The 261,914-nt window shown below is 43.5% G+C and overlaps 8 protein-coding genes, 1 long non-coding RNA gene and 2 pseudogenes across 17 annotated transcripts; 8 read left to right on the top strand and 3 right to left on the bottom strand.

Annotated features, from left to right (window-relative positions):
* Positions 1 to 5,133: 5,133 nt before the first annotated feature.
* LOC105712514 (uncharacterized) lies at positions 5,134 to 187,257 on the bottom strand. The gene is made up of 11 exons (XM_012445584.2): positions 186,844 to 187,257; positions 186,057 to 186,147; positions 184,440 to 184,587; positions 183,108 to 183,186; positions 142,807 to 142,936; positions 122,930 to 123,067; positions 109,414 to 109,617; positions 104,289 to 104,464; positions 6,828 to 7,027; positions 6,023 to 6,137; positions 5,134 to 5,622 (listed from the first exon to the last, which is right to left on the bottom strand). Exons 6-11 carry the CDS (start codon positions 122,945 to 122,947, stop codon positions 5,532 to 5,534), a joined length of 804 nt encoding a protein of 267 aa, XP_012301007.2. The 5' UTR covers positions 122,948 to 123,067; positions 142,807 to 142,936; positions 183,108 to 183,186; positions 184,440 to 184,587; positions 186,057 to 186,147; positions 186,844 to 187,257; the 3' UTR covers positions 5,134 to 5,531.
* On the top strand, positions 20,200 to 22,316 carry LOC105712502 (C-C motif chemokine 4-like). Of its 3 annotated transcripts, none has more exons than XM_012445563.3 (3): positions 20,200 to 20,624; positions 21,188 to 21,302; positions 21,715 to 21,885. In XM_012445563.3, exons 1-3 carry the CDS (start codon positions 20,549 to 20,551, stop codon positions 21,833 to 21,835), a joined length of 312 nt encoding a protein of 103 aa, XP_012300986.2. In that variant the 5' UTR covers positions 20,200 to 20,548; the 3' UTR covers positions 21,836 to 21,885. The 3 variants fall into 3 exon arrangements, with proteins under 3 accessions (XP_012300986.2, XP_064234118.1, XP_012300985.1); XM_064378048.1 differs by having other exon boundaries at positions 21,725 to 21,885; XM_012445562.2 differs by lacking the exon at positions 21,715 to 21,885 and adding an exon at positions 21,894 to 22,316 and having other exon boundaries at positions 20,206 to 20,624.
* Positions 91,710 to 97,027, top strand: CCL15 (C-C motif chemokine ligand 15). Of its 2 annotated transcripts, XM_012445564.2 has the most exons (5): positions 91,710 to 91,951; positions 95,478 to 95,531; positions 95,734 to 95,784; positions 96,257 to 96,368; positions 96,783 to 97,027. In XM_012445564.2, the coding sequence occupies exons 1-5, from the start codon at positions 91,876 to 91,878 to the stop codon at positions 96,895 to 96,897; spliced, it is 408 nt and encodes a 135-aa protein (XP_012300987.2). In that variant the 5' UTR covers positions 91,710 to 91,875; the 3' UTR covers positions 96,898 to 97,027. The 2 variants fall into 2 exon arrangements, with proteins under 2 accessions (XP_012300987.2, XP_012300989.2); XM_012445566.2 differs by lacking the exon at positions 95,478 to 95,531.
* LYZL6 (lysozyme like 6) lies at positions 122,423 to 134,631 on the top strand. Its single transcript, XM_012445586.3, has 5 exons — positions 122,423 to 124,939; positions 130,214 to 130,440; positions 131,379 to 131,537; positions 132,444 to 132,522; positions 134,293 to 134,631. The coding sequence occupies exons 2-5, from the start codon at positions 130,302 to 130,304 to the stop codon at positions 134,360 to 134,362; spliced, it is 447 nt and encodes a 148-aa protein (XP_012301009.1). The 5' UTR covers positions 122,423 to 124,939; positions 130,214 to 130,301; the 3' UTR covers positions 134,363 to 134,631.
* Positions 138,347 to 149,462, top strand: RDM1 (RAD52 motif containing 1). Of its 5 annotated transcripts, XM_012445426.3 has the most exons (7): positions 138,347 to 138,489; positions 138,867 to 139,046; positions 142,263 to 142,385; positions 142,789 to 142,957; positions 145,152 to 145,250; positions 147,252 to 147,337; positions 149,091 to 149,462. In XM_012445426.3, exons 1-7 carry the CDS (start codon positions 138,394 to 138,396, stop codon positions 149,190 to 149,192), a joined length of 855 nt encoding a protein of 284 aa, XP_012300849.2. In that variant the 5' UTR covers positions 138,347 to 138,393; the 3' UTR covers positions 149,193 to 149,462. The 5 variants fall into 5 exon arrangements, 4 of the variants coding, with proteins under 4 accessions (XP_012300849.2, XP_012300850.2, XP_012300851.2 ...); XR_001106323.3 differs by lacking the exon at positions 149,091 to 149,462 and having other exon boundaries at positions 142,789 to 142,980; positions 147,252 to 147,334; XM_012445427.2 differs by lacking the exon at positions 145,152 to 145,250.
* Positions 149,858 to 155,144, top strand: LOC105712397 (leucine-rich repeat-containing protein 37A3-like; annotated as a pseudogene).
* On the top strand, positions 155,596 to 157,621 carry LOC135275705 (leucine-rich repeat-containing protein 37A2-like; annotated as a pseudogene).
* On the top strand, positions 186,529 to 192,828 carry CCL5 (C-C motif chemokine ligand 5). The gene is made up of 3 exons (XM_012445431.2): positions 186,529 to 186,686; positions 188,230 to 188,341; positions 192,621 to 192,828. The coding sequence occupies exons 1-3, from the start codon at positions 186,611 to 186,613 to the stop codon at positions 192,706 to 192,708; spliced, it is 276 nt and encodes a 91-aa protein (XP_012300854.1). The 5' UTR covers positions 186,529 to 186,610; the 3' UTR covers positions 192,709 to 192,828.
* Positions 192,829 to 196,721: 3,893 nt separating this feature from the next.
* HEATR9 (HEAT repeat containing 9) lies at positions 196,722 to 211,664 on the top strand. The gene is given in 17 exon segments (XM_012445432.2): positions 196,722 to 196,848; positions 196,851 to 196,883; positions 198,916 to 198,965; positions 200,288 to 200,469; positions 200,797 to 200,899; positions 200,901 to 200,924; positions 201,129 to 201,185; positions 201,381 to 201,437; positions 202,120 to 202,177; positions 202,549 to 202,679; positions 206,988 to 207,170; positions 207,527 to 207,619; positions 207,726 to 207,844; positions 208,892 to 208,966; positions 209,749 to 209,800; positions 210,236 to 210,320; positions 210,570 to 211,664. Coding segments are annotated over 17 exon segments (1,701 nt in total). The 5' UTR covers positions 196,722 to 196,796; the 3' UTR covers positions 210,917 to 211,664.
* A 6,659-nt stretch (positions 211,665 to 218,323) lies between these two features.
* On the bottom strand, positions 218,324 to 252,809 carry TAF15 (TATA-box binding protein associated factor 15). 2 transcript variants are annotated; one of them, XM_012445424.2, is made up of 16 exons: positions 252,717 to 252,809; positions 244,996 to 245,035; positions 242,959 to 243,010; positions 242,795 to 242,870; positions 242,597 to 242,702; positions 240,220 to 240,413; positions 239,378 to 239,498; positions 230,628 to 230,662; positions 229,950 to 229,982; positions 228,320 to 228,429; positions 226,621 to 226,750; positions 223,047 to 223,139; positions 221,144 to 221,225; positions 220,938 to 221,026; positions 220,269 to 220,830; positions 218,324 to 218,653 (listed from the first exon to the last, which is right to left on the bottom strand). In XM_012445424.2, the coding sequence occupies exons 1-16, from the start codon at positions 252,721 to 252,723 to the stop codon at positions 218,614 to 218,616; spliced, it is 1,770 nt and encodes a 589-aa protein (XP_012300847.1). In that variant the 5' UTR covers positions 252,724 to 252,809; the 3' UTR covers positions 218,324 to 218,613. The 2 variants fall into 2 exon arrangements, with proteins under 2 accessions (XP_012300847.1, XP_012300846.1); XM_012445423.2 differs by having other exon boundaries at positions 242,786 to 242,870.
* Positions 232,210 to 239,371, bottom strand: LOC135275765 (uncharacterized). The gene is made up of 2 exons (XR_010343350.1): positions 234,436 to 239,371; positions 232,210 to 232,921 (listed from the first exon to the last, which is right to left on the bottom strand). It is a non-coding gene; the product is annotated as an uncharacterized LOC135275765 (long non-coding RNA).
* Positions 252,810 to 261,914: the final 9,105 nt, after the last annotated feature.

Below are 261,914 nucleotides of genomic sequence, written 5' to 3' on the forward strand. Positions count from 1 at the left end.
ATGTGGGTGCTAATGTGCATAAGGAACCTTGAAATAAATGTTCTTAGCCTTTGACCAAGAGGGTCCACGTCTAAGAATCTATTCTCTGTAGAAATAAATTCAAATATGAAAAAAAGAACAATGCATAAGTGTATTTGGCCCCTAGCATATTTATAGCACCTTAAAATTGGACCCAATTTAAATTGCCTATGATATGGAAATGGCTAAGAAAATTATGGTATCTTCCCTTGATTGGCTATATTAGGCAGCCTTTACAAACAATGCAATGATATGAGAAATGCTTAAGTTATGGTAAGTTTAAAAACCTCAGGATGCAAATCGGCTTATTTTAATCATGATCCACCTAGCATTTAGGATGTGGTCATTCCCACATCATGTATTTTTGTGGGTGCAGTTCCCAGGAAAGAGGAGGAATAAAAACTGCAAGTATGAAGTGTCTTGTTGGCTTGCAGTCTTCTCGTCTACCCTTTGTCTATTCACCATGTAAAGACTCCCGTCTCTTCCTTAATATGGGCAATTTCTACTGATGACTCATTGTTCTAAGAATTCTCTCCCCTCCTCCTGCATCCTCAGTGCCCCATCTTTGGCTGGTATGAAGGAAGGTGTGCTTGTGGCAGGGCCAGTTCTAACTTTCTCAGTATGTTCTGGAGTGGGCATGTAGCCCCAGAGATACCTTGACATCATGAAGATCTTATGTCTCTTTTGCTCTAGATTTGGGCAATGGTCATTCATTGGGCAACAGGAAATAACACAAGTCAGCATCTTCTTAAAAATAAAGTAATTCAGGAAGGTGGACAACTAATAGTTTCTAATCTAGAGAGCAAAGGAGAAGAAATGTCTATCACACACAAAGTACTAGTGCCTTTTACTAATCAAGATAAAAATTAACAGGAAAAAGACAAACACATTATAGTGAAACATGTTTTCATTGTTAGTGAAAGACAAATACATACAGTGAAAATGTGAGTTTATAGACGACCAGCATCTATTCTGCATGTTTCCTGATGCCAGAAACTCACATTTTTTTCTCAGGGGAAATTCTTCCCTATAATTCTCAGGCTTTAAGTTTTTGTAAAATTCTTTAAACTCAAAGATTCAACTTATGTGCCTTGATTAACTTAAGCAAATCAATGAAACCCATCCCCATGACCACTGCGATTGGTTAGGAATTGGGTTCCTAAGTCCGTCAAATCCGAAACGGCCTAGTGATGTTTTTTCCAATGGAAACACAGACTCACTCTTCCCTGCAGACAATGAATAAGGATTCCTGTAACACTGGCAGGTACTGGCGGCCACCCCGGGCCTCCCACAGGAAAGGCAGATCAGAAAGAGAAACAAAGTGGACCCATGAGATACCACGGGGCTGCTGCGTCCAGCCTTGCTTGGCACTAGGGCCACTTTTATACCTTACAGTCTTGGAGCCACAAGGTGCATTTACTCAAGCCTCTTTGAGTTTGATTTGCTTATTTGTTTTCTGCCTGGAAACTGCTAGCATCCAGAGAGATAGAGAGACCTATCTATATCTGTACAGAGATACGGGATCTGTTAAAAGTCACAGGTCCTGACTGAAGTGTGGCACTGGCTGAAATGAGAAAGCAGGAGGTAATTTGGTGAGGACCTTGTTAAATGGAAGTGATTTTTAAACCTTACATGCATCAGAATTACCTGGAGCCTTGTTAAAACACAGTTTGCTGGGCCCTAGTCCGTTAAGAAGTGATGTGGGACTGAGAATGTGTGTTTATACCATGTTTCCAGATGATATTCATGATGCTGTCCTGTCTGGGCACTGCCTTTTGCAATACCCATTAGAAGGTATTGCACATGCTGGTTGAAATAAAAGCCTGTGCCAAATGCTAAGTCTGCAGCATTAAGGAATTTGATAGAAAAGATTCTGAATATTGGAGTTCAGTAACTATGTATTATATCAGTAAGGTCCTTTAAGAAAGAGTTTAGGCTACTTTGAAATGGGCTCATTTGAAATTGAAAAAGGAAGAAATTCAACTTGCTAAAAAAGACTCTTCCAACCTGTTGACTAAGAACCCAGTAATCTGGAGACTTGAAGGGCTGTAAATGCAGGATTTTCTACTCTAAGATAAAGTTAGCATGAGCAGAGACAGGAAGATGAGAGACTTAACAAGGCCAAGGGTCAACTATTCATCACCTCCACATGGGCCAAGATGCAGGCAGAGGTCTGTCATCAGGGGCTGGGAGGTAGGGGTGACAACCGTGGTGAGGTCTGTGCTAGAAAGTGCACATCCCCAACCCCAGTTAAATTGCAAATGCAAACTATGTAACTGACAACCCCTCTGCTTCTGCCTACCTAGCCCATAAATTGATCAGAAGCAAATAGTAGCCTATGAACATTGGAAGGGAGTCACATTGCCAAAGAAACCATAAGACTGGCTCCAAACAGTCACTGATTGCACAATACCTAAGGCAACCTCAGGCTAACTCACACAGACAGGAAGTCAGCAGTCTGCAGAAAGCAGCTCCTCCACATTGCACATCTCAGATTGTCCGTGGAGGACATTCCTCCAAGGAGAAGAGCTAGGGACTGCCAGACAGGCTGAACTGCTTAAAAATGGAATTCCCATTCTCCCATTCCCTAACAGGGATCTTTGTTCCACTTGCTCTGCTTGTATAACACTTGTATTTAGGGAGTGTTGGGCATGATTAAACTTCATTTAGCTTTGGGTTTCTGGATCTTGAGAAACAATTCAGTGCAGGCAAATTTTGTGTGCCCCTATATTTTTTCCTGAAAGTCAATAAAAAATGAATGATGACACCTTCACTGCATTTATGGGGACAAAGGCTGCTCGTGTGTGTGTGTGTGTGTGTGTGTGTGTGAGAGAGAGAGAGAGAGAGAGAGAGAGAGAGAGAGAAAGAGAGAGAAAGAGAACCTTCTCCAAAGGATGTGTTTGCTGCTGTACCCTCATTATATGAAAGCCATCATGGCATCAAAACTCTGTAAGCCAGGCTGAGCTCTACCTTCTCTGCATCAGCGCAGAATCCCTACCAGAAGGTGGTTGTGATGGGTAGAATATCACCCATCAAAAAATAAGGTAAGATGAGACCAGAGAGGTAAACTATGTAAGCTAATCGGAAAATAACTCGAAGTTTTTTTTTTTTTTTGAGACAGAGTCTCCCTCTGTCACCAGGCGCCAAGCTGGAGTGCAGTGGTGCGATCTCAGTTCACTGCAACCTCTACCTCCTGGGTTCAAGCAATTCTCCTGCCTCAGCCTCCCGAGTAGCTGGGATTACAGGTGCATGCTACCATGCCTAGCTAATTTTTATATTTTTAGTAGAGACGGGTTTTCACCATGTTGGCCAGGATGGTCTCAATCTCTTGACCTCTTGATCCGCCCACCTCAGCCTCCCAAAGTGCTGGGATTACAGGCATGAGCCACCGCGTTCAGTCCATAACTCAAAGTTTTAAAAGTGCAGAATATAAAAAGAAAAAACCTTCATTAAAAAAAAAAACCAACTCATTTCCTCAAAGAAATGACAACTATTTGATGTGTATCTTTCCAGAATTTGCCTATGTAAATATATATGTGTATATGGCTTTTAAAAATAAAAACAAAATAATATCCTTTACAGATAGTTCTGTAGCATATATAGAGAGTATATATGAATATACTGAATGTAAATAGATATACCTTTTGCATGTAATATTATGGACACTTTCCATAGATATAGATATGTGTTATTTTTTTTTTACTGACTGCAGAATATTCCATTGATGGACATCTTAATCCTCTACTAATTAATCCCTTACTGATGACTGTTTGCATTTGCCTGCTCTTTACCAACCACACTGCAAAGAATATCCTCATGTCTACATATTCTTATCTTTTGGCAGCATTTCTGTAAAACAGATTCCTGGAAATGGGACCAGGTCAAATGGGAGGTAGGTCACATAGTATGTGCATTTTAATATTTGCTAAGTAGTAGTGTTTAGTTTCACTTTAAAGAGTTTGAACACTACTATTCTAAACGTGTTTGGACACAAGAATTAGATTATTTTAAACAAAATGAAATAAGCATAGCTCATAAAAACACATTTGGTTTTCACACAAATATTTTGAATTTCTCCTCCTTCTGCAAAGAGGACCCTAGTTTAGTTGCATTTCTTGTACTCACAATGCAAGCAATCCATGTGTTAAATAACATACCTTTCACAGTAAACTTATAAACAGAATTCTGCTCCACACAGAAGCTGGTTGTCTTTTCCTTTTTAAACATTAGCTATTTATTTTGTAGAGTGCAGATTCTAGAGAAATAATGTATACTATACCTGCTGCCATATGCAGATAGTTACCACATTTAGGAAATAGTGGTGAATTCTGTTGACAATGGTTCTCAGTCATTAGCATGCTATGGAACACTTCATAAGCTTGATAAAAATGTCAGTCCCCAGGTCTATACCTAAAGATTCTGACATAAGTGGCTTAAACGATCACTGCTCAAACACTCTATGTCAACTCAGAATCCTGACCAGAAAGTGGTTGCAATGCATGAAATATCATCCATTAAAGAACAGGGTAAGATTTGAATATGGGTGGATCATCTTTTTGGAGATAACTTGGTCAGTCGCTAAGAGCATGGTCTGTAGTTCAATAAAAGCCCAGTTTTGGAACTCAGTTGTACCATTTACATGCTGTGTAACCTCAGCCAAGTTGCCTAACCTTTCTGAGCCCTGGGATACTTTTCTGTCAAGTGGAGATATTAACAGTACCTAAGCTGTACTATTGCATTGGTAAAAATAAATGAACAATGCATAAAAAGCACTCAGTAGAAGTAAGCCTCAAAAATGTAGGTAATTGCTATTAAAAGCTTGGTTCATCATGAACAGGCACTTCAGAATACTCTGCTTAATGGTGTCCATTCAAGTAATAAATTCTCCTAAAGCAGAGGAATTCTCCTAGAGCATGCATATTATGATTTGACTCATAACATATTCATAGTTTCAATGTTCCAGCACTGTGCCCCCATTGTAAAGTGGATGACTCCGTGCCTACTCCCCAACTCTCCCAATTTCCCTCCGTTGCACATCTTCCTAATCTTTGCCTGTGATTCCTCTTAACCGGTGGTTTTGACTTGCCAGAAAAACAAAACCAAACTCAATACTGGTTTACCTTTTAAAAAAGCATCTTTATTATTTCAAATATAATAACAAAAGCATCTGGTTCACATTTGTCAGTCTGGTGGCTTTGGTACCATGACTGCCTACAGCAGGCCGATGACAGCCACTTGGTTGTCACCAAACACAGTGTGAGGGAAGAGGGAAGGGACAAGGGGAACTCTCAGAACAATCACAAACATGCTGTGAAATTGAAAATAAATTATAAAACTAAATAGTATAAATAAATTAAAGTTTAAGTTAAGAAGAGTCCCATAGTGTGGCTGTTTGGCAACAACCAGTCCATAGGAGAGGTAGCTGTAGAGGCCACAGGAATGTTCCCAAGGCTCAGGTTCCTGTTTCCCACTGGGCCCGCCGAGGTCGCTGGGCCTCGAAGCTTCTGGGCCCCTCAGGCATTCAGCTCCAGGTCGCTGACGTATTTCTGGACCCACTCCTGGCCGGGGTCAGCACAGACCTGCCGGCCTCTCTTGGTTAGGAAACTGTGAAGAAGGGCGGAATTCAGCAGGGGAATCCTGGGCCCACTATGGGCCCTTCATCCCTCTCTCTGTCCTGGGCAGCTCAGGGTCTGCTTGCTCTCGCCGGGAACCCCTGCCTATCTCCATCTAGAGAGCTGCTCTCAGTGACTCAGAGAGGCAGCCTCAGAGGGTCCTGCTGCCTCCTTCTTCCTGTCCCTTTCCTCTGAGCTGGGGAAGCCATTCTTGACTCTGTAACACCCACCCCACTCCAGCCCCAAGTCAAGTCACACCTTGGAGCCCTGGGTCCTGTATCCCTGATTGGCTCTGGAAGGCTGGCCCTTTCTGGAATGGCCTTCTGGCCCATCTCTGCCTCACCCAGACCCTCCCTGCCTCCCTAGATGTGAGCAGGAAGACTGGCACTTACATGACACTGGGCTTGGAGCACTGGCTGCTGGTCTCAAAGTAGTCAGCTATGAAATTCTGTGGAATCTTCCGGGAGATGTAGCTGAAGCAGCAGGCAGTCGGCATGTCAGCACCAGCTGTGGAGAAAGGAAGTGAATGGGTCCAAGGCACAGCTCACAAGAAAAGGCCAGGTAGCTTCTGATCCCCAGGCGGGTGAGGAAGGTAGGCTTGCTCAGACTAAGTGACTGGAAGGCATTTGGGCATTTTTGCCAAGAAATGTCTCTGTCTTTGTTTCTGTCTGCATGCTTCTTTCCCTGGACTCTTCATAGTGGGTTCTCTGTTTCTCTGTGTGATCCAGATACCTGAATGGACTGTTCTCTTAGCTCTCTTCAGAGAATTTTGTCTGGTTCAAGAAGTCATACCCCAGCCCAGGAGAAGCCTTGGACATCTCTCATAAGACATTCAAGGTACAGAGCTCCTGGGAGATCTAAGAAGAGCTGGAGGGTGAATAACAGACCTCACTGGGAAGTAACCAGCCCTGGATTCTGCCTCTTGCAAACTGATTTGTTTCGATCCCTGCTTTTCTATCTGTACAAAGGACTGTAATTCTCCTGCCTCTGCCTAGATTCTCATATCTGGAGACTAGGATGGCTAAGACCCCTTATAGAGATGAAAAATAAAGTCTTGAAAAGAAATACCAAGATGTTTTGCAGCCCTTTAACAAGTTCTCTCTTTTCTCTTGGGGTCTCTCAGGCCACAAGAAAAGACTGATGTGGTCTAACCATGGCCAGAGAGTGGTGATAGCTGCAATGACAACATGGACTCACGTGGTGCAGAGAAGACCTGGCTGCAGAGAGCCATAGCGCAGAGGAGAACGGCAAAGGCAGCAGCAGAAACCTTCATGATTCTGAGCAGGTGATGGAATGTGGGCTTGAGTGTCTGCAGAACCAAGAAGGGACTGGCCACTCTCTGCTGCCTGCGTCCTTCTGAAGTCTGAAGCCATCTCTTCTTCTCTTTATAGGCAACCCTGGTGGATGGAGAAATAGAATCTGGGGGTGAGGAGGGAAATTTTTCAGCATGGTGATGCTGTCATGCTGAGTGTTGCATAATTCAGGGTCTGTAGTGACCACAGGGGCTCAGGATATCCAAGAATAGCATCTCTGAGCTATTCTCTTAACTCTCAGCTCTCAACTCATGACTGGTTCCAGCTTCATGAGGAAATGGTTTCTCCTGTGAGTGTGAAGAGGAATGCATGTCAAGCCTATTTTTAGCTGGTCCCTTCTCATAAGAACTGGTCTATGCATGAACTCTCCAGCCCCATTCCTTCCCACAGAGCTGCAATTCTGCTTTCTCAGCTGCTCTAACCACAGGGATAAGGTCTATGGGCTGATGCTGTGGAGGGCTTCGCAACCCTCCCTCCTCCCAGAGGCAAGGAACTGAATGAAAGTTGGAGGAATTGAAAGCATGAAGTCACGTTTCAGTCATTTGTCTACTTATTAGTCACAGAATGACTAGGGCACTGGGTTAAACACTAGTTGTGGATCATAAAAATACTTTAGAAGTGGTTGTCAATATGTCAAGTGCCTAGAAATATTTATAGCTATTAACCAAGAAAAAATATTTCTAGTAAGGAGTTCCGTGGAAACAACCCAAATATGGCGCCACCTTCGAACATAAAGATACCTGATCTAGCATCATTTTTAACTCTAAAATAAGCAAAGCTAAACTTTTCTGTATCAGGGAATGATCAAATTATGATATATCCACTAGATGATGTATTATTAAGTCCCTAAAATGAATGTAGTGGCACAAATATGTTATAACATTAGTGGTTAAAAAAAAAGCAAGATACAACATTATACAAATTCTACAAAATTTGAAGAATTGTACAAATATATACATATATTTTTTTCCATGCCAACCCTAGACATGGAAAAAATAAAAAGGCTTGGAAATACATGGCTTAAAGAATGAATAGTGCTTATATTTGTGTGATAGATCCATGGGTGATTAATTTTCTTATGTTTTTTCTTTTTCTGAATTTTTCTCATTTTATTTAGTGAGACTGTATTACCTTCTTGGTCAGCCCACAAATTTGTGAACTAATTTTGTTTTAAAATATTTACAACATCACTGGCTGAAAAGTAGGTTGTTGTCAGTTGTTTAATCTAAAAGAAATTATTGATAAATATGCTAAAGTTTCTGTTCAATGGCCTTTGCCAAAATGAAGTCTTGTTTTCCCAAGTCTTTGAACCATTTTAAGGATCTTATACTATATTTACATAAATCATGCCAAACTGAAGCAGGTTTTTCCTTATTCTTTTCAATACGTAATTTCAGTGGTGTGGAAAGGTCTCTACCTTCTCAGCCAGATTATATGCTTTTTTTTTCTTTTCCATACTTTATAATTTTATTCTTTCTTAATCAATCAGCATACCTCACTTTATAATGAGAAATAGATTTAGTTGGTTTGAATGGCCTTTGTTTCTGAGCTGCCCCTGGTCTCACAGGGGCAGGTAGAGTAGTATGTGGACAGGAAATTGTAGCACTTAGCATAGTATGCTAAGACTCGTAGTAGAAAAAGAAATGAAAGCTCAGAATCCCACGAGGGGATGAAGTGACCTTCCACCAGAGGGCGGAGAAGGCTTCATGGAAGGGATGGAACTTTAGTTGTGTCTGGATAATTACCCTGGATTTAGGCATCTATACAGGGGTGGGCAGTGGAGGGCTAGCTGATGCAGAGTGCTATGTGTGACATTATGGGCTTGGAGGAAAGAGGGGGTGCTTCAGTGGAGCTGCAGAGCGGTGGGGGTGAATATGGACGATAAAGCTAAATTGGGACCAAACTAGGACAGGCCTTGAATTCCCCCAAAGGGGTTAGAGTTGATACGTTTGATACCGGAGAACAATGGAGGACAGAAGCCAAGTGGGACCACGCCTTTGGAATTCTGTCCTTCCTAAGTGTCTATAGAGTTTAGGTCTTTTAACAGAGATGAGCTCTGTTTCCATCCTACCCCAATGAGTGCTAATGCTAGTCTTGAGGGAGGAGAAGCAGAGGCAAGATCAGGGGCCATGATAGGTTTCACTGGAGTTTTGGCATCCACGTATCTTCCCATATTGCTACCAATTCCAAATAAAGGCAACTTTGCCACTTGTTTCATTAGAAACCTACATCACAGGCAATGCCCCCTTCTTACCCCACCCTCTGCCTCCAAGCTCTGGGTTGATATCCCAAATTGCGTTCCCTTACTCACTTCTTAGGGGAACCCCCACCATAACTCGTGATTCCGTTTCTGAGAGCTGGCTTCTATGAGTTGAGGAGAGTGAGAAAAGGAAATGGAAACTGCTGAATCAGTCAGTTTTCTGATAAGAGTCTCCTCTACCTCTGTGATTACAACCCAGTGTGTTATAATTAGTTACTGACGTAATTTGATCTTCAAAAATCTAAACCATGTCCTGTTGATTTTATTTTAATTTATTTTCTCAGGAAGTTTATAGTTTAATGAAAGCAATGTGGGAGTTTGAAAACAAACTTTTATTTCATGCTAATGATAGATTAGTAACTACACAAATTTTAGTTCACAATAAGTAATATTTATTGAGTGATCACCATGTGCAAATTTCTATAATAGGGATTTACATGTTTGAACTCTTAATAGTCAAAACAACCCTATGATTTAGTTACCATGATACTTTCTCAGCTGAACAGGTGAAGAAACCTGTTCAGCTGAGAAAACAGTTAAGCAATTTTCCTGTGGCCGTAAAGCTGATGACTAGCAGAGCAGGGATCCACACCCAGGAAGTCTGGCTCTAGGTACCACATGCTACACATTTTGTACCACAACTTATTATATTTGATTCTCACAACAATCCTATAATGGCAGATTTTTTAAGAGTGTTTTCTCAGATTTTAGACCAACTTTAGACCATGTCTTGTTGGTTAATTTAAACCAAATCCTAGCACATGATGATTATAACATGATGAACCTCCTGACCTAGCCTCTATTTCTTATCATTGTGTTCTTTTTAATAAAGATGATTTATTGAATATATAATTTTATCTCAGTGTTTATATATTTGTAAGACTTTCCCTATCAATCCCCAAACTAGGAAATAGCCCTTTGCTATGTATTTTTGCTTGGATTGAAATATAGTCGCAAGCATAGCATGTACTTAATTTATATATGTTGAATGAATAATGTAAGGGAGGCATAGGATGGTTGAGTTGGGAGGGTCTTAGACACTTTCCAGGTGGCAAATTCATGTTCCCAGTTGAAATGACATGCCCAGGGTCATACAGATGGAATTGGTCAGTTTTATATTCTACTGTCTGTGTTATTTACCAATGTATCTCCAGTGATAACCACAATGCCTGATATATAGTGAAGCATAATAATATATATTTGATGACTAAATAAATCACTGATTTGACTAACAATATGTGTTATGCCTGAACTCTCACTATGGAGTTGAAATACTAATGGGAAAGGTAGGATAAAAAAGGCCATGGTGAGAGGGAGGAGGGAGAGGATGAGGAAAAATAACTAATGGGTACTAGGCTTAATACCTGGGTGACGAAATAATTTGTACACCAAACCCCCATGACACGAGTTTACCTATGTAACAAACCTGCACATGTATCCCTGAACTTAAAAGGAAACACACACACAAACACACACACACACACAAAGAGAGAGAGAGAGAGAGAGAGAGAGTGAGAGAATATCAATATACAAAAAATCAGCTGAGTGTGGTGGCACATGCCTGTAGTCCCAGCTACTCGGGAGGCTGAGGCAGGAGAATTGCCTGAACCCGGGAGGTTGCAGTGAGTGGAGATTGCACCACTGCACTCCAGCCTGGGCAACAGAGCGAGAGTCCATCTCAAAAAAAAAAAAAAGAGAGAGAGACAGAGAATTGAGGGTGCTGATAAAGATGCAATTTGGAAGAGAAATGTAAATTAAACTCATATAAAGAAGAATCTAAAAGGTTATGATTTGCTTTAAAAAGAAAGAGAAAGAAAGAAGAAAGAAAGAAAGAGAAGGAAAGAAAGAAAGAGAGAGAAAGGCTATGGTGTCACAGTCTTGATCTTTGGGAAACCGAGCACCCAAGATTCCTTAGGTGGTGGTGACAGAAATTAGCCAGCAGTCAACACTGTGGATCTTTCAGCATGGAGGGAGTTGATTTGTGTCCCAGCGTTCTGGCTCATTTCAGCATCTGTGAGGCCCCACCTCAGTCCAGCAGAGCATCCCAGTTCCGAGTGCAGGAAATCCTGGCTGAGCAGTTTGTCCTCTGCGGTGTCTTTGCCTTGCACTGCTCCACCCACTGTGTGCTGCTGCCCATGCTTTGAGGCTGGGCATTGCTTTCCTTCCAGATTCTGGTCCTGAGGCTCCAATTTCCCGGGTGTCACCCTCTGCTTTCTTCTTCGGCAGCAGGTGCCCCAGGGATGGGTTCACTGATGGTGACACCTTGTTTGGCCCAGCTTTGGCCTCCTTTTCTCATATGTGGTCTTCGTGGTCAGGTTGCAGCGGTGTGGGCCCCACCTTTCATGCCGGCAGAAGCAGCACCCTGGAGTCTCCTGTCTAGCATCTTAGACAGACAATGTCTCATTGACACAGCCCCTTCTTTCTGCAGCCGACCCCTTGTTTCCTGCCCTAGTCCTTGTCATTTTCTCTGGCCATTTCTTGCATGTGTGCAGTAGGTCAGGGCATATGTCTTGGTACTGGAACAGCTCCCTCCCCCATCCCTTGCCCCTCCTTCCATATTCTCTACCCAATAAAAAGTGCCTCTTCCTATCAATCTTCCAAGCTGGAAAGCTGAGAGTCACCCTTGTCTCCTCTTTCTCTGTCATCTCCTATACCTATTCAATCACCAACTCTAGTCTACATTCCATTTTACATGCATCTGCCTGTCACCATTCCCAGTGCCTCTGTCTTAGGTCAGGTTCTTATGGTTTCTCACCACGACAACTAGAAGAGGGTCCTAGCAACTGTTTTTTCTTCTAGTTTTGTCATGTATGTATTTATTTACTTACTTATTTCGAGACAAAGTATCACTCTGTGGCTCAGGCTGGAGTGCAGTGGCTTGATCGTGGCTCACTGCAACCTCCACTTCCCAGGCTCAAGTAATTATTGTGTCACAGCCTCCCAAGTAGCTGGGATTACAGGCATGTGCCACCATGCCCGGCTAATTTTTTTGTATTTTTCGTGGAAACCAGGTTTTACCATGTTGACCAGGCTGGTCTCGAACTCCTGACCTCAAGTGATCTGCCTGCTTCAGCCTCCCAAGTGCTGGGATTACAGGTGTGAGCCACCATGCCTGGCCTAGTTTTGTCTCTTTTTAATCTATCCCACCATGCAGCATCCAATATAATTTTGCCAAAGCTCAAATCAGTCTCTCTTTCTCTCCTTTTAAAATCTTGCAAGCATTCTGCATAATTTCTGGCATGAAACGGAAGCTTCTCTGTAACCTGACCCCTGTCTACCTCTTTGGCCTCATGGCTTTCCATGTTCAGACTTCCTGAAAACCAATACTCAGCCTCTTTGCGCTACCTGTGGTTCCTTAAATGTGCAGCTCTCTTTTCTGCTTTTAATGAAGGAGGCGTTGACTTGATAAAGCACAATTTTCCCTTCTTGTAAACCACAGGGCAGAGTGAAATACTATGAATGTGGGTACATCCCATGACAGTTGCCAAGATTAATATTTAGAACAGTTAGGGGAAAACACTACATAATTCCCCAAATTTTCTTTTCTTTTCATCTTTCTTTTTTTTTTTAGATGGAGTTTCACTCTGTTGCCCAGGCTGGAGTGCAGTGGCGCAATCTCAGCTCACTACAACCTCCACCCCTCCTTCCTCTCCCGCTAGGTTCAAGTGATTCTACTACCTCAGCCTCCTGAGTAGTTGGGATTACAGGCGCCCACCATGCCTGGCTAATTTTTGTATTTTTTGTAGAGACAGGGTTTCACCATGTTGGCCAGACTGGTCTCAAACTCCTGACCTCAAGCAATTGCCCGCCTCGGCCTCCCAAAGTGCTGGGATTATAGGCGTGAGCCTCCAAGCTGTGGCCTGTAATTCCCCAAATTTTCTAAGAAAAAGAGAGAAATCCATGGATCTTGGTGTTCAAAGACATGCAAAATGCAAAACAGAAAAGACATTTTACATCAGAATAACAGAAACTTTGGCTGTTACGCTAATACAGCACACTTCCCTTTTCTGATTGATTCATGTTCTAGAGCCAGACATCTTGGCTTCACTTTCAAATCTGTTGTGTGTCAGCTGTGTGTTTTTCTATAGGTTACGTATCTCTCTGTGCTTCAGTTTCCTCGAGTGTAAAAGGCGATAATTACAGCATCTACCCCAGAGGGCCACTGTGAGGATTAAATGCATTAATATCTATGAAAGGCATAGAACATTACTGGATCATAGTAAGTGCTATGTTAAGTGCTATCTACTGTGATTACTATTACCATTTTATTATTATTGAAATACTTTAATACATCCATTTTACATCAAAAATAAGTGCAGTTCTCTTGTTCTTTGCCCGTATACCCCTGTCCCTGTTTTTGCCTGGCTAATCTCAGTTCAATCTATAATAGAGAAAAGTAAGAGCAACTTAAATGGACTAATGTGACTAGCAGAATGATTAAATACAATTTTTGGTGTATCTATGCAATAAAATATCATGCATATATTTATGCCATCTTTGAGTAATATTTAAGTTTGTAACAACACAGAAGAAAATTAAGTGACAATAGTAAGACATATTAGTATATGAAAGAATATGAAGTACCAATAGTAAAATGTAAATCTAGGTACAGAATGATAGGGCAATTTTAATTTTCTCATTTATGCTTCCCTATATTTTCTCAATTTTGTACAATGACCATGTATATTTTCTGTAAAAGAAAAACAAACTAATATAATTTTTATTTTTTTGAGACAGAGTCTCACTCTGTCGCCCAGGCTGAAGTGCAATGGTGCGATCTTGGCTCACTGCAACGTCTCTCTCCCAGGATCAAGAGATTCTCATGCCTCAACCACTCAAGTAGCTGGAACTACAGGTGTGCACCACCACGCCAAACTAATTTTTTGTATTTTTAGTAGAGATGGAATTTCACTTGGTTGGCCAGGCTGTTCTCCAAGTCCTGACCTCAGATGATCCACCCACCTCAGCCTCCCAAAGTGCTGGGATTATAGCTCGGCCTATAAATTAAAAAAAAAAAAAAATTAGGGTCTCACATTTTTGGAAGCTTACCTTAATACTTCACTACCACCATCTAAAGTGCATACCCTCACCTCTGACCTCTATGACCTGCATGGAAAGAGGCCAGAAACAATTTGAAGGAAGATGCTTCATAAGGAATACTGAAAGTTGGCCAGGCGCAGTGGCTCACGCCTGTAATCCCAGCACTTTGGGGAGGCCGAGGCAGGTGGATCACCTGAGGTCAGGAGTTCTCGACCAGTCTGACCAATATGGTGAAACCCTGTCTCTAAAAAAAAAAAAAAAAAAAAAAAGGAATACTGAAAGTTTTCTTGACCTTATGAATACTGATGAGGCCTTACCCCTCTCTCAGGAATTGAACATCCCCTGAAGTTCCTGACCTCTACCTTTCACAACCAAGAGCAGGCTGTGGCAGATGACCAAGGTCCATTTCCACGGTAAGAGGAGTGGGGCTGGCCAGCTCCCTAGTCAGAGTGTGGCAGTCACTGATAAGCTGCTCCGACCAGCTCACTGTCCTGTGGATTTCACCCTGAAGAATGCTGCACTCTGGATAATTATGTACTTGCTTCTTCAATCCACAATTCAGCTTCTGCTCCCATTTCCCCCAAAGTGACTTGGATGTCATACTGACAAAACCACAGAATTTGCCTCTTCTTGGTTTATTATCTTGTCAAAATGACCCTATGTTCCAGCTCCCCTTGGCTTCCCAGTCTCCACATTTGCCCTCCAGGAGTTCTCTAGCTCTAGGCCTCCCACCTCCTAGAGGTCACCTCTTTGGCCCAACACCCAGTAGTCTCCCCAACACTCTAGGAGAGGCCAGGCTGTCCAGATCGACAGCCTTTCTTCCCTGCTCCTCAGCACTTTTCTCTGATTCCTCAGTAATCTGTTCTGAGAATCTGTTATAATCAGAGACTGTGTAATCTCAGATGGTCATACCTGTAGAGGGACTCTAGTCATCTCTGAACTGGGAGTTGAAGACCATGGGGATCTTTTAACTTTTCTAGGTTTTGCTTTCCAAATCTGTGCAGTGGCAAAACAGATTGGGATCAGGTAAAATCACAGGCTGTGGATATGCTGAGGAAAATGAAAAAAAGCAGGACATTTACAGTATCATGTTACTGCTGTGGCTGCTGGTCCTGCTTGCAGCCTGGGAAGTTGAAGACAATGTGACAATACAAACGTAAAAATGCCCAGAATGGAGTTATGAATATAGTGGTGGTCAAGGTTGTGGAGGGGAAACCTGTATATGACCACAAGTAAGGGGGAAAGAAGGGCTTCCCTGCTCAGGGGTGAAGGGTGGCCCTCTGAATGCTCTGAATGGAGCTCCCTGGAACCATGGATGACCCTTGCTGTCACTTCTTGCAATTCTGAGCTAAAAAGAGTTGAGTCCAAGAATAGTATCCATTTTGATAAAACTACTGGATGTGTGGGTTGAGGGTGGGAGAGAAGGGGAAGTACCACACTTTCAGGGCTGAGGAATCAGCTTTCGGGTGGACTGTTAGAACAACCAGTGCATTCATACTTGTTTTACCCATTTGGCTATATAGTGGTCCACATCTTGAGTCCATATTACTCATCACATCCCCTCCATGGAGATAAGCATAACACAGTTTCTGCATCAAGGAGCTCACTTTCTGGTTGGGGAGGCAACTTACATAAATAGATAAATATGTGACAGGTGGTAAGAAGGAGGTAGTTCAGAGGACTGTAGGAGTACAATGAAGGATACAGAATTTACTTGGGAAAGAGGTCAGGGAAGTTTCTCTAGAGAAGATGAGCATTTTTTTTTTGTCATGTATTTGAGAGTCATTTGTTATCATTCTTTATTGGCTCCCCTTGACTTTCCAGTTTCCACATTTGCCTTCCAGGAGTTCTAAATGGCACCAGTGCCTAAATCTTGGTGGGGGTAGTGAATATGGCTAAGCAAAATGATACAAGCCCTTTTCAATCTCATTGTGGACTTCCACTGGTGCAGACACAGTATCGTTGTTAGGATCTTCACGAAGATCCCTCAAAACATTTTACCTCCATGAGCCAAAGATCAGATCAAGGCTAGGAAACAAAAGTCCATAGACAAACTCATTGTATGGCTCAATAGTGACTAATCACCCATTTTTATTAAGCCTCATTTTCCTGAAGCCCCAGAACGGGCATCCTCTGAATCTCTACACTTTGCTCATTCAGACAGCTGCTCTAGTGGGGATTGAGACTTAACTTGGAACTACTCATCTACAGCTGATAGACAGTCTTCTCCATTCCTCAGGCTTTCTGACACTGTTTCTTCCTCTGACATGACACTTAGCTTATTCCACCTCTTGGGATAGTTATTTCTGTCAATGCCATCACTAGATATTGAACTCTTCGAAGGCAGGGATGGGGCTTCATTCAGCTGTCTGCCCTGACAAACAGCAGATGGTTAGTACATTGGGTTGAATCAAAACGTCATGGGTAATGAAGTCTGTGTGGATCCAGAGAACGTGAGACGTATTCTGCTTCCCTTAAAGTAAGGTCCTTGATGCATGAAGATGAAACTGCACCAACCAGTAAAGACCAGGAGAGGTACTAACACATGCGCTATCAGGGAACATGGAATGTTACAGCCAGGGGTGGGGATCTTGGAGGAGATCAGAACATTTCAAGCAAGAGCTGTGCAAAGAAAAGGGGACGACAGAAAGAACAGAGGAGAGAAGTGCAGCTTGCGTGTGGGGGTCAGGGAGTGAGGGAGAATGCTGAGGTAGGATGACCTTGTACTTTAATGACCCTGAAGTACCTAGGATGCTGCTCCAACCCCTCCTATGGCTCCCAGATGCTGTAGGTCCCTTTTGTTCTTGACCTGTATTTTAGGTTCGGGAGTACATGTGCAGGTTTGTTATATAGGTAAATTGTGTGTTGTGGGGGTTTGGTGTACAGATTATTTCATCACCCAGGTAATAAGCATAGTATCCAATGAGTATTTTTTTTATCCTAGCCCTCCTCCCACCCTTCACCCTTGAGTAAGTCCCGTTGCCTGCTGTTCCCTTCTTTGTGTCCATGTGTACTCAATGTTTAGCTTACACTTATAAGTGAGAACATGCAGTATTTGGTTTTCTGTTCCTGTGGTAGTTTGCTTAGGATAATGGCCTCCAGCTCCATCCATGTTGCTGTAAAGGGCATGATCTCATTCTTTTTCATGACTGAGAAGTATTCCATGGTGTATATGTACCATATTTTCTTTATCCAGTCTACCATTGATGGGTATTTAGGTTGATTCTGTGTCTTTGCTGTTGTGAATGGTGTTGTGATGAACATGTCTTTATAGTAGAATGATTTATATTCCTTTGGGTATATACCCAATAGCGGGATTACTGGGTTGAATGGTAATTCTGTTTTAAGTTCTTTGAGAAATTGCCAAACTGCTTCCCACAATGGCTGAGCTAATTTACATTACCACCAGCAGTGTATAAGAGTTCATTTTCTCCGCAACCTCATCAGCATCTTCTGTTATTTTTTGACTTTTTAAAAGTAGCCAGTCTGACTGGGGTGAGATGGTACCTCCCTGTGGTTTTAATTTGCATTTCTCTAACGATGGGTGATATTGAGCAGTTTTTGTATGTTTCTTGGCCGCATGTACGTCTTATTTTGAAACGTGTCTGTTTATGTTATTGCCCACTTTTTAATGGAGTTGTTTGTTTTTTGCTATAGATTCTGGATATTAGACCTTTGTCAGATGCATAGTTTGTAAATATTTTCTCTCATTCTGTAGGTTATCTCTTTACTCTGCTGATAATATCTTTTGCTGTGCAGAAGCTCTTTAGTTTAATTAGATCCCATATGTGAGTTTTTGGTTTTGTTGCAATTTGCTTTTGGCATCTTCGTCATGAAATTTCTGCCAGATCTTATGTCCAGAATGGTACTGTCTAGGCTATCTTATCATATTTTTATAGTTTTTTTTTTTTTTTTTAGACGGAGTTTCCCTCTTGTTACCTAGGCTGGAGTGCAATGGCGCGATCTCAGCTCACCACAACCTCCGCCTCCTGGGTTCAGGCAATTCTCCTGCCTCAGCCTCCTGAGTACCTGGGATTACAGGCACGCGCCACCGTGCCCAGCTAATTTTTTGTATTTTTAGTAGAGACGGGGTTTCACCACGTTGACCAGGATAGTCTCGATCTCTTGACCTCATTATCCATCCGCCTCGGCCTCCCAAAGTGCTGGGATTACAGGCGTGAGCCACCACACCTGGCCCTATTTTTATAGTTTTATAGTTTTAGGTTTTATATTTAGGTCTTTAATCAATCTTGAATTGATTTTTATATATGAAGTAAGGAAGGGGTCCAGTTTCAATCTTTTGCATATGGCTAGTCAGTTATCCCAGTACCATTGATGGAATCGGAAGTCCTTTTCCCATTGCTTGTTTTTGTTAACTTTGTCAAAGATCAGATGGTTACAGTTATGCAGCATTATTTTCTGAGCCTCTATTTTGTTCTATTGGTCTATGTGTCTGTTTTTGTACCAGTACCATGCTGTTTTGGTTACTGTATCCCTGTAGTATAGTTTGAAGTCATGGCTCCCTCTTTTTACTCTTCCTTTTTCCTCTCAGAGAAGAGCAGGTAAAAATGTGGGGTTAGGAACGAGCATCTGGGTGAGAATAGTAGAGCTAAAGGCTGATAGACATCTTGATCCAATTATCCTCATTCCCTTCATTTGCCCAACTTCACACACTTCTGTATTCAGGGTCTTTGTAAGCTTCACCTTCTGTACAGGTGCCTAGCAGCTGTCAAACCAGTCAGGGCTTAACATGAACATGGGCATTCCCTATGGACTGGCTGGGACACACTCACATCCTTAGATTACACATTTTGTCTGTAACATAGATAAACTCATTACTAGGTATACAATTCTGTTTTGTTTGTTTTGCTTTGCTTTGTTTTTGAGACAGGGTCTTGTTCTGTCATCCAAGCTGGAGTGCAGTGGCAAATCACCACTCACGGCAACCTGGACTTTCCTGGAGGTGATCCTCCCACCTTAGCCTCCTGAGAAACTGGGACTACAGGTATGCATCACCATTCCCAGCTAAATTTTTTTCGATATTTTTTTTGTAGAGACAGGGTTTCACCATGTTGCCCAGGCTGGTCTCAAACTTCTGGGCTCAAGCAACCCACTTGCCTTGGCCTCCCAAAGTGTTTGGAATACAGGTGTGAGCCACTGCACCCAGCTCAATTCTGTTCTTATACTAGAAGAACATTCTCTATCTGGGTCTTCTAAACTTGATTCTTACTGGTTTCTTTGAAGTGTTCTTTTATTTGTCCAAGAAAATATCCTGAACTCTTTATTTCTCCTCCATTCCCTCCTTGTTCTAGGACAGACTAGCCCAATCCCTTTCCTGAATTAAGTCCAAATACAATCAGTCTTTGACTGTGGAATTGCTCCTAGCAGTCTATCAGTCAACAGATTCTTTGTGGTCACACCCTATAGTTTATTCTGGAGACTACAGCATGGAAAGAAAATGGACTTTGGAGTCAAATGAATCTTGATTCAAATGTTGGCAGTGCCACTCATCAGCTGTGTGGCATTGAGAGCATCACTCTCTGATCTTCAATTGCCTTATCTATAAAATGAGATTACACACCCCTGCTCAGGGTTATAGTAGGATTAGATATAATATGCGTAAGACAGCTTTCCCAGTGCCTGGCATTGATAACTGTTCAATAAGAAGTTACACATGTTCCTGAGTCACTCTACTGGGTCCCTCTGCATATCCAATGCTGCACTCTTCATGCCCAAGGAAACATACAGGGCACAAAAGTCAGTGGCACTCAGCTCAGCAGAAGAAGGCACAAGAAGAAGGGTACGGGGGAGTCCTGGCTCCCCCTTTTTTCTTACAGCCACGCTCGTGGCAAGCCTGGGAAGACTGACATGAACCTTCCAGCTTCTGGGGGTGCCAACCACCAAGAGCAGCACAATTCTTGTCTATAAGCCACTTGTAGCAGGTGTGAACATTTCATCTTTTCCCCTGGGGTTTGCAACTCTCTCCCCAGTCTCGGTCACTGCCTTTGGTTGTACCACTTCCCTCTTCTTCTCCCCTGCACCTCCCTCATCTTTCCTCTATGATGACATCGCTCTGGGGAAGAGAAGCTCAGAGGAACTCATCGCTCAGCTAGCTTCAGGAGCCATGACATCATCTCTACCATGGAAATTCCACTCACTCTCCTGTGCCCCCACGTTTGTCCCAGGCCTCGGAGTCCCTATAAAGAGAGGTTCCCAACTCAGTATCAGCACAGGACACAGCTGGGTTCTAAAGCTTCTGAGTTCTGCAGGCTTACCTCTGAGAAAACCTCTCTTTCACCAATACCATGAAGCTCTGCGTGACTGTCCTGTCTCTCCTCGTGCTAGTAGCTGCCTTCTGCTCTCCAGCGCTCTCAGCACCAAGTAAGTCTGCTTTTGCAGTGGCTATTTCTAGAGTCAAGGTGTAGGCAAAGCCTTTTCTTCTAGTTGTGGCTGGTCAAACAGTGGGATCTGGGGATGGGATAAAAGACAGCTAGGACGATTGTCATGTAGTCTGCTACCGAATGTAGAGTCTAGTAGATATTCAATAATATTCAAGTTCCTATTTTCTTAAGAATTAGCAACGAGCAGAGGAAAAGGATGGGCTGGAAGTCAGACTGTTGAATTGGCTCTGCCTCTAATTACTTGTTCAAGCAAGCCCCTGTCCCTCTCTGTGCCTCGGTTTCCCCATCTGTCATATGAAGGGAGTGAGATGTGTTCTGAGACTGATTCCAGTTCCAATCTTCTAGATTTCTTTCTTGTCCTTCTCTGAAGATCCACTATTCAGAATAAGACTCCTGCTCAGGTTAGGTGGGAATGGATACAAGGAACCCCATATTTGAGGTTCTGGTAGCTCCACAGAGATGCTCAATGAAGATGCAAAATTAGAAGCCAAAATAAACAGCTCCCAAGTGCAGTGTTGATCTCACCCTGGCCTTTCCTTTCAGTGGGCTCAGACCCTCCCACCGCCTGCTGCTTTTCTTACACCGTGAGAAAGCTTCCTCGCAACTTTGTGGTAGATTACTTTGAGACCAGCAGCCTCTGCTCCCAGCCAGCTGTGGTGTGAGTATCAACCCCTGGGCTATTCTGGAAGGCAAGGGTAAGGGCTGGATTTTAAAAGGGGGTCTGTTTCAGAGAGGGGGTGACTGAGCAGTGGGGAGGCAGCTCTCAGGGCTGAAGCCTTCCCTGAGAGCAATGAGGACACAAGTCACAAACTCACTTTTCAAGTGCTGAAGGCAGCTGGGTGGGAGCCAAGAGAGAAGGGGGTTCCTGGGAAGGAATTTATCCAGAGGACAGGAGAGCAGGGGAAGTCGGAAAAGTCACATGAGATATGGATTGATTTCTTAAACCATGCTAGAAAGACGTGGAAAAGTCGCTGCCAGGCTGACAGGGAATGGGGAGATCTATTCATATTGATTGCAATGCCCATTGGTTCCCAATCTGGGCAACCCCTGGGGCCCACAGTTAAATCCAGTGGGTGGAAGTTACAAGGAGTCTGGTTCCAGTGCTGCCCCAGGAAGGATCCCATCCATCAGAGCTGCCCTGCATGGACCATGGTCAGGCAGAGGAAAATGCCTACCACAGGCAAGGGATAAAGCCAGATGACCTCAAAGGTTCCATGGGATTCTAATCTGTCCACTCCTTGTTCTACAGATTCCAAACCAAAAGAGGCAAGCAAGTCTGTGCCGACCCCAGTGAGACCTGGGTCCAGGAGTATGTGTATGACCTGGAACTGAACTGAGCTGCTCTGGGCTCAGAGACAGGAAGTCCTCAGGGAAGGTCACCTGAGCCTGGATGCTTCTCCGTGAGACGCATCTTCTCCATACTCACGACTCCTCTCCGCAGCTCCTGTTCCTTCTCTTAATTTAATCTTTGTTATGTGCTGTTTTATTGTATTAGGTATTATTTCCATTATTTATATTGTTTAGCCAAAGGATAAATGTCCCCTATGGGGAAGGTCCACTGTCACAGTTTCTTTGCTGTTGCAAATACATGGATAACACAGTTGATTCCCTGTGTTTTCATAATAAAACTTTAAAATAAAATGCAGACAGTTTCTTTGTGATTTTAATTTAATTTGGGGGTAAAAGGAATTGCCTGGTACTATTGGGAGGGACAAAGTAGTTTCTCAAAACAGTAAAAATGAGCAATTGCTGAGTCTTTAATATGAGCTCTGGGCTGAACACTCTTAATACATGATCTCACTGCATACTTTCAACAAAGGTTTTAACACCCTTATGAAGAAGGGACTGGGTGGACTGACTTGCTGAGGCTTGTAGGTCTACTTGGGGAATGTCATGAAAGAATCCTCCCAAAAATGATAGCTTGATAATAAGGGTTATCATTTCAACATCTTGAGGGGAAGTAGCAACAGAGGAAGCAGCACAGCAAAGGGGAAAGAAGAGTGAGAAAAATGACTTCATCATCTTATTATCAGCATAACTTTGGGAAAGTCACTTCGCCTTATTAGACCTCAGTGTTCACACCTGTGAAATGGGGATGATATTAACCACTTTGAAGGACTGTTATTAGGTGATATGTAAAGTACCCATCCTGGGTCCAGGCACTTGGAAGATTCTCTCCTTCCCTCTCTGAGCCTCAATCCTTTCACTTGAAGTGGACCTAGCAATTATCAGGGTCGTCATGAGGATCAGATTAGTAGATGGATCAGCACTCTAAAGCCCAAGCTAATGTGAGGTGGTGTTATGAGGACAGAAGGATGGAGTCTGGTTTTGTTTGGAAGTGTTGCAGGAGTAACTTAAGCCACTTTGACTTAATAATCCTTCCATCAGAACTGCCTATTCCATGGGTCAGAGGCAACACGGCTCTGAAATAGAATTACATGCACAATAAAGGCTGATCCATGGGACATAGACTTGTTGTCTACCAAAGCTAAAAGGAAACTTTAGAACATCTGGTCCAACCCTCCCATTTTACAGAAACTGAGAGTCAAGGCCTGGGCAGTAACTTGCCACATGCCACTCAGCAAGTGCATAGCAGAGCAGGACCCTGGCCAGTGCCAACTCCCAGTCTCATGCCCTTTCCTGCACACCTTCCCTAGTGGTACACCTCTGTGGTCCTCAAAAGGGAGACCAATTGAGTAAAGACAAGGCAGAGACTACCTTGAAAATCATTTGAGTGTTCTTAGTCCTGTGCAAACGCAGAATTGGGGCCCTGTACCTCTCTGGGGTCAACAGACACAATTCCCTTCTTTGTCCCACCCTTAGTCACCCTGTCATTCTAGAGCCCCAGTGGAAACCTCCTTCAGATTCTGTGGGGACTGAGAGAAGGAGGTTAGCGGGCAGAGCTGATCCAAAACAGGTGTGAGAAGAGGCTAGCAGCAAAGAATGTGCCTGGCTGTAGTTTCTGCTTTCATTTGCCTAGATCTGAGCTGTTTAATATGTTAGCCATGGCCAAAGTGGCTATTTAAATTTTCATTACATTTAACTAAAATAAAATAAAATTTAAAATTCAGTTCCTGAGTCACACTAGTCACATTTTAAGTGCTCAGTAGCCCCATGTGGCTAGTTACCATGTTGGACAGCACAGATGATTGACTTTCTGTCCATCATCACAGAAAGTTCCATTGGAGAGCACTCTCCCGGAATGTTCTCAGAGCCTAAAGAAAGTGAAGGGAGGGGCAGTTGGGGTGGTCTGGAAGATTAGGGTGTGGACATGGAGAAAGGTACACAATTCTATTCTGAGGAGACAGGATGGAAGAGAGAATGGATGCTCCCAGGGCCAGAGACAAGGTATAGATCACTATGGTAGCTGAATAATGGCCCCCAAGATGTCCACAGCCTATTCTCCAGAACCTGTGAATGTCACTTTATATGGCAAAAGGGACTTTGCAGATAATCAAGTTAAGGATCTTAAGATGGAGTGATTACCTTCAATTATCTAGTCAGGCCACAAATGTAGTTGTAAGTGTCCTTATAAGGGGGAGGAAGAGAAAAATCTGGCAATAGAGGAGAAGGTGGCAATGTGACAACAGAAGCAAGATGCTATGCAGTTGGCTTGGAAGATGGAGGAAGAGGCCAGAAGCCAAGAGGTGTTAGGATGCAGCTCTAGAAGCTGGAAAAGGCAAGGAAATGGTTCCTCCCCCAGAGCCTCCAGAGAGAACAAAGCCCAGCAAACCTGATTTCAGACTTCTCACCTCCAGAACTTTAAGAGAATAAATATGTGGTTATAAGACGCTAAGTTTGTGGTAATTTTTGCAGCAGCAAATGAAAACAAATACAACCACCAAATGACGAGTCGGTGATAGCGACCCCCAATAGCTCAGTGTGGCAGGAAAGGGAGCATTTAGAGGGTGAGCCAAACCTCTCTGCAGGAGGAACCCAGGGTGATAGGGACACACCTCAGGGAGATGAACTATCATGAGGAGAGGCATCCCAAAGGGAGACCTGTTTCAGCAACTGAGTTCTGGGGCTAAGACTTGACCCAGAGTTCAAGACCCTTAGGAAGTGTGCCTCTTCTTGAGACACCTAACGTGCTCTGAGGGGTCCTAGATTCCTATCTAGGAAAGAGTACATCCTCTTATCTGTCAGATGCAGCCCAGAGCAGAGCCATGACCTGTCTCTGGTTCATTACAAGTGAGCAAGCAGGGTTAGGGCAAGAATGCCAGTCTCCTCCCTCACTGTGGAGTCCCTTTCCCCCTCCCTGCTCCTCAGCAAATGGAAAGGGAGAAGCTCAGTTCCACAGAGACAAGACCACCAGGGAAGGCCGAAGGAGGCCTGGGCAGTCTCATTAAGAAATGCTTCACCAGGAATTACAAACGGCAGCATGGAATCCTCAAAGTGGGGCAATGTGGGACTTCACCTGTTGCACAATATGAGACTGTTTTTTCCTTTCTCCTTTTCTCATACAACTTCCTTTTCTCACCCTGGGCCCAGAGGGCTGGAATCTGCTTACTTGATGTTCCAGTTGAGGTTTCTCCAGATTTCTGGGTCGGGGCAGAAGCCAGAACAGATGAAGCAGCACACTTGAAAGGAACTACGGATTATGGAGCAATTTCTAGACATCCGGCCTGTTCTCCTACTCCTTTCAGTGCCCACCTGCCCCAGCCCACTCTCCAGATGGGAGCCTGTTTCCTTATGTACACATTCCTTTAGGGTGTGTTCATGCAAACATGTCCTTATCCCCCACCCCACCTCAACGTGGAACCCTCCATCATGCTCCCATTAACACAGGCATTTTCCTCCAAGGAGGCCAGAAGCCGAGCAAGCAGAGGCAGGGATCAAGGGAACAAGATGAGCTGAGGGTGGTGACAAAGCCACAGCTCTTCCTGGCAGCTGAGACCAGCAACCAGGTGGCAGTCCTGTGCTGCAGTCTGCATTCACCCTTTACCGACTCGAGGGACTTAGTGCCCTCTCTTTCCCACCTATCTTTACCTGTTCTCCCTTCTAAATTCTTTTTCTCTTGGGTTCCCGCTGAGTCTAGCATACAGGAAAATGGAAGAAAAGAATTGAGAGACAAAATTGTGGCTGCATTTTTCTACCTTTTAAAAAGTTTCATTTTTAGATACAGTTGACGCTTTGTATATGTGGGTTCCATTGTTTCCATCCAATGATGAATGGAAAATATTTGGGGAAAAAACATAATAGACCAGCTGTGGTGGCTCACACCTATAATTTTAGCACTTTGGGAGGCCAAAGTGGGAGGATCACTTGAGCTCAGGAGTTCGAGACAAGCCTGGGCCACATAATAAGACCCTGTCTCTCCAAAAAAAAAAAAAAAAAATCCAAATTAGCTGAGTGAGATGGCACATGCCTATAGTCCCAGCTACTTAGGAGGCTGAGGAAGGAGGATCACTTGAGCCCAGGAGGCAGAAGTTACAGACAACTGAGATGACTTGACTGCACTCAAGCTGGGGAGCCAGTTGATCCCAGGGGACCCAAAATGTCACTGTGGTCCTCCAGTTAAAGTAGGGGCTTATGGAGGTCAGGTAATTAATGGAGTTTTAGCTCAGGTCCAACTCACAGTGAGTCCAGTAGGTCCCTGGACTCATCCTATGGTCATTTTCCCAGTGCCAGAATGCATAATTGGCATAGACACGATTAGCAGCTGTCAGAACATCCACACTGGCTCCCTGACTGGTAGAATGAGAACTATTGTGGTGGGAAAAGCCAAATGGAAGCCATTAGAGCTGCATCTATCTAGAAAAATAGTAAATCAAAAACAATATCACATCCCTGGAAGGATTGCAATTAGTGCTACCATCAAGGACTTGAAGGATGTAGGGGTGGTGATTCCCTCATCCCCTTTCAAGTCTCCCATTTGGCCAGTGCAGAAGACAGACAGATCTTAGAGAATGACAGTGGATTATCATAAGCTTAACCAAGTGGTGACTCCAATTGCAGCTGCTTTACCAGATGTGGTTTCATTGCTTGAGCAAATTAACACATCTCCTGGTAACTGGTATGCAGCCATTGACTTGACAAATGTCTTTTTCTCCATTTCTGTCCATAGGCCCATCAGAAGCAATTTGCCTTCAGCTGGCAAGGCCAGAAATGTATTTTTACTGTCCTACCTCAGGGGTATATCAACTCTCTGGCTTTCTGTTATAATTTTATTCAGAGAGACCCTGATCACTTTTTGCTTCTGAAAAATGTCACACTGGTCCATTACACTGATGACATTATGCTGATTGGATCCAGTGAGCAAGAAGTAGCAAACACACTGGACTCATTGGTGAGACATTTGCATGCCAGAGGATAAGAAATAAATCTGACTGAAATTCAGGGACCTTCTACCTCAGCAAAATTTCTAGGAGTCTAGTGGTGTGGGACCTGTCAAGATACTCCTTCTAAGGTAAAGGATAAGTTGCTGCATTTGGTTCCTCCTACAGCCAAGAAAGAGGCACAATGCCTAGTGGGCCTATGTGGATTTTGGAGGCAACACATTCCTCGTTTGGGTGTATTACTCTGGCCCATTTATCGAGTGACCTGAAAGTCTGCAAGTTCTCAGTGGGGTCCAGGAGAAGGCTCTGCAACAGATCCAGGCTGCTGTGCAAGCTGCTCTGCCACTTGGGCCATATGACCCAGCAGATCTAATGGTGCTTGAGGTGTCAGTGGCAGATAGGGATGCTGTTTGGAGCCTTTGGCAGGCTCCCATAGGTGAATCACAGCAGAGGCCTCTAGGATTTTGGAGCAAGGCCCTGCCATCTTCTCCAGATAACTACTCTCCTTTTGAGAGACTGTTACTGGGCTTTGGTGGAAACTGAACGTTAGACTATGCGTCATCAAGTCACCATGCGACCTGAACTGCCTATCATGAACTGGGTGCTTTCTGACCCATCTAGCCATAAAGTGGATTGTGCACAGCAGCATTCCATTATTAAATGGAAGTGGTATATATGTGATCAGGCTCGAGCAGGTCCTGAAGGCTCAAGTAAGTTACCTGATGACATGGCTCAAATGCCCATGGTCTCCACTTCTGCCACCTTGCCTTCTCTCCTCCAGCCTGCACTGATGGCCTCATGGGAATTTCCCTATGATCAGTTGACAGAGGAAGAGGAGACAGATGGTTCTGCACAATATGCAGGCACCACCTGAAAGTGGACAGCTGCAGCACTACAGCTCCTTTCTAGGACATCCTTGAAGGACAGCAGTGAGGGAAAATCTTCGCAGTGGGCAGAACTTCAAGCAGTTGTGCACTTTGCATGAAGGGAGAAATGGACAGATGTGCGATTATATACTGATTCATGGGCTGTAGCCGATGGCTTGGATGGATGGTCAGGGACTTGGAAGAAGCATGTTTGGAAAATTGATGACAAAGAAATTTATGGAAGAAAGTATGTAGATGAACCTCTCTAAGTGGGCAAAAACTATGAAGATATTTGTATCCCATGTGAGTGCTCACTACTGGGTGACCTCAGCAGAGAAGGAGTTTAATAATCAAGTGGATAGGATGACCCATTCTGTGGACACCACTCAGCCTCTTTCCCCAGCCACCGCTGTCATCACCCAATGGGCCCTTGAACAAAATGGTCATGGTGGTAGGGATAGAGGTTATGCATGGGCTCAGCAATATGGACTTCCACTCACCAAGACTGACCTGACTATGGTCACTGCTGAGTGCCCAATTTGCCAGCAGCAGAGACCAACACTGAGCCCTCAATATAGCACCATTCCTCAGGGTGATCAGCCAGTCACCTGGTGGCAGGTTGATTATATTGGACCTCTTCCATCATAGAAAGGGCAGAGGTTTGTCCTCACTGGAATAGACACTGACTCCTGATATGGGTTTGCCTATCCTACATGCAATGCTTCTGCCAAGACTACCAATGCTTCCATCAGTGGACTCATGGAACGCCTTATCCACTGTCATAGTATTCCACACAGCTTTGCCTCTGACCAAGGCACTCACTTTATGGCTAAAGAAGTGAGGCAGTGGGCTTGTGTTAATGGAAGTTACTGGTCTTACCATGTTCCCCATCATCCTGAAGCAAGTGGATTGATCGAATGGTGGAATGGCCTTTTGGAGTCACAATTACAATGCCAATTAGGTGACAATACTTTGTAGCGCTGGGGCAAAGTTTTCCAGAAGGCTGTGTATGCTCTAATCAGCGTCCAATATATGGTACTGTTTCTCCCATAGCCAGGATTCATGGGTCCCAGAATCAAGGGGTGGAAGTGGAAGTGGCACCACTCACCATCACCCATAGTGATCCACTAGCAAAATTTTTGCTTTCTGTTCCCACAACATTACGTTCTGTGGGCCTAGAGGTCTTAGTTCCAGAGGGAGGAACGCTGCCACCAGGAGACACAACAATGATTCCATTAAACTGGAAGTTAAGATTGCCACCTGGACACTTTGGGCTCTTCCTGCCTTTAAGTCAACAGGCTAAGAAGGGAGTTACAGTGTTGACTGGGGTGATTGACCCAGACTGTCTAGATGAAAGCAGTCTACTACGCCACAATGGAGGTAACGAAGAGTGTACTTGGAATTCAAGAGATCCATTGGGTGTCTCTTAGTATTATCATGCCCTGTGATTAAGGTCAATGGGAAACTACAATAGCCCAATCCAGGCAGGACTACAAATGACCCAGACCCTTCAGGAGTGAAAATTTGGGTCATTCCACCAGGGAAAAAAAGCAGGCAGAAAAATGTGAAAAGGAGAGATGGACCTAGCCTCCCAGCCTACATCCTTCTCCCATGTTGGATGCTTCCTATCTTTGAACAAAGGACTCCAAGTTCTTCAGTTTTGGAACTTGGACTGGCTCTCCTTGCTCCTCAGCTTGCAGACAGCCTATTGTGGGACCTTGTGATTATGCAATCTATCTATCTATCTATCTATTTATCTATCTATCTATCTATCTATCTATCATCTGTCTATCATCTATCTATCTTATTAGTTCTGCCCTCTTAAGAGAACCCTGACTAATTTACTTGACACTTGCTTTTGGTTTTGTATATTGACTTCACAGCACTGAACAGGGAAAGACTCCATTTGTGTGGGGACCGACTTGGTTGGTAACATACCCAGTTCCTTTTCCTAGAAGCAATAATTAACTACTACCATTCTTTTATGAATGCATCTGGAGATTCCCCGCCTTTTAGAAGTGTCAGAGAATGGAACAATAAATGCAATAATGGGGATTGCCCAAACGATCAGGGCCTTAGGCTTCTAGCCTTTATCCTGAAAGTACTTTAGACCTCTCCTCCTACAGGTCTAGATTTACAAAGCTCTTGACAGCTATGCTTGGGGACAAATTGAATTCTAACATAAAATACTTCCTTAAGATTTGAAAATGCTACCTTCTCTCCCCTTTACTCAGTTCCCTAAACAGGGGTTGCTAGAAACATCCTTGGTAAGTTTCATAAGATTTCCTGTTTCATGTGATACTTATAAATTTCATAGTCAACAACTTTGCTGTGCAAAAAAATGTAACTTTATTTTCTCTGTAATTAAACTTAGCTTTTCGATCTCAATTTCTTTTGGTGGCAGAAATTTAATCTGACCAATAAAGTAAACAAAGTTGCTTGCTGCTGTTTTTTTTTTCCAGTTGAGAATCTTCCATCTCCCATCCTTCTTCCTTTTCTCTCCTCCAGTTCTTCCCAGCATCCCCCTGCATTCTGGAAGGCTGGAGTGTGATTGAGCTGTCAGGGGATGCAGGATTCTCACTCACGTTGGCCCCCGACCCCTGCTAGCCACTGATGGTGTGCATTTCAACCTTTCTGGTCATTGCCGGGTCACTTGTCCTGCCATGTCCTCCTGGGTCAGGGCTGTGACTCTGTCCCCTTTGTCCCACCCTAAGCTTCTCTGAGCCTACCAGGCCAGGGGGTTCTTGGAAAGACTGGGCACACCTCCCTCCTGCTCCCCTGCACCTATTGTCCTCCCTCTTCCCAGGCAGGGTTGATACCCTATTGGGGTCATCCTCAGATGTCTAGCTTTCTGGCTCGCATCTTTCACTTTATTCTCCCATGAATGCCTATCTGCTTTTCTCTCAATACTTAGGAAACTAGCTCTTAAAAATTATAATTAATGTTTTAAAAATGTGTATATTAAAAATGGTATCATCGCTATCCCCAGTTTCTTTGGGGGTTTAACCTTAGGAGCACCTTCTCCTTCCCACACTCAAATCCTTTTCTCTCAAAAAGTCCAGATCCTGAAATGCACTTTCAGAACTATTATGTCTGTTATGAGTTAAAAAAAAAAAATGTACTGAGAAACTCAACTGACTTGTTTGTTTAAACTCTATCCACCCTCCTCTGCAGGCAGTGAGTATGGATGATAATGATTGCCAGCAAAACAGGGAAGTGGTAATGAAGGTTAGAAAGCCAGGGACCGGGGACACTTGTGCTGCCAGGATGTTGTCTGAGCAGTGATGCTGCTCGTGGTGAATTCGCATTCACCTCCAGATGGGTTTCTGGCTTTGCTGGAGAAAAGCTTTTATTGAGTGTCATTGGTAATTCTGTCAAAGGTGGCGAGGAGGCAGGGGAACCTTCCCTTGTTAGGAATCAAATCAAGAAACGCTCTCTGGGTAATAATATAGAGCTATGTTCTTTCTAATGCGATAAGATAGCACTGAATATTTGCTATTGCTTTTACGGAAATGATTAATTCTCAATCTATGTCACAAAGATTCTCAGCCCTGATTGTGAGATGACAGCATTGGGAAATGGGCATCACTGCATGAAGTTGCTACCTCTTGTGGAGGACTTCCTGGTGGCCTGCGTCATTGTCGCCTCCCCCAGGTGTGGGTGAGGAGCTGGAAGGCAGGGTCCACAGGGTGGCCGTTGAGGGGGACGCTGTGCAGCTGAAAAGAAATAAGCTCCAGGGAGGGCCAGAAAAGCAATGAGATCAGCTCAGCAAAATTCAGTGCAGCCACAGCTTTTAGCTGGAGAGCATCGACAAGCTGTCCCAGGATGAAAAGGGGGTTTTAGTGAAGAATATCACCTGGGTAAGAGGCTCATAGGAGTCCTTCAAGACCAGCTAAAGGCCACGTAGGAATCACAGCAAGCCATAGCAGGATGGCCTTCAGTTTCAGAAGGGCTGGACCAACTTGGAGAGTGATGCGTCTGACCCAGTGCATTGATCGAATGAAGGAGGCAAAGGAGCCATGTGAGGAACCCACAGAAGGGAAGGTCACCAAAAAGGGAAATAAAGCTGTAGCTTCCAGACACCTGAGTGGTAAAAAACGACCAGAGTCAGCAGCTCCAAGCCTTCAGCTAGCCTCAGCCTGGATGGCAGGATGCTGGCTGAGGTGCTACAGGGGAAGAAACAGGCCCAGCAACAGTGAGTCCCAGACACCAGTTCCCAGTTCCGAGGTGGCTTTAGATTCAAAGGGACAAAGTGAGAAAGAGATCCAGGTGGTCGCTGAAGAGCCTTGGAGGAACCGCCCGGCCAGGAACAGGTGGTGGAAGACACACCTATGTCAGGAGAGGCTTTGGGTAAGCTGCAGCACTGGTCCACACCCCACAGGTGCTAGCTGCCCTGTTGGCAAGCCAGGAAGCTCAGGAGACTGGAGGGGCTGAGCAGGACCAGCCTGTCCTCCCCGACAGGCAGGAGGAGGAAGCTGCCAGGGAAGGAAGAAAGCAGCAACCACTAGGAGGAGATGATGACCACAGCATGGATGAAAATGAGGCAGAATCAGAAGCAGACGATCAGGCAGCCCTTACAGAGAATGATCAAAACTTGCATGCTTTTAATGCCAAAGATCAGAAAAGAGACACCGTAAGCCATGACCAACTTTTCACGATCAACATTTCACATGGAATCTCATACTCTGAATCTAAATGGAATCACACATTTCACATTAGGACTGAGCAGAGATCACTACCAAATATTCATGAAGGACTGAATACTCAAAACCGGGAAAGGTGCTAAGTAACATGCACGTATAGTAGAGTTGTGGTCTGTACTTCATTAGAAAAGTTGGAACTGTCTTTAAGACAGTTTTTGAGGGGTGCTTTTGAGGCATCTAATAAGATGTCAAAATTGGTCAAAGTCTTCTGGTTGATAGGTATTTTGTGAGAAGACCAACACCAAAAGTAGAACACAAGCTCTCTTTCAAGTAAGGTGACAGTGGTGCTTGTTTATCCTGGAGTATAATTTTGTGTGGAAAAAAAAAAAGCAGCCTGAGAAAGAGTCCCTCTTCTGCTGTGAAGGAGAGGCTGGTTCATAGTAGAGAATTCTGGGGTCCTTCTGGGGTTCTCCTCTTCTTCCCACATGGGGCAGAGTGCTGTTTCCAGCCCATTATTCCTGTTCTCACTGGCACCCACTGAATGACTGGCGTATGCACTGTGCGTTCCCAATTCTGACCAATGGCCTGGAGCAGCAGTGTCCAAACCCCAGGCCACAGACTGGTACTGGTCTGTGACTTGTTAGGAACCTGGCCACACAGCAGGAGGTGAGTGGCAGGCAAGTGAGAAGCTTTATCTGTATTTACAGCCCCTCCTCTTCGCTGACATTACCACCTGAGCTCCTCCTCCTGTCAGGTCAGAGGCAACATCAGATTCTCATACAATTGCAAATCCTATTATGAACTGCACATGTGAGGGATCCAGGTTGCACGCTCCTTATGAGAATCTAATGCCTGATGGTCTGTGACTGTCTCCCACTACCCATAGATGGGATCGTCTAGTTGCAGGAAAACAGCTCAGGGCTCCCACTGATGCTACATTATGGTGAGTTGTATAAAAATTTCATTATGTATTACAATGTAATACTAATAGAAATAAAGTACACAATAAATTAAGGCACTTGAATCATCCTGATATAACCCCGCACCCTTAGACTGTGGACAAATTATCTTCCATGAACCCAGTCCCTAGTGACAAAAAGGTTGGGACCCACTGGCCTAGAGCACTGACTGTTTTTTAATTTTTATTTCTATTTCAATAGCTTTTGGGATACCACTGTTTTTTGTTACATGGATAAATTATAGAGTAATGAAATCTAAGATTTTAGTGCACCCGTCATCTGAATAGTGTATCTTGTACCTAATATGTAGTTTTTTATCACCCTCCACCCTCCCCCTTCTTAGTCTTTGAAGTGCATTGTATCACTGTTTTTGCATACTCAAAGCTCAGCTCCCACTTACAAGTGAGAACATATGGTTTTTGGCTTTCTGTTCCTGTGTTACTTCATTTAGAATAATGGCCTTTGGCTACATCCAACTTGCTGTGAAAGACATTATTTTGTTCCTTTTTATGGCTGAGTAGTATTCCATGGCATGTATATACCACATTTTCTTTATCCACTCATTAGTCGATGGGCACTTAGGTTGGTTCTCCATGTTAGCAGCTATGAATTACAGAGCACTGTTAACACAGACATGATTCACAACAGTTGTTTAAACAAGTCTAAATACATAGCTGTTTGTGCAAGACATTTTTAAAAGGCTACTTGTACAATAGCCCTTGTCATTTTTAGTGTACAAAACATTATTAAGTGATTTGTAACTTGAGCATTTCTGGTCTACACTTACTTTGCTTCCTATGTGTGGACAAAGCAAAAACTTCTCTATTAAGTACATATTGCCAAGAAAAACCATGAGTGGATTAGGCTTTTGACAGAAATGGGCCAAAAATCGGCATGCCTGCCACAGAGCACAGTAGGGAGGCACAGCATCGTGAGATGATTTGTCGTGGAGAGATCTGTGCCCAGTTTACTAATAGAGTAAGAGAAAGCAAGTTAATTGATGTTGATGGATTTATACAATGTTACAAATCGGGAATGTTTAGAAAGGCAAGATTGTTTTTGTCATCGTTTACAGATTTAGCTTGTGGCAAATGACTCACAAAACTAATTTAAAAATCAAAGGTTGACGTTAATTTTGAAAATGACTATTTAAGGCATGGTCAAAGACTTCATGACTGAAACAACAAAAGCAATTGCAACAAAAGCCAAAATTGACAAATGGGATCAAATTAAACTAAAGAGCTTCTGCACAGTAAAAGAAACTATCCAATCAGAGTGAACAGGCAACCTACAGAATGGGAGAAAATTTTTGCAATCTATCTGTCTGACAAAGGTCTAATATTCAGAATCTACAAAAAACTTAAGCAAATCTACAAGAGAAAAACAGCCCCATCAAAAAGTGGGCAAAGGATATGAACAGACATTTCTCAAAAGAAGATATTCATGCAGCCAACAAACATATGAAAAACAGCTCACCATCCCTGGTCATTAGAGAAATGCAAATCAAAACCACAATGAGATACCATCTGACACTAGTTAGAATGGCAATCATTAAAAAGTCAGGAAACAACAGATGCTGGCAAGGCTGTGGAGAAATAAGAACGCTTTTACACCATTGGTGGAAGTGTAAATGAGTTCAACCATTGTGGAAGACAGTGTGGAGATTCCTCAAGGATCTAGAACCAGAAATACCATTTGACCCAGCAATCCCATTACTGGGTATATGCCCAAAGGATTATAAATCATTCTACTATAAAGACACATGCACACGTATGTTTATTGCAGCACTAATTACAATAGCAAAGACTTGGAACCAACCCAAATATTCATCAATGACAGACTGGATAAAGAAAATGTGGCACATATACACCATGGAATACTATGCGGCCATAAAAAAGAATGAGCTCATGTCCTTTTCAGGGACATGGATGAAGCTGGAAACCGTCATCCTCAGCAAACTAACACAGGAAAAGAAACCCAAACACCGCATGTTCTCACTCATAAGTGGCAGTCGAACGATGAGAACACATGGACACAGGGAGGGGAACATCACACACTGGGGCCTGTCGGGGTGGGGGAAAGGAGAGGGAGAGCATTAGGATAAATATGTAATGCATGCAGGACTTAAAACCTAGATGATGGGTTGATGCAGCAAACCACCATAGCACATGTATATCTATGTAACAAACCCACACATTCTGCACATGTATCCCAGAACTTAAAGTAAAATTAAAAAAAAAAGAAAATGACTATTTAATCATAGTTCCCAATGATAACAATGGCATTAGGTTTGAGTTGAGTTGGTTTCCAAGATTTACAGTAAATAGGCTCTTACCACTTGTGAATGACTGGCAAGGTTGCATTAATGACTTTCTTCCAGTGAGGCTCTCTGCAGGAAAAATGGAAGGACCCACACAGTTTGAGATGCAGGGGCCTCTCTGGGCTTCAGAGAGAAAATGGAGCCCAGAGAAGTTATGGAGCATCCAGCTGGTGAGCCATAGCACCAGGGCTCACAGCAGGCTGTGCCACCTCCCAGCGCCCTGCAGGCACTGAGGGCAGGCCCTGTTTGCATGCATGTGTCGATCTCCAATTTCAGTGTTCTCTGTGTGTGATATCTTTTTACCCAGTCACTAAGATTTAATGTTTCCACTCAGAAAAGGCAACTGAAGAAGAGCATACTAGTCAAGGTTCTCTAAAGGGACAGAACTAATGGAATAGCTATCTATATAAAGGGGAGTTTATTAAGTATTCACTCACACTATCACAAGGTCCCACAACAGGCCATCTGCAGGGCTGAGGAGCAAGGAAAGCCAGTCTGAGTTCCAAAACCAAAGAACTTGGAGTCTGATGTTCGAGGGCAGGAAGCATCCAGCATGGGAGAAAGATGTAGGCTGGGAGGCTAGGCCAGTCTCTCTTTTCACATTTTTCTGCCTGCTTATATTCTAGCGATGCTGGCAGCTGATTAGGTTGTGCTCGCCCAGATTAAGGGTGGGTCTGCCTTCACCAGCCCACTGACTCAAATGTTAATCTCCTTTGGCGACACCCTCACAGACACACCCAGGATCAATACTGTGTATTCTTCAATCCAATCAAGTTGACACTAAGTATTAACCACCACAAAGAGTATGAATGTAGCTCTATAAAATTTTCTCTAAGTCCTTTTCCAACCTCCCTTTGTGTGCCACTCTTGGGGATGATATGAATTCTGTCTTGCTTTCCAATTAATAACATTTCTATTCATCTCATGTTTAATTAGTGTGCATGGAGTTACTGAGAAGTAAAATACGCTGTTAGTTCAACTTTAAAAAAAAAAAGGAAGTAGGAGAGTGAGAGGAGTCACCTTGTAGATGCCTCAAAATATTACCTGGCACATGCTTTCAATAACACAAAAGGCAAACAGCCCCACCTGTATTAAGGAGACTTCCTTGGACAGATCTTTGCAATCTGGCTTCTTAAATTTCACTGTCTCTGACTTACCTGAGTCTTATACTGGGTGACACTACATCTTGGTGCTCATCCTCAGTTTTTCACGAAACAGGACAAAGATGTAATCTGATCAAGGTCTGGGGCTGCTGTGCACTAAGCTATTGGAAGGATTTGACATGAATAGGAAATGATTCTCTGCAATATAAAATTCCAGGAAAAATAGAATTCCAGCATATTCAGGACTCTAAACATAGAAGCCATTTCATGCCTAAGGTCTCACATGCCTGAAAAAAAAAAAAAAGGAATAAAACTTTGATGGCTCCAGATCTGAAGGATGAGGTTTGTAAACTGAGGACATCCAATGACCCAACAGACTACAGGGGCTTCAGGGAGATGATAGGTATAAAGTGCAAGCTCAGGGCCTGACTGACAAGTACATACTTAACAAAAACCAAGTATTGTCATTATTATTTCCTCCTTAGCAATCTCGCAGCTAAGTTGATTGAAATGCAAGACTCAGCAAAACTACTGCAGGCCACGGATACTCGGTGCTGCATACTGGAGACTACAAATGCTAGAGTAGCAAACACCAGGTGGTATTGTCTTACATAGCTTCTGCCCATTAATTTCTTTATCTAATTGTTGTGAGAGTTCTTTGCTCAATACTCTCAATTGGGGTAGGTCTCAAGCCAGGGGGAGAAGGGAAGTAGCTTCAAGAGTACACAGCAAGAAATATTCCACTAAAAGTTTAACTTGGGAAAGCAAGGTAACAAATGTATTGGGCTAATGTGTGAGAAATCAGTGTCTCCTTCACTATGGGTGACATGTAAGTTGATAGAGTCTTTCTGGAGAACAACTTGGCAATATCTTCCCACTGTGCAGTAGGTGCATCCTTTGTATTTCCACATATAGGCATTCTGGGGGAATACTGATGTATATAAACCAAGAAACATGTACGAAATTGTTAGTGTAGAATTGTATATGATAGCAAAAAGACTGGAAGCCACCTAAATGTTCGAGAATTAGAGTTTGGGTAAATAAAATATGAGCCATTCATATGATGGAGTTTTAGATAACAGCTTTTTCTCAGACAGGGTCTCAAAAAAATAGGACTAATAGTTTTAGTCACATTGTCCCACTCCAGAGTGGTGGGCACGGCAGGGTAAAAAACCAATTAGGGAACTGTAGGTATACATAAAATAGGTGAAAGACGGGGATCAATTAGAGGAGAGCGTGCCAAATGGGAAGAGAGGTTCCCAATCTGGTCCATGGATTTATCCAAGACTTGTAGCTTGGCTTTCAGGCTTTGAACTGTCTTTGGCTTGAAGATGGGGTTTCACTGGGCACCCACTCCTATTTGCCTAGGGATTTGTCTGCCTCCTGCTGCTATCACTGCTCCATCTCCTCCAGATGCTCTGGTCCCTTCTTCAGACTGAGTCATCCTTCCTAGGTGCTTGCAACTTTAGCACCTCCAAAGATTCTGAGATTCCAATGTGAGCTAACTACTAAGGGTGTCCAGTCTGATTCCTTCTCTTGTCTTCCTAGTATTTCTGTGCTGCTAGGGTATCTTGTCCAGGCACCGCATAGGTGGTCATGAAGTGCTTGCCCCAGCTCCAACCACCAAGGACAAAGCAGGCTTTGTATTCACCTCCTTCCTTGACTGTCATTGGGGTTTTACCTCTACACCTCTATCTCTGAGATTCTGTAATTTGGGTAGGAGAGATGTCAGGTGTCCTACTCAGGCCCCTATGGAACATTTAGTGTTCTTCTCCTTTTATTTTGTTCTCTCTTTAGCTTACCAAGCAGCCTTTTCTCTAGGAATCTCTTAGTACAGAGCAGAGGTCAGAGACCACTAGGCATCAGGGTGAACCCTGTCTCTCAACCTTCTAGGGCTGCAGCCAGCTTGCAACCTTTGAACATCCATCTTCTCAGGAAGTGACTTCACTACTCACCTGTTACTGCCTCTGCAGTTAAGGGGCAGCCCGAATTTCATTTCTGCATAGGGATCTCAGCTGGGGGGGGGCTGGTCAGCGGCTCCCAAGCACACATTCACCATCTCTCCCAGAAGCTCTTCAAATCCTCTTGTCAATGAACCTACAGGAGGCCCCAGATGGGCCCCGGCACACTACACCTGGCTTCATAGCTTACACATTCACTCTGAGGTTCTAAATGACACAGAGGCAATTCATTTCTTTGGCCACTTTTCCTAAAGGTACCAAGAAAACCCATGCCACGTCTGGATGAGCAAAGTGCTAAAAAGTATTCTTGAAAGTCTCATGTTTGGCCATTGCATCTCCAAAAAACACTGCTGTAATTAGAGAGAAACCAGCTGTGAGACAGAACAGGAACTGGCTCACCTGGGGGCACTCCCTGAGACCTTGTATTTGTGTATCCTTCCTGCCCTACTGTCTCTTCTCTGCCTTCCTTTCTGGTGACACTGAGAGTACAAATTGTTCCGTGTGTGCAGCACAGCAAAGGGTAACTGGAAGGAGGCAAAGGCTTAGTTTTGGTAGCTTTTATCACCATGAGGATGAGAGGGCCTGTGCTCAGAGTCCTCCTTTCGGGAGTGGGTATGCTGAGGGGATCCAGCTGAGAGGAGAGAAGTATCTGGGCCCAGCCATAGACCTGGGGATGGTCTGACACAGAGGCAGGTGGTGTGCACACTGCATTCTTCAGACCCACTTCCTTTGACCTACAGGAGTGATCACCCTGCATTTTCCATCCTTCTTATCAGATTGGGTTGGGTCTGATGGAAGGTGGATGTGGAGAGTAGGGTCACTCCTCCTGGTGAGAGATGTGCCCTCCATGTGGGACTCCAAGGGGGAGCAGCTCCGGGGTGAACACAAGGTATATGCGGGGTGGGGAGATGGCTGGCTGTGAGCAGAGATTTTATAATATCTCCTTATGAGGTGGAAAGAAGGGGATTTTGACAATGCAGATTTCAGTCCTGCCAAGACTTCAGAACAGAGAGAACATTCTCCCAAAGGCCAGACTGTGAAAATGGAGTGAGAGAGGAACTGAAGAAGCTGAGAGAAGAACCCAGAAGCATGAAAGAAGAAATGGGAGTCCTACCGACAATGAGGGCTCCTCATTGGCCAGCAGATCAGCAGGCTGGTATTGCTGGCCTCTCCAGCCCACCATGACGTTATCACATCATTCTGACCCTGCAGGACAGGCACAGCTGCTGTCTTTCTTACAGCCACTGTCTTCCTGAGACTAAGTGAGAAAAGAACAGAGCACAGCCAGAAAGCCTTTTGTCTTATAACGCAATGTCCTATGTCTTGCTGGATTTGGTTCATTAAATCTGATTCATCCAGACTATCTCGTCAAGTTTGTATCTTTCTTTGACATCAGTTTTGGTCCTCAGATGTCTTGGAAGCCCCCAGAAGCTCATGCTCCCCTGGGGATAGCAGCTTCTGTGGCTATTCAAGTGTAATTTAAGGGAAAGACTAAAACAAGGAAAGTCCTTACTTGGGCCCTTCCTGGCGATCTTGATGGGGGATGGGGCCCACGGAACAGCCCAGCCTCTGTCTGTAGTACCCTGAGACTTTTCTGCTCCGGGCTTTAGTGCCCCTTCTCATGCCAAAACGAACATGCCAGGATTTCTCCCCAGGACTGCTCACAGTCTTTACAGCCACTGTTCGGAGTTCCAGGGAATACCCAGAGAAGCTATGAGTAACCTCATGAAGATAGAAGCAGAGTGGCCTTGCTAACTGCTGACCTCTTTCCCCAAGAGAAATGGTCACACCTGTGGTTGACTCTAGGTTTAATGACTGAGAGAATAAACACAGGCACACCTCATTTTATTGCCACCTCACTTTGTGGCACTTCACAGATACTGCATTTTTTTACAAATTGAAGGTTTGTGGCAAGCTTGCATTGAGCAAGTCTATCGGTACCATTTTTTCCCAACAGAATGTGTTTACTCCATGTCTCTGGTAATTCTCTCAATATTTCAAATTTTTTGTAATTGTTATGTGTTATGGTGATCTGATCTGGGGTCAGTGATCTTTGATGTTATCATTGTAATTGTTTTGGGGTACCACAAACCATGCTCATGTAAGACAGTGAACTTAACCTATAAATGTTGTGTATATTCTGACTGCTGCACACACCAGTCGTTCTCCCATCTCTCTCCTTCTCCTCAGACCTCCTTATTCCCTTAAATACAAAAATATTGAAATGAGGCCAGTGAATAACCCTACAATGGCCTCTAGGTGTTCAAGTGACATGAAGAGTCTCACGCCTCTCACTTTAAATCAAAAGTTAGAAATGCATAAGCTTAGTGAGGAAGGTATGTTGAAAGCTGAGACAGGTTGAAACCTAAGCTTCTTGCATCTGACAGTCAAGTTGTAAATACAAAGGAAAAGTTGTTGAAGGAAATTAAACGTGCTACTCCAGTGAACATATGAATGACACTAAAAGCAAAACAGTCTTAACTGCTGATATGGAGAAAGTTCTAGTGTCCTAGATAGAGGATCAAACCAGCCATAACATTCCCTTAAGCCAAAACTGAAACAAGAGCAAAACCCTAACTGTCTTCGACTCTATCAAGGCTGAGAGAAGTAAGGAGGCTGCAAAAGATAAGTTTGAAGCTAACAGAGATTGGCTCATGAGGTTTAAGGAACACAGACAGAGACGTACAAGTCATCTCCCTAACATAAAAATGCAAGGTGAGACAGTAAGTGCTGATGGAGAGGCTGCAGCAAGTTATTCAGAAGCTCTAGCTAAGATCATTGATGAAGGTGGCTACACTAAAGAACAGATTTTCAATGGAGAGAAAACAACCTTCTATTGGAAGAAGATGCTATCTAGGAATATTTTATTACTAGAAAGAAGTCAATGTCTGGCTCAAAACTTCAAAGAAGAGACTGACTCTTGCTAAGAGCTAATGCAGCTGGTGACTTTAAGATGAAGCCAATGCTCATTTACCATTGCACAAATCCTAGAGGTCTTAAGAATTATTCTAAATCTATTCTGCCCATGCTCTAAAAATGAAAAAATAAAGCCTAAATGATATCACATCTGTTGACACCATGATTGACTGAATATTTTAAGCCCACTATGGAAACCCACTACTCAGAAAGAAAGATTCCTTTCAAAATATTACTGCTCATTGACAATGCACCTGGTCACCCAAGAGCTCTGATAGAGATGTACAAGGAGATGAATGTTCTTTTCATGCCTGCTAACACAACATCCATTCTGAAACTCATGGATCAAGGAGTGATTCTGACTTTCTACTCTTATTATTTTAGAAATCCATTTTGTAAGGCTAGAGCTGCCGTAGATAGTGATTCCTCTGATGGGTCTGGGCAAAGTATATTGAAAACCTTCTGGAAAGGATTCACCATTCTAGGTGCCATTAAGAACATTTGTGATTCGTGGGATGAAGTCAAAATATCAACATTAAGAGGAGTTTGGAAGCTTATTAAAGCCCTAGTGGATGACTTCAGTGGAGGAAGTCACTGCAGATGTGTTAAAAATAGAAAGAGAACTAAAATTAGAAGTGGAGCCTGGCGATTTGACTGAATTACTGCAATCTCATGATAGAACTTGAATGAATGAGAAGTTACTTCTTATGGATGAGCAAAGAAAGTCGTTTTTTGAGGTGGAACCTACTCCTGGTAAAGATGCTGTGAACATTATTGGAATGACAATGAAAGATTGAGAATATTGCATAAGCTTAGTTGCTAAAGCAGCAGCAGGGTCTGTGAGAGGATTGACTCCAGTTTTGAAAGAAGTTCTGCTGTAGGCAAAATGCTATCAAACAGCGATGTATGCTGCAGATAAATCTTTCATTAAAGGAAGGGTCAATCAATGTGGCAAACTTCATTGTTGTCTCACTTTAAGAAATCACCGGCCAAGTGTGGTGGCTCAAGCCTATAATCTAATCACTTTGGGAGGCCAAGGCAGGTGGATCATGAGGTCAAGAGATCAAGACCATCCTGGCTAACATGGTGAAACCCCATCTTTACTAAAAATAGAAAAAAATAGCTGGGTGTGGTGACACACACCTGTAATCTCAGCTACTCGGGAGGCTGAGGCAGGAGAATCACTTGAACCCGGGAAGTGGAGGTTGCAATGAGTCGAGAATGAGCCACTGCACTCCAGCCTGAGTGACAGAGCAAGATTCCGTCTCAAATAAAAAATCACCACAGCCACCCCAAGCTTCAGCAACCACTACCCTGATCAGTCAGCAACCAACAACATGGGGGCAAGACCCTCCACAAGCAAAAAAAAAAAAAAAGAATTGTTGAAGGCTCAGATAATTGTTAGCAGTTTTAGTGCTATTTTTTAGATATAATACTATTGTACACGTAATAGACTACAATATACTGTCAACATAACTTTTATATGTACTGGGAAACCAAAAAAAATTAATGTGACTCATTTTATTGTAATATTTGCTTTGTTGCAGTGGTCTGGAGCTGAATCTGCAATGTCTCCAAGATATGCCTGTAGTTGGATGACTTCCCTCCCTATATACTCTTCCTATAACTTACATAATTGTAAGTTACACAAGCCCCTTTCCTTCCCCTTCCACTTGGCGGCTGGTTGACCACAAGAGGACACATTATTCCCTTCTCTTTCTCAAGGAACAGGCTCTGTTCCCCTCTCTTTCTCAAGGGACAGGATCCTGCCTTAGTCTAACCCTGCTTAATGAGATTGTCTATTTAATTCTGAGTCTTAATATTTGTAATCTAAATTTTGTGAAGGTATTAGCTATATCCTCCAAGTTAGATTTTTATCAATGATAAAGGTAGTATTTTGTCCCTCCTCTGCTGGCTCCTTTGTCTGACTTCTCATTTGGTTCAAAACTTGGGCAGTGATAAAACAGTGCTATTATTGGCCCCTCTCAAGAACTGAAACAGTGATCTTAATTGGTTGATAATTTTAATGACAACTGCCCTTTAAGGTGTGTTCCCTTTACTAGAGCTAATAAATGCATCTCCTGGTATCTGGAATGTTGCCAGCTATACGTCCAGATATTTGAAATTCTAAGCAGAAACATCAGAAGCAGAAAGTGAAGTGCTTTCACCTTGCAGGGTTATCAGTACACTTTTGCTACCTTGCTTCATGGTCAGTTACCTCTGTGGCTCAATGACAGAATCCAGATTACAGTGATGTTAACCACTTCACCATCCCATTTAATATCCATCTGACTTGGTACATTCATGGCACTGTGCTGACAGGGCCTGGAGACAGACAAGGCAGATACCCTAGATGTTTTGGTAAGACATATTAATTTCTTGGGATGAAAGATAAATTTTATAAAAATTCAGGGAATTATCACCTCATGGAGGTTCTCTGTGGGAGATGAAGGATACCAGTGGTCTAAAACTTAACAAAATATTAGCTTTGAGTTATGCCAAGAAAAATCGATGTCTCTCTGGTTGACTCAAACTGAAATTTCTTACTCTTGGCCCTCATAACCAATATATCTTTGATACATAAAATGTCTAGAGTTGTTCAGGAATGCTGTATAGAGCTGGAAAACCCTGATAGGAGAATCACAGTGAAAGCCCCATGGGTTTTGAGCAAATTCTTCTTTCTCTCTGGAAAGTACTTACACTCTTTTGTAGAACTAGCTACTGAATTCTGAAAAGACCGAATGCCCAACCATTCATGTGTGATATTACCACCCATGTGAGCTGGGTGTTATCTGATCCACTTAGCCATAAAATAGGGCATGTCCAGCAACACTCCGTCAAATGGAAAAGCTAAAAGTGTGACTGGGCCTGAGCAGGCCTCAAGGCAGAAATAATCTGCATAAATAGGTTGCTCACACTCTCTGTGTATTTACTCCTGCCTCAATGTTATCTCTTCCTCAACCCATACTAAGTCCCATGGTGAGAGAAGAACTCTCTCCAGTTACTCCCAGTATTAGTTGATTCTGGGGCAGGGAGGACTGTGAGAACATAGCACCCTTTGAGCATTTGGAGGGGTTCACGGCTCTAGGAGCTAACCAGGCAAAACATTTTTATGCAAATAACTGAAACTGACTCTACTTATTGGAATATTAAGAGTAGCTTGGAAAATTGATCGGAAGGTTTGATAGGCAGCAAAGTTCTCTGACAATAAAGAATATAGCTATGTCCATACAGCAAGAAGACTCTGACATGTGCCAATAGTATATTAATACCCTACTCACTCACCACCATTGCTACACTCTTGGCTGCATCAGCACTGCTGGGAATATTCCCGAACTCTACCTGCATATTTGCAAATTCTCTTGGATTCAAACCCTACCTAATACAATGCAGGTACTGCTGCACATGCCCCTCTGCTACTGGAAATCCACTCATCTTGCCCCAAAGGGAGACAGCCCAATACTTGTTATTTTCATTCACCTCCAAGCCAGTCCCTGAGATGCTCGCAGGGAAAATAACTGTTAGGTCTTCCTTAGGATAACCACAGGGAGGCAGAAATTCTTCTGACTATTCCAGGACTTCTGGCCTCCTTATCTGAGCTCTTCTGTTGTCCTGGCTTCCCTGAACCATGATTAGAAACATGCTAAGCAGTTAAGAAGAGACCGCTTGATCCTGGACATAGCCCAGTTGTCAGTACGGCTGTCCAACTGCTGTGGACTTTGGGGCTTATTTCAGTCTGACAACAGGGTGGGTGGTTGGGGAAGAGAGAAAGAAAAGGAACCATCAATCACGGGGCAGCTGCTATGTGTTATGTGCCTAAATAACAAGAAGAATATGAAAAGGTCACCATCCCCAAGTGCTTTCAGTCTAGTTAGGGAAATAGAGCCATGAAACAAATTAAAAAGCACGTAACAAGGGAACAAAGGTCTGAGGAAGCAGTGCAAAGCCAGCAACCTTACCAGGAAGAGTCTTCATAGAGGAGATAATAATCTGAGCTAGATCTTGACAAAGAGCAGAAGTTAACAGAGAGAAGAGGATGAGCCAAGCAGAGGATGTTGGGGACCAGCCTCAACACTACTCATGGGTGTCCCAAGTCCCAGTGGTGACGAGGGAGTGAGAAAAAGAAAGATAAAGACACAAGAGTAAAGTTTCAAAGTATGGGTCCAGGGAACCAACGCAAATGTGGAGACCACATTGGCCCTGAGCTCTGGGCTCCACCTGTATTCATTAGGTGTACAATCTCTTCATTCTCTCATAGCAGGTGGTGGGGAGAGGATGGCATGAGTATGGGGTGAGGCAGCTGGCAGAGAGGGCAACCAGCAGATTTTCATGCGTAATAGTTGCCCATGGTACACACTGAAGGCTGATTTGCTTCTAAACAATACTCCATTCAACCAACACTCGTGTGGCAGGGCATTCATGAGTTCAGGGAGAGTTCACATGTGAGGATCTGGTAGGTAGGTAGTGCGTCATCATGCATTTAATAGCACACATGCTTTTTCCAAGAAAGCTAAACTGGTACACTGTGTTAACAGCTGATTATTATCAAGGTGCAGCTGTAAGGAAGCAGAGTGAATAAGGCACCATCAAGTCTGGCCACATGACAATGCATCAAAGGAGGTGTTATCTCCCAAGCACTGTGCATAGAGCAACCTAAGCCACCCTATTTTCTGGGAAGGAGGGCAGAGAGCGAGGCTTTCCTGTTATCTCCGCCACTCAGAGGCTTTCCTCCTTTACAAGCATCCTTCTGCAAAGCCCCTCCCGGGTCTTGTGAGCAGGGGTGGCATTCCTTCCCAGAGACCTTGCACAAGCCCTCTTTACGAGACCCTCATGCAGGCTCTTATCGGGAGGAGTATTGGGGCAGACAGCAGAGGGTTCCTGCTTTGAGGCCCCCTGCAGCTTTCCACAGTTTGTTCCCAGATGGCCAGTTCTTTAGGTCCAGTTCACCGCCTAAATCATGCTTTTACAAGGCACAAGCTGCACTCATTGTTTAAGAATTACAATATATAAAATCTATCAGTGTATAAACACAGTGCATACACAGCAAAAACAAAATTAACTCTTAAGTGGAAATAGCGAAGTTCTGCCCTTGGCTGTCTCGGCCCACACAGGAAGCAGCGATCACATTGCTCCTGATGAGCCAAAGCTATGGAGATTTAGAGCATGGGAGGATGTGGCAAGAGACTCCCCATAGGGTAGTGGCAAGGAGAAATCTGCAAAAGGAGGATCAAGACAGAGTCCGAAGCACCTTGAACACCCCATATGGATTCAAATGGGGCACCACTGTGAGTGTTTAAGCAGGGAATGGCTCATGATAAATTCTGTATTTCATGTCAACAGCAGTGATGACCATGCAGGCAGAGGCACAGACCTTTCTAAGAGTTGCCGGCCGGGCGCAGGGGCTCACGCCTGTAATCCCAGCACTTTGGGAGGCCGAGATGGGCGGATCATGAGATCAAGAGATCGAGACCATCCTGGCCAACTTGGTGAAACTCCGTCTCTACTTTAAAAACACAAAAATTAGCCGGATGTGGTGGCACACGCCTGTGGTCCCAGATACTTGGGAAGCTGAGGTGGAAGAATCGCTTGAACCCAGGAGGTGGAGGTTGCAGTGAGCCGAGATTGCACCACTGCACTCCAGCCTGGTGACAGAACAAGACTCCGTCTGAAAAAAAAAAAGTTGCCAGGTCACTTCTTCAGAAGATCTTTCACCCATCCCCAAGCCCTGGTTGTTCTTCATCCTTGGGACTACAAACCTGGAAGAAGTAGCCTTATTTTAATTATTCAGTTTCTGACATTTCCACCGGTAAACTTTTACCCAGAAACTCTTGATCCTAAAAACTCTTATCTAGAATAAACTGTTCTGAGTCTTTTTACTATGTAAGTTCTCTAAGGGGCCCTTTCTGGACTAGTGGTATCATAAATAGCACAAAAGTAGCATAAAAATAATAAGGCCCATGCACGTGGAGGCCTGAAAGCAATTCTGGGGATTTTAAGAAGACAAAGTCCCTCAAGTCTCTTCCTATAACCTTAGTGGCATCTGGATATTACTGCCATCTGTCTAAGGGTAAGTAGGGCTTACTCTCTGCTTAGCCTCCATGGGAGGAGGAAGATCGTATTAGTCTATTTTCATGCTGCTAATAAAGACATACCTGAGATTGGGTAAATTATTCTAAAAAGGTTTATAGACTCAGTTCCACATGGCTGGGGAGGCCTCACAATAACGGCAGGAGGAGAAGGAGAAGCAAAGGCACATCTTACGTGGCAGGAGGCAAGAGAGAATGAGAGCCAAGCAAAAGGGGTTTCCCCTTACAAAACCATCGGATCTCATGAGATGTATTCACTAACAGTATGGGGGAAACCGCCCCCATGATTCAATTATCTCCTACCTGGTCCCTCCTACAACACGTGGGAATTATGGGAGCTATAATTCAAGATGAGATTTGGGTAGGGGCACAGCCAAACCATATCAAAGATGTAGGGTAAACTGTACGGTACACTGAAGGACCACCAAAAGTGGGCATCAGAGCTGGGTTTTAAAGAATGAATGAAGAAGTTGGCTGGTGCAGTGGCTCACACCTGTAATCCCAGCACTTCAGGAGGCCGAGGCAGGCAGATCACTTGAGGTCGGGAGTTCGAGCCCAGCCTGGCCAACATGGTGAAATCCTGTCTCTACTAAAAATACAAAAATTAGCCAGGTATGTTGGCGCATGCCTGTAGTCCCAGCTGAGGAGGCTGAGGCAGAAGAATTGCTTGAACTCTGGGAGACAGAATTTGCAGTGAGCCAAGATCATGTCACTGCACTCCAGCCTGGGTAAAGGCTGCCACCACACCCAGGTTGAATAGTGATTTTTATTAGTTTTCAGATAGTCTGGGAATCAGCAAACTATAGCCCACAGGCCAAATCCAGCCACCTCCTGGTTCTCCTGGTTCTGCACATCCTGAGCTAAAACTGATCTTTGCATTTTAAAATGTTTAAAATACAAACAGACATATATACTAATAATATTTAGTGATATGTAAAAGAATATGGAATTCAAATTTTAGTGCTCATAAAGTTTCATTTGAACATAACTACACTCATTAGTTTCCATATCGTCCACAGCTTTTTTCCAGTTACAATGTCAGAGTTAGGGAGTCACAACAAAGACTGAATGACCTGCAAAGCCTAAAGTATCCATTTCCTGCCCTTCACAGAAAAAGTTTGCTGACCCCTAGTCTAGATCCAGAAAATGAAAAAAAGAGATATAGTTTCAGAAAACTACAGTGTATGATATAACACAAATGGACAAATGGGTTTTCTATCTTTAGTAGCATTTTTTAATCCTTCCATTCCTCCCACAAAAATATAATTAAAAAATATAAAACGTGAATCAGAAAACAAAACAAATAAAATGTCAGTCAGAGATCAGAAAACAGCCCAAATATGTATCCTGACTTTAATTCAAATATGTGGCCGAGCACAGTGGCTCACGCCTGTAATCCTAGCACTTTGGGAGGCCTAGGCAGGTGGATCACCCGAGGTCAGGAGTTCGAGACCAGCCTGGCCAACATGGTGAAACCCCATCTCTACTAAAAACATACAAAAATTAGCCAGGCGTGGTGGCACACACCTGTAATCCCAGCTATTCAGGAGGCTGTGGCAGGAGAATCATTTGAATCCAGAAGGCAGAGGTTTCAGTGAGCCGAGATTGTGCCATTGAACTCCAGCCCGGATGACAGAGTGAGACTTTGTCTCAAAAAAAAAAAAACCTCAAATATGTATCAGCTCAAATATACATTCCAAATGATCTTGACATTAACCCAAGCATTAAATTGAAATATTATCAGAATATTCTCAGGACAAACACACATATACAAAAATGTATGTAACTATTGATCAGATGATAGATAGATAGAAGTACAATATCTCTAGAAGAGAACCCAAAAAATTATAATGGTGGTCCTTCCTGGAGAGATAATGAGATGGGAGGTATTAGAAGTCAGAATGGGAAGTCAGAATGGGGAGGAAAAATTCATTTTTCTTTTCTATTTCTTTTTTTTTTTTTTTTTTTTTGAGATAGAGTATCACTCTGTTTGCCCATGCTGGAGTGCAGTGGCATGATCTCAGTTCACTGCTGCCTCCATCTCCTGGGCTCAGGTGATTCTCCCATCTCAGCCTCATGAGTAACTGGGACAACAGGCGTGCACCACCAAGTCCAGATAATTTTTTGTATTTTTTAGTAGAGATGGGGTTTCACCATGTTGCCCAGGCTGGTCTTGAACTCGTGGACTCAAGCAATCTGCTTACTTTGGCTTCCCAAAGTGCTGGGATTACAGGTGTGAGGCACCGTACCCAGCCAGAAAATTATTACTTTTCACTGTAAACTTTTATTTACGTTTAAGTTCATACATTTTCATTTTTTAAAATCACAAATAGAATCTATAGAGGCCCAAATCCACTCACATCAGGAAGGACATATCGAGACAGATTATGCATCATACTTTTAAACCAGACAGAAGAGTTGTCATATTCCATATTGTGCAGAGATCTAAAATGGCATGTAAATATCAATTAAATCACAGAGATAACTGAACAAGGGGCAACAGCCCCAACTATACTGAGGATTAAGAGAACTCACAGCACCTTCAAAAATTGGACATCTCACAGAAATGGCCACTGTGCTCTTGGAATGGAAGGCATGAGGGGTGGAAAGAGGGTGACCTGGAGGAGTAGAGATCACATTCATTTTACAAAACCCACATGGCTGATGGAACAATGGCAAGGAGGTTTACCACCCCACATCAAGCCTCCCATCTCCCAGCCATGGTCAAGGCTGATGTCATACATTCCACAAAGCCTCACAAGATGTGAATGTTCCCATCAACAGCTGTGCAAAAGGAAACAACAGTCCTTATGTTAAGAGGTGGCTGAAGAAGACTGTAAGGAACCAAAAGTCATTATGAAATATGAATTTTCAGGTTCAAAATGTCCCTCTTATGAGTTAATTACATGAATTGGATGGGGAATTGGTTACAGGCAGTCTGGGGTACTCATGTCAGAGACAGAGCCAGGAGAAATGGAGGAAGTGGCTTTCTACCTGTCTTCTCCAGCCAATATCTCACAGGACTTCTGAGCCCCGTGAGGAGAGAAGCAGCCTCCCCATCGCTGTCCAGAACATGATGTGACCAATGGAGTGAAGACTAACGGAAACACAGCACCGTCCTGTCACCTAGACTGTCCACATTGGGGCCACCTGGAAAGAGTGTCCTGCTGCACAGGGTGGCATTCCTGTGAGGACACTGGCAATGGTGAAGTGGGGGCCTTGATAGGTCTCCAGGTTCAAGTGGCTTTGCAGAGAAGCCATATGAGAAGGACTTGAGTGGGCTTGTTTGTGAGCATATATGGAATACCTCCGGGATTTCCATAAGTATGTGGGCAAGACTGGGGAGATGGGGTGGAGGCAGATTGGTGTGAGATGGGAGTAAATAGGCAGCCAAATGTGGATATAAATAGAACCTCTTGGTGACTATAGCCTGGATCAGTCCCCAGTCCTCATGGATTAGGCCTGAGCCAGTGGTGGGGCTATAGGGCTGCAAGGAAAATGACCTCTTTCCTCACTTCAGGATGGTTAAGTCTTGCAGCATTGAGGTTAAAGGTATGTGTCACATAGGGGAGTGGAAGAAGAGGCCTTTTGGGATGTGTACAGTCTTAGCTAGCACAGTGAGGCTAGGAAAAAAAAAAGAAATGACATGGACAGTGAAAAGAAAGAAACAATATTGCCAGTTGGAGATTAACATGGTTGTGTATGTAGAAAAATCTATGAATCTACAAAAAAATTCTAGAATGAATAAATGAATTTAAAAGATTGTGGGAGATAATAATATGCAAAAGTTAATTGTAATTTTATATTCTAGAAATAAAAATAGTGGAAGAATAAAATTATAAAAATACCATTTACAATAGCATTTTAAAATATTTAAAATTTAGGGGAAAAAATCTAATGAAAGATGAGCAAGTTCTATGTACTGAAAACTACAAAACATTGCCAAGAAAAAAATAAACAAAATCTAAATAAATGGAGATTTATACCACAATGACAGACAGAAAGATTCAACAGTTTTAAATGTTCATTCTCCCCAAATTAATCTATAGATTCAACTTATCTCTATCAAAATTATAGTAATCTTCTTTTAAAGACTGAGACTTATTCTAAAATTTATATAGAAATGAAAATGAGCTAGACTAGCTACAACAATCTTAAAAAAGAAGAACAAAGTTAGAGGATTCACATTATCTAATTTCAAGATCTACTGTAAAACTACACCACTCGATACTGTGGTATTGTCATCAAGAGTGTAACGTTATTTTTTTGTCCAGTGCCAAGTCCAAGGACGGGCCTCTAGCATCCTGATAAGGCAAGGCTTTCCACAGGTTTTCCTGGCTGTTCTCTGAACCCTGGAACTACAACACTAGAATGAAAGGATCCACAATGGGTCCAGGTTAAAGTTTGATTTCTGAAGATTTCAAGGGGAATGCTAGAGTGGCTAATTTCTAGAATATTTTTCCTGAATGAGCTCTTGATGTATCTTTACACAGTCTGGGTCCTTCTTACTGTTAAGTGTGTGTACTGCCAATTCTTAAAAATCAGCATCCTCCTAACCAGCACCCACTCACTGACAATACAGGCACCTGGCTCTGGACTAGTGCAGGCACTATAGAGAGAAAACAAGATTCCAGGAAGCCACACCTTAAAGATGGAAATCTGGGATAGGTTATCTCAGCTGCTTGTGTTTAAAGGCAGTAACGGCCACATTGCCAGTGGAAAGTAAGATACGGGTAGTCCAGGTCACAGATTGGCAAGATAGACACTGAAATTATCACCTATAGTTGTTTCGGGTGAAATGCCTTTCACAGGGAAGTCTTTAGGAACCCAAGGAGCTCTCAAAGTAGAACATTATGGTGGTTATATGGAGTGGGATGCTGCCTTCTAACTGCACTGGAGAGTTTACAGAAACTTCCCCACCCTCGTTCCCAAACAGGTAAGCCCTGGCTTTCCCCACCTGGCCTGTCCAGGACTGATTAAGCATTTGATGCTATCTGGATTTTCACAGCAGTGTGGTCACCCAGAAATGTGAGAGAAATACCCCTGAAGGCCTGAGGCCTCCTTCTCTCTTGCCCTTCCTGATTCTAAGACCCTTTACTCCCACATTTTCAAGTATGAGAATCCTCAAAAGTAAAATCATTTCATATTTCCCAAGATGCTCATTATAGTGAAGTCAGATATATATAACAAAGAGATGTTAGCATTTGCCCATAACCTCATTACCAGCAGGTAAACATAGTTACATGTTTGGTCATATCCTTTCATACCTTTGATCCAGGGGGTGTGTGTGTAAAATAATCAAGGCATCACACTCCACATAATTTTGAACCTCCTCTTTTTTTTTCACTCAACAATATACAATAAACAGCTTTCCCTGTCACTGGATGTATTTCTACAATTTCATTTTCCCCCAAGGCTTCACATCATTCTCACCATGTGGATAAACCATATTTTATTTACTAATTCTTGACCAATGGAGATTTAGGCTTCAAAAGATTCCCTCAGAATGAAATCTTTTGATGCACAGTTGGTTTCCTCAGGAAATATTCTTTGAAGTGTTTCTGGGTGAAAAAGCATGGATTTTTTACATTTTAATTTTAAGTTTTTAGAGATCCTAAAAAATTAGGAATCCTCATTGCTGAGGCTGGTCTCAAACTGCTGGGCTCAAGCTAGCCTCCCACCTCAGCCTCTTAAGTAGCTGGGATTGGAAACATGTACTTGGCCAGCATGCATGCTTTTTTAATTCCAAAAATACATCGCCAAATTGCTGTTATGAGGATACAATTTTTTATGCCAAAAAGTTTGGGTCAACCTCCAACTAGTGGATATAGTTTAATTTTTCACTATTTGACAGTAGCTATAATTTCATATGAGTTTACAATTTTAAGTCACATACGTTAAAAAAAAACCTGTTATTGTGTGAAATATTTACTTGTTTGGAGGGATGTTTCAACAATCTTTTGTAATAGCTGGAATCCCCCAGCGTGGGAAAAGGATGAATGAAACACATATTTGGCACCCTCTTTGTGTCAGGGCTTTTCAAATACATTTTTTTTAAATCTTGAGAGCTTTTTATGATGTGCAGATTTATAGAACCCACATTTTACAGAGGAGGAAACTGAGGAATAAACAAAATGGTTTTTTCTTTTGCTCACCTTACCATGATTCCGCTCTACTCTCTCCTTTAAGTCACTGGGATTATATTGCAAATGGTGACCTCAGGAGGCCACTGTAGCTAACAGTGTCCCCCAGTTTGTAATAAAGATTGTGTCATCTCCCTCTCCTGCTGGGTTCAGAAACAAAGCCTGGGAGGGCGGCAGGCCCCTTGCGCCCTCTACTGGCAATCACTGTGCAGTGCATGACCTACCCATTACTGGCTAGACCAGATGAGGTGGAAATATCTGTAAATTTCACATCTGCATTTACTCGTCATAACATCTTTTTGAGGTAAATATTATTATCCTTATTTCAAATGCACGGAAACTGGATCTCTGGGAGATGAAAGGTGTTCCACATCAAGCAGCTGGTAGATGGCAAAAGCTGATCTCTTCGCCGCCAAAGCCAGAATGCTTTTCAGCACCGCATGCTGCCTCCCTGAATGAAGTCATCATGAGGAGCCGCTGTCCGTGGTTCCGCATTTTCCTCCAGACACTCAAACTATGAGATAGCAGCCAAAAAAATATACCAGCATCTTTGCACAGAGCGGCCACGAGTGCGTCCTGCTGCAGCAGCTGCTGACATTCACAGGACCGTTTCTTCCAGCTCAGACCCAAGGTTCCTGCTCTCTGCCAAGTAAAAACTGGAGCCAGCAAATTCTGTCCCAGTGGGGTTTTCTCATCTTTGGCTGGCTGGCGGGACTTCCTCCACAACCACTCTCTCGACCTCTAAGCAGGAGCTGAGTGAGACATGAGATCATGGGAGCTTCCGACAGGGCCAGCTATTCCTGGGGCCGTCATCATGGTCCTTGCCCATGGCTGAACATCATGGCCCACCCCTCAGAGGCTGGCAGCAGTATAGCATTGTGAGGGGTGCTGAAGTCAGACAGACTCGATTCAAACCCTGCACCCTCCTTTTCCTAGATCTGTGGCTTTGTGCAAGTTTATCAAACCCCCAGAGCCTCTGTCTTTCATCCTAAAATGGAGATAATAGTTTCTACTTGTAGGCTTGTTCTGAGATTTGAATAAGGTTGTACAATCACTTAGCTCTCAGTGCTCATTTATTGAATACATAGCCAGTCTTCAATGCAAGTCTTCAATACATGGTAGTGTGAAGTTGGCACTAGGTATGCACCTTCTCGGTGTTGGGTGCCAGCCCCAACTCTGTAGGTAGGTGCCCTTAGTCCTGGCAGTGACAAGGGAGTGAGAAATAAAGCCAAAGGCAGGAGTATAGTTCCACAGTATGAATTCAGGGGGCCAATGAAAACTTGTGTGGGGCAGGGGGAAGGGACCACATTGTTCTTGAGCTCTGGGCTCCACACACGTTTATTAGGAGCATTATCTTGTTAATCTTTGCGGGGGTAGGGGGAGCCTGCGTCTGCAGTATTTAATAGTAAATGTGGTTCTTCTAAAAAATGCTAACTTAGGACACTGAGTTTTACCACCCATTGTTTATCAATGTGCTTCTGCACAGCGGATAAGGGGGCACCACCAGGTCTGACCACACACAATGCATCAAGGGGCTTTTATCTCCCGAGCATTGCGGACACAGAGCAATCAGAGTTACTCCATATTCTGAGAACATAGGCAGAGCCCGTGGCATTCCAGTTATCTCTGCCTTGCAAGGCTTTCCAGCCTCGCAAGCTCCCATCTGCAAAGACCCTCCCAAGTCTTGTGAGCAGAGGTCAAATTCCCTCCCAGAGTTCTTGCACAAGCTCTTTTTATGAGACCCTCATGCAGACCGCATGTTGGGACGAGATCGTGGGACCAAAGCAGTCTTTCCTGCTTTGCACCACACAGCAGCATTCCGCAGTAATAAAGCGCTCTCAGACGGTCTTCACTATAGGCCTCCCATTTGATTTCTGTTTTTACAGACCTTAAACCATTTTTATTTTACTGCACCATAGTTTGGAGTTTTCTTAATTCAATATTTGATCCATGGCACAAATCTCAGTGTATAAAAAGCAAAGCAAGCTTGTAATCATGTAACTAGAAATAACACAGGTCTGCCCCTGGCCATCTTGGCCCACATCTCTGAACCTCCCTTGGTAAGTAAGGAACATTGTGTCGGGGTGAGATCCTGAGGTCTGGAGTCAGACAGACATCCTTTGGATCTGGACTCTGCCACTTGCTAGCCACGGGACCACCTTGTGACCTTGTGTCTCCTCTCTGTGGACCTCAAAACAAGTTGTTATTCAAAGCCCAGGGCCCTGCCCAATATTAAGGCTTTAGATACATATTTTCAAATTGCCTCATGAGGGCCCTTTTAAAACATCAAGTCACGTGACTTGTCTAAGGCCATGTTGCTACAGGTGGCTTGCAATCCAGGTTAACTGAACTTCCAACTACATTCTCTTTCCTGTGTACTGTCCAAAAGCAGGGAGAGTTTTCTGCCTCTGGAATTCTCTATGTACAGGTGCCACCAGTTGTTTGGTTTGGTGGGATGAGGGGGAAGTTTAGCAAAACTGGAAAAGTAAGAAATAACAGAAAAAAGAGAAGACACGCTACACGGTAATGTCATCAGGCTTCACAGTGGAGATAGCAGCCTAGAAAGCCAAAACTGAAGTAAGAACGTTATAAATTAAACTATCATTTATATTCCCTAGAATAAAAACAGCAGTTTATATGAACCAAAAAGCAAGACCTTCCTTCATATGCATCTTTACTTTTTAAAAAAATAAATCAAGCTTTCTTAAGAAAAATAGCTGGGCACATTGTCTCAGGCCTGTAATCCCAACTCTTTGGGAGGCTGAGATACTAGAATCACCTGAGCCTAGGACATCAAGACCAGCCTGGGAACACAGTGGGATCCCATCTCAACAAAAGAATTTAAAAATTAGCTTGGCATGGTGATGCACACCTGTAGTCCTAGCTATTCAGGAGACTGAGGTGGGAGGATCGCTTGAGCCCAGGTGGTGGAGACTGCAGACTGCAATGAATCCTGATAATGTTACTGCACTCTAGCTTCAGTGACAGAGTAGGAAAAAAAAAGAAAAAAGAAAAAAGGAAGTATAACTTAAATTTATTGAGAAGTTAATATGAGTTTTAAGAACTTTCATGTATTGGCTCATTTTTTTCCTGAAAATATCACTATGATGATACACCATTGTTGCCCAATTGGCAAATGAGGAAACAGGAATCCAGAGAGTTTAAATAATTTCCCACAACTATATAATTATCAGTGGTGGGATTTAAACCTGGGTCCATATCCTATGCTCTTAACTATCAGATCTCTGCCTCTCAAGGTATTATTACACCTAGAACAGATTTAACTTGACATTTGCTGTTCCATGATGTGAGCATTCTGGTTCCAATTAGCCAGATCATCCTCTTAGGTGGACAAAAGTAAAATGACTCATAAACCCCTATCTATTACCACATCTTCATTTTTCTCCTGCTTATCAAGCTAAAGGTCAGAGTGCAGGCGAAGACTCTCTGCTTGCCATCCCTCTCCTTTCACCTTCCCCTACCCAGGTACTATTGGGTCACATCAACAAATAAGTAGCTTGTGTAAAATGTAACCAGATGATGATAACACTCCTTCTTTCTTTGATGGCACCTCCAATCTCTACAAACTTTTCCCTTGGAGTTCTCTCATTTGCCTTTGGAGCAGCAGAGATCACAGCTCTGCTGTGATCCAATACCATTACCATTTTATTGAACATGGCTCACTACAGCCCTGATCACCCAGGCTCAAGCGATCCTCCCACCTCAGTCTCCTGAGTAGATGGAACTACTAGAGCACTATAGTACTTCCTGCCCTGAGCTATGTCCTTCTCTTTATTCTTTTTTTTTTCTTTACATCTATAGATTGGAATAATGGGGAGAAACTTAGGGCTAGTCCTGCCATCTCCAGGGAATATTATCCCTGGAGGTGGTCTGTTATGGTTTTTTAGAATAAGAAAAGAGCTTTTTGCAGCAGAATAAATCCCATTCAGTATCTTATTAAATTACACAGAAAATTCCAGGAAGACAAAGAGGGCAGTGAAACTGCCTAATGCTTAAAAATGAAAGAAAATAATTACTCATTAAATTACACCAGAACTTTGCAACTTTGATAGAAAATCCACATCCACTTCCCCCTATTTTTAAAAAAGATATATACAACTTATATAAAAGTTAATGTTTTTCATATATCAAGAACAAATTCATAAGAAAATAACAAAACATATTGCATACTTAAGTATATTGAACACTGTAATTTTGTTTCTAAATGAAATCAACGTTTTCCCTTTCCCATTATCCTTCCTCATTATAGAGTTTAAAATGGAAATCCAGAGGAGGTCATGGTGGCACTGAATCCAACAGGAGTCCAGGGATTTGGGGGCACAAATGAAGAATGAGCTCTATGCCAAGTCCTCCTCTATGCAGACATGACCCAGGCTCCATCCACGTTGGGACCTTTAAGTTTGCTCCCTCTGCTTTTCCAACTATTTGTATCTCTATGTCCAAAGACTTGTACACAGATGTTTATATAGCTTTATTCAAAATAGTCCCAAACTTTATTCAAGATATAACCCAGATGTCTGACAAGTGGCAGATAGATGAATCAATTGTGGTACAGTCAGTTCTGCTATAACATGACACATGCATTCCTAAAAATCACACCCTTATGCAAAAGCATGCAATAAAAGCTATAGAGTTTATGGGGAAAAGGAAGTTGAGTATTTGAACACTCAAATACATCATCAGTGATATATTTTAAAAATAGAAATAGAACCCTAGTAAAAATGGAAGCAATAGTTTTATACACGTTAAGTAGTTAACATAAATACTACAATAAATATGGCACTTTACCATGAAAACGACCTGAAATTTGCCTTTTATGGAAGTCAGAAAGGCTGCAGCTTTTCAATTATTGTGAACTGGTAAAAGGAAGTTTGTCTGGTTGAATGTGATGCCTCACACTTGTAATCCCAGCACTTCAGAGGCCAAGACAGGAGGATCACTTGAGGCCAGGAGTTTGAGACCAGCCTGGGCAACATAGCAAGATCCAGTCTCTACAGAAAATTCTTTAAAAGTCCTTTAGGGGAACGTGATAGACTACAAAAGAAGCACAAAGGAACTTTCTGGAGTGATGGAAATGTTATCAATTTTGATAGTGGTGGTGGTTACATGACTGTCCATTTCTCAAAACTCATCAAGTTATATACATAAAAATGATTAATGGTATCTGTATTTAAATTATATGTCAATAAACCTGACTCTCTGCCACTCCCCCAACACACAAAATTAGACAGCTGCAGATGTGGGGGGCAGGGATAAAGCAAGTTGAACTAAACTTCAAAAAGTAATGGACTGAACTTTAACTTTGAATAGCTATGTCTCAGTTAGCATCACAGATTAGCATTCCAAGGAGCCCCAAATGCAGAGCAAGCCTGTACCCATCTGCCAACTCTTTCCTACAAGTCCCTGCCAAGAGCATAGTTAGCATACAAAGGGCTGGGGTCAACAGAGCTGAGAGAGAACCCCTTGAGTTGTGTGGGGCCTCCACTAAGGCCAAAGCAATTACATTCCAAAGGCAAGGGGAACAGGAAACAGAAAGGAGTTCTGTCTATCCAAGGTTCTCCAAATTTTCATCTACTGAAGATAGAGGGCATGGCAGGAAATCTGAGATAAATCCATCCAAGGCACTCTAGACTATTGAAAATAAAGGGTAGGAAAGCTAAGAGGAATCATTCTGGAACACTTGAGCTTTCAGCTACTGAAATCAGGTGCAGGAAAGTTTAAAGAAATCCCCCTGGGGGCATTTCAGCCCTTCAAAATATTTAAAGTAGCTGCCTTCCAAAATCTGTGTCTGAGCAAGGCAAAATCTCTTGAGGTGCAGAAAGCTAAGAACAGGACTATAAAGAGAAATTACCAGTGGCCCCAATGGGCAAACAGACTGTAATTTTTTTTTAATTTCCTGTGGTTCAGAAAGCTGGCAACACAAATAGATCTTAAGAATCTTGCCAATAATCAGGTCCCAAGCCCTGCTGAAGGGAAAGTCTTAAGCCTTTCCTCAAAATAAAGCCCAGCGCAAATTGAGTCAAGCTAAAGCTGTAACAAAGCCCAAATCTAGCTCAACTACAGATTAGATTGAATCAGTCCCATCCTCTAGCAGCCTAAAAGAAAAGGTTTGCCTATTCTGGGTGAATTATTTGCTTTAGTCCTTATTGTTTCTCTATACAAAATGCCCAACACAATAAATTATGAGACATGTAAACAAATAAGAAAATGTAACCCGTGATCAGGAGAATGTATAGTCAATAGAAGTGGAGCCAGAGGTGTCCTGGATGTTAAAATGATCAAATGGGGACTTAAAAAATATATATGTGTATATATATATATATATATATATGGTAAAAATGATTAAAGATTTGGTAGAATAGGTGGCCACTGTGAACGAAGGGATGAGAATTTCACCACAGACACTGAAGCCTTTCAACAGAACCCAAAAAAGGAAGGTCAGAAATACAAAATAATATCTGATAAATGGTTGCTTTAGCTAGGCTAACAGCAGACTAGACCAGGCAGAGAGAAAGATTGATAAACTTGAAGATGGGTTGATAGAAAGAATCTAAAGTAAAATACAAAAAGAAAAAAAATGTTGAAAATAAAAAAGAGCACATCGAAGACACATAGGAAAATATAAAATAAAGCAACGTACACGTACTTTGAACACCAGGCAGAGAGAAGGGAGAGAATGGGAAAAAAAAATATTTGAAATCATAACTGACAAAAGACATCAGACTACAGATCCAAAAATATGGGAAATCTCGAGCAAGATAAATCAAAGAAAATGACAGTTAGGCACAACATAAGCAATGGCTGAAAAGGAAAGAAAAGGTGTAAACCTTAAAAGTAGCTAGAGAAAAAAAGATACATTACATGTAGGGAAACAATAATACAAATGATGCCTGATATTTCACCACAAACAATGGGGACAGAGAAAATAGAAGAATATCTATAAAGTCGAGTTAGAATTGCTATGTCCAACAAAAATAACCTTCAAAAATGAAGGCAGGGGCTGGGCATGGTGGCTCACGCCTGTAATCCCAATACCTAGGGAGTTTTAGGTGAGTGGATTGCTTGAGCCCAAGAGTTAAAGACTAGCCTGGGAAACCAAGGGAGACTACATCTCTACAAAAAAAAATTAAAATTAGCTGGGCATGGTGGTGCATACCTGTGGTCCCAGTTATTTGGGAGGTTGAGGTGGGGAGATGACTAGAAGCCCGGGAGTTCAAGGCTGCAGTAAGTCTTGAACATGCCACTTCACTTTAGCCTTGGTGACAGGAGACCCTGTCTCAAAAAAAAAAAAAAGAAGACAGAATAAAGATATTTTTAGACCACAAATATTATTAAAAGGAGGTCTTAAATCTGAAGGGAAATAATATCAGATAGAAAGTAAGATCTGCAAGAAGTAATAAAGAGAACCAGAAAAAGGAACTATCTAGTAATATTAAAGATTATATTTTAGCATCTTTATATAAAATAACATTATATGATAATATCAACCATTTAAGCAAAAATAACATTAGTGGTTGTTTTGGTTTATAAGGCAACAAAAGTACAAGCCATAGGATAGGGAAAATTGCTGAATACTGTGGTAAGAACTTTTTATTATTTATATTTATAAGATAGTATAAAATCATTTATATTTATTTATAAGATAGTATAAAATCAAGTAAAAATAAAAAGAGATACTAAAAGATATTTGATTTACAAAAAAAGAAGAAAAGAAAAAAGGAGCAAATAAAGTAAAAATTTTAAGGCAAAAATATAGAAAAATCTCAAAATAATCATGCTAAGTACAACAAGCGAGATCAAAGAAATATATACTCCATGATCTAGATTACAATCTACAGTGACAGAAAGCAGATCAGTTGTTGACTCAGGAGGCGTCAGTAGAAGATAGGAATTATAAACAGGTGTGAGGAAACTCTCTAGGGTGATGGACATATTCATTATTTTGCTATTTTACTGCTGTAATTCCTTTTTGATTGTGAATTGTTGTTTACTAAATATTCTGAGAAGTCACATGGCCTTCTCTTGTCTCCCTTCACCTTTCCCCTTCAGTCACAAAGGAATTGACTCCATTTCATTGGTTGCAATGAGCTGTCTAGGCAGACATTGTAAGAAATTCACCAAACCAGCACATATTGATTGACTATCAGTAGCTAGTTCTGGGTTCTGGCTTTGAAAGATTAAAATCTTCCTTTCTTTCTTTCTTCCTTTCTCGCTTCCTCCCTTCCTTCCTCCCTCCCTCCCTGTCTCCTTGCCTCCCTGTCTGTCTAGCTCCAAATTTAATCGACACTAAGTTTGAGAAATATTAATATTAGTGAAGATGCGGAGCAACTGACATGCACACACTGCTGCAGGGAATGTGAATTTGTCCTCCCACCTTAGATAATACCACTGTCATCTTATTGTAGCAAAGGTGTGCACAACTGATGATCTAGTGCTCAGACTCCTAGACAGAGCCACAGATACCCTTGCACATGCACAACTGGACACATAAACAAGAATAGTCCAATCAGTGCTGTTGGCACTCGCAAAAATAAAAGGGGCAAGTGGAAAACAAATCATGGTATATTCATACACCGAAATATTACCAGGAATGAAAGGAAAGCAAATATATTACAGCTACATACAGTAAATAGTGTAAATAGTGTGAATCTCAGGAGCATAATGTTGAGAGAGAAAAAAGCTATGGAATAAAGTATATAATCATTCCATTTATTTAAGTTCGAAAATGGCCCAGCGCAGTGGCTCACACCTGTAGTTTGAACACTTTGGGAGGCCAAGGTGGGCGAATTGCTTGAGCCCAGGAGTTCAAGACCAGCCTGGGCAACATGGGGAAACCCCATCCCTACAAAAAAAATCTACAAAATTAGCCAGGCATGGTAGCATGTACTTGTAGTCCCAGCTACTTTCGAGGCTGAGGTGGGAGGATCTCTTGAACCCAGCGAAGTGGAGGCTGCAGTGAGCCATGATCATGCCACTGCATTTAGCCTGGGTGACAGAGTGGGATTCTGTCTCAAAAAAAAAAAATGAAATGAAGTTTAAAAACATACGAAGTTAAAAATATATTGTGTTAGATTCAAATCTATATGGTGAAACTATCAGAAAGGCAAGAGTATAGTATAAACAATATTCAGGAGAGAGATCATTCTGAGGAAGTAGGGACCACACCAGGCATCAGGTACAGGGATGCTTGTATTCTTACTCTTTATTTTCATTCCATATTTTATGTGTAGTCAATATCAAATATATAAAACTATGGGCCAGGCACGGTGGCTCACACCTGTAATCCCAGCACTTTGGGAGGCCAAGGCAGGTGAGTCACCTGAGGTCAGGGGTTTGAGACCAACCTGGCCAACATGGTGAAAGTTTGCTTAAACTCACAGAAGACCCTAGGCATCTTGTTTGAAGCTGAATATTGAGTGCTCTGCTCATAGTATGTATTCAATATATATTTACAGAATAAATGAATGAGTAAATGAGTGAATTAATAAATGAATAGAGTTTTGACTGAATAGTTGGAAGGGATAAAGCAGAATATGTGGTCTCCAATTTTTATTTGTTCATTCTCTGTCCATTATAGTCTAGAATGAGGATAACTCCTATAGATACAAAGAAATCAAAGCCCAAGATGGGTGGCTTTCAGTCCCTTGGCTTGGATGACATTCTCTCTATCAGCTGAGAAACACATGATAAAGATTGATGATCTTTGCGGATTCTTGGGAGGCAGAGGGGCTGTGGAATATTGAAGATGAGAAAATAGCAACCAGCTTTCCAAAAAAGGAGGAGGAAAGAAAATAGACGATAGACTCCGTCAACTTCAGAGTGGTCAGCTGCCTCTAGTCTAGGCAAGATTCTACATATTCCTATGCAATTCTTATTTTTAAAAACCTCTTGTTGGCACTTCAAAAAGGAAGAAGTCACTGCAAGTCAGCATGGTGCAGTTAGGCCAAATCGAGCTGAACCAACCCCACTTCCTTCTCTGGAAGCAATGGACATCTGGGAAAGGGTGTAGACAGAGGGCCTGATATTCAACAGTCAATAGGGAGGCCGAGGTGGGTGGATCACCTGAGGTCGGGAGTTTGAGACCAGCCTGACCAATATGGAGAAACCCTGTCTCTAAAAAAAAAAAAAAAAAAATTCAGGAAACAGATACAGTCATATATCACTTAACAATAGGCATACGTTTTGAGAAAGGCTTCCTTAGACAATTTCATTCTTGTACAGACATCATGTACTTACACAAACCTAGATGGCGGAGCCTATAACACACCTATACCATACAGGGATTGCTCTTAGGCTACAACCTGTGCAGCACACTACTGTACAGAATACTGTAGGCAGCTGTAACACAATGGTAAGTATTTGTGTACCTACACATATCTAAACATAGAAAAGGTACAGTAAAAATAAGGTAGTATAATTTTTGTTTCACGTATTGCTGCTGAACAAATAATCTTGTAACAGGATGTGTAGTAGGCTATACCATCTAGGTTTGTGTAAGTACCTGATGTTTGCACGATGACGAACTTGCCTAACAAAGCATTTCTCAGAACATATGCCTGTGGTTAAGTGTCATATAGGCAGTCTGTCACTGATAGAAAGATCATTATGTGGCACATAAGTATATACACTGTTGCATGTGCCAGTGTGCAAAAACAACTTTCCTAAAATAAGAATAGTCTAATAAAAAATAAAGCCATAATTCTTCCCATACCTCCTTGTCCAACTCTAGCCTTTCTCCTTTGAATAAGGGAAGTTGAGCCAGTCAAGCAGGACTACAGCTTTGTGGGGAGGGTGAATGTTGCTTAACGAAACATGGGAGGCAGATGATTCAATAACTTAGATGTGGGAGCCCAGGAATTGGTGTAGACACCCAAGGGATCATATGATTCAGCTTCTTCCATCCTCCTGCCCATGTGTTCTGCCACATCCCCCCACATCTGATCTTCCTCTAACCAAGGGGACAGGGGCCCCTCTCTGCCACCCTCTCCATCCTGTGCACACACAGTAGCCCACAGCTAGCAGGAAGGAGAAAGACGGCCATCAGGAGTCATCTGTCAGGTCTCTCTCTCTCTCCCTGTCTGAACTTAATGGAGAGAGACACTGCTTTCCATTTATGCTCTTGATTTCTTGGGGAAAGCAGGCAGCTGGTACTCTCTCCATCCACCTAGAGGAGGGAGAGTGAAGTCCAAAGGGGAGGAATCCATGATCTTCTCTTCCTTGCTTTCCCTAAAGCAACTGATGAATGCTCCTAGCAAATCCACCCACCTGCTCTTCAGGATACAGCTGACCAGGCCCCTCAGGACCATAAGCCCCAGCTGCCCTGTCACTGCCTGCAGTGCCCATGCAGAATTCTGGTGCTGCTGAGATGAGTGCCAGCTGTAGAGTAAGCACAGCTGTGGAGTGACCCTAAGGACCTGGATAGCGGATCTTGTCTCCAGACACTCAACTCCTCTCCTGTAGCCTGCTCTTTCGTCTGTCCCTCAATGCACCAAGCCCATGGTCACCTCGGGATCTTTGCCCTCGCTGGTCCCTCTTCCCATTGATCTGTGCAAGTCTGGCTCCTTCTCAACAAGCAGGCCCAGCTGAAACGACACCTCCTTCAGACAGGCTCTCCCAACCATCTCATTAGGCAACTCCCCAATCCTCAGGAGCTTGCTAGCACATCACCGTGATTTATTTTTGTCCTAGCCTTTAACTCAACCTACCTTGATCGCCTGATCCCTCACTAGAATTTGTGTACCTGAAGGGCAGGGCCCTTGCCTTTCTTGTCTGCCTTCATGTTGCTAGGGCCTAGAAAGTGCCTGGCACAGGCCAGGCACAGTGGCTCACACTTGCAATCCCAGAACTTTGAGAGGCTGAGGCAGGTGAATCACTTGAGGTCAGGAGTTTGAGACCAGACTGGCCAACCTGGTGAAACCCCATCTAAAAATACAAAAATTAGCCAGTCATAGTGGTGCACACCTGTAGTTCCAGCTACTCGGAAGGTCAAGGCATGAGAATCGCTTGAGTCAGGGAGGCAGAGGTTACAGTGAACCAAGATTGTATCACTGCACTCTAGCCTGGGCTGTAAAAGAAAGAAGAAAATGTCTGGCACAAAGTAGAAGCTCAATAAACATCTATTAAATGGAAGAACATCAGCCATAAGGGAGGTCTTGATATACACACATAAGGAAGATTCCATTCACTTAAGTTGTTTATGTTACACATTCCTCTCAATAACTATGGAAAGCTTTAAAAGCTTAATTCAATGACTCAAACGTTCTGGAACTTACAGTTTGTGAGTAGTGGATTCCAGGATGAAAAACAATGCCTGTGACTAAACTAAAAGCTTCTGTTCTTTCCATTAGAACAGGGTCATTAAAAAAAATAGCAGAGAAATATAGTGAAACAAACTTCACTTGGAACCCCTTTATATAAAACTGATAAAAATACAGGTGCTTCAATAAAAACCACAATGAGATTCCACCTCATACCCATTAGGATGGCTACTAACAAGAAAAAGAAAGAAAGAAAAAGAAAATAGCAAGTGCTGACTGGGATGTGGAGAAATTAACACCCTTGTACACTGTTGGTGGGAATGTAAAATAGTTCAGTCTCTGTGGGAATAACATGGCAGTTTTTCAAAAACTTAAACATAGAATTACCATATGATCCAGCGATTCCACTTCTGAGTATACACCCAAAAGAACTGAAAACAGGGTCTTGAGGAGATATTTACTTCCTCATGTTCATAGCAGCATGATTCGCAACAGCCAAGAGGTGGAAGCAACCCAAGTGTCCATTGTCAGAGGAACAAAATATGGTAGATACAGAAAATGGAATATCATTTGGCCTTAAAAAAGAAGGAGATTCTGGCACATGTTACAATATGAATGAACCTGAAAACATTACAGTAAGTGAAAAAAGCCATTCACAAAAAGACAAATACTATATGATTCCACTTATATGAGATTTCTACAGTGGAAAGTAGAATAATGGTTTCCAGGGGCTGGGGAAGGAAGAAATGAGGAGTTATTGTTTAATCAGTACAGAGTTTCAGTTTTGCAAAATGACAAGGATTTTGGAGATGGATGATGGATGACGGTAATGATAGCACAAGAGTATAAATGCACTTAATGCCATTAAACTGTCCACTCAAAAATGGTGAAGAGGGTGAATTTTATGTTATATATATTTCAGCATAATTTTAAAAATTGGAGAGGCCAAGTGGCCACATAGAGGGGAAAGCGGCAGCACACATCTCAGTGCGACATCATGTCTCCAGAGGACCTATGCGAGACATGCAGCATGTGGATGGCACTCTCTTTACAAGCTGCAGATACCACTGGATCATCATGGTGGAGGGGAGGAGGACTAGATAACAGCTCCAGACAGAGCAGCATGTGGAGGCTCACATTGTGAATTTTAGCTCCAAATCGACTGCAAGAACAAACCAGCAATCCTGGGAGGATCCATAGACCCTCTGAAGGAAGCACAATGCTCTTACAGGACCCAGGACATACCCCAAATACTGTGAGTGCCCCAACTGCAGAAGTGGAAAAGGGAGACACTCATCTCCCAAACACACACCTCCACTGGAGAAGCTGAAGGTCTGTTTGTAGGAAAAGTTTCCAACTTTACCTAGAGCTGAGTCAATTTAGAGAGCCGAGCAAAATACAGGGGCAGAGGAAGCAGCAGTAAGCCCTGGGAGCTCGCTGGGTCCCCAAGCAGCCCATTCCTGCCTGGCACCACAAGGATCCCTTGGGAGGGTGGCCAGAGGAGTAGGGGGTAAAACTCCACAGGGAGAAGGAAGTCTCTAGTCAAAGTTGTAACCATTTGAACATGGCAAGAAGCCTTCTGGCCAGAACTCAGGGGAGGTCACAAGTCCAGCGTGCAGACTCCACATACTGTGGGAGAACCAAGCCCTTTTCTTCCGCAGCTGGAAGGCGGGTAGCCTGGGGCAAGTTCTGAAGCCTGGCTAGCCCACCTCCTGGAAACAGACTTGGGGCTGTGGGGGCGTGGAGGCAGGGGGACATGGTAGGAGTAAGACTGGCCCTTCAGTTTGCATAGAAGCAAACAGTCCCATCAAAAAGTGGGCTAAGGAAATGAATAGACAGTTCTCAAAAAAAGTTATACAAGTGGCCAATGAACATATGAAAAAATACTCAGCATCACTAACGATCAGGGAAATTCAAATCAAAACCACAATGCAATACCACCTTACTCCTGCAAGAATGGCCATCATCAAAAAATCAAAAAACGGTAGATGTTGATGTAGATGAGGTGATCAGGCAACACTTCTACACTGCTGGTGGGAATGTAAACTAATACAGCCACTATGGAAAACAGTGTGGAGATTCCTTAAAGAACTAAAAGTAGAACTACCATTCGATCCATCAATCCCACTACTGGCTATCTACCCAGAGGAAAAGAAGTCATTATTCAAAAAACATACTTGCACAGGCATGTTTATAACAGCACAACTCACAACTGCAAAATTGTGGAAGCAACCCAAATGCCTATCAATGAGTGGATAAAGAAACTGTGGTATATATATATATATACAATGGAATACTGCTAAGCCATAAAAAGGAATAAATTAACAGCATTTGTAGTGACCTGGATGAGATTGGAGACTATTATTCTTAGTGAAGTAACTCAAGAATGGAAAACCAAATATCATATGTTCTCACTGATATGTGGGAGCTAAGCTATGAGGACACAAAGATATAAGAATGATACAATGGATTTTGGGGACTTGGGAGGAAGAGTCGGGGGGGGCAAGGGATAAAAGACTACAAATATGGTGCAGTGTATACTGCTTGGGTGATGGGTGCACCAAAACGTCACAAATCACCACTAAAGAATTTACTAATGCAACCAAATCCACCTGTGCCCCAATAACTTATGGAAAAATAAAAATAAAATAAAAAGAAATAAACTTAGCTGCAATTTGCACATTAAAAAATTGGAAAAACCTACAAGGGCTTAATCTGAATTTGGTGGGGTAGAGGTATGGGCAGCCAGGTCTGCCTGACCTCACAATAGGCTAAACAACTCATCCCTGTTAGAGCTGAAAGTCCCACATCCCAGGAGCCCCCTGGATCCCAGGCAAATCAGGATGGCTGGTTTCCTCACCTCCCAGTACCAAATCTTTGTGGTGTCCCTGTGCAGGGACCCTGCAGCACAAATTCAAGGGTGGCAAGATACAGTTGTATTCTATGGAATTATTTTTGGGGCACAGATCCTTCCATGGCACTGTGAATGGTGTCCTCTAGAAGTTGTGCCAGTGGGTGCTGCCTTTGAGTCAGCTTCGGGGAAGGAAGTTGAGGGAAACACCTGCATCCTGGCCTAGCCCAAACCATGTGGACACAGTCTCATTGCCTTGACTTGGGCTTCAGCTCCAACCAGAAAGAACTGATCTCTCAGCCCTAGTCCCCAGTGTGGTCCAGGCTACACAGACAGCCCTGTGCACCTTCCTTGGTTGCCACGGTCTGATTGAGCTGCATGAGGTCATTCCAGCCCACAAACAGATCTAAAGAGAAGTCCACCAGAAGAGAGTTTTTGGAACAACTCTGTCTTGAATAGTCATGGCAAACTTCACAGGACAGGTTCGAGAAAGTGAAGAGAACAAGGGCAGTTCCATGCCGGACGGTTTAGATATGGCTCCTCCCCTTAGCTATCTGGGGTGCTTAGCCCTGTGAATCACAATTTTGAGGGGAAAAATAGATTTTCAGTTTGAGTTTCACCCTAAATTTTGCCTCATACAAAGTTTAGTATGTGATTCATAAAAGGAGAGCAAGAGCTTATTTACTTTTCTTGAAAGTTTTAGGTTTGACATGTTTGATTTTGTGATTAGCAGATAAGGGAAATTGTATTTTCCTGAAAATTGTATGTTTTTCTCTGTGAGAAATTTTAGGTCAAGGTATTTATGTAGGAAAAGACTATTGATGAAGCTAAAATTCGTCTTACAGACACAGGAAACTATACACAAATACTCATCAAAGCTTCACTTGTAATAGTCCAAAACTGAAAACAATCCAAATGTCCTTCAACGAGTGAATACTTAGATAGACTTCAATACATCCATAACATGAAATACTACTCAGCCCTAAAACAAAACAAACATTTGATACACACAACAACTTGGAAGGATTTCAAGGGCTTTATGCTGAGTGAAAAACAAAGCCAATATCAAACAAAGGTCACATATCATACGCTTCCATTTATTTAACAGTCTCAAAAAGTGTGGCAGGGGACTATATGAAAGAGTTGTATTCGGTTGCACAAATCTATACGTGTGACAAAACCCATATAACGATATGACAAAGAAAAATGACTGCATGTAAAAATCGGTAAAATTTTAACAAGATGTGTTTTGTTTTGTTAATAGTACTGTAGAGGCTGGGCGCGATGGCTGGATGGGCACAGTGGTTAATGCCTGGCACAGTGATCCCAGCACTTTGGAATGCCAAAATGGGCGGATCACCTGAGGTCGGGAGTTCAAGACCAGCCTGACCAATATGGAGAAACACTGTCTCAACTAAAAATACAAAATTAGCCGGGCGTCGTGGCACATGCCTGTAATCCCAGCTACTAGGGAGGCTGAGGAGAATTATTTGAACCTGAGAGGCAGAGATTGCAGTGAGCCAAGATGGCACCATTGCACTCCAGCCTGGCAACAAAAGCAAAACTCCATCTCAAAAGAAAAAAAAAAAAAGGTAGTCATGCCAGGTACTGTGTTTGTGCTTTGCATACATTATTTCTAATCTCACAACTACCCTGCCAGAGAGAAAGCATCAGTCTCCTCTTCACAGGTATGGAAACTCATTCAGAGGGTAAATGACACTTGCAGCCAAATGAGTTAGTAATGATGAAGAAGTTCAGTCTTGGGACTTGGAATTGACATCCTGGCTTCAGGTCTCAGCCAGGCGCTTAACGGGTTAACACCAACACGTTCCTTAACCTTACCAAGCTTTGTCAAGTTTATCTTTCTAATGGAACAAGAACATCAACCTCTTAAAGTTTAGGGGAGAATTAAGTAACGTATTATATAGAAAGCACCTACCAAACTTAGAAGAGGCAAAACTCCACCTCCATTTGCTTAGGAGCCCACCTGAACTCAAGAATTAAATTGACATATGATAGATTTATAGGAGAAAAGTACACAAATTTAGTTAATACAAGTTTTATGTGACATGAGATCCCTCATAAGGAAAATAAACTCAAAGAAGCAGTTAGGGTCAGTTACTTACACACTAAATTGGACAAAAAAAATAGGAAGTTGTAAAATGTGATAAGACAAAGGGGCTGGGCTAGGGTAATAAATTGGGAGGAAAAATGGCTAAGGCGATAAGGTTTGTTTGTACAGATTTCCTACGGCTCAGCTTCCCATCCTTAATAAGAATATTATTTTTCTTTCAGTATACGGAGGACATCTTTCACATGGGCATTTCATTTCCTGCTTTTGAGAAACAGAATAAAGGTCAAAATAAAGAATGACCTTCTTGTACCTGCTAGGGGGTTTTGTTGTTTTTTTTTATTACATTGCCTTTAATTTAAAATAAACCAGACCAGCGGATTTTGGGTGGCATATTCTTAACTCCTTCACAAATAAAGATCCTTATTTTTCTCCTACCAAATAAAAGCGGGGGTAGTGGGTCTGGTCAAGCAAGAGTGAGGTTCCTGGTAGGGACAAAGTGTTGAGTGGGTTTATTATTCACTGATGATGAAGAGCTTACACAAGAGAAAGGGCAGATTCTGGTGACTGTGCGTAATTTAGTGTTACGGCTTTAGGTCTGTTTCTTATCTTAGTGAAAGGCATTGTCTCCCATTCTGGGGGCACAGAGTAGCATGCCTGAGTCTCCTGGAGCATGGCTTAGCCCTACTTCCACCACCTTCTTTCCAAACATAAATGGCAACATCAGTAAGTGCTGCTATATTTCCTGGAGGATCCCATGCAAGTATGTGATACATTATTATCTGTCTAATTCGTGAAGTGTGTCCCAAGCCCATCATCCTGTAAGTTTCACTCCACTAACGAGATTCAGTGAGATGGAGACTGTTGAGAGAAGCACCAACCCTCAGAGCACCTGCCAGGTGTTGCAGACACAGGGAGAGGCGGTAGAGGGCCAGCCTGAGGGCTTTCTGGCCTGAGCTGGAGTCTACCAGATGGAAGCAGTTCCCAGTAAATGGAGCGGCATGTTGGGGAGGGGAAGGAGAAGGTTGAAAGGAGGCTGCTAGAAGTGGGGTGGGGTGGGCTTGGGAGTCCAGGTGAATGGAATCAGTGCTGCATTGCCCAACAGGCAACCAGCAGGTGCTCAGGGAATCAACAAATAATGCTTTTGAAAGAATCCAATAGTCGCAACTTCGTACACATACACAAAGATCAAAGTGGCTATTATTTACAAAATCAGAAGTCGCATATACATTCTTATCATTTTTCAGTTAGTAATGGGTATTTGAAATTACATGCCCAAACACATTATAACCTTTTTAGAGCCTAGAACCGCTCGGATCTTGCTCTGGTTGGAGCTCATCCTTCGGGAAGAAGACAAAGGTCCCCAAGTTGGCTAGAGACTGGGAGAAAGATGGGATGCTTCCTCTCAGCTTTTGCATGCCTCCGTGTTTAATCCTTCTACCTCTTGTCTCATAGTTTAGACAGCGGTAAATGTGTCACCTGCTTGGGTTTGAGGAAACGTTAGTTCAGGGTTAACTGGATGAACTGAAACACTTAGCACATGGTGAGAAAGGATCTAGACATGGCCAATCTCACAGCTGCAGCCACTACCTGGTAGCTGTCCTGCCCTGAGATTAATCCCCATTTATCCTTTTTCCCTGATCTCTTCCACTGTGCTGAATTCCATTCTGTTCTGAAGCTTTTCTCTGACACCCCGTCCATGGGGTATGTGGAGGTTCAGGGATCCAGTGAGCTGTTGGTAGCAGTATTAGATGTTGACTTGTGAACATGTTACTTGAGCTTTGGAGAAAAGAGGGATATTATAAGAAAGCTGTGTTGGACCTAGCTGGATCATCGAACTCTAGCAAGTCAGGCAAGAGAAGAGGGAGTTGGCACATGAAGCAAGAAGCTTAAAAGGATCCAAGAGATGGGGACTAGGGCCCCTATATGTGGACTTTGGGTGGCCTTGAAATAACATGCAACATATTAGATATTGATCATTCTGCTCCTTAAAAGTTAGATTGTATGGCCAAACCCCAAACCTGAATACTGATTTCTTACTTCTAGGCATTTGCCTCTCGTGGTTCTTTCTATCCATGGAGTTTGCAATCTCCAGTTTGTCTTCTGCCTTTTCTCTCCTTCTTGCTTTCTCTATCTGCTTTTCAAGATTTCTGTCAAATGCTACATCTTCTCTGAAACCCCATCATCCTTCCAGACCAAAGTGGCCTATCTCCACCTCTTCTGATGCCCCACAGCCTATGACACCCTCATTCCACGTTTATTGGGCACTGCTCCCAGTGCTAGAGATACAGGGATAACCTAGACATGTACATCTCAGCCCTCGGGAGCTTACATTCTAGGGGGTGGGATGGGAAAGGGGGAAATGATCCTCAAGTGAACACGTAAACAAAGTAACTTTCAATGATGACCAATGCTTTGAGAGACCTGAAACAGGCTACGGTGTGTGGTTTCTTTAGGGAAGATCAGAGGAGACCTCTCTAAGAAGGTGACAATCTGAGCCCTACAAGATGAGGAAGATTCAGCCATAAAACAAGCCAGAGAAAGAAAGCATCCAGGCAGAGAAACCAGAAAAGGCAAAGGCCCTGGGGTTGGTATGTTCTTCAAATGAAAAGAAAGCCAGTGTGACTGGAAGGTCAGAGAGGACAGTAGACCTGTCAGAGCCTTGTAAGCCAAAGGTTGTCAGTAGACAGGCTTTAGAAAGAGCACTCTGGCTTCAGAATGGAGAACGGGTTTGAGGGAAGCAGGAATGGAAGCAGGGGGACCAATTAGGTGACCTTTGCAATAGTCCAGGTGAAAGACTGAACTAAGGCAGAGGCACTGAGAATGGAGAGGTGGCAACAGATTGCAGACATTCTTTAACTGTCTTACTGATGGACACATGAGTGCAGGGGACAGAGGGGTGCTGCTCAGTTGTCCTCTGTCCCTCATTGCCTAGTATGGCAGAGACTCAAGGACATTTTGTAAATTTCAACCCAACTCACGTTAACCCAGGGGCAGAGCCTGTGCAGTATTCCTCTCCATGTGTCCAGGCAGTCACCAGATTATTTCCAGCTTATTCTCTAACAAGTTCTGCTCCCTCAAATCCTGCCTGGCTGCCAAGGGAGAAGTACAGATCATAAAATTCAATCTCATCCCTCCCTTCCAGATCCTGAGGCTTGTCTTTTACTCTATGGCTTTGTGAAAAGCAGAAGCAATAATCCAACCACAGGTCTTCTTAAACAAGGAAGTATTTTACTTTTAAATGGAAGGACACAGTTATCAAAGGGTCAAAGACCAATTCAAGGCAGGGATGGGCTGGGTGCGTTGGGGACTCTGCCCTTTTCTTTGAACCTTCAGATGCCCAAATACAGGAAATGTCAGGGCAAATAAAAGAACAGAAAAGAAAAGGTTGGTAGAAATTTGACCGGTCTGCTTGTGACTGCTTAAGATGATGCTAAGGCCTGAAGCTGACCTGGCCATGCTTTAAAGGAAATGAACCCAAGGAAAGGCTTTGGGGGCCTGGAAGGGAGCTTCTCTGTCCAGTGCATGCCCAGAAGCAGGCTTAGATGAGGCCACACTGCAGACTCCCACTAAGATTTTGGTTTGAGTCTCACACTCCCAGGAAGAGAGACGGATGCCTCATGATAGGCATAAACACAGCCCCTGTGTGTGTGTCACTGATACCTTGAACAAGGACAACTTTGAGAAGAAATTATATAGCAGCTTTCATTTTGGTCTCCCATTGTGTCTTTAAACTAATTTTGAGGGCTGGTTCTTCTTCTGCCCCTATATAAAACACAAGGCAGAACCCATGATTTTTCTAGTTGCTCTCAACTAATACCAACCAGTCCCTGACATGTGCTAGTACTTCCTGCCTCAGGACCTTTGCACAAACTACTTCCCTTACCTGTGTCTCCCTTTTCCTCACTTTTCAACTTAGCAAACATTGATCATTTTAGAGTCAGGCAAACTTGAGCTCCAACCACTGACCTTGGGAAATGGGTTCCAACTGCTGACCTTGTGGGCGAAAGAAACCAGCAGGGCCTGACAAGGGAAGAAGGCTGGGTACTTCCCAGGGGAGGGACAGACTTCTAGACACCTGTCAGGTGCACAGACACAGAGAGAAGCTGAGCACCTTTTGTCCTGGGCTGAGCCTTCAAAGAGATGGGGGAGGTGGTCCCAGTGGGTAGAGAGGGGCCAAGTCTGTGACAGAGAAGAAGACAGAGGGAACTGCCTGAAAGGATCACATGGATCATGGTGGAAGACACTGGCTCAGGTGTGTATGGGTTCCTGGGGAATAGGGAGGGAGCAACCCCTCAGAAAGGAGACTTGCCCTAAGCCAGAAGTCTCCGGGATTCCACAGGGAAGGTAAGAACTTGAACAGAGGCTCAACTCGTCAACTCCTCAGACTCTGGCACCTCATCTTCATCATCCAAAAGGTGCAACACATTAGTGCCAACTGCACAGTGCCTAAAGGGATGACTACATAGGGGACCCAGTGCAAAATGAAAGTGTGGGTCCCCTTGCTCAAAAACTGTTAACTCCTAAACAAAGACGGCAGCAAAGCCTGCAACCAGGAGCAAGGTCCTGTGTAAGTGCACAGGTCACATGCCCATGATGCCAGCCCTGATCTGGAGCTCACAGCACAGTAGCCACACTGCAGTTATGGCATCCCAGGTCAGGATGCAGCAGGAGCAGAACCCAAGGCTCCTACCCCATCCTCTCACCTCTGCCAGCCCGTGGGAACTTCTCTGCCCAGAATTTAAACCCAGGCCCACTTTTTCTCAGCTCTCACTCATTGTGCCAAATTATGACTCCCTGCCCTTTGGGGGTCCAAGGAAGCCATGGGCTCCAGGCCTCAGTGTAGATTTGGCATCAGAGCCTTAGAGAAAATACCAAAGGCTGTTCCGTGAAGACTGTGCTGGACACGGCAGGAACTTGAGTGTCTTCTTTGGGCCCTGATAGGATTCAGAAGTGAAGGAGGGGAGAGTCAGAACCATGAGCACGAAGCCAGAAAGAGCCCAGGAGTGGGAAATGAAATATTCTTTATACTTTGAGTCTCATGTGACAGAGAGCTCTCTCAAAATGTCCTCCGGAGAAACCAGAAATAGTTTACTGGCTCATGAATTCAGAATGAATGGCAGGCATACAGCTCAGGGAAAACCAGCCCCAGGGAATGCACTTCCACAGGATCCTGGTATCAATGGCATTGCTCTTCTGAAGGCAGACCATAGAATCGTCACCTCCTGAAGGAGTCACTGCTCTTCTGTCTTTAGAATCTGAAAAATCCCCGGGAAGGAACCCAATTGTCTGACTGGGGAGGTGGGTGCCCATCTATTGCAAAGGAGCAGGTACTGTGATTGGCAAGAGCCTCATAGAACCTGATACCTACATGTGCAGAGCAGTTCCCCAAAGAAGAGTGCATCTTTCCAGAAGAAAGGAGGGTGCTGAGAAAAGCAAACACATGCCCCCTACTTTACTTAAAAAAATAAAAAATACTTAATCACAGGACTTGTCTTAAAGTATTGATAACCATGCTAAATGTTAATCGTTCCCTTGAGTATTTATCCTAGAGAAATGATGACCTACATTCACACAAACAAAACAGTACATGAATGTTCATTGCAGCATTATTTGTAATAGCCCCAAACTGGAAACATTCAGATGTCCTTTAATGGATAAATGATTAAACAAACTGTGGTTCAACCATATCATGGAATACTATTCAGCAATAAATGAATTATTGGTACATGCAACAACCTGAATGAATCTCCAGAGAATTCAGCTGAGTGAAAAAAGCCAATCCCAAAAGGTGATATACCATACGATTCCATTTACATAACATTATTAAAATAACAAGATTATAAACATGGAGAACAGATTAGTGGTTGCCAGGAATTGAGGAAGGAGTGGGGTGTGTGGGAGGGAGATAAGTGTAGTTATACAAGGGTTACATAAGGGATCCTTGTGGTAAAGGAACTGTGTCAATGTCAATATCCTCTACTATATTGTACTATAGTTTTGCAACATGTCACTATCGAGATAAAATGGTGTCAAAGTCAAACAAAATACAGAACCCTGGGGGCAGAGTTTGCAGTGAGCTGAGATCGTGCCACTGCACTCACTCCAGCCTGGGTGACAGAATGAGACTGTCTCAAAAAAAAAAAAAACCTCTAAATTTTAAATGCTTTATTTGGGATGCAAGAATTGCAATTCCAGGCAAACACACTGTCTGGGTAGTCTTTAGTATGTCTAAAGACCAAAGACAAACCTAGAGGTTTTATTAAAAACAGAGAAGTTACACATTGTTTTGCAAGAAAGTTAATTGGCACTAGTAAAGTTTTAGGAAACTGGCAAGTTGTGATTGATGAGTGAGAGCAGTGGGTAAGACTAGTCTTAGAGTCACAGCAGGTTGTTTCAGTAGCTATTAGATAAAACAGGTTTCAGGATAGCACAGGCAGTTTTGCAGCCAGGCTTGCAGAGGACTACATTCTTAGAGCAATGTTATATGCTCCAGTCAGGCTTGCAGAGAATTAGACCAATGTTATATGCCCTCAGTGCTTCTCCCCCTGGCATCTCAACTCTGTTTTAGTTGTGTATGATAAGAATGACCCAATTACATGATCAAGTTTTACTCTAGGTAAAGAATACACTACCTGGCCAGACCCAGTGGTTCATGCCTGTAATCCCAGCACTCTGGAAGGCCAAGGTGGGCATATCACCTGAGATCTGGAGTTCAAGACCAGCCTGACCAACATGGAGAAACCCCATCTCTACTAAAAATGCAAAATTAGCTGGGCGTGGAGGCACATGCCTGTAATCCCAGCTACTCGGGAGACTGAGGCAGGAGAATAGCTTGAACCCAGGAGGCAGAGGTTGCGGTGAGCTGAGATCGTGCCATTGCACTCCAACCTGGGCAACAAGAGAGAAACTCCATCTAAAAAAAACGAAAAAGAATACACTACCCAGGATCTCTCTGTATTATTTCTTACAATCACATGTGAATCTACAATTATCTCAAAAAGTTCAATTTAAAAATACTAATGATCATGCTTATGTGTACCTTATTTGTATACTGTAGACACATCCAAAATATGCCTCAGTTTGATTATTTCCATGCCTTTGTCTTAAATAGTGAGCTCTATTATCAGAAAGACCTTGGTTCAAATCCCAGCTTTGCCCTTTACTACCCATGTGGGTATATAGCAAATACTAGCAAATTACTTTATTGCTGTATGTCTCTATAGCTTCACGCGGAAAAAGAGATAATGACTGTACCTATTTCACAAAGTTGTAGTTAAGATTTAATGATATAATACTTGTAAAACATAAAACAGTAAGTAGCCTGTGTCTCATTGTAACTATTTACTATTCTTACTACTTGCAGTTACAGCTGACTAGAATCTTCTTCCTCCCTTCTCTGCCTTTTGAAGCAGTATACAGTCTCCGTCCTATTTTTGAGACCTGGGTCAAATGCTGTTCCTTTCAGAAATGCTTCTCTTCATCCCAATCCAAAGAGATGTATCTGGACTGCCTTTGAAATCCCCATTGGGCACAAAGACTCCACAGCTCTGGATGGCAGAAACTTCCTCAGTCCTCTATCTTACCCTAACTAGAATAAGGCATCTTTACTAATATTTATGTAGTCCTTCTGTAACAAGTATCTAGCTTAATTAAAAGCAACAAGCCTCAGCTGGGCATCGTGGCTCACACCTGTTATCTTAGCATTTTGGGAGGTGGAGGTGGGAGGATCACTTGAGCCCAGGAGTTCAAAACCAGCCTGGGCAACATAGCAGGACCCCATTTCTACAAAAAAAAAATTTTAAGTTAGCCAGGCATGGTGGTGCATGCCTGTAGTAATGGCTATTTGGGAAGATAAGGTAGGAGGACCACTTAAGCCTGGGAGGTCGAGGCTGCAGTGAGCCAAGATAGTGTCACTGCACCCCAGCCTGGGTGACAAAAGAAGACCCTGTCTCAAAAAATTAAAAAAAAATAAAGCAACAAGCCTCTTTTTGAATAAGGACCTGTTACTTTTGCATTCAGCAAACGTACAAAAAAGCTAAATCTATCCTTATGGCCCAAAGGGAGGATTATCAGTTAGCTTTTGCTGTATAATAAACCAGCACAATGTAGTGGCTCAAAACAGCAAACAGCTATTCTCACAATTCTGTGGGTGGGATGGATAGTTCTCCTGGTCTGAGCCATCTCAGCCAGGGTTTGAAGGCCTAGGATGACCTCTCAGCTGGGACAACTGGGCTCTCTGGGGACCTTTCTCTTCTTGTGGTCTCTCCTCCTTTGGGAGGCTAGCATAAGCTGGCACACATGGTCGTATAAATGTTCTCAGCAGCAAAATATTAATAGTGCAAGTCTCAACGCACCAGCACTTTTCAGGCCTCTGTTTTCATCACATGTTCTATTGTCTCATTGTCCAATGAGTCACATAGCCAAGACCAGAATCAGTAGGGGAAAGAACTTCCCAAGACCATTCACACTGGCTGGTAGGAAGTATTGCACCCATTTTTTACAAATGGTCTACCAAAGGAAGAAATTAGTTAAATATTTAAACCAAGATCTAATTTCAAATAACCAGTTTGAGTTAGGAGAAACATTTGATGCAGAGCTGAAAGCAATTTATTGGATTTGGTATCACCAAATACAAATACAGTGGCTGGTATACAGGAATGGTCAGAAGATATGTAAGGGATCCCATACGGCCCAAAGGGAGGATTATCAGTTAGCTTTTGTTGCAACCCCAGAGCAGTTTCAATTGCATGGCATAGTGCAGACTTTAGCTACAAGCCTCTTTAGGGAGATGTTTGGATTTGTTTTGTTTCTCCAAAAAGGACCTGGGCCCAGTCTTACACATCAGGCGAAACAAGACGATGAGTTGGCAGGCTCTGTTATTCTCCTTATTGCTTAAGAAGAAAGTTTTTCTCATGTAATAGGCCATTTATGATCACGCACAAGGATTCCTGGGCAAGATGGCCAAATAGGCACAGCTTCAGTCTGCAGCTCCTAGTCAGACCAATGCAGAAGATGAGTGATTTCTGCATTTCCAACTGAGGTTCCCAGTTCATCTCACTGGGACTGGTTAGACAGCGGGTGCAGCCCATGGAGGGCAAGCAGAAGCAGGGTGGGGCATCACCTCACCTGGGAAGTGCAAGGGGTTGGGGAACTCCCTCCCCTAGCCAAGGGAAGCCATGAGGGACGGTGCTATCCAGCCCAGATACTATGCTTTTCCATGATCTTTGCAACCTGCAGACCAGGAGACTCTCTCGGGTGCCTATATCACCAGGGCCGTGGTTTTCAACAAAACTGGGTGGCCATTTGGGCAGACACTGAGCTAGCTTCAGGAGGTTTTTTTCACACCACAGTGGCACCTAGAACACCAGCAAGACAGAACCATTCACGGTTGGAAAACGGAATGAAGCCAGGAAGCAGAGTGGTTTTATGCAGCAGATCCCACCCCCACAGAGCTCAACAAGCTAAGATTCACTGGGTTGAAATTCTCACTGCCAGCACAGCAGTCTGAAGTCGACCTGGGACCCTTGGTGGGGGAAGGGGCATCCACCATTACTAAGGTTTGAGTAGGCAGTTTTCCCCTCATAGTGTAAACAAAGCCACCAGGAAGTTTGAACTGGGTGCAGAACCCACCATAGCACGGCAAAGCTGCTGCAGCCAGACTGCCTCTCTAGATTCCTCTTCTCTGGTCAGGGAATCTCTGAAAGAAAGGCAGTAGCCCTAGTCAGGGGCTTATACATACTCCCATCTCCCTGGGACAGAGCACCTGGGGGAAGTGGTGGCTGTGGACGCAACTTCAGCAGACTTAAACATTCCTGTCTGCTGGCTCTGAAGAGAGCAGCAAATCTCCCAGCCCAGTGCTTGAACTCTAAGGGACAGACTGCCTCCTCAAGTGGGTCCCTGACCCCTGTGCCTCCCGTTTGAGAGACACCTCCCAGAAGGGGTCGACAAACACCTCATACAGGAGAGCTCTGGCTGGCATCTAGTGGGTTCCCCTCTGGGACAAAGCTTCCAGAGGAAGGAGCAGCAATCTTTCTTGTTCTGCAGCCTCCACTGGTGATACCCAGGCAAACAGGGTCTGGAATGGACCTCCAGAAAACTACAGCAGACCTGCAGCAAAGGGGCCTGACTGTTAGAAGAAAAACTAATAAACAGAAAGCAATAGCATCAACATCAACAAAAAGGATGCCCAGACAAAACCCCAACCAAACATCACCAACATCAAAGACCAAAGGTAGATAAATCCATGATGAGGAAAAAAACAGTGCAAAAAGGCTGAAAATTCCAAAAACCAGAATGCCTCTTCTCCTCCAAAAGATCACAACTCCTTGTCAGCAAGGGAACAAAACTGGACAGAGAATGAGTTTGATAAATTGACAGAAGTAAGCTTCAGAAGGTGGGTACTAACAAACTTCTCCAAGCTAAAGGAGCACGTCCTAACCCAATGCAAGGAAGCTAAGAACCTTGATAAAAGGTTACAGGAACTTCTAACTAGAATAACCAATTTAGAGAGGAACATAGATGACCTGATGGAACTGAAAAACTGTTAATAAAACAGACAGCACCAGAACTTTGTGAAGCATACGCAAGTATCAATAGCTGAATCCATGAAGCAGAAGAAAAGATATCCAAGACTGAAGATCAACTTAATGAAATAAAGCGTGAAGACAAGATGAGAGAAGAAAGAATGAAAAGGAATGAACAAAGCTTCCAAGAAACATGGGACTATGTGAAAAGACCAAATCTATGATTGATTAGTGTACCCGAAAATGACAAGGAGAATGGAACCAAGCTGAAAAACACACTTCGGGATATTATTGAGGAGAACTTCCGCAACCTAGCAAGACATGCCAACATTCAAATTCAGAAAACACAGAGAACACCACAAAGATACTCCTAGAGAAGAGCAACCCTGAGACACATGATCATCAGATTCACCAAGGTTGAAATGAAGGAAAAAATATTAAGGGCAGTCAGAGAGAAAGGTCAGGTTACCCACAAAGGGAAGCCCATCAGACTAATAGTGGATCTCTCCGCAGAAATCCTACAAGCCAGAAGAGAGTGAGGGCCAATATTCAACATTCTTAAAGAGTTTTCAACCCAGAATTTCATATCCAGCCAAACTAAGCTTCATAAGTGAAGGATAAATAAAATCCTTTACAGACAAGCAGATGCTGAGGAATTTTGTCACCACCAGGCCTGCCTTACAAGAGCTCCTGAAGGAAGCACTAAATATGGAAAGGAAAAACCAGTACCAGCCACTGCAAAAACATACCAAAATGTAAAGATCATCAACACTATGAAGAAACTGAATCAACTAATGTGCAAAAATACCAGCTAACATCATAATGGCAGGATCAAATTCACACAAAACAATACTAACTTTAAATGTAAACAGGTTAAATGTCCTGATTAAAAGACACAGACTGGCAATGGATAAAGAGTCAAGACCCATCAGTGTACTGTATTCAGGAGACACATCTCACATAGGCTCAAAATAAAGGGATGGAGAAATATTTACCAAGCAAATGCAAAGCAAAAAGAAGCAGAAGTTTCAATCCTAGTCTCTGATAAAGCAGATTTCAAACCAACAAAGATTAAAAAAGGCAAAGAAGGGCATTACATGATGGTAAAGGGATCAATGCAACAAGAAGAGCTAACATCCAAAATATATATGCACCCAATACAGGAGCACCCAGATTCATAAAGCAAGTTCTTAGAGACCTACAAAGAAATTAAGATTTCCACACAATAATAGTGGGAAACTTTAACACCCTACTGTCAATATTAGACAGATCAATGAGACAAAAAATTAAGAAGGATATTCAGGACTTGAACTCAGATCTGGACTAAGTGGACCTAATAGATAGACATCTACAGAACTCTCCACCCCAAATCAACAGAATATACATTCTTCTCAGTACCAGGTAACACTTATTCTAAAATTAACCACATAATTGGAAGTAAAACACTCCTCAGCAAATGCAAAAGAACATAAATCATAACAAACAGTTTCTCAGACCACAGTGCAATCAAATTAGAACTCAGGATTAAGAAACTCACTCAAAATTGCACAACTACATGGAAACTGAACAACCTGTTCCTGAATGAATACTGAGTGAATAACAAAATTAAGGCAGAAATAAACAAGTTCTTTGAAACCAATGAGAACAAAGACACAACATACCAGAATCTCTGGGACACAGCTAAAATAGTGTTTAGAGGGAAATTTATAGTACTAAATGCCCACATGAGAAAGCGGGAAAGATATAAAACTGACACCCTAACATCACAATTAAAAGAACTAGAGAAGCAGGAGCAAACAAATTCAAAAGCTAGCAGAAGACAAGAAATAACTAAGATCAGAGCAGAACTGAAGGAGATAGAGACACGAAAAAAAAACCCTAAAAAATCGATGAATCTAGGAGCTGGTTTTTTGAAATGATTAATAAAACAGACTGCTAGCCAGACTAATAAAGAAGGAAAGAGAGAAGAATAAAATAGACATAATAAAAAATGATAAAGGGATTATCACCACTAATCCCATAGAAATACAAACTACTGACAGAGAATACTATAAACACCTCTATGCAAATAAACTAGAAAATGTAGAAAAAATAGATAAATTCCTGGACACATACACCCTCCAAAGACAAAACCAGAAAGAAGTCAAATCCCTGAATAGACCAATAATAAGTTCTGAAGTTGAGGCAGTAATTAATAGCCTACCAGCCAAAAAAAAAGTCCAGGACCAGACGGATTCACAGCCAAATTCTACTAGAAGTACAAAGAGGAACTGATACCATTCCTTCTGAAACTATTCCAAACAATAGAAAAAGAGGGACTCTTCCCTAACTCATTTTATGAGGCCAGCACCATCCTGATACCAAAACCTGGCAGAGACACAACAAAAAAAGAAAATCCCAGACCAATATCCCTGATGAACATTGATGTGAATTCCTCAATAAAATACTGGCAAACCGAATGCAGCAGCACATTAAAAAGCTTATTCATCACGATCAAGTAGGCTTCATCCCTGGAATGCAAAGCTGATTCAACATACACAAATCAATAAATGTAATCCATCACATAAACAGAACCAAAGACAAAAACCACAGGATTATCTCAAAAAATGCAGAAAAGGCTTTCAATAAAATTCAAGAACCCTTCATGCTAAAAACACTCAATAAACTAGATATTGATGGAACATATCTCACAATATTAAGAGCTATTTATGACAGACCCACAACCAATATCATACTGAATGGGCAAAAGCTAATATCATTCCCTTTGAAAACCAGCACAAGACAAGGATGCTCTCTCTCACCACTCCTATTCAACATAATATTAGAAGTTATGGCCAGAGCAATCAGGCAAGAGAAAGAAAGAAAGCATATTCAATTAGGAAGAGAGGAAGTCAAATTGTACCTGTTTGCAGATGACATGATTGCATATTTAGAAAACCCCATAGTCTCAGCCCAAAAACTCAAGCTGATAAGCAACTTCAGCAAAGTCTCAGGATACAAAATCAATGTGCAAAAATCACAAGCATTCCTATACTCCAATAATAGACAAATAGAGAGGCAAATCATGAGTGAACTCCCATTTGCAATTGCTACAAAGACAATAAAATACCTAGGAATACAACTTACAGGGAATATGAAGGACCTCTTCAAGGAGAACTACAAACCCCTGCTCAAGGAAATAAGAGAGGACACAAACAAATGGAAAGACATTTCATGCTCATGGATAGGAAGAATCAATATCATGAAAATGGCCATACTACCCAAAGTAGTTTATAGATTCAATGCTATTCCCATCAAGCTACCATTGATTTTCTTTATAGAATTAGAAAAAACTAAATTTCATATGGAACCAAAAAAGAGTCCATACAGCCAAGACAATCCTAAGCAAAAAGAGCAAAGCTGGAGGCATCACACTACCTGACTTCAAACTAAACTACAAGGTTACAGTAACCAAAATAGCATGGCACTGGTACCAAAACAGATATGTAGACCAATGGAACAAAACAGAGGCCTCAGAACTAACACCACACATCTACAATCATCTGATCTTTGACAAATCTGACAAAAACAAGCAAAGGGGAAAGAATTCCCTATTTAATAAATAGTGTTGGGAAAACTGGCTACCCATATGCAGAAAACTGAAACTGGACCCCTTTCTTACTCCTTATACAAAAATAAACTCAAGATAGATTAAAGACTTAAATGTAAGACCTAAAACCATAAAAACCCTAGGAGAAAACCTAGGCAATATCATTCAGAACATAGGCATGGGCAAAGACTTCATGACAAAAACACCAAAAGCAATTGCAACAAAAGCCAAAATTGACAAATGAGATCTAATTAAACTAAAGAGCTTCTGCAAAGCAAAAGAAACTATCATTAGAGTGAACAGGCTATCTACAGAATGGGAGAAAATTTTTGCAATCTACCCATCTGACAAAGTGCTAATATCCAGAATCTACAAGAAACTTAAACAAATTTTCAAGGAAAAAACAACCCCATCAAAAAGTGGGTGACGGATATGAACAGACACTTTTCAAAAGAAGACATTTATGTGGCCAATAAACATTTGAAAAAAGGCTCATCATCACTATTCATTAGAGAAATGCAAATGAAAACCACAATGAGATACCATCTAGTTAGAATGGCGATCATTAAAAAGTCAGGAAACAATAGATACTGGAGAAACAGGAACGCTTTTACACTGTTGGTGGGAGTGTAAATTAGCTCAACCATTGTGGAAGACAGTGTGGCGATTTCTGAAGGATCTAGAACCAGAAATACCATTTGACCCAGCAATCCCATTACTGAGTATATACCCAAAGGATTATAAATCATTCTATCATAAAGACACATGCACACATATGTTTATTGCAGCACTATTCACAATAGCAAAGACTTGGAACCAACCCAAATGTCCATTAATGATAGACTGAACAAAGAAAATGTGGCACATATACACCATGGAATACTAAGCAGCCATAAAAAAGAATGAGTTCATGTCCTTTGCAGGGACATGGAGAAACAATTACTCTCAGCAAAAGGAGAAACCATTATTCTCAGCAAACTAACACAAGAACAGAAAACCAAACACCACATATTCTCACTCATAAGTGGGAGTTGAACAATGAGAACATATGGGCACAGGGAGGGGAACATCACACACCAGGGCCTGTCAGGGGTTGGGGGGCAAGGGGAGGGATGACATTAGGAGAAATACCTAATGTAGATGACAGGTTGATAGGTGCAGCAAACCACCATGGCACATGTATACCTATGTAGCAAACCTGCATGTTCTGCACATGTATCCCAGAACTTAAAGTGTAATAAAAAATCTAAATAAACAAAAATTTCAAAACTTAAAAAAAGATCACGCACAAGGAAGAGGCACATGTGATTATTTCCAATCACAAGTATTTATGGTAAGGACATATGGGAGGTGGTGTGGCCCAGGGACTCTTTACCAGCCACTGTCACTTTGGGTTAAGGTCAGGCTTGCCCTTAATATTTACAGGGTCCACGTCAAGAATCCAAAAGGAGGCTCCCATGTCAGGTGTGCCAATATTTTAAATTTATAAATGAAGTTAACGAACAAATTTAAGAGTAAAATGAATTGCTCAATATTGCATCCATGTGCAACTATTGCATATAGAATAGTCCCCCCTTATTCACAGGCAGCCTCCAGTGGATGCCTGCAGCTACAGATAATACTGAACCCCGTTTGAGCACAAATTTCTTCTTCTTCCTTCACCATGTCATGGAATAAGATGCATTCTTTGCATAGATCATACCAACCTCAGCATACAATTTTTTTCTTTCCTTACTAAGTCAAGAACTTTTACCTTTTCACTTAAAGGAAGCACTTTCCATCTTCTCTTTGGCATATCCAAATTACCAATATCACTACTCTTGCACTTTGGGGCTATTAAGAAAAATGAGAGTTACTTGAACATAAGCACTGCAATACCATGACAGTTGATTCAATAACCAAGATGGCTACTGAGTGACGAATAAGTCAGTAACGCATACAAGATGGATATGCTAGATGAAGAGATGCTTCACATCCCAGGTGGGTCAGAATGGGACGGTTTGAGATTTTATCATGCTACTCGGATTAAATTGGGTGCAATTTTAAACTTGTGAATTGTTTATTTCTGGAATTTTTCATTTAACAGTTTTGGGCTGCAGTTGACCATGGCTAACCAAAATCATGGAAAGAGAAACTGCAGATAAAAGGGGAACTATTGTATTGCATCTGTGCTATCTGGGAGGAAAGACTTGAACAAGTTAATTGGCTTACCTTCCCAAGCTTCTAAACACTTCTGCTACTCAGCTGCACCTCTCTGAAGCCCAGAGGAGTGTCTGTCTCCAGTGTAAAGCAAAGGGTGACACCACCCAGAAACCTTCACGGCATTTGGACTCAGATGTGTTTTATTTAAAAGATATGGCAGGGGAAGTGGAGAAGCATTTTTTTCTTTAGTCACAAAGAGTGTTCATCACAACGGTGGATTTTCATAGTTACAAGCCATGCTGGGCCAGCCTCGAGCACCATATCCCAAGAGATACAGGTGCTTTATGCTGCCTAATAAATGTGTTTTGTGTATGTTCATGATATGAATAGTCCTCTAAGGCATGGGTCCTTGGACAGGATCACCTCTTGCCTGGGCCTTAAAATAGTTCCAGTCCCGTGTGCTTTGCAAATTAGGATGCATCAAGAGACAACTATTATCTACCAGTGAGAGCAGCAGTCCCAGGATGTTAACACACTGCATGGTCTGCAGGTGTCAGGGTCACCAAAAAAGATAGGACTTATATAGGCACTGGATGGAAGACAGGGCAGGGGCAGCTTGAATAGTGAGTTCCCAGAGCCAGCTGACCCCACCCCACAGCAATAGCTTGTATGCACCACTCTTGCGCTGCAGGTGAAGGATCCCATTCCCTCTCCACTTGTAAGGGTTGTAGTAGTGGGAATGGCCAGGTGCCATATGACACCTGTTTAAGCAGAACAAAGGAGCACACATTGAGTTGGGAACAGAGAAAACTGTTTCCATACAAGGTGATAAGCCCAGCATAGACTCTGAGAGTGCTTTATCTCTTGATAAGGAGTGTTCCAGCTCCAAGGCCACTCTTTTTTTTTTTTTTTTTGAGATGGAGTCTCACTCTGTTTGTTACCCAGGCTGGAGTGCAGTGGTGCGACCTCAGCTCACTGCAACTTACACCTCCTGGGTTCAAGCAATTCTTCTGCTTCATCCTCCAGAGTAGCAGGGACTACAGGCACCCACGACCACATCTGGCTAATTTTTTTGTATTTTTAGTAGAGATGGAGTTTTACCCATCTCTACTAAAAATACAAAAAAGAGATTGGTCAGGCTGGTCTCAAACTCCTGAGCTCAGGTGAACTGTCTGCCTCGGCCTCCTGAAAGTGCTGGGATCACAGGCGTGAGGCACCATGCCTGGTTTTTTGGTTTTGTTTGTTTGTTTGTTGGGACACAGTCTTGATCTCCCACCCAGGCTGGAGTGCAGTGGCACGATCACAGCTCCCTGCAGCCTCAGCTCCCCAGTTAGAGTGATCTTTTGCCTCAGCCCACCTATCAGCTGGGATCACAGGCACAAGCTACCATGTGATTGAGCGTTCATGTGCAATGAGTGGCTAAATTTTTTTATTTTTATTTTGTGGAGACAGTGTCTTGCTATGTTGCCAACGCTGGTCTCAAACTCCTGGCCTCATGCAATCCTCGTGCCTCAACCTCCCAAAGTGCTGGGACTACAGGCATGAGCCACCACACCCAGCTCACTCTTTTCAAATTGACATATAATAATTGTGGATATTTGTGGGGTTCATAGTGATGTTTCAGTGCATATAATGTATAGTGATCAGATCAGGGTAGTTAGCATATCCAGCATCTCCAACATTTACCATCTCTTTGTGTTAGGAACTTCATTGTCCTTCTAGCTATTTGAAAGCATGTATTGTGGTTAACTAGAGTCATTCTACAGTGGTAGAGAAAGCTAGAGCTCACTCCTTCTATCTAGTTGTGTGGTTATATGCTTTGACAAGGCCACTGTTATGCAGCTATGCAGGGGTGGAAAGACTGCATGCCCGTGACTGTCTTTTCCAACAGGACGTGCCCAGATGGTCTGAGAGAGAACTAGAACACTCCCTTCCTTTTGCTTGGGACAACAATCTGAGCTTTGGGACTTGCTTTGCTCACCGGGCACTTTTACTTCACAACTAAAACAATTTTATTAGGCTGCTTTACCACTATTTAACATGGCTAATGGTTAATGGGAAGAGTTCCTGGTGAGTTGACTCAGAGGTAGCTGGCTTGGTTCATGCCCTGCCCCTCCCTACACAGGCACCTGGCTTCTATACAACTCTAGTCTATCAGTGAGGTCAGGTGCCTGGGGTGGTTTTACTTGGAAACCCAAGGAACAGCAACCTGTGAAGGGGAGAGACACAACATCAGGCCCCTTTCCTCTGAAGGGAGCTGGACTTGGGACAGACAGAAATTCTAAGGCTTGCTGTGCAAGCATATATCTTTGGCTGTCCATCATGGGATGTGGTAAGAGCTATGTTTACAGGCAGAAGATATTTGGTGCTTCTGTAAGGGACTAAGTTGTGGGGTATGCTAGGCAATATTGTGAAACTATCTCAGTAAACACCTCATAGGTCAGTTGTGAGCTAATGCCAACAAGGCCCATAACACTGTTTCTGGAACATGAAAGTACTCAGTAAGCACTGACGGTTGTTTTTGTAGACTTCTAAGACCTCCAAGGCTGGAGCAGCCCTGTGGAGTAGCACAGCCTGCTCCTTTGGAGATGCCAGGCTGATTAATACATAGAGCTTATCTGATTATTAAATGTCACCAAGGATGCTTGGTGGCAGGAGGAAGTGGGGGGAATAAAAGACTCAGGGAACACACAAAAACCACTCATAAATATGTTCTATATTGGTGAGCTCAAGAAATGGCAATTTATGTTGACTAATCAACATATTGATTGGTGAATATTGTGAAATCTATTCCTTATTTTCTTTCACTAAACAAATATGCATTTAATACTGTGTCAGACACCTCTGTACACCACTTCCATTCTATCAGCTTCATCTCTTACTCTAGCCACCACTACAGCAGCCAGTTGCACACAGGCTCTGCCCAGCTCAAGATGGTATAATCTGACAGCACCTCACCTTGTCCATCACGCACACCCCTCTTTCCCTGCACCAGGGATTCTCTGATGCTGAGGTGTGTAAGAAGCATGTAAGAATCTGCTCAATACTCAGGCATGTGCAACCTGGAAGTCTGGACAAGTACTTCTGACCACACCTGAGTTTATGTGAAAGAAGTGACTTTTGAAAAGCCTTAAGGATGCGAGCTGGTTTCCAGGGAAGCCAACCATGAGAGGATTGGAATTTTCAGCCTCTATCCCCAAACTCCAGGGAGGGGAGAGAGGCTGAGAGGCTGGAGATTGATCTGATCACCAATGGTTAATTATTTAATCAATCATGTTTATGTAATAAAGCCTTCATAAAAATCTAAAAGGATAGCGTTCCAAGAGTTTCCAGGTTGGTGAACTTGGAACAATGCTCAGTGGAGGTGCTGAGAGGGTGGCACACCTGGAGAGGACACAGAAGCTCCAAACTCCTTCTCCATGCCTTGCCTTATGCACTGACTTGGCTGTTCCTGAGTTGTATGCTTCATAATATAACCTTGTAAGTAAACTGTTCTTCTGAGAACTGTTTTAGCAATGATGGAATCTTAGGAGGGGATCATGGGAAATTCTGATGTGCAGCCAAGTCAAACAGACGTTGTGGTAGACTGGGGACCCACTATTTGAAACTGGCATCTGAAGTGTTGCCAGTCTCACGGGACTGAGCCCTTAACCTGTGTGGTCTGTGCTAACACCATGTAGTCTGAGAAGTGAAGCATTCAGAATAGTAGCAGAGAATAAATGGGAGATTTTTTTCAAGGAATAATAAGATTCTGGCTATATTTTTGGAAGTAGGGCCAAAACTACTTATTAATGAGTTACATATGGGGTATGAGACAAACAGAGGAGTCAAAGATATCTCCAGACAATGGACAAGGAATATTCCTTTCCAGAGACTAAGTGCAGGGCTGAGAAAGAAGCCAGAGTACCCCCACAAGGGGACATTTTAGCTCCCATGTGCTCACCCTTGCTCTGTACTCTCCCCATTATATTCTAGGGTAGCTCAGCTTATACTAGACAATCGTGCTGCACAAGCACACATTATGGGCTGCCCATCATGGGCTGTCCTACGAGCTGTGTTTACTGGCAGAGATCACAGCTCTATAAGTTGAAGTGTTCCCTCTGGTGGTCCCCATGTGTACAGGCTATTTGAGCATCTGAAGGTGATTAGCCCCCGAAGAAAAGAAAAACTCCTGTTTAGAGAATGAATGAATCTCCCAGAGGGAAGGACCCGTCATAAGGTATTTGCTCTCTCTTCTGTACTTAATGGGACAATTAGGGAAGTCCACAGGGACAGTCCAAGTCATCTTTGTCCTCTACTTCCTGTTGCATTCTCAGCGTTGTTCCCTTTTTAGAAAGAGCCTGTTAACTATCATAAGTCAAAAAACAGCATTCTGACCTCTGCCCTGTAACTTCCTGATCCTCCTCTTCTTATAAATATGAGGCAGAGCTGGGGTCCCGGGAAGCCAGGAAGCAGTGAGCCCAGGAGTCCTCGGCCAGCTCTGCCTGCCCACCAGAAGGATGAAAGTCTCTGTGGCTGCCCTCTCCTGCCTCGTGCTTCTTGCTGCCCTTGGATCCCAGGCCCGGGTCATAGATGGTAAGTCCAGTAACCCTTCTTCCAGGTGACCAGGTCCATGGTAACTCAGGATCTGGGGCAGAGACACATTGCCCTTCTGTGGCTACTCTCCATCCCAGGCGTGGTTATGGTACTCATTTAAAAGCAGCCGCAGAGTATAGACCTGGTTCTATCTGCAGGCTTTGGACGCTGAGATGGAAATATACACTATGGCTGGTCCACTGTGGGGCCAATTATTCTCCTTTCCACAGCAAAAATTATTTGATACCTTCCCTTAGCTGACATAGGACTATTAAGTGCTAGATTAAAAGAAGTGTATTAAAATTAAAAATTTGTAGAAAGAAGCATAGAATTGTATGATGCTAAAACTGTTACATACCATCTATAATATCATTTTGGAGAATAAATGGAACCAGCCACACAAATGACTCAACCAAGGTCACCTAACCATCCTATATTTTTGTTTAACAAATGCACATCTAGTACTTTCTATGTACAGGGCAGGCACTGTTCTAATTGTCTTATAGATATTAACACATCAATTCCACCTAACAACTCTGTGGGGTACATATTAGGTAAAAAAAAAAAAAAAAGCAAATTTGCTACTTTCATAGGGAAAAAACAAAACATCTATTTTATATAGTTTTTTATATTACTATTGTTGACATTTTACAAATGAGAAAACTGAGGCACAGAACCTCAGATAACTTGGTAGATCATACAGCTAGTAAGTGGTGGAATTAAGATATGAGCTAATTAGGAAGTAGTTATGGAAAGACAAGGCCATTTAAGATCTTTTTTTACCTTACCCAAAACCTTTTACCTTACCCATATTAAAATATACCCATATGCCTCATTACATATAATTCATTTAATGTAGCCATATAAAAAATAAGTTGAAAACACTGGAAAGTAATTAGGGGACTAAGTTGGTAGCTGAATTGTTATTGTCAAGTCTTTATGTTTCAATATGTAAATTAAATATCAATTTTATTTTACTTATTTATTTTTTATAGAGACGGGGTTTCACCTTGTTGGTCAGGGTGGTTTCGAACTCCTGACCTCAGGTGATCTACCCACCTCAGCCTCCCAAAGTGCTGGTATTACAGGCATGAGCCACCATGCCTGGCCTAAATATCAATTTTAAAGCTAGCTTTTTAATTATTTAAAATATAATTAATATAATTGTTAAAATATATTAAATGCATATTTAAGTAGTTATTAAATTATATTTAAAGTATATTTAATATAATTATTAAATTATATTTAATGTATATTTTTAAAGTATATTAAAAGTGTATTTATATATTATATTAAAAGACATATGCACACATATGTTTATTGCAGCACTATTCACAATAGCAAAGACTTGGAACCAACTCAAATGCCCATCAATGATAGACTGGATTAAAAAAATGTGGCACATTACACCACGGAATACTATGCAGCCATAAAAAGAATGAGTTCATGTCCTTTGCAGGGACATGGATAAAGCTGTAAACCATCATCTCAGCAAACTAACACAAGAACAGAAAACAAAACACCACATGTTCTCACTCATAAATGGGGGTTGAACAATGAGAACACATCGACACAAGGAGGGGAACATCACACACTGGGGCCTGTCGGTGGGTGGAGGGAAAGGGGAGGGAGAGCATTAGGACAAATACCTGGTGCATGCGGGGCTTAAAACCTAGACGATGGGTTGATAGATGCAGCAAATCACCATGGCACAAACCTGCACATTAAGCATATGTATCCCAGAACTTAAAGTAAAATAAAGTTAAATTTTTAAAATACATTTAATACTTATTAAAGTATATTTAATATAGTTATTAAATTATATCAAAAGTAAATATTTATTTTATTTTATTTTATTTTGGGATGGAGTTTCATTCTGTGGCCCAGGCTGGAGAACAGTGGCAAAATCTTGGCTCACTGCAACTTCCACCTCCCTGGTTCAAGTAATTATTCTGTCTCAGCCTCCCTAATAGCTGGGATTACAGGTGCATGCCACCATGCCCAGCTAATTTTTGTATTTTTAGTAGAGACGGGGTTTCACCATGTTGGCGAGGCTGGTCTTGAACTCCTGACCTCAAGTGATCTGCCCACCTCGGCCTACCAAAGTGCTGGGATTATAGGAGCCACTGCACCCGGGCAAATTTTAAAGCTAGCTTTATTCTGTGATACAGTCAATTGCGGAAATAAACTAACTTTGAGGATTAAAATTAAAAAGAAAGGAAAAAAGTTAAAAGCTTAGTTTCATTTGCCTAATAAGCATAAGGCAGCTCCACAATCCCATTTCCAAAGCATCTGGTGCTAGATGAATTTTGGAATGCTGAATTTCTCAGGTTTTAAAAAGTTAGTATGATATGATGCAGCAATTCTATTTCTGGGCATATACCCAAAAGAATTCAAAGCAGGTACATGAAGAGATTTTTATACACCCATGTTCATAGCAGCATTATCGATGACAATAGCCAAAAAATGGATGCAAACTTAGTGCCCATCAAAAGATTAGTAGATAAAAAGTATGGTTCATATATACAATGGAATATATTCGGCCTCAAAAAGTAAGGAGATTCCCTTGAAGGTTGAAGTAAGAAAAAATAAAAATTTTAAAAAATTTAAGTAAGAAGATTCTGACACATGCTACAACATGGATAAACATCAAGGACATTATGCTAAGTGAAATAAACCAGTCACAAACGGACAAATAGTGTATGATTCCACTCACATGAGGTACTTAGAGTAGTCAGATTCACAGAGACAGGATATACACAGTGGTTGTCAGGGACTGAGAGGAGGAAGAATGGGGAGTTATTGTTTAATGAATACCGAGTTTCCGATTCACAAAATGAACAAGTTCTCTGAATGAATGGTCATGAAAATTGCATAGTTATTTGAATGTATTTGATGCTACTGAACTGCATACTTAAAATAGTTTCAATGGCAAATTTTATGTTACATATATTTTACCACAATTTTAAAATGATTTAGTAAAAAACTTAAACATATATTGATGGTACTTATCCCTGATGAGGTCTGGGAACAATATTTTAATCAAACATAGCAATCTCCTGTAGCAAACACATGAATATTTCTACTAACTGGGATGAATAAAGACCATAATAGCCTCACTTCACTTAAGGGGATACTGTGCCACCATATGCACTGATGAAAATCTCTCTGTTTACAGAGCCCTGTGGATTCCAGAAATTGTAGAAAGACTTGTAGACTGCGCCACATCATGCAGACATTCCATTAACTGAACCATGTTAGATTTTGCTGGCTGCTTTTAGTATTTCAGAGTCAACACAACATTTTCATGTCCACGTTTTCAAAAGGTCCCTGGAAAAATCTCAAGGCCCTAATGGAATAAATGGGCCGGGAGGCAAGCCTAGAACCCAGACAGGTGGTAGTGGGTCCAGTGTCAGAGCCTCTCTGCCTCAGGAAGGGGATGAGCAATGGGGTGAGTGGAGATGCTGAAGCACTGCTGTCGCCCAGTGATTTCCTTCCTTGTCCTGTTTCTTTCTTCCGGATGCAGAGACAGCGTCCGTGATGTCAGAGCTTCCATTGGAATATCCATTAGTTCAGAATGGTAAGTGACCAGATATGGCATACATTAGTTCAGAACAGTAAGTGATCAGATATTGCATACATTTAAAGAGTAAGTGATCAGATATGGTCCAGGGTCAGAGCCTCTCTGCCTCAGGAGGGGGATGAGCAATGGGATGGGTGGAGATGATACAACACTACTGCCGCCCAGTGATTTCCTTCCCTGTCCTATCTGTTTCTTCCAGATGCAGGGACAGAGTTCGTGATATCAGAGGTTTCATTGGAACAGCCAGCAGGTCAGAACAAATATGGCATACATTCAAAAGCAGCGGGCAGGTGGGGTCTCCACTATGAGATCCATTGTCCCTGTTTACAGAATGGAAGGAGAATGAGAGGGTCCTGAGGGTGGTGAACATCTCCAAGGAAGATCAGGATGGGCCACAGAGACCTCCTTCATAGATGCCTTCTCTATTCCCCTCTGGCTGTCCCAAGAGTCTGCTCCTTTGGGGCAGAAGGTGCTTTCTGATGCCTGCAGGTGTCTGCAGATGCCTTCCCTTTCTGGGGGAAATGTTCCTGGTCCTGCTGTAGCCCACCCTGGGTGCCCTCAGACACATAGCTCAACCCTGGGCAGGGTCTGAAGCAGGGAGATGCCAGGAAGTGCTGGCTGAGGAGGAGGAAACATCTCGTCCAAGGCATGTGCCTTCTCACCCTCCACAGTGCTCTCAAGGAGAAAGACTGGCCCTCAGACAATCTTTTTTCTTTCAACAGGTTTAACCCTTCCTGCTGACTGCTGCTTCTCCTTCACTCAACAACCCATCCGGTGTCCTCTCATGAATTATTATTTTGAAACGGGCAACAAGTGCACCAAGCCTGGTGTCATGTAAGTGCCAAGCTCACTAACCATGTGTTGGGGAAGAAGAAGCCCACAGTGTCTTGCAGGGAGGACCTGATGGATGGGCATCCATCGGGTCCCACCCTCTGGAGCCTGCCAGGTCTGGGGCAGCTGTGTCCTTATGACGATCCTGCAGGGCATAAGGGATGAGACACTCCCAGTGGAGAGGAGGTAGGGAAGGAAGTAAAGCAGGCACAAGTTTGCCCAAGGACACTTCCATGAGTCATTAAGGAGCCCCACAGGCTGAGAGGGTCTCAAGAGGACACTGAGCTGCCATCAGCAGAGAAAGGAAAAAATAGGCTGTGTTGAGTGGGAGATCTGAGAGGCAGGGAGGATGGGGCCCCCTGTCTCCACCTGCTAAACACACCTCACTTTGTAACCTTTCTCTCGGTTGTTCCCCAGCTTCCTCACCAAGAGGGGGCGACAGATCTGTGCCAAACTCAGTGATCCGGGAGTTCAGGATTGCATGAGAAGGCTGACGCCCTACCCAATATCCCAAATCCGGGAACAAAAATAAACAGACAAAAGAGGCCAGCCATCCACTTTCAACACCTCTTCTGTGTTTCTTGGCCTGAATTTTTTAAAAAAATTATTGTTGTGTCTGGTAATGCAAGCAATGCGTCTAATAAAGAGTGTTCAATTTTTAACTTTGCTTGAGTTTTAAGGGGAAATAAACTGATATAAAACTGAAGGAACTGCTGAGCCCCAATATGATTAAATACAAATTCACCTTATATCTCATCTTCTCCTCTCTACTGAAGAGCTCATCTTCAAAGGCTTGGCTACAATTTCAAGAAAGTTTTTTTAACTCCATCATTTGCCCAATTCACACCATTTTCTAGTTTACTTAACATTTGATCCATTATAATCCCATAACAATTTTTATTTTTCCCACAATTTCCTTTTGATATTTTTCCATTCACCAAAAGAGAAATACTATTTGCTTCCTTATCAGTCCATATTTGCACTTGCATATGTACACCATTTGTTTCATGATAACTACTTCATTCTTTGAGACGGTCTTCAAGGACCTTCTAACTTCCTATTCCAATTTGCAGAAATGCTTTCTGGACCTGCCAAAATAATAATGATAATAATAAGTTACATTGAGATTTCTTCTCATCACACACTTGAGTTCATTCCACCATGACAGGCAGCCCACAGCTTCCTCTTCCTTTGGTTTTTTTTTATTTTGCTAGAAGATCCTTGAACTGCCTTGTGCTTTAAAAGATGACAAAGGCAAACACTCTCCTTTGCTCCATACGTGCCAGGGCAGGCACAACTCAGGCTTGGCCAATCTATGCTCCCTTCCAGAGATCTGAGCCTGAAACAAGCGTTGCAGTGAAGCAGAAAAAGAGAGGACTCCATCCAGGTGACAGTGGTGGTGGCAACAGCTTCCAGGTTTTGGAGGCAGCAATGCCAGCACATGTGCCCCGTGACCAGTGCTAGAGGTCAGCACCACTAGCTGCAGTGCCCAGCAGCAGTGGCAACATTCACTCCAGTTGATTCTTGTAGCATGATTTTTGGATGTGGTTTTGGAGCTGGTCTCTCTAGGTTTCTACCTCCGCCTACCAGGTTCAAGCAATTCTTCTGCCTCAGCCTCCCTAGTAGCTGGGATTACAGGCACCCACTACCACGCCTGGCTAATTTCTATATTTTCAGCAGAGACAGGGTTTTACCATGTTGGCCAGGCTGGTCTTGAACTCCTGACCTCAGATGATCCACCCACCTTGGCAGCCTTTTTGAGATGGAGTCTTCCTCTGTCACCCAGGCTGGAGTGCAGAGGTGCGATCTCGGTGCATTACAACATCCGCTGCCTGGGTTCAAGCGATTCTCCTGCCTCAGCCACCTGAGTAGCTGGAATTACAGGTACCCACCACGAAGCCCAGAAAATTTTTGTTTTTTTTTAGTAGAGACAGGGTTTCGCCGTGTTGGCCAGGCTGGTCTTAAACTCCTGACCTCAAATGATTTGCTTGCCTCAGCCTCCCAAAGTGCTGGGATTATAAGTGTAAACTACCCACCGGACCCAGCCCAAGATTTTCCATTCTAACCAAGCATCTAGCCACTCACAGAAGGTCTTGGAGGGGACAAAAACATGTTATGTGCAGGTTAATTGCATAATAATACTCTGTTCTCACAGTTCCTAGGAAACAGCATGTTCTTTTTTGCTTCCTTGCTTTCTGTGGTGCCCTCTCCTCTCAATTCTGCTCAGCAAAACTCAACCCAACCTCAAGAGCTCAGATTAGATGCTCTCATAAAATCTTTCCCCTTCATCCCAGCCAGAAGGGCCCACCTCCCTTTCTCTGGAATCTTGAAACATATATTTATTGTCACTCAAAAAGATTATTGTTGAGTGGGTACTTCAGGTTATGCATTGTGCCAGGCATTAGGAAAACTATGAAAACCAGACAAAGTAGAATATTGCCCTTCAAGAATATATCAGTTGAGGGCCGGGTGGGGTGGCTCACATCTGTAATCCCAGTACTTTGGGAGGCTGAGGTGAACAGATCACCTGAGGCCAGGAGTTCAAGATCAACCTGTCAACGTGGTGAAACCTTGTCTCTACTGAAAACACAAAAATTAGCCAGGCGTGGAGATGGGCACTCTGAATCCCAGCTACTCAGGAGACTGGGGCAGGAGAATCGCTTGAACCTAGAAGGCAGAGGTTGAAGTGAGCCAAGATCATGCCACTGCACTCCAGCTTGGGTGACAGAGCAAGACTCTGTCTCAAAAAAAAAAAAAAAAAAAAAAAAATAGAATATGTCAGTTCATAGAGAAGACTGAAAATAAGAATAAGAATGATGCTTGGGCGCAAAAAAATCATATTTAATTTATTGCTAAGTCTCCAAATTTTTATGCAACATTGGAGCAAAAACAGGAAGATATTTATCCTAGAGGCAACCAACCTGGGACTTAAGTCTCCCCAGGCCCTAGTTGGACTGGCCAATGGCTGAAGAGACCACATGATATTGAAGTATCGCATTTAGAAAGCTGTGTGATAGATAGGGCTTCTGAAACTTCAGCATGCATAAGACTCACCAGGAAGGCTTGTGGAAACACAGATTGTGGGCTCCCACTCCCAGAAATCTGGTTCAGTAGGACATGGGTAGTGCCAAAGAATCAGCATTTCTAACAAGTTTCCAGGTAATGCTGATGCTGCGGAGTGCAGTGGAAATTTGAGGAGGAATTCACTCCTGACTTCGTAACTTCACCATTGTTTGCAGTATTCTAAACAGCACATAGTTCTTTAGTAATCAAAAAATAAAAAAGTTGAAAAATGCATATTCATTGTCTTTTCAAGGATGTGAAACAAAATGGGCCAACTTTTCACTTGTGTTGATATTAGATTTATTTTGTGATGAAACTCATCAGACCTGTTTAATTATAAAATAAACATAAAATTGGAAAAGTTTTAAACATGGCTAAAGAGTCTGACCGTCAATTTGGAATTTTTAAAAGTAAAAATCTTGAGCTGGGTGCAGTGGCTCATGCCTGTAATCCCAGCATTTTGGAAGGCCAAAGTGGGCAGATCCCTTGAGGTCAAGAGTTTGAGACCAGCCTGGCAAACATGATGAAAACCTCCTCTCTACTAAAAATACAAAAATAAGCCAGGTGTGGTGGTGTGCACTTGTAGTCCGAGTTACTTGGGAGGCTGAGGTGGGAGGATCGCTTGAACCCAGGAGGTCAAGGCTGCAGTGAGCTGAGATCACACCACTGTACTCCAGCCTGGGTGACAGAGTGAGACCCTGTCTCAAAAAAAAAGAAAAAATATTGAAAATTAAACAAAATAGCTAGAAAAAAAGGTGCTTAAAAGTCATTTTAAAAATCTAAAAAAAATAAATCTAAAAAAAATATGGGTGTGGTGCTTCACACCTGTAATCCCAGCACTTTGGGAAGCCAGGAGTTCAAGACCAGCCTGGCCAACATGGTGAAACCCCATCTCTACTAAAATACAAATATTAGTTGGGCCTGGTAGCAGGTGCCTGTAATCCCAGCTACTTGGGAGGTTGAGGCAGGAGAATTGGTTGAACCCAAAAGGCAGATGTTGCAGTGAGCCGAGATCATACCACTGCACTCCAGTCTGGGCAACAGAGAGAAACTCCATCTAAAAAAATAAAAATCTAAATAGAGCTTCACGGAGATCATGAAACATCCATATTTTTAATCTTTTAATTTTAGAACCAGTAAATTTAAAATTTAAAAAAATAAATTTAAAAGTAATATAACTCATTTAAAAGTAATGTAACAAAATTTAAAGGTAATATAACTTTAAAATTTAAAATTTAAAAGTAAAAGAACTCATCCCCTCAACTGAGGGCTCAACCAGGGCCAGGGCAGAGGAGATGATGCACATGTTTGAGGCCAGTGGGGCCAGAGTCCAGAATACAGTGAGATTGGTTACATACAGTCACCTCAGCAAGTAAGTACATACATTGAGGTTAGTGGGAGCACAAGTCCCTATTGTTAGAGGAGGAAGGGAAATATATAGAAAGGGGAAAGACTGAAATAACTCTGTGGTGTTGACTTAGAATTGGACATAGTGATGTAAACTTTTGTTTTTTCATATAGCTAGAAAGAGGATATAGAAATTGCTAATAATAGGCTGGGCATGGTGGCTTATGTCTATAATCCCAGCACTCTGGGAGGCCGAGGCAAATAAATCACCTGAGGTCAGGAGTTCGAGACCAGCTTGGTCAACATGCAAAAACCCATTTCTAAACATACAAAAATTAGCCAGGCGTGGTGACCTGTACCTGCACCTGCACCTGCACTTCTGGGGTTCAAGTAATTCTCCTGCCTCAGCCTCCCAAATAGCCCTGCCTTAACCTCCCAAGTAGCCTGACCTGGCTACTTGGGAGGCTGAGGCAGGAGAATCACTTGAACCCGAGAGGCAGAGGTTGCAGTGAGTCAAGATTGCACCACTTCATTCCTGGGCAGCAGAGTGAGATTCCATCTCAAAAAAAAAAGAAAGAAATTGCTAATAATATATGAAATACTTATACTTGAAATAGACATAAATTTAAATACATACTTATATACATATGCTTACATATATTTCCTAGTTCTATCCACTGAAAGCTCAGACCTAAAAGTGATGCCATTTCCATAGCAATGAACATACCCAGCACTCAGATTTTGGTTTCTCAAAATCATTTTTTAGTAAAAGAAACAGACTCATGGAAGAAATGGCTAATTCCAGAGCTGGACCAAGGAAAGTACAAGATGAGTCTGGAACATCTATTTGTGCCAAAAAGTAAAAAAATAGATTAAAGAATAAACCCGAAAACTTTCTAGAGAGGGAAAACACTAGATCACCACAAATGAAAGTTTCAGAAGAAACCTATTCTTATATTCCCTTATAGAATTCTATATTGAACAAAAATATCAATCAAGTATGAGAGCTGAATAATGACTTCTTCAGACAAGCATGAACTCAGAAAGTTTATATCCTACAAATCCTTCCTGCACTATTCAATTTTTAAACCAATATATCTGTATTGCTTTGAAAAACATTTTAAATATTTTTTAAATAGGCTCTTCATACTCAACAGGGGGCAACGGGAGGACATTTAAGTTCTCTAATATGTTGCTACCAAATCTCATTCATCCAGTTGTAATTGTAATTCTCCTTTACTTTTTTTAGTCTCTTTTTGAGTTCTGAGTCTTCTGGGATCAGGGTCATCTTCATGCCCTCCCTCCAAGCCTAGCCCAGGACTTGGCATATGATACTGTGTCAAAGAAGTGATGTGGTCACCAAATCTATTGCTTTTTCTTCCTGGGTATACAGATGAGGTATATTTTCCATCTCTTTGGCATTATGTTGGAGCCAGGTTACTTGCTGCTGGCCATGGAATGTGGGTGAAAGTTATTTGTACTATTTTCAGAATTGGTCCATAAAAATCTCCCAATCCTCCTCTGCCTCTCCCTTTTGGTATCAAGCTTGGAAGTCTCATGCCGAAAATGGTGGCATCCAAGATAGAAAAAGCCCTGGTTCCCGAACGAGTACATGGAGGATCCCAATACACACACCATCATCCCACTACTGACCCACACTGGACTGTGACATGAGCAAGAAATAAACTTTTATTGAATTAATCTGCTGGATTGTTTATGATAGCAGTTAGCATATTCAGACTAATGTAGGTAGGAACTCAATACTTGCTGGAAAAGTACAGGAATTTCCTGTAAGCCTCCTAGTAACAACTTGGCAGGTTGACTAGTCTCCACAAAAACAAAGAGGTAAGCATTATTTCTTTCCAACTCACTCTTCCCATAAACACCTTGTTTCCTGAGATTGTTCCTAATAACAGTTATCATTTAACTCAAAGCATTTACATAATGTTCTTATTGGTGATAAGAAATACAGAAAATGTCTAATCAATGACTGTCTCCACACCTAACCATGAGATTTCAGCCATTTCCTGTAAGATGCACATATGTAGACCTGGCTCAATTTTTTTTTCATCCTTCTTCTAAAATGTATATTCACAAATCACCTGGCATATATTAGGTTCTGTGTGAACAGGCGAAGATAAATAATAGATGTTCTCTTCCCTGATGATTCAGATGAGGAGAGGAAATTAAATAGCCATCTAACCACATCAGCAAGCAGAATGCGGGAAGTGCTCCCACGAACACAGCCCCTATGCTCTCAGGCACTAGGCTGAGAGTCTGCACAGGTGAGATGTGTCCCGCATCCAAATCACTGTGTGAACATGAGCAGGTCACTGGCCCTTTCTGATTTCCAGCTTCCATTCAGTAAATGGCCAGTTTAGATGAATCAAATGGCAAATATGTAGCATGCAAGCTGCACTGCATAGAAGCTGCATGTCGGTCATAGCATATCTCCCCAATGTACCTAGGCATGGCCTCAGAATCATTTCTAACACAGAGCTCCAGTTCACCACTAATCTATGAAACCTACTAGCCATCCCTGAATTAGACATTTTCTAAGGTTCTCACCAAGCTTCTCTGTAGCAAAAGTCAGAGAAACCAGGAGAAGATCCCAGAGAAATCTGCTATCTGAGCTCAGAAAGGGCTAAGACTAAAGGCTTTATAGAGAACTCAAGCCAGCCCAGGACATTTTTACAGAGCTCCATGGGAGTCCCATGTTTCTTTATAGTATACTGGGTAAGAACACGCCAGACCACCTGAGTTTGAACCCCAGTTCCATTTACCAACTGTCAAAAGTGTAGGCTTTGTTTCTGAGCCTGTTTCCTCAACTGCTCTTCTAAAGATTAAATAGGCTAGTGTTCATAAAGCCTCTGGGACAGTGGCTTGTGTGTATAGCAACCGTTATATAAATAATTATCTACTGTGCATCACAGCACTTCTTCACCCCATGGTGTGGTGACCAGGGTGGAGATGAGACTGAGAACTGCAGGTTCTGCTTACCAGTTTAAGTTAGGATTTCCCAGCCTTGACCAATGAGACCTGACTTGGAGGATTCCAGGCCTCATTCCACTACCCCAAACACCCAAAATGAGACCTGACTTGGGGGACTCCAGGCCTCATTCCACCACCCCAAGTGCCCTCTAGTCTCCAGATGAACAGATCCTGAATCTCCAGGTCCCACATGGCCTGTTCTAAGGCCTGAGATGGAACTGGACACAAGACACACCAGCCTTGAGATCTTTTGCTAAATCTGACACAGTGCCCCAGTCCTGTGCTCATGTTCACGCCTAGGGAAAGGCTTATATCAAAAGAGCTGAACTTCTTCCCACTGGGGATGGGAGACCATTTCCTCCCTTAAACCTTGGCTTTCCCTGCTTTGTTCATGCCATCGTCAACAAATGTGCAGGATATGAAATTGCTGAGGCATCACTGCTTTTCTACTTCCCTTCCAAATCTGTTTCCTCATGTTAAAAAATATTTGGCCTCAACGATCATTTCTCAACAGTTACTCACCACAGGAGCTTCAGAAGCCCCCACCAGGCCAGCTCTCCTCCTGCAACAGCTCCCCACAGCATGAAGGTCTCCGTGGCTGGCATTATCTTCTTCCTCCTCATCACCATCGCCCTAGGGACCAAGACCGAATTCTCCTCAGGTGAGTGCAATGCCTTGTCTTCCTTCCAATCTAGTCCCTGCAGGGAAATAAGCAGGAGTAAGATTGGGGCTCATGGGGAGACCAGGAGCGGGGACTCAAAAAGGAAGGCTGGCATCTTCTTGAAATTGTATGTAGAGTAACCATTATATCTACTGAGCACCACAGCACTTCTTCACCCCACGGTGTGGTGAGCGGGATGGAGATGAGACTGAGGACCGTAGTTCTGCTTAAGAGTTTAAGTTAGGATTTCCCAGCCTTGACCAGTGAGATGTGACTTGGGGGACTCCAGGCCTCATTCCACTACCACAAATGCCCGCTAGTCTCCAGATAAACAGATCCTGAATCACCAGGCCTCACTCAAGTGGCCTTGATCTCTTATCACTGCCCCCCAGGACCAGTCCCCCTTTCCCTGAAGGCCATGGAGTGAGGCCAGCCTGCCTCTCTACTCCCTCAACTTCTCTCTCTTTGCCACCAAGCAAAAGAGTGGCCACCCCATTTGGGGGATATTTCCTCAGGGAGATCAGGAGCAGTGTCTTGAGCCTGTCAAGGGCGTTTTTCTATTGGCCTCCTGAGGTTTAGGCCCAGCCTGCTTCCAGCGCCACCTGTGCCCAGGAGTGCAGCATTGCTTGGGTATGGGCTGGAGGTAACACGACAGTGTGGGGGTCCCTCCTAGGCCCCCTTTTCTCAGCTGATTTCTTAGAATAAGCTGCCTTTAAAGACAACTAAAACTATTTATCACTCTTGCATTTTACCTAGTCTCCTTTTCAGAAAGTGGGGAACAGAAGGTTGTTAAAATACAGTGGTCTAAAGTTAGTGGGTATGTGCACACTTTGACTTGCCTCTGCAATGTCATTTGGCAGCTCAGAAGAACAAGGTGGGAGAGTATAGGAGCTCTGATTGGGTCTCAGGGACCAGGGTACCCCTTATGCCGTTCTTTGGATAGTGAGGATGCTGCCTGGAATGGAGCTGGGAAACAGGACCAGACTTTCCCCTTTCCACCCAGGCATCGCGCCACCCTCTGTGACCCCTAAGGCCATTGTGATGCACACCCACATTTCCATCCAGTATGGTCACATAACAGGCACACACCTGATTTCTCCACTCCATAACCACATGCGCCTGTTTATGCAGGGCTCTTGGTCTGCAATGTCCTTCCTGCTACCTCTATAATTCAAGCTTGGGGTGACTGCTGTCACCTCCTTGCTTCTCCTTTAAGAGCCATGAAACTTCTCAATCAGAAAATAGATGTAAAAAAAAATCACCTAATCCTCTGATTTTTAAAACTTTTTAGACCACAAACCTTTTCTTCAAGCAACATCTTCCACAGAGGCCCAATAGTAAAACAGAAAAAAAAAAAAAAAAGATTGAGTAGGGTACAAGACACCACTCTCAAATGCAACAGAGCCTCCAAAATAGTCCCCAAGGCCCCCAGAGCTCCAGAGAGCTCAGTGTGAAAACCACTGATCCAGTCCAAGGGTCTCATTTACAGAGGTGGGAATGGGGGAAAGTTAAACAGCCACAGTACAAAGGAAGCACAGGCAAGGTTGGGTTAGGATTTGGGTGTCCTGACTCTGTGGCCATTGTCCTTAGGGATGGGTGTGGGCATCGGGCAGACTGTCGGTTCAATGGGAACATGGGCAGGGTGGAGCACTAGGAGGGGCTGGGTTTGCATTCCCAAATGGAATGTCTCCAAATCCCTATTGGGATTTCTTCCAAATTCTCCTCCTACTTGGAGCACCTTTCTGAATAAGGCATGAAGGCTGCATGATGTTGGCCAAGTCCCTAGCCTTCTCTGCTAGTTGGCCCCCAGAGATGGTGTGAGAACATCTGAGTGTGCTGCTCTTAAACCCTGGAGTTGAAAGTAATCTGCCAGTTTTTCCAGGAGGGGTTGAAGAAAAGGAGGAAGGGTGATTGCTGATGAGGGAGGAGGAGAAGAGGAGCTCGGGACTACTATGGAGAAGGAGAAGAGAAGATGAGGAAAGCCTCCTCTCCCCTCCAAGTTCTGCAGGGCTGCCTCCTCCTTTCTTCACTCCTCCATGCCCTCGGCTTGCAGAAGCAGCCAGTGGTATGGCCTTTAAGCAGCCAGTGGTATAACCTCTTCAGCATCCCGATGCTCTCTCCTCAGGGGGACCTTACCAACCCTCGGAGTGCTGTTTCGCCTACACTACTCACAGGATTCCCCGTCAGCGGATTGTGGCTTATTATGGGACCAACAGCCAGTGCTCCAAGCCTGGAATTGTGTAGGTTCACACACACATATCACACTGAGGGGAGAGGGAGCCAGCAGGGCCTCCTGGGGGGAGGCAGGGAGTGACCAGGAAATGGGGACACCAGCGTACCTCCCAAGTATGACTACACAGGGAAAGGCAGTCGAGCGGCAACGTGGACACTTCTGGCTGGAGCCTGCAGGAGCCATGGGGAAGCTGACTCCACAGATGGGGAAGTGACAGGAAGGGAGAAGAAGGGAACAGGACACTTTCTCGGGGGGACACAGAGACTGATGGGTCTAGGGGTCCTAGGGGATGAAGAGCATGTCTCAGAGAAGAGACTGGCTCTGAGCTGCGTCTATCAAAGAAAGGAGAAGCAGTCTAGGTCAGGTGGGGAATTTAGGAGGGAGGGAGGAAGGGCTCTCTCTTCTGGCCACCGGGCCCCTCGCTTTGTGATCCTTCTCCCTCTTGCTCCACAGCTTCATCACCAAAAGGGGCAAATCCATCTGCACCAACCCCAATGACAAGTGGGTCCAGGACTATATCAAGGGCATGGAGGAGAACTGAGTGACCCAGAGTGGGTGGAGAAGGCACAGCTAAAGAGAAGATGCCTCCTTCACCCATCCCTAACTCTCAACCCCAGTCACCCTCTGGGAGCTTCCCTGCCTTGAATTAAAGACCACTCATGCCCTTCCCTGGCCTCATTCCTTTCTACTGGATTTACTCATTGGCCGTGCACTGAGGACACCGGGAGTCCAGCCTGGGTGTGGCACCCTCAGCTTCAAGCCTCGCTCTGCAGAAGTTTCACTAGAGCCTGATACAAAAAAAAAAGGTCAGGCCTGCAATGAGGGTAGTGAGAAGGAGAAAGTGGGAAAGAAAAGCAGTGTGAAGACCATCTCCTCCTCAACAATAGCAGACCCCGTTTCCTTAGTGCTCTCTACACTCCAAGCACTCTGCTAGGCAGTCTGTGTGCATTATGTTACTTAAGCTTCATGACAAGTGTAAAAGCTAAAAATCATTTGATTGTATAGGTAAAACTTCATAAAGGCCTCTCTATAGCAGTCAAACTCCATAGTCCTTTTTCTGTGCTGTTTCCAAGGCCTTTCTTCACTGCTGTCCGAGATAGGAATGATTTATGAAGACGTTTTACCCAATCCCTCCCGTTCACTTACATACACCAGGTTATATTATATTATATTGTTTTGCTAATTTCTTTTATCCACTACAAGGCTTAGCAGAAAGCCTGGCCCATACCAGGTATTCAGGAAATGGCTGGCTGGCTGGATAGATGGATGAAGGAAGGGAGGGATGGGTGATGGAAGGATGAAGGGAGGAAGGAATGAATGGAGGGATGGAGAGAGGGATGGACAGATGGATGGATGGATGGAGGGATTAATGGATGGATGGAATAAGGCAGGAATCAAGAGGAGGCCTATGTTCCAAGAATAAGCTCTCAAACCTATCTTTAGGGCTCAAAGAGGAGCTCTGTGTACTTGAAATAAGAACTTGCCCAGAGTAGGGATTATGACCACCCTTTCCTGGCCTCCAGCCTTCCACAGATAAGGGCTTGTGGGCCACAGTAAGGGCCATGTGGGGCCTGCATCCAAAGTTACAACCAGGCTTCTCAGACCTTGTCACCTCCATAAACAGAGATCAAGAGGATGCCCCACATATGTACTCCCCCTACCCTTACAAAAGCTGCAGCTTCACCACTAGGTGAAGCCTTGAACTCACCAGGACTAACTGGATTATATGGTTTACCTATCTACAAGCAGTCATGCCAAGCAGAAAGCATCTTCAGAGTTCCTTTTCTGTCCCTGCCTCCCACTGCCCTCACTTCCTGAAACACATCACCTATGCCTCTAAAGCTCACCATCCATCAACAGCAAAATCCCCTATATCTTTGATCTCTTCTCTAATGCTACCTTCAAGGTGGAAAAGGGTCCTGAGGCACCCTGAAGACAGATGAGGCTGTGGAGCAGGTACAGCCAGAGCCCAGCCAGAGTCACCGAAGCTGGAGTCCTGGAGCACACACGCAGGTTGTCAGGTGCACAGAGTTGGAGCGTCCCCTGCTGGTCATGGTTGGCCATGGGGACAGGGTTGGATAAACCTGTACTCTGGGCACCCAGGAGGGATCAGCAGGCTGGCTACACCTAAAAATTCATCCAAAGTCCAAGGTCCAAAGAGATAAATAAAAACATTAACAAATCAGTCGAACGGTCCAGCAACAAATGGAGATCCAAGGATTGGGCACATTGGTTTTTTTGGAGCATTATTAGCACAGCTGTGACATGAAAGAGTGTGAGTTCAATCATGTGGCCTTGGACTGGGGAGCAGGCATATCCTTCTCAGAGGTAACTAAGCCCTACCCTTGCCTCAGTCTGGGCTCTGTAATCCTGCTTTGTGCTCATTCTCCCCAAGACTGACCAACTAGGGGAAGCTGGGGTGGTTCAACCCTGCCTGCCACTTCCCCAACATGGAGATGGTGGCAGATAACACGGTGAAATCAAACAGATCTGGTTTTTCATCCTGCCTATCCACTCAGGTGACCTTGGACAATTTCTTTAGCCTCTAAGCCTCAGTAGTCCCAGGGAAGTAATAATCGCTACTTCACTATTTTAAACATGATGTAAGATAGGGCATGTAAGATAGCTGACACACAATCGCCCATTCCTTCATATGAATTCAAATTCTACTGAATTCAGCTCTGCACCAGGCCCCATCCTCTGCTGCCCTCTGTTTCAGCAAACACTGGGGTCTGTTGTTCCTCCCCATTTACCCGCTCTGATGCGGTCAAGGTCCAGAGAGCTGAGTAGTTGGCAAGCGGACGACCAACAGCAGACGACACCCTCACTCGGCTCTCTCTGGAGCTGTACTGCGCCGCTGAGAGGATGAAGGTCTCCAAGGCTGCCCTGTCTCTCCTCGTCCTCATCCTCATGATTACTTCTGCTTCTTGCAGCCAGCCAAGTGAGTCCACTTGTCTCTGAAGCGCAGAAACGAGAAAGGAGGATGGAGCAGCTGGCAGGGAGGTGGTGCCAGGGGCACTGTTGGGTCTCTGGCCTCATAAGCCCCCATGGGCTCTCCCCACCTTCATGCATAGCTCCTGACCTCCAATTCTCCCCTTTGTAAATAGAGCTGGGGTTGGTCTGGATCCTTCTGGGGTAAGCAGTTCCAGGAAACTGGGTCACCATTTCCTCAGGAGTCCCCAGCATGGCGAGCGGGAATGATCATTCAGGGGGAGAGGCCAAGAAAGCCACAGAAAATGCAACAAGAAGTGCATGCAATGAAAGGGAGGGGGAGGCACACAGATGAGAAAGAAAAGCAGCAGGTGCCCAGGAAGAGAAAGGAAGGTTGAAACAATCGTGTGGGTCTAAGCCCAGGAATTGGGAGTCTGAACCGAGACACCCCTTCCTCAAAGTGGCTGGCGCAGGTTCCTGGGACTATCACACAACCAAAATGAGTCCCAGTGGCATGGCCAAGTGTGCTGTTTGGGAATCTATGGTCCCCTTCTCCATCCCCCAGCCTATGATACATAAAATCTGCAGAAAAGAGGAAAGCGGTTGAAAGGTTTTGGAGCTGTGGAGAGAGGGAGAATTGGGGACTATGGAGGATGGGGTATGTTTTGCCCGTCCATATCTTCTCTCGCTATCATTGTTTATGAGGACCTGGTGACGGGGACAGACAAAGATGGGTGACGGGGACAGACAAAATGCCCCAGTCATTCTCTTCTCTCTTAATGTCACCCAGACACATAGTCTGGCCTGACTCTGCCTATGTAAACACAAAGGAGCAAGGGTCAAGTGCACCATGTTATCTGCCCACATACCCTGAGATGACCCTGGTCTTTGTAAACTTTGCTTTGAGAACCAGTGACATGAACATCACTTATGGAGGGACTGTGTGGGAGGAGAAATATCGCTCTTTGGGAGAGTCAATCAGGCCAGTGCAGTGGGTTCAGGCTTCTAGGAGGAGGAAATGGCCCATTCAAAGCATGGATCAGCAAGATGGCACTCTCAGGAGGTCCCAAGCTTTGCCACTCACTGGAGGCAAAGAGGTCAAGCTACAAAAAGATTTGCGCTCTGCAGGTGTGGGGGCTGTGGGAGATCTCTGGACTGACCTCTTGTGTAGTGTCCCCAATTGATGGGTAGTCAGGACAGCTCAAAGGAAATGCATCCACAATAACCAATCAATTCCAGTATCCTGCACACATCAAGGGGGCAGGGGGAGCCATTTCCAAGGCAAGAAGAGCAGTCATTGCTGCCATTGGCTCTTAATTATCATAAGCACTGATTGAGCCTTTCTGTGTGCCAGGCTCTGAGTTAAGGGCTTTCCAAGCATTTTCTCACTGAATTCTAACCATGATCCTAGGATATAAGTATCATTTACCCCCACTTAATGGATGAGGAAGCTGAAACCTAGATTAGGAAATTTGCCCATGATTCAAGTCAAATCAAGTCAGAATTCCAACCCAAGCTGTCTGACCCCAAAGCCTAAATCATATACTTTTTCCTCTGGCCTAACTTCTGCCTCCAACAGCTCTACTCTATCACCCTTCCCCCTGACCTCAGCCTCTCCAGTGCCTCTAAGATAGAGTCCAAATTCCTCAGTAGCTCAGCAGGTGTGTGACCAGACCCTCTTATCTCTCCAGTTTCATCTCTGCCCATTCCTTCCTTCTCACCTTGCATGCCAGCCATTCCAAACTGCCCAGCACTCCCAAGACACACTGAGCTTCCCCTACCTCAGGCTTTCCTGCATTTCCTTCTTCCAGATTTACAAGCCCTTTGTGTGTCTAAATCCTTCTTTTTTTTTTTTTGAGACAGAGTCTCGCTCTTTCACCCAGGCTGGAGTGCAGTGGCGCAATCTTGGCCCACTGCAACCTCTGCCTCCCAGGTTTAAGCGATTCTCCTGCCTCAGCCTCCTGAGTAGCTGGGATTACAGGCATGCGCCACTACATCTGGCTGATTTTCATATTTTTAGGAGAGACAAGGTTTCACCATGTTGGCCAGGCTGGTCTCGAACTTCTGACCTCAGGCGATCTGCCCACCTCGGCCTCCCAAAGTGCTGGGATTACAGGTGTGAGCCACCACGCCCAGCCGTGTGTCTAAATCCTACTCAACCTTTACAAAACAATGCAGGCATCACTTGCTTTGGGACTTCCTCAACCACCAAGGCTGTGTTAGGGGCCCCTCATTCTGTTCCCACAGCACCTTATGCCAAAGTCTGTTCTATCCTGGACAACAGTCTCTGGTGGTGTTTGTTTAACTTTTCACTTTTTCTTTTAACCCTGACTAGTTCTATAAGTTACTTAAGGTAGTGACTGTGTCTTCCTCATGTTTTTACCCCCATAGACCCCAGCATATAACACAAGCTCAACACACGTTTGCCAGATCAAGTCACCAATAAACAAAAGAGTGAGGCAGCTTCCTCCCAGTTCCTCGCCAAGTGTGAATAACCAAGTCATTTGTAGTTGACACTCACCTCATAGGCTGAGGGTTCTAAATGTATGTCCCTGAGAGGAATTCATCTCATGTACTTTCTCCATTACCCGTCAAGCTATCATTGGTCTTCTCTAACAGAGAGCTCTGCTGTCAGAGGAGTGAAACACAAATGGCGGAAGATAGAGGCGGGCAGCTGTGGTCTCCCCTCTCTACTTCCCTGGCTCAGTTTGCAATGTGATTCCTTCAGAAGTTCCTGAGGGGGTGAACATCCCACCCACCTGCTGCCTGAAGTATAATGAGAAAGTGTTGCCAAGGAGACTGGTGATTGCGTACAGAAGAGCTCTCAACTGTTACCTGCCAGCAATCATGTAAGCACTTCCTTGTAGATATTTCTGCGGAGAGGGACAGAGAGCCCAGGGGCAGAAATGGGATACATGGGAACAAGAGGTCTCTGTGCTAAAAGCAGTGGGATAGTGGCTAAGGTCTCCAGGCTAGAAGCAGTGGGATAGTGACTAAGGTCTCCAGGCTAGAAGCAGGGGGATAGTGGCTAAGGTCTCCGTGCTAGAAGCAGGGGGATAGTGACTAAGGTCTCCGTGCTAGAAGCAGGGGGATAGTGGCTAAGGTCTCCGTGCTAGAAGCAGTGGGATAGTGGCTAAGGTCTCCGTGCTAGAAGCAGTGGGATAGTGGCTAAGGTCTCCGTGCTAGAAGCAGGGGGATAGTGGCTAAGGTCTCCGTGCTAGAAGCAGTGGGATAGTGGCTAAGGTCTCCAGGCTACAAGCAGTGGGATAGTGGCTAAGGTCTCTGTGCTAGAAGCAGTGGGATAGTAGCTAAGGTCTCCGTGCTGGAAGCAGTGGGATAGTGGCTAAGGTCTCCAGGTTAGAAGCAGAGTAGTGACTAAGGGTTTAGCCTTTTGCTCTCAGGGGCCTGGGATTAATTCCTAATTTTGCCACTTATAGCTATGTGGTCAATTATGAAACCCAAGCTTGAGGGTCTAGGCTGAGTAGAGAAGAGACTGAGAGAAGGGATGACAAGGTTCTGAGGCCAGAGAGGGAGTCTGTCTGAGGGGACCCAGCCAGGGGAGGCCTAGGTAAGCGTTAAAGAACATAAGGTGAGCTCCATGTGAGCCAGAGGTGGGTGTGCACTGGACTGCTGCTTATGTCTGCAGCCCATGACGACCTAATTCTGCCTCTGCAGCTTCATCACAAAAAAGAACCGAGAAGTCTGCAGCAACCCCAACGATGACTGGGTCCAAGAGTACATCAAGGATCCCAACCTGCCTTTGCTGCCCTCCAGGAACTTGGCCACGGTTAAAATAATTACAGCAAACAATGGCCAACCCAAGCACCTCAACTCCCAGTAATGAGCAGGCCTTAGTGGAAGCCCTTGTTTATGGAAGAAAGGGGTAAACCTATGAAAACAGGGGCAGCCTTATTAGGCTGAAACTAGCCAGTCACAGTGAAACAGACAATGATCAAAATAAAGGAGAAGTATTTCGAATATTTTCTCAATCTCAGGAGGAAATACCAAAGTTAAGGGATGTGGGCAGAGGTTATACTCATATATATATATATATATATGGAGAGAGAGAGAGAGAGAGAGAGAGAGAGAGAGGTCTCACACCTCACACTGTCACCCAGGCTGGAGTGCAGTGATGTGATCTTGGCTCACTTGATCTTGGCTAACTGTAACCTCCACCTCCTAGGCTCAAGTGATCCTCCCACTTCTGCCTCTTGAATAGCTGGGACTACAGGCTTGCACCACCACACCTTGCTAATTTTTATAATTTTGGTAGATATAGGATTCTACCATGGTGATCAGGCTGGTCTCAAACTCCTGTGCTCAAGCAATCCACCTGCCTCGGCCTCCCAAAAGTGTTGGGATTATAGGCATGAGCCACTATGTCCAACCCGTATACTCTTTTTTTTTTTTTTTTTATTGCATTTTAGGTTTTGGGGTACATGTGAAGAACATGCAAGGTTGTTGCACAGGTGCACACCTGGCAGTATGATTTGCTGCCTCCTCCCCTTCACCTATATCTGGCATTTCTCCCCATACTATCCCTCCCCAACTCCCCACCCCCCCCACTATCCCCCCTCCCCCCAACAGACCCCCGTGTATAGTGCTCCCCTCCCTGTGTCCATGTGTTCTCCTTGTTCAACACCCGCCTATGAGTGAGAACATGTGGTGTTTGTTTTGTGTTCTTGTGTCAGTTTGCTGAGAATGATGTTTTCCAGGTTCATCCATGTCCCTACGAAGGATGTGAACTCCTCCTTTTTAATGGCTGCATAATATTCCATGGTGTATATGTGCCACATTTTTCCTGTCCAGTCTATCATCGATGGGCATTTGGGCTGGTTCCAGGTCTTTGCTATTGTAAACTGTGCTGCAATGAACATTCGTGTGCATGTGTCCTTATAATAGAACGATTTATAATCCTTTGGATATATGCCCAGTAATGGGATTGCTGGGTCAAATGGAATTTCTATTTCTAGGTCCTTGAGGAATCGCCACACTGTTTTCCACAGTGGTTGAACTAATTTACACTCCCACCAACAGTGTAAAAGTGTTCCTATTTCTCCACATCCTCTCCAGCATCTGTTGTCTCCAGATTTTTTAATGATCGCCATTCTAACTGGCGTGAGATGGTATCTCAATGTAGTTTTGATTTGCATTTCTCTGATGACCAGTGATGATGAGCATTTTTTCATATGTTTGTTGGCCTCATGTATGTCTTCTTTTGTAAAGTATCTGTTCATATCCTTCGCCCATTTTTGAATGGGCTTGTTTGTTTTCTTCTTGTAAATCTTTTTTAGTTCATTGTAAATTCCTTATACTCTTAATACATAGGAAAATATCTTTCACATCCTTCTCCTGCTCTTCTTTCAATTCCTCACTTCACACCAGTACACCAGCCATTCCAAATACGTAGCCAGTTTCCAGCCTGCCAGATGATCTCCACCCTATGGGTTTTGACCCATTAAGAGCCCCATAGAACTCTTGATTTTTCCTTCCCATCTTTATGGACTTTTTTGGATCTACGTTTTCTCCAATTATTCTTTTATTTTATAATATAACTTTTTCATAGGAGGTTGAGATGGAAATATTCACATTAATCATTTTTGCAGAGGCTTTGCTAAATCCTCTCCTATTTTGTCTTCCTCAGGGTGGCATGGGTACAGAGAGTGCCTGATTAAAAAAGGAAAAAGAGGCACAAATCTCTACCTCCCATGTTAAGCTTTGCAAGACAGGGAAAGAAAGGGGTAGACACAGCTAGGGGTAAACTCTCAGCCCAAAACCCAAGCATGCAATAAATAAAATTTCCTTAATTGACAACTTGATTCCTAACTTCCTGCTTCTTTTCTGCTAGGGTGAAAGAAGCTTAATCTCAGTTTTTTTCAGGGGCTTCTACACATTTCTTGAGACTTTTGTCAAGGTTGGGGGCCATCTATATTCAATCTCCTCCCCACCCTGCACCCCCCTACCCCAGCTCAACAGCAGATGTCCAGCTCAGCTCCCTTAAATTCAATGTTCTCCCAAGATGCTGTTGTGAGGACAAAACAAAAGTCAGGTAATTAAGATTGAATGGTTAAAAGAAACAAATAAATGCTGTGAAGTGATCAAGGTGAAAACAGGCCAATCAATTGGACTCTGGTAAACTGACTCATAACTGCCCCCCAGTGGCCAAGTTGTTAAAACCCAAGCTGCCTCCCACCCCAGACCAAGGTCATCTACCCAGCATGGCCATCTCATCTAGCTGGCCAATCAGACTCTCGTAGAGATTTGAAATTTGGACCCGAGAAACTCAGTCTGGTTGCTGTTAGAGCAGAAGTGAGTTGCTGGCAGTGTCTCAAGGAAAGAGGTCTATGAACTTCTATCCTGAGGTCCCTGGAACTGCCTCACTTCCTGCCCCAGCTCCAGCCTGGGGGCTTCAGCTGCTCTTTCCATGAGATGCCCCAGCATCCTTCCTTTAAAAAAATTTTCTAGGCCAGGCGCAGTGGCTCACACCTGTAATCCCAGCACTTGGGGGGCCAACGCGGGTGGATCACTTGAGGCCAGGAGTTTGAGACCAGCCTGGACAACATGGCCCATCTCCACTAAAAATGCAAAAATTAGTGAGCATGGTGGTGCACGCCTGTAATCTCAACCACTCAGGTGGCTGAGGCACAAGAATCGCTTGAACCCAGGAGGCAGAGGTTGCAGTGAGCCGAGATCACTGCATTCTAGCCTGGGCAACAGATCAAGACTCCATCCCCAATAAAAAAAAAAAAATCCTAAAGGGCCATGGTGGCAATTTAGCACCTCAGGAATAACTTACTGGTTTAGATCAGTTATTGGTGGGGAGTGGGGGCGTATGTGTGTTAAAATATACACAACAGGGGCTGGGCAAGGTGGCTCAAGCCTGTAATCACAGCACTTCTAGAGTCTGAGGAGGAGGAGGAAAAGGAAAAAGAATAAGAAGGAGGAGAAGAAGTGGGCAGATCACTTGAGGCCAGGAATTCGAGACCAGCCTGGGCAACATGGCAAAACCCCATTTCTACAAAAAATACAAAAAAAAAAAAAAATTAGCCAGGCATGGTATCCTGTGCCTATGGTCCCAGCTGCTCAGGAGGCTGTGGCAAGAGGATCACTTAGGCTGGTGAGGCAGAGGTTACAGTGAGCTGAGATCGTGCCACTGCACTCCAGCCTGGGTGACAAAGTGAGACCGTCTCAAAATATGTGTGTGTGTGTGTGTGTGTGTGTACGTATACACACATAACAGGGCCAGGCACAGTGGCTCGTGCCTATAAACTCAGCACTTTGGGAGGCTGAGGCAGGAGGATCACTTGAGTCCAGGAGTTTGAGATCAGCCTGGGCAATACGGTGATATCTTATGTGTTTTTTATCTCTACAAAAAATAAAACAAAAAATGATTAGCCAGGCATGGTGGTGTGTGCCTGTGGTCCTAGGTACTCAGGAGGCTGAGGTGGGAGGATTGCTTGAGCCCAGGAGGTTGAGGCTGCACTGCAGTGAGCTATAATATCACCACTGCACTCCAGGCTGGATGACTCTAAAAATATAGATATATTTATGTATATATAAAGTATATATATACATAAATATATCTATATAATTTACCATTTAAAACATTTTAAGTGTACAATCCAGTACATTCATATTGTTATGCAAACATCACCACTATCCATCTATAGACTTTTTTCATCGTCTCAACCTGAGACTTTGTACCCATTAGATGCTAACTCACCATTCTCTCCTCCCCCAGCCTCTGGTACCCAGTATTCTTCTTTCTGTCACTATGAATTTGACAGTTCTAGGAATTTCATGTAAGTGGAATCACATAGCATTTGTCCTTTTGTGACTGGCTTATTTCACTAGCATAGTGTCGTCAAGGTCCATGCAAGTTGTAACCTGTTTCAGAACATCATTCCTATTAGTCATTAGGCTGACTAACATTCCATTGTCTGTATCTGCCACATTTTGTTTATCCAGCTGTCTACTGATGGACATGTGGGTATCTCCCTTTTCTTGCTAGCCAGAGTTTGCAGATCTTGGCTTCTGTTACTTGCACCAAAAAGCACCTGAACTTGGACAACAACCCATCAATCACCTGAGCAGGGACTCAGAGGAGCCCCATGTGCTTGCTGCCCTTGCTCCTCCACAGGGGCCAGTGCTACCTGCTTTGGTCCCTCCCTAGACTGTGAGTCCCTGCTCCTTGATCCAGGAATTTCTCTCTACTCTCCTTGCTATCAGGAGTTACAGCTAAATATGATCAAACTGCTTTCTCCAGGAGCTCCCAGCCTAGGGATGACAGAATCACTAGCATATAATGTAGTCAGGCCCAGGCCTTTGCTTGCAGAGGCCAAAGCTGACATGGGGTGGGGGTGGCAGGGCCTAGGTTGACAGAAGTCAGGACAACATCAGATGTAGCAAAAAGTTTTAAAGTCCTTAGCCAGCACCAGGGTCAAAGCCAGGGAATCAGAGCTCAAAGGCCTAAAAAACAGGACCAGGCTGAAAACAGGAAGCTCAGGGCTGGGTTTTGGAACAAAATGTCATTGTCTTGTGTTTTGTTTTATTTTTAAATTCAGGAGGGCTGACATGCCAGTCTGAAAACTTGACTAATTGAGATTCTATATACACAAAGTCAAATCCCCACGCCAGCACGTAATATAAAGCTTGCCAGAAACTCCTGATGGTTCAGAACTGGAAGAACTTTTCTCACGTGCATTCATTTGTTTTTCTTTTTCTTTCTTTCTTTTTTTTATTTGAGATGGAGTCTCGCTCTGTCGCCCAGGCTGGGGTGCAGTGGTGTGATCTCCGCTGACTGCAACCTCCGCCTCCTGGGTTCAAGCAATTCTCCTGCCTCAGCCTCCCGAGTAGCTGGGACTATAGGTGCCCACCACCACACTCAGCTAATTTTTTATATTTTTAGTAGAGACGGGGTTTCACTGTGTTAGTCAGGATGGTCTCGATCTCCTGACCATGTGATCTGCCGGCCTCAGCCTCCCAAAGGGTTGGGATTACAGATATGAGCCGCTGCGCCTGACCGAGTTGTTTTTCAAGAAAGGTATTCCTAGTCTTTTCAAGGTAAGTAGATAGATGACTGACCTTAAACACACACACGAGTACAGAAAGGACTTCAGTCATTCTGATATACAGAGTTTTCCAGCCCTGGTCATCCTAAAGCGAATAAACCTATTATCTAACAGCTTGTATGACTGACCATCTGCCTTGTAGAATGCAGGTGGCTGGGTACCTGGGGGAACCAAGTGGAACAAGAAGGGAAGAAAGTAAGGGAACAACTCTGGGTAGTACAAAGAGCATTTTACTGGGAGTCACAGAGGATGGATTGCATGTCCTCTTTCTACACAGCCGTCTTGGACACCATGAGGCCTTGAACCAGATGACTAGAGGTCCTGTAACTGGTTTCAGCAGGCCTGTTTGAAATATTATTAGGCCTTCGGGCCGTTCACTGTGGCTCACGCCTGTGGTCCCAGCACTTTCGGAGACCGAGGTGGGTGGATCACGAGGTCAGGAGATGGAGACCAGCCTGGCCAACATGGTGAAACCTCATCTCTACTAAAATACAAAAAATTAGCCAGGTGTGGTGGCAAGCACCTGCGGTCCCAGCTACTCGGGAGGCCAAGGAAGGGGAATCGCTTGAACCCAGGCAAGGGAAGTTGCAGCGAGCTGAGATTGCACCACTGCACTCCAGCTTAGCGACAGAGCAAGACTCCGTCTCAAAAAAAAAAAAAGAAAGAAATATTATTAAGCCGTCTCAGATGGGTTACATGAGCACATATTTTCTTCCCATGAGAGCATATATGTGCTTGCACATATGAGAGCAACTATTGAGGGTCATCAGAGGCCTGAGCTGGCACATGGGGACACAGTTGATGCAATGGTTTAAAAGCACTGTCTCCACACCAGGTGCAGTAGTGCATGCCTATAGTCCCAGTGACTCAAGAGGCTGAGGCAGGAGGATCACGAGCCCAGGAGTTCGAGGCTATAGTGTGCCATGATTGCGCCTGTCAATAGCCACTACACTCCAGCCTGGGTGACAGAGCAAGACCCCATATCTTTTATTTAAAAAAAAAAAAGCTTTATCTCCAAACTCAAACTCTGACAGACAATCTGTGTTTGAGTCCCAACTCTGTCACTCACTGTGAGGTCTTGGGTAACTACTAATCCTCCTAAGTCTTGGTTTCCTCATCTGTAAAATAGATCAGTAAAAATACCTACCCTCCAGTGTTGAGAGGATGAAGAGGCAATGTGAGAGAGTGCTTAGCAGATAAGGCTAACAAGAATAAGGCTCAATAGGCCTTATTGTTCCAGTATCTGACTTTTCTTTAGGGCCACATAACATAAGACAGGAAGGAGCTTCCTGTCATTGTGAAGATAAGGGAATTAAAGTCCAGAGATGGAAAGCCTTAGCCAAGGTCATGGTACAAATTGCCAGCAGATCTGCCACTAGAACTGGAGGCTGTACTTTAAACAGAAGAAACCTCTAATCTATACAAGCTAAGGCTGGTATGAATATGTGAAAGATTGAGGTCATCTGACTAAAGAAGCAATAGTTCAAAGCCTGAGGCCTCCTTTTTGTATGACCTGGTCTCCCTGGAGAACCTGGCCTCCATTCGGGTATCTTCTGATTTCTACCAAGAGAGAGTTTGAAGGATTGGGCAAATGCAGAAAGGGACCTCAAATCCCTCCAGAGCCTGGTATTTATTAGCAATAGCCTTAACCTTTCTGAGCCCAGTTTCTTCTTCTGCAAAATGGAGCTGATACCTTACAGGGCTGCTGTGACAACCACCAGCTTCAGGACCAGGAACAAACATCATAATAAAATGGAAAACAGTATTAATCTCTTAGCAGCCAAAGCAGGAATTCCCATCATAGAGGAAATAACCTTTGTTAAGAAAATGCATGAGTAACCCTGGTTAAGGAAGGATACTCCCCCAGGACATGGGGCTGACACTTCAGAGGAAGGGCTGAAGTTGTTCCAAGTAAACCAGGAGGAACAGCTTTGCCCCTGAGAGCCAGAGGGGAGGGAGACAGAGTTGCTGGAGAAGGGAATAGAAGCTGTGCAATGAGCAGCAGAACTGCCTTCCTCCCTGGAGTCCTTAAAAGTGCCATCAATTATTTTGCTTCTTAGCTGGGTGAGGTGGCTCACGCTTATAATCCCAGCATTCTGGGAGGCTGTGGCAGGAGGATCACCTGAGGTCAGGAGTTCAAGACCAGCCTGGCCAACATGGTGAAACCCCATCTCTACTAAAAATACAAAAATTAGCTGGGCATGGTGGCGCATGCCTGTAATCCCAGCTACTCGGGAGGCTGAGGCAGGAGAATCACTTGAACCCAAGAGGTGGAGGTTGCAGCAAGCTGAGATTGCGCCACTGCACTCCAGGCTGGGCAACAGAGTAAGACTCTGTCTCAGAGAAAAAAAAAAATGGAGCTGGAAACACCAGCAATTACAGGTTACTAGAATTACACTGGTTAATATATGTAAAGTACCTAGTATTAGGCCTGCCTCACAGCAGAGATTTAGTACCTATGAGTTCCCTTCCCAGAGAAACACTGCTTGTGTCCTGCAAGTTCTTGCTGGAAGAAGCAAGACAGAGTCAAGTGACACTTCTCGGCTCCCACAACTACAACACAAAAGAAGCTGGTGGAAAAGGAATCATGTCATGAGCAGAAGAATCAAGAAATCATTTGAATCAAGAAACAGTTATTTCCACCCTTAGCACACACTCAGAACTTCCCCCTGCATTCTGACTGAAAAAGGAGTGTTCTTGTACAGACCATATGCATGAGGTTTCTCATCCGAGCCACAGAGCACAGATGCCCGACCTGTGACTGCTTTCTCAATTCTCCTATGGATGATACATAACCGGCACCATTCTGGATGCATAGGAGGGAGGTTAACCCGTTACATCTACTGCTTATCTTAAGCCAGTTCAAAACACCTGTCCCAGAGGGCAGGGGCCACTTCTAATTTACCCTGCTCCCATCCAGGGCCCTTTGCACCTTAGTTGGGGGCTCACTAAACGTCTAATCATTAATTTCACACAAAGGCATGGGGGCGGGAGTTGAAGTCAGTGTCATGGGGCCCCCTGGCTCTGAGTGAGGGGGTCAGTGCAGGGATGTGTCACCTCTGAGATGGCAGTTTAAGCTGGGTCCTGGAGTTCTGGATTGAGTTGCTGAAAAGCAAGTGTTGTCTGACTTGATTTTAGGAAAATTAGTGAGCAGCGCCACCCAGTGGTTAAAAGCAACAATGACTAATCTCTGTGTGCTCACAGGGCTGGCTCGAGGTTGCTGAGATAAGCTCCTCGTGGTGCTCACACCTTCCACCTTCCCACCTCTCCTTGTTATCTCCCCTTTCAAAGAGAGGTGAGGCATTCAGTACACACTGAGAGCACAACAGATAAACATCCTGCTTTCAAAGAGCTTTCCTTCCCCCTAAAAGTGAGAAGAGAGACCATGCACAAACATACACATCATCAGATTCTATAATGAAGAATAGAGCAAAGTAAGAGTGATGGCAAGGAGTACACAAAACAGCTTGGTACTGTTTGATAGGACCTACCAAGGAGAACAATTTTCTTTGGGAGGCCGAGGTGGATGGATCACCTGAGGTCAAGAGTTCGAGACCAACCTAACCAACATGGTGAAACCCTGTCTCTACTAAAAATACAAAAATTAGCTGGACGCGGTGGTGGGAGTCTGTAATCCCAGCTACTTGGGAGGCTGAGGCAGGAGAATCACTTGAACCCGGGAGGCAGAGGTTGCAGTGAACCAAGATCGTGCCATTGCCCTCCACCCTGGGCAACAGAGCAAGACTGTCTCAAAAAAAAAAAAAAAAAAAAAAAAGCACAATTTTAATAAGAATCTGACTAAAGTTCATATTAAATTTGTTACCTAGTCTGTGCTTCCAGCATGGGGAACTGAGCGCCTCACACACCTAACAAATTGACCATTCTGCAAGTCAAAGCCATCGACTCAGGACAAAAATTTAAAATATAACTGAGAACATGGGTGACTACACAAAAGTAGACAGATGTCGGAATAAACACTGAAAACTGGAACCAGCAATAGGCATTCAGGGAGTCTATTTTTTTGTGGCCTTGGCCTAAGGAAATGGCAGTTGCTGTGGTGGATGCCATAGGGTTAACTAAAACTAACAGAAAGTTTGTGGGCAGGGCATAGTGGCTCATATCTGAAATCCCAGCACTTTGGAAGACCAAGGCAGGCGGATCACCTGAGGTCAGGGGTTTGTGACCAGCCTGGGCAAATGGTAAAACCCCATCTAAAGCTACAAAAATTAGCCAGGTGTGGTGTTTCTACTAAAAATACAGAAATTACCTGGGCATAGTGGTGCATGCCTATAATCCCAGCTACCAAGGAGGCTGAGGCACGAGAACCGTTTGAACCTGGGAGGCAGAGGTTGCAGTGAGCTGAGATCGCACCATTATACTCTAGTCTGGGTGACGGAGGGTAACTCTGTCTCAAAAAAAAGAAAAGAAAAGAAAGAAAGAAATTACCATTACCCGACTTTCCTCCACCTACAAGAGTTAGTCCTGTGTAGCAAATAGTTGTCGTTTGCATTTTTATCTAGAAATAACTTTTACATTTTCCAGAATTCTCAATGAAAATTCTTTGACTAGATTACATAAGAATTCATTTGAATGCCTACTATCCCTCCAGGATTTGTAAGTTAGTTAGTTAATCATATTTATGAATTTTTAGTCATATCTGTAAAATGAATTGGGGTTCAAATTAGATAATCTCTAAGATTTCTTCCAGCATTAAATTCTGCAATTCTGTAAGTTTGTATAGGGTCCCTGCCCATCTCTAGCATTAACTACCTCCTGTGCATTTTCGATTTTTAAATTATATAGACAAAATACAGACAGAAAACAATTTCACATGGTAATGTGATCTGAGCAGTGATTGACACCTATATGAACCTTGTTTTATAAGTGTTCACATACCATCTTCTTATATTCAGTCCACAACCAGAAGATCAATTCTAATCTGTGGCCTATTTTTAAATAGCCCATTAAGTTAAGAATGGCATTTACATTTTTGAAGGACTGTGATAGAAAAATAAAAGAAACAAAGAGAAATATGCAACAGAGACCATATGTGGCCTACAAAGCCTAAAATATATACTATCTGACCTTCCCTAAAAAAGATTTGAAAAGGTTGATGGTAACCCCTTGGCTTCAGAGTAGCCTGTCTTTGCAAGGGAATGTTGAAGAATTTAGTCCAACATTAATGCTACAGAAAAGGACCCAAGGCCCATAGTAAGTGGAATATAATACACAAGTTCTCCAGTCATTTCCCAACTCCGTTTTTAACATCTCACCCAACAGTTTCCCCTGAATCCAATTAAATGTGTGCGTCATGCTTTTATTCTAATGCTTTAGTTTTTCTTGTTTTCCTTGGACGTGTTTTTCTTCTACTTCTTATAACTTCTTGAGTTGAATGCTCAGTTCATTTATTTTGTTTTGTTTATTGGTAGAAGTTTCTCCCAGACTTCCTTGGTGACTAATGATGTTGGGATATTGTGGCCTTCACAGACAGGGGACAGGTTGTCAGGTCACCGTTTCACAGATGGTGGACTCGATGCTGACTATAACTGGCTCCTTTGGCTGCAAGTGACAGAAACCCAACTCAAACTTGCTCTGCAAGTAGGGACATTTATTGAATCTCAGAATTGAAGGAAGGGGAAGGGTGGGTTTGGGTCCCAGAAAGGGTGGACCCTGGGACTGGAATCCTGTCCAGACTCCACTCTCTCCCTCTTCACAGAGGCATAGCGCCTCGGATGGGGCTGCGTCCTGGCCCTGCACACACGGGCTTCCTGTGAGAAGCTGAGCACCTCCACTAGCTTCCATTAGAAATACAGCGGCTAGCACACAAGCATTCCTATGCTTATGGGGGGTGATGGGGACAGGGCCCTAGGACTGGCAGTCCCCACTAACACCCCATGAGGGAAGGAGTTCCCCCAAAGGTGGTGCTGTTCCCAGAAAGGAAGGGAACAGCCAGCGCTCTCCACCCTGTCCCACCCGGCCATTTTCCTCACAGACGTCACCTGTCATCCCAGACCCAGCTGCTATTTCTGCCTGACTCTTGGCCAATTTGCATAGGTTAAAGCCAGTGTATTTCCAAGAGATGGATGACATCACAGAACTGGGGTTCCAGAAGGCTGGGGTGGCCCAGCGCTCCTTCCTTCTTTAGAACATGAAAAGCTTGTTAGTTGGGTAGGTGGTGAGGAAGAGGAGGCTCCTACTGCAGACGGTCTTATTCTACCATCCTCCCAGAAATCCGCGGGCCAGCTGGAACCCAGGGTCAGAGAGGGATGGGAGAAGGGTAAGCTGTGGAAGGGGTAGGAACATACCTTCTGGAACCACTGTCCTCCTTGAGGGGACCCTGAAAGGGGGGTTAATGGGCAGGGATGGAGCTTCCTGCTTCCTGAAGCTCAGTGACATCTATCTGTGAGGGACCCTCTTGAGTCAGTGTGGGGTAGGTTGTTGTTTGTCTGAAATTTTAATCTAACAGTGCATCTTGTAAATTTTACCTGCTAAATCTGTCAGCTCTGGGGGTAGGAGGATGGGAGAAGCAAAAGAATGGCTCCAAGCTCAGGCTGGTGTGGAATGAGTCTTGGATAGAACAAGAGACTGAAGCAGCCTCGTTGTCTGGGGTAAATACCAAGGTTCGTGGTCTCATGTTAAGGAGATAGAGGTTGCAGACACACACACACACAGTGAGTTTGGAGCAGGCGTTTAATAGGCAAAAGGAAAGAACAGCTCTCTGTCATAGACAGGGACCCCGAGTGGGTTCCCAGGTGGTAGTAAAAAATGTCAGGGTTTTGCTGGGTGCAGTGGCTCATGCCTATAATCTCAGCACTTTGAGAGGCTGAGGCAGGCGTATCACAAGGACAGGAGTTTGAGACCAGCCTGGCCAGCATGGTGAAACCCCTTCTCTACTAAAAATACAAAAATTAGCCGAGCATGGCCGTGCATGCCTGTAATCCCAGCTACACTGGAGGCTGTGGTAGGAGAATCGCGAATCGCTTGACCTCAGGAGGCAGAGTTTGCAGTGAGCCGAGATCTTGTCACTGCACTCCAGTCTGGGCAACAGAGCGAGACTCCATCTCAAAAAAAAAAAAAAGTCAGGGTTTTATAAATGGGCTAGTGAGAGGGTAGTTCTTGAGGAAGGGATGTCTTATCCTCTTAGGCCCCGACGGTTCAGTTGGGACTAGGTGTGCTATCTGTACAGAGCAGAGTTTTTAATAGGCTCTCACCCCATTCCTGGACCACATAGGCCAACTTTTAGTCTGTGTCTCTTTGTCTTGTTTATCTGGGAGGGAGAGTTTCTGTGTCTGTTCACATACATCTTCTTGCAGCTGCAGGCACACCCCTCGAGTCTGCTTTTAGCTGCCCTATCTTAGTGTGCCTAAAGAAAAAGGAACGTGGGGCTGGACTCAGTGGTTCATGCCTGTAATCCCAGCACTTTGGGAGGCTGAGGCAGGCAGATCACCTGAGGCTGGGAGTTCGGGACCAGCCTGACCAATATGGTGAAACCCCATCTCTACTAAAAATGCAAAATTAGCTGGGCGCGGTGTTGGGCACCTGTAATCCCAGCTACTTGGGAGGCTGAGATAGGAGAATCGCTTGAACCGGGAGGTGGAAGTTACAGTGAGCCAAGTTCGCGCCATTGCACTCCAGCCTGGGCAACAGATTCAAAAAAAAAAAAAAGAAAGAAAGGAAAAGGAATGTGCTTATTAAGGCCCACTGTTTTACCAGGCCCATTGTGTAAGTGTAAAGTTTGGTTATTATGCAGGAGACTTCCCTCACATCCTTCTGTGCCTGAGCTGTCTTATCTATTTCACTGTCTGCTCTTTCAGGCTGCTTGTTTTTAGAAGAAAAGTGATTTCCTTGAACTGCATGAGGTTAAAAAGGGAGCTATCTTTGAGCTGGTTTTTGTTACAAGGAAAGTTTTCTGCTGGGGACTCACTTTACCCTAACTGTCTACCTAAGTAATTTCTCTCGGCCTCCTATATCAAGACCAGAGAAGACACAAGCCCACCAGGGTAGGTATCTTGTCCAAGCAGAAGCTGCCGGACACTTGAAGGTGGTGGATGGAAGAATTCGGGCCTCTGCCCCGTCAGCAACATACGCCTAGTTTAAGGGGAAAAACACACCTTTCCTCAGTGACAGAAACAGTCCCAGATTTTCAGATTTATTGAAAGGGTTTTTTTTTTTTTTGAGACCGAGTCTCATTCTGTCACCTGGATTGCAGTGGTGCAGTCTCAGCTCACTGCAACCTCCACCTCCCAGGTTCAAGCTATTTTTCTCCTACCTCAGCCTCCTAAGTAGCTAGGATTACAAGCACCCACCACCACACCAGGCCAATTTTTTGTCTTTTTTTGGGGGGGGTGGGGGAACAGGGTCTCACTCTGTCGCCCAGGCTGGAGTGCAGTGGCACAATTTTGGCTCACTGCAACCTCCGCCTCCCAGGTTCAGGCAATTCTCGTGCCTCAGTCTCCTGAGTAGCTGGGATTACAGGCACCCACCACCATGCCCAGCTAATTTTTGTATTTTTAGTAGAGATGAAGTTTTGCCATGTTGGCCAGGCTGACCTCAAACTCCTGACCTCAAGTGATCTGCCCACTTTAGCCTCCCAAAGTGCTGGGATTACAGGTGTGAGCCACCACACCCAGCAATTTTTTGTATTTTTAGTAGAGACGGTGTTTCACCATGTTGGCCAGGCTGGTCTCGAACTCCTGACCTCGTGATTTGCCCACCTCGGCCTCCCAAAGTGCTGGATTACAGGCATGAGCCACCATGCCTGGCCAGTCTTTCAGTTTTCATGGTATTGGTCATTTTAAAGAATGCAGGCCAGTTATCTTACAGATTTTCAGTGAGTTTGACTTTGATATTTCCTCAGGATTAGACACAGGCTCTGCATCCTTGGACAGAATACTACATAAGCGATGTGTCCTCCTTGGGAATCACATCTGGAGGCACAGAATGTCCCTCTGTCCCTCACTGGAGATGTTAATTTGATTGCAAGGTCAAAATGCTGTCTGGTTATTCACTGTATACTGTTTTGTTTTTTCTTTCTGTGCAATAACAAGCAATCTGTGGGGAGACCCTATAAGATCATGGACATATCCAGTTCTTCAGCAGGCTTCCCACCTCCTCAGATTAACCACGCAATAGTGATTCTTTCTCACACTAATCTATGATGGTTGCAAAATGGTGATTAATTTTCAACTCCATTACTTCCTCCACATTTATCAGTTAGCCTTTTATTGTCAGGAAGAGGTCTCTGCTTCAGCTCCACACTATGCATCTTTTTGTCAATGTATTGTTATTATGGGCTCATGGATTCCTATTGCATTTAATGTATAATCTGTTACTGTCATTTATTTTGATGGTCTAATTGTCCCAGATTACCTTGGAAACCATCATGCAATGGCTTCTTAGACATGACACCAAAGTACACGCAACAAAAGGAAAAATAAATTGCACATCATCAAAATTTAAAACTTTGGGGCTTCAAAGAATACCATCAAGAAAGTGAAAGGCAACCCACAGAATGGGAAAAAATATCTGCCATATATCTGATGCTGGTCTAGCATCCAGAATAGATAAAGAACTCTTCTCACTCAGTAATAGTAAGATAACTCAATTTGAAATTTGGCAAAGGTTCTGAATAGACATTTTCCCAAAGATATACAATGACCAATAAGCACATAAAAAGATGATCAACATCTGTAGCCATCTGGAAAACACAAATCAAAACCACAGGGAGATACCAGTTCATACCCATTACAATACCTTTTGTCAAGAAGACAGATAATAACAAGCGTTGGTGAGGATATAGAGAAACTGGAACCTTCATACACTGCTGATGGGAATGCAAAACGGTGCAGCCACTTTAGAAATCTTGTAGGCAAAAAAAAAAAAAGAAAAGAAAAGAAATCTTGTAGGCCTCAAAAGCTTCAGCCTAGGTTACCCTATGACCCAGCAATTCTTCCCCAAAGAAATAAAAACATATATCCACACAAAAACTAGTATGCGAATGTTCGGAGCAGCATTATTCATGATAGCCAAAAATAGAAACAACCCAAATGTCCATCAACTGATGAATGGATAAAGTATGGTCTATTCACACAATGGAAAATTATTCAACCATAGAAAGGAATGAAGTATCATTATGTGCTCCAACCTGAATGAACCTTGAAAACATTATGCTAAGTGAAAGAATCCAGATACAAAATGCCATATTTTATGTAACTCCATGTATATGAAATGTCCAGAAAAGGCAAATCCATAGAGACAGAAAATAGATTAGTGGTTGCCAGGGGTTGGGCGGGGGGGGGTTGGGCAGTGATTACTAAATGGGTACAGGGTTTTGTTTTGGATTGATGAAAATATTCTAAAATCGAGTGAGCTAGTAGTTGCTCAACTCTGCAAATATACTGAAAACCATTGAATTGTACACTTTAACTGAATTAATTATATGATACACGAATGATATATCAATAAAGCTTTTACCAAAAAATATTGTTCCAGATCTGGTCATTTGGTGCCCCTTTGAGCTAGCTCTTGGGTCCATTTGACATGCCTCAATCTATATTTTGAGCAACACTTTTTACACTTCATCTTAGCCAAAAGGCCGAGGAGCGATTGAGCACTTTTTAAATTTCTGGTACAACAAGATAATTCAGACATCTCTTTCCTGCTCCAGCCTGGGAATCAGCCATATTTCCTAGAGTCCCAATTACCTTTTGTGTGGAATGTGAACCAAGATCTGGGCATTATTTCATTTAATCATCACAACAACCCCATTAGGTAGGAATTAGCCTATCTTCATTTTACAAATGAGGCCCAGAAAGGTTGAATATGTTGCCCAAGGTCATATAGCAGCCCAGGATTTGAAAGCCCTTGCTGGGGCCCTTGCTGTTCAACACACAAACACGCACACACACAATGTGAAAGTGAAGGTATGTCTACAGCCAGCCCACCAAGAATTGTACCAGGCAGGGTATGCCCTTGGGAAAAATCATGTGTCATGTGTCTGGGAGAGTGGGGTTGTGGGGAGATTAACACCCAGTATCCTGGCTCTCCTTCTAAAAGTACATGCTCAGATACACACACACACAAATGCTGGTGAAGATGGTCTTCAGTAATCTCTTTTGCCAGCCTCACTCCCCATCCTTATACTCAAATACTACCTATAGCTGGGCGCCCGTATAAGAGGACCTACAGATGAAATAAGATTGGCCAGGTGTGGTGGTTCATGCCTGTAATCCCAGCAATTTGGGAGGCTGAGATGGGAAAACCACTTGAGGCCAGGAGTTCAAGACCAGCCTGGTCAACATAGTGAGACTCCCCATCTCTAAAAAATAAAAAACAAAAAAAAATGAACAACAACAAAGAAAGATTGGCCTTGGTTTCTAAATGTTGAAGCTCAGAAGTGGGTATATGGAGGTTCATGATACTATTCTCTCTCCTTTTGTAAATGTTTAATTTTCCATGATTAAAAAAAATCTATAAAATAACAAACAAGAGAAAAGAGATTGGAAACGCCAGGTTGGAGCAATGAGTAAGGAAATCTGGCTGCCGTCTCCAGATTCCCCAGGCTCTCAGAGAAGATCAGCAGAAAGTCTGCAAGACCCTAAGAACCATCAGCCTTCAGCTGCATCTCCTCCCCTCCGAGGATGACAAAGGTGCTACTCATCTACTTGGTCAGCAGCTTCCTTGCCCTAAATCAGGCCAGCCTCATCAGTCGCTGTGACTTGGCCCAGGTGCTACAGCAGGAGGACCTGGATGGGTTTGAGGGCTACTCCCTGAGTCACTGTGAGTGCCATCAGCCCCTCCCCTGCCATTTCTCCTCCTCTCCTAGTCACGTCCTACATGGCCAGCTTCTTTCTTTCCTGTTCATCTTTCAAAGCTGAGTTCAAAAAGCAGCTCCCTTCAAGAAGCCTTTCCCAACACATCATAATCATTCAACAGTTATTATCTGAGCACTTACTATGTACCAAAAACTGTTTTAGATGCAGGGGATGTAGAGATAAACAAATTCTCTTCCCTCATAGTGTTCACATCCTGGGGGAATAGAGCAGCAACAAACAAACACACTCATAAAGAAAGTACTGCCTGGTGGTGATCAATGCTATGAAAAAGAATAAAGCAGGGGGAGCGATGGCGACACTGCTTAGATGAGGAAGTCAAGGAAGGCCTCTCTGAGGAAGTGACATTGGACAGCACCAAATGAAATGAAGGACCTGGTCACTCAAATGTCTGTGGGAAAAACATTCCAGGCAGAGGGTACAACCAGTGCGAAGCCTTTATTCTCCGGCATGGAAGGGATAGCTCCCTTTTGCCCAGGATTTGTGTGCACCTGTCTTGCAACACTTTTGACCTTTTATCTTGCTTTGTGGGTTTTTTAGGTACATATTTTTATTCTTGTAATATAGGCCCCTTGAAGGTAGCATCTGTGTTTGACCCAACTGAAATGTCCCTCATTAGGCTTTGCACAGTTCCTGGAACACAGTAGGTGCTCAGTAAGTGCAAGAAGCATGAATAGATAGACAGATGAGTGGTTGTACTGATAAGTGGGTGGATGGACCAAAGGATGAGAGGGGAAGTCAATGGAGGTTTCCAGATCTCTAGACCTATGTTGCCTCCCAGGCCTTGTTCCTTTTGTCTGATTCCTTGCCTCCCTTTCTCCTCCATCTCCCTTCTCACTCAGCTTGGTCTCCTCTAAATCCTGACCATCTTCTCCCTACTCTAAGGGCTGTGCCTGGCTTTTGTGGAAAGCAATTTCAACATATCAAAGATAAATGAAAATGCAGATGGCAGCTTTGACTATGGCCTCTTCCAGATCAACAGCCACTACTGGTGCAATGATCATAAGAGTCACTCAGAAAACCTTTGCCACGTGGAGTGTCAAGGTACTTCTGGCCAGGGCCCCAGGGTGGGAGAGGTGAGAGAGGAGACCAGGCTCTGCTCACAGAACTTCTCTTCCCACCCACAGCCTGGGAATGGCCCCAGAGATATGGTTCAAAAAAATCAGGGAATCCTTTACTAAGCAGAGGGTTGGACTAGTCTCCCTAATGCCCATCCAGTTAGATTCTATAGAGTCCTTGAGGAGGATCCAGTAAGGCTCTGTACACAGCTGGTAGGAGTAGAACAGCTGCAGCAGCCAGTTTATTGAGAACATATTATACACGCTTAGCTCATTTCATCCAACTTTCATGCAGTAGAAACCATTTATGATCCCCATTGTACGAAACAGCAAACTAAGTCTCAAAAAGAGAACCAGCACTGAATGCCAGACTGGCAGCCTCACAGGCTCTTAACCATTCCAGAGCACCATCTTCAGCTAATGGTCTGACCAAAGGCCATGTGCAAACTCCCTACCTCAGAGCTGATCCAGGAGGCTTGACAGGGCCCATGATTCTGCCCCTCAACTCCACCTTCGCACACTGACTGATGTCCCTGGCTCCTCACCTGAAGACCCCCGCTCACTAGGCAGGACATACTCTATGGTGTTTTGGCATTTCCTCTCCCTAGAAGCCTCCCACAAACTTTGGGTGAACCACCATCTACTCTGGTTAGGAAGAATAGCAGTGAACAGGCCCAAATCTCAGGCCTCTTGCTCCTTCTGCCCACACCCCCTTTCCCCTCCAACCTCTAGCAGCCATTGTAGGGATGTCTAAATGGGCCCCTGGGAGAGAGGCTTTGCCTCAACTGGAAGCCCCTGGTTGGCATAGGCCTGTGCAGGGAGGGACAGTGTCTGGCTCCATCTTTGAGACTGTCTTCTGTACCCTAACAGGTTTTCTCTTCCTCCCTTTCAGATCTGCTGAATCCCAACCTTCTCGCAGGCATCCACTGTGCAAAAAGGATTGTGTCTGGAGCAGGAGGGATGAACAACTGGTGAGGAGGCCACGGTGGGACTCAGTTAACAGGCAGAGCCCCACAAAGGAGGGCGTGACAGAGAAAAGGGCAGCAGGCAAGGACTTACAGGAATGCCCTTGCAGTGTCTAGAAAGATGAAGAATAGAGGACGGGCTTGGAACTCTGAGTTAGAAGATGTGGGATCTGGTTCTTCTCTGATACTCTATTAAACAAAACTCTTCTGGTTGCAGTAACAGAAAACAACTTGAGCTAGCTGTGGGAAATTAGAAGGTCTGAGGACCAAGTGTCTCACTGAGTCCACTCAAGGGCTGCAGCTGGGCCTCAGGAAGAGCATGGAACCAGGGCTGGAAACTGTCAGCAAGCTTTTTGTGGCAGGTTTCAGCTTCTCTTGGTGCATTTGCTTCACTACTCTCTCAGCAGACTAACTTTCTCTGCTCCACCATCTAAAGGGTGCTGCAAAGGTAATGGGCTAAAGTCCTCAGCAACCACAGACTGGCTAGGCTCAGTCTCAGTCCAAGTTTCTGGAATAGAGAATCTGATTGGCTCCACTTGGACCACATGTTCCCCTTGGTCCAATCAACTGTAGGGATGGGAGGAGTTAAGCAATACAATTATGGCTGCCTCAGGGGCCCTGTGACCATAACTGACAACATTTTTTATTTAAAATGCTGTGGCATGGTGCTGTGGCTTACACCTGTAATCCCAGCACTTTGGGAGGCTGAGGCAGGCGGATCACAAGGTCAGGAGTTCAAGACAAGCCTGGCCAATGTGGTGAAACCCTGTCTCTACTAATAATACAAAAAGTAGCTGGGAGTGATGGCAGGCGCCGGTAGTCCCAGCTACTTGGGAGGCTGGGGCAGGAGAATTGCTTGAACCCGGGAGGCGGAGGTTGCAGTGAGCTGAGATTGCTTTCCAGCCCGGGCAACAGTGCAAGACTCCATTTCAAAAAAAAAAAAAGTGGCGCTCATCAGCTGGGTAGACACCCACAAAGCTGTAAGCTCACCAACGATGGACATTCAGATAGTCACCTTTTTTGAGCTTCAAACTAGATATATAAGTAACACAAACGGCTGCCCCTACAGGCGACTGTGAGGCAGTCCCTAGTAGGAGTCAAATCCCTTGCATACTAAAAACACCGCAGAAAAGAATGGGCAATGATGATTATGCTAATCCTTTCTGGAGGGAGAATCAATGGTTGCATCTGGGACTTTTTTTTTTTAACAAGTAACTCTGAGTCCTGTAAAACAGTGCTCACCCTTCAAGAAGAGATGAGGATTTAAAAATGTGGAGACAGCCAGGCGTGGTGGCCCACACCTGTATTCCCAGCACTTTGGGAGGCTGAGGGCGGCAGATCTCGAGGTCAAAAGATAGAGACCATCCTGGCCAACAGAGTGAAACTCCGTCTCTACTAAAAATACAAAAATTAGCTGGGCGTTGTGGTGCACGCCTGTAGTCCCAGCTACTCGGGAGGCTGAGGCAGGAGAATCGCTTGAACCCAGGAGACGGAGGTTGCAGTGAGCTGGGATCCCGCCATTGCACTCCAGCCTGGTGATAGAGTGAGATTCCATCTCAAAGAAAAAGTGGAAATGTTGATCCAGGGAAGCAGGCAAACACCAGAGATGAGAGTTTTACAGGATTCATCAGAGGGGCCAGTGGAGGACAGACCAGAGAGCTAGCAATGAAGGGGATTCTGGGCATTGCTCTACATGAGAGACTTACCAAGAACTGGGTCATGTGGGTGGAGGAGTTACTGAGTGTGAGGCAAGAACCATGTCTTTTTTCTCCACAGGGCAAAATGGAAGTTGCACTGTTCAGGCCGGCCACTCTCCTACTGGATGACAGGATGCCACCTGGGATGAAACAGTGTGAGGGTGCACCATGGAGTCATTCCAAGACTCCTGTCCTCACTCAGGGATTCTTCATTTCTTCTTCCTATTGCCTCAACTTCATGTTATTTTCTTCCCTTTCCATTTATAAGTAAAACTGACCAGAGCCCCAGGAATAAATGGTTTTCTTGGCTTCCTCATCTGGACCCAGTCCCCTGGTTCCTGTCTGTCATTTGCAAACTAAGAACCACAATAAAGAAATTTCTATATTTTTTGAAATATTAAAGCACTCACTCTGCAAAGAATGTGCCGGTTTTTCATTATTATACGAATATTTGAGTACGTAAGACTGTGGGAGTGTACTAGGTACTAGAAAGAAGATAAAACACAACTATTGTTCTTTAGGTGTTCATAATCTAGGTGGAGAAGCAGTGACATCCACAAACATTACAATAGATAATCAAATTTATAATAAAATCCATAATTATTGCTTTGAAACAATATCCAAATCCAAGTAATTTCTCCAAAGGACAATTATTTTTGAAGTAAAAGACAAAGCTCAGAAGTAGGCAATGGGTGGGGCTAAGAGTCTGGTATTGAGGTGGAGAAAGTAGCAATGGGATGGAGAAATAGTGGCAAATGACAACTTTGTGGTGCTTTGGGAGAATAGGATCTAGACGATTAAAAAAGGCTTCTCTGGACAGGATCTGGTTTGCCTGGAGGGTGCTGATGTGGAGTTGAACATGCTTAAAGAAAAGGCAAAGGCAGAAAAGGGACAGTTGAAGGAATGTCCTGCACATAGCCACCATGAATAGTGTCTGAACAAACTGGGGTTTTATCTTGGACCACTCATTTTTCTACCTCTGAGCGTTAACTGTTTCTATTATGAGAGGAGAGATTTGACTATTCAGTGGTTCCCAGGCTTTTGTATTTCGCAGGTCAGAAAATATAAAAAAATAATTAAACCTGAGATTTCTGATTTTTATTTTTTGAAACAGAGTCTCACTGCATAGCCCAGGCTGGAATGCAATGGCATGATCTTGGCTCACTACAACCTCCAACTCCTGGGCTCAAGCAATTCTCCTGCCTCAGCCTCCCAAGTAGCTGGGACTACAAGCGTGTACTACCATATCTGGCTAATATTTTGTATTTTTAGTAGAGATGAAGTTTCACCATGTTGGCCAGGCTGGTCTCGAACTCCTGACCTCAAGCGATCCACCCGCCTCAGCCTCCCAAAGCGCTGGGATTACAAGTGTGAGCCACCAGGCCCAGGCAAGATTTCTAACTTTTAATTTTAATGTCCATGTAAGAGCATTGAAGCAACAATCCTCTATGTATCAGCATCTTTTCATAAAACAATTTTTAGTATCAACATTATAGGGAGATCATACTTGTAGAAGAATGGAGTAGAATCTATTTTATTTTATGAAATTATAAAAAACCTGATTACATTTTCCATATTGTCCTCATTTTGTAGAATAGGGGTGAAAACTTTATCACAGTATGTGTCTGAGGATCATTATTCAGAAGCCACAAGAGACTTGTCCTGCAGGGTCTCTTCTGGCTCTGACACTCTAGGATTAAAATAAACAGCAGTAGGATCTGAAACTTCCTTTATAAAAATTACGACAAATCTGACCTAACTGACTCCATCTTGCTTCTAACCTCCAAGCTGCGCTTGCTCATTCCTGGGCACAGGCCAACCTAACTATGGGAGGAATTTTTACTGTTTAACTTTGAAACAAAGATAATAGTCCCTTCCTGAAATAAACCACCTCCTTGCTTGGGAATCAGATCTCCTTTGTAAAACTAACGAATTAATCACAAGATTAGAAATTATGGCTCAGGAATTATGTAGCTAGAGGCCACAAGATTCCTAACCTCCCCAGTTGCTCCTATGCTAACATTGCTATAGTCTCAGCAATGCACCAAGATATAACAGTCTCCAGTTGTCTGAGATAACTCACGGAGTTCTTTGTCCTACCTCCAAGATGATTAAGGAGCGTGGACACAAAGGTGAGGTTAGAGCGAAAGTTTCACAAGTGAAAGAAGAAAGCTCTCTGCCAGCAGAGAGTAGGGGCCAGAACGGGTGCCCCCTATGAGGCTGGGTCCAGGGTTTTTACAGACTGGAAAAGGGGAGCAATGGCTTAGTCCACCAGCTGTCTTGGAGAACTCAACTTGGCCAGGAGCCTTGGCCCAAGACCAGTCAGGAGCTGAAATGATAATTCTTAGATGCTGTTTAGCTTGGCCCAGGACCTATCAGCAGAGGCTGAAATGATGATTCTAGAGGCTGGACTTACAGCCCAAAAAGGAGAGTGCCACCAGAACCCACCAGAGTCCACTGTGCCCATGTCCACAAAAAGAGAAGCAACTTTGTCCTGGGAGCCTGCTAACTATACAAAGGACAAAGGGGCCTTATTCCTTTATCTGAGTAAGCTGGAGGTTTGCGCAAGTTTTTATCCAAATGGGCCAGAGGTTTTTCCATCTGTGCAGCTGTGGGCATGTCTCCAGGCACAACACCCTATGCTAGTTCCCTTATTGGTGCCTGTAGCTTGAATTTTTTTCCCAGGCTGCTTTTCGTGTTATGTGTGGATGAGACACTGACCCTGTGGGCAGGGATCTCTCTGGGGACCCATCCCTTGATTTGTGTCCATGCTCCTTAAGGCAAGCTAACTAACTTCTTACAACATTACTATTTGTAAAACCTAATACTGGTGTTCTAGGTATTTTTCAGACCCTTTATTCTGATGGACCAGTTGGCACCACTCAGATTGGCAAACTGGCTCCTCTGGTCTTGTGGGCCCCAACCAGGAATTCACTCAGCACAAGAACACAAGCTCTGACTCACTATGATTTCATCTTTGACCCAACCAATCAGCATTTCCTATTCCCTAACCCCTTGACTGCCTGCCAAATTATCCTTAAAAAAACACCAGCTTCCAACTTTTCAGGGAGGCTAAGTTGAGTAATTATAAAACTCCAATCTTCTATTTAGCTGGTTCAATGCTTATGAAACTCTATTTCAATAACACTGTCTCAGTAAATCAGCTTTTCTGGGCAGTGGGTACGATGAACCCACCAGGTGATTACACTGCTCCACCACATAGCTGATTACGACACCTCCTCCTTCTCAGACACCATCAGATCCAATGTTGGTGCCCTATTTGGACCTATTCTTTGATTTTTTTTTTTCATTCATCTCTCCTCCTCACTCATACCTCCAAACTCGCACATCATCTAACCCCTACAAGTACACATACACGATTCACTAGAATCACGTAGGACAAAGAGGTAATTCTTTTTAGGGATTTCATGCTAGACTGTTAATGGCTTAGTGAGTTATACTTTTTTTTTTAGACAGAGTTTCACTCTTGTTACCCAAGCTGAAGTGCAATGGCGCGATATCAGCTCACCGCAACCTCCGCCTCCCGGGTTCAAGCAATTCTCCTGCCTCAGCCCCCCAAGTAGCTGGGATTACAGGCGTGAGCCACCACGCCAGGCTAATTTTTGTATTTTTAGTAGAGACAGGGTTTCTTCATATTGGTCAGGCTGGTCTTGAACTCCCAACCTCAGGTGATCGGCCTGCCTCGGCTTCCCAAAGTGCTAGGATTACAGAAGTGAGCTACCACGCCCGGCCGAGTTATATTTTATTTGTATATTTTAAACTCTTAAAACTCTTAAGTCCAAATATTGCATCTTTTGTGGTTATTTCCCACAAGCTCAGTAGGTAGTGCTAATACTTAGTGCCCTAAACTCCTTCTGGAGTGAAGATAAAGCTGGCTGCTATAAACTTGTCCCTACCTTTCCATCCAGTCTGCTCATTTTGGGACTCTACCGTAAACACGCACTTGAATGGAAGGAAGCCCATTTCAAGGATCGTGGGCGTGCAGCTGGAGGAGCGGAACAGACTCAGAGGCCGGCCCTAGGTAGTAAGCGCGAGTGAGCGATCCGACCGCCGGCCCCGCCCCTCACACGCGCCTTATTTTTTAAGAACTCGCGGGCGTGCCTTGCGCAGGCGCAGTGCTTGGAGCGAGTGTTAGCCGCGCAGGCGCGGTGAAGGAAGGATGGCGGAGTTGGTACCTTTTGCGGTTCCCACCGAGAGGGACAAAACCTTGCTAGTGTGGGAGCTGAGCTCCGGACCCACGGCCGAAGCTTTGCATGTGAGCCGGGGCCAGGGAGGAGGGAGGGATGGAGAAAGCCGCCCACCCGCGGACTGAGAGTTCCGGAGTCCTGTCTCAGCACCTCACCTGCCTCAGCCTCCGCTGAAGGATTCTTAATTCTAGAGGTGACCCCAACGGACAACTAACTACCCCCAACAGATTTTTAGAGTCCCAGAGAGGTACCGCTCCACCGTCAGCACGTTTTACCTGCTAGTGCTTCTTAAAGTTACGATTTCGAGAGGAAAACCTGTTAAGTGGGAAGTGTTTAGAATCGCATCCTTCGCAAAGAGGGGTTTGGGAAATATGAGGGCATGTGTGGTTTTGTTTCCCGGGCGTGAGATTTCATGCGCTTTCTTGGCGTGGGACCACCCCCACAGCATTCTCTGTTCACAGCATTTTCCCAGTTTGGCCTTCTGTATTCAGTCCGGGTCTTCCCAAACGCTGCAGTGGCTCAACCTGGTTTCTATGCCGTCATTAAGTTTTATTCAGCAAGGGCTGCCCACAGAGCCCAAAAGGCATGCGACCGGAAGCAGCTTTTTCAGACATCTCCTGTCAAGGTGGGTCCAAATATGGAATTCCTAGCTCCGCTGGAATGAAGTGCTGAATTCAATAATAGGTTAGCATTTGTCCAGCACTCTGGTTTATAGAATATTTTCAGATGCATTGCCACACTAATCTTCCAGTTCTCTGGTTTTTTTTAGATGAAGAAACTCAAATTCAAGATGATTGAGTGACTTGTTTAAGGTTCCTGACAAGAGGCCGGACATGGTGGCTCACCCCAGTAATCCCAGCACTTTGGGAGGCCAAGGCGGGCAAATCACGAGGTCAGGAGTTCAAGACCAGCCTGGTCAACATGGTGAAACCCCGTCTCTACTAAAAATACAAAAAATTAGCCTGGCGTGGTGGCGCACGCCTGTAATCCCAACTACTCGGGATCGCTTGAACCCAGGAGGCAGAGGTTGCAGTCCAGCCTGGGTGACATGTCGAGTGAGGCCCTGTCTCAAAAAAAAAAAAAAAAAAAGGGTCCTGACAAGAATTATGGAAGTTTGAGGTTGAACTCCAACCTACTGATGCTAAACCCCATGTCATTTTATGCTGTCCCTTTTTAAGAAATCTCAGTTTGGGCAACATAGTGAGACCCTATCTCTACAAAAAATTTAAAGATCAGGCTGGGCATAGTGGCTCATGCCTATGTTTTCGGAGGCCAAGGCAGGTGGATCACTTGAGGCCAGGAATTCAAGACCAGCCTGGGCAACATGGCAAAACTCCATCTGTACTAAAAATACAAAAACTAGCTGGGCATGGTGGCACGCACCTGTAGTCCCAGCTACTCAGGAGGCTGAAGCATGAGAATCACTTGAAGCCAGGAGGTGGAGGCTGCAGTGAGCTGAGATTATGCCACTGCACTGCAGCCTGGGTGACAGAGTGAGACTCCATCTCAAAAAAAAAAAGGAAAGAAAAATAGCAGCCAGGTGTGATGGCATGCACCTATAGTCCCATCTACTTGGGAGACTGAGGTGGGAGGATCGCTTGAGCCCAGGAGTTTGAAGGTGCAGGGAGCTATGATTACATTACTGCGCTCCAGCCTGGGCAACAGTGAAACCCTGTCTCTAAAAAATGAGTGAATGAATGAAATCTTTACCAGAAGAGTTCTGCTTATATTTACTTTTTAATTTTTTTTAGAGACAGAGTATCCCTGTGTTGCCCATGCTGGTCTCTAAATCCTGGCCTCAACCAATCCTCCTGCCTCACCTTCTTAAGTAGCTAGGTACAAGCCACCATACCCAACTATTTTTACTTTTTTTTTTTTTTTGAGATGGAGTTTCACTTTGTCACCCAGGCTAGAGTGTAGTGGCACGATCTTGGCTCACTGCAACCTCTGCCTTCTGGGTTCAAGCGATTCTGCCTCAACCTCCGGAGTAGTAGGGATTACAGGCACCTGCCACCACACCTAGCTAATTTTTATATTTTAGTAGACATGAGTTTTCACCATGTTGACCAGGCTGGTCTCAAATTCCTGACCTCAAGTGATCTGTGTGCCTCAGCCTCAGGTGTGAGCCACCACACCCGGCCATATATATTTACTTTTATGTGAATTTAAAATGTATAAGCATAACCACATCTTCTGCCACCTGTTACATAAAGGAGACTTTATCATCATCATCATCATCATGCTCATGATGACTCACAAACTGCCTATTTGGAACTCCCTTCAGTTCTCAGAGAATGAGAACATTCTTTAAACAGCATTGTAGAAACCCTATTCCATATTAACATGCCAACCAATTTTACTTTCTCGGATCCACAGAATGATATTTCATTGTATGCCTCAATTCAATCACGCACCACCTTGGGATTACAAGCACGCACCACCATGCCCAGCTACTTTTTGTATTTTTGGTAGAGACGAGGGTTTCTCCATGTTGTCCAGGCTGGTCTCAAACTTCTGACCTCAAGTGATCCACCCGCCTAAGCCTCCCAAAGTACTGGGATTACAGCCATGAGCCACTGTGCCCAGCCAAAAGGTTTTTTTTGGGGGGCGTAGGGAGAGGGGTATGAAATGAAGGAAAATGATTGCCAGCAAGAACTGTAGCAAGGTTATTCAAGGTGACAACTGTCTGTGCCACCCAGGGGCTCAGAGTTTTGTGAAGCTTCCTGGTTGTCCAGAAAGTCTCCACTGTGACTCATGATACAGGCCGATCTCCGCATTAGCACTCAACATTTAAAAACTGGTCTTCATTTCTCTTTCCCAACAAGCATTTCTCCTTTTCAGTTGGAGAAAGTAATTTCATTTTTACCTGCTCATTGTTTTATCCATTCACCCAATCAACAGATCATCTGTCCTCTATTATTTGCCAAGAACTGTGCTTGGTTCTGGGAATGAAAAAAAGAATACGCTATGGTTTCCTTTGGGACTTATGGAACTTGTAAACCAGTGATGGAGGAAGGTGCTTAAACAAATCAGTAAAGAATTAACTTTACTGTTAATTCTTACTAATTTCTAATACAAATAAATTTAACTTTATGGCCAGGCATGGTGGCTCACACCCGTAATCCCAGCACTTTGGAAGGCCGAGCAGGGGGATCACAAGGTCAGGAGTTCGAGACCAGCCTGGCCAATATGGTAAAACCCCTTCTCTACTAAAAATACAAAAAATTAGCAAATACAAATACAAAAATTAGCAGGACGTGGTAGTGCCTGTAGTCCCAGCTACTCAGGAGGCTGAGGCAGAAGAATTGTTTGAACCCAGAAGGCAGAGGTTGCAGTGAGCCAAGATCGCACCACTGTACTCCTAGGCAACAGAGCGAGACTGCGTCTCAAAAATTAAATAAATAAATAAATTTGACTTTATCATTTGAATTTCATGAATATAATATACTATACTTAAAAAATGAAATAGACATAAGAAAGAACTGGTGATGTAAGAAATCCACAGAAATGGGTAAAATATTTCAAGAATTAACAGTGGATATTTGCATTCTCAAAGAAGCTTATAAATGTAGATAAATCTCTAGTTGTTTTAGTTGCTTGTAAAATTTATAGAGGTATGTATAATTTCTCTTTAAATAAGGGTTAGCAACTTGGGGAGGGGGATAGGTGGTGGGTTCATCTTACCTATCCTTCAGGTCATATTCTCAAACAGGAACTACTGAATGGAAAGACTGAAACAATTTATTTTCTTTGCACACTTGGTATTGATAAATCCCGATGTGTCCAAAGTAAAATCTCTAATGGGTTGTGATATTTATGTGTCTATCTCTTGTGACTTTAGGTTCATCTTGGCACCAGACATAAGGCAGTTCAATATCAGGCCCTTCCCCTGAACAGCTCCCAATGCCAAGAACTGGCAAATTACTACTTTGGTTTCAATGGATGGTCAAAAAGGATCATCAAGGTGAACCTTGTAAATTTTCTTTCACTAAGCACACTCTCCTTTCAACACTGAAATCCTAGACTTTAGACAGAAGTACGGAACTGGATTGTAGGAAGGAGATATGAAAGGCCTCTTACCATTGAGGATAAGTGGACATGTCTGAGTTGGCCTGTTGCCTAGAATTAATAATCTCAGTCACTTGAATGGTAGTATCCATAATTTTCTCCACTATTTGTGTGGTCTATAATAAAAAATGAGTGTCTATCTAGCAGTTCATTTGCAAACCTAACTTGATTTTGAAGCCATGAGACACTTCAACTGGTTAGTTTGAATGGCTGGAGTTTAGTTTTTATTTCTAATAACAATACATTTTGAAGCCTACATTAAGATCCTAGGAAGGATCTTAGATTAAATATCCTTACAGCTGCAGGAGCTTTCTGACCTTGAAGAAAAGGAGAATGGAGATACCATGGTGCCACTTCCAAAGCAAAGCCTGAAGTTCTTCTGTGCTTTAGAGGTGGTGTTGCCATCCTATGATTGCAGGAGTCCTGGCATTGGCTTGGTGGAGGAGCCTGTGAATAAGATGGAGGAAGGTTTGTTTTCATTAGGGGTGAAGGTAGGTAGGGATTTGGAGTAGAAAGGATCTCTCTTTTTTCTTACTTTGCAAAACTTATCTTTTCAGATACATATCAAACCCTTCCCTCTCTGAGCTACTGAAGTCCTGGACAGAGTTTTTCTGTTTACAATATAGATTTTTACTGTAGCGATGCCTGATTGAACCTTTGAATTTAAAATGTACAGCTGACTTCCTGCCAAGAGACTTAGGAGGAAAAAGGAAGTAATTTTTTTTTCAGCTTTTGGTTAAGAACTTACTTTGTGCTAAAATAGTCTTTCACCTCTTTTTTTTTTTTTTTTTTTTTTTTTTTTTGAGACAGAGTCTCGCTCTGTTGCCCAGGCTGGAGTGCAGTGGCGCAATCTCTGCTCACTGCAACTTCTGCCTCCTGGGTTCTTGCGATTCTCCTGCCTCAGCCTCCCAAGTAACTGGGACTACAGGTGCACACCACCACACCTGGCTAATTTTTTGTATTTTAGTTGTGACAGGGTTTTATCATATTGCCCAGGCTGGTCTCAAACTCCTGAGCTCAGGCAATCTGCCCACTTTGGCCTCCCAAAGTGCTGGGATTACAGGCGTGAGCTAACTGTGCCCAGCCACATATGTGTCTCTTGTAGCCTTCAGTTATCTTAGCAAAACCATCTAAAGATTTATTTATTTATTATTATTGTTAGAAACAGGCTAGAGTGCAATAGCACGATCATAGATCACTGTAACTTCGAACTCCTGGGCTCAGGGGATCCTCCTGCCTCAGCCTTCTGAGTAGCCAGGACTACAGGTGCGCACCACCACATCTGGCTAATTTTTTTTTTTTTTTTTTAGAGCTGGGGTCTTGCTGTGTTGTCTTGCCTGAGCTTCAACTCCTGGCCTCAAGTGATCCTCTTGCCTGAGGATCCCAAATTGTTGGGGTTATAGGAATGAGTCATCATGCCAGGTCATCATCTAAAGATTTATATAAACTTTTGTGTTAACATTCAGTTCTTTTTTTTACTGAATGTTAAAAATTCATTCAGTTTAGGAGGGTTTCAGCAGAAAGAGTCTAATATAGATACCTAGAAAGGGTACTCAGTTGATATTAATGTTGAGTTTTTTTTCTAGTATTCATGGCCCTCAGGCTTAGGGTTTGAAGTCAGAAGCAGGGCTGTAGGCTAATGGAGTGGAGTAAGCTTCCATGGGTGATGCCCATGGAGGAGCCAGATTTATCTGTACCAAAGTCGTTTTTTTTTTTTTTGAGATGGAGTCTCACTCAGTCACCCAGGCTGGAGTGCACTGGCATGATCTTGGCTCACTGCAACCTCCACCTCCCAGGTTCAAGCAATTCTCCTGCCTCAGCCTCCCAAGTAGCTGGAATTACAGTGCATACCACCACACCTGGCTATTTTGTTGTTGTGTTTTTAGTAGAGACAGGATTTCACCATGTTGTCCAGGCTGCTCTCAAACTTTTGACCTCAAGTGATCCGCCCACCTCGGCCTCCTAAAGTGCTAGGATTACATGTGAGGCACCTGGCCCAGCCTCCTTTTTTGTTTGTTTGTTTTTTTGTTTTTTGAGACAGCCTCACTCTCTTGCCCAGGCTGGAGTGCAGTGGCATGATCTCAGTTCACTGCAACCTCTGCCTCCTGGTTTAAGCTATTCTTGTACCTCAGACTCCCAAGTAGCTGGGATTACAGGTATGTGCCACCACGCCTGGCTAATTTTTGTAGCGATGAGGTTTCATCATGTTGGCCAGGCTGTTCTTGAACTCCTGGCCTCAAGTTTCACCATGTTGGTCAGGCTATTCTTGAACTCCTGGCCTCTACCTGCATAGGCCTCCCAGACTGCTGGCATTACAGGCATGGGCCACCATGTCCAGCCAACCAAACCTTTTCGATGAGTGGTTCCAGCCCTTGATGCATAGGAGGGTAGGGTCTGTAGGAGTGTAGCCTTGATCAATTGGAAATCTCTGGGTATTGTGAGACGTGTGCCAGGTTCTTAGCTCCTATCTCCCTTCTAGTACTTCAGGAACTTCCCAGCTAGATGGAGGCAGTAAAAATGGGCCCTGCCAGGATATACCTATAACAGAGCTATGCAACCATACCCTTGGGCTATGGATGCATTTTTATTTTTTATTTTTTAAACATATAGCAAGTATTACTCAGATAAGCATTTTAAATCCATTTGTTTTGATTGGATTTAGGACCGCTATCATTCCTTATGAAAAGGAAGACAGCCCAGAAGCTTGCTATTCAGAAGGCTTTGTCAAATGCATTCCAAAAACTGTCGATTGTGGTTCTAGGTAAGACTATCTGGTTCATCCTTAAAGTACGTCAGTTTCAGTGAGCAAATAAACTCATTTTGAAAAGTTAATTGGATAAAAAATATTGATAACTAAAGCACTCCATAGTATGCTTTCATTTGCTAAATTCTTCCACAGCAACAGGCTCAAATTTGTTCTTTGTGACATTTGTGAAAAAAAAAAGACAGCAGATACTGTTTCTAGTTTACAGATGTGAAAGGACTTGCCTCAGTTCCCACAGAAAATGTTTAAATCAAGTCTTCTTTAATTGCTTGCCTATCATATAGAATAATGATTATAAGCTTTGGACACAAAGATTTGAGTCCTAACTCTGTCTCTTAGATTTTTAATGCAATTTTAGGTCTCCTAGCCAGAGAGATTTGAAGATACTTAATATCTCTAAGCTTAAGTCTCTTCATCTATAAACCAGGGTTAGTAATTCGGTTAACCTTATGGGGGATATTTTAAGAGTAAATGAGATGACGAATGTAAAAACTCAGAACTACACTTACAAGGTAAGCAGACATATTAACTGTTATTGTCGTTGTTGATTTCTTTCTGAATAAATAAACTCTCTGCTGAAGTTTATTAGATGATGTTTCCTGAATCAAGAATTCAGTTTCAGCTTTCATTTCTGGCACTGACACATTAGGCAAGTATGATTCTTATACAATAATCAGCTGTTTTGCCTGAGCCTTGGAAGTGGTCATGCTATTGAATGGCATTGATTGTATTCCCTATTGAGTTCTACAGTGGCAAGATCGTTATAGGCTGTGCCCAAAGGAAACCTGATGATTAGCAAAGAGTCCCTGAACAGAGTTGCTCTTCTGCTTCACAGCCCTGAAGGCTGAGACTGAGAGATCCTAATTAAGTTACCACAGAGCTTTATTTGCTTGTAAGAGGTGCTCCTGATTGCTCTCAGCTTTCCAACTTAAGCAACAGCCCTTCTAGTGAAAGACTTACTTCCTTGGTCATCACCTGTCAAGTCTGAGTAACAACCTTTAAGAACCAAACTAGATGTGTGGGTTGTTTACCTCTCCCTAGTATATGAAGGTGTCCCTTGCACACACTCAAAACTTGTTAGACCAAAAGCCTTACGGCTCTGATTTGCCTTGAAGGAAGTTCTGTTGTCTATAAGAGTATGTGGGCCAGTTTCTGCCAATAAAATATTCAAATGTTCTCTCTCTCAGAAGCTTTGTTCATTGTATCTGGTGAAATTTTGGTTCTCAGGTAGTAGACACCTGGCCCTTGCTTCTAATGTGAAGTGTCTACTGGCACAGTGGTCTCTATTCCAGATTTGAACTTACTTTAACCCCCACCTGATGCCTTACCATTTAATCATATTATGATTGAACATTTTTGTTTCCATATTTTTTTCCCAACAATATGTTTCTCCATGAAGGCCTATTTGTTTCCACATTTTAAACTTTTTATTTCATTATTCCTTAGTTCCTATCTGTAAGATCATAAAGTTCTTTGAACCAAACACAGTTATTTCATACATATGTTAAAAACTGAGGTGTGAGGCCAGATGTGGTGACTCACACCTGTTACCTCAGCATGTTGTTGAGAGGCCAAGGAAGGAGGATCACTTAAAGTCAGGAGTTCAAGACCAGCCTGGGCAACAAAGCAAGACCATGTCTCTAAAAAAAAAAAAAAATTATCCGGGCACAGTGGTGTGTGTACCTGTAGTCCCTGCTACTTTGGAGGCTGAGGCAGGAGGATCACTTAAGTCCAGGAATTCCAGGCTGCAGCGAGCTATGACAGTGCCACTGCACTCTAGCCTGGGTGACAGAGTGAGACCCTGTCTCCAAAAAAAAAAAAGGAAAGAAAGAAAAAACTGAAGTGTGAGATGAGGAGATAAGGAAACTTCCAGGAAAATGCCCTTGTTTTCTGCTTTTAGAAACCAAAAGAATGTCTCATCATGGGGTGCTACCATTATATGCAGGAAGTTTTAAAATGAAAAAGATTCTGAATTGATCCTTGCTAACTTTATTTCAGAAAGTGGTAAAATAGCTGTGGAGTACAGACCCAGTGAAGAGATCGTAGATGTCAGATGGGAAGAGGAGCTACATGGTTTAATTCAAGTATGTGGGATTAAAATTCAGGGGTAACATAGCCAGTGTAACCATAATTCAAAACAACCAGCAGAATTTGAAGGATAATTTGTTTTATTCTTAGGAAAATGTGATACTGCTTTTGAGTGCAGTATATTTCTGGGGCTTTTCTTGAAGTCCTGACCCTTGGCTCTGACCCCTTATTTGAAGTTTGGAGAGCAGAACTGAGGACTATTAGAATATTACTACAGTTGTGGACACAGGAGAGGGGTTAGTCTCCCCCCAGGAGTTAGGATGCTGGGCTGCTTGAACACGGACCTTTTTAGAACTCCCTTCAAACAAGATCCCAGAGATATGGGGAGAAGGTTACTGGCCTTAAGAATGATTGTACTACAGCTTTTGAAAACTATAATGACTTTCAAATGTGGCTTATCACCTGGACATCGATACCTCCCATATATCTTGGATAGACTATTTTGCTGAAGATTTTCTGTAAATCAGTTACAATCATGTGCTACAAAATGATGTTTTGGTCAACAACAGACCACATATATGATGGTGGTTCCATAAGAGTATAATGGAGCTATCCCTTTACAGCTATACCATTTTTTATCTTTTATAGTATTTTTACTATATCTTTTCCATGTTTACCTTCACAAATACCTGCTATTGTGTTACAGTTGCCTTTGGTATTCAGTACAGTGACATACGGTACAGGTTTATAGCCTAGAAGCCATAGGCCATACCATATAGCCTAGGTGTGCTGTAGGCTATACCACCTAGGTTTGTGGAATTATATACTATGATGTTAGCACAGTGGTGAAATCACCTAATGACGCATTTCTCAAGTTCTTCCTCACATGGCAAGCAATGCATGACTGTATTTGAAAGTTCTTAAATAGGGATTAAGTTTCTAAATTAATTTCTGAAAGAAAACAATGATGATTTACTATATATGGAATGCTTTATTTCAGTGGGAACTTAATTTAGAGCTAGAGTGTTTTATTTAACTTTCACTCCAAAGTTGCAAAGTGTTTTGTTTTGAGGTTTTTCCCTGTAAAATAATTTTTAATTCAATTTAAATAAAACCCATCAAGGAAGCTTCGAGCTTTAAGAAGTCTAGCTCTGTGAAATGTGAGAGGAAGTCAGCACTGATTTCAGAAAGCTGGTTATAACAATAGATCCACCCCTAAATGAGGTGAGTCTTGGAATCTCTTCCATTGTAAAACCATTACTCTGCACCACATGCCTATGCTAGGCACTGGAATAAGATGAAGCACCTTCTTGGAGTTCACATGCTGGGGATTGTGCCAGACAATGAGTAATAAGATAGGTAAGAATGGATGTGGGGGAAGTCAGCTGGGTTCTAGTTATAGTCACATTTCAGGAAATAAATTATTTAACATGCTGATTTTAACAACCTCAGCTTCTTCTCCACATGTGCACAGAGGGTAGACCTCTGAAGAGTGGCACTGTAATTTCTAGGGTAATGGCTGTGTTAAGTCAAGGCAGGATGACAGTTCAGCCTCCTCCCAGGCTAGTGCAAAGGGCTATTCAATCGGTTTAGCCTTCTCTCCCAGACTGAATTGCTCACCCCCCAAAGCCCCTCCTGCAGAAAATTTGGAGTCCTCCCTTATTCCCTGGCAGCCCCTACCAAATAGGTTGGTGAATTATCAAACATGCAACAAAGGATATGGAAGATTTAGCAAAAATGGCAACATTTAGGAATGAATGACTATAATGTGTGGGCTGCCTGCCACCCTAACTGGTGCATATTTTGCAGGTCAGTTGCTCGCCCTGGAAGCAGTATGGCCAAGAGGAGAATGAGTATCTCTCAGATTTCAGCTTGGAGGAGGAAGAGTTTAGGCTGCCAGAACTTGACTAGCACTTCTGAATATCTCGAAGCAAGGTCCCGTAACTTCCTTGGGAAGCTCTGTCATGCCCCTACCCCACCCCATCACAACAGGCTGCTGGAGTCCTGGGACCACCTGGGTCTGCTGCCCAAATCATTCCTGATGAACAGGAGGAAGGGGTGTTCTGGTGGGGCGGGAAGGGAGGCTTGGGTGGGATTGTGGGATAAGAGTGCTCTGGTGACTGAGAGGATCTAGACCAGAGCCTAATAACAGCTGCCTAAATAAAGATGCGGTAAATAATGGATGAGGTGGAGCGCGTGGTTGCTAGGGGCGCCAGCTTCTAGGGGCTGCCATGATGCCTGCCGCTCAGCGCAGGGAGCTAACATATGTCATGTCCCATCTGCCTCTCGGGGGCCCCATGGCCCCTCCTCACACGACAACTATTGTAGCTCCTAGCCCAGGAGATTCAGCCTCTGGAGTGGGTCCAGGGCCCACTCCAGCTGACCTCCAACCCCCTGAGGCCGACTGAGCCCTGGTCTTCAGGCTCCATCGATCTCCCACCAGAATCTCCCCAGCACTTATCTAGCCCTGCCCCCAACAGACTCAGGGGGCTTTGATAATATGGGGTCCTCTACTTCCTCCCAGATGTCACCCTCACCTCAGGAGCCCAACTGAGACTTTGTTTCCATTCCTGGACATGGATTCAGCTGGAGAGCTGCCCTTGGGGCCAGAGAAGTTCACAGCTGCACAGCAGGATCTGAATGACAAGCTGACTCAGCAAGAAAGGCTCCCAGAGTTGGCTCCAGTGGAACTTGGATCAGAACCAGATGCTAGCATGGCCTCTTTGCCTCAAAAGTAAGGTTCATACTGTAGGTCTAGATCAGGCTTCAGATCATCAGGCATATGAAATATTTGTTCCACCTCTAGATAATCAGAATTCAAAAGCAGTAAAGACTAGTGTTTCGCCCAAGAACCTGAAGAAAGATCTGGCTCAGCACAGGAGGCTTGCTAAGGTTGTTGTTGGAACTCCACACCGATTTGTATTAAAACCTCAGCATCAGAAACAAACTTTGCAGGGCAAGTATTTAGATTCAAGTATGGATATACTGTATCCCGAAAACCTGCCTCCAGAACTCCAGGTGAACTCAGATGAGCCTCCAGGGCCCCCTAAGCAAGCTGGACTACTCAGTTCCATCTAGAGCCTCAAACTCAAAATCCAGAGACCCTTAAACAGATCAGTCATCTTCACTAAAGCAAAAAGTCCCAGTGCAATTTCCACAGCTCCCTGAACCTTCTTCAACCCAGTAGGAGGCCCCAGCTCTACCTTCATTCATAGTCCCTTGAGGGAATCCACTTCAACAGAGCAGGAGGCCCCAGCACAGCAGCTACCTGCCTCTGAAGAGATTGTAGCTCAGCCATCAATACATCACCAGGTAAATACTCCTGGAGTGAAGCTCAGCACTCACATTTGCCCAATGTCACAGTCAAACCTGCAGATGTAGAGCTTACAGTAACTCCAGAGCCAGGTAAGGGACTTACATCAAGCCAGGAACAGGCCGCAGCTCAGCCTCCAGACCACCCCGAGGAGGTGAACTCTTCTAAACCCAATTAAAGGCCCCAACTCAGACACCAGACCACCTGGAGGAGATAAAACCTTCTGTAACCCAGCAAGGAAACCCAGCTGAACCTCCAGTTCCTCTTGTGGAGGCTGAACCTTCTCCAAGTGAGCAGGAGCAGCCAGCTCAGCCTTCTGAGTTTCCAGGGGAGGTTGAACTTTCTCAGACTCAGCAGGAGGCCCCAGCTCAGCCTCCAGAGTCCTCTGTGGAGAATGCAGCTCAAACTCCACCGGATCATGAGGTGACAGTTCAACCTCAGGGTAAGGATCAAGCTCATTTTACCTTGCCCAACTTTACAGGTAGACCTGCGGATGTAGAAATTACCATAACTTCAGAACCTAACAAGGAGGCAGAATCTTCTCAAGCCCAGCAGGAGGCCCTAACCCAGCCCTCCAGAGGAGGTAGAACCTTCTGCAACCCAGAAGGAGACCCCAACTGAGCTCTTATGTCCTCGTAGGGAAGCTGAGCCTTCCCCCAGTGAGCAGGAGCAGCCAGCTCAACCTTCTGGGTTTTCTGGGGAGGCTGAACCTTCTTAGACTCAGCAGGAGACCCCAGCTGAGCCTCCAGAGTCCTCTATGGAGAGTGTAGCTCAAACTCCACTTAATCATGAGGTGACAATTCAACCTCCAGGTGAGGATCAGTCTCATTATAACTTTCCAATGTTACAGTTAAACCGGTGGATGTGGAGATTGTCGTAACGTCAGAGCCTATTAAGGAGGCAGAATCTTGTCAAGACCAGCAGGAGGCCCCAACCCAGCCTCCAGAACAGGTGGACCCTTTGCAAACCAGGAGGAAACCCCAGCTGTACTTCCAGGTCGTCTTGTGGAGGCTAAGTCTTTCCCTGGTGAGCAATTGCAGCTAGCTCAGAGTTCTGAGTCTCGGGAGATTGAATCTTTTCCAGCCCAGCAGGAGACTCCAGCTCAGCCTCAAGAACATCATGAAGTAATAGTTTGACCTCCAGGTCACCATCAAGCTCAGTGTTCAGATTTGCCCAATGTCACTGTTAAGCCTCCAGTTATATAGCTCATCATAGCAGCAGAGTCTATTGCAGAGGTAGGAATTTCTCTAATCCTTCAGGAGGCTACAGCTCAGCTCTCACGGCCAGTTAATGATGCGGAAACTTCCACCATCTGCCCACCTCTGCCTCCAGAGTCATCGGAGCAGACTACACCTCTTTGCCAGTTCAACGGGAGATGTCAGTTCAATCTCCAGAACCTATGAAGAAGGAGAACCCCTCTCCAAACCAGTAGTAGGCTACTGCTGAGCATCCACTGACCCCTGAGGAGGTTGAGTCTTCTCTAACCCAGCAATAGGCCCCAGCTCAACCTTCAGAGTTCCCTAATTGGAAACTGCCAAACCACAGGAGAATACCCTGGCAAAGATTCAAACTGTAGACAAAAAAAGAAGTGGGAGAGCAGAGCATCAGGAAGGAACAGAGTGCCCAGGAACTGGGATCAGAACTGGGTCTTGGCTTGGCCTATTCGCCTCAGACATAAGGTTCAAACTGTAGATCTAAAGTTTGAGTTTGAGCTGCATATCGTCAGACATATGAAACACTTGTTCCACTTTTAGATAGAATTCAAAAGCAATGAAGATTAGTGTTTCGCCCAAGAACCCGAAGAAAGATCTGGCTCAGCACAGGAGTCTTGCTAAAGTTGTCGGGACTCCACACCAATTTGTATCAAAACTTCAGCATCAGAAACAAACTTTGCAGGATGAATATTTAGATTCAAGTATGGATATACCATATCCGGGCAGCCTGCCTCCAGATCTCCAGGTGAACTCAGATGAGCCTCCAAGGCCCTGGAGCAAGTCGAGCTTTCTCAATTTCCATCTAAAGCCTAAAACTAAAAATCCACAGACACCCAAAGAGATCCAGTCCTTTTCATTCCAGCAAGAAGTCCTAGCACAGCTTCCACAGCTCCCTGAGGAGGTAGAACCTTCTTCAACCCAACAAGAAAGCCCCAGCTCTGCCTTCACAGTCCCTTAAGGGGCTCTACTCTTCAACAGAGCAGGAGGCCCCAGCACAGCAGCTACCTGCCTCTGAAGAGATTGTAGCTCAGCCATCAATACATCATCAGGTAAATGCTGCATTAAAAAGTTGCAGTGAGGCCAGGTGCAGTGGCTCACACCTGTAATCCCAGCACTTTGGCAGGCCAAGGCGGGTGGATCACCTGAGGTCAGGAGTTCGAGACTAGCCTGACCAACATGATGAAACCCTGTTTCTACTGAAAATACAAAAATTGGCAGGGCATGGTGGTGGATGCCTGTAATCCCAGCTACTCAGGATGCTGAGGAAGGAGAATCGCTTGAACCTGGGAGGTGAAAGTTGCAACGAGCCAAGATCATGCCATTGCACTCCAGCCTGGGGGACAGAGCGAGACTCCATCTCAAACAAAAAAAAGTTGGAATGAAGCTCAACACTCACACTTGCCCAATGTCAAAGTCAAACGTGGATGTGGAGCTTACAATAACTCCAAAGCCAGGTAAGGAACTTACATCAAGCCAGGAACAAGCTGCAACTCAGCCTCCAGAGCACCCCAAGGAGTGGACTCTTCCTCAACCCCATTAGAGGGCCCAACTCGGACACCAGAGCACCCTCAGGATATGAGATCTTACACAACCCAGCAAAGGACCTCAGCTGAGCCTCCAAGTCCTCTTGTGGAGGCTGAACCTTCTCAAAGTGAGCAGGAAGAGCCAGCTTAGCCTTCTGAGTTTCATGGTTAGGTCGAACCTTCTCAGACCCAGCAGGAGGCCACAGCTGATCCTCCAAAGTCCTCTATGGAGAGTGCAGATCATGAGGTGACAGTTCAAACTCAGGGTGAGGATCAAGCTCATTATAACTTGCCCAAAATTATAGTTAAACCTGTGCATGTAAAGATTAGCATAACTTTCGAGCCTACCAAGGACACTGAATCTTCTCCAGCCCAGCAGGAGCTTCAGCCCAGCCTTCAGAGGAGGTAAAACCTTCTGCAACCCAAGAGGAGGCTACAGCTGAGTCTCCAGGTCCTCCTGTGAAGGCTGAACCTTTTTCCAGGGAGCAGGAGCAGCCAGGTCTGCCTTCCGAGTCTTCTGGGGAAGTTGAATCCTCTCTAGCCCGCAGGAGATCCCAGCTTAGCCTCTAGAACATCAAGTAACAGTTTCACCTCCAGGTCACCATCAAGCTCACCGTTCAGATTTGCCTAATGTCACTGTTAATCCTCCAGACATGCAGCTCACCACAGCAACAGAGCCTACTGCAGAGGTGGGAACTTCTCCAACCCACCAGGAGCCTACAGCTCAGCTATCAGGGCCAGATAATAATATGAAACCTTCCACCACTCAGCAAGGGGGCCCACCTCTGCCTCCATAGTCATCAGAAGATGACTTTACCAGTTCAACAGGAGACTTCAGTTCAATCTCCAGAACCTACTAAAGATGAGAACCCCTCTGCAACCCAGCAGGAGACTGCAGCTGAGTATCCACAGATGCCTGAGGAAGTTGAGTCTTCTCCAACACAGCAATAGGCCCCAGCTCAGCCTTCAGAAATCCCTAATGAAGTCGTAACTCAACCTCTAGCGTATCATGAGGTAACACTTTCTCCTCTAAGTCATGATCAAGTTTAGCCTTCAACATGGCACCATGTCACTGTTAAGCCTGTGAATCACATGGTAATCATGACTCCAGAGTTTACCTAACAGGTTGAAACTTTAACCCAACAGGGGGCCCCAGATAAGTTCGTAATGTCCCTTGAGCAGTTTAAACATTTGAAAGACCAGCAAGAGATTTTCATGCAGCAGCTAAACACCCATGAAAATGAACTTCCTCCAGTCCATCAATAGCCCACAACTCAGCCTCCAGCTCAGCTCTCCTCAGACTTTGTAAGGTCATTGAATGATGAGATGGTATTTTCACCTATAAATCTGTCTTTAATATTTGAAAGTAATTCAACTTTACCTAATACCACAGTTAAAAATGAGGATATAGACCTAACCATAGCTACTGAAGTCATTATGGAGTTTGAACCTTCCCCAGTCCACCTGGACAACCCTCCTATCCCCACTGAGTAGGCTGATCTTTCTCTAACCCAGCCTGATTCCTTTCCCCACCTCTGGATTCTCCTGAAAAGATTGAGTCTCCATCACAGCAAGAGGCCACAGCTCAGATCCCAGATCCTGCTAAAAAGGTAGAATTTTCTCCAGCAAGAGTCCCCAGCTGAGGCACTGGAGCACCCTAAGGAGGTTGAACCATCTGCAGCAGAGGAGAAAGCATCCTCCAAAGTCCACTGCAGAGGTCAGGCCCCCACCACAGCTGGAGATACCAGCTCAGCTATCAGCCAACTGAGAAGGTCAAACCATCTCCACTCCTACAGCAGGCCCCAATTCAGCTTTTAGAGCCACCTAAAGAGACAGAATTCTCTCCAGTCCAGCAGGCAGGGACTGTTCAGTCTTCAGAGTCCTGTATGATGGTAGAACCCTCTTCGACACAGCAGATGGCACCATCTTTGCCTCCAAATCTCCCTCAGGAGGTGGAACTATCTCTAATTCAGCAGAAGGTTCCAACTCAAACTCCAGAGCATCCTATGGAGGCAGAACATTCTCTAGTCCAGAAGGAGGCCAGAGTTCAGGCTCCAGAGCCTCCTAAGGAGGCAGAACCTTCAAGTCAGCAGATGATCCCAGCTCAGCTTCCAGAGTCCCCTAAGGGGGTTGCAGCTCAACCTCCAATACATTATGAGATGACAATTTCAACAGCAGGCCAGGACCAAGCTCAGTATCCAGTGTCACCCAGTGTCACATTTCAGCCTTTACACCTGGGACTTACCATAACTCCAGAATCCACTATGGAGGCTGAGCATTCCACAACCCTGAGGAAGATGACAGCTCCTCCAAAACATCCTGAGGTGACACTGCCACCTCCACACCAGTTTAGGCCCAGCACTAAACTTGGTGTGGAGGTGGATGTGTCACCTCAGGATGACACTTCCTTTAGATCTCAAATGTAACTGAGGTCACAGTTTAACCTTTAGATGTCAAACTTACTACAACTCCACAACCTACTACAGAGGGTATATTTACTCCAACCATGGAGAACTCAACTCACCTTCCAGGGCCACCTGTTGAGGTTGTAGCTCAACCTCCAGCTCATGAGATAACAATTCTAATTCTGGTCAGGATCAAGCTCAGCATTCAACATTGCTCAGTGTCATAATTCAACCTTATGATCTGGGGCTTACAATCACTCCAGAATCCATTACAGAGGTTGAACATTCTCCAACCATGCCGGAGACCCCCACTCAGCTTCCTAAGAAAGTTGTACTTTAATCTCCAGTATATCAAGAGGTAACTGTTCCAACACCAGGTCAGGATCAAGCTCAGCATCCATTGTCACCCATAGTTACAGTTCAACCTTTGGACCTGGACATACAATAACTCCAGAACTCACCACAGAGCTTGAATATTCTACACTTCTGAAGAAGACTGTAGTTCCTCCAAAGCACCCTGAGATGACACTTTCACATCCTGTTGAGGTTCAGACTCGGCATTCAAACCTGACTCAAGTCACAGTTCAACCTTTGGATCTGAAACTTAACTCCAGAATCCACTATGGAAGTTGAATCTTCTCCAACCATGCATAAGACCCCAACTCAGCCTCCAGAGCTACTACATAAGGAGGTTTTAGTTCACCTTTCTTGGTATTTTTATGAGATGTCTGTTCCAACACAAGGCCAGGATCAAACTCAGCATCCAACATAACCTAGTGTCACTGTTCAACCTTTGGATCTGGGGTGTACCATCACTCCAGAATCCACTACAAAAGTTGAGCCTTCTACAGCCATGATGACTATAGCTCCTCCTCCAAAACACCCTGAGGTGACATTTTCACCATGAGACAAGAGTCAGGCTCAGCATTCAAACCTGACCCAAGTCATACCTAAACTTTTGGACTTGGAACTTACCATAAATGCAGAACCTACTATGGGGGTTAACCTTCTCCAACCACAGCGGAGAGCTCAACTCGGCCTCCAGACCTGAGGCTTGCCATAACTCTAGATGCTATACGGGCATTGAACATTCTACAGCCCTGGACAAGACTACAGCTCCATGTCCAGACCAGGTTCAGAATCAGCATCAAAACCTGACTGAAGTCACAAGTCCACCTTTGAACTAGAACCTACTCAGGATTCATTGGTGCAGTCCAAAAGTTACGCCCAAAATAAGGCTTTAACTGCACAAGAGGAACAGAAGACCTCCATAAGCAGCAACATATGTGAGCTCTATACCTGCAGAGATGAGACACTGTCATGTATTGACCTCAGCCCAAAGCAGAGGCTCCACCAAGGGCCTTTGCCAGAGCCCAGCACCTACAATGGCACCTTCACCATCTTGTAAGAATTACCTTTCCTCAGTTGTTCTCTGTGTCCTGCCTGACATGGCAGCCTTTTCCTGGCAGCCTTCCTGGGCCTTCTGTATCTCCCCAAACCACACTGACAACTGACTTTCTGCTTTCACCTTTGCTGTCAACTCTTCCTTCTCCTCACTCTCCTTTACTGTTAGGCCCCTTCTCCAGTCTTTTACTTGTGATTGCTCTTAATCCTTTTCTTATCCATTTTTCTTTAGCACCACCACATTATTGCCTAACCCCAGCTCTCCCATTTTTGCTTCACCCTCTACAGCAGCCTGTCCCTCTTCCCATCTCAGTGATAGTGCTCTAAGCTTCGACTCCCTGTGGTTTTATCTCTGACCAATCAGTACTCCTGGCTCACTGGCTTCCCCACACCTACCATGTTGTCCTTAAAAACGGATCCCCGAATGCTAGAATGCTTGAGGAGACTGATTTGAGTAATAATAAAACTCTGCTCTCTCGCACAGCCAGCTCTGCGTAAATTACACTTTCTCTACTACAATTCCCCTATCTTGATAAATCAACTCTGTCTAGGCAGCAGGCAAGGTGAACCCATTGGATGGTTAGGAAAACATAGTAAAACAACATCTTTAAAGTGCTGAAAGAAGACTTGCCAGCATAAGTGAGATAAAGTATGGCTGGAACCAGAGTTTCAGTAATGGGAACTCAGTAGCAAATGCCATCTCACACTGTTTCTTTTTGTCCATGCACTGCTTTTATACAGGTCCACAATTAAGACAACTTAGTTCAGCTAAACTGTTTCAGAAGGCCTAGGAGAACTTAAATAGGACATTATTGAGGCTGGTATGAAGACATCGATCTGTGGAGAAGACTCTAGGCCTTTAGTGAGAGAGTCGAGAGAACTGGGCACATTGGAATTAAGACTCAAACAAAAAGGAAGAGCAAACGTTGTCCTCAACCTCCAGGGGATGTATCCACGGAAATCAGGAATCTCACTCTGGGGTAGAACACTGAGATATAGTCTTAGTCTAAGAACATGGATCAGTGGGTTAGGGGATATTTTGAATATAACAGTGGGTGATCTAATTTGACTGTCAACTAACTAAGCCCCAGGAGAACTTCTTCCCAGAGAGGGGATTGAAGACTTTGGGGATCCTAAAAGAAAAGTTGAAACAGCAATGGGTGAGAGCCTTTTTCTCTCTCTCTAAGGATATCAGGTAGAGCTCAATAATTCAGTGAGACCAGCCTTAGCCCTGTAGGGACAGCAGCTGACTATAGCCACTAAGAGCCAAAGTGCAGAATGGCAATAGCACAGGAAAACCAAGTCAGCCAGAACCCTTTCCAGAGAAAGAGTAGATGGGTATGGGCTGGGCGAAGTGGCTTATGCCTGTAATCCCAGCACTCTGGGAGGCCAAGGCGGGTGGATCACGAGGTCAGGAGTTCAAGACCAGCCTGACCAATATGGTAAAACCCTGTCTCTACTAAAAATACAAAAATTAGCTGGGCATGGTGACTAGTGCCTGTAATTCCAGCTACTCAGGAGGCTGAGGCAGGAGAATTGCTTGAACCTGGGAGGCAGAGGTTGCAGTGAGCCGAGTCACACCATTGCACTCCAGCCTGGGCAACAGAGCAAGACTTCGTCTAAAAAAAAAAAAAAAGAGTAGATGTGTATGTCCAGACTTTTGGCTGGGAGTCTGACTGTCAGAAATGACTATTATCTGCAGCCGTGATTGGTCTCCTTATTCCCAGGCAGGGCACCCAAGAAGCAGTTATCCATGGAAAACACCAATGTTATTTTTTAAAAATGTGATTACAATTTAAAGCCTTTAAAAGATCCATAGCATAATTCATGAGAATAAAATTTGGTGGCTTGTCAATACCAAAAAATATTCACATTGGTGTCCACCACAAACCCCACTGTGCCTGTGGGGTTGGATCAAGAAATCTGGTTTCAACATACTACCCATCCTGAAAATCTTTTTAGGAAAACCAAAGGCTGAGCCATCTACCCCTTCAGGCCAAGCTCAAATATCAAAGATCATACAGTTGGTAAGCTGGACTTATATATAGCAGTCAAAATCCATAGCATAGGCACAGATAGAGGCTAAATAACCCTGTGATGCTTTTGCACAGAGTATCTCTTATAAGAAGGCAACATGGCATAATGCAGTGATCATAGATTTTGCCGTTATATGTCAGTTCAAATCCCAGCTCTGTGACTGTATCAGTTAATTATTGCTGTATAACAAACAATCACAGCTGAGTGTGGTGGCTCATGCCTGTAATCCCAACACTTTGGGAATCCAAGGTGGGTGGATCACCTGAGGTCAGGAGTTCAAGACCAGTTTGGGCAACATGGTGAAACCCTATCTCTACTTAAAAAAATAATAATAATTAGCCCAGCATGGTGGCACATACTTGTAATCCCAGCCACTCAGGAGGCCGAGACACAAGAATCACTTGAACCTGGGAGGCAGAGGTTGCAATGAGCCGAGATGGCGCCATTTCACTCTAGCTTGGGCAACAGAGTGAGAATCCATCTCAAAAAATAAAAAATAAAAACCACAAGGGAAACAACAGAGGTGCAATGACTCCAGCTGACTCAAAAAAAAAAAAAGCCAGTAGGGATTTTTTTTATTAGGCAAATCACAGGAACTGACATCAAGGGTAAGGTACACAGGCTGGGCTGGGCAAGGCACATGATGGGTGAGGTATGCAGGTCAGTATATCTGGTTGTGATGGTTATTGTGAATAATGAACCACCTGGTAGTCTGGCCAGTGGCAACAAGGCTGTAGGTCAATTGTTTAGCATTCCTTACCAAGGTAGGACACTCCAAACCTTGGTGTAATAGATTTCCTATGGCCAGTTCCTGGAATTCTTTAAGTAAAAGGTATGGTTAAACATGAAGGAAGAGCCACATCCCTATTCTATCTCAACAGGAAAAGCTCTGAAAAAGATGTTATCATTTCATAAGAGAAATGTACTTATACAAAGCAAACCTCCAGTTGCAAGGGTTTCTCTCCCTCCCTCTCTCTCTCTCTCTCTCTCTTTCTCTCACTCTCTCTCGCTCTCTTGCTCTCTCTTTCTGTACCAGGAAAAGAAGAATGACTCTAAATCACTAGAAACTCACGAGTGAAGAAGGAATTGTTTTACAATATTTTTCCTGGCCATCTCATAATTGGCCCTTCCTCACATCCCTCTTTGTTTCTGTAGAAGATGATGTTTAAATCACATCTTATAAATTTACTCTTGAGAATTACTCATTCCCTGGGTATCTCCCATATATATATTAGATATGCATTTTATTAAACTTCAGTTTTTCTCTTGTTAACCCATCTTTTCTTACAAGAGTATATCCAACTAAGAACTTAGAAAAAGTCGAGGAAAAATTATTTTTTCCTCTCCTACAATATAAACAAAATATGACACTGAGGCAAGAGGATTCCTTGAGCCCAGGAGTTCGAAGGGAGTGAAGAATTAGAACAATAATCCATTTTAACACAAAATGTGGCACTGGGCAAATTCATTACATTCTTAGCTTCATTTTCCTCTATCTGTAACGTAGTCCCTACATTGTAGTTGTTGAGAAATTATATGTATATATGAGGTTCAGGGCACACCATCACAAAATATGAGTAGGAAACCAGAATATTGCACCCCAAATATGCCTCTCTTTGGCATAAGGATTATTTTGGGAAAATGCAGACATAGCCTCATTTCGAGGCTAAAGTGAGCTATGGTTGAAACCACCTTTGCAAAACTTTCATCAGTGAGGAAATAATGACAATGAAAGAGATCTGATCTAGCCCACTCCCAAGCTTTAAAGCTGCCTTAATCATTCCTGGACTTTGGGTCTCTAGCTAACTTTGGAAGACATTTAGGTTATAATTTAAATGATAATAGCCCTTCCCCAAAACTCAAATGCCTTTATAAAGCTAATGTAGCCGGGCACGGTGGCGCGTGCCTGTAGTCCCAGCTACTCAGGAGGCTGAGGTGGGCGGATCGATTGAGCCCAGGAGTTCTGGGCTGTAGTGCACTATGCAATTGGGTGGGTGTCTGCACTAAGTTCTGCATCAATATGGTGACCCCCCCGAAAGCAGGGGACCACCAGGTTGCCTAAGGAGGGGTGAACGGCCCAGGATGGAAACTGAGCAGGTCAAAACTCCCAAGCTGATTAGTAATGGGATCACACCTGTGAATAACCACTGCACTCCAGCCTGGGCAACATAGCAAGACCCTGTCTCAAAAAAAAAAAAAAAAAGCGAATGTAAAGGCCATCAGGCCTGGGGAACAGAGGAAGCTGAATTCTGCTAAGATGTAGACATGGATTGCCAGCCATTCCTGCAGATAACACCACTATTGTAGATTAGCCTTTTGAGATACCTTTTCAGGCTTTTTGCATGTCTGACACTCATGGCTCCACCTGGACCTGCTGACCCCCAGGGACGAGTCCTGTGGCCCCACTGAGAAGTGATTCAGGACACAGGAGGACAGCTTAGACCTCTTATGATTTCATCTCTGCCCCAACAAAGTCAGCAGAAAGCCTACCCACTCCCACTTCTTCCCCTAAACTGCCTTTGAAAAACCCCTACCCCACGAGCCTTGGATGAGATTGATTTGAGTACTAATTCCACCTCCCATGTGGTGTAGCCAGGCTTGTGTCTATTAAACCCTTTCTTTGTTGCAATGCTGTGGTCTTTCTTTGTGCTGCAATCAGGAAGAACCCATCAGGTGGTTATTGATCACACCACTGTACTCCAGCCTGGGCAACAGAGCAAGTGAGACCCTATCACAAAAGGAAGAAAAAAGAAAAAAGAGAGAAAGGGAAGGAAGGAAGGAAGAAAGGAAGGAGGGAGGGAGGGAAGGAAGGAAGGAGGGAGGGAAGGAAGGAGTTATCTTCTTCAATACAGTAATCCTTAATTCCCCATTTTCAATGCCTTTTTTCCTGCCCTAAACACCCTACATATATGAATCCTGGAAAGAGGTATAGTATGAATGAGAAAACCAAGGCTCAAAGAGGTAGAGTGACTTGTCCAGGGTCACATACATCATAAGAGGGAAAACCTACAGCTGTATATGGTGGCTCATGCCTGTAATCCCGACACTGGGAGACCAAGGTGGGTGGATCTCTTGAGCTCAGGAGTTTGAGACCAGCCTGGGCAACAAAGTGGAGACCCTGTCTCTACAAAACACAAAAGTTAGCCAGGCAGAGCGGCATGTACCTGTGGCCCCAGCTACTCAGGAGGCTGAAGTGGGACGATGACTTGAGCCTGGGAGGCAGAGAATGCAGTGAGCTGAGATCATACCACTGCACTCTAGCCTGGGTAACAGAGACTGATCCCATCTAAACAATAAATAACTGATGAGAGATGAGGTACAGGAAACACTATCCTAAAATATGGTACCTTGGCATATTGAGTATTTTAAGCTGAAGGAAAATGAGAAAAACCACAGAAGGAGGAAGATCTCTCTGACCTTCTCTGTCTCTGATTGTCTTATTTCTCTCCTAAAGCATGGTCATGAAAGAACTCTCTGAACTACCTTCCCTGAAAGTAGGTCATTGGAGGGGTTCTGCTCCCTACCTAGGCCTCATTCAAGAGGGGTCCTACCCTATTCCCAGAGGCCAAGAAGAATCTGAACAAATGAACCTTGCTAAGTGCCCCCACCAGTTTATTACCATTAGGTAATACCTCTTTTTTGTGCAATTATACTTCTACATGACAACTCTGTAAACCAAAAATTATCTGAGAGAAGTCTCAGTCAGTTTAGCAGTTTATTTTGCCAAAGTTAATGACATGGCCTTGGAAGGTCCTTGGGAAGTCCTGACAACACATGCCCAAGGGAGTCAGGCTACAACTCGGTATTAGACATTTTGGGGAGACATAAGATGTCAATCAATACATGTGAGATGTACATTGGTTCAGTCCAGAGAGTAGGGACAATTGGAAGCAAGGGCAGATAGGTGGATTCAAAGATTATCTGATTGGCAATTGGTTGAGTTATTATCTAAAAACCTGAAATCATTAGAAAGGAATGTCTGTATTATAATAAGGGGTTGTGGAAAACAAGATTTTATCATGCAGATGAAGGCTCCCAGCAGCAGGCCTCAGACACAGTAGATTGTAAATGTTTCTTATCAGATTTAAAGAGTCTGTTCTATCAGTCTTAAGATCTTTTTGATGTTAATGGTAATGAGGCATGTCTGACTCTCCCTTCCCATCATGACCTGAACTCGATTTTCAGGTTAACTTCGGAATGCCCTTGGCCGAAAAGAGGGGTCCATTCAGATGGTCAAGGGCTTGGAATTTTATTTTTGGTTTACAGCCCATTCTTCATCTAAGAAACCTAAGCATAAAACAACAGCAGTTTGTGTCATTTCTGAAGGTTCCAGTGTCATGCAAGACTTTGATTTCAAAAATGAAATAAATTTGTTACACTTTATTCTTGTTAACCTGTCTTTTGTTATAGGGGTGTCATCCATGAAACAATGGGTGAGGAAAAGATACTACTTTCTCTCCTCTACAATACCACACTCTCTTCAAAGCTCATGCTTTTTTGCTCACCTCTATTGTTTCACAATGAATTCACAGGCTGCGATGGCTGGGGTTTGGGTTGAAAAGTAGTCTGGAGCCAAATTGTTAAGACTTTTGAATGCCATACAAAGGAGTCTATATTTTATTTTTTATGAAATAAAGAGTTACTGGCCAGGCATGACCTGTAACTCACACCTGTAATCCCAGTACTTTGGAAAGCTGAGGTGAGCAGATGGTTTGAGCCCAGGAGTTTGAGACCAGTCTGGACAACATGATGAAACCCTGTCTTTATAAAAAATACAAAAATTAGCCCAGTATGGTGTCACGTGCCTGTAGTCCCAACTACTCAGGAAGTTGAGGTGGGAGGACCACTCAGGCCCAGGAGCTTGAGGCTACAGTGAGCTATGATTGTGCCACTGTACTCCAGCCTGGGCTACAAAGCGAGGCCCAGCCACGAAACATAAAAATAATAAATAAGGAGTTATTGAAGTAGATTTCTGCAGTCAGAAAAATCTGGGCACAAATTGTAGGGGAGAAAAAGTAGTATCTTTTTCTCACCCATCACAAGTTTCATGTCTGAGGCCCGTATAACGAAAGACAAATTAACAAGAGAAAGCATACTTATTATTTATGGTAAGTTTTACATAAAACAGGGAACCTCAGAAATGAAAACCCAAATACTCAAGCAAAACTACTTTGATGTAAAGTCATGTAGAAGTATGATTAGAAGACAAAAGGGTATAATCTAATGGTAATAAACTGAGGGAGGGGAAGACTTACCAAGGTCTGTTTGCTCAGATTCTTCTTGGCCTCCAGGGTTGGGGAGGACCCCTCTGGAATGAGGATCTTATGACCTACTTTCAGAGGAAGTAGGTCAGAATTCTTTTTTTTTTTTGAGACAGAGTTTCACTCTTTTTGCCCAGGCTGGAGTGCAGTGGCACGATCCCGGCTCACTGCAACCTCCGCCTCCTGGGTTCAAGCAATTTTCCCACCTCAGCCTCCCAAGAAGCTGACTACAGGTGCCCACCACCATGCCTGGCTAATTTTGTATTTTAAGTAGAGACAGGGTTTCTCCATGTTGGTCAGGCTGGTTTTGAACTCCCGACCTCAGGTGATCCGCCTGTCTTGGCCTCCCAAAGTGCTGGGATTACAGGTTTGAGCCACCACGCTCAAGGTCAGAATTATTTTATGGCCTGCTTCAAGGGAGAAAAGCAAGACGAAGTTAGAGAGTGACCTCCCTGTTTCTGTAGTCTTCTCAGTTTCTTTCAGCTTAAAATACTCAGTATCCCAAGGTGCTTCGTACCCCATCAAAATCATGTTCCAGTAATCAACTTCTGTATAGAAAATCACCCCAGAGGCCAGACGTGGTGGCTCACACCTGTAATCCCAGCACTTTGGGAGGCTGAGGCAGGCAGATCACAAGGTTAGAAGTTCAAGATCAGCCTGGCCAAGATGGTGAAACCCTGTCTCTACTAAAAATACAAAAAATAGCTAGGCATGGTGGCAGGCACCTGTAATCCCAGCTACTCAGGAGGCTGAGGCAGGAGAATTGCTTGAAGCCGGGTGGCAGAGTTTGCAGTGAGCCAAGATTGTGCCACTGCACTCCAGCCTGGGCAATAGAGTCAGACTCCGTCTCAAAAAAAACAAAAAACAAACAAAAAATCACCCCAGAACTTTATAGCTTAAAACAATAACCGTTTCTTATCTCTCATAATTTTTGTGGCTTAGGAATTCAGGAAAGAGTTGGCTGGGAGGTTCTGGTGTGGGGTCTCTCAGGTAGTTACGGCCAGATATTAATTCTCTCTCTTTCTCTCTCCACATGGCAGCCTCAGGGTAGCTACACTTCAAAGGCTTCCAGAGTGAATATTTCAAAAAGAATAGCAAGCATCTGTGCAACCTTTTCTATCTAGCTTTGAGAGTCATTCTGATCACTCTATTGAGAATGTTGCAAAGACCCAAGAACAGAGGGCATACTTTCCACCACTTAATGGGACAGACCTCATAGAATCGTGGCCATGTTTTAAAACCACCACTTAACTCATCTATATAATATAAAGAATAATAACAATATCTATCTTGAGAGAGTCAATGTGAGGCTAAAATAAGATAGAGTATACCTCATTTCTCCATTTCCCTTGTAGATCTTCCTGAGATCACCTCTCAGTAAACTACTTGCACTCAGCTAGGCACAGTGGCCCACGCCTGTAATCCCAGCACTTTGGGAGGCCAAGGTGGGTGGATCACCTGAGGCCAGGGGTTCAAGACCAGCCTGGCCAACATAGTGAAACCCCATCTCCACTAAAAATTCAAAAATTATCTGGGCATGGTGGCAGATGCCTCTAATCCCAGCTACTCAGAAGGCCTGAGGCATGAGATTCACTTGAACCCAGGAGACGGAGGTTATAGTGAGCTGAGATCACACCACTGTACTCCAGCCTGGGTAACAGAGTGAGACTCTGTCTCAAAAAAAAAAAAAAAGAAAAAAAAATACTTGCACTCAAATATTTATCTCAGGTTTGGCTTCTGGAGGAGCCCAACCTAAGAAAGGTGTGAAAGAAAAAAAAGTCAACTCCTAGGTTGTTGGCCTGACCAGTTGAGCTTCATCATTTTAGCTTAAACAGCCACATTTAGGGAGTATATCCCAAGTACCGTGTTACATATTTTATGCCAATTCCTAATCATAGCCACATTGTGTCGTATATTGCATCATCCTCATATCTCCAATAAGAAAACAGGCTTGGAAAAGTCAACCAGCTGACCAGACAACTAGTAAGTGGTGGAGCTGCTTTGTAAAGAACAGGAGATAAGGGAGGTAGAAAGTACACTGCTTTGGTGTGGCTGCCCAAATGTGGGGTTATGACAACTCCTATTTCTATGGGCCAGACTTCCCTCCCAGCTGGAAAGTTCCTATTTCCTCACAGTGAAAGTTCCTATTTCCTCAGAGTTCCTATTTCCTTGCATTCCTTTTTTTTTTTTTTTTTTTTTTGAGGCTGAGTCTTGCTCTGTCTCCCAGGCTGGAGTACAGTGGCGTGATCTTGGCTCAATGCAACCTCCACCTCCCAGGTTCAAGCAATTCTCCTGCCTCAGCCTCCCGAGCTCCCGAGTAGCTGGGATTACAGGTGCCTGCCACCACACCCAGCTAACTCTTGTATTTTTAGTAGAGACGGGGTTTCACCACGTTGGCCAGGCTGGTCTCGAACTCCTGACCTCAAGTGATCCACCCGCCTTGGCCTCCCAAAGTGCTGGGATTACAGGTGTGAGCCACCACACCCAGCCACAGTGGGGATTCTTAATGGTACTATCATTCACCTTGTCACTGATGGAGAAAGTGGAAGAGATGGAGAAAGAAAAAGAGAGCAAAAGTATAGAGGATGAGAGAAAAAGTTTACAATGCGCCAGATACTGTTCAATTCTTCATGTCATTCCATTTAATCTTCCCAACAAGGCTCGAGGGACACATTAGCTAACACTATCTTTCATTTCACAGAAAGGGGAAAGGCTGAGTTCTATGAGACAGTAAAGAGAAAATCCAGGCAACCTGAACCCAGTCTGTCTGGGTCCTGCCCTGCCTCACTGTGACTCAGAAGTCGTCTGAGTAGTTGTCTGTACGTTTTCAATTTCTTTTCTTTCTTTTTTCTTTTTCTTTTTTTTTTTTTTTAACAAAACAATTTCATGTCCTAGTTTCTGAGTATATCCCGGCTGGTCCCTGAGGAGAAATTAAGCCTGCTTAAGGGGTTGGAGCAATCAAAAAGCAGCTGCAGGACATAAAAGAGAGGCGTTTAGCAGCACTAACAAGATTCTGAAGAGAGAAACAGGTGGTTAGAGAGCCTACAGCGATGGGGCTAGAAAGCAGCCTGTGTGTCTGCAACATGAGAGGGAGGTTTTATGGCTGGAGGACTGTGTGTATGTATGATCTTGGGGGTAATTCTTCATCATTCATCATGTAGCAGTGTCAAAAATATACATGTTACAACTTGGACTTACAGAAAAAAGTTGCTGTCTATTTTTCAGTAATTGGGCTGACACTGGTGCACCCATTCTCACCAATGGTGGAAGAAACACTTAAACAGGGTAATTAAGGAAAATGGGCTCCTCTGAAATGAAGCAGCTTCACTTCAGGTAAATATTCATAGCCAGTGTGAAGTTCAAACTCTTGGTCAGGACTGTTTCTTAGCTCCCAAGGTGGCTTCAGGATGCAGGGCCTCATGGCCCTGGTTGGGGGTGGGGTGTAGTTCTCATTCTGTTGACTCCGGCTGACCTGTTGACATATGGCTCATCTCACCTTGCCCTGGGACCCTCCTGATGCTACAGTGCTACAGCTGGCGGACCTTGTGGTCGGTTCTCTTGGTGAGGCCAGAACCCACTTGCTGCCTGGGCCCAATCAGTTCTCACTGCTCTGAGCCTCAGGATGTCCTCCATCTTTTTTAAAGTACCCATTTGGCAGCCTCTGCTATATGGGCATCCGAAACCTTACCAGAATGTCCAAAAAGTCATTCCCATTCTCCATCTCAGATACTCCCAGCTACCACAGGATTCTCCATTTCTTCACATGCTGCTTCGCCCCACCAGGGTCAGGGGCCTCATTTCTTTCGCCCAAAACAACCATGATGTAAGGCTATTGGATGCAACAGATGTTTACTGGAGATTTGCACATAAGATAGGTATTGAATGTAGCACAGAATAATTCAGGTGAGAACTCAAAATTGGATACCAGCCATAAAAATCCCTGCCTTAGGCCAGGCACGGTGGCTCATGCCTGTAATCCCAGCACTTTGGGAGGCCGAGGTGGACAGATCACTTGAGGTCAGGAGTTCGAGACCAACCTGGCCAACATGGTGAAACCCCATCTCTACTAAAAATACAAAAATTAGCTGGGCGTGGTGGTGGGTGCCTGTAGTCCCAGCTACTCGGGAGGCTGAGGTATGAGAATCACTTGAACCCGGGAGGCTGAGGTTGCGGTGAGCCAAGAATGCACCACTGCACTCCAGCCTGGGTGACAGAGCGAGACTCTGTCTCAAAGAAAAAAATCTCTGCCTTAAAAAAGCACTGGCCATTTCCTAACAGAAAAATTAATCTCTCCCTGGCCTGATTTTATTCCCAGGATCTGGCCACTGTGTTCTAGAGTCCCGCACATCTCCCCTCTTCTCCCTCACCACCCCATGTCCTTGCCCCATCTCTCAGCCTGACCATGAATGACTTCCAATCCTGTTGCTTATGCAGAAAGATTTAGCCCTCTCTAGGCAATATGAGGTAAGGGAAGGATGTGATGGAAGGGTTTTCCTTTTTATAATCAAACATGCCCATTAAGGCACTTTTTTCCCTAATCTTATGAGTAATTCCCTTCCTAGGAAGAATTTTTTTGCCGTTACTTTAGATCTGCCAGCTCAATGTTAGGCAGCTTTATTAAAACAGTTTTGTAATGCCTCCAAACATTTTGTAATGGGGTATTTTTTTGAATCCTCACACGAAGCAGTAGGTAATATTATTACATCCATTTTACAAAGAAACCAAGGCTTAGCAAAGTTAGAACACGGCCACTGAGCGAATCAACAGCCAAGTAAGAACTCAGACCCAGGTCTGCCTTACTCTAAATGCCCGTGCTCTCTGCCACTGCCCATCAGGGGAAAAAGAGATATGTGTCTGCAGCTGAGAGGCAAACCCCATGTTCAGAACCAATTCCCATGTAGCAGAAATTGCTTCTGTACTGCAGGGGCCTCTGTGGAGAGGACAGGCCAGGACACAGGAGCCCTTGACACCAGGGAAGCTTGTTCCCAAGGTCCCTACTGGTCCAACACACCATCCTCATGGAGAAACCTCCAGGATTCTCACTCCCTCCCAGCTCAGCCTGTTCCCTGACAAGAGTCCCCACTGCAAACACCAATGCTGAGTCTGCCCTGGAAACAGTCCCCTTGGGGCTGACCACACTGTTTCTAGACCTCAGAGCTACAGAGAGGCAGCTGCAAACTTGAGGCTCTCCCAGACCCTTCTGATCAATGTGCATCCCTGGCAGGGAGGCATCGTGCCCTTTTATATCTACTGGGCAAGGGGCCAAGCCCCCAGAGGGCCACCAGTGTTTGCTGAACTGAGTCCAATTCCAACTACTACTGTTTCCTCCTTCCTTTGTGATAAAGGGCTCCAGTAGGCTGAGCTGATCTCAGTGACTGTAAGCACAGCTGCTTCCATTTACTCAGCACCTACTATGTGCCAAGCATCATATACAATGACTTCATCTGGTCTTTCCCAGTCACGTGGGTTCAGTGGAAAGTCAGCCCATTTTATAGATGAAGGAAACAGTCCAGCAAGAGCAAAACAGTTTCTTGAGCTTTTACAGCATAAGCAGCAGAGGCTGGAGTTTGAACCAAAGTTTGTACAACTCCAAGGGCTATGCTGTTTCCACTAAAAAACACCCTCTGTCAGAGGAGATAATGTCTATCACTCCTTCCCTGGAGATGAAATATCACTCTTCTTTTTTGGGGGGGAAGGCACGTACGGTCGTTTTTGGTGTCAAAATATGATTCTAAAAGCCTACTTCCCTGATGCGGTAAAGGGTGGGGTGAGGGGCCTGGGGCAGGAATGAGCCACTGGGTGAGTCATGCACCTCAACCTCTGCTGAGAAGACCTATATCTCTCACTGGCCTGAGGGGTAAAACAAGCTCTAAGACTGGGGCTGAAGCTCCATGGGAATTCTCCCTCCAATACTTCTTAGAAATAGATCAAATATGCACATGATACAAAATTCTAAAGATACAAAGTGGTATACAAGAAAAGGAGGTCTCCCTCCTAGCTCTCCTCCAGGCCTCCCTCCCATTACCCTTCCTAACAAGAAAGGGAATGTTGTCAGTTTCTTATGCAGCCTCCAAAAGCATTTATATAGACGAGTCTTTCTCTTCTTTTTAAACACACACACACACTGTAGCATATTATATAAGCCATTCTATCCTCCTTGTTTCTTTCACTTAGTGTGTCTTAGAGATCATTCAATTTCTGCAAGTATGGAGATTTTCTCTCTCTTTTTTTTTAGACGGAGTCTCACTCTGTCGCCCAGGCTGTAGTGCAGTGGCATGATCTTGGCTCACTGCAACCTCCACCTCCCGGGTTCAAGTGATTCTCCTGCCTCTACTTCCCAAATAGCTGCTATTACAGGCATGCACCACCAGGCCGGGTTAATTTTTGTATTTTTAGTAGTGACAGAGTTTTGCCATGTTGTCCAGGCTGCTCTTGAACTCCTGACCTTAAGTGATCCACCCAACTCAGCCCCCCAAAGTCTGTGCCCAGGCGGAGATTACCTCATTTTTTTTTTTTTAGTAGCAGCCTGACATTCCGTTATATGGAAGTGCCAGAATTATTTTATTAGTCCTTTATTGATAAACTTCAATATTCAGGATTACAAACCATGAATATCTTGTATAGATCAAGTTGTACATATGTGAGTACATCTGTAAGATAAACTACTAGAAGTCGGATTACTAATGCTTATTAAATACAGTATGTACTTTAAAATTTTTTCAAACTTTATAGAGAACGTAGCAATGTATACCCCATCAATAATAAAAGGCACCATGCCCAGCTAATTTTTTGTATTTTTAGTAGAGATGGGGTTTTGCCATGTTGGCCAGGTTGGTCTGGAACTCCTGGCCTCAAGTGATCCACCTGCCTCGGCCTTCCAAAGTGCTGGGATTACGGGCGTGAGCCACCACGCCCAGCTGGGAGTGTTTTTTTTATATGAGTAAAAAACCGGAAGAGACTAGCTGAGAAGTAGACAGGCAGGCCTATGCCTGGCCCAGAAATTCATCCTAGGACAAGTAAAGAAGTCACCAACGAGTTGTTCCCTACAGGTAAGCTACCCATTTCACAGATGAGAAAACTGAGCCTCAGAGAGCTGACTTGCCTTACTCAGTGTTGTGGCCTGGAATGCTATAGATCCAGGGCTAATTCCTCCAGACAGTATATGCCTCACCTTCTGACCTCAAGCTGTGGTATCCTGTGTTGGGTTGGCTACAAGTCGGAGAACCCTGCTCCTTCCTATTGTGAGCGGAAAGTAGTTGGGGCCACCACATGATTCAGAGCTTCCCATGGTTACTTCATTCCCACATATAAGAAACCACCATAAGCCCACACATTCACAGTCACACAGCTACTATTTTCAGCCTCCTTGGGACCCATAGGACCTTCAGCATCCACTTCTCTGAGGTGGGTAGCAGTGATGACCCTGGACATTCATCGACCAGCCTAAGGAAGTGAAACTCTCAACAGATCCTCTGCACAGCTACCACCGGATAGGGGGCAGTGAGACCGTGAAAGAAGTCAAAGTAGCACATGAGCCACAGTGTTATCAGCCACTCAGGAAACAGAAGTAACCAGGGTGAACTAATTATCTTTCTCTGTATTGGAAAATGCCCTTCTCATCCATTAACTCACTTCACCTCCACAGCAGTTCTCGGAATTAGACAAAACAGGAATCTTATATTCATTCTTCTTCTTGAACAGATAAGGGAAAAAAAAGTATGTCTTTTCTAGAGAAGCAGAGACCAGAGGAAGACCCAGGTTTTCTGGTGCTTAATCCTGGCCCCATGTTCTTCTGCCTCATGTTAAGCAATATCCTGGCAGTATAAGATGTTCACAAAAACCAGCTGTTACCTGCCCACATCCAGAATGAGTCACCATGTAACTAGCAATGTTGTTTTGAACCCTCCAGTACATGGACATATATGCATTCCTTTCTCTGTATCTTTCAGCTTCATAGATGTGTCCTTTGTGAGGATACTCTTGGGATGTTTCTGAAGGACTCTTGTGGTGTCCTTCTACTGTATCTAAGTGCCTGGCATGGCCTCTGGAACATGATGAGTACTCAACAAAGGTGTGTTGCCTGATTGGCTAAGAGAATGGATGATATATGTATGAGAGGATGAATCAACAGGTGAACAGATAAATGGATGGATGAATGGGTGGGTGGGTGACTGGTGGGTTGAGTATTGGTTCACTTGTTTTGTTTTGTTTTGTTTTTCCAATAGCATCCATTCCCCCTTCAAAATATCATCTTGATATCATTTTATGTAATTACTTCTTCCTTCCAGGGTATACGGTCTCAGTGGTATAACATATCAGGGACTTTATTCTCCCAGCCAAGAAGCATGCAAATGACACAAGCTTGGCTGGTCATACTCCCTCTCCTAGGACTGTGAATCCTTAGTAGAGTGCGATGAGGATAGGAAAATTAGCTGGAGTACATTTATATCAACAGTGGCACCCTGAAGGCACTGCCAAGTTGTTCCTGCTGCCCACACACCCAGAGTGTTTCTGGTTTCTCACTTGTCATTTTTCCAAGCCAAGTTCTCCAATGTCCTACCCATTCTATGAGCTACTCAACATTACCCCCAATACATTACTTTCCTGATTAAGTTAGTGTGATATAATTATAAGTCTGTGTGTGTATATATATAAAATTAATGTACATAGGTTTTCATCCACAGTTCCTGGCTTATAACTCATTGCCCTTACAGTCTTCTAATGTTGGGGCACTTTAGGCCTTAGAAGCAGGCTTCAGGAAGCAGAATTTCTCTCTCTCTGATCTCTCCTGCCTTCCTTTCGCCTGCCCAAGGCAGGACTCTAATCTGATTGTGGGTCATAAGACCCTCATTCCAGAGAGGGCCCTGCCCCATACCCTGGAGGAAGGAATGCCGAAAAAAAAATCTGAGCAGACAGGCCCTGCTGGGTTCCTGCCTCACTCTATTAGTATAAAATCATATCCTTTTTGCCCAATTACATTTCGACATGGTTTTCCATGCATATCCAATGAACTTTATAAAAGGCTCAAGAAAACAAGGTTCAGAGAGCTTCCAGAGAGCAGAACACGTCGCGGCTGAGAGGAAGGTGAAGGAGAACTCATCCACGTGCTGGGCGAGTGGTACCCCCCAACTCCAGAGGAACAGAAGCTCTTCCAGATCTTGCCTTGTGTATCTTTTCATCTGGCTGTTTAAATGTAAGTGTTTCCCTGAGTTCTGAGAGCTCCTCCAGCAAATTAATCAAACCCAAAGAGGGTGGATCATGGTAACCCCAACTTGAAGCTGGTTGGTCAGACATTCTGGAAGCCCAGACTCATGACTGGTAAGAAGGAGGGAGCAGTTCTGTGGAACTGATTCCTCAACCTGTGGTTTCTGAGGCTATTTCCAGGTGGACCGGTGTCGAATTGAATTAACTGGCAGACACCCGGCTGGTGTCCACTGCAGAACCGATTGCTTACTTGTGTGGGAAGAAACCCCTAGATATTCGGTCACAGAAATCTTGTGTGTTGTTATCGTGTAAGAGAACAGGAAAAATGCATGTTGAGTATTTTTTTCCACACTCCCAGTCCACAAAGTTTTCTCCACTTATAAACAAAGAATTTTTTTTTTTTCCTGAGACAGGGTCTTGCTCTGTCACCCAGGCTAGAGTACAATGGTGTGATCATGGCTCATTCATGGGGAGTTTCAACCTCCTGGGTCCAAGTGATCCTTCTACCTTAGCCTCCTGAGTAGCTGGGGCCACAGGTGCATGCCACCATGCCCAGCTAATTTTTAAATTTTTTGTAGAGACAGAGTCTCCCTATGTTGCCCAGGCTGGTTTTGACCTTCTGGGCTGAAGCAATCCTCCCACCTCAGCCTCCCAAAGTGCTGGGATTACAGGCATGAGTCACTGTGCCTGACTATGAACAAAGGATTTTAACAGACATAAGATGCAGATGTGAAGGAATAGCTGAGAGGTTTTTTGTTGTTGTTTGTTTGTTTGTTTTTTCTTAAAGACAGCGTTTCACCATGTTGGCCAGATTGGTCTCGAACTCCTGACCTTAGGCAATCCACCCACCTTGGCCTCCCAAAGTGCTAGGATTACAGGCATGAGCCACCGTGCCCGGCCTGTGAAGGAATAGATGAATAGACATGTGCTGGACAGGAAGGAGTGAAGGAATGAGTGGGTAAATGGAGGAGTGCAGTGCTACTCACAGAAGAATTTCATGAGCTAAGTGGTAAAGTGAGTCCTGGGCCTTTGATGGATAAGAGGGAAAGAAGGGATCATAACCTTTCAGCCTTACCCATAGGAGGAGTAATGTGAACTAATTTTAGGGGTTAAACAGGACACTTACCTCCAAATCTCACTCTAGTATACTAGAAATTCTTTACTTTTCTATCTCTCTTTTTCCCTTTGTTTTTTTTTGTTTTTTTTTTTTTTTGAGACAGAGTTTCACTCTTGTCGCCCAGGCTGGAGTGCTATGGTGTGATCTCCATTCACTGCAACCTCTGCCTCCCAGGTTCAAGCGATACTCCTGCCCCAGCCTCCTGAGTAGCTGGAATTATAGGCACCCGCCACCATGTCTGGCTAATTTTTTGTATTTTTAATATAGACAGGGTTTCACCACATTGGCCAGACTGGTCTCGACCTCCTAACCTCAAGTGATCCACCCAACTCACTCTCCCAAAGTGCTGAAATTATAGGTGTGAGTCACCGCACCCTGCCTATACTTTTCTATCTTTTAACTGAGAAGGAAATAAATAACATTGTCAGAGCTTCATTTCACCGATGAAGAAACCTGGACCTACAAAGGGCAAGTGGTTCACCAAAATCTAACAAATGGGTTTGGAGCTGCAATAGCACTAGAGCTTAGGTCTCTCAATTCCCAGTTCCTTGCTCTTTTTACCACCCAAAGCTGACACTAAAAGGAATGACTGTGGTGTAGAATTTCCAAACCCCAGTTTGAGGAAATTCCCCAAGGGGACTTTTTCATGCAAGCTGGAGAGCCTCAAAAATGCAATGAATGCTTGGAAGGTTCTAAGGACCCTAATATTCTAACCTGAACATTAGAAAGAAGGGGAAGCAGCCTAGTGGGGAAGCAGGGAACTGGGACCCCCTTCCCTGAGAATGGAAGTAATAGGCAAGATGCCAAGGGGCTTCCCAGGATGAGCTCAAGAAAGGGCAGCATCCAGACTACAACCACATCATCCTGTAAGATTCTGAAGCTTTGTCACTTCCTTTCTAAGCCTGTGTGTGAAACTCTTTGAAAAGGGGTATGTGTGCTGGCCTGACAAGACAGCCAGGAAGGGAGAAGGAAGGACCACATCCCGCTCCTTGGCCAGGCTCTGAGAGACAGAAATCCAGTGAAGGACAGAGCATGGGGCTGAGTGCCTGAAGCCCACTGCATTGAGGGCAGGAGAGCTCAGGGCAGGTCTGAGTCACTAACATTTTCTGTGTTTCTTCCTAATAAGTGAAATAATGTGCATAGTGTCTAGCACAGTGCCTGACAGCTCACAGAAAATCACCAGCTTCCCCTCTCCCACCGCCATGCCTCCTAACTCTCAGATGCGAGGAACACCTCTATTGGGAGGGGAAGCCATTGAGGGAAGAAATGCTGGCACCTTGACATTTGGGGAAAGAAAGGAAAGGAATTGTTTTCCAAGTATCTACTTTGTGCCAGAAATAGTATTGGGCAATTTACTGATTGCCTCATTTAATCTTTTGAAGTATCCTTGAAGTTAGGTATTCTCAGCTCCGTTTCCAGAAAGGAAACCAAGGTGAAAAATAGTTAATAATTTGTTCAAAGGCATACAGAAAAGTGCCAGATGCGGTGGCTCACACCTGTAATCCTAGCACTTTGAGAGGCCAAGGCAGGTGGATCATTTGAGATCAGGAGTTCAAGACGAGCCTGGCCAACAAGGTGAAACACCGTCTCCACTAAAAATACAAAAATTAGCCAGAAATCACTTGAACCCGGGAGGCAGAGGTTGCAGTGAGCCAAGATTGTGCCACTGCACTCCAGCCTGGGCAACAGAGTGAGACTCCATCTCAAAAAGAAAAAGACATACAGAAAGGGTTGGGTGAGGTAGCTCACACCTGTAATCCTAGCACTTTGGGAGGCCAAGGCGAGAGGACCACTTAGGGCTAGGAGTTTGAGACCAGCCTATGCAACACAGTCAGATCCCTTCTTTAGGAAAAAAAAAAATCTGCCACAAAAGCCACATTCAATAGAAAACATTTTTAAAAAAATAGCCAGGCATGGTGGCGTGCACCTGTAGTCCCAGCTACTCAGGAGGCTGAGGCAAGGAGATTGCTTGAGCACAAGAGTTTGAGGTTACAGTAAGCAATGATCAGCTACTGCCTTCCAGCCTGGGCAACAGAGTGAGACCCTGTCTCTAAAGAAAAATCAAACAAACGAAAAACGACATACAGAAAGTATGTGCTGTCTGATTTCAACCCCAAGCTTGTCCTGCTTTACCAGGCTTTCTCCTGGGGGCTGGAGGTACTGGGGCCGAGGGCAGGGGTGGGGTGTGCAGGGGATAGCAGTGCTCCAGCAGTAAGAGTTCCTGAAGTGTACTTCATGAGGAGGTGTATACCAGTAGAGGGGAAGCCACCAGCCATCAGCAAATATGCAGAGGAAAACAACAACAAAAAGAGACCCCAAGGTATCAGTAGGAGGAGGACAGTCTGAAGTCATCTGACACCCAGCCATTTTGGAAGAACTGATGCTTCTCCGTGGGCCTTGCTCCCATGGCTACCCCACCCCCAAGACATCTTGTGATAGGCTCCTCCAGTAACCAGAGGCAGGTGAGCGATGCTCTGATCAACAAATACACTGCATGTGGTCTCCATCTGCAATAAACAAGTGGCTGTGCCCAGCCAATGTCCTGTGTGGTGAAGGTGAGAAGAGTGAGGGGGAACCAAGCTGCAACCCTTGATGTGAATGCGGTTGAAATTATGAGAGCCGTTGTCAAAGTTAGTACACTGACATAGTGCAATGTGCATTAAAGTGAGATATAAGGTGACAGGGGAGGGGAGGGGAGGGGAGGGGAAGGGAGGGAACAAACCAGAGCTGGACCAAAAATCAAGGGCAGGATATTGTAGAGTCTTGGATGGGGTTCAAATTCTGTCTCCTCCTGGGAAGTCTCCTGAGCCTGCTACGAGGTCTCAGCTTGCACCCTATTGCCTCTGGCACCAATGGAGCACCTACCCCATACAGGGTCCTTCAGAAACAGAGTGAGATAACTTCCAGTCTCAGGTGGGAAATATGTAGACTTGCAAACAGGGGCAGAGAAGGACAGGAACGACCAGTAAGTCTCCAATTTGCAGATTGGGAAAATTAAGGTCCATGAGGAAATGACTTTGCCTTAGGCTTCTGTTGGGAGCCCAGATTTCTAGAGGATGGGGGGAATTTCACTGCTTTAGGCATGTTTTTAAGAGCAGCTGAACACTCAAGAGCTGCCCCCAACAGTCTGAAGTCATGAGGGGAACTCCATGCCTGATGACCGCTTTGGAATCCAGATAGAATTAGGTTTCATTTTCTCTACCAGCATTTGGTTTCCTAATGTCATATTATGAAACTTGGCCAGCAGCCAGCTTAGCTTTGGAAAGAGTGAATGATGGGGGGGAAAAAAAGGAAGATTGTGCCAGGGAGGGAGGGGAGGAGAGCAGCTACACTAGGCTTGAGGGGATACAGGCCTGGCTTTAGTGAGGATTATGCTGGGAAAAGGGGTGCCAGAGGCATAAAAGCTGATAGGAAGCAGACCTGTGGATCAAGAGGCCCATCAATGAGCCTGCAGGGTCTATGAACTTACATGCAAAATTACATGTGTCTGTCTGGGTAGGTCTCTGCCGATTGGTGGAATTATTCACAGCTTTCATGAGATTCTTTTTTTTTCTTTAAGAAAGGCAGACTGCCACACGCAACACCTCATTTGGATGTGTCTGGAGTCTTGGAAGCTTGATGACATTCGCCTACAAATGGACCTTGAGAGCTTGTTTGGAGGTTCTAGCAGGGGAGCGCAGCTACTTGTATACCCTTGACCAAGAACAGTCCTCTATTGGGGAAGGCTGTTCTTTTCCAAATGGACCTTGAGAGCTTGTTTGGAGGTTCTAGCGGGGGAGCGCAGCTACTTGTATACCCTTGACCAAGAACAGTCCTCTATTGGGGAAGGCTGTTCTCTTCCAAATGGACCTTGAGAGCTTGTTTGGAGGTTCTAGCGGGGGAGCGCAGCTACTTGTATACCCTTGACCAAGAACAGTCCTCTATTGGGGAAGGCTGTTCTCTTCCAAATGGACCTTGAGAGCTTGTTTGGAGGTTCTAGCGGGGGAGCGCAGCTACTTGTATACCCTTGACCAAGAACAGTCCTCTATTGGGGAAGGCTGTTCTCTTCCAAATGGACCTTGAGAGCTTGTTTGGAGGTTCTAGCGGGGGAGCGCAGCTACTTGTATACCCTTGACCAAGAACAGTCCTCTATTGGGGAAAGCTGTTCTCTTCCAAATGGACCTTGAGAGCTTGTTTGGAGGTTCTAGCAGGGGAGCGCAGCTACTTGTATACCCTTGACCAAAGAACAGTCCTCCTATCTTGGGGAAGGTTGTCCTCTTCTGAAACTGCCTTTGCAAATGTTATAGCAGTGAGAAAATTATGACAGTGAAAGAAATCTGACCTAACCGATTCCATCTTGCTTCTAACCTCCCAGCTGCCTTTGTTCATTCCTGGGCATAGGGAGGGAGCATTCAATTTGGGAGAAATTTAGTTTATGGTTTAACTTTGAAACAAAGATGATAACAGCCCCTCCCTGACACAAACCCACTAGATTGGCCACAAGATTAGAAATTACAGCTCAGAAGTCATGCAGCCAGAGGCTTTGAGACCACTAACCTCTCCAATTGCTCCTGTAGATAATATTATTATTGTAAAACCTAAGATTGGTGTTTGAGGTATTTTTCAGACCCTGCATTCTGATGGATCAGCTGGCACCACCCAGACCGGTAAACTGGCTCATCTGGTCTTCTGGCCCCCACCCAGGAACCAACTCAGTGCAAGAGGACAGCTTCAACTCCCTATGATTTCATCCCCGACCCAACCAATCAGCATTCCCGCTTCCCTAGCCCCCTGCCCGCCAAACTACCTTTCAAAAACCCTAGCTTCCAAATTTTCAGGGAGGCTGACTTGAGTAATAAAACCCCTGTCTCCTGTTTAGCTGGCTCTATTTGTATCAAACTCTTTCTCTATTGCAATTCCTGTGTCTTGATAAACTTGTTCTATCTGGGCAGTGGGCAAGAAGAACACGTTGGGTGGTTAAACCAAGTGTACAGCTTCAGGAGGGACGCACATGGAACAGTAAAGGGAGAAGGGTACACAGGTCTAGCCAGCTAGATCAGCCAAACTGAGGTGCTAGGAGTGGGGCTTGGCGGCAGCTCACCTGCACTAGAGCTGTCTTTCACACATTCCCACTGATCACAAACCCCGCACCATTACCTCACTGATGCCATGTTTAAGCATGCCTTTTACTTAACAAATTCCAGGAACTGGCCTTAGAAAATCCAAATATCAAGCCAAGGTTGTGGAGTATTCCACCTCAGGAAGGAATGCTGAACAACTGATTTACAGACTTGTTGCCTCAGCCAGACTACCAGGTAGTCCATTACTCAAGATAGCCATTATGACCAGATAATGCTAACCTGCATACCCTACCCTTCACATGCTTTGCCCAGCCCAGCCTGCATACCCTACCCCTGATGTCAATTCTCATGCTTTGCCTAATAAAAAAAAAGCCCTACCAGCTCTGCACGGAGTCAGTCAGAGAATTCTCCTTGTGCTGCCTCCCTTATGTCCAGGCAAAAGCTCCAGTGGAGTCTTGTCTCAGAAAACTCTTTTGACCTCATGTCAATTTCTATTGCATTGAAAACCCAAGAAACCACGGTTGGTAACAGACCAACCCTGGTGATCAATGGGGTGACAGATATTTCAGGCAGATCACCCTCATATTCTCATCTGATTTTTTTTTGAGACCAAGTCTCGCTGTGTGGCTTAGCCTGGAGTACAGTGGTGCAATCTTTGCTCACTACAACCTCTGCCTCCTGAGTTCAAGTGATTCTCCTGCCTCAGCTTCCCAAGGAACTGAGACTACAGGCATGCACCACCATGGCCAGCTAATTTTTTTTTGTAGTTTTAGTAGAGATGGAGTTTCACCATGTTGGGCAGGCTGGTCTCGAACTCCTGACCTCAAGTGATCCTCCTGCCTCAGCCTCTGAAAGTGCTGGAATTATAGGTGTGAGCCACGGCACCCAGCACCCCCCCTTTTTTTTTTTGAGACAGGGTCTCACTCTGTCACCCAGGCTGAAGTGTAATGTGGCTCAATCTTGGCTCACTGCCACCTTTGCCTCCTGGGTTCAAGCAATCCACATGTCTCCCCACCAAGTAGCTGGGACTACAGGTGCACCACCATGCCCACTAATTTTTGTATTTTTAGTAGAGATGGGGTTCACCATATTGGCCAGGATGGTCTCGAATTCCCGATCTCAGGTGATCCACCCACCTCAGCCTCCCAAAGTGCTGGGATTACAGGCGTAAGCCACCACACCCAGCCCTCATCAGACTTTTAAATGGCTCCATTGTCCCAAGCAGGTTAGGTCCAATATCATACTTTGCAGATGAAGAAATTTAGGCCCAGAGAAGTAAGCAACTTACTCAAAGTCATCGTTAATAATAGCAAGGCAAACACAGAAAGGAAAATACTATATGATCTCACTTACATGTGGAATCTAAAAAGGCCAAATACATGGAAGCAAAGAGTAGAACTTTGGCTACCAGTGGTGGGGCTGTAAGAGAAATTGGGAGATTCTGGTCAAAGGACAAGTTGCGATTATGTAGAATCTAATATATAGCATGAGGACTATGGCAGTTCCCCTTTATCTGAGGGAGATATGTTCCAAGACCCCCAATGGATGCCTGAAACCATGGATAGTACCTGTTATATACTATTAGATTACGTGTTTTTTCCTATACTACCTATGATTAACTTTATAAATTAAGCACTGTAAGAGAATAACAACAATAACAAAATAGAACAATTATAACAACATACTGTAATAAAAGTGTAAATGTTAATTTCTGGAATTTTCCATTTAATATTTTCTGACCATGGTTGACCAAGAGTAACTGAAACCACAGTAAGCAAAACCACAGATAAGGGAGGACTATTGTATAGTTAACAATATTGTACTGAATACTGGAAAATTTCTAAGAGAAGAGATTTCAGGTATTCTTACCACACACACAAAACAGCAGTAACTGTGTGAGGGGACAGATATATTAATGTGTTTAACTGCAGTAATCATTTCACTACGTATATGTATATCAAAACATGTTGTAAATGTGTTTATTAAAAATACACAATTTTTATTAAAAATTAATCACAGAGCTGGATTTTGAACCTAGAAGTCTGACTCTAGAGAGACCATTTAATCAAGATGCTGTAAGAAGTTAATAGGACTTAATCAGCATTGATTTAGCAGCATGTCTAAGACATTTATTGGAAAGCAGGTAGAGAACACAAATAAACAAATAGAAAACACATAGGACGCTGTCGCGATGCTCATGGAGTTAAGACCAGTGAAAAGACGATTCGGAATAAAAGAGTGTAAATTTACTTGTTTATTGTTTATCTCCCTTCTCCCTGACCCTCTACTCCATACTCAAACAAGCTCTAGATGGCAGGTCTTTGCCTGTTTTACTAGCCATGGTGCCTGCAGTGCCTAGAACGGTGCCCAGCTCACAGCAATTCTCAGTAAAATCTGTAGAGTGGGTGAGGAATGACTGAGTGGCATGGACCATGCACACTGAAGGGACGGGGAGAGCAGAGATGGCTTCATGATGGTTGTGCCCACCTTATGTCTCCTAAGTACATCCATGAGCATTACCTCCCCTGATCCCCTCCACCACTGCAGTGGGTCAGACAGGAAGGAGTTCCAGGTTTTCAGGAACATAAAGAGCTGGGTGAATAATAATGATAGTTGCCATTCATTGAACACCCACCCTGTACCAGGCACCATACTGTTTACATGACCTCTCTAATTTGCTTATGGAATCAGTACATTAGAACCAGAGAAAAACTTGAAGATAGCCCATCAAGCCCAAACCTTGATTTTGCACAAGAGAAAATGAATGGCAGAAATGAAGTAAAAATTCGATTATCCTCCCTCCTATGCTCCTCACAATTCATTGGAATCTCCGAAAGGGAAGAAAAATACTCCCATGCTGGGTGCAGTGGTTCATGCCTACAATCCCAGCACTTTGGGAGGCCAAGGAGGAGGCTTGCTTGAAGCCAGGAGTTTGAGACCAGCCTGGGCAACATAGCAAGATCCAATCTATACAAAAAAATTAAAAATTAGTCCAGCATGGTGGCGCACACCTGTAGTCGTAGCCGCTCAGGAGGCTGCAGGTGATCAGCAACTGCATTCCAGCCTGGGCAACAGAGTGAGATCCTGTCTCGAAAGACAACAAAAAGAAAAATACTCCTGACATTCCCACTGCCTATTCCCACTCAGCAATCCCACCATCCTACCACCAACCCCCTGTCCCATCACCACTTATACACAGATATACGTATACACACACACACACAGTGGAAAGGTTCACTGGGATTCAAAGATGAGGAGCATGTTGGGGTTCTCTGCAGGTTTCCTCACCTCTTTCTTTAGCTCGGGTCCCAACTCAGCATATCTGGTATCCAGGAAAATACTTTCCTTTCTTCCTTAAAGAGGGAAACTGAAATCAAGAAAAAAAAAAAAAAACAGAAATCAAGCTCACAGGAGAAAACTGAGCTTTGGCAATCACTTATGATTTTCTCTAAAAACAATGAAGTGTGGTAGAAAGTCTATGAACCCAGATACGGGTTCAATATTGAACTCTACTACTGTAAGCTGTGACCATAAGCTAATCACTTAACCTCTCTAAGCCTCAACTGCCCATCTTTTTTTTGTTTTGTGAGATGGAGTTTCGCCCTTGTTGCCCAGGCTGGAGTGTAATAGCACGATCTTGGCTCATGACGACCTCCGCCTCCTGGGTTAAAGCGATTTTACTGCCTCAGCCTCCCAAGTAGCTGGGATTACAGGCATGTGCCACAACGCCCAGCTAATTTTGTATTTTTAGTAGAGATGAGTTTTCTCCATGTTAGTCAGGCTGGTCTCAAACTCCCTACCTCAGGTGATCCGCCCACTTTGGCCTCCCAAAGTGCTGGGATTACAGGTGTGAGCCACCACGCCGGCCTCCATCTGTTTTAAAAAATACTTTTCGTAAAAAATAAATAAAGATTTTTTTTGGTAACAAATTCCATGAATACATGTTAACTAGGGGTCTGGTTTAGATTGCTGAAAAGCATAAATTACAGAATATCCTAAAAAGCATTGACGTCTTCTTACTCTTAACGATAACATGATAATAATAGACAATACTATTTTGCTGTTGTTGTTGAGACGGAGTCTTGCTCTATCACCCAGGCTAGATTGCAGTGGCACAATCTCGTCTCACTGCAACCTCCACCTCCCAGTTTCAAGAGATTCTCCTGTCTTAGCCTCCCGAGAAGCTGGTATTACAGGCAACTGCCACCATGCCCAACTAATTTTTGTATTTTTAGTACAGGTGGGGTTTTACCATGTTGGCCAGGCTGTTCTTGAACTCCTGACCTCGTGATCCACCCACCTCGGCCTCCCAAAGTGCTGGGATTACAGGGGCGAGCCACAGCACCTGGCAATAGCCAATGTTATTAAGTAGTTTAACATGTGTCAGGAGTTGCACTGAGAGCTTTGCAAGCATAAGGACATTTATAGGGACTTAATTATCTGGACAGTTGTGTGAGGGACTATTATTATTATCACTGATATATAGGTAAGAAAACTGAGACCAGAGAGATTATTAATAACTTGCCTGAGGCCACCTGGCCAATAAACAGGAGAAACTGCCAAGTCCCTGCTCTTAACCCACTGCCTTTTCCAGAGTCTCTCACATGTTTGGTAACTTACCTTAGACCTAACGAGGCTTTGTGAAGGAAACTATTGGTAAAACATTTTTATGTGGATGGATGAACATTTCTAAAGTGCTCGCAATTTGTTTCTTTAAATGAGATGGCCATACTTTCCAAAATTATGTTTCCATTTTTAATTGATTGAGCTGTAAGGAGGGAATGAGAGGATTGTTGTAAAGAGCTTGGAACAAGGCTAGGCGAGGTGGCTGTAATCCCATCACTTTGGGAGGCTGAGGCAGGCAGATCACCTGAGGTCAGGAGTTCGAGACCAGTCTGGCCAGCATGGTGAAACCCTGTCTCTACTAAAAATACAAAAATTAGCCAGGCATGGTGGTGGACACCTGTAATGCCAGCTACTCAGGAGACAGGAGAATTGCTTGAACCTGGGAGGGGGAGGTTGCAATGAGCCAAGATCTTGCCACTGCACTTCAGCCTAAACAACAGAGCAAGACTCTGTATCAAAAAAAAAAAAAAAAAAAAGAGCTTGGAACAGCACCTGTAACCCAGAAAGGCCTCAATTACTGTTAACTGCCTTATTGATGTTATTCACTGGACAGAGCTTGAGCATGGTCATCAGAAACACGTGCCTTCAAATCCCACTTATCAGCTGAGTGACCTTGAAGATGTTAATTATCTGTTCTGAGGCTTAGTTTCCTCATGGGTCAAATGAGAATAATAGACACTGCCTCAAAGTCATTGTGAGGAAGAAATGTGACAGTCTTCCCATTCTGGGTGGATCAGTCACTCCCAACCACCATGTTACAAGTGTGGGAGTAGCTAACAGAAAATGATCTCAGCAGAGGGTTACATTTTCTTTATTTTGTTTTTGTCACTGTCAATAAACATTTTTCTCTTAAAAAATTCTAAAGCCAATTTCAGCCTAGCCCAGGCAAAATTGTCGCTAATTCTGAACTACTGAAATAGGCATTGATGAATATTTACTGTATCCAATTCTTTGGAATGGAGTAAGGACCCCAGCTCTAATCCAGAAGTTCCACATGGGTTCAGTTTCGAGGGTACTCCCAACCACTCCCAACCTTTAATGTTGGGCAGCACTTAATGGACAGAGCACTGAAGTGGGAGCCAGGGCAACTTGGTTCTGATCCCAACTCTGTCATTCATTTGCTGTGTGTTCTTAGCAAGTTACTCCTGTTCACTGGGCCTTGGTTTTCTCTTGTGCAACTGAAGAACATGGAAAAAATGATCCCTAAAGTCCTTTGAAGCTTTCATACTCTGTAACTTTTGTGCCCAAGAAGGCCTTACAGTGAGATGAGTTGACACGCACTAAGCCGGTAGAATAGTGGCTGCCACAGATAGACCCTCAGTAAATGCTAGCCAATAATGGTACAGTATGCTGGAAGAGATCTTTATCTCTCTCTACTTCTCAACAAGGCTATGATCAGTTATTCCACTTTATAAACAAGGAAATAGAACTCAAAGACATTAAGCAATTTTCCCAAAGATTGCTTAGCAAATAAATGGGAGAGACCCTATGGCCAGGATGAAAACAAGAAACTCCCACAAGAGGACTCCAACTCATATCTAGTGAACAGGTCCCCCAACGCCCAGCTCAGATCAACTGCCATGCCACAATTTATAGTGTGAGTGTGCTCACCTCCTTTGGGGACTGTATGTCCAGAGGATTCTCCTCAATAAAATACCTTATAAATAACATCCTTCCATGGATGAGGGAAAGGAGATAAGATCTGTAATGAATAAGCAAGAACTCTGAAGGCAATCAAATAAAGACTCAGTGACTAACGATCCTGTCCTATCTGCCCCTCCTTCTCATCCCCAAGGAAGCAGCTTCCTGCTCTCTGAGGAGGACCCCTTCCTTGGAATGTAAAACTGAGGATGTCAGCAGAGAAACCGTTTTCCACTACTGGTGCTTGCCCAAAGTGGTAACTGATAAGTTCACTCTAGATGAGAGGGCAGTGATGGGGAGACAGAGACTCAAACTTCCGGAGGCTATTTCAGTTTTCTTTTCCGTTTTGTGCAATTTCACTTATGATACCAGCCAATGCTTGGCTGCTATTTTGGAAACTCCCCTTAGGGGGTGCCCTTCAACTGGCCCCAACTCCTATAAAGAGCCAGCCTGAGCTTCAGAGGATCCCTGTAGAGGATCCTGAGACAGCACGTGGACCTCCCACAGCCTCTCCCACAGGTACCATGAAGGTCTCCGTGGCTGCCCTCGCTGTCATCCTGGTTGCTATTGCCCTCTGCGCTCCTGTATCTGCCACCCCATGTAAGTCCTGGTCTTGACCACCACAGCCCCTGGAGTCGGACCCTCTGCCTAGAATGCCCACCCCACCCCAATGACTGCCCCAGACCTTGTCCTCTTTTCAACTGTAATATGAATACTGTCTGAACCCCATTATTTACGTTCTTCTGGATTGTCTTACCCAGATGTCCTGTTGTCCTTGAGAGATCTCTAAACTGCTTCATGGCAGGGATCTCCTGATCAACTTTCCCGTCATCAAGGTCTACTTCCCCAAGGCCCACAGGTGTTCACTGAGTGTGGACTGATGTTGGGAAGATTAGTAGTCATGAGTGGCTCACACTGATCTTGAAACACGACTGACTCATGCCTGTCAGCAGCAGGGTTTCTAAGAAATGTAACTAAACTATAACTTCCTGAGACAGTCATATTCTCTCTTATTTCATAAATGTAAAAAAAAATGGGTTTATGAGAGGATACATGGCTTTATTAATAGTGAATGCTTTTTTTTTTTTTTTTGAGACAGAGTTTCACTCTTGTTGACCAGGCTGGAGTGCAATGGTGCAATCTCGATTCACTGTAACCTCCACCTCCCAGGTTCAAGAGATTCTTCTGCCTCAGCCTCCTAAGTAGCTGGGATTACAGGCATGCGCCACCATGCCGGGCTAATTTTTGTATTTTTAGTAGAGATGGGTTTCTCCATATTGGCCAGGCTGGTCTCGAACTCCCGACCTCAGGTGATCTGCCTGCCTTGGCCTCCCAAAGTGCTGGGATTACAGGTGTGAGCCACTGTGCCCGGCCAACATTTAAAAAATTAATAAAAACAAAGAGAGGATAATAAAAGATAATTAAATGGCTACTATGGATCAGGCAATGTGCTGATATTTGTACATCTTATTTAATACTCACAACTATTCTTTGAGTAGCTGTCCTTGACTTACAGCAGTGAAAACAGAGAGGTTAAGTAACATGTCCATGGGCACACAGCTAGGAATTGGGGAAACTGGTATTCAAACCTGGTTCCATCTCGCTGGGAAGATAAAAACTACTCCTCTGCTGGAAAGTGGTAACTGATGCTTCCCAGAGTCATCTTGAATTAACTGACCAACAAGAAGTTCTCTGCTGAGAGTTCTTCTCACTACAGCTCAATATACATCTCGAGGCCCCTCTTGGGATCCTGGCTTAGTCATGGAGCCTGAGCTTTGGAAGCCTCCCCACAACCCACCTAGGTCTCAAAGAAACCAAGTTCTGAATCCACTGAGGATCCTGGAACGGCAAGAATGAGACCAGAGGACCCAGGACAAACCAGGCAGAGGGCCTGAGAGCCAAGGGCAGAGGGTTATGGTGTAGAGGGACGGATACAAGCTTCGCTCAAGGATTAGATGAGGGATTGGAATCCCCACTCTGCCACTGTGAATCCATGGCAAAGTGACTTTACCTCTCTGAGCCTCAGTTTCTGTCAAGGAAGATAACAGTTCTTTCTAAATAAATCATACAAAGTGTCCAGCACAACGTCCAGTGTGCAGGAGCAATGAATAAAAAGGTTTCCCTCCTTCCTTTCCTCTCCCAGATGCCTCGGACACCACACCCTGCTGCTTTGCCTACATTGTCCGCCTGCTGCCCCGTGCCCACATCAAGGAGTATTTCTACACCAGTGGCAAGTGCTCCATCCCAGCAGTTGTGTGAGTCTCAGCCCCATGGAGCCCTCCCAGAGCCAGTTCCCTCAGGAGTCCTCTGAGAGGATGCCCTACCCACTCCCACCCATCCTCCAGCTGCAAGCAGCCACAGCTCCTCCATCTCTAGCCTCAGAGTCACCTGCTATAATGTAAAAAGACTAGACAAGCTGTCCTTGTAGAATACTGCCCACTCTGATAGACTACGTTCCTAGGACTCCAATCTTTATTAGTGTGGCCTTTACTTGAACGTGGTCTGGAAATCCTACATGGAGAAGATCAAGTCAGTCATCTCCTTCAGTGAAGAACCTTACAGTCCTCTATATTTCACACCCAATCAAATCCACCTAAACCTCAGAGGAACTAGGGAGGAGAGGTCAGAGCTTAGAGATCTATAAATAAGGTCAAATAAAAAACAAAAAAAAATCCATTAGAGAAGAAATAAGGAAATGAGATTCATCTTTAAATATCTGAGCTAATACATTTGGAAAAATACAATAAACCCTACTATATAGGAAGTGCCTACGTGTGTCAAATGTCTATGTGCATGATCTCTAAATTACACTTAGCTCTGACAAGTATGCATAATTCTCTCTATGTTTCAGGTAATGAAACTAAGATTCACAGAGGTTTGATGACTTAGCCAAGGCTGCACAGTAAATGAGGGATGAACCTCTAGAGCCTCCTCTTTCTACTATAGCAAAGCCGTTAGTGACAATTGCTTAAGAAATTTATAGTAGAGACTTAAAAATGAAAATAGTGCAAGCTGAAGTTTCCTGTATAAGAGTGAAGTTTTTTGTTGATTTGTTTTTGTTTTTGTTTTGAGACACAGTCTTACTCTGTTATCCAGGCTAGAGTGCAGTTTCACGACCTCGGCTCACTGCAACCTCTGCCTCCCAGGTTCAAGTGATTCTTCTGCCTCAGCCTCCTGAGTAGCTGGGACTACGGGTGTATGCCACCACGCCCAGCTAATTTTTTGTATTTTTAGTAGAAACAGCGTTTCACCATGTTGGCCAGGATGGTCTTAATCTCTTGACCTCGCGATTCGCCCGCCTCAGCCTCCCACAGTGCTGGGATTACAGGCATGAGCCACCGTGCCCAGCCAATTTTTGTATTTTTTGTGGAGATGGGGTTTCATCATGTTGGCCAGGTGATCTTGAACTCCTGAGCTCAAGTGATCAGTCCAGCTCGGCCTCCCAAAGTGCTGGGATTACAGGCATGAGCTACTGCATCCAGCCAGGGTGAAGTTTTTTAATCCAAAAATTTTTATGACACTGCCAAAGTTAGAAGTATTCAAAGACAGACTTTGGGTCTGATGAATCTTTTGAAGTATAGTGATAATATTTAATAACTACTAATTTTATTTCTGAAAACAAATATTTTTCAAAAGAAGAAAATCCTTCCCTTACCACATATTATGAGCACACAGCGATTACTAAAGCCACCATCCCAGTACAATCTTATGGGGCTTAGAGTCTAACAAGAGGGTCAAGACAGACACGGCAATGACTACAATATCCAGCAAAAGAAACATGACAAGGGAAAGAGAAACACATTCAGCTTCAGGGATTTACAGGATTGCTGCAAATTGTGCTTTCTGAGGAGAGATTTGGCCCAGCAGAGAAAAGCCTGGGGGATGGGATATATCAGGAAGAGGGACTGTCCCCCAGGATTCTACTTTGGTTTATGTAGAGTCTCCATGCAGGAAAGCACAGAGGGCTTTGAGTGTCAGGAAAATGCAGCAAAAGTGGTAGAGCTGTCAAGTGTAAAATGAGCTAGAACAGGGAAAGCTGAGAAAACAGGAGTCCAGTTTAAAGACTCCTGTCATTACCCATGTAAGTAGTATCGGAGGCTGAACAGTGCCTGAAGGAAAGGAGAGACTGTTTCAAAGACAGACACACTTGCAACCTTCAAAGGTGGAATTTGCAAGCCCTAGTAGGTGATTTGAGGTCAAGAGCAAGGGAGAGAGATGGGGGTTGAGGATGACACTGAGGTTTCAACCTCTGGCTGGAGAAGTGTAGAACCACCTTAAGCCTGCAAAAGAGCTGTTTAAAGAGGAAAGAGCTAAGGTGCCAGCAAGGTAACGCTATGGGTATGTCCAATGGTAATGGTGAAACGAAAGGTTGGTAGCTGAGGAAAGGGTGTTAGGGCTAAAAATATGACATTCTTTTGTAGGAAAAAGGCATATCCCAATTTTAAAAAGGCAATCCAGCCTGCCTTGGTGAGTACTGGCTAGTTTGCTTTGTTAGTACTCCAGCTATGACACTTGGTGAGTGTAGGCCTTTCAGTTAACCCCTCAGCACCCCAATTTCCTCATCTACAAATAGGGTAATAGAAGTATCCCCCACTGGGTCACAGTAAGAAAAAAATGCTTAGAATATGCCCTGGTACACAATAGGTGCATAAGTGTTAACTTATTATTATCATCATTATCTAAATGCATTATTGCATACACAAAAGTAACAGTTGAGATTTAACAAATGAATGCAATTCATTCATTTACTTACTCATTCAATAAACATCCATTAAGCATCAACTATGTGCCAGGCCCAGGGCCAGAGACCTAGGAAAAAACACAAAGAAGAGAAAAGGGCAGCAACTTTGAGAACATCCTCTCTTAAGGGGCAGGCAGAAGGAGGAAGTCAGGCAAGCAGAGGGTGCCAAAAATGGGGGCAAGGAGGGAAGACTTGGCAAGGAAGGCTGTTCTTTGACATCACAATCTGCGGGGGTAGGGCTGGGGGCAGGAAATGGAGGCCTGGGCTACCCTCACCTCAGGTATTGGTTTCCTGGCCTTTTGACTTCCTAGCCACTGGTCAAGGATGCCAAAGAGAGGATAGCAAGTCTGGCAGGATTTCCTGTATGACTCCTGGCTGAACAAGGCAGGGTCTGTGTCTGAAACTCTCACACCACCCTAAATAAGAACGCAAACACTAGGAAGCATGAGAGCCCAGAATACCTCTTCCTTTCCCTTTCTCATCTCTGCACATGAGAGAAAAAGAGACAGTCAAGGGGCTCTGAGTGAAGCTCAGAAAAGGGAAACCCAAAGAGAAACAAGAAATCCTTGTTCTCATCAGACAATCCAAGCCTTCACTTTGTCTGAAAACATTTAAGCTTAAGAATGTGCAGGATACATCCAAAAATGGTTAAGATGGTAAATTTTATGTTATGAATATTTTACCACGATAAAAAAGAATTTGAGGCTGTTAGGCACAGAATCAAAGTCTCATATTGCTCTCATCCACCCTAGAGCAGAAGTTTTAGAGCATTCTAGTAACAACACATGAATGGTATTTTGCAAACTGTATTCATACATACTATCCTTTGAGCTTCACAGTAATTGTGCAAAGAATTATTTCTATCTACATTTCAGAGCTTAGTAAATGGACTCAAAGGTGTTACATGATTTGCCCAAAATGATCAAAGTAATAAATGATGAAATCAAGACTCAAGGTCATGCCCTTTTCTCATTCACCTACCCGTGGATAGATATATTCATGTATTCATTTGTTCAGTGTGCCAGGTGTGTTGTCTAAAGCCGAATCAGATGTTCTTTTTTTTTTTTTTTTTTTTTGAGATGGAGTTTTGCTCTTGTTGCCCAGACTGGAGTGCAGTGGCATGATCTCAGCTCACTGCATCATCCGCCTCCCAGGTTCAAGCGATTCTCCTGCCTCAACTTCCCAAGTAGCTGGGAGTACAGGCACCTGCCACCATGCCCAGCTAATTTTTGTGGTTTTAGTAAAGATGCGGTTTCACCATGTTGGCCAGGCTGGTCTGGAACTCCTGACCTCATGATCTGCTCACCTTGGCCTCCCAAAGTGCTAGGATTACAAGCATCAGCCACTGCACCCAGCCCAGATATTCTTTTAAGAATTTATCATCTCCCACTTATTCAGCCATGATTCAGTTCTTGAGGGACACCTTATTCTCTCTGCATCTTAAGCATCCAGCATAGGGCCTGGAACAGAGGAAGTGCTGAGGAAAGGCTAGTGGTTGGCAGGCTCAACCCTGGGTTTCAAGGCTTCCTATCCTCTTAGCTTTTCAGGCTGCATGTATTTGTGTAAAGGTGGGTAAAATGCACACAAATTTGTTTCTGGCTTGGAGCCCTTTGATCCAGCAGAAGAGAAAATGTCCTCTCCTTAAAAGCCACAAATAAAATCTTATGGAGCTCCAAATATGCCCTACCCCAGTACCATTGTCCTCTCCCTTTATACCTTAATCCACTTCATCCCCCAAACTGGCTGTCCCAGTACTGGCAAGATCTCATCCTCCCTCTTCTCCTCTCCCACAGCTTTGTCACCCGAAAGAACCGCCAGGTGTGTGCCAACCCAGAGAAGAAATGGGTTCGGGAATACATCAACTCTTTGGAGATGAGCTAGGATGGAGAGCCCTTGAATCTGAACTGCTTGCTGCTTGCTCTTGTCCTAGCTTGGGAGGCTTCCCCTTGCTATTCTACCCTACGCCCTCCTTGGAGTGACCAGATTCTACCACACAGCAGCAGTTATAAAAGCCTTCCCCAGGCTGGGCACAGTGGCTCATGCCTGTAATCCCAGCACTTAGGGAGGCTAAGGTGGGTGGATCACTTGAGGTCAGGAGTTCGAGACCAGCCTGGCCAATACGGTGAAACGCCATCTCTACTAAAAATACAAAAATTAGCTGGGCGTGGTAGTGTGTGCCTGTAATCTCAGCTACTTGAGAGGCTGAGGCAGGAGAATCGTTTGAACCCAGGAGGTTGAGGCTGCAGTGAGCTGAGATTGCACCACTGCACTTTAGCCTGGTTGGTGACAGAGCAAAACTCCGTCACAAAAAAAAAAAAAAAAAAAAAAAAAGCCTCCCCCATCTAAAGCCTAGAAGAGCTTCTGAGGCACTGCTTTGTTGAAAGGAAGTCTCTAGGTTCTGAGCTCTGAAGACCCTTAGCTTCTCCATGGCTCTGCCAGGAAGGAAGTCAGCGTGCCTCTAGAGAGACAAGGAGGGAAAGAAGACTGCAGTCCTAAGCTTCCATCTTCACCCCTCACAGGAGCTTACTGGCAAACATGAAAAATCAACTTTCCATTAAACTTCTCAATGCAACTACAAAGCTGGCTCTTGGTTTGATTTCCCCCTCGGGAACTCTCCTTCCCATAAGCATTAAGCACACAGGGGTTCAAGGCTTGCAAACACCTGATGTCCATCCTAGATTTGGATGACATGGCTGAAAACAAAAGCTCTCTGAGAAGGGGTCATGGGTGGGCAGAGCAATTAAACTAACCAGTGACTTATGCACTCTGGAGGGGAAGAGGGGACAATAGTCACTACATCCCCTCTCCTGAGTCCCCCAGAGTTTATCTTACTGCCTGCCACAGCGCCTCCCTGTTTCCTCAGACCTTGGTTGGCCCTTCCTCCCTAGCCTACCCTCTACCTTATCCCCAGTGGATTTCTTTAATGCCACCCTTGCCCCTGGAATGGGATTTAATGGCAATTCCAAATGCCTCAAGTCTTTCAAATAAGGAGAATGAGGTATTTTGTGGTTTTCCACAAGTACACCAGCTCCTTTAAGGTGGGATATTCCAACTCTCCCATGCGTGTCCCTTTATGTAAACATATATTGACAATATATATGGTCATAATAATAGTTAACATTAACTGCACACTATGTGCCAGACATTGGCTCAGCCCCTTACATTCATCATTCTTTTTCATCCTTATAACCCTGTGGGGTTAGGTACAGTTATTAACCCTGTTTATAGTCAGGAAAACCCTTGGCAAGAGAGAGAAATGATTTGCCCAAAGCCCTACAGCGCAAAGAAAAATAAAGCAGGTGACAAAGATTTACAATTAAGTTTAAATCCATCATGTCTAATGCCAAAATCCATGCTTTTCTTTCCCACTCTTAATTTGCCAAATTCCAACCCTATGGAAATTTGCAAGAATACACCACATAACCTTCATCTAGATTCAAATATTAACATTTTACCACATTTGCTTTATCTGTGTGTGGGGGCAGGGTGTGGTCAGCATATACATTTTTTTCTGAACCACTTGAGAGTAAGTTGCAAATGTGATATCATGTCACCCTTAAAAGTGTCAAGATGTATCTATATAACCAAAAAATGCATATCATACTAAGGAAACTTAACAGTGACACAAAATACAGTTTATAATCAAATTCCTCTGATTGTCCCAATAATGTCCTTTACAGCTATTTTTTAAAACCCAGGATCCAATTAAGTACCCACATTGAATTAAGCTATCATGTCTTTCTTTTTTTTTTTTTTAGACAAGATCTCACTCTGTCACCCAGGCTAGAGTGCAGTGGTGTGATCACCTCAACATCCTGGGCTCAAACAATCCTCCTGAGTAGCTGGAACCACAGGCGCATATCATCATGTTCGGTTAATTTTAAAAAATATTTTGAGAGACAAGGGTTTCACCATGTTGCCCAGGCTGATTTTGAATTCCTGGGCTCAAGCCATCCTCCTGCCCTGGCCTCCCAAAATGCTGAGATTACAGGCATGAGCCACCGTGCCCAGCCAGTCATGCTTCTTCTTCTTTATTTTTTATTTTTTGAGAGGGAGTTTCGCTCTATCACCAGGCTGGAGTGCTGTGACTCACTGCAACCTCCGACTCCCTGGTTCAAGCAATTCTCCTGCCTCAGCCTCCTGAGTAGCTGGGATTACAGGCATGTGCCACCACACCCAGCTAATTTTTGTATTTTTAGTAGAGACAGGGTTTCACCATGTTGGCCAGGATGGTCTCGATCTCCTGACCTTGTGATCCACCTGCCTCAGCCTCCCAAAGTGCTGGGATTACAGACATGAGCCACCAGTCATGCTTCTTTAGAGTCCTTTAATATATACTTTCTTGTCTTTAAGGACATTGATACTATTTAGGAGTTCTTATCAGATTTTTATAGACTTTTTTTCTCTAAATTTTCTTAATTTCCTAATCTTTAATTAGATTCGGGTTAAACATTTTTGGTAGGAATACCACATAGATGATGTCTTTCTTGGTGCAGCTCATCAGAGCACATGTTGTCAGTGTATCGGTGATGTTAAGCCTGATGACTTGGTGGCCCATGTTTTCTTGCTGCCTGTGGTATGCCAGGCACTATGGTAGGCACTGGGGTGGGGAAAGAGAGGACTGAGGAGTGGGGAGTAAGATTAGAGGTGTGAATAGGCCACAAACCACAATCTTTCCTTGAGGCAGCTCATAGTCCAATAAGGAAGACAGACCTGTGAACAGATTATACATATGAAAAACACTAAAGCAAAATGTACAAAAAGCTGTGGTCATGCTGTGGGGAGAGGAAATTGCATCACTGAGTGGGGTGGGGCAGGAACCCTGGGGGAGAAAAAGACTTCAGAGATAAGATAACATTTGAGTGGACTTTTTGAAAGATCTGTGTGATAGTTTAACAGGTTTAAAAGGAAAAAGACTGACAGGTAGAGGGAACAGCATATGCAAAAGTAAGAGGTATGAAAGGCAGCTCCTTCATCAGGTCAAATAGCTAATGCATGCTGGGTTTAATACTTAGGTACAGCAAACCACCATGGCATACATTTGCCATTTATCTATGCAACAAACCTGCACATTCTGCACATGTATCCTGGAACTTAAAGTAAAACAAAATAAAGTTTAAAAAAATAAAGCAGCTCCTTACCACACAGATAAGAGTTTGGTCTTTTGCTGCCAAAGATGGCGAGGGGATGTATATAAAAGGGACTTTCTGGGGCCGGGTGCAGTGGCTCATGCCTGTAATGCCAGCATGTTGGGAGGCCAAGGCAGGCAGATCACCTGAGATCAGAAGTTTGAGACCAGCCTGGCACACATGGTGAAACCCTGTCTACTAAAAGTACAAAAATTAGCCCAGCATGATGGCATGCACCTGTTGTCCCAGCTACTTGGGAGGCTGAAGCAGGAGAATTGCTTGAACCTGGGAGGCAGAGAGTGCAGTGAGCCAAGATCACACCACTGCACTTTAGTCTGGGAGACAGAGCAAGACTCCCTCTCGAAAAAACAAAAAAAATTTTTTTTAAAAAGGGACTTTCCCATCCCTGACATTTTCCTGATGACTAATCCTAAAAACAATCCCTGATCCTAACATGGGCTGATTTGAGCTTGACAGTTCACCAAATGGTTTGACTTTCTTCTCCAGTTTATGTCTCACCACAGGCCCTCTAGTTAAGCCAGACGGGCATGACTTTCCTACTTTTCCAGTGAGGAAACTGAAACTCAGAAAGTAATGTGACGAGCTCAAGTCCACAGGCCAGTAGATGCCAGAGCTGGGGCTCAGAAATGAAACCTGAGTGTTCTATTTACCAAAGTAACCTGGTTGCTTAGCACTTGGAAGCTTCTACCTCCAGAAGTCCAGACACCTCACCTGTACTTCTTGCACCAGAGAACAGGTCTCCTCCAGCTGTGCCCCCACTCCCCTGAAAGCCTTGTATTCCCTGCTGCAGATTCCCTCTGGCCCCACCAGGAAAAGAAGATGGTCTGTGAAAAATTAACTAATATCTTTGATGTCTCCAGGTCAATGTTCCTGTACCATGGCTGGAATATCCAGACAGGACCAAAGGTGAGGCTGGGAAGGACAGAAATGGAGCCAGGAGCAGGAGCCTGAAAAAGAAATGCTACCTGGCTCCTACTCCCAGGCAAGGATCTAGGTGAGTTCGGCAAACCCAAAGGAAACATCAGGGCAGGCCCTTAGACAGTTTGATGGCTCTGCACAGTCCTCAAGGTAAGTCTCAGGCTCCTCAGCAGGGCCTACAGGGCCCTCTAAGATGGGACACTTGTGTGTCTCCCTAGCTTCTGCTTCCACACCTGCACCCTGCTCTTTACCCTCAACTCTCATGCCTCCGAATCTTTGCACAGAGTGTTCCCTGTGTCTAATGCTCTTCCCCCTTATCTATCTGGCTAGCTCCTGTTTGTCCTGAAGACTCAGCTTGTGCAGTTTCCTCTAGGAAACTTTCCCTGATCCTCCCAGCCAGGTTAGGTACCTCTCATGTGTACCACCTGTGTCTACATCTATCTTCACATTTGTTTCCCTCTGTTAATCACTAAGAAATACTTCTGCCTCTCCAGCTAGAACAGTGGTCCTCAAAACGTGATCCCCTGACCAGCAGCATCAGCATCTTGTTAGAAATGCAAATTCTCAGCCAGGCACGGTGGCTCACGCCTGTAATCCCAGCACTTTGGGAGGCCAAGGGGAGGCCAAGAGTTTCAAGTGAAACTCTTGGTCTCAAGTGATCAGGTAGGGGCAGATCACTTGAGACCAAGAGTTTGAGACTAGCCTGGCCAACATGGTGAAAGCCCATCTCTACTAAAATTACAAAAATTAGCTGGGTGTGGTGGCACACACCTGTAATCCCAGCTACTTGGGAGGCTGAGGTACGAGAACCACTTGAACCGTGGAGGCAGAGGTTGCACTGAGCCAAGATCATGCCACTGCGGTTCAGCAGCCCAGATGAGAGAGCAAGAATCTGTCTCAAAAAAAATGGAAATGCAAATTCTCAGACCCCATCCTTGATCTAGTGAATCCGATACTGTGGGTATGAGTCCCGGAAATCTGTGTTTTAACAAACTCTCCAAGTGATTTTTTTAATTGAGGGTTAGGGGGCGGTCTCACTATGTTGCCTCCTGGGCTCAAGCAATCTGCCTGCTTTGGCCTCCCAAAGGGCTGGGATTACAGATGTGAACCACCATGCCCGGCCTCTCCAGGTGATTCTAATGCACACTCAAGTTTGAGAAACCGAATGACGCCAGTGGTTTTCACCCTCAGCTGCACATGAGAATCTTCTGGGGAGCTTTCCAAAATGCCTAGGCCCCACCCCGACAGAATTTGATTTGCTTAGTCTGATGAAGGACCTAGACATGTTCAAAGTTCCCATAAATAATTCTAATATTCAGCCAAGGTTGAGAATACCCTGCTAGACCAGTTTCTCAAACATCAAAGTACAAAGGAATCACCTAGGGATAGTGTTAAAATTAAGATCCTAATTTAGTAGGCCTGAGGTGAAGCCTGAGATTCTGCATTTCTGAAAAGTTCCCAGGCTACAGCAATGCTGCTGGTCCACAAAGAATATATTGAGTTAGGAAGCTGGTAGAAGGCTATGAGCCTCTTAAAGGTAGGAATTATGCCTTACTTACCTCCCCGGTGCCTGGTGAAATATCTGGTATTCACAGTCACTAAATGCTGAATAGATGAATGCCTGAATGAATAATTCTTTAACCCACCTTTGCAACTGCTATCTCTCTCTCTCTTTTTTTTTTTTTGAATCTTGCTCTGTTGCCCAGGCTGGAGTACACTGGAGCAATCTCAACTCCTGCAACCTCCACCTCCCACGTTCAAGAGATTCTCCTGCCTCAGTCTCCCAAGTAGCTGGGACTATAGATGTGCGCCACCACCCCTGGCTAATTTTTTTTTTCAAGTATTTTTAGTAGAGATGGGGTTTCATCATGTTAGTTAGGCTGGTCTTGAACTCCTGACCTCAGTTGATATGCCCGCCTTGGCTTCCCAAAGTGCTGGTATTACAGGCAGGAGCCACCATGCCTGGCCTGCAACTGCTATCTCATTTGAACCACACACATACTCTTATTCCTCTTGCCAGAACTCAGAAAAGCCATGGCTCCTGTTCACCTGCCCTTGTCCTGCTACCAGGTAAGACCCCTTACTTTTGCAACCCTGGGAGGTGTATCAAGTAGGAGGAGCAGCAAACTATCCCTTCCCATTCAAGCCAGCTCACAGAAGCCTGGCATTCACCCCTGGGGCTGCCATTAACTCTGTGATCTTGGACAAGTCACTTCCCCCTCAGAGCCTCAGAAGCTTCCTGTGTCACAGACCAACCCCTATAAGCCTCCCTTTGTAGAGTTGCTATGAGATAAAGTCTAGGAGGCCATGGCTATGCAGAAAGTGCTTACTAATGGGAGTCATTTTTATTAGTTAACACAGGGACAGTTAGCAACCCTCACAGTTCGGCTTACCAGATGAAACACGGAATGCCCAATTATATTTGAATTTTGGATAAACAACAAATGGTGTTTTATGATAAATGTGTCCTGAATATTTTATTCATTACCCAAAATCCAAATTGAACTTGACATCCTAGTATTTTTTTGTTTGGAAAGGGGGAAGCTTTTTTTTTTTTTTTTTTACTAAATCTTCAACCCTACTCACTGTGAGTCAATGCTCCATTTTTTGAACTTATGCCAATTACTTGAGAACCCTTATTATGATCTTCTCAGTATAAAGTTGGGAACCACAAGCTGAAGCCCCTTTTCCATGTTTCCCAGATCCGTTGCAAGAAGTGAAGGAAAGGCTTAAGAAGAAACAGGGATAAATCCTAGCCAAATCTTCAAAGACAGTCCCTAACCCACTCAAAATCCTCCATTACAATGAGAGCTGTAGTTTCACAATTGTTTAAGAGATAGATTATGTTAATAAAGTCTGTTTCCCAGATAAACTGTTAAGTTCCATGAGGGCAGGGATAACTGCAACCCTAGTACCCAGCACAGTACTTGGCACATAGTTGGTACTCAAATATCTGAATAAGTAATAGTCTTTTCCCCACTTTTACCCCACATTCTCCCCACACCTTGCCTTTCATCTCCCTACCCAAATGTCATTTTCAAAGTGATTTGAGATCCTCAACTAACCAAACTATGTACTTAGATCAATTTACAGATCACCAGTGGCTTCACAATCTGGATCTCTTTTGATCTTCACAGTAACCTTGGTAGGGACACAGAACAAGGATTATTAGCTCCATTTTACAGATAAGAAGACTGAGACCTTGGTAGCATGAAATAACTTGCCCAAGTTACACAATGGGTTAGGTGGTAGCTGTGACTCCAGCCCAGATGAGAGGCTAAAGGGCATCTGTCTCACCCTTCCCTTCCCTCCCTTTACCCCCTCCTCCCCATACCCCCACAAGTAAGGGCCTAGAGGACCCCTCTGACTGCTCTGCCACTTACAACCCCCAGGCGCCAAAGGAAGAGTTTCCCCCAAGTCCAGAGTGCTGGAGGCAGCATCCGAGCAAGCCAAACTCGGTCCCGTACTGCTACTTCAAGAAACCCGAGATCTACATGCACTGGCATGACCTGTATGACCAGCGAGAGGAACGGAAGGCTGAGAAGATGTTGAGGAAAATAAGAGATCACCATAGGTGTGTTTTGCTGGCCTCCATATTCTCTTCACCCTCCACATCTTCTAGGAAAGTGAGGAAGGGCAAGGAAGGGGTGGGCCAGGGAGTGAGACAAGTCAGCCTATAGGTCCCAGAGAGGAATTGGGGGTCATAGGGTGGCTTGGCTTGGCTTAGCTCCACCTGGCTCAGCCAGCTTGGCTTGGCTCTGGTGGATATCACTGAGTCCTCATCTGTCTTCCTCTGGTCCCATGTCTGAGGTGGGCTGCAGCCTCGTGGCATAGGCAGGGTTGCAACCTGAGGAGGGAAGGTACAAGAGGACCAAAGCTGCCTATGCAATTTCTCACACAGGTACATCCAAGAGGGTACCCACATCCAAACGTTCCATCTCCCCATGAGCAAGCTGACTATAAAATCTGAGATGCGATCCAGGCCCTTAGACCCTACCTGGGACCCCCCTGAAGTGGCAAAGATTAAGGGTCAGGACCATATGGGAGAGGGTATGGGGGACTCCCTCCCTGTGGGTGCCCCTACCTTGGGCTCACACCATCCTTCAGCCCCCAGTCCTTGCCTGAAAAACAGAGGGAGGGTAGGAAAAGGGATTGGATTGGATGAGATCCTTTTAGTTTGAAATTCTGTTTTTTTCTCTGTCTTCCTTTGCAGTAGCTGCCTTGGATGGGCAGGAACTCACAAAAAGCCTGGAATCTCCCAGAGAGGAGGAGCAGTTCTATGCAGCACAGGTGAGAAGAGGCAAGGATAGAGGAGGGGAGTTACAGTCAGGAGTTGGCCAAGCTGGAAAGTAAAAAGCTGCCTGACGTGATGGTGGATGTGGGGGCGGTATTCCAAGCACAAACTCCACCTGTGTCCAGAGAATGATAACTCCTGGGGACGGTGTCCAAGGTCCCTTTCTCTTTCCTCCATCCCTCTTCCTGCAGGCTCTGGGATACTTATGCATCAGTGACAAGTTTGTAATGGAGTCACTACAGCGGGTGGTGAGTCTGAGAACTGCTGGAGTTTAGGAAAGAAGGAAACAGGGTCTGAGATGTGTGGCATATGGGCACAGAAAAGCCTCCCCAGGGTGCTAGGATGACAGGCCAGATCCAGTAACAGCAGAGCCACCACCATGCAGCATGCCCCCATCGCATGTCCTTGGCCTCTTAGAAGAGGAGCTGGATCTAAAAGATGGGGAAGGAAGAATCTGAAGATCTCCCTGGCCTAACAGAAAAGACACTGGACTGACAAGCCAGGAAAGTCTGAAAGCCAGAACAGAGAACATTCTCTGCCTTAACTGAAAACACCACATATGTACACATCAGCTTACCACTGGGAACATGCATTCTTTATATCCATAATCTCATTTAACTCTTACAACACCACCAGGAATTAGTATCTGTATTTTTCTAATGAGAAAATGAAAGCTCTGAGAGATCAAGGGACTTGCCCAAGGCCAAGTGGCTACTAGATACCAGATAGAGATTTGAACAAACATCTAATTCCCAACTGCATTGTTCCTTCCATTGAACTATTTTGCCTGTATTCTGTACCTGAGGATAGGTCACTTTCTAGGCTTCAGTTTCCTCTTTTGTAACATGAAAAGTTAAGATGAGACAATCCCTAAAGCTCTGACATTCCATCACCTTATTATATGTTTCTACCATCCGCCTCTTTAATTAGGCCCAAACTGGTCCAGAGAAAGTGAAGTACGAGGCCTACCGAACCCTGGCCATCCTGGGTGAGTATGTCCTCTCCCTTGGAGCTGAGTTCAGAAAGTGAACCACTTTCTCCTTTGGGTAAAGACAAAAGGGTGAGGAGCATACACCTACTCAAACCTAGCATTTGGCAAGGCCTGAGAACTATCCCAGGTACGTTGAAGAGAGAGGAAGGTGGGGTGAAAAGGGAAAAGAGTTTAGACAGAGGGAGAGGGAGGGCTCTTGGAATTGTGTTCATGCTCAGCCAGCTGCCCTGGTATCCTAGGAAGATGGGCAACACCTTGGTACCTACAACTTGGAACTTAGGTCTCGACGGCACAGTGGAGTTCAATGGGTCCTTGCAGAAGGGCAGTACCTGAGGCTCTGACCTAACTTGAGGACCCTCCCTGTCCAGGTTGCCTGAATAAGCATGTGATCCAGGCTCTCATCAAACAGCTGAAGGAGAAACATGAGGGTCAAAGGATGGAGACTCTGACGGGGCTACGAATGGCTCTTAACTCCTGGGCTGCTGTCTCTAAAGACAAGGTGATTGGGAGGACAGTCTATAATTGGGGGCAAAGCTGGACAAGGTAAGTGACAGGTTTAGCTGGGGGTTGGGTGAGGAAGAGGGTAACCTAGCTCTCAGCTTTGATAGAGGAAGAGACACTGTCCTTGAGGAGTTCCGTCAGGAGTTGAATAGAAGCATATGGCTTGGCCGATTACTAGTCCCCATTTCTGAAAAGCCAAATTTCAGAGCTGCAGTTTGTTTGTATTTAAAATGGAGAATGGAGACAATACAGATGGTTCCTGATTTAGATGTTTGACTTACGATTTTTCAACTTTACAATGGTGCAAAAGCAACACACATTCAGTACATTCCTTGACTTATTATTGGCATGGCATTACATCCTGATAAACCCATCCATGGGATGTCATTGTAAATAGAGGATCATCTGTAATTGTCTGAAAGTACTGTTAGAGGACTAAATGAGATAATGTATGTAAAACACCTAGCACACCTAGTACAATGCCTATGCTCTTTAAATGGTAATCATCCTTATTATCATCTCTAAAATAACCTATTAAGGTAAAACCTGTCAAGAAGGGACCGGGCCCAAGAGAGTCCTCAGACCCTGAGAGTTTCAGACACAGACCCTGCCTTGTTCAGCCGAGTCATACAGGAAATCCTGCCAGACTTGCTATCCTCTCTGTTTGGCATCCTTCATCTGTGGCTAGGAAGTCCAAAGGTCAGGAAACCAGTATCCTCAGATGTTAGATTGCATCTCAGTGTTAAATCTTCACTGATAGATGTACTTATGTAAATCATGAAAATTCTACTTGTAACTATAAAAGTGAATTGTAAATGTAAAATGGTTATGCTATTTGGATGACGGCACTAGGCAGCATTTGTATAATAACTAATGGCAAAAATTCATGGCTACAGATGTATAAATTAAAATATTCTTTGCACTAAAATATTCCCTTTATTAATGTTATAGAAGGGGGGATACAACAAGGAACTAATAATTTGTATGACAGTGTCAAATATTATTTTGATTTTATTATTTCCTGTTTTGGTTTATTTGCATCTTAGAAGAGCATAATGACATTGATGAAGCCTAATTATGCTGGACTGTTTTGACCTGGTTTAACCCTTCTGATAGGTATTTGTGGCTGTCGGAGATGAGAACTGAATAATCGTTGCCTGGAGTGACACTACACTCTAGAATTTCCACTTTGAAGAATACTCAGTTCTAACTTGTGATTCCTGGTAGAACAAACTTTATTTTTCAAGCCTAGTAATGATCTAGAAGCAGAGGAATCCCAGTGCCTTTTAAAAGTTATTATGTGGTTTTCCTTTAAAAAGCTCCTGTTTTTTTTGTTGTACGATTGAAGAATCCATTTGTCAAAAAAAAAAAAAAAGTTCCTATTTTTGGAAAGTAGAATTTATGGGTACAATATCTGTTCCTTATTTGCACATAAAATAAAACCATTTAAAAAGTTTTTTTAAAAAAAAAAAAGGCAAGAGGGCCAATGTGGTTAATGTGAAGAATAAAGCAATAGGAAATGAGGTCAGGTTAAAAGTTAATAAGAGAAGAAGTTAATAAGTCAAATGTGGCCTTCTGGACTGTTTTAAGTACTTGGGCTTTTACTCTGATTGAAATAGGGAGCCATTAGAGGTTTTGGAGCAGAGGAATAACATGATGTAACTTACATCTCAAAAGGTTCACTCTGACTGTTGTGCTGCAAAAAGAGTGCGGGCTGGGGGCCAAAAGTATAAGCAGGGAGACCAATTAGAAGCTACTGAAATAATCTTGATGAGATGTGATAATGGCTTGGACCATGGGGATCCCAGTGGAGTTGGTAAGAAGTGATTGAATTCTGCAGATAGATATATATATATACATTGAGACGGAGTCTTGCTCTGTTGCCCAGGCTAGAGTACAGCGGCGTGATTTCGGCTCACTGCAACCTCCACCTCCTGGGTGCGATTCTCCTGCCTCAGGCTCCCAAGCAACTGGGACAACAGATACGTGCCACCAGACCTGGCTAATTTTTTTTTGTAGTTTTAGTAGAGACTGGGTTTCCCCGTGTTAGCCAGGATGGTCTCACCCCTGACCTCGTGGTCCGCCTGCCTCGGCCTCCCAAAGTGCTGGGATTACACGTGTAAGCCACTGCACCCAGCCTATATATGCATTTTTAGATGGCGTTTTGCTCTTGTTGCCCAGGCTGGAGTGCAATGGTGCAATCTCAGCTCACCACAACTTCTGCCTCCTGGGTTCAAGCGATTCTCCTGCCTCAACCTCCTGAATAGCTGGGATTACAGGCACACACCACCATGCCCAGCTAATTTTGTATTTTTAGTAGAGACAGGATTTCTCCATGTAGGTCAGGCTGGTCTCGAACTCCCAACCTCAGGTGATCTGCCCACCTTGGTCTCCCAAAGTGCTGGGATTACAGGTGTGAGCCACTTGGCCCAGCCTCAAATTCTGGATATATTTTAAAAGCAAAACTCTGAGAGGCTGAAGACAGGTTGAATGAGTTGTAAAAGACAATGAGGAAACAAGGATGAAGCCAAGATTTTTGGACTAGCAACTGAAAAGACAAAGTGTCATCAACTAAGGTTGAGAAAGCTGCAGAAGAGGTTTGGAGTTTGCATCAGAAATCCAATTTTAGATAAGTTATATCTAAAACGTCTAGTGGAACTCCAAGGGAGGTAGCAAGTAAATGGTTAGATATACAATTTGGAGTTTAGAACAGAAGTCTGAACTAGAGAAGGAAATCTGAGAGTTGTTAGCATATAATGTCACTATACTAGATGAGATTACTGAGCTTTGGAGCACCCCAATATTAGGAGGTCAGGGTGAAGGGAAGGAACAAGTAAATACTGAGGAGTGGCCAAGAGGGTAGGCAGACAACCAAGAGTGTGGTGTTCTGAAAATCAAGTGAAGAACATACATCCAAGAGAGAAGAGAAATCAAACATATCAAGTTACGTAAGGATGGAGAACTCATATGTGGATTGAGTATCTTAAAAGAGCCAAATTTTTGGTGGAGTAGTGGAGGTGATTTGAGTGGGTTTAAGAGAGACTGGGAAGAAAGAAATTAGAGACAGCGAGTATGGACAACTTTCCAAGTTTTGCTGGAAAGGTGGCATAAAGGTAGAGTCAAGAAAAGAAAAATAACACCATGTTTCAATACTGAGGGGTAATGATCCAGTTGTTAGAAAAATAAGGACTTTGAAAAGAGTGTGAAAAATAGCAACGTTCTTATACGATATCCTTAAATAGGTGAGGAGAGATGAGTCTAAGACACAAGTGGAGACTGGTCTTAGATAGATGGTTATAGTCCATAGTAACAAGTAGAAAGAAAGGGCACATGGGTGCAGGTGTTGGAAGTTGGATAGAAGTGATTGTAGGAGTCTATGGAACTTCCTTTCTAGTTGCTTTTATTTTCTCAGTGAGGTAAAAAGCAAGGTCATTAGCCGAGAGTAAGAATAGAGGAAGAAGTGTTAGAGGTTCCAGAAAGGGTGTGAATTAGAAGAGTGAGAAAGAGAACAGCCTAGGGAAAAACAGTATGATTACCAGGCAGCATTAAGGGTCTACATGAGGTTTGTGTTCATACGTTTTAATATCAGTCACTGTGTTTTTCTCCAGGAAGTGCTGGCACAAAGTGGAGAGTTGGATTTAGCCAGGATTGTAGTTCTGTCCAAGGAGTAGAATGAAGCAAGAGTGGGTAAAGGACCTGAGGGGTAAGGAAGGGGAGTGATTACAGCAGGACCATGGAATTTAAGCTGGGTCAAGAGGGAAGGAGGTGTGGAGGAGTGCAAAGGTAGCAGGCTCAGTGGATTATTAGTCCCTTGTGGAATCAAATAATTGTTGGTCTTGGGAGCTGGAAAAATAGGTGATAGTCAGAGTGGGATCCATGAAATGGAGATTATAGAGAAGCTGCATTTGTGGGTAATGATCAGGTCTCTCTGTGGTTCTGGTGGCTGAGGTAGAAAAGAGGACAAGGATATTGAAAGAGAGGTATGGGATCACTCACATGTATATATTTTTAAATGACAGGAATTAACACAGCAGAAGTGTTGAAGAGAGTAACAGTGATCCATCAATGAGATAGTTCTAGAGAAATGAGATCTGACCTAGAAGCAAGTAGGTGACAGCAAGAATAAGTTAACTGGGTGAAATAATCTGAGGCACAAGATTCATTTTAGGGAGGAAGATGAATATAGTCTGGAAGCATAAAGCACAAAGCCTGGCTAAAGACACAGGCCCTCCCCCTACTGAGTACAGGCACCAGCTTGCCCTCATCCCCCTACCCATGAGTCCTCTGTGTCCCGTCTCCCTCACAGAGGACTCAAGTCGGGGATGAGGGCAAGCTGGTGCCTGTACTGCAGACACTGATCAAGGAGTCGTCCAGTGAAGCATCTCTGGAGGCAGCCCTGTGCCTGGGTTTCCTGAGGCCCTGCAGCAACATGGTCCAAGAATTCTTGTTGCAGTGCCTATGCCAAGGACTCAAAACCCAGCAGATGAAGGTGTGAGGGGCAGGAGGCTGGGATCTCTCGGGAAACAGAAGCCACTGCTGAATTGGGTGTGGTCTGGATCTTGCCATCCTGGTGGTAGAGCACTGCAGGATCCTCTGTGTGCTTATGACTATGTCCATGTCTGAGTATGGGGTCATATGGACATGTAAGCGTACATATGTCTGTATATATCTGATAGATATGGGTGTTCATTTATGTATATGCAGACCTGAACTTCTCAAGAGGCCAAGAGGCAGGAAAAAGGACCTTAGCTTTTCCTCACCAGTTCTAGCCTTAGGCTTCAAGTCCACCTGGCCGTGCAGATGTCTCTAGGCCCTGTACACCCTGCCCCACCCTGCCCCTCATAGGCCCTTAGGATGCTGGTCAAGGTGATGCATGTGCACTCAGCCCCAGTCATCAGGGCCATCCTAGACCAGCTGTGTTCTTCCAGTGTCCTTGAGGTAAGCTCTGGGCTGCCTGTACCCGTCCTTTCCCAACACTAAGACAGGGTTAGGGGATGAAGAAGGGAATCCATCTTTCACACCTCCCCTCTAACCCTCATCTCAGGACCGCTTTGAAGCCACTCAAATGCTCAAGACCATTGGGCTGGAACAGATCCAGGCACAGGGGCTAGAAGAACTCACATTTGACCTGCTCAGGAGGAAGACACATAATGAACCCTTCCTCATAAGTGAAACCAAAGCTCCCAAGCTCAGAGACAGCCCAAACCTTTCTCTTTTCCCTTCTCTGGAGACCTCCCCTGGCCTCCTCTAAAGTATCACATTCATCCTGACCTACTCCTGTTCAACTAATCCAGCCCATATTATCATGTCACCTTGCCTTTGCTCAGGCAGTTCTCTCAGGTTAAAATGATCTGAGTCAGTCTTCCTTCTATAAGGCAAAAAAACTGTACTATTCACTCACATTGGTAAGTAAACCCTCTCTCCTTCTGCCTATTAAAAGTACTGGTCCTTCAAGACCAGTCCAAACGATACCTCCTATGGGAAGCTTTCCCAAATCACCAGTCAGCATTAAACCTACCTTCCTCTATGTTCCCTTGCTTTTAAATTTACTATAACTTGTTATAAAACTAGCTGTTACATTTCTAAAGACATTTTTTTAAAATGTAAATAAGATTGTGGCTTACCTGTGCATAAAACTTTCTATTGGCTACCAATGCCCTGTGGATAGTTTATGTTGCCTCCACAGCCCAAGCCCTGCTTGCCTCTCCCCACCAGAACCACACACCAAATATGCTTAGGACAACCATGTCCTGATTTATACCTGTCGTCACAGGGTAATTAGAGCACTCAGAGTGCTTAGAAGAGTCCATTTGGTCACCTCCCTGAGCTGAACTATTTTCAGCTCCCCATCCTCCCTGCACCTTCTGCCTCCAGGTTTTTGAATATGCTTTCCCCTCTACTCCTAAAATCTGACCACCCCTAACCCTCTGCCTGGTTAACTCCCATTCACCTTCCAAGTTTCAGTTCGGGCATCACTTCTTCCAAGAAGTCTTCCTGGCACCCAAGACTAACTTAGGAGACTCTCCTATATGCACCCTACACAGTACTGCAATTGCCTATTTCCTTGTCTGCTTCTTCCACCAGACTATGAGCGCCTCAAGGCAGGGACCCTATGTAGCACAAAGGGAATGTTCAGTAAAGATCTGAGAGGCACTTAAGCGTACACTCCTGTATTCTCTCTCTCTGTTGACTCATTTTGATCCCTCTGCAGGCTGTCAGGCAGGCTGTGGGTCAAACTGCGGAAGAGCTCAAGATGAGGCCCATGACGATGAACCTGGTGGAGGCGTGAGTGACCTGGCCTGGGAGCTGCCAAAGCCGAATCCTAGGCTGTGGGAAGCGGGCAGAGGCTCAGTGAGAATGGGGCAGAGGGTCAGGGAGAGCTGAGAACCTGCAGTGCAGCAGGTCCTCAGCTCTCTCTTGCCTGTGCCCCTGACCAAGCAACTCTTTGACCCTTGAGCTTTTGTTCATCTGTAAAAAGAGAGTAATAATACGTAGAGGTTGCTATAAAGCTCAAAATAAGACATGAGAAGGGCTTTTAAAAGGTCAAGTTGGCCGGGAACAGTGGCTCACACCCAGAATCCTAGCACTTTGGGAGGCCAAGGTGGGCAGATCACCTGAGGTAAGGAGTTCGAGACCAGCCTGACCAACATGGAGAAACCATTTCTACTAAAAATACAAAATTAGCCGGGTGTGATGGTGTGTGCCTATGATCCCAGGTACTCGGGAGGCTGAGGCAGGAAAATCTCTTGAACCTGGGAGGCAGAGGTTGTGGTGAGCCGAGATCGCGGCATTGCACTCCAGCCTGGGCAGCAAGAGCAAATCTCCATCTAAAAAAAAAAAGGGTAAAGTTCTGGACAGTCCTGATCATCATTCAGTGCCTCCTGGCAAACTGTGATGCCTCTTTTTCCCTTCCCAGCCCCTTTTCTGATCCAAGAAAGAAGAGAGGGAAATGAATGAAATTAGCATCATTTCGCCTAATTCACTCTCGACCTAAAAAGCAACCAGGCTCTCTCCCACTTCCCTTACTCCTTAATTCAACCATAACATACTCAATCCCTTCTACACAGACAACTGATGAACCCAGATGCCACTGCACACCAGGAAGCAGTCATCTCTTTGGTAAGGCAGGCTCTGCTTCTCTGACCCAATTCCTAAGATGTGTTGATGGCAGGGGGAGTAGGCGATTGAGCAGAGTCACTGAGGGGAAGAAAGGCCTGTAAATTTTGGGGAAGTTGTTTATTTTAGAATTCCAGCCCTACAGAGAGTTAAGGCAACCTTTTTTTTCAGGGTTGCGGGTGGGCTAAGGGAAAAAAGGTCGATGTGAGGGGTGTTGCTTAGATACTGCAGAAATTGTCTTGACTCTTCCTGGAAAATAATGGGCATTAAAGTCCCATGCAGTGGTATCAAATGGCAAAGAAAGGAGTATCTCAGCTGGGAAACCCTATTTCCCCTCTCTCTATGCTGCCGAATTTCACAAAAGGGCTAGAATGGGAAGGAGTATAAGGTATTTTCCTGGGGCTGGCTACATAGGCACTCTCACTCTGACTCTGCCAGGGTGTCCTGGGGATCCGCAGCCTACAAGTGTTCCACTTGCTCCTGGACTTGCTAGATGCAGAAAAACACCAGGCTGTAAAGAACGGTGTAAGGCATTCCTGCCCACCTCTTTCTCTTCACTATCCCTTTCCAAGCTTCTCCCATCCATCTCACCACCATTTGTTCCTTGTCAGGAGGAGAGGGTCATGAGCCCTCAGACACTGTGCCTTGACCTTGTTCCTTGGAGCCATAGGGCCTAGTGGCTAGAATTCCCCCCTCCTTTGGGTGCCCCTCTCTGGAGCCTCCCAGCCTGAACCCAAAGTGAGCCAGCACTAGGACCTTTGTTTCAATGCAGCTACAACATTAATCCTTTGTGCCTCAACTGATCCCTGGACCCAAAACAAGCTGAAAAACAAGGTTCTCTTTGTATATGAGGCACCTAAGACCAATGTGAATGCAGAGCCCACAAGGTTCTGGAAAGAGGCTGAGAACCCAGAAGAGTTAACTATTCAAGACTTTCGACTTGCAAAGCTGAACCCCTCGTTTATTACAAAGTCCATCACCAAAGTAGACCAAAAGAAAAAGTTGCCTGCTTTCCCACCATGCTGCTCGAAACCACCACAACACAGGCCACAGGCCATAGCGCCCTGTCAGCCAAGGATCAGTAAACAGCTCTGGGTCCTTGCTGAAACTGCAAAGTAAGTCAGTTCTTTGGGCCTAATCCCCGACTCCCTCCCTGAAGATGCTTCTCAGGCTCCCCTGAGAAAACAATCTATAATTATCTTTCATGAATAAACAAGTGTCACTCTACCTACCACATTTCTCTGAATCACTACTGCCACTTCTGTTCATCAGAAGCTCCACTGGAACACAGGTCTCCTCACTCCTGTCAGAGTGCCCTTTTCTACTCAGCCACATGCCCTTTTACCAGAGGAAAAAGGGAAGTACAGAGCCAAAGCTTCTCTGGATGGCCAGCCTGCCTCCTTAAATCAAGGGCTCATCTGTGTCCAGAATTTGACAGCAAAGCTAGAGAGGAGTCTCTGCCTAGAGAGAAAAATAGGAGAAAATACTGGAAAGCTCGGATCATTTCCCTCTTACTAATTTGCCCTCACCCCCCACCTCCCTATCAGTGGTAAGGAGATAATTAAGCTTTAATCGGAACCAACCATCCTCTCTGCTGCCTCTTCTACCTAGGTAGCTGCTTTCTATCTACCTCAGGGTCATTCCCTTGAAAGACCCTATTTACTCCCTAAAACTGCCTTAATTTCTTGCCTATTTCTACTGAAGCTTTAGTTTCCTTTTGCGACAGGACCTACCACACCAATCCTAACAAGCTGTAACCCTTAGCAAGAAAGAAAGGCCCAGACTTCGGAGTCAGACAAATCTGATATCTAATCCTAAGACTCATCACTTTGACTTTTGAACAAGTTATTATTATTAAAGGTTAATACTTAATACTTAACCTTTGTGATTTTGTTTCCTTACCTATAAAATGAAAAGAATAATGCCTATTACCTCAGAAAGCTCCTATGAGGATTACTATAAAGCTTAACAGTACCTGTCATCACATAGTAAACAATCAAATATGAACTTTTCTCTCCTTTCCTCTCTTTAATGTTGTCATGTGAGCCTGTGACCATCAGAGGTTAAAAACAGCTATCTCCTGCCACCCCCCCTTCTTCCCCAAATCCTACTGATTTACTAGGAGGTCAAGTTCTTCCCCTCAAGCATAGAAAGGTCAAAGTAAAACAGACACTCCTTTCTACTTCCCTGCACCCCAGGCTCTACAGTAGTCCCAATGGTTATTCTAAATTCAGTGCAGGCTGAGTGTTCCTAATCTGAAAATCCAGAATCTAAAATACTCAAGCTAGGAACTTTTTGAGCACCAACATGACACAAAGAAAATGCTCATTACAGCATTTTGCATTTTGGGATTAGGGATACTCAACCTGTAAGTATAATACAAATACCCCAAACTCTGAAAAAAATCCAAAATCTAAAACATTTTTGGTTCTAAGCATTTTGGATAAGGGATACTAAACCTGCATAGTCATTCAGAATTATCTCCCAACCTGCCCTATCACTTCTAGATTCATTTTTTGCCTGAGATCGAGCTGCAAGTAAAAACCAAGAGTGTTTTCAATATTCTGAGTGTATACAGCACTGCCTGGGGACCCCTTTAATATTGTGGCCCCAAAATCCAATGATAGGAAAGATGTTCCTCTTTTGCCCACTCTGCTGCTTTCAGTCCATGAGCAACATAACCCAAATTTCCCTGTGCCTCAAAAGCCTGTGGGTACAAAACATGGTCTTACTAACCTCATAATTCAAACACAACTTCTGCAAAATCCTGCCCACAGATCCCTAATCCCTCCTCCATATTTTTAGATGTCTCCAGAGGATGTCTTATTACTCAGCCAGATACAAGTATCTGCCTAGTAACACCTCAATCCTAATTTCACCAGTCCCCACCAGAAGACTTAAGATGGCAGTGAGGGGCATAAAGGTCTTCACAGAGCACTCACCATCTGGTACACCACCAATGTACCAGAGCCCTCCCAGTACCAAAGCTACCTAGAAAAAACACTCTTAGAAGCCTACTTTATCCGAACAGTAGCTGGCTTCTCTCATAGTCCAAAGATATCCACTGGTCTCAGATATTGGCACCGATCCTTAGATAATATTAAAAACGTAAGCCCCCCTCTTTTCTCTCCTCTGCCCCAAACCTTTCTAATGCTATCTCTGGATGCTTCTTCTGATGGCAAACAAAAAGCATTCACACCCTCCACTCTCTCTCAAACAATCCCATCTATCTTTCAGGCTGTAACTGAAACCTGGCTACTGACTGGGCCTCTTTCTGAAACCGCTCAGGTGTTGCTGATTCTCCTAAATCCCTCCCGATGTCACCACTGTTTTGCACCTTTATATAAAAATCAGTGTTTCAGCTAGGTGCGGTGGCTCATGCCTGTAATCCTAGCACTTTGGGAGACCGAGGCATAAGGATCACTTGAGGTCTGGAGTTCAACACCAGCCTGGTCAACATGATGAAACACATTTGTAATCCCAGGCTGAGGCAAGAGGATCACTTGAAACCAGCAGAGGGAGGCTGCAGTGAGCCAAGATTGTGCCACTGCACTTCAGCCTGAACGACAGAGCGAGACTGTCTCAAAAATAAAAAATAAAGAAAAAAAATCTGTTGGGTGCAGTGGCGCCTGTAATCCCAGCACTTTGGGAGGCCAAGGTGGGCGGATCACCTGAGATCAGAAGTTTGGGACCAGCCTGGCCAACATGGCAAAACCCCATCATTACTAAAAATAAAAAAATTAGCTGGGCACAGTGGTGGGCACCTATAATCCCAGCTACTGGGAAGGCTGAAGCAGGAGAATCACTTGAACACAGGCGGGCAGAGGTTGAAAGAGAAAAGAAAGAAAGAAAAAGAAAGAGAAAGAAAGATCGATCGATCGATCCTGGCCAACATAGTGAAATCCTGTCTCTACTAAAAAATACAAAAATTAGCTGGGTGTGGTGGCATGTACCTGTAGTCCCAGCTACTAGGGAGGCTGAGGCAGAATTGCTCGAACCCAGGAGGCGGAGATTGCAGTGAGCCAAGATTGCACCACTGTACTCTAGCCTGATGCCTGGCGACAGAGCAAGACTCTGTCTCAAGAAAGGAGGCCGGGCGCGGTGGCTCAAGCCTGTAATCCCAGCACTTTGGGAGGCCGAGGCGGGTGGATCACGAGGTCAAGAGATCGAGACCATCCTGGACAACATGGTGAAACCCCGTCTCTACTAATACAAAAAAAAAAATTAGCTGGGCACGGTGGCGCGTGCCTGTAATCCCAGCTACTCAGGAGGCTGAGGCAGGAGAATTGCCTGAACCCAGGAGGCGGAGGTTGCGGTGAGCCGAGATCGCGCCATTGCACTCCAGCCTGGGTATCAAGAGCGAAACTCCGTCTCAAAAAAAAAAAAAAAGAAAGGAGAGAGAAGAGAGAAGAGAACAGAACAGAAGAGAAGAGAAAGGAAGGAAGGAAGGAAGGAAGGAAGGAAGGGGGAGGGGTGGGGAGGGGAGGGGAGGGAGAAAGGAAGAAAGGAAAAAGAAAAATCAGTGTTTCCCTGAGGATCCTGCTCTCAAGGAGCAATTACCCACTGGTCCATTTCTCCATTTCCTCTCATTCATTGCCTGAATCTTAGTCTTGTCACCTCCCTGATGGCATCCCATTGGACAACCATTCAATACTCCAGTCCCTCAGTCCTTCATCTCAATTACAAAGACATTTCCCTTCCATTCACTTTAGCTCCGCACTTCCAAGGTCACACTAACCTTTGTCAACCCCAGGAATTAATCTGTCTCCAAAATCTTCACATCTCACTTTCTGACCCAACCTTCAATCTGTGCTGCTCTTATTATCCACACAAGTTCTTTGAATCTCATCAACACTAAGCTCCTGACTTCCATCTCCCCATTATTCCCTTTTGTTTTCTTACTGAACCTGGATCTCATACATTAATCACTATCCTCACTATTCTCATACCTCCACTATCATCTCTGATCAGTAAAACCTCTACTCAACATCAAACTTCCTCTGCTCCTATAACCATGTTGCTATCAAAGCTGTGGAAAAATCACATATCCATACAGACTGGAAACCCCAAATACTTGCCTCCTACTTTAACTGAGCCCTTATTGTTGCCCGGCAGATATATGGGTTTTTAGGCACACACTTCACTGATCCTCACTGTGATTATATGTCAAGCCTTCTCTTCTATCCTCACATATCCTACAATCTCTTAAAACTTCCCCAAATTCTGCAGACTATTATAATTTCTCATTAGGAAAACAAAAAGACCTAAGATGGAATTACCTCAACTTCCTCATGCCATCTCAGCTATAAGCATCCTTGTTTATAATATAGTACAAGAGTAGATAAGAGCACAGGCTCTAAGGCAGATGCCTAGGTTAGAATCCTAGAGATTTTATTTGAGCAAGTTGCTCAATCTCTCAGTGCCTCTGTTCCTTCCTGTACCCCCTAGAAAGCCCCTTCCCAATGGCATTCAAAATCATTTACACCATATACCTCTTAGAGTGTGAAGTATTTCTGATACCTCCTAGCTTCAAAGGATTGTTAAATGACTTAATACACATAGACTGCTTATAACAGTGACTGGCATGCAACAGCTGGGGCTGCAAAAGAAAGAAAAAAAGAAGAAAAGAAGAAAAGAAGAAAAGAAACAGTGATTGGCACACAGTAAGCTCCCAATTAATGTTTGTCATTTTTTTACTACTATCAGTATCTGCACTTATTCTTACCTCCAACTGCAATGTAAGAGACATTCTCTTCTTCTAAGGCAAATCCTTCATCAATGTTATAGATGCCATCCCTTCAAGGGACTTGAACATCAATTATTCAAATTCCTTCCATGTAGTGTATAAACATGCTCAATTATTACCCATCTTAAAAATAACCGTCCACAAGCCAATATCCCCATCTAGCTGCCTCCTCCTCTCACATCACCCCTCTTCTAACTACCCTTCATAATCAAAATTCTTTGTCCACATCCCCTGTATCCATTTCTCAAATTTTTATTATTCACTTAGTACATTTCTATTAACTCACTGCAGTTTGAGTTTAGAATTCAATTCTCTACCCAAACTGCTTTTGCTAAGGCAGTGGTTCTCAACAGGGAGCAATTTTGCCCCCCAGTGGCCATCTGAAGCCATTTTTTGGTTGTCACAACTTGGAGAGGTAAGGGCTGCTACTGGCATCTGGTAGGTAGAGGCCAGGGATGCTATTAAACATCCTACGATGCACAGGGTGGCATCCCACAGGGCATTATCCAACCCAAAATATCAATAGTATCAAGGTTGAAATGTATAATGCCTATATTGCTCAATACAATGAATGCCTTCTACCCTTTACATGACATAGCCTGGCTTAAATACTTGATACTATTAACTTTTCCTAACATTCATTCTTCCTTTGGGTTCCACTGACCACGCCTCACTGAGCATTCCCAGTCGGTTTTAGGATCCTCTTCTGCTCATCTACTAAATGTCAGTATTGCTCAATTTCCTCCTAGGTTCTTCTCTTTCCATATATTGCCCCAAAAAAGTAGAATCACCTGGGGCTCTTTTAAAATATGCCCAGGCCTCACTCAGATTTGTTTTGGAGGGGTTAGGAACACTAGGAGGAAACATTTAGAAGGGAAGCTCAATAGTACTGAAGTTCTATTCAGTACTCATTTCTTTTTTTTTTTTTTTTTTTTTAGACGGAGTTTCGCTCTTGTTACCCAGGCTGGAGTGCAATGGCACGATCTTGGCTCACCGCAACCTCCGCCTCCTGGGTTCAGACAATTCTCCTGCCTCAGCCTCCTGAGTAGCTGGGATTACAGGCATGCGCCACCATGCCCAGCTAATTTTTTGTATTTTTAGTAGAGACGGGGTTTCACCATGTTGACCAGGATGATCTCGATCTCTTGACCTCGTGATCCAATCACCTCGGCCTCCCAAAGTGCTGGGATTACAGGCCTGAGCCACCACGCCTGGCAGTACTCATTTCTTTAAACACAATTATTTTATATCCAAGTGCAAAGGTCAGTAGGCAACTGGGAGAGGGGAGATGTCAGGACTGGAGACGTAAATTTGGTAGTCATCACCATATTAGATGGTATTTAAAGACACATCCTGAATTAACTTGCCCAGGATAAAAGTGATTAAGAGAAAGGGGCTTAGAAAAAGCCCTGAGAAACTTCCAACATGTAGAGGTCAAATTGAGAAGGTAGACATATAATTCATAAGGCAGAAATCAGGGGAATGGAGTATTGAATGCTACATTCTGAGTTGCAGAATTATACAATGTCTCTACCTAGAAGTTTCATAAGTACTCCAAACTCAACATATTCAAAACAGAATTAATTCCCATCTTGCCAGCAAAGCTGTTCCTTTCCCAATGTCCTTTCCTAATGAACAGCATATCCACCCAACCATGCAGGCCAGAAACCAGACTCTTCCTTCTCTATTTCTGACATCCAATTAAGTCCTGTCAAATTTCCCTCAATTTTCAAATCTAGTTATCTCCATTCCCGTAGTCACTATCTGGGCCTCAGACCAATATAATCCCTCACCTGGCTGTCTCCAGTCCAGCCTTCCCACAAGGCAGTCATAATCATCATCTATCTGATGCCACTCAAATCAGATCATGCCACACCCATTTACCATCTTTTAATGACTATTTGGAGCGAGGTAAAAAGTGAAATGCAAGGACCTTATCATAGAGCTTGTTTACCTCTCCAGTCTTTTCTTTTGCATGATCACCCTTGAACTCTTTCCTTCACAAAGAACTACATACAATTCTCAAGTGCAGATCCTTCTCTCCACTCTTTTTCTTAACTTCTGATTTGTTCATTTGTTTCCTGCTGGGAATATTATTTTCTCACCTCAGCTTCTGTACTTAATGAACTCCTAGTCTTCCCTCCACATTTGCCTTTTCCTACTCCCATGTGATTAAATTTAGTATCCTTCAAATCAGCCCTCTAAGCACCTTGCACTTTTTACGGGAGCACTTATCGACGACACTTTCTGTTTACTTGGTCAGCAATGTGTCTAGAATCTGATCCAGTGCCTTACCCATAGTTAAGAGTAGAATAAATAGTGCTCTAATAAAGAGCAAAAAAACAAACATATACGTTGCCATCTTAACCCTGGCTTGTAAATCCTTTCTCTTTGTTGGAGCTCCATATTCCCAGCATCTACAACACTGCCCTAAATAAATGGTTGTCAACTGTAAACTGATACTAAACAACTGTATCAAAATCACCTGGTAAGTTTGATGTAAACAAATATTGCCAGCCGAAACTCCCCATACCTCACCAAGTTCTGATCCAGCAGACCCAGGGGGAAGCCTAGTAATCTAATTTTAACAAACTCTTCAGGTGATTCTAACTTGTAGTCATTCTTGGGAACCACTAAACACAGTAGTAGCTCAATAAATATTGTTGAAAGTAACATTTTAATTTACTGAAGTATAATTCATTTCCTAATTCTTTAGGGTTAAGAGTCTAATGTAACTGAGTCCTGAGTGTGACAGAACAATGTACTAATATGTACAAAAGTCCACAAAAACAAGCAGCCTTTATTGCAGTATTACAAAACACTTTTCATTTTGGCAATATTTTACAACGCATTTAGCTCCAGGGGTTGGGGAGAAGGTTGGAAACTAAAGGGGGAAATCTCAACGGACATTTCTAAAAGAAAAACTGTCCCACCCCTCCCACCCAAATAAAAATCCAAATGTCACTTTAATTTCACTACCCAAGAAGAGGCCACGAGGAAAGCAGCAGGCAAAACTCTGGCAATTTCACTATGGATCATGTCAGAGACAAAGGAACATTCAAAACAGTCATCAGTATGGTCGGTTGCGCTGATCATTTCTGTAGTCGTTTCTAGGAATGAAAAATAAAGAGCCGGACTAAATTCTAATTTTCTACTAAGGGGGAGCATCAGATACTTCTTCAGAGCACTAGTGACTGGCATCAGCTAGACAATTTCTAAAGAATGACATCATGCCCGATTTATTTCTATACTCCTAGAAGATACTTACATGTATAATTTATCAGCTTTAAGATTTACAAAGTTCCTAGAAGAAGCTTTGCTTCACTCTCTTACATTCTAAATAGAAGAGTGGCATAGTGGAACGAGCAAGCACTTACATGTATGAATTCTGGATCTGTCATTTACTATGTGACCTTAGAAAAGTTATACTAAATGACTCTGACTCTGTAAAATGGGAAGTATACCTACTTCATGGGGATGGTGGAAGGACTAGAACTAAAGAATACAGAACACTTTACATTACTGGCCACACAGCAAGAAGTGTTCAACAGATGTTAATTAGGTTACCAATAATTACTAATAGCTAAAAATTATATAGTGCTTACTATGGGCCAGCAACTAGTACAATGTAATCTAATACAAATCTAAAAAGGATGTTTTATTAGCCCCATTTTACAGTAAGACTACTGACACTCCAAAGGATTAAGTAACTTTCCTAAGATCACACAGCTAGTAAGTGGAGTTGGGATTTAAACCCAGACAATTTCCCAAATCCATGCTCTTAACCATATTCAATACTAATTCTCACTGCCTTATACTGTCTCTGGCATACAGGTCCTTAGAATAATAATTGAAGTTACTTTCTATCATTGGTCTTCAACTTCTTATGTGTCTACACCATTCATGTGCACAAGCCATTCCCATCAGTGGTTTTCATCTGGAAAAGCTATTATCAGAATCTCTAGAAAAACAACTGCAGGGTAGTACATATGATTTAAAAAAGAACCACCTGATGAAAGGTGTGTTCCTTCACTTAGATTAGGAATTCCTGATTGACACATAGTTTCAAGTTATTATCTCTCAATCTCAATTATCTTTAGCTATGAGAAAAAAATAATACACATAAAGATATAACCAAACAAATACAAAGACTTATGAATAAGAATTTCCAGCAGGTGCTGTGGCTCACACCTGTAATCCCAACACTTTGGGAGGCCAAGACAGGAGGACCACTTGAGGCCAGGAGTTTGAGACTAGCCTGGGCAATAAAGTGTGACCCTATATCTATAAAAAATTAAAAAATTGGCCAGATGTGGTGGCACACACCTATAGTCCCAGCTACTTGGGAGACTGAGACAGAAGCATTGCTTCAGCCTAAGAGTTTGAGGTTACAATGAGCTATAATCATACCACTGCACTCTAGCTTGGGTGACAGAGCAAGACCCTGTCTCTATCACTAAATTTAATTTTTATTGTCTCTAAAGACAATAAAAACTAAAGTTAAACAATAAAAAGTTCCAAAACAAAATTTTAGAAATTGCTAAGCAGGAAACTAAATTATCTTCTACATCGTGAGAGAATTGCCAATGGGAAATTCAAGTTCCAAAAAATTAAAATGTTCAATAAAAAAAGAAATTAAAAAAAAAAAGAAAGAAAATGTGGTTCAAACCCCCAAATACAGGTGCAGTGAGGTAAAAAGGTTAATAAATGCATTCTAATACTCACCTTCCTCCCATTTTGCCTCCATAGCCACCTCTGTCTCCTCCATAGCCCCCACCTCGGTCTCCTCCATAGCCGCCACCACTCCTGTCTCCTCCATAGCCTCCACTTCGGTCTCCACTGTAGCCACTGCCACCACCACGGTCTCCTCCATAGCCCCCCCGGCTTCTGTCTCCTCCATAGCCCCCTCGATCTCCTCCAAAACCTCCTCGATCTCCTCCATAACCTCCTCGGTCTCCACCATAGCCGCCTCGGTCTCCGCCATAGCCTCCTCCTCTGTCTCCTCCATAGCCACCTCGATCTCCTCCATAGCCACCTCCTCGGTCTCCTCCATAGCTGCCTCCTCTGTCCCCACCATAGCCGCCGCCTCTGTCCCCACCATAGCCACCTCCACTTCTGTCTCCACCATAGCCTCCCCCACTTCTATCTCCACTGTAGCCACCACCACTGCTTCTGTCTCCACCATAGCCACCCCCACTTCTGTCTCCACAATAGCCGCCTCGGTCTCCACCTCTGCCCCCACGACCTCTGTAGCCCCTCTCTCCACCGTAGCCTCTCCCCCGGAAATCTGCAAGGTAGAAATGCAAACAATGAGGCCAGCAGAACAACGTAAAGCCCCCTTAATGCTAGTCAGAAGGTAAGCACAATGCAGATGCTATTAAAAGGCTGACCCACCTCCTCCTGAGGGACGAGAGTCCTCTGGTCTAGGCTCATTGCACTGATTGCAGGAATTCCTTCGAGCAAAGTTCATATTTCCACATGACCTAAGAAAGGAGGAAAATACAATGCTCCTAGAGTTTCCAATGGACTCAGAACCCCCTTCTGTACTCTCCAACTCCAACCCCAACCCCTACTCTCACCAAAGTAAGCAAGATACTTACGGATTAGGACAAACCCAATCCCCACTTTTGGGGTCTCCACCTCTTCCCTGAAAGCCTCCACGACCTCTATATCCTCCACGGCCTAGAGGGATGGGGCCAGGGGAGAAAAATTAGCAGCAGACATTAACAAAACAGAAGAAAAGCATCAGATAATGTAAGAGTAGGTACCCATCAATGCTTAGGTGGGACTCTGCAAATTAATCCCTTATAGTAGGACTTTGTAATTCTTTGGTTTGGGTCTTATACTCAGAAAACAGAGGAACTTGAAAACAGACCCTAGGCACAGAATATGGTGCAAACAATGCACTAAAAAACTTCAAAATCCCTTTACTTTTTCTTTGAGATGGAATGTCACTGTCGCCCAGGCTATAGTGCAGTGGCGTGATCTCAGCTCACTGCAATCTCCACCTCCTAGGTTCAAGCAACTCTCCTGCCTCAGCCTCCCAAATAGCTGGGACTACAGGCGTGCACCACCATGCCCAGCTAATTTTTTTTTATTTTCAGTAGAGACAGGGTTTCACCATGTTGGCCAGGATGGTCTCTATCTCCTGACCTCATGATCTGTCTGCCTCAGCTTCCGAAGTGCTGGGATCACAGGTGTGAGCCACTGTGCCCAGCCTCAAAGTCCATTTTCTACAATACAGGTTGAGTATCCCTTCCCCCCAAATACTTGGGACACTCTGATTTTAGATTTTTCAGATTTTGCAGTATTTGCCTTATACTTGTGAGGTGAGCAGCCCAAATCAAAAAATCCCAAACCTGAAATGCTCTAATGACCATTTCCTTTGAGCATCATTTTGTCGGTGCTCAAAAGGTTTTGGATTCTGGGCTGGGCATGGTGGCTCATGCTTGTAATCCTAGCACTTTGGGAGGCTGAGGCAGGCAGATCACAAGGTCAGGAGATAGAGACCATCCTGGCCGACATGGTGAAACCCTGTCTCTACTAAAAATATAAAAATAAGCTGGGTGTGGTGGCATGTACCTGTAATCCCACCTACTAGGGAGGCTGAGGCAGGAGAATTGCTTGAACCAGGGAGTTGGAGGTTGCAGTGAGCCGAGATCACGCCACTGCACTCCAGCCTGGGCAACAGAGCGAGACTCTGTCTCAAATTAGAAAAAAAAAATTTTTTTTGGATTCTGTAGCATTTCCAATTTCAGATTTTCAGACTTAGGATGCCTAACCTGTACCCTATTTAGTTTGAGAATCTCCATGATGAAGATTAGGTGAGAAGACAAATTCCAAATTTGAGAATATGAATAACAAAGGCCACAGTTACATCCACCCACCCACACATACACACAATACGAGAATATGAATCCAACAGAAATAAAGAAGCTGGGCCGGGTGCAGTGGCTCACACCTGTAATCCCAGCACTTTGGGAGGCCAAGGCATGTCGATCACCTGAGGTCAGGAGGTGGAGACCAGCCTGACCAAAATGGAGAAACCCTGTCTCTACTGAAAATACAAAATTAGCTGGGCATGGTGGCATATGCCTATAATCTCAGCTACTTAGGAGGCTGAGGCAGAAGAATTGCTTGAACCCGGGAGGCAGAGGTTGTGGTGAGCTGAGATCATGCCACTGCACTCCAGCCTGGGCAACAGAGCAAGACTCTGTCTCAAAACAAAAAAAAATACTCTGTCTCTTGCCTCATGATTTCCAACTGACCAAGAAACCACGATACAGCTTTCCAAAGAGATTTTCTAGAACCATTTCCCACTTTTTTACCTATTACAATATGTCATTTACCCAATCTATTCAGTACCCGAACTCATTGTAAGATAGAGGGAAAAAGACCTAGTGAGAGAAAAAGTAGTAGCAAGTTCACACAAATAGAACAGAACGTGAACTCAAATTTAAACCCTTGGATACTATCCAGAACTGTGCACAGCAAGGATCTTACCTCGCCGCCCACCTCCACTTCCACCTCCTCTCATGAATTCAGGTCTTCTAGTGGCAAAGGACACTTTAATGATGTTGCCATGGAATTCTTTTCCTAAGAAAAAAGAAATCAGTTTTGAAGCAATGCTACAAAATATGTAACAAAAACATAAAACAGTCTTGGAAATTTTTAGTTTCAGAGGGATAACTGACATGTCTTCACAGAAATTCAAATGCACTGGTATTCTAAAGAGTCAAGGTAACAGTGCTAAAAATGGCATTACTAAAAAGAGCATATCTGTCACTGGGGGATAGTCATTACTCTCTAAGCTTAAATAAAAACAAACAGGGTGGAGTGGTGTGTGTCTGTAGTCCCAGCTCCCAGCTACTCAGGAGGCTGAGGTGGGAGATCACCTGAGTGTAGGAGCATAAGACCAGACTGGACCAGCAAGGACTCAGGGGTGGGAAAAAGTCCAGGTACAGTGGCTTATATCTGTAATCACAGCACTTTGGGAGGCTTAAGACAGGAGCCTTGCTTGAGGTCAAGAGCTTAGGACAAGCCTGAGAACATAGTGAGACCCTGTCTCTGAAAAAAATTTTTAATTAGGTGGGCATGGAGACATGTGCCTGCAGTCCTACTACTCAGAATGCTGAGGCAGGAGGATTACTTGAGCCTGGGAATTCAAGGCTGCAGTGAGCTATCATTGTGCCACAGTATTCCAGCCTGGAAGAAAGAGTGGCATCCTCTTTAAAAAAAAAAAAAAAAGCTGGGTGTGATGACTCACACTTGTAATCACAGCACTTTTGGAGGCCAAAGAAGTGGGCAACACAGTGAAACCCCATCTCTACAAAAAATACAAGAAAATTAACTGGGTGTGGTGGCGTCTGTAAGTCCCAGCTACTTAGGAGGTTGAGGCAGTAGGATCACCTAAGCCCGAGAAGTCCAGGCTACAGTGAGCCATGATCACACCACTGGACTCTAACCTGGGCAACGGTCTCAAAAAAAAAAAAAAAAAAAAAAAGTCAGGTGCACATGTCTACCTGTTCCCATGGGTGGGAGGAACACCACTTATATCTAATATTTTTACATGGGGAAAAAAGCCAACTGTGAAGTATGTGAAGTATGATACCACTTGTTTATTTAAGGGAATGAGTATGTGTGCAAGTGCAAGAATATGTACATACTTATCTACACATATGCTTATATGCATTGCCCACTGTGCTTACTAGGGCAAACAAGATCAATGGAGGTCAAAGGTGAAAAAGAAACTCATATTTTACCACACGCCCGTGGTACCATTTGAAATTTTCCTACCATTTCCAAAGTAGTATAAAAGAATTGGTAATTTTTTTTAAAAAAGTAGTAAATAAGAATTGGTAAGATCTGAACTATGGAGTTAGGTTTAAAAGGCACATATGCCCTATGGACAAAAGTCACTATAATTTCTGAATATACCATACGCAAAAGAAATAGCTTCATAAGTCATTTCTCTTATTCTCATGAATGCAGAAAGTAAGAAAAAATGGACTTAGCCTTCAAGAGCAAGGTGATGAAGCCTGACAAATTAGTTTAAAAAAGTAAAGAATACAGAAGTGGGGACAGACAGGGGACAGTGGGGACAGATTTCATTTTTTTTTTTTTTTGAGACAGAGCCTTGCTGTGCCACCCAGGCTGAAGTGCAGTGACATGATCTCAGCTCACTGCAACCTCCACTTGCCAGGTGCATGCAATGCTCCTGCCTCAGCCTCCCAAGTAGCTGGGATTACAGGTGCCCACCACCACGCCTCCTAATTTCTGTATTTTTAGTAGAGATGGGGTTTCACCATGTTAGCCAGGCTGATCCTGAACTCCTGACTTTGTGATCCATCTGCCTTGGACTCCCAAAGTGGTAGGATTACAGGCGTGAGCCACTGCCCCTGGCCTACAATCTCATCTTTAAAGAAATAAAATAACGCAATTATGTTTTGGAAGACACAGGTACAATAATCTTGTAACTGGAAGGAGCTACAAGTGTCTGTCAATTCAGCATAGTTAAGTACTTTGGAGAGAGTAGATCCAGCATGCCTGAGTTTGAATCTGAATCTGACTCTGCCACTTTCTCTGTGATCTTGGAAATTACTTAGCTTCTCTAAGCATCAGTTTCGCTGTCTGTAAAATGGGAGTAACAGGGTGTATGTCTCATAAGATTACTATGAAGATTAAATTGAGTTAATGCATGTAAAGCTCTTAAAGTTATGTTTAGCTCATAAACCTCAGTAAACATGCAGTAAGCGTTAGTTACTTAAACTAGGGTGCAACAAAAACAAATCTGTAACATGAGGAAATTATGTTAGAATGTTAAATGAAAAAACAGTAAGACAAAACTGTTTGGAGTATTATGTTATAAAACACATTTTAAAACAGTAAAAGGAAAATTATTAAGAAATATTATCAGTGGCCACCTGAGTAGAGGACTATAGATATTTTGCTCATTTCTTCTACTTTCTGCTAAAAAATAGCCTATTTCTTCTAAGTAGGTATTTACTGTATATTTGAAGGGAAATTAACCTGAATTTTACTTTATTTATTTACTGGGGTTTTTTTGAGACAGGTTCTTGCTGTTGCCCAGGATAGAATGCAGCCTTGCCATCCTGGGCTCAAGCAATCCTCTCACCTCAGCCTCCTGAGTAGCTGGAACCACAGGTGTACACCACTATACCCAGGTTATTAAAAAAAAAAATTTTTTTGTTTTTGGTAGAGGCAAGCTTTCACTATGTTGGCCAGGCTGGTCTCCAACTCCTGCACTCAACTGATCCTCCTGCCTCATATTCCCAAAGTGCTGGTACTATAGGCATAAGCAATGCCACCTGGCCTAAATTTCAAACTATAAAGTCAGGGATGAGAAATCACTTCATGAGTAAAATGTACATTATTCAAGTGATAGATACAGGAAAAGCCCAGACTTTACCACAATGCAACATATCCATATAACAAAACGCCACCTGTACCTCTTAAATTTATTTATTTATTTATTTATTTTTTTTTTTTTGAAACGGAGTTTCGCTCTTGTTACCCAGGCTGGAGTGCAATGGCGCGATCTCGGCTCACCGCAACCTCCGCCTCCTGGGTTCAAGCAATTCTCCTGCCTCAGCCTCCTGAGTAGCTGGGATTACAGGCACGCGCCACTGTGCCCAGCTAATTTTTTGTATTTTTAGTAGAGACGGGGTTTCACCATGTTGACCAGGATGGTCTCGATCTCTTGACCTCGTGATCCACCCGCCTCGGCCTCCCAAAGTGCTGGGATTACAGGCGTGAGCCACCGCGCCCGGCCTAAATTTATTTTTTTTAAAAGAAAAAATAATGTACAGTCAACCAAGCCAACTCTCTACACCTGTATCAGGCTAGACTCATGCACAAGGCATGATATAAGGAGTTATGCTAGACCAACCTGTCCTTGGATAGAGCTCATCTCATTTCTAAAGGTACATAAAAATTCTGGCCTGTATTCTTAATATCTGCAAAAGTAAACATGAATATAACCACTGAGCGTATTCTGAACTCCAGACTAGAAAACATTTATCCAAACTTCATGTTTAAAACTATATGAATGACATACCATCAAACCAGTCAATGGCTGCCTTAGCTGAAGGAGGGTCATCAAATGACACTGTTGCCTCCCCCTTTGGCTTCCCTGTGTCCTTGTCTGTATAAAGGTTTATCATTGGTTTTCCGGTCTTCTTATTTGTCTGAGGAAAAGCAAAAATACTTGGTGTTAACATTTAAAGATAAGTAATCATGTACCATTTAGACATATCAAGATTTATTTTTTCAAGGAATTCACACATCCATACTATAAAATACTATGCACTTAATATCAAGTTACCTGTAGGTTTGAACAAGGATAACTCTGCAAGCTACACTAAGTGAAAAATGATATAGTATACTGTTTTATCTATGTATAATTTCTTTTTTTTAAATTAAGACAGGGTTTCACTGCCACCCAGGTTGGAATGCAGTGGCACCATCATAAGCTCACTGTAGCCTAAAATTCCTGGACTCAAGTAATCCTCCCACCTCAGTCTCCCAAGTAGCTGGGATTACAAGCAAGTGCCACCACGCCCAGCTTTTTTGTTGTTGTAGAGATGGGGGTCTTGCTATATTGCCCAGGCTGGTCTCAAACCACTGGCCTCAAGTGATCCTCCCGCCTCAGCCTCCCAAAGTGTTGTGATTAAGTGCTGTGATTACAGGAATTGGCCACCACATCCAGTTTATAATTTCTTTAAATCCACAAACATTACACTGGGATTTGGCTGGGACAGGGGAATAAAACAGAGGAGAATTTTTACTTTTTCAAAACTGTGAATTTAGGCCAGATGTGGTGGCTCACTCCTGTAATCCCAGCACTTGGTGGGTGGCTGAGGTGGGAGGATCACTTGAGCCCAGGAGCTCAAGACCAGCCTGGGCAATAATAGGAAGACTCCATCTCTATGAAAATTTTTTAAAAATTAGCTGGGCATGAAAACATGCACTAGTGGTTCCAACTACTCAGGAAGCTGAAGTGGGAAGACTGCTTGAGCCCAGGAGATTGAGGATGCAGTGATCCATGATCATGCAGTGGCACTCCAGCCTGGGTGCAATGGAGCAAGACCCTGTGTCTCAAGACAACAACGACAACAACAACAACAACAACAACAACAAAAAAACCTCTGAATTTTTTACCTATTTTGTGTGTAATTAATTCCTTAACAAATTATAACTCCCAAAGAAAGAAAACAGTGAGTAATTCCAAAACACCAAAACAAGTGCAGATGTAAACGGATTCCAAGCAACTGCTACTATCTAAACACTGCTAAAGCTGCTTTCTAGTTGAAGAGATGAAAAATATATGCATGAAGTTAAAAGTGCACAAGACACTTTAGTGAACAATGAGCAACTGTAAGATAACACGTTATCTCTAGTATAAACATAAAATAAGCCCTCCCAAGAGCTATAACAACTGGAGTTTGCATATATTTCAGTCTATAAAACGTTCTCAGTAACTTCTTTATTTCTTAGAATTTTAGGAATTAAACAGAGCTAATTTTAGAGTCCTAGGATGGAAGCTAAAGCATAGGTAGACTGTGGAAAGGTAAACAGAAGCAAGGAACAAAATAATAAAATCTTCATATACTCAACAATTTAGCAAAGGTCTACAGACATAAATGAGCATACTACAAAATTTTAAGAGACAAGGCTTACTGAAATACATAGGCTTACTACATAGTCTATGTATCATAACCAGAATATTATGAGATTTTCAATATATTTTTACTCACCTTGATAATTCCTATTTGTTTAAAGAATTCTCCAACTTGATCTGTAGAGACACCTTCCCCAAGTCCTTGCACAAAGATTGTGTTGTTATCTGAATTATCAGACTCTGAATCTAAGAGAAAAAAAGTGGTGGCTAATTTTACATATTCCTTGCTTTTATGAAATTCTGTTCAGAACTCAAAAACAGTAATTTACTGTCTAATATTCAATTGTTTCTATGACCAAAAGGAAAGGACCAATATAATAATCATATATAAACACACAAAGTATGCACAGTAATTATTTGGTAGATCAATTCTTACAACTAAACTTCAGGTAAAGTGGATCAAGTTCACACTATGTGAAATACCTATATACCAATTCAGGATGATCTTACAAATCTCACAATTCAGATTCAGACACAGGGTCAAAGGTCATGAAGACATGGAGTTAGTTTAAATTTGCATTCATTTCTCTGGAGAACTCTAATTCTTTATGGTTAATCAACATTTTTTAAGATTCTCTAGTAGAAAATTCTCCAAATCTGATACTTTGAACTTTCAAGCAAGCCACCAAGCAGAACTGCTGTTTCCATTCATTGCAATAAGCTTTGTATATACCAGAGGGCAGAGGCACCTTGTACACACACCTTACCTTACATGCATACTTTTGGATTAGTACAACAAAGTAAGAAAGATGTACAAAAATTCAGTCCATCAAGGGATAATTCAGAAATTGCCATCCGTATAGAATACTTTGGCATCTTAACAAAAACAAAAGTTCTGATTTCAAATTTTTGGCTCAAATAGATTTTTAACCTCTCAAATATAACTTTCAACAGGTTCTACAGGTAAAGCTGTAGCCTTGAATATCATTTAAATAAAAAGCCACATAAAATCAGTGACCCTTACCCAAAATAAGACAATTCTTTCATGTATGAATTCAGGTTTCTTGAATTCACTAAGTCAGCCTACTTAAGCAGACTACCAATCCAACGTAGGATTTTCTTTCTTAAACAATTTTTCTACTTCTAATTCCACAATGATATAAATTATTTCATTAAATTTTATTTGCAATGATTTTAAATAGTTAATACTAACTAGCAGTAAAAATTCAAGTATTTCTTTATGGAAGAAAAAATGTAAGAAAGCACAAACAGCAATTTTTCCCAGCAAACTTTCCTATCAATCCTCTTGAATTTTTCTGACATTTCTTTAAAAATAAAGTACCCCAGCCGGGCGTAGTGGCTCACACCTGTAATCCCAGCACTTTGGGAGGCCGAGGCAGGTGGATCACGAGGTCAAGAGATCGAGACCATCCTGGTCAACATGGTGAAACCCCGTCTCTACTAAAAATTAGCTGGGCATGGTGGCGCGTGCCTGTAATCCCAGCTACTCAGGAGGCTGAGGCAGGAAGAATTGCCTGAACCCGGGAGGCAGAGGTTGCGGTGAGCCGAGATCGCGCCATTGCACTCCAGCCTGGGTAACAAAAGCGAAACTCCGTCTCAAAAAATAAATATATAAATAAAAAATAAAGTACCCCAAATTAAATCTTTCTCCTGTACTAAGCCCTCCAAACACACACTTTTCCCTTCAAAAAATGGAAAACTAACATTTTCTTAACGGCAAAGTGACAAACCACCATAAACCTTACCAGCATCCGGTCTGGGTCCATAATCCCTGTGACCTAAGGAAAAAGAAAAGAAAAAAAAAAAAGCTATTTAAGGCAATTCATTTGAAATCATCAACAAAAAAAAAAATAGTAATAAACCAAAGCATGAAAAGTCAACACTTTCAAAATCCTTGAAAGTCAACCATCACAGATTTACAAAGTAAATATATAAATTATGTTTTATTTAAAGTCTAGAAATCAAGATGAATGTCAGCATTTCCTTTAACTTGTCCTACACAGCACCTGCCATTTTAGCATCATGCTAGTATCACTTTTGTTAAGCTCTGGTTGTGAAGGCTGATTGGACAACCCTAATAATTTTAAAACACCATGTCAGCTACCTTTATAAAAACAAACTGTCAAAATCCAGTGAAGGTCTCATTCATTGGTCACCACAGACTCTTTCATGCAAATTCACTGTGTAGAAACCCATTGGACTGTTTGAGATCAACTTTGGCTCTTTAATGTTTACTTTGATATATATGTGTGTGTGTGTGTGTGTGTGTATATATATATATATATATAATTTTTTTAAAGCACACAACACACACCAGCCTCAATAGAATAAGAAAGGACTTTTGACTACATCTGCGGGATATTGGTGGCTTTTAGATTTATATAGCATTTCCACTGAAACATTTTGGGATACTCAGCACTTACCACCAAAATTTTTGAAGCCACCGCGGTCACCACCACTGCAGAGGAAAAATTGAAGAAATGATTTCTTCCTTAAGTCTCTAATGTGCTGAGCCCTGGGCTCAATCTACACTTAACTGTCACAAGTAGAGTGCTTAGGAAAACAGTAGCACCTCTAAGTTTTCAGTAAATTCCATTTCATAGAGTTCTAAATGTTGTTTCCATCCAAGTGTTTTCCCAAGGATCTATTTCCACAAGATGTCTTTTCAAGCTTATTACATAGCTAATACACTCTTATTTTTAAATCTTCCCAACCCCAAGCCAAAGGGATACTATTAAACCATAACTTAAAGCTGGAGGTACAGCATGAAGAATACTAAACTAGAGCAAGTGTTTTTTCCAAAAGAGTACTTTCTAAATATGAGAAAAAGAAAAAAGAATAGAAGAATATAAAGCAAGGTTAAGATTTTGATGGTAGAATGGGAGAGGTTAAAAACTTGAGTATTAGGTTCTGCTGTGATCCAAATAGTGGATTTTATGAGATGAATTTTAAAAGTGAGATACAAATACACATAAAAGACTGAATGAAAGTAGTTTTAAAATTTCAAATCATTCAAAACCCTGAGAGAAGACTAAAAAGAGCGTCACTTAAAAATCACCATCCTTACCCACTATACTACATCTCTTCACATCAGCGCTACGGAGGTTCATGCTGCCACATGCTGTGTACACATCAGTAGTGCACATTACATAACAAGGCAACATAGTCCAATTATGCAGTTGCCCACAGGACAACTTTTTTTTTTTTTTTTTTTTGCAACAGAGTCTCACTCTGTCACCCAGGCTGGAATACAGTGGTGGGATCTCGGCTCACTGCAAACTCCACCTCCCAGGTTCAAGTGATTCTCCTGCCTCAGACTCCCAAGTAGCCAGGATTACAGGTATGCATTTCCACACCCAGCTAATTTCTGTGCTTTTAGTAGAGATGAGGTTTCACCATGTTGGCCAACTTGGTCTCAAGCTCCTGGCCTCAAATAATCCACCCATCTCAGCCTCCCAAAGTGCTGGGATTATAGGTGTGAGCCACCACACCAGGACATCAACTTTTATCTGGCAAATTACTACTGCCAGGTAAGTCAGTGGTCCTTGAGAGCATAGCTTTATGTAAGAAATCTAAGGTCTCTCTTATCAGAAAATCTTTAAATACCCATCCAATAAAAGCTTCTTTCTCTTAACTGAATTCTGTAATCCTTTAAGATTCATATGCTGATATGGCAATAAAAACAGTCAACGTTTTCAGATGGTGATATCAGATCTACTACTAATGATCTTATTCTACGATAACCCAAGAAGCTAATCTAATATACTGAAGTCTCTCACTGCTTAGAAATCTCTACTTTATGGATATCTTTTGGGGGCGGAGGAAGACCCTCAGCTTTAGGGATTATTCTACCCTATAGATGGCTTTTCTGAGCCACTGAGATAAAACACTCTATGGAAAAACTTCTCCCTTCTTAATAAATCCATTCTATTATACTTTGAGGTAAAACTATTTCCACTTACAACTGTCTTAGGTACAGACACATGCATTTTAATTTATCGTTACTTTTTACGTGATTTCCAGGATGCCTTTTTAAGCAGGAGACTAAAGCTATTTCAAGGCAATACAGACAAAATTATGAAACTCAGGCCCTTCCTATACAGTTTGCCACTGAATTTCTAAGACCCCCTACTTCACAACAGGTAGTACCGAAGCCTTCCCTACACTTCTAAATGACATGTATATTGATACTTAACTCTTTAAGAAAGGGAAGCCAACAGAGTTGGGATTAAACTGCTGAAAATATTATTAGAAACCAAGGTATCTCAGAGGTTTTGTAACTCTGAAAAGCAAGGCGAGAAAAGAACTAGTGAAAATATTATGCCCATGTTCTTACGCCAGTAGGCTGAAGTCCCAAGGATAAAGATGACTTTTAAAATAGGAAATTGGGGGTTATTAGGTTCACAAATAAGTGCTAGAAGAGATGCCTCTTAATTACTTTGTTGTCATCTTAAGGGAATACGAAATCTGGCCACAATGGATGGAAAACATGTGATTGCATACATCAGCTAGTTCCTGTGATTTCCATTCTGGCCAGCAATATAACTTTGAACAACAGAAAAAGGACATACTCCTGGTAACAATAAGGGGATATAAAACAAATGACATTTGAATAGGTTTATGATTTCCTATTCTTCCATATAATACATTTTAATGTCATCTTTACCAAGCATTTCCTTTTAAAATAAACAGCTGCGCCGGGTGCAGTGGCTCACACCTGTAATCCCAGCACTTTGGGAGGCCAAGGCAGGCGGATCACGAGGTCAGGAGTTCAAGACCAGCCTGGCCAACATAGTGAAACCCCGTCTCTGCTAAAAATACAAAAAAGTAGCCAGGTGTGGTGGTGCACACCTGTAATCCCAGCTACTTGGGAGGCTGAGGCAGGAGCATCGCTGGAACATGGGAGCTGGAGGTTGCAGTGAGCTGAGATTGTGCCACTGCACTCCAGCCTGGATGACAGAGCGAGATTCCATCTCAAAAAAAAAAAAAAAAAAAAAGGCAGCTCAAGATTTCAACACATGGCCATAAATTTGGAATTAACATAATACATTGGAAAAAGAACTAGTCTTCAAACCAAGAGACTCAGGGCATTGTCTAAATTATCATTAATCAATCTTGAAAATTTGGACACGTCAGTGATTCCTCATAGGCTTCAATCTCCTTAATAAAATAAGGGTCTGTATCCTTACTATCCAAAACATGATGGAATACAAGCATAAACATAGCCTGGAAGCTTCTTAGAAAAGCAGGATCTTAGGCCTCACCCTAGATCTACTGAATAAGAATCTCCATTTAATAAGACCCCCAAGTAATTCATAGGTACATTTAAGTCTGAAATGTCTAGACATTTGGTTTAGGCATTTATCTAGATATCTATAATTTTATGCAAAGCTTTCTTTCAAGTTCAAACATTTCAATCATTTTCTCTATCTCTATTAGAAAATTATCCTTTTTGAGGAAATTTATTAAATACAGAAAATAACCTTCAAGAAGTACTGTTAGATATTAACAGAAAACGTGCCTGAGGTTAACAATCTTTCTTTAAAATTTGCATTAATGTTACAAGTCCCTTTTCTACATACTAAGGCAAATTAAGACATGAAAGTACTTGAACATCTATGAATCAAGAGGTTGACACAACAAATTTGCTTTAATTCCCAGAAAAAGCAGAAAACATGTACACATAAAGTATTCCTGAAGTAGCAGAGATATTTAACAGAGACATAATATAAGCATACTCAAGTTTATTGACAGAGTACCCATTGCATAAGAAAACTAGCTGCTTTTTTTAGTTTTTTTGAGATGGTGTCTTGCTATTTCGCCCAGTCTGGTCGCAAACTCCTGAGCACCAGTGATCCTCCCACCTCAGCCTCCTAAGTAGCTGGGTCTACAGGTACATGCCACAGCCCCCAGCTAGGTACATATTCTTTTTTTTTTGAGACAGAGTTTCCCTCTCTTTGCCCAGGCTGGAGTGCAATGGTGTGACTTTGGCTCACTGCAACCTCCAACTCCCAGGTTCAAGCGATTCTCTCACCTCAGCCTCCAGAGTAGCTGGGCTTACAGGTGCCCACCACCATGCCCAGCTAATTTTTGTATGTTTAGTAGAGATGAGGTTCGCCATGTTGGCCAGACTGGTCTCGAACTCCTGACCTCAGGTAATTCACCTGCCTCAGCCTCTCAAAGTACTGGGATTACAGGTGAGAGCCACTGCACTTGCCCAGTTGCATATACTTGACCCGAATATAAAGACATTCTCCCAAGTTCAAAACCACAATGAGCAGCCTACATGAGGGCATATTCTGAGGGTTCTTTCACTGTTACAGCAGTACATATTTAGAAGAGACAACAGATTCCATTTCAGATGCTTCTCAAGAGAGAAAAAGTTCTTTGACAGAATCTCTACTCCCAATCTTTTAATAATAAAAAAAAAATCTAAGTATGTCTATTTATGGACTAAAACTGCCAAGAAGTAAAAGGACAATGCAGGAATCTCTATTCTTAGAAAATTTTACTAACTAGACAGAAAAGGGCTTAGCTAAAAATGGAGAAAGATTAGCTTAAAAACCCTGTGCTTGAGTTTTCAAACTACTAAATCCAGAATACAATTTTTTGAGTGTGAGGAAAAGACCAACATTAATTCCACATTTAAGTGACTCAATGGATTTAAATATTACTCTCAATAACAGCTGTATTTACATTTTATTTCCTCCTATGTCTTATATGCGTGGTAAAAAAGCTTTCTGGATTCAGCATTTATGAACATCTTAGGAAGCCAAGAATCTGTCACTCTAGAGCTGCACTGTCCAACAGGATCCACTACCTACATGTGGCCTGTTGAGCACTGGAAATGCAGCTAGTCTAAATTAAGACATGCTCTAAATGCAAAATACAAAACAGATTTCTAAATTTTAGCATGAATAAAGGAATGTACGCCACCTTTTTTTTTTTTTTTTTTGAGACAGAGTCTCGCTGTCACCAGGTTGGAGTGCAGTGGCACAATCTCGGCTCACTGCAACCTCCGCCTCCTGGGTGCAACTAATTCTCTTGCCTCAGCCTCCGAAGTAGCTGGGAATGCAGGCACATACCACCACGCCCAGCTAATTTTTGTATTTTTTAGTAGAGACATGGTTTCATAATGTTGGCCAGGATGGTCTCAATCTCTTGACCTCGTGCTCCGCCCACCTGAGCCTCCCAAAGTGTTGGGATTAGACCCCACACCACTGCCCCCAATCTCTTTTTTTTTTTTTTTTCCACATTTGAAACAGTATGGGACAGGGGAGGGAAGGAAATGGAATCTGACTGTCTCACTACTGCCCAGACTGGAGTGCAGTGGCTATTCACAGGCACAATCAGCTCACTGCAGCCTTGAACTCCTGGACTCAAGCAATCCTCTTGCCTCAGCTTCCCAAGTAGCTGGGACTACAGGTGTATGTCACAGTGCCCAACTAATTTTTTAATTTTTAAGAAATGAGGTCTTACTATGTTGCTTCATCTAGTCTCAAACTCTTGGCCTCAAGCAATCCTCTTGCCTCAGCCTCAAAAGTAGCTAGGATTACAGGCACAGGCCATCATGACCAACAAAAACAAACTTTTTATACTGATTATATGATTAAGTATTTTGAATATATTGGGTTAAGTAAACTATATTTTCTCATTTGTGCTTTCTTTTTAATGTGGCTTTAGAAAATTTACTATACATGTCACATTTGTGACCTACATTATATTTCTATTGGGCAATGCTATGCTACACTGTCACCAGAACATATGCATATTTTTATTTTTTAGACCCATGTGCCCCTGTATATGTGCGTATTTCTCCGGGAGCTAACTGAACACTCTTTTGAGAGGGAGAAGATCCTCAAAAATCTGGATAATTTTAGGTTTGACCCATTAAAGCCTGAAACAGCTACTAAATTTGATAGCATGCTAATAATGAAAAGCTGTAATTTATTAAGTTCTGGCAATTTTACAAGGCATTAATCACAATGCTAAAACTAAAAATCACTGGGAGAATTTGTGCCCCAAGCTTCTAGTCCACTAAGCTGTCCACGTCAATTTTAGATGACAGTAAGAAATTGTGTTTTTTTGCTACAATTGCTTTTTCAAAAAGATTAAGTTTCCTGTAGTCCCTATAACCTTCACTTATCTCTCTTTCACACTTGGAAAGCTGATGGTCTCTTTTTGATCTGAATTCTTCCTCTAGCCAGGCAATCACACAATCTGTAAGTCTAGGAATGTCCCATCCTTTACCTCACATCCTCATCCACAAATTATGCCCCTTCTTCTTTTTCTTTTTTTTTTTTTTGAGATGGAGTTTCACTCTTGTTGCTCACACTGCAATGCAATGTGCGATATTGGCTCACGGCAACCTCCACCTCTCGGGTTCAAGTGATTCTCCTTCCTCAGCCTCCAGAGTGGCTGGGATTACAGGCACCTGCCACCACGCCTGGCTAAGTTTTTGTATTTTTAGTAGAGACAGTTTCACCATATTCATCAGGCTGGTCTCGAACTGACCTCAGGTGATCCACCCGCCTCGGCCTCCCAAAGTGCTGGGATTACAGGTGTGAGCCACCATACCCGGCCTATGCCCCATTCTTCTTTTAATATAAATCCAACTAATACCAGATATTCTTCAAACAGTCCCCAAAAGAATTGCTATTTTTAAGATGACTGAAAACACAAATGGGAGTGTTGATGAAGACTAATGAAAAATGTTTGAGTATTTTGGTTAAACGCAAAACTGTGTGGAAAAAAAAAATCTTAAAACAGGTCATTTATATTCAAATTCAAAACACTTTAACCCAATAAATAAGCTAAAAAGCACATCTTAAACAAGATGTTATGACACATAAAAATTATATGAACTTCAGCTGGGTTCGGTAACTCATGCTTGCAATCCTAGCACTTAGGGAGGCCTAGGCAGACAGATCACGAGGTCAGGAGATTGAGACCATCCTGGCTAACACAGTGAAACCCCGTCTCTACTTAAAAAAAAAAAAAAAAAATTAGCCAGGCATGGTGGCACGTGCCCATAGTCCCAGCTACTTGGGAGGCTGAGGCAGGAGAATCTCTTGAACCTGGGAGGCAGAGGTTGCAGTGAGCCAAGATCCCACCACCACATGCCAGCCTAGGCGACACAGTGAGACTCTGTCACAAAAAAAAAAAAAAAATTATATGAACTTCAAATTTCAGTACCCATAAATGAAGCTTTACCAGAACACAACCCTGTTTATTCATTTACATATTATTTATGGCTGCTCTGGTGCTCCACGGGCAGAGATGAATAGTTACAAGGGAAACCATATGGTCTAACAAAAACCAAAACATTTACTATCTGGCCTTTCACATAGTTTGCCAACTCAATACAGAGTATTTGGCATCCATATGGATTTCTAAAAAAGGCCTTTCATGAACATCTCAATAAATGATAGAGTCTAAGGCAAGACTGCAGATCCCTTCCTCATTCAGATCTTTCCCCCACTGAAATCAAATCAGTATCATTTTGACCAACTACATATTGGACTTCTGCATATGATTTTGTATGAAGAGGTATTAAAGGAAAATAAAAAACTTAGTTTATAAATACTATCTGGGGCACAAATTGTACAAAATAAGTTGCCAAGAGTTTATAAGAGTACTTAATTGGACCCAGGGTTGGTTAAGGTACTCCTTCCCTCCTTTGTCAGGAGGATCATTCAAAGTTCTTTCAACCCTCTAGTTACAATATGAGTCACAGATGAAAATATATTTATAATGACTTCCCTACCCATTCCCTATCTTCCTCGGTTCTTAGATACAGTGATCGTATAATAGACAATCAATTAGGATGTAACTTCCTTATGAAGAAAACTAAAGCTATGATGCACTATAAAACATATAGCATTTTAAGGCAGCCAATTATCCAAAACATTATTAACTGGAAAATTAAAAATACCTGTTGGTTATCTTGTTTAGGATAGGAGGGAGGCTACTATTAGGTATAGTAAGCACCATGTCACTTTACATTGTCCATTTATGTCCACATGATGGCAGACTGCTCTCTTTGACAATAAAGAGGCATAGAATCTATCTGTTTTACTTTGGTAAACTGACTTTGGCTATCAATCAACATACTTAATGTCCAAGTCTTATAAAAATTTTCAAACAAGTCTAGAATTTAGTTTTTCCATAAAATCAAAGCACTAAAAATAGAGAAATACAAGTCAGTGAAATCAAATCTTGGCTCACTTGAATAAGTAATGGTCTGTGAGCAACTGGTTGTTTCTTAGGTCACTTGAGGGGACAGATAGTCCCTAAGGAGCAAAAGAATGAACTGGTGCTAATATATAACTGATAAGTATCAGTAACAGGCCACTGACCATTTCAATTCCCAAGGAACGTAAATTACCTTTTAGCCTATATATGTACACACAAATATGCAACCTGCAAACTTCTTCTGAGGACAGATGTCAACTACTTTCTCATTTTTGTTTTTAGGGTCAAAGTAGTAAACATACAGATATATCTAAAAGCAATTTAAAACTAGCTTCATAACATATGCTATAAGTAAATAAATACCAAAACCTGGTAACACTAGCATGGAGAAAAGAAAAGCTAAATTAAAAAGGCATTCCTTTACACAACTTAGTCTAGACAAAATACATATTGCTATATGATGTTACACTAATTATTCCAGTAATTATCTACTTACGAAGAGAGACAAAGCAGTTTCATGACATTAAATCTTTCTCTTATTTGCCATCCCCACCTTTCTACTCCATTACTGCCCCCTAGTACTTTCCCTTCCCAAGGAGATTTGAAATTAAGAAATAGCCTCTCTGCCCTTCAATCTACAATTAACTTACCGTTTATTTGCACATACAAACACTGGATTTCCCAGAGTCGTTTAGATTCTAGCTCTGGCAGGAAAGTCAAGTGGTTTAACCACAACCACAGTTGTTTCTCTACTGGTGTTTAACATGCACCACATAAACTAACTGCTAACATAGCCTATTCTAAGGTCATTTATGTGAGATCTTAAGACTGAAAATACATTTTTAATTTCTGCCCTTTGCTCCAACACATAATCCCTTTTTTACGTCTCTTAACTAAATTAGATGCTGGAATTGATCCAGCCAAGTAACACTGAAAGAAAAAAAAAAAGAAATGTAGGCATCTTTATCTACATACTTACCTTGATCCTGTCATAGGACCTCTTCCATCCTTGTCATATCCCCCACGCCCTCTACCTCCTCCCTGTGACCCGCCATATCCTCTATTATCTTCTCCATACCTACTCACATCACGACGGTCATCTACAAAAAAGAAAATATTACACACAAATAACAACTGTCATTTATAAGGCTTCAAATAACAATCTTAAGTGGCTCTTTAGGCCACACATATCCTTATAAAAAATGGCACATGCATACAGAACTCAAATGAAAGTCATAGTAAAATCATTTGGAATTAAATGTTTTTGAGAATTGTATTAGTGTCAAATTCCATTCTGCTGAAGTGACACAGCAGAACAGTAATGTGGAACAGTGTGAATTAAAATATAACCTTAGCTACAAAAACCTTAATAACTTAGATGAAAAGCACAACCCCAATCTTAAAAGTTAACTCTTTCTTCATTTCAGAAACACTTAAATCTAACTCAAGCATAGACAAGGAATAACTGAATCTTCAAACTGAGAGAAGATATTTAGTGAATCTGCTTCCACTTTTACTCACTGACTTACTCATTCAACTACTGGTACCAGCAGTATTGTAAAATGATCAGAGTTCACTGAGACAACAAAGGAAATTCATATAATCAGCCAACAAAAACTCATGACCATTTGGGGGTCTCCAAGTTCAGAAGTAGAAATCTGATAAACTAGTTCTGATCACCATGAGAGGGAACCTATGTTCAAGGTCATCCTAAATTTTTATAAACAGTTGAAATCCTATGTGGTTCTTTTAATCAGAAATTCATACAAATAATTCTGTGAGGGGGAAAAAATAATAATAATAGAGGTCAGTAAATCTTACCTTGTGTGTGGTGGCTGTAATTTTCCCTTTGTGAATGATAGGGCTGCTGGTTTTGATTATAGGAATCATGCTGCTGATCATAATTTGACTGCTCATCATATGAGCCTTGATGTTGATCATAGCCTGACTGCTGGTCATATGAATCTTGTTGACCATAGTCTGACTGGTCATAGGAAGGTGCTCTTCCACCTTGGCTAAATAGAAATGGAGAACTTGAGAGACTTCATAGAGAGATTACATTTGCTGTAGCAAGTTGACTGAAACTGATCTAAGAGTCCTGCCAGTTAGACATTAACCATATTTATGACTACCTTCTCATGGTAATTAGTTATCTGCAATCTCCTGAAATCCCCTTCAAGAGACAATCCTGCCAACACTGAAGAGGTGCCACATATGAAAAGAAAATAGGTATCTTTGAAAACTGTAGGAAAGGAAAAAATTACTATGGTTTTTCACTATCTCCTTGAATTAAAAAAAAAAAGTAAAAGATGCTACAAAGTAAGGTAATATGTCTGACTCTTTTTTTTTTTTGAGACTGAGTTTCGCTCTTGTTGCCCAGGCTGGAGTGCAATGGTGCGATCTCGGCTCACCGCAACCTCCGCCTCCTGGGTTCAGGCAATTCTCCTGCCTTAGCCTCCCGAGTAGCTGGGATTACAGGCACGCGCCACCGTGCCCAGTTAAATTTTTGTATTTTTAGTAGAGATGGGGTTACACCATGTTGACCAGGATGGTCTCGATCTCTCGACCTCGTGATCCACCCGCCTCGGCCCCCCAAAGTGCTGGGATTACAGGCTTGAGCCACCGCGCCCGGCCCTGACTCTTTAATAAACATGCCACAAGAGCTGAGTCCTTTTAATAGTTACATTGAAAGGCTCTATATTACTTAATTTTAACAAGTGTCATCTGTTTAAATATTTTTAGATCTCTTCTCTTACAATTATCTTTAGAGCCTATAGTACAGTCTTCTAAACATCTTCAGTAATAGTAAATTTTAGAAAACATTAAAGGAACTTGCTTTGTAATGCCATTTTTTTTTTTTAATCTGAGAAGTCTATTAGGTAATGAGACTGCTTATTCTAGCAATTCAAAAGAAAAATTCGGAGCAATATGACTGTATTAATTAGATGTTCTCAAGGTGGGAATGTTAAAAGGGAACACTTAAATGGATTTGAGTTCCAACAGGTTTACTTATTTAAAACAATGGGCTGGGTGGCAGGGGCAGGGGGACAAAAAAGATCTCATAACTTAATAGTTACATCTTATTCTTCACTAGAGGATCAGAACAATCTAATAAAAGATTATTATGCTCCCTAACTCCCTATCAAAAGCACAACATAACCACAGTCCAAACCCTAGTACTTTAAAATGACTGTCAAGTCAAACTTAACATTTCTTTTCAGACTACATTTATAGGTCATGCTCCCAAAAATACATAATTTATAAAAGGATTCTCCTTAAATTTAAAACCGACAAGGCTTGAAGAGTTATTTCTCTTAATGTAGTATGCCTTCTAAATATTATTCCCTATATTTGTACTCTACTTTCTACTTTTCAGAACGCTCATATCTGTAAGCCTGGTAATTTGACCTCACAAATCTTTCCTAAATGCTTTTAATTTTTACTTAGAATAAATGTCTTCACTGTAGAGAGAAAAGACTAGAGACCTCAGTTTTTAGCCATGTCACTTGACAGATGGAATAATTTCTTTACCTCTGTAAAATGGGAATAATTACTGACACTATTTCATAGTGGTATCTGAAGATCAATTACATTAGAGAATGCAAAAGCATTTCAGAAAATATAAAGCACAATTTTTAAAAAGTAACTTGCTTTTATTAAGTAAAGAGCATAAAATTAAGTACAGGCTCCTCAAATCTGAAAGGTAAAAAAACTTTATAAAACCTGAAATTTATCGATAAATATTTACCTACATATATCAACAAATAAAACACATTTTTAGGGTATCTGATACATTGTGAAAGTTTTGACCCTTTTAAAAAATATTTTTGTCCCTGACGTAATACATTCAAATGGTTCAAAAATAAAATAGAAATTAAAAAGTAGATATTGAGAAGTCTCATACTAAAGGCAGGTTTTTATTTAATCTCAGGTATAAAACAGAGGTTCAAAATTTTCTAACATTTTTAAGTATATCAATTTACAGCTAAACAATGATTTTACAAATACATCACAAGAATCAAATGACAATGCTATTTCCATATTCTCCTTAATATACAGTTATGAAATCCATACTCCATTAAAACTTTTCTTAAAAAAAAAAAAGGTTTAAAGTTAAGATTTTGTTGGCTAAATCTCTTTAATATTCAGTGTTATTTCCACTGCCCAAAACAATGTCAGTACTTTACTGTTTTCTTACCTTCCTGATGATTCCATGTTTTGCTGCTGTCCCTGGCTATTATATGACTGCTGGCCATATGAGCTCTGCTTTTGATTCTCATAACCACCATAGGACTGTGAATAACCTAAAGATTAGATGAGTATATCATTTAGTGAAGGCTCTGATTTTTCAATCTCTGAAACAACAAATTTAACAAACTAGTCCAACCTGACTGACTTTGTCCATAACTGGAGTAACCGCTGTAGTTCGGTCCATAAGAGGAATCAGTTGTTTGCCCATAGCCAGAATAGCTCTGAAATTTAGGTAAATACTCAAGTTTCATCACCTACTTAAGATAAAAATAACTACTTATGAAGAATATAATTTATATTTCAACCTACTTGTGGTGTTTGTCCATAGCCTTGGTTGCTTTGATTTCCATAGGAAGAATAACTGCAAAAGAAAAATGTAGTACTTGAAAGAAATATGCTAAAATTTAAAAGTTTAAATGAAGACCTTGCCTTCATTTTCAACTTTCAACTGAAATACAAGCTTCTTTGCTGAGAAATCATCAATCTGCCTGTCTCTAGAGTATGAATTGAAAGGTGATGATGAAAGACTGTTAAAGAAATAAAAGAAGTCACTCCCAGATCTCCTGAATGTCGAACAAATACCCAAAGTTTTGTTTTGACAATCTCCTACAAATAAAGGAAACTTCATCAGAGCTAGAAAATTCCAAGAGAATTATGCTTGGGTGTGGGGGGGAATAAAAACTATAGAGCAAGACCCATAATAAATACGTGAAACACAAAAATGATGACTTGACAAAAATGAACACCTTACTCAGTTATATCTTGACAGATGAATTTTTTCCTACTATTTGCCTTAGATAAATGTCTTTAACTTCCTAAAAGATGCACAAGGTGGCCCTAGAAGTCCAGTTTAAATGCTTCAGTAATTAGAGACATGTATATCTCCAGAGTACAATCACAGAATGAAATTACACTGTATCTCCTCAGTGCTGTAGCAGGGCCTAGCACATAGTTCAATAAATTATTTGTTGACTGACTAAATAAATGTACCCTTCTGGGATATGAAGTTTAATTTAATAGTATATAAGCTCTAACAAGTCAGAAACAAACTTTATGAATCTATACTCTTTCTAATATCCAAGGAAAACGAAAACATTTGCAAAAAAACCTTTTTATTATTTTAAAGCTATCAAATGCTAACAAGATTCTTTAACTTCTGAAAACATATTTCATTAAATAAACATTCTGCTAGATGCCTACTGGGAAGTTAACACTACCTTATGATATTAAAAAAGTCAAATCAGTTTTGTTTTCAGGAAGCTTAAAATTTGATGATATCTGAGATGCTATTCTGAATATTTCACACTGAGCTGTAAAACATTTATCATACAAGTAGAAGGCTGTATTTCTGGTAAGAGAAGCCTACTGCACATATACAGTCACATAAAAATAGAATTTTCTTTTTATTGTGAGCATGATAAGGACACTAAAAAATGCTAAATATTTCTTTTATGGTACTTCAAAAAAATGTGCTCTGAAAAAAACATATTAGCATATTATATACCATCATACAATGCTTCTTCTAAAAAATAAGAGTTCAATTGCTTTTTTTTTTTTTTTTTTGAGACAGGGTCTCACTCTGTCACCCAGGCTGGAATGTAGTGGCAAGATCATAACTCACTGTAACAACCTTGAACTCTTCAAGTGATCCTCCCGCCTCAGCCTCCCAAGTAGCTAGGACTACAGATACACACCACCATGTCTGGATAATTTTTAAAAAAATTTTTTGTAGAGACAAGGACTGGCTATATAGTCCAAGATGGTTTCTAACTCCTGGCCTCAGGCAGTCCTCCCACCTTGGCCTCCCAAAGTGCTGGGACTAGAGGCATGAGTCACAGTATCTGGCATTAAATTCCTTTAATAATTGTTTTTTCTAAGAGATTTCCTAAAGAAAACATAAACTTTACAATACCAAGGAGACTCGTTCTAATCTCTAGGAGGTATGTTCATTGATGCAAACAGACTTAAGGAAGAAGCCCAGTGCAGTAGCACATGGCTGTAGTGGAGAGTACAGCTACTTGGGAGACTGAGGCAGGAGGATCGCTTAAGCCCAGGAATTCAAGGCTTAAGCCCAGAAAATCAAGTACACTATGATTTGCCTATCAATAGCCACTGTACTCCAACCTGGGTACCCAGCAAGACTCTGTCTCAAAACATAAAGAAGAAAAAAGGAAAAGGAATAAATGTTTTATAGCACCCATTTACACAAGCTGACTCTCTTTATTCTGTGACAAGCTAATATTTAACTAACTATAACATCCAGACATCAAGTCTCAAGAGAAGAAGTTTGACAAAATTCATCTCAGTTCTACCCTTTCATATTATTAAAAGATATGCATACTTTACCTTTGCTGCTCACCCCCAGACTGACCGTAACTTCCAGAATCTAGAACACATAAAAATAATTTTAAATCTTATTTTAAATTACTTCCTTCAAAGGCTGACTTTAGCTTATATAGAAGAAATATGGTAAGAAAGTGTAAAAAACTGCAGAAAGAAAAACTCTTATTAAATACTATGAAAGGAGAAATCTGTACAAATAGTATTTACTTTTTACAGTAGCTACATATTAGGAAACTACTATTCTACATGTGTGCTGAGGGTCACAAGAACCCAGTGGACAAATGTAAATCAGTGAAAATCCATTCTTTAAACAGACTCAAAAGCTTAAGCAGCATTATCATTATATACAAAAAGACATGTTAAACTAATCAGGTCCAAAAAGGGGAAAGACGTACACTGTGACATCCCAGGATTACGTCTACTTGTATATCCTTACCACCCAAGATATACACCATTCCACTGTATTGGACTGCTGTGGCTGTCAGCACCAACAAAAAGATTTCCAAAGACTTGCTAAAAAAAAAAAAGCAGCTAAGTTAGTTGTTCTATTCTGATTTTACCAAGCTATCAGGGACTCAGCCAACTGGCATATCAAGTCAGCAATATCTGCTTCTAGCTTCAATTTAGCAATTAAAAGAAAACTACCAAGGGACCGGGTACGGTGGTTCACACCTGTAATCCCAGCACTATGGGAGGCTGAGGCAGGCGAATGGCTCGAGACCAGCCTGGCCAACACTGCAAAACCTAATCTCTACAAAAAATACAAAAATTAGCCGGGCATGGTAGCATGTGCCTATAGTCCCAGCTACTCGAGAGGCTGAGGTGGATCACCTGATCCAGGGGCAGTCAAGGTTGCAGTGAGCTGTGACTGTGCCACTGCACTCCAGCCTGGACGACTGAATGGGACTCTGTCTCAAAAAAAAGAAAAAAAAAAAAAAAGGTGGGGGGTGGAGGTGGGAACATGTAAAAAAAAGAATTTGAGCTATGAGCTTTTCTCAATCCTTCAAAATGTCAATCATATCAAAAATTACTAAAGAGGTTCTATTTATCTATCCTTTAGGCTTTACTCGGAGTCAAATGAATGACCTAAGTATGTGATGCATAAGAGCAATTTTATACAAAACACTTTCGCAACTGCAAAAAATGGCTCTAATTCACAAACTGCTGGCCATTAGGCCCAACCTCCCCCAATCTGAAACAAAAATAACTGTTGTCAAATCGTTCCAAAACCCACCTAAAACCTATGAAATTAGTAACTTTCTTTTTCTTTCTTTTAAGAGATGAAACCTTCCTGTCACCCATGCTGGATTGCAGTAGTGCCATCACAGCTCACTCCTGGATTTGAGCCATTCTCCTGCCTCAACGTCCTGCATAGCTAGGGCTACAGGTGTGCAGCACCACACCCAGCTATTTTTAATCTTTAGAGACAGGGTCTCAGTAACTTTCTCTTTTTAAAATTTAATTATACACTATGTCCCTGTAACAAACTTTTTCATCCAATTTATATAAAGCTATAATATGAAAATATTGCCACTGAATATAAGTGGGTGATACCAAATTTGTTACTTTTCTGCAGTAAAGATCTCCAATTAGACTGAACGAAATTTTTTTTAATGCTTAATTTTAAGAAGGTAAATGAAGGCCAGGTGTAGTGGCTCATCCCTGTAATCCCAGCATTTTGGGAGGCCAAGGCAGGAGTACTGCTTGAGCCCAGGAGGTCAAGGCTGCAGTTCAGTCATGATTGTACCACTGCACTCCAGCTTTAGCGACAGAGGGAGACCCTGTCTCGGAAAAAAAAAGAATATTAAATGAAATCTTGACACAAACTACTACTTCTATGAATATTGAGGGCATAAAACTAGCTGAAATGAAAAAGAAAAAATCACACATCACTGCCAGGCCCATGATAATAAGATAGCTAGAGTGTAGCTAACAACCAAATAAGAAAAATAGAAAAAGAATATACAATCTAATTAAACCATTAAGAGATCGGATGCCTCTATGAAATTACAGGAAATCAGATTCTCCCAAATCAAAGGATGAAAACGGTTATGAGGGGTAAACAATGAGTAAAATAAGATAGTTGGGGATGCATGAAGCTTTAGGTTAAACTATATCCTGAAGCATGGATGTAGGTTCTCCCAGTGACAAAGTATGATCATAACATATTTTCTTTAGGTTCAGGCAAAATTTTAGTAGGATATAGCACATAAGTCCTGTAACCCTATCTCAAACCTAACAGTAAGGCCCTTAATTTTAACCTAGTCATTTCAGCCCTCTGAACTTACAAATCTAACTTCTTTAGCTAGCTAGCTTAAAAACTCCAAGATGATACAGAAATAAGCATACTGACTAGTAAATCTGGCCCTTAGTAGAAACCCTTGAGTGATAAAGTGCAGATGCTTTATATTCATCAGAGAAAACCAGTTTATAAATTAAGGCATCCCAAACAACTGTTCATTGTGATTATCTGACACTTGTGCTTTTCGTCTGGACCTACTAATCATTTAGAAGTGCTTTTGGGTCGGGCACGGTGGCTCATGCCTGTAATCCCAGCACTTTGGGAGGCCAAGGCGGGTGGATCACGAGGTCAAGAGATTGAGACCATCCTGGCCAACATGGTGAAACCCCGTCTCTACTAAAAATAAAAAAATATTGGGAGGCTGAGGTGGAAAAATCACTTGAACCCAGGAGGCGGAGGTTGCAGTGAGCTTAGATTGCGCCACTGCATTCCAGCTTGGCGACAGAGCAAGACTCCGTATCCCCCCAAAAAAAAAAAAAGAAGTGCTTTTGAATTTCCAAGTGTATAGTTTTGATTCTCTCTTGTTTTCTCCTAATATTCCAATGCAGCCAGAAAAGGTATTTTATTATTCTTGTTCTTTGTTTGGATTTGCTGTTTTGCTTCTCCTCCTTGGCACATGTCCCCTGCATGCCTGAAAAGAATTAACTAGTTTCTAAATTTCAAGTGAATTCTATCAGTCTATAATATTATGCTTAGTTGTATCACTAATATTTTACTAATGTTTGGTCTAGTCTGTTTGGTCATATTCTTACTGTTTGCCTAATCTATTACACAAAGAGGTTTTTTTTTTTTAAACTTCCCACATAGCCTTGTCAAGTTCTTACAATTGTCATTTTTGTTTTATAAATACATACTTTTTTTTGAGACAGAGTCTCACTCTATTGTCCAGCATTGAGTGCAGTGGTGTGATTTTGGCTCACTGCAACCTACGTTTCCCAGTTTCAAACAACTCTCTTGCCTCAGTGCCTCCTGAGTAGCTGGGATTACAGGTGCCCGCCACCTTGCCTGGCTAGTTTTTATATTTTCACCATGTTGGCCAGGCTGGTCTCGTACTCCTGACCTCAGGTGATCTGCCCACCTCAGCCTCCCAAAGTGCTGGGATTACAGGCATAAGCCACCACGCCCAGCTTGTTTTCTGTATTTTGAGGCTATATTATTAGGCACATAAAAGTATAGGCCTATCTTCCTGATGAATTTCCTTTCAACATTATATCTGAACTTTATTTTGGCTAGTAACATAACTTAGAAAAAAAATTACCTTTTGGTTGGTGTTTGCAAATTGCTTGAGCTCAAGAGTTCAAGACCAGCCTGAGCAACAAAGACCCTATCTCTACAAAAAAAATTAAATAATTAGCTGAGCGAAGCAATGTGCACCTGCTGTCAGTTCCAGCTACTCTTAAAAAAAAAAGAAAATTCAAGGTCAATATTTACTTTCTCTCTAAACTCTAAGGATCATTTCATTATTTTCCAGCTTCTTGAAGTATTGAACTAGTTTATCAATTATACCACTGCTGCCTATTTTCCCTAGTAGGTTATTGGTATTTTATAATCTGCATTTTCACATCAACATCAATGTACTTTTTTGTTTCATGTTTAAATCTAGTGCTCAATTCAAAATGTACATCTCTTTTGGAAATTCTTAACTATTGATTCTTCCTCCATTTTCTCCCCAATTTCTTATTAGATGTATGACAGGACTTCTTAACCTATTTCCCACATTTCTTAATCTTTTTCTCTTTTTTTTGAGACAGGGTCTTACTCTGTCACCAAGGCTGGAGTGCTGTGGCTCGATCACAGTTCACTGCATCCTTGACCTCCTGGGCTCAGGCAATCCTCCCACCTCAACCTCACGAGTAGCTGGGATCACACGCACACACCACCACTCCCAGCTGATTTTTTTTTTTTTTTTTTTGGTATTTTTTTGTAGAAATGGGATTTTATCATGTTGTCCAGGATGTTCTCAAACTCCTGGGCTCAAGCGATCCATCCACCTCAGCCTCTCTAAGTGCTGGGATTATAGGCATAAGCCACCATGCCTGAATCTTTCATTTTCATATTTTATCCCCCTGAATTGAATTCTCGAAGGTCACATCTATCTTCCACATCTGAAAGATAAATCACATCCATCATATCTGTAATTCTTTCTTCTGCTAGGTCTGCTATCCCACATACTCACTTTTTCTAATTCTAAATATTTTGATTATTTTTCAAATCTATGTGGCTTGTTTTATTAACATCTTGATCTTTTTTTTTTTTTTTTTTTTTGAGGCAGTCTTGCTCTGTCACCAAGGCTGGAGTGCAGTGACATGATCTCAGCTCACTGCAACCTCCACCTCCCAGAGTCAAGGAATTCTTGTGCCTCAGCCTCCCAAGTAGCTGGGATTACAGATGCCCACCACCTTGCCCCACTAATTTTCAGTAGAGACAGGGTTTTGCCATGTTGTCCAGGCTGGTCTCTAATTCCTGACCTCAGGAGATCCCCCAGACTAGGCCTCCCAAAGTGCTGAGATTACAGGTGTGAGCCACCGCGCCCAGTCAACACCTTGATCTTAGGGTTGATTCCTTCATTTTTTTTTTTTTAACAATTTTAAACAAAAATATTTTCTCAGATAATCTGTTAGAGGCTTTAATCCAGTTTGCCAGTGACTCTCATTTAGGTGAAATGTTTCCTAAAGCTCTGTGATTTTTTTTACTGTGAACACATCTTTTGCAAGGCTTGCTTTATCTGAGATTTCTTGTGATCTAAACTGTGAAATTTCCTCCAGAAAAGATTTTTCACGTTTTTAACAGGTACACCAAGGGTATCAGCAGCCCAGAAATCATTTTTATGTTAATTTGTCTTAAGGTTCCCTGGAGCCTAAATGTCCATGCTACCTTGTCATCTCTTACGTTGGTACTAAGGTTTTTTCCAGTTAATTCCTTCACAGAACATACGGTCCTTGAACTCCATAACACCTAAGTCTAGAATTTATGTTAAGTGTCTCAGTTCTCTTTACCTGGCATTAATGATCCGTATGTTTCATCTCCAATCCTTACGTAGTTACTTGAGCAATAAAACCCAGGTCTCTAAGAAGTGTACACCTTCCTCTCCAGGGTACCTGGCAAGTTAGTTCTTTGCCTACCATGCTGGCTTCTACTTCATTTTTGGCAGTGGGGGTTTGCCCTTAGTTTTTGCATTTTTTTGGAATCTTTGTAGATAGATTTCCAAGTTAATCGTGGTCTGCCATACTGCCAGAATGAGCAGTTATCTTGACTTTGCAATTTTTATGTGTATAACTGTTATTGTATTTGTAATACGAATTTGTAAGGTGTTAGATAATTCACATTTGTAAACAGTATTTGAATGTCTGACTTACAATTTCTACAATTTTGATTTATTGATTACTTAAGTGATTATGTTTTATTAGGTTTTTTGGAGTGGTTGAGTCAATTTGATATATTAAATTTACAAGTGTAGTCTGGAATGCTTAAAGGACTTAACTAAAATTATTAATGGCATTAGTCGTTTAGGGGATTTTAATAAACATTCATCAAAGCACAAGTCAAAAGCATTATTTTTATACAAAGTCAAAGGTATTACTTTTATACACTTATTACAAAACATATAAATAGTATACCAAGCCTAAGAATTTAAAGAGTCTAGCTTTAATTGTTAATTTAAAAACAAGCATCTAATAAGTAGTCCTTTTTACACATCAAAAAGCCAATTTCGGTATTTTTAAAAAAACTCAGATTACAAAATAACAAATACCTGGTGTCTTAGTAACTTGAAGATCAGTACTAATCATTAAGCCAGGTTATATGCTAATGTGATACACAAAAAAGCCTGTATTTTACAAATAGCAAACCACTAAAACTTTCAATTTTCCACAGAAGCCACTGTTTTATACTAATAATTATGTTAAAGATGAAGACAGGCTAAAAGTTTTTAATGAGCACTGAATCCATTAAAATTTGGGTTTTAATTTCTGTTTAAACCAGGGGTAGATGATACACCCTTGTGAAGGTGTCCTGTAATGTACCAATGTCTACTTTGGAATAAGAAATGATTCCTTGTTTGAGCAAGGATTAACCAGAAACTGAAGGAAGTGCAGTTTATAGCATCTTACATAAAGTAGATGGGCACCCATCAAAAACAAACCAATATCCTGGCTCCTTAAATATCAACATTAATCTAAGTAATGTATACCATGCTCCTGTCCAATCATTCCCACTAATCTGTAGTCTCCTCAGATCAATGCTTCCTTTTAGTAACACATTTCTATCCTGCAAGACTGGGTACCTGGGTTTTTTTGTTTGGTTTTATAACACTAGGCAGGTTTGCCCTTATTAAAAATGTAAGACTGCAAAAGGCATATGTTTCACCTCAACCACACGGCTTCTCAGGCAACGTTCTGTATTTCCAGCAGAAAAGTGGTATCTAACGCTCACGAAGTAGCAAGTGGATAGGTATCTGGGTCTTTGCGGCCCATGATGCAGCCTGACAATAGAGGACCTTGTGTGATCAGCCAGGTCTGCTAAATCAAGAGGACATCCATGTGCTAGACTTTTTATTCTGGTTTAGCAGGATTCAAACTGGCTGTCCTGAAGAGACCAATGCCTCTCTTTCTCTTTCACACAACGGGTGGCCTCTGCCAAGTTAACTGCTTCGTGGTGGGTGAGGGGGGAGATGCCTTGCCTTTGGTCTGCCTGTTTTAAGGGAAATGCCACACACCTACAGCAACTTATCAATAATGGACAACGCTCACTTTCAAGCTCTTTCAGGAGATAAACTGGAGGGGAAGACGAATGGCAGGAGGGTGAAGAGGAAGCTGAATTACTATGCAAACACCCCGGCTCAAATCCAGGTGGTTACTGCAGAGTGAATAACGATAAGTACGACTTCGTGTAAGGCAACGTCCTTTGAAAGGGCTCCCAGAGCGTCAAGGCCCCCACCTGATGAATGGGTGAGTCAGGCAGGCCCAGCTCCACTTCACGGATGGGAAAACTGAGGTACGAGGCGGCGAGATGACTGGCCCGAGGCCTCGCTGAAAGATCCGAGGCGGAGCGGAGAACCAGAAGCACCGCTTCTCTCAGGCTGATGCTCTCATCTCAGCTCCCCCCGCCCCTACGATGGCGTAGATGGCCTCCGCCCCCCGACTCACACACACCCTCCCCCGGGAACGGCAAGTCTCCTCAGGTTCCAAGGACAGGGTCAAAAGACAAGAGGCCCGAGGCGCTCCCGCCGTGATTTGCAGCCGGAGAGCGTTGGGAGCGTGCGTGCCTCCAGTCCAACATGGCGGCGGCCGCGGCCGCCCCCCCAACCCCAAGCCTCCCTCTGGGCCGGAGGCTTCCCCTCAGGGCCCTCCGGTGGGCGGGAAGACAGCCCAACCCCGCCAGGCCCTTCTCGCCGCTGCCGCTGCTCGCTGAAGGAGTCACCTACCCGACATGACTAACGGCCGCGGCGCGGAGGCCCCACAACCCGCCGAGAACAAGGAATACGAGAGCCAGGCGGCGCGGCGGCCAGAGATGTACTGGGGGTGGCGCGGCGGGCTGAGGCGGACTGCGGGGCCTCGGCAGCCAATCAGCGGACAGCGGGTGGTACCACAGCGCCGCGGCAGGAGGGGTGTTTCTGCACTAGTACCAGCCGCCGAGCCCTGAGGCCTTCCCTGGCCCCTCTATTCTCCCCTCCGCTAGCCATACCATTATTGAGAGGGAACTGAGAAGAGAAAGTACCAATGCCTCTCTCACGATCGGGGAGGAAGCGGAACCTACTCGCTCCGTTTTATTTACAATCCTATTTCTCACTTTATTGGGTCTGATGGAATTTGAGGTTAGGAAGCGAAAGAGGAGGGACCTTACAAACACAGACTATTTGTTTATGCAAGACCTTTCTGCCCTTACAATTTCAAATGGTACGTCCTAGCTGGCTCGCTTCTGCTGCAGAGTGCTTGGGCCACCTGGGGGCGTTCGGAGTCGGGGAGCTCGGGGACCCGCAGTCGTGACCAGATCGCGTACCTGGTCACCTCACGGTGTGCTGTAACTGTCTCGCCGAGTAGCAGACAAGAGGATGCTGAAACAAAAGGGTGCATTAAGACGAAATCGTACACAAACTTGACCCTGATAATGTGGCAGGGCGGGGGGATCGAGCTTTTAATTTTCAGCACTGTAATAATAGCTGACTCTTAATTGTCAGGCACCTTACATCATCTCATTTAATTCTCACAACAGACTGATGAAATATTTTCCCCATGTTGCAGATGAGAAGACAGAATTCACTTGATTTAGGTCGTACAGATAGTAAACGATCAACGTGTAATTTGAAGCCTGGTAACGCGACGCCATTGCATGTGAGTTTAACCAGAATACTGCACGGCCCAGAGGGGTGGACCCAAGGCCCCTTGGGCTCTGTAGCAGGAAACGGGCTGGCAAAGCTCAGAGAGTCAGCAAAGACGTTTTCTGGGAGGGCATGGTATCTGAGCCAAACCCTAGGTGATGTGCAGAAGTTGACCGAGTGAAGAAGTGAGCAAAGTACTTTGCAGACTAGTTGAGAGTAGAAGGAGATGATGTCCGAAAAAGGAGGGAGCTAAATAGCTGGGGCCTTGTCAAGTGCATTAGAATTTGCACTTTATCTTGAAGAAAATGAGAACCACTCACCAGAGGATTTTATAGGAGAGGAGTCATATCAGATTGTATTTTCTGGCTGCCAAACGAAAAATGCATAGAGATGAGAGGCGCTTAAAAGCAAAGACTAATTAGATGGCCAGTGCTATAATTTTAGTAAGAGATGATAGTGCCCTGGACTTAGTAGCTGTAGAGACAGAGGTAAGTGAAGTGATCCCGGGGTAGACTAGACAAGAGCTGGTGATCACCTGGGTGGGAGGAAGTAGTGGAGAGAGAAGAGGTCTGGAGTGAATTCTGGGTTTCCTGCATAGACACGGGGTCCTGGTGGTAGTGTCATTGACTGTGATAGGGAACAAAAGGAGGAGCAGGTTGCAATGGAGGTGAAAAGTAAGTTCAGAGTTAATGCCTTCAGATCAGAAAAAAGACAGGAGGTCGTCTCTCCCCATTATACCAGCAGTGATTGTACCCTCAACTCTAGATAGAGAGGGTCACAGAATGCTCTAGACAAGTTCAAACAAGCCAGACTAAAGGAATAAAAATTCTTTCATGACTAAAAACCATTAAACCGTTTAACATCTATATTGAGGAAGCCAGTCCAGCAGAGGAGATGGCCATGTACAACAGAAAAGAATTGGGTTATGGAGGGAAGAGGAAGAGGTAATCCTAGAAGATCCCTAGAGGGACCTAGAGAGTTGTTCTTATTTATTTATTTATTTATTTTGAGAATTATTTTGAAAGAAGGAAATACCAAAAGTGTTGCTCATCAACTCCTTAAGTTTGTACCACCCTTTATGCACTCACTCCTCCTTCAACTGCCATTTCTGGAGGTTTACTATGTAACAGGCTCTGGAAGGCCTTGGAGAGAGAGAAATAGGAAGAAGAGCCTCTGTCTTCCAGGAACTACAGTCTCATAACAGGGACAGTGTGAACCTGTGATTTCTTTTTTTTTTTTTTTAACTTTTATGTTAGGTTTGGGGGTACATGTGAAGGTTTGTTACACAGATACCCGTGTCACAGGGGTTTGTTGTACATATTATTTCATTACCCAAGTATTAAGCCCAGTACTCAATAGTTATCTTTTCTGCTCCTCTCCCTCCTCCCATCCTTCCCACTCAAGTAGACTACAGTGTCTGTTGTTTCCTTCTTTGTACACATAAATTCTTATCATTTAGCTCCTACTTGTAAGTGAGAACATGCAGTATTTGGTTTTCTGTTCCTGTTAGTTTGCTAAAGAGAATAGCCTCTAGCTCCATCCATGTCCCCAAAAGTTTCTTGTTGTCTTCGTAGTATTTGTTTCCATATTTGTTTTCCCCACTAATGTACCAACCCTCACATCATTTGCCCTGAAAAAAGTATGTAGATAGTCTTGGAGGCCGCAGAGTCTGCTGACCTGCTGCCACCTGCACATCAGGACCCACACTAACTCCATCTTGTCCTGCCGAACCTGTGATTTCATCACAGTGATGAATCAATGATTTCATCAACTGTGGGATGTGCTGGGATTGGAGGATGTAGAGTGTGCTCTGAAAACACAAAAGAGCCCCTTGCCCACATGAAGGGTGGGGGCTATCAAGGAAGACTTGCAGGAGGTGCCCCCTAAACTGCAGGAGGTACCCCCTAAACTGAACTCTGAAGAAAGTACAGGAATTAGGCAGCGAGGATATATCAGGAACATTATGCTCCAGGCAGAAAAATTTGCAAAGACTGGGAGAGAGCAAAGTTCTTGGAATTGCAAGTGGTTCAGTCTAGCTGGTCTGTGGAGTTGCAAGAGTGAGGAGTTGTAATAAATGGAGTGAAGGAAGTAGGCAGAAGCCACATTCCAAGGAGCCATTTGTGCCTTACAGAGGAGTTTGAACATTAAATTTAAAACAATGGGGAACTCCTGAGGAATTTAATCAAAGGACTGACATTTTCTATATCCATTATTTCTAGAATGGGCCTATGAAACAGGTAGTGCTGCTATCCACATTTAGTCGATTAGGACCCCACAGCTCAGGGAGGTGAAATTCTTGAGCAAGTTCACACAACTAATGAGAACATATGCCCAGGCCTTTGGACAATGCTCAGTGTTCTTTTCCCGGTGTCCTTGGTCTCCCACACTTGAAACAAAGAACTCCTCCCGGATCTGTATTGCTGCGGGGCTTCTTTCCAAGGGTCCTTCTCTACTACAGACTGACTCATAGATTGAGTCCTGTGCCCTCCTGCCTTTCAGGCCTTTGCCTGGAAGTGATTCCACTGGGAATGGTTATCTGCAACAAACTTTCATCTTCACCTAGGCGTTTTTTGTTTATTGGTTTTAGTTTTTGTTTTTGGGAGACAGAATCTCACTCTGTTGCCCAGGCTGGAGTGTAGTGGCATAATCTCAGCTTTACACCTCCCAGGCTCAAGTGATTCTTGTGCCTTAACCCCCACCAAGTAGCTGGGATTACAGATGTGGGCCATCACACTCAGCTAATTTTTATATTTTTAGTAGAGACAGGGTTTTACCATGTTGGCCAGGCTGGTCTGGAACTCCCGACCTCGGGTGATCCGCCCACCTGGGCCTCCCAAAGTGCTGGTATTACAGGCGTGAGCCACTGCACCCTGCCATTACCCAGGCATGCTTCATGCTGCAAGATCCTTTTCCCTTTATATCCACTTTGCTGGCCTCAGTCTGCATATTTAGGGAAGACAGCAGGTACATTTTACACATCAGCTTTAGCAGAATGTCTCTAAGAAAGTCTTGGTACTGGGCCTATTGGCCCTGGATCGATTCTTCCTGTCCTCACAGGGGAGCTGACCCCTGCAGGGTTGCCTTGTTTCAGTTTCAGAAAGTCCCTCAGGCGGTATCTTTCAGCTTCAATTGGTCAGTGGGAGACCTGGTGGGAAATTAGGTGGAAGAAGAGAGGAAGAAAGGAGAGAGGAGGGTTATCTCTCCTCCTACTCTCTGCATCAGAGAGGTCTTAGAGCTCCAGTTTCCATTGGTGACCCTGGCTCCTTGGCCCTGGTAACCTGCCTCCTCCCTTTGTCCCCCCTCCTACAGCTTATAGTCATCTTGCTATTGATCATTTCTGAGTTGCCTCCATCCCCTGCTTGGCTTCCCCAACCCTCCTACTACTGTTGTAGGACCTTATAAGGACATTGTAAGGATTCACTTAGAGTGAGGGGGAAACCATTAGAGGGAGCCATTTGAGCAGAGAGACCCAGCAAGATCTGACCTGTTTTACCAGGATTACTCTGCCTGCTGTTTAAAGCATAGACTCTAGAGGGCAGGGAATGGTTATTGCTCTGACCAAAGTAAAAACCAGACCATGATGATTTTTTGCCTTTTTTGAAATCCTCTGGAACTCACAGTTGTACCACATAATTCAAGGCTTGCATTGCCTTGCCTGTTTGCTCTCTAGTTGGGTTGCATAATTCCTTTGTGAACGTCCAGTGCCCAGCACAATGCCTGAAACAGTAGGCATTTTTTTTTTTTTTTAGACAGAGTCTCACTCTGTCACCCAGACAGTGCAGTGGCGTGATCTTCCAGGCTCAAGGGATTCTCCTGCCTCAGCCTCCCAAGTAGCTGGGATTACAGGCATGTGCCACCGCACCTGGCTAATTTTGTATTTTTAATAGAGATGGGGTTTCACCATGTTGGCCAGGCTGGCCTCAAACTCCTGGTGATCCAGCCGCCTCGGCCTCCCAAAGTGCTGGGATTACAGGTGTGAACCACTACCCCCAGCCCAACAGTAGGCATTTTTAAGAAGGAAAAAACAATAGTATGCAATAGATGAATAAATAAATGGGAAGAAAAAAAACATGACTTGTCTTTCTGTCTTGTCTTTAAACTCCTCAAGATCAAAGGCCTTATCTAGGACTTCCCTATGTCTCCCATGGGCACAGAGTAAGTGTTCAGTGAGTGTTTGTTGAAAGAATGACAGCCACCTGGTGCCAAGTGCCACAGGCAGTGTGTAGCTGTTGTCACCACCCCACCCCCAGCCCATTGAAGGCTTCCCTGAAGCCCTTCTCCCCTGGCTTTCCTAGAGAGCAGCCCTGCCAGGATGATTACTCTGAGGCTCCAGTGCAGGAGGGTGAGGCTCCTTGTAAATGACCAGGCTATCCCATCCTCCCAACACTGGCAGGCGCTTCCTGTTTGGGGTGGAAAGGAACCAGACACTTTCCTGTTAGCAGGTCTTTTAAGCAAAGCAGCAGATGCTGAGCAGGTCCTGGCCTAGCCTTTCAGTCCAGATGCCTGGTGGTTAGACAGCCTTTATGTGGAAGGGAAGTGGGGCAAAGCGCCAGATTGGCCAGGCTTTTATTGTGCTCCTTGCAAGTCCCCTGGGTCCTGGTGTGAGTAAAAAACAAATCAGAAGAGGCTGACGCCCTGCTAGACCATCATGAGAGTTAGGGAAGATGGGGCTGCTCTGAGACAGAGCTCATTGCCAGAAGAGGAGGTGCTCTTGTGACTGTCCTGGGACAGATTTGTGTATGTCATTTGGATGTGAGTGTGCTGCAGTGTGAACCTGTGCACAGAATACATAAATGTGCCCTCGGGTCTGTGCACCTAATATCCAGCACTTTGTCGGATTTAACACTTTCTTTCTTTCTTTTTCTTTCTTTCTTTCTTTCTTTTTTTAAAGATAGAGTCTACTCTGTTGCTCAGCCTGGAGTGCAGTGGCACAATCTTGACTCACTGCAACCTCCATCTCTCAGGTTCAAGCAAGTCTCCTGCCTCAGCTTCCTGAGTAGCTGCGATTACAGGCTCCTGCCACCACACCCAGCCAATTTTTTTTTTAAAAAAAACAGTTTTGCTCTATTGCCCAGGGTGGAGGGCAGTGGTACAATCTCGGCTCATTGCAACCTCCACCTCCCGGGTTCAAGCAATTCTGCCTCAGCCTCCCGAGTCACTGGGATTATAGGTGCCCGCCACAATGCTTGGCTAATTTTTGTATTTTTTTTTGATAGAGATGAGGTTTCACCATACTGGTCAGGCTGGTCTTGAACTCCTGACCTTAAGTGATCCACCTGCCTCAGCCTCCCAAAGTGCTGGGTTTAAATGTGTGAGCCACTGCACCTGGCCTGATTTTTGTATTTTTAGTAGAGACGGGGTTTCACCATGTTGGTCAGGCTGGTCTTGAACTCCTGATCTCAAGTGATCTGCCCACCTTGGCTTCCCAAAGTCCTGGGATTACAAGCGTGAACCAGTGCATCCAGCTGGATTTAACACTTTCTAATTGCCTAGCTTGTTCCCTATTGTACATGGGAAAGCAGAAAATGCAGGAATTATTTCCTTCCCATTTTATAATAGCAGAAACTCAGAGAGGTTAGTTGACTTGCAAAAGTCACACAGAATGTGAAAAAGTTGAGATTCAACCCCAGGTCTACCTTGCTCCAAATGTCTTACTTTTTCCAGTCCTATATGAGCATGTATGTATATGTACAGTGGGGCAGACGGCGAGGTATGCCTATGACTATGACCCAGACTGCTGAGACCATATCCCCATGTGCCAGAGAGAGGATATTTCCCTTCCAGAGGCAGAGATGGTTGCTAGAGTCAGGGCTTCTGGAACTGAATCACAGCTAACAATGCAGAGGCTGTGGTCAAAAATGAATTTAAATGATCACAGCAAAAGTCCTCACAACTCAGGAAAGCGTCCTCTTCAGCTCTCCCAACCTAACTCATGTCCTCATTCCGCTAATTATTCCTCTGCTTATGTGTTTTTGAGGCTGGCCTTCTCTTGAATATCTCTCTCCGGAGCCCAGAATTCTTCCTGAGAAAAACTACTTCGTGTTCCACATACTTCCTGGGGAGGAGGAAGGGGCAAAGACAAAGCTGATTGTTCCTCATATTATGAAGAGAGAAACTGAGGCCCAGAGGAACCTTGTGCAGGTTGACACATCCTGCCTGAGTCAAGGGGTCCTGCTGTTGCCTTCTGTCAGAGCAGGAGGAATGGCTGGGAAGCAGCAGCTGCCAGACACTCCCCTGGGCAGGCAACATGCCAGGGCCCTGGCATGAGTTTCACAGAATCCTGTCCACTCTGGGAAGGCTGGAAGGTACTGTGGATCTAAGCCAAGCCCCATTGCAGAGAGAAGGAGGGAGGAGAAGCAGCTCTCTTTGAAGAAAAGGTGTGAAGAGAACTCCCAGCCAAGCTGGGTCAGGAGTCTACTCAGCCAAAACAGGGAGAGAAGGAAGGAAAGAAACAGTCCCTGGGAAAACCTATCTTCCTCCTGGAAGTTGGTATTTAGTAATTAGTGATTCAGTAGGTCTGAAGTAGGGCTCTGGAATCTGAATTTTTTAGGTGATGCAATGCAGGTGATCTAAGAATCACATTTTATAAATTTGACTTGAGGCAGGACAGTGTAGTATTTATAGGCCCAAAATATGGAGTTATAGCATTCAGGTTGAATTACAGATTCCATTATAAGATTTTTGGCTCTGGGCCGGGCACGGTGGCTCATGCCTGTAATCCCAGCACTTTGGGAGGCTGAGGCAGGCAGATCATGAGGTCAAGAGATAAAGACTATCCTGGCCAACGTGCTGAGATCCTGTCTCTACTAAAAATACAAAAATTAGCCGGACATGGTGGCAGCGCCCATAATCCCAACTACTTGGGAGGCTGAGGCAGGAGAATCTCTTGAACCCAGGAGGCGGAGGTTGCAGTAAGCCAAGATGGTGCCACTGCACTCCAGCCTGGTGACAGAGTGATACTCCATCTCAAAAAAAAAAAAAAAAAATTGTGACTCTGGACAAGTGATACAATCTCTCTGTGCCTCAGTTTCCTCATCTTTAAAATTAGATGCTTATAATAGTAGCTTTCTCATAGGGAAGTTGCAAAGAGTCAGTTACATGATTTATGTAAAGCACATAGCACATATGTGGCCCATGTTAATTTCTCAACTAGTATTAATCATTATCATTTGTTCCAACTCCTCATTCCCATTCTCAACAGAGGAGGAAATAATGGTATTGGATTAACATAGGGACTTGCCACCACAGTATTATTTTGAATGTGGGTAACCTTTGGGTCATGGTTTGAGAATCCCTGATCCAAAGCCATTCTCCAGTCACTCTCCAGATACCCTTGCTATGAACTCAGTCTCTTTTCAATGAACTGCCCTGCTTTCATCTTCCTTTTCTCCTTGGACCCCCTCCCATCCTCCCAGCATCCACACAGCAAGCTGCTGCCCACCCTCCCCACTCCATTCAAAGTAATTTTGGCTCAGGATGTGTACTAGACACTGAAAACATACAGCAAGTCACTTGTGGGGTTTCACAGGCCCCTGGATTTTGAAGATCACAGCATTTGGTGCTCTGGGATTTATGAGTAATCTTCAGAGGAAGAAGGGAACTGGAACCTCCTGCTACCCAAGTTCAAATAATAGAAATATGTTATCTTCCTGGGAAACAGAGACATCCTATGCAAAGGCAGGGTTGAAGCCCAGGGTGAGCGAATGGGGGTAGAAATCTTTGTTCTGCATACATTCTCGCGGGCAGTTTCAAGTCTGGATGGCACTTCAAGGTGACCACATGCAGAGATGGCATAGGGAGAAGAAAGGATGGGATAAAATAATTCAACTACGGTGGCTCACACCTGTAATCCCAGCACTTTGGAGGCTGAGGCAGGTGGATCACGAGGTCAAGAGATCGAGACCATCCTGGCCAACATGGTGAAATCCCATCTCTACTAAAATACAGGAATTAGCTGAGTGTGGTGGCGCGTGCCTGTAGTCCCAGCTACTCAGGAGGCCAAGGCAAGAGAATTGCCTGAACCCGGGAGGCAGAGGTTGCAGTGAGCCGTGATCACGCCACTGCACTCCAGCCCAGCACCTGGCGACAGAGCAAGACTCTGTCTCAGAAATAATAATACTAATAATCCAACTGAGAACACAAAAGAAAAACAGAGAAAGTCAACTTTCAAATGCACAGTGTTACTAGTTTGAGGGGTTCAGGGACCAGAGCTAGGCTGGGGTATAGAGCGAGGCAGGGTCAGCTTTCCAAGTGGCCAAGCTTAGCTCCTGCCAGACATTTAGCCCTCTAGAGAACCATGATTTC

The sequence above is a fragment of the Aotus nancymaae genome, unplaced genomic scaffold, assembly GCF_030222135.1.
Source record: "Aotus nancymaae isolate 86718 unplaced genomic scaffold, 86718_ANA_hifiasm-v0.15.2.pri h1tg000018l, whole genome shotgun sequence".
In the NCBI taxonomy this organism is placed as follows: Eukaryota; Metazoa; Chordata; class Mammalia; order Primates; family Aotidae; genus Aotus; species Aotus nancymaae.

Coding starts and splice junctions, on each gene's coding strand:
- RDM1 (XM_012445426.3), top strand. CDS start 138,394: ATGGCGGAGTTGGTACCTTTTGCGGTTCCCACCGAGAGGGACAAAACC. Junction 138,490..138,866: donor CCACGGCCGAAGCTTTGCAT/GTGAGCCGGGGC, acceptor CCACCCCCACAG/CATTCTCTGTTCACAGCATT. Junction 139,047..142,262: donor TTCAGACATCTCCTGTCAAG/GTGGGTCCAAAT, acceptor TTGTGACTTTAG/GTTCATCTTGGCACCAGACA.
- LOC105712502 (XM_012445563.3), top strand. CDS start 20,549: ATGAAGCTCTGCGTGACTGTCCTGTCTCTCCTCGTGCTAGTAGCTGCC. Junction 20,625..21,187: donor TCCAGCGCTCTCAGCACCAA/GTAAGTCTGCTT, acceptor CTTTCCTTTCAG/TGGGCTCAGACCCTCCCACC. Junction 21,303..21,714: donor TGCTCCCAGCCAGCTGTGGT/GTGAGTATCAAC, acceptor AGTTAAATCCAG/TGGGTGGAAGTTACAAGGAG.
- LOC105712514 (XM_012445584.2), bottom strand. Junction 104,465..109,413: donor CCTTGACCGCATCAGAGCGG/GTAAATGGGGAG, acceptor ATTTCCCTGCAG/GGACTAGATTGGAAGGAAGA. Junction 7,028..104,288: donor GGGCTTCTGAAGCTCCTGTG/GTGAGTAACTGT, acceptor TCCATCCACCAG/GGTTGCCTATAAAGAGAAGA.
- CCL15 (XM_012445564.2), top strand. CDS start 91,876: ATGAAAGTCTCTGTGGCTGCCCTCTCCTGCCTCGTGCTTCTTGCTGCC. Junction 95,532..95,733: donor ATATCCATTAGTTCAGAATG/GTAAGTGACCAG, acceptor TGTTTCTTCCAG/ATGCAGGGACAGAGTTCGTG. Junction 95,785..96,256: donor TTCATTGGAACAGCCAGCAG/GTCAGAACAAAT, acceptor TTCTTTCAACAG/GTTTAACCCTTCCTGCTGAC.
- TAF15 (XM_012445423.2), bottom strand. Junction 240,414..242,596: donor AACATGGAATCATCAGGAAG/GTAAGAAAACAG, acceptor ATTTCTATTTAG/CCAAGGTGGAAGAGCACCTT. Junction 239,499..240,219: donor TTACAGCCACCACACACAAG/GTAAGATTTACT, acceptor TCTTTTTTGTAG/ATGACCGTCGTGATGTGAGT.
- CCL5 (XM_012445431.2), top strand. CDS start 186,611: ATGAAGGTCTCCGTGGCTGCCCTCGCTGTCATCCTGGTTGCTATTGCC. Junction 186,687..188,229: donor TCCTGTATCTGCCACCCCAT/GTAAGTCCTGGT, acceptor TTCCTCTCCCAG/ATGCCTCGGACACCACACCC. Junction 188,342..192,620: donor TGCTCCATCCCAGCAGTTGT/GTGAGTCTCAGC, acceptor CCTCTCCCACAG/CTTTGTCACCCGAAAGAACC.
- LYZL6 (XM_012445586.3), top strand. CDS start 130,302: ATGACAAAGGTGCTACTCATCTACTTGGTCAGCAGCTTCCTTGCCCTA. Junction 131,538..132,443: donor TTGCCACGTGGAGTGTCAAG/GTACTTCTGGCC, acceptor CCTCCCTTTCAG/ATCTGCTGAATCCCAACCTT. Junction 132,523..134,292: donor GCAGGAGGGATGAACAACTG/GTGAGGAGGCCA, acceptor TTTTCTCCACAG/GGCAAAATGGAAGTTGCACT.